The sequence below is a fragment of the Homo sapiens genome, chromosome 15, assembly GCF_000001405.40.
Source record: "Homo sapiens chromosome 15, GRCh38.p14 Primary Assembly".
NCBI classification, from domain to species: domain Eukaryota; kingdom Metazoa; phylum Chordata; class Mammalia; order Primates; family Hominidae; genus Homo; species Homo sapiens.
Window position 1 is genome coordinate 30,533,191 of NC_000015.10, and position 242,177 is coordinate 30,775,367.

Here is a 242,177-nt window from a genome sequence, read left to right on the forward strand (position 1 = left end):
AGGCACCTGCCAAGGTACTTACAAACTAGTTTAGCTAAACCAGACTTTCAACAATTGGTTACTAAAGACCACTCAAAGTCTGTCAACACTCTGTCATCTCTATGTAATGACAGAAACATAGAAATTCAGGGTAAATGTTTAGAAATTTCTATAGAAACTTGACATTCTCCCAGCATCTGTATGTGACATCAGGGGACTTGTCTCAATGAGCAGTTACAGACCAACTCAGGTTTTGTCAGACTCGATGGAAAGATGCAGAGGCTGTGAGCTGCAAACGAGTCACATACACAAGGACCACATTGCAAGCTGTGTTCTTTAAGGTTAGTTTGTCAACTATAGTATAATCTCACACATCTGAAAAATGGGAACATCTATTCTATAAAGTCTTATTTTTGCAATAATTTTAATTTTAAATCAAGCCAATGTTAGCATTATTAGTGAAAACAAAAGAAAGTTGTGTTATTTATTATTAAACCTAATTTGAGAGTGAAATAAATTGTATTAATTTTTTTAACCAATAAAAGATGCACCTTGTAAACCAAGAGATGATTATGAAAGTGATTCTGAGGACATGAAGACCAAAGGAGTTTGTCCTCGTTTTACTCAGAAGTACTATTTCTAATGGACAGATGATCCCTGACATACAATGGTTTGACTTATAATTTTTTGACTTTATGATGGTGTGAAAGTGATATGCATTCAGCAGAAACCATACTTCAGTATTCAATAAATTACATGAGATATTCAACACTTTAAAGTGGGTTTGTGAGAGAGAATTTTTGCCCAATGGAAGGTGAATGTAAATTTTCTGAGAATGTTTAAGGTAAGCTAGGCTAAGCTATGATGTTAGCTTAGGTGTATTAAATGCATTTTAATTTAATTTAATTTAATTTAATGTTTTGAGACAGTGTGTTTTGTTCTTGTCACCCAGGCTGGAGTGCAATGGCATGATCTCGGCTCACTGCGACCTCTGCCTCTTGGGTTCAAGCGATTTTCTTGCCTCAGCCTTCCCAGTAGCTGGGATTACAGGTGCGCACCAACATGCCTGGCTAATTTTTGTATTTTTAGTAGAGACAGGGTTTCCCCATGTTGGCCAGGCTGGTCTCTAACTCCCGACCTCAGGTGATCCACCCGCCTCAGCCTCCCAAAGAGTTGGGATTACAGGCTGAGCCACTGCACCCGGCCTTAAATGCATTTTCGGCTTATATTTTCAACTGATGATGAGCTATAACTCCTTTGTGAGTTGAGGATCATCTGTCTTGAATTTGGTTTTACAGGCATAACTGAAGGTGAAAGGACAGAATCACCATGTGTTACTGGCACAGATGCATCGGCTAGTGAAGAAAGAAGACATTCAAACTGTAAGTTGCATTCACGTGGGAAGCACAAAGAATTAAATTCAAAACAATGAAACATTAGAGAAAAGCATGGAGTTAAAACACAACAGAATCAGATGTTTACTATTTCTCATTTTAACACTAGTGCTTTGCGGGCTTCTAATAAAGTTGTACTCCAGGAGGCTAAGACTGAAAAGTGACACTAGTGAAAAGTAGCATTGAAATAGTTCCTTAGAAAAGTTGGGTGAATGTGGGGCAAAGATGCCACTAAACTTTAATTTTCCATCGACACACAAATTCAAAGTTTTCCAGAACTGGCAAGTAAAATGGAAGATCCACTCACAGGACACATGCAGTGTGTGAGGGGAATGCTTTTCAGCACTTCTTGATGGATGCACAAATAATGCCAATGTGGTAAATGTCTTTGGTAAATGTGCAATGGAATGTAGTGGTTGTGTGAAGGAAGAATTTTGTTTTCAGCTTCATTTTTGATAAACACAAGCAGCTCTGGACTGTGTGAAACCATGGAGCACCGCACAGTTAACAGAGGTGGTTTGGAGTTTTTTAGCTTTGCATAAGAGGATGTTCTGATGCAGAATCTACAGTGACAGGAAACCATTCTGGACAAGTTACAGAATTAAGGGGTTTGTGCCGGGATGGAAATAAATCAATGACTTCTGTCTTTGAGAAGGTTTTTCTCTGCTCCTCTGTGATGGTTAATTTTTTTTTTTTTTTTTTTTTTTGAGATGGAGTCTCGCTCTGTCCCCCAGGATGGAGTGCAGTGGCGCCATCTCGGCTCACTGCAAGCTCTGCCTCCCGGGTTCATGCCATTCTCCTGCCTCAGCCTCCCAAGTAGCTGGGAGTACAGGTGCCTGCGGCTAATTTTGTGTATTTTTAGTAGAGCCAGGTTTCACCATGTTGGCCAGGATGGTCTCGATCTCCTGACCTTGTGATCCACCCGCCTTGGCCTCCCAAAGTGCTGGGATTACAGGCATGAGCCACCATGCCCCACCTTTTTTTTCTTTTCTTTTTTTTTTTCTTTCTTTCTTTCTTTTTTTTTTTTTTTTGTTAGTCCTTCCCTCCAGTGTCGTGGAGATAATTGGAAAATATTTTAGAGCAAAAAAGTTTATTTCTCCTTCTTGTTGTTAGCAAAGAAATTTATTTTTCCTTCTTGTTATTTATTGGCCTTGGAGACATACACCAAATAGCTCATTCTACTTCTGAAATTTTGTTTTGATTTCCCTGGCCCTCCCCACGAAGTATTTCAGATTAGCAGGGAGTCAAGCATTGTCTGTCTGTCTGTGAATAAAATATTTCAGGCTGCTTTTGCATAATATACATGCTCTTGCCTTTACGAGTCACACTCACATCTTCTGGTTTTGTAAGACACCAGGTAGAGAAGAAAACAATGTTTCTGAATTCTGCTTTATCAGCCCAGTAGAGAACTCCTCCCTTCCCTGAACTGAGGGCCACATCTAAGGGGTTGAAACAGGGCCAGTTACATTCTATGTTCCCAACATAATTGTCCATGCACGGATCCGATCAAGTTAAATGAGAAATAGGATATTTATTCTAAAAACAAGTTATTGCTACAATAATAATAATACTATAGTAATATTATTATTCTAATAATGATATTAGAATAAAAACTGGTTATTAAAGTACTAAACAGTTGAAAATCTAAATGTCTCACAAGGTCAACTATAGCAAGTATATAAGATTTCGTATTAGTCGCACGTCAAAAATTATATCCATAAAAGTAATGACATATGAAAACAGTTTATTGATACAGATATAACAAATATAACTAAACTGTGCTGAAATGTATTTTAAAATAAAATATGCCAAAATATTATTGATGATGACTTTGGATGATGGTATTACCACTAAGGTTTCAAATTTAATTTGCCTCTTACTTCTGAGTACTTTTATAAATTTTTAAATAATAAAATTAGTGTGTTAAAAAATATCAAGTGATATCTAGAAATCAGAAAAAGGCATATTGCCAGAGGAGGACCGAGTTAGTAGATTTGAGGCTCCATTAAGTTTTGTTTATGATCAAAAAACAAACAAAAACCAGGCAACAGTGGCAAAAAATATCTCACTTCCTTCCTGGAAAAGTAAATGAGACTACAAAGAATTTCCAAACTTAAAAACTATACATTTCAAGTCTGTTCATAACTAGTGAAGTCACAGTTTCTGAAAACAATGATAAAATTTTAATTGATATTTAATTCATATTTTTTGTTTAAAAAACTATCAGTATTGGAAGATAAATTTCATGGGAAAAGCATTGAATCATTAAGTTTTGCAGTCACAAAGGTAAATATAATTTGCTTAATGCTGCCCTCAGTTTACAATGAGTCTTTAGTATTTTCTAAGCTATGAGTTCACCAAAATATAGGATTGTTTTGCTGCATATAATTTGCTCAGTGATCAAACACTAAGGAGTTACCTATGTTAAGATGTGAATAATAAATTTATGCAAAATTTATGAAAGTGTACATTGTAAAGACAATAAAACTTTCCATTAAATTGGTGGGAAAGGAGCTCAAAACCTAGCTGGGTGATTCATTATTTTAATGACTTCCTGCTTTACTGCAAAACCTCTCTCTTCATTCGGTGTTGGTAGTTTGAACCCCTGTTAAGGATATAGGCTCACAATGAAGCTTCTATAAATTTCTGGACCTCTGTCATGCTGGCATGTATGTCATTCTCCTTTAGGAATGATGAAGAGACTGGAAAGCGGTTGCTCCAAGGGAAGGGATAATTTTGCAAACCTGAGCTGTCTAAGCTCAGCATGAATTGGAGTGGGCTGCTGACTCAGGCTAGCAGAGGCAGCCAGGAAACATGCAAATCTGCAATCCGTTCTGCCAGGTCTGTCGCAGCAGGTGTCACTAAAGGCACCCCTGTGTGCTTGTCACTGTGGCAGCCTTGACAAGGAAGGTGGAAAGGAAAAAGAGACCCAGTGCTGAACTCCAAGCAGAGATGGGGCTTTTCTCTATGCATATTTTCCCTCCCCTCCCAGCCTGCATTTCCAATAACATATTGATTTATATTTGTATTATGAAACAAAAGTGGTTGTAATCAGATGTTCTTTCCTTTTACACACAATGTTAGCTCCTATTTACATTCCTAACTGAACAATGTCTAAAGAGGTATTTAAACTGATGTAAAACGCAGATAATCTCATGACCAAATGCTTAGCGCAAGAAAAAACTTCAATTTGCAAGAGAAGTCCCTCCAAATACAGAAAGGACCAGTATTGTAAGAGGTACCTTAACTAAAATGTAGCAATGTAAGGCGCAGAGCAGGAAGAACTTTTAAGTCTGAAACTTACAACAAGTCAATTTCATAGTCAGTTTCCCTGGGCCTTCCACAACAGCCTCCGGCACCTGTTTTCTCTACAATGGAGGTAACAATAGTAGCTATTTCAGAGCAGGAAAAGGCTTAGAGCAGTGCTAGAAGAGGGTCGTGGCTATATAAAGTTTAGCTATTTGTATATTGTAAGAAACCAACGATGTGTTCTTTTATCGGTAGTCAGTAATGGATTTCTTGTGGGAAAGTAGCAGCCTCCTATGGGGGGAACACCCGCAGGTCCCACTAAGTGAACACTGGTGTCTGCTAACCTTTGCCTCTATTTGTCGCAATAATATACTGTCAAGCTGTTCCTTGAGTTAGCAATTTTATTTACATTCTTTTTTTTTTCCTTTCCCTTTTCCTGCCACAGAGTCCCGCTCTGTCGCCCAGTCTGGAGTGCAGCAGCGCCATCATAGCTCACTGCCACCTAGAAGCCGGGGTGAAGCAATCCTCCTCCATCAGCCTTCAGAGTAGCTGGGACTACCTGCGCGGCCCACCACACCCGGCTAATCTTTGTGGTTTTTGTTTTGTTTTCCGTTCTGGGTTTCCGTCGGGCGCAGTGGCTCAGGCCTGCAATCCCAGCACTTTGGAAGGCAGAGGTGGGCGGATCACCCGAGGTCGGAGACCAGCCTGACCAACATGAAGAAATCCCGTCTCTACTAAAAAAAAGAAAAAAACTACAAAATTAGCCGGATATGGTGGCTCATGCCTGTAATCCCAGCTACTAGGGAGGCCCAGGCAGGAGAATCACCTAAATCCGGGAGGCCGAGGTTGCGGTGGGCAAAGATCACACCATTGCACTCCAGCCTGGACAACAAGGGTGAAACTCCATCTCAAAACAGAGACCGGGTTTCACCATGTTGCCCAGGCGGTCTGGAACTCCTAGGCTCAAGCGATCTGCCACACTCGGCCTTCCAAAGTCCTGGGATCACAAGGGGGAGGCACCACGCCAGGCCGATCTATTCCTTTCTGGTTACTAAATTGGACCGGGGGCGCGGTGGCTCACGCCTGCAATCCCAGCACCCAGGGAGGCGGAGGCGGGCGTATCACTTGAGGTCAGGAGCTCGAGATCAGCCCGACCAACACGGAGAAACCCCGTCTGTACCAAAAAAATAAAACCAAAATTAGCTGGCATGGTGGCTCATGCCTGCAATCCCAGACACTCAGGAGGCTGAGGCAGGAGAACCACCTAAACCCGGGAGGTGGAGGCCGCGGTGAGTCGAGACCACGCCACTGCACTCCAGCCTGCAAAACGAGCGAAACTCCACTCAAAAAAAAAAAAAAAAGACAGTGTTTCACCACGTTGCCCAGGCCGGTCTGGAAGTCCTAGGCTCAATCGATCGCCGCGCTCGGCCGTCCACAGTACTGGGATCACAAGCATGAGCTACCACGCCAGGCCGATCTATTCCTTTCTGGTTACTAAATTGGACCGGGGGCGCGGTGGCTCACGCCTGCAATCCCAGCACCCAGGGAGGCGGAGGCGGGCGGATCACCCGAGGTCAGGAGCTTGAGATCAGCCCGGCCAACACGGAGAAACCCCGTCTGTACAAAAAAAAAACCACCAAAATTAGCTGGCATGGTGGCTCATGCCTGCAATCCCAGCCACTCAGGAGGCTTAGGCAGGAGAACCACCTAACCGGGAGGTGGAGGCCGCGGTGAGTCGAGACCGGAAAACACTCTAGCCTGGAAAACAAGAGCGAAACTCCGCTCAAAAAAAAAAAAAAAAAAAAAAAAAAGACCGTGTTTCACCATGTCGTCCAGGCTGGTCTGGAACTCCTAGAACCTGTAGATGTTACCTCATTTGGAAAAAGCATATTTTCAGGTATGATTAAGTTAAGGATCTTGAGGAGAGATTATCCTGGATTGTCTCCGTGGGCATTAAATCCTGGCACATATATCCTTATAAGAGGGAGATAAAGGAGATTTAACTTCAGACAGAAGAGAAGGAGGCCCTGTGACCAAGAAGGCAGAGCCTGGAGTGGTGGAGCTGCAAGTCAATGAATGCCAGCAGCCATCAGAAGCTGCGCAAGTCAAAGGATGGATTTTCCCCTCAGCCTCTGAGAGCACTGGCTCTGCTGAGACCTAGATTTCAGCCCAGTGATACTGATTTTGGACTTCTGATATCCAAAACTGTGAGAAAATAAATTTCTGTTGTTTTAAGTCACCACATTTTTGGTAATTTGCTCTAACAGCCACAGGAAAGTAACATACATGCCTACCTGGGTCCAGTTGTGTCCTGTGACTCCTGCTTTCCTGGGACAGGCAGGCTGCTCCGTGCCTCCTGGCCATCCTACTGGGTGCTGGACGCTGTAGGCTGCTCCATGCCTGTTGGCCATTCCCTTTGGTGCTGGACAGCACTCACATTGTGAAATCCACTGGCCCTGTGAAAAACACCTGGAAATGTTACCAGGAGAGGGGTTAGTTCTCTTTTTGGCAACCCATGTTATTGCTTATGGCTTAATATCTGTGCCTCCAAGATCCCTTCTCTCTGCCTTCATCGATGCCAGGAAAGCAGTCACCTTTTGCCTTTCTTTGCTTCTCAGCAAGTGGCATGTCTCCATGTCACTTTAAGCATCAAGCACACGGAGCCCAATAAGATGCTGAAAAGTGTCTGCCTACAAGGTTACAAGGTGGTGGAGACATTCTGAGCCGGTAACTGCAGGGCTCAGTAAAACCGCTACAGGAAATCTCAAGTTCAAAATGCTGAAGTGAAAAATGGGTGATCACAACGAAGGGAAACACAAACCCCTTCTTTTAAAAACATTATGGTGATAAGGCACAACATAAAATTTACCATATTAGCCACTTGTAAGTATACAGTGCAGTAGTGTTAAAAATATACATGTTGAGTAACGAGTTTCTAGAACTTGCTTCTCTTGGAGAACTGAAACTATAGCCACTATACAACAACTCCCCATTTCTCTATCCCCTGGCTTATGGAAACAACCGCTCTATTTTCTGTTTCTATGAGTTTGACTAATTTCGAACCTAATGTAAGAGAAATTGTACAGCATTTGTCTTTGTGTGATGGGCTGATTTCAATTAGTGTAATGTTTTCAAGGTTCATCTATATTGCAGCATGTGACAGGGCTTCTTTCTTTTTTAAGGCTGATAATTTTATAGTATTCCGTTGCATGGATAGACCACATTTATTTATTCATTTATTTATTTATTTATTTACTTATTTATTTATTGAGACAATCTCACTCTGTTGCCCAGGCTGGAGTGCGGTGGCATGATCATGGCTCACTGCAGTCTGAATCTCACATTCTCAAGCGATCCTGCCGCCTCAGCCTCCTGAGTAGCTGGGACTACAGGCACATGACACCATGCCTGGATATTCGTCTTTCTGTGTAACTGGTTGAGAAACAGGGGAGTAACAGTGAAGAAACGGTCTTAGAATAAATCTGGTGACAGCAGAAGAGAATATGAGACAGATTGTGCTCACAGAGCCTTGAAGAGTGTGACAGTATTTGAGGGCCACGCTGTTGTCTTAGAGTGAAGTGAGGAGAACCTGCACTGGTTTGGTAGTCATGGGAATGGAAGGAGGAAAGAAATGTGAAAGCTCATCGGTGGCAGAGTCAAAATGGCTTGGTCTTTGTAGTCAACGATTAAGTGAGAAGGAGGAATTACTGGCTGACTTAGAAGAAGTAAAAAATGTGAAATACTGATAAAACACAAATCTCGTGATTTTAGTTAGCGTAAAGACTAAGCATTGTGTGATTCTAGATATATTATTAAGCAGTTTTGTTCCAGTATTTTATATCCCATATCTTCTAGCTATGACCCTATTTCTTTGTTTCTTGACATAGACAAACATTTTTTAAACTAAGAGCTTTATTGTGATACAGTTTTTGTATGATAAGCCTCACCCTTCAAGTGTACAGTTCAGTGGTTTTTAGTATATTCAGAGTTATGCAGCCATTACCACTCCCTAATTTCAGAACATTTTCATCTCCCCAAAAAGAACCCCGTACCCACTAGCAGTCACTCCCTGTACCTCTCTCCCCCACCATTGATCCTGGCAACCTCTGATCTAACTTCTATCTCTGTAGATTTGCCTATCCTGGGCATTTCATATAAATAGAATCATACAACAGTGGCATTTTGTGACTGATTTTTCTTTACAGTGATTATAAATCAAATGCCTGAAGACGCTAAGCTTAGGATAGTGTTTGCTGTACAACTTTGATAACTGAACTTTTGTAAAGCTGAAAATGTGACTGTGTCTGTATATGTGGCATATTATCCTTAGATGATCCTTACTTCGATTATTAAGAATTTTTTCCCCTAGTAATCTTCAACTGTCTCAATATTCAGCAGGAACCCCTTGGAGACAAAGATCAGTACGAATTTGGAACACCTATTCACAAAATGAATGTAATTTAATTTAGTACAGTAGTAAAGTCAACCACTTTTAGGTGTTGATGCTGCTGAAAGTGTATATTAAGGAAAAGTTTACTTACCTTACTTTTTGTGGAGGTGCTAGAACTACTTCTGTCTTGTGTTTAGATTTCAAGAAACCTTTGCATGGGCATTATGTGGTTGCACAAATGTACTTCGTTTTGACCTGAAAATGCAAAAACTTCCTTTCTTCCCACTTTCTGAGACTCTGCAACCTTAAAGGAAGAGTGGGGTTCTTTAAAGGAAAGGTGGTGGTGGTTGGGTCATGGGTAACAATGTCTACTGTGTACTTCCTTTCCCAAAACAAGTCCCTGTCTACCGTCAGCATTTCCAAAATTTGAAGGTCAAGTGTGGTGTTAACTCATGAACTAATGACTAGACTTTGAGCGGTTGTGGAAGCAAAATCTCAGTGAGTGCCTGGATGTTCTAATTCTGTTAAGTCAGTGAGTGCATATTCTGTACAATACTCTCTTAGCCCAGTGGCAGGTTTAAGGAGTGGGAGAGAGATTTCTATGTTTCGGAAATCAGATACACAAAGAATAAAAATTTTTAATCCCATGAATCTTTGCCCGAGTTTAATTTCTTGGAGAGTTTTTCTTTTAGATTTTCTTTCCCTTCCATTAAACTTTTACTTAGAAAGGTCCCAGGGTTTGGGCAAAGCAAGTGGGAAAGACACTTGCTTGGGTTCTCCAGGATAAGGGATTGAAGAGGACTTCTTTCCCTCATTTTATTATTGAATAATGTCACAATAACAATTATTAAGGTGAATAGTCTACAGTGGAAGTGTTTAGATGCCTTGTCTGCAAAATAACTTGGTTTAGTCAACCCAAGGATGCCTTTGGTTAGCTGGAATGGGAGATGTGCAGGTTAGAGTGGTCTTGGCAAGTCTTCCAGGGGGAAATACAGCATTTGGAAGGGTAGGAAGCAGAAGGAATCTCAGGCAAGGGAAAGGCGTGGGCAGAGCCCCGGAGGACAGAACAGGTTGTGGTGGACTTGGTGTCCACATAGACCTAATTAGTGGTCTTAGCTTTTGTGTTTTCAAAATTACCACAGTTTGTGTTCTAAAACTGTCATTCTCTTGATTTTATTTTAGACATACTATCTGTGTATTTTGAAATTTAAAATAACAGTAAAGGAGAAACGAATTTATTTTGTTTGAGAAAGAGTTAAAAGGTTAAAACATCTTGATCTTAATAATTTTCTAATGGGAGATTTGGTACACCCCCAGAAGTTGTCTTTGGTTCAGAGAATAGTGTTCAGATCTAGAAAGGACTTGAGAAGTCCCAGAGAGGTGCTGCATGGTCTGAACCATTTGATTCTCACGACAGAATGGATAAAAACAATTTGAACCAGGAAACCATGCAGATGTTCATATTTTGGATAGGGTAAGGTCAGTGCCGTCGTCAGAGGAAAAACTCTTGGCCATCACAGGATGGGAGAGAAAGTTTGAGTTGTGAAGAATACTCAAATGCCGTTTAAGGAAACGGGTTCTTCTGCACCTATTCTTTGGAATATTTAGGGCTAAGTTCTTAGTTTTTGACATCATAAAAATGTCAAAGTATTCTGTTCTAAGAGCCATTTCAAACAACTGACTAGAATTTCAGAGCAATTACATGAGAGTAATACCATTAAAATGTTTAAATTACCCATAGTCCTATATCCCTAACAAGTATGTTCACGCTTGCATGTTCTCTTCTCATCTTTACTGTGTGCATACTTTCTTAGTAATGGCACGTAGACATTGTTTAAGCAGGAATAATTCTCGAGATAATTTTGTATGTTTCCTTTTTTCTTTTTAAGGTAGGTATTGGGTGGAGGAGCATTATATTTGCAACTTCTCGCAAAACACGTGATTATTTTCTTATAATATTCAATTTTCACCCTCAATAGAGTGTTTTGATTATGTAAGTTAGACAGAAAGTAGAAGGTTCTCTTAGAGAAATTTTAGTGTTTTTTTTTCATAGCTCCTACTTTCAAGAATGAAAAAGGTAAACCAGTAAAATGACACTGTACTTGGTGCTGCATCTATGCTGGGATAGGCATTAAGAGTGACCTTTATTTAAGGTTCTAATTTGCTCATGTTGGGCACTTAGAACGTCAGTTTGTTGCTTTTTGTGAGATTTTGGAAATGGTCCAATTTTACTTTTTCCCCTTGACTCCAGACTTTTTAACACTGATCTGCTGCTGTTGAGGCATATGCCGTTTTGTTAGGCCTCCTCAAGTGGGAGTCAGGAATGCTGCTGTGTTCCAGAGAGGTTTTGTTCTTCCTGTAGGGCTGAAGCAGTGCCTACTCAATAAAACCAGTCATCGTGCAAAGAAATGCCACCTGACTCAAAGGCAAAGCCAGAGTGCAGCTTGGAGCAAAGAAGGTATTTTATTAAGAATTTTACATAAACCATAAGATATATTTTATATTACTTTGCGAGCCTTCTTCCTGTCTTGACTTAATTCTTTTTGAGAGAATTCATTTCATTTTCATTTGGTTGGTTTTCTTCTTGTTACAAAGATGATCTATAGAAAATATAGAAGTATAAGAAAATTAAAGATACTAACTGATAATTGCTTAATGATTTAGTATCTGCTTGTTTAGTCTTTGTTATATTTACAGTAGGCAAACATGTCTACCGTTGTGAATTTATTACTGGTATGTATACCCTAGTAAGTTAAAAGTTGTACGTACTTTGAAGTTTTGCAAAATTGAGTTCATATTATAGAATTAATTCCTGATGAAATTTTATGTGCTAGGCACTGGTCTTTTTATTTAATTATTTATTTTTACTTTTTTTTCCTCTGTGCCTATGCTTACCAAGTCTTTTTATTTTTTACTTTTTATTAACTCTTTTAATCCTCTGGATAAATTAAAAAGAGGGTATTATTAATATCTGCATTTTGTAGATGAGGTAACTGAAGGTAGGTAACTTGTCCAAGGTCACAGGTGGCAGAGCAAGGATTAAAACTAGACAGTCTGGCTGCCCAAGGCCCAACGAAGAGGAGCTGAGAGCAAGCCACCGGGCAGAAGGATGTTGGTCAGGCTGGTTTCCTGTTCAGTTAACATGAAACGCAGGCTTAACCTTAATTCTAGGACGTTACCGAGAAAGCCTTCCAAAGCCATAGGTTTTTTACCATGACCATGACTTCTTTTTTTTTTTTTTTGAGACAGAGTCTCACTGTGTAGCCCAGGCTGGAGTGCAGTGGCGCGATCTCGGTTCACTGCAGCCTACCTCTCTTGACAGTCCACTGGTTAAAGTGATTCTCCTGCCTCAGCCTCCCGAGTAGCTGAAATTACAGGCGCCGGCCACCACGCCTGGCTAGCTTTTGTGTTTTTAGTAGAGACGGGGTTTCACCGTGTTGGCCAGGCTGGTCTTGAACTCATGACCTCAAATGACCCACCTCTGCCTCCCAAAGTGCTGGGATTCCAGGCGTGAGCCACCGTGCCAGGACCCAAGGCCCTTAAGTTTTAACGTCTCATTCTTCAGTCAGGTTTTCCTTGTTCCTGCGTGTTCAGCCATTTGTTTTTAAGTTTGTGTTGAAGGAGAAACTAACAACGAAAATGGACTTGTTGACGGAAGAAAAGTAGGAATGCAGCCTCTGGTGCTGTTTGAGTGATCCCTCTGCCCCAGGCCTGGCTGCGCGCTGCTGTGTTCTGGAAAGGCGCATTGTGCCCTCGCTGTGGCAGGTAAGAGTCCTGTACAGGTGCTCTGCCCACTTTACCTTTCAGGCTTCTGTATCAGCTGTTTTTCCCTTGTAGAATGTGCCCCTGACCTGTGCCCCTGACTTCCACCCCTTAACCCTGCCCAATACATCTTTACATGTCTGACCATCAAGACTCTTCTGGGTCATATTCAGTTCATGCTGATATTTTCCCTTCCTCCCCTCTTTAGTCCTTACTATTTTTGCTTTGGTCATGTTATGCTATATTCTGTAAGCCTTTAAAAATTTTGTTGTATCATGGCAGGGGAGAATATTTTATAATTATGCTTTGTGCGTTTTATCTTCCACTCAATGAATGCTTGGTAAATATTTGTTTTATTGAGTATATGACCCTTTTCTAGCTATACCGTGAACAAAAATGTTAACTGCCTTGTACGTTAACTGCTAAGAATTTGTCAAAAGTGCAGAGATGACATCCAGAACTTGTCAGAATATTACAAAAAGGTCTCTAAGGGCATGATGGAGGTCTGTAAATTGACTTCATGTGAAAGAGTGTAAGAAGTGAAAATGTGAAGCATGACTGGAGAGCCGGAGTGATAAAGCAAGGGTCCCTTTCTCCAGATCCTTTGTAACAGTGTCATGTGACCTCTTCTAGATCATTCTGAAAGACAATGCCAGCTCGGAACCTAGGAAAGCATCCAGTGGGTTTCTGCATGTTAGGTGGTTCAAATCCTCATTAGCACCTTTGTTTTCTCTGCCTCAGTTTGCTTACAGTGATGTTCTCAGTAGCTGTAATTGCTGTCTGTCTTTGAATATTTAAGCATTTTTTTTTTTAGATCACAGGGTATATGTGCATTTTTATTTTACCAAGTGTTAGAATTTTTACTCTGCCTTTGTGGGCTCTGGGTTAGCTACTTGGCTGTTTCATCGTAAAATGATTAGCAGGAAAAACTGTGTGTGTGTGTGTGTGTGTGTGTGTGCGCGCGTGTGTATTTTAAGTTTCTTAATTGGGTTGGTACATGTAAACCATTTAGAACAGTGCCTGCTGCATATCACATCCCCATCAGTATTCACGTCTCTCATATTCTACCCTCACACTTGATTGATAGTTTGCTTGATTACGTATTTCTAGGTTGAGGATAATTTTACCTTAGAATTTCAAAGTCTGTGCTGTTGTCTTCTAACCAGTCGTGGTGGCGAAGCCTCATGCCATCCTGAGTTTCACTTGTTTATGCATGACTTTCTCCCTGGAAGCTTTTAGGAGTTTGTCTTTTCCTTGGTGAGCTGAAATAGCACAACAGTGTACTTAGTGTGGGTCTTTTTTCATTCATTATGCTGGGTACACCAAATGAACAGGCCTATGGATAGGCTCTTTCAAAGTTGGAGTCTTGAATCTTGTCATATTTTTGTTGTTAACTTTCTCTTTTCCATTTTATTTGTTCATTTGGAAGTGTCTGTTAATTGGATTTTAGACCTCTTGTCTTGAGTCTTATATCTCACGTTATTTCTAAATGTTTTTTAAATTTTCAGTTCTGGAATATTTTCTTATCTTTCGACTTTCAGGAAATTTTATTTGGACTGTCATAACTTTAAGTTTTGTTTTGGTTATTTATTGTTGCTTAACCAATTATCCCAAAACCTAATGGCCTAAAACTACACATCTGTCTATCTGTCACGACTGTATGGATTACCTGGGGCTAGCTGGACAGTTTTTCTGCTGGTCTCATTTGGCAGCTCTCACTGTGTGGTTAAACAGTGTCAGGGACTGGTCATCTGGATGCTCAGCTGCAGTGGAATGTCTGAGACGGCTTCTTTACCCACAGGTCTGCTGCCTTGGTGATTCTTGATGTGGCCTTTCTCTCTGCATAGCATCTCATCCTCTCGGATCTCTTCATGTGGCTTTTCTTTCTCCAAGAAGGTAGCCAATTCTTATTTTTGGCTTCCAGAAGCACAGAAATGGAGCTGCCAGGAGTTCTTAAGGCTTAGACCTGGAACAGGTCCAGTGTCATTTCTACCACATGCTATAGGTTAAAGTGAGTGTTGGGGCCAACCCAGATTGACTATGGGATGGGCCTGTCTGAGGACATGATGACAGGAGGTATGGCTCATTGGAGACCAACTCCCAAGATGGAGCATGAGTTCTAAGAACTTTTTCTTCTCTGATTATTTCTTATTCATATTGTTTTGTTTTATACATGTAATATATTCACAAGTGTCTTTATGAAGTGATTTTGATACTCTTTGTCTTCTCCCTGGCATCTCCTTGTTCTTTAATAATTTTTTTCTTAGTTTATTTTGGTCTTATTTTTCTTTTTAAAGCCTTTCCTTAAATATCTATTCTATGTTGCTTATCATTTGTAGTCTTTTTTTTTTTTTTTTTTTGAGACCCAGTTTCGCTCTTGTTGCCTAGGCTGGAGTACAATGATGTGATCTTGGCTCACCACAACCTCTGCCTCCAAGGTTCAAGCAGTTCTCCTGCCTCAGCCTCCCAAGTAGCTGGGATTACAGGCATGTGCTACCACGCCCAGCTAATTTGTGTATTTTTAGTAGAGATGGGATTTCTCCATGTTGGTCAGTCTGGTCTGGAACTCCCAACCTCAGGTGATCCACCCACCTCGGCCTCCCAAAGTGCGGGATTACAGACATGAGCCACCGTGCCTGACCTGTAGTCTTTTTTCCATTCCTTTATTTGTTCATTCATATTTGAGAGAGGTACTAAAAGACTGGGAGCCGAGGTGTGGTGGCTCACACCTATAATCTCAGTGCTTTGGGAGACCGAAGTGGGAGGATCACTTGAGCCCAGGAGCTCAAGACTAGTTTGGGCAACATAGTGAGACCCCATCTTTACAAAAAAAAAAAAATAGCTAGGTGTGGTGACACCCATCTGCAGTCCCAGCTACTTGGGAGGCTGAGGCAGGAGGATTGCTTGAGCCCAGGAGGTTGAGGCTGCAGTGAGCTCTGATCATGCCACTGCATTCCTGCATTCCAACCTGGGCGAAAGAGCAAGACCCTGTCTCAAAATAAATAAATAAATAAATAAAAATAAAAATAAATAAAAATTGATTGGGAGTTCTTTGTGGCCAAGACTTGTCAACTGATAGCTTTAAGGGGAATGTATGCTGATTCCTAATTGTTATCCTCCATCCCTCTATCTTATCTCCTGTTGCAATCATAAATGATGGCTGGATGACTACTCCATTCCTCTGGATGTAAAATCTACATTCTCTTGCCTGAGGTGGATACGTTTGCTTGGGTTCTGTTTAAGGAGATGGGGCCAGCAGTGTGTTTCAGGGCCTGTGAAATGTGTTCTCTATCCGGGCTTTTGCTTAATCTCTGTTTTCAGTCTTGCCTATCAGTCCCACTGTCGGGGGTACCTCGTGTCTGAGTCTAGAACCTTTCCAGGTTGCTGTGGGACAGATTAGCCTCCTTGTTCTCAGTATCCCCCTGACCTCCACCTTTGTTGCTTTGCTCCATGAATTAACCATTTTCCATGTACTGTCATTGTCTAATGAAGATGAATTCTCTTCTGTTGGTAACCCCATTCCTTTTTTGTAATGGTGTGCTTATACAATGTTTATTCTTCACTGTATTTCTATTGGAGCCTCAGGACAAAGAGCAGATGGTGAGAATCTGTGTTCAGTGTTAAGTTTTCCTTCTGTAAGACATGTGCAACTTGTGTTTTTCACTGAATAGATCATGGACTTAATGCATATAGAGCTACTTTGTTTTTCATGATTGTGCCTTCAATTATATGTAGAAATATAATTTGTGAATTGCCTGATGAAATTTTCCTAATTTTGAATTATCTTTGCATTCCTATAATAAACACTGTTAGAATGGCTATGGTAATATTTTATTTTTGCATTTTTACTTCTGTATTAAATAAGATTATAGTTTTGTTTGTTTCCTTTAAGGCTGTTATTTCAGTATCAAGGGTATGCAGGGCTGAGTTGGGAAGCTTTACATCTTTTTTCTAAGATCTAGGATGTAGATCTGGTTTACACAGTAATTTTCAACTGCAGGAGTATTTTGCCTCCTATGGGACGTTTGGAAATATCTGGAGACATTTTTGTGGTCACAACTGGTCATGGTCGGGAGGTCTCATTGGCATTCTGTGGGTAGAGGGAATGTTACTAAATGCCCGACAACACACCAAGAGAACCCTCCACAAAGAATTATCTGGCCCAATATATCAATATTGCTGAGGATGACAAATTCTGGTTTAAATATCCAATTTGGAGGATGAGTCTTTGTCTTTTTCCTTCTTCTGCATATTGGTCTCCAGATTTCCCACTTCTTCAGTTACTTTTCGTAACTGTAGGTTCTTAAAAAAAAATGAACACTTTGGATGGGTGCGATGGCTCATGTCTGTAATCCCAGCACTTTGGGAGGCCGAGGCAGGTGGATCACGAGGTCAGGAGATAGAGACCATCCTGGCTAACATGGTGAAACCCTGTCTCTACTAAGCCAAAATACAAAAAATTAGCCAGGCGTGGTGGCGGGCGCTTGTAGTCCCAGCTACTCGGGAGGTTGAGGCAGGAGAATGTTGTGAACCCAGGAGGCGGAGCTTGCAGTGAGCCAAGATCACGCCACTGCACTCCAGCGTGGGTGACAGAGCGAGACTCCGTCTCAAAAAAAAAAAAAAAAAAAAAATGAACATGTCATCCATACTTCTAAGGTGTTGTAAAGATGTGTAAAGTTTTCACTTTTTGCATCATATTCACATGTGGCTATATGCCCTTTTCTCTTCAAAGTTTTCTTTATCTTGATTACTTATCAGAGGCTTGACTGTTTTATTATCTCAGTCTTTTGAAAGAATCCTCCTTTAGTTTTATTTTTTAAATCTAGTGGTTTTTCTTTTTCCTTAGGTCTTAATTATTTCCCCCTTTTTGTTTGTTTTGCTTTTCCTAGTTTAGTGGATCAATGTAATTTAAATTGCTTTTTAAACAAACGTGTAAGGGTATACATTTTCGTTGGCTGCTGTTTGACTTCGTTGCACAAGTTTTAAAATCTATTTTTTAATAGTTTGTATTTTCTAAATTATTTTATTGCATCTTTTGTTCACATTGCTCTTACTATTAATTTTTTATTTTAATTAATTAATTAATTAATTAATTAATTGAGATGGAGTCTTGCTCTGTAGCCCAGGCTGGAGTGCAGTGGCATGATCTTGGCTCACTGCAAGCTCCACCTCGGGGGTTCATGTCATTCTCCTGCCTCAGCCTCCCAAGTAGCTGAGACTACAGCTGCCTGCCACCACATCCGGCCTTTTTTGTATTTTTAGTAGAGATGGGGTTTCACCGTGTTAGCCAGGATGGTCTCGATCTCCTGACCTCATGATCCACCCACCTTGGGCTGTCAAAGTCCTGGAATTACAGGCATGAGCCACTGCACCCAGCCCAAAAGCTTTGTGCTTTTACAGATATTAGACATGTTTCTTGTTTAAGAAAAAAAATCTTAACGAAAACGTAGGAGAATAAGAGAAACATTTTTCCAAAAAAGAGAAATCATTGTGATTATTTTATCTTATTAGAATGTTGGATAATATAGTCTGCTTCATTAATCATCAAGCATGCTATGCATTTTCCATTTTTATAGGATCTGTATCTCAGTTAAGGTAATACTGGTAATTTTTGTACTGTAATCAAAGATGAAAAATATAGGCCAAAATCATAGACCTTGCATAGAAGCTGGATAATGAAGACAGCTATGGAGAAAAACATAGATACACACATATGGACACACATATATATAAAGTATACACACATATATTTTTTAAAGTTTTAAAGCTTTTAAAGCAAAAGCCAGCCCCTCTTCTCTTCCAGAGTGGGAGGCCTCTCCCCTCTCTTAGAGTGGGTGGGGAGAGCGGTTGCCACGGGCAGCTTTCCTTGTGAGCCACAGGGCCCTCTGGACACGCTGCTGTCTGGCCACGCCCCCTTTCCCTTTCATCTTTCTCATTGACCAATGGGCTTGGAGCATTAAGGCCACGCCCCTATTCCGCATTCTACTGGGGCCCTGGTTACGCCTCCTCTGGCTCAGTCACACAGCTGCCTGGTAGGTGACTGGAGGCCTTGATCGGTTCTTATTGGGATTTTGCTGCTGTGGCCCCAACCCTTCCTCCCTCCCCACCCTGCAATGGCAGAAGAAACTCAACACAACAAATTGGCTGCAGCCAAGAAAAAGGTAAAAACGCACTAGGTCATAGCCCCTCAACCCAGCCACAGATCCCCTCTGATGACAAGACCCCTGCCAGAGTCTATATGACTCCTGAGGCACACTGGACTGGTCCCCCCAACCCCGGTGCCTTGGGCTACCCCCACCAAAGTTTTGTCAGTCAGCCCCACCCCTTCAGCAAGCAGCCCAGTCCTTGCCCTCGCCAATCACCCCAGGGTGACTTTGGGTGGGTGACTCCTGGGGCTTCCCGCTCCATTACTGGGCCCTCATCTCCTGCCGCCCCAAGCTTGATCTCCGTGGGCTCTTTGGGCTCTCATCTCCAAGGAGCCAGGCCCCACCCTCGCCAGTCATCCTTGGGTGACTTTGGGCTGGTGACTCCTGGGACTCCCTGCTGCAGACTGTGCCCTCCCCTCCTGCTGCCTCAAGGTCGACCTCCCTGGGTTCTTTGTGCTGGCGTCTCCAAGGAGCTGGGTCCCAACCCTGTGCTTCCCTCCCCCATCGTGGAGCAGCGACTTGGACATGGTGCTGACATGGTCCCTCCCCCCGACCAGGAGGAGTGGAATGTTGTGATGTCACAGTCCACCTAGTAACTGCCGTTACTGCAAGACTGGCCTTTGACCTTACGACCCAGTCCCCTAAGCGTTCTCACCCCGTTTCTGGTTCCTCTGGTCACAGCACAAATTTCCAGCTGGAAGGGGAATGGAGACTATGGGACCTAGGAGCAAGAGGTTCCAGGCTGCCTCACTCCCTTACAGATGTTGACGGTGGGAAAAGCCTACACTTCCCCCATGAACTCAAAACATTGACAGTATCTCTGGGTGGCAATGAGAGAATGGGTTTGATTTGGTTTTCTCCCAGGCTTCTACTTTCCAGAGAGATTTTAACATTTTTTTCTGAGTTCTCCACCTCATATTCTAATTCTCCATGGTTCTGGGACCAGACTCTCCTTCAGTCAGTGGTCTCTGAAGTGAGATTTGCTCATCTTCTGTGGAATAGATCTTGGGAAACTGAACTTGACACCTTGAATCTTCCTCATATTATCTCAACCTTGGGTACTTTGAGTGCCACAGGATAAATGTGGGACATCTTTCTGAAGCATCAGTTTCCCTTGATTCTCTTGAGATCAAGAGAAAAAACATGAATGTACTTAGGGAGGACAGTCACATAGGTTTCTAAGAGTATACCAGACCTCTCTCTGAAATGAGGCTTGGGTTGTCCTCTTTCTGATAAATTCTGATTTAAGAGAAAGGCTGCCTTCTGCCATGAGGACACATTGATATAAAAGTTTGAGAGGTACTGGTGCACTTCTTCACACTAACAGACGTGTGAGGATGTATGACTAAACCACATGGCATACAGTTCCTGCCTACTTAATGTTTACTTTTCTACCTCTGCCTCTGGTTTTGGTCCCTGGCAGCTGCTGATTCTTGGCAAAACCTCAGAGCTTGGAGTCAGAAGACTGAGTCTCAAAGTTCCAGTATTGCCTTTTTCTTTTTTTTTTCTAGCCATGATATCAATCCTTCTCAGTCACTAAATGAGTGTGACAACACCTTGTACAGTTGTTGGTGTCATTAAATCAGATGGTGTGTAAGTGTATTTTGTAAAAACTGTAAAGGAGGTTGTGGCTGTAGGGGCTGACGGTTCTCATGAATATTACTGCTCTTCTTTCCAACAGTTAAAAGAATATTGGCAGAAAAACAGACCTAGAGTTCCAGCAGGAGTGAACAGAAACAGGAAAACAAATGGCAGTATCCCTGAGACAGCCACTTCCGGTGGTTGCCAGCCACCTGGGGATGTGAGTCTTGGCTGACCAGGCTTCTGGGGACAGGGGGCCCAAGGGGCAATAGAGGGTAATTCTTAAGATTGTGGATGGACTGCTGGGTACTGGTTAAGAATTCTGGCTTTAGCCGGGTGTGGTGGCCCACGCCTGTAATCCTAGCACATTGGGAGGCCAAGACAGGCGGATCATGAGGTCAGGAGATCGAGACCATCCTGGTTAACACGGTGAAACCCTGTCTCTACTAAAAATACAAAAACATTAGCCACGCGTGGTGGCGTGTGCCTGTAGTCCCAGCTACTCAGAAGGCTGAGGCAAGAGAATGGTGTGAACCTGGGAGGTGGAGCTTGCAGTGGCCAAGATTATGCCACCGCACTCCAGCCTGGTGAAAGAGCAAGACTCTGTCTCAAAAAAAAAAAAAAGGAATTCTGGGTTTGAATCCTGCCTCTCCATCTGCTCTGCTAGGGATATGATTTAGGGCAAGTTGCTAGACCTCATTGGGCCTCTCTTTTCACATCTGTATAATAGAGGTGTTATTGTTTCACTTCCATTTGTGAAGTTTAAATGAGATTTGTTATTGTTGTTTTTATGTTAATCCCTAGTACATGGCCTGCTGTAAACACTCAGGACACCCAGGATATGGTTTGATTTTCCTCATCCCCAGTCTCAAGGGGAAACCAGGACAAAGAGAACAGCCACTTGCCATCAGGAGTCACTGAAGGGGCCCCAGGATGGGATGGTGGGGAGATAAGAACCATGAGAGAAGTTGGCACAAAGGAGTTATGGGACAAAAGGTCCAAGATAGGCAGAAAAGAAAATGTTGCAGTTGATGGGGAAGAAAGGAAGTCAGAGGGCTCAGACACTGTGGGGGACAGAACATCTCCATGTGCACTCTCATCTCTTGTAGTCAGCAACAGGTTTCCACAGGGAAGGCCCTACATCATCTGCTACCCTGAAAGATCTGGAGGTAAGAGGCTCTGGGCGGAGGTGCAGTGACCCTTCGGGTCAACCCTCCAACCTCCTCCTCCAGGTGGGACTGGGTGCCCCTCTGCCAGCTGAGACAGCCCACACACCCCAGCCCTAACGATCGTTCTCTCTACCTCTCTCCCCACTCCTGCTCCACCTCCTCCTCTCTGCATGCACCTCAGAGCCCGTGCCAAGAACGAGCAGTAGTCCTGGATTCAACGTCCGTAAAAATCAGTCGACTGAAGAACACCATCAAATCTTTGGTAAGAGTCCGGTGGGGTCCCCTGATTCCACGCTGCCAATCCTGGGCTCCAGTTTCCCCTTGGGGCCCTGAAGAAAGGGGCTGGGGGTCCCTGGTGCCCGGGACAAATAGGGAGCTTGGGTGCCCAGGCCTCACCTGGAGGGACCCCAGAGCATGCAGCATGGCTCTTCTTTTGCTGCCCTCTTTGCCGACTCTCTCCTCTCCAGACACCCCTGCTCGAGTCCTTGCTACACACGCCCTGGGGTTGTTGCCTCTTGGGGAAGTGCTAGCCTGACTGGTTGTCAAGGTCCCCGTATTTCTGCCATGACTCAGTCCCTAATTTGCTCTTTGATTCTGGACAAGCCACCTCTCCTTTTTGGGCTCGTGTTTCCAGAGGAGGTAGTGAGTATCAAAGGTCTCTGTTAGCTCTCGAGTCTGAGATTTAAAGGCCCCCTAGAACGGAAACCTCAGGGCTAAGGGCTCCTGTCTGTCCTTTTCCATCCTATATCTGCTGTGAAGAACCGTACCTGGCCCATACGTGCTCAGTAAGTGTTTATTGAATGAACCCACTTTTCTAAATCACAAGCTGCCAGAAGGAGGGGCCTTTCTGAAACTCCATCTCTAGAGGTTTATGTTGCTGTCCTCTCAAGAGATTCCAGATTCAGACTGAGTTCTGTGGCTGTGGGCAAAAGCCAACAAAGACCCAAATCCTCTGTCCTTGGGAGCTTGAGGAGAGTTTACCGGTTCGTGTTCCCATTATGTCTGAGAACTTTGCCTTTAAAATCCATTCCTGGCCCCTGCCTACCGCTTCCTGATCTGGGGAATAGAGTTGAGGGGGCCACCCTCCATCACCTTATTTGACTCTCCCCACAGAAACAACAGAAGAAACAAGTGGAACATCAGCTGGAAGAAGTAACGTGATTTCGTTTCCTCGCAACATGACTGCTGGGTTTGGGGGGCACTCAGACATACAGGCCCCAGTCTCGTCTCACCCACTCCCAGCCTGGGGAAGAAGGCTCACCCCTCAGATTCCACCCCATCCCCACAGGGCCCCTGATAACCTGGTCCCATGGGTGGGCCTGTCCTGGGGCATTGGTGGCATTCTGGGGGCATGTCTCTTGCTGTGCCATCTCTGCCTCCCCCTGGTAAGAGCTCTGTCTTCCTCTTCCTACAGGAAAAGAAAGCAAACAACGAGAGACAGAAAGCCGAAAGGGAGCTAGAGGTGAGTGGAGGGTGTGCAGTTTCCTCCTGTCCTCCGGAGAATGTTTCTTTCCTTCTCTTTCAGCACTTGCTTGGCTTTTCTCCCAAAGGTTCAAATCCAGACATTGATCATACAGAAAGAGGAACTAAATACGGACCTGTACCACATGGAACGTTCTCTCAGATACTTTGAAGGTGGGAATCTGGGCACCCTGTCATCCTTCAACCTGGCACTTTGACAGGTCTTCAGGGGGAGTCCTTTGGGCCCCATCTCAACTCTCTCATTACAGAAGAGTCCAAGGACCTGGCTGTCCGCCTGCAACATTCATTGCAGTGTAAAGGAGAGTTAGAGAGGGCTCTGTCTGCTGTCATCGCCACAGAGAAGAAGAAGGCAAACCAGGTGAGTCCAGCCACCTGCCCCATCCCCTGGGAGCCTGGTTTTGCAGATGGAGGAGTGAGCCTAAAGGTCCCTTCTGCAGGATGGCGTGTCCTGCCCAGAAGGCAGCATGGCCATTTCTTGCTACTTTTTTGTATGGTTTTTAGTGGCAGCCTGGGGCCGAGTCAGCTGCTGTGGGTGAGTTGGGGGGTACTGTGGGGAGTGAGCACTGGAGGCAGAGCTTGGAGGCCAAGTGCCTGCCCCGCCCTTACCTGGCTGTGGTCTTGGGCAAGTCCTAGGTGGGGTATTGGGTACTTGTACTGTGAAGGTACAGAAGAGTACCTTTAGTATGTTACCATTTCTGTAGAAAGAGGAAACGCGTGCATGTGTGTGTGTGTGTGTGTGTGTGTGTGTACATACTGTGATAATATACATAAAACATGTCTGCAAGGGTTCATAAAAAATTCAGGAGAGAGAACAAGATGGCTGGGAGATACTTCCCTTCTGTACCTTCTGAGTTTTGGACTATGTGAATGTATCATCCTGTCAAAAAGTGAACAAAAGATTAATTTTCCCCTTCCTATCTGTGCCCCCATCCCCAGCAAGAAAAATGGGCTTAGAGAATTGGATAGACCTGGGTGTTTATATCCCAGCTCTGCCTAAGTGAACTTAGGCAAGCACTTAACCTCAAATACTCCATGTTTTTTCATCTCCACAATAGAGGGAATCATAGTAACTGTCTCCTATGGTGGTTGCGAGGATTAAATGGGATTGTTAGCACGGTACCTGGTGAAGCATTCCACAAAGGTTCAAACAGTGGTAATAATGACAATAATAACAATAGCAATATTATCTGATCTCTCTGGGCCTCTGTTAGCCAGCTATAAACTCAGTCTCATTCCCTGTCCGTTCCAACTTTACTGTGTTCTTTTAAAAACCAGACCACGGGCTGGGAAATGCCTTGATCTTTACTGACCGAGTTGTATATTGGGCCTAGCCCTAGCCCTGTTAAGGGGCACTGTGTGGAAATGCCCAGGCTCTCCAGATTGAAACTTCTAACTCTTCACCATCCAGTTGTCCAGCTGCAGCAAAGCACATACAGAGTGGGAGTTAGAGCAGTCCCTACAGGACCAGGCACTGCTGAAAGCGCAGCTGACACAGGTGAGGTTTTCCGAGGGAGGGATGTGGAAGGACGATGACCCCAGGTGGCCAGGAGCAGGTGAGGACCAGTGACAGCCCTTCCTAACTTCTGTGCCCATTCTTGCAGTTGAAGGAGTCATTTCAACAACTCCAATTAGAAAGAGATGAGTGTGCTGAACATATAGAAGGAGAGAGGGCCCGGTGGCATCAGAGGATGAGTAAAATGTTGCAGGAGGTGAGATCTGACCCTTCAGCCCCCCCACATTAGATAGGGCACTGGATCTTTCTGGGCATCTGTAAAATGGGAATAGTAGAGCCAGAGGTGGTCATGGGTCTGGGCTTTGTGGAGGTGGGGGCAGAGAGGGAGAGGGCAGCCTGTCCAGCCTCCAGCCCCTCTCTCCAAGGCCCTTTCCCCTTGTGCTTTGGGCAGATTTGCACATTAAAGAAAGAGAAGCAGCAAGATATGCGTCGGGTAGAGGAGCTGGAGAGGAGCTTGTCCAAACTCAAAAACCAGATGGGTAAGATGGGGCTGGCATGACCTGGGAGCAGGACTGGCATCAGAGGGCTGTGAGGGTGGCTTAGAGTGCCCCAGGGAGGTGGGTGGATGGAAGGGCTTTGAGGCAGAGGGAAAGAGATCTGTGCCAGGAGACGGCGAGTCTTGTCATCTCAATGAGTCTCAGTGTCTCAGTGTCCCCATCAGCAAAGAGGGCCCGTTGCCAGCCACCCACAGTGCTCTTTCTCTGAAAGTCCTTTGGAAGACTGGCTACCATCTGGGTGCGAGGAATCATTAGCAGTGAGGCCAAGTTTGAGGAGCCTGAGAGGAGCTGTGCGCCAAGAGGAGGGTTTTTCTTTTCCGAGAATCCAGAGGCCCTTATTATCTGCTTCCTTTCTCAGCTGAACCCTTGCCCCCGGAGCCCCCAGCAGTGCCCTCTGAGGTGGAGCTGCAGCACCTGAGGAAGGAACTAGAGAGAGTGGCAGGAGAGCTCCAGTCCCAGGTCAAAAACAATCAGCACATAAGTCTCCTGAACCGGCGACAAGAAGAGAGGATTCGGGAACAGGAAGAGAGGCTTCGGAAGCAGGAGGAGAGGCTTCAGGAGCAGCACGAGAAGCTTCGGCAGCTGGCCAAGCCACAGAGCGTCTTCGAGGAGCTGGTGCGTTGCCCCAACTGGGGAGCCTGCCCTCCTCCCTAGCCCTCCGGGCCTTTGTTTCCCCACCTCTAAAATGGGGCAGTGTAGCCCTCGCGTGAAAGGTTACTTCTAAAGGCACCTGTGAGCCAGGTGGCTGTGGGAGAGAGGGGGTGATTTTTCTAACCTGCCTCCAGCCTTCCCAGTGCCATGGGAGGCAGACACCAAGTTCTGGGGTCTCCAGCTGCAGTGGGTGGCTGCTGATTGTTTCTCTCTGTCCAGAACAATGAGAACAAGAGCACACTGCAGTTGGAGCAGCAAGTAAAGGAGCTACAGGAGAAGCTTGGCGAGGTGAAGGAGACGGAAACCTCCACCCCATCCAAGAAGGGCTGGGAGGCGGGCAGCAGCCTCTTGGGAGGGGAGGTGCCAGGTCAGAGGCAGCTTCCAGCCTGGGGGCTGGTGACCACAGCACCCCGCAGGGCAGTCCTGCGACTGTTTCTCGCTTCCTGCCTCTGACTTTTAAAGGTGGGTAGCCCTGGGCTCCTCTCAGGTCTGGACATCATCATCCCAGCTAGAGGCATGGAGCCCCCAATCACAGGGGAAGAGACAGTGCTATAACAGGCTCCTTATACCAGGTGCAGTGGCTCATGCCTATAATCCCAGCACTTTGGGAGGCTGAGGCAGAAGAATCACTTGAGGTCGGGAGTTTGAGATCAACCTGGCCAATGTGGTAAAACCTCATCTCTACTAAAATTAAAAAAAAAAAAATTAGCAGGGCATTGTGGCGCATGCCTGTAATTCCACCTACTCGGGAGGCTGAGGCACGAGAATTGCTTCAACCCAGGAGGTGGAGGTTGCAGTGAGCTGAGATTGCACCACTGCACTCCAGCCTGGGCCACAGAGTGACACTCTTGTCTGAAAACAAAACAAAAAGACTCCTTAGATTGAAACTGGATTCCAGCCTCGGTTCCACTGGTCACCATTCAAGTACTTTGCATCTCTAAGTCTCTGTTTCTTTAACTTCAAAGGGAAGTTAGCATTTTCCTTACAGAGGTGCTGAGGATTAAATGAGAAGAGGGTATGAGATTTGAGGCTGGGGAAGGAGGCATGGGGTTCTAGGAAAGGGAGGCAGTCACTTAGGCCTGGAGTAAGGGGACAGGGGCCTGGGTAGCTGACAGAGCCCCACAGTGCCCTCGCTACCCTATTAATGGGCCCAGAATCTGGAAACCAGCCACCACGTGCCCTCACACCCAGGGTCTTCCTGCAGGTGTAGCTGAAGAGCCAAGAGGTTCAGAGTCTGCAGCAGCAGCCAGACCATTACCTGGGTCACCTGCAGCAGTACGTGGCCACCTATCAGCAGCAGGTGGCCGCCTATCAGCAGCTGACCTGTGAGAAGGAGGCGCTGTACAGGCAGTGACTGCAACAGACCCAGCTAATGAACCAGCTGCAGCAGTAGAAAGCTTGGGGCAAAGCAGTGGCCGAGATGGCCTGCCAAAAGTTGCAGGAGACCCAGGGGAGGGAGCTGCCGAGGATGGGGCTGTGAGGGGGACGACCTGGCAAACTCCATCCCTTCTCACTCTTTCCTGGCCCCTTAGGAGCACCTGGAAGCGGCCAGCCAGCAGAACCAGCAGCTAACGGCCCAGCTGAACCTCATGGCTCTCCCTGGGGAAGGTACGGGAGACCGCTCAGAGGAAGAGGAGAGAGCCCCAGGAGGAAGGGGGGACTGCTAGCAGCATAGGATTGAGGAGTTGGAAGAGACCTTTAGAGCAGCTGGTCATTATGCCGACCGGGTGCCTGCACTAAGTTCGGCATCAGTGTGGTGACCTCCTGTGAGCGGGCAGTCACCAAGTTGCCTAAGGGTGGCTGAACTGGCCAAGGTCAGAAAGGGAGCAGGTCAGAACTCCCACATCGACCAGTAGTGGGAGTGTGCCTGGGCGGAATAGCAAGATCTTGATTCTTAAAAGTAAAAATAAAGAACAACAGCTCATTCCTCTCTGGGGAGGGGCTGGCTCAGGGTTACACAGTGAGGGTGGAGGTAGAGGTGGGCCCACAGTACCTCCCTTGTTGGGTTGTCTGAAGACCCCTCTGGCCACCCCCCACAGGACACGGAGGAGAACATCTGGACAGTGAGGGGGAGGAGGCACCTCAGCCCATGCCGAGTGTCCCAGAGGACCTGGAGAGCAGGGAGGCCATGGTGAGCCTGACTCCCCCTGCACCCATTTTGCCACCTTTCTCTGTGGTCCCTCCAAGACCCCTTTATGCTCTTCGTTTCCCTGCCTTCTGATTTCTCTGGACCCTCACCCCTTCCGAGAGCCAGTGGTCAGACACCATTTCACCTGTGGCCAACATGTGCACTCTCTGAGGCCCCAAGGGAAGGGGCTGCGCTCCACCTCTCTGCCCCATTTCTTCTGTGTATGCCCCTAGAAGAATGCTCACATCTTGCCCTCAGGTGGCATTTTTCAAGTCCGCTGGAGCTAGTGCCCAGGAGAAGCAGGCACAGTTACAAGAGCAGGTGAAAGAGCAGAGGGTGTGCTGCCAGCGCCTGGCTCACCCGGTGGCCTCGGCCCAGAAGGAGCCAGAGGCAGCCAGAGGCCCTGGAGCCCCAGGGCCTGGGGGCGAGTCTGTGAGTGGGGAGACCCACTGGGCCCTGCAGGAAGTCACGGAGAAGCTGGCCCATGCCAGGACTCACCTCCACCTTCTCCATGACTTGAAAATGCCACCTGAGGGCAGGTCGCTGCCGAGATGTGACTGCAATATTTTGGCTCCAGAGCAGCTTTATGGACCACCTGAAGGAGAAGGCAGACCTGAGTGAGCTGGTGAAAAAACAAGAACTTCGCTTCATTCAATACTGGCAAGAGAGATGCCATCAGTGAGTGGGAGGCCAGGGCACGGCAGGGGGAGCTACAGGGCCATCAGAGGGGCCCCAGAATCTGAGCCCTGTCCTCCCGCAGGAAAATCCATCACCTTTTATCAGAACCAGGGGGCCGTGCCAAAGATGCAGCACTGGGAGGAGGACACCATCAGGCTGGAGCTCAGGGAGGAGATGAAGGTAGGGTGTGCAACATCTCTGTGGGGGTGGGGGTGGGGGTGGGTGTGAGGGTGGGCGCAGGCAGCGGCATGGCAGCTGAGCACCCCTCCCTCCAGGTGAAGCTGCTGGAGCTGCAGCAGATGGTATTGCGGCTTACAGCAACTACAACAATGGGCACAGAAAATTCCTGGCCGCTGCCCACAACTCTGCTGATGAGCCCGGTCCAGGAGCCCCAGCCCCCCAGGAGCTTGGGGCTGCAGACAAGCATGGTGGTGTGTAGAGCCCTCAGGTGGGGTGGGTAGGCAGGAAGAGGGGGGCTCCCACTGTGCTCAGATCCCCGCCTCCCTCTCTCCAAAGATCTTCGTGAGGTGACCCTCACCTCCTCTGCCCAAGGAGAGGCCAGGGAGGATCCTCTCCTTGACAAGCCTACTGCACAGCCGATCGTGCAGGACCACCAGGAGCACCCAGGCTTGGGCAGCAACTGCTGTGTGCCATTATTTTGTTGGGCTTGGCTGCCAAGAAGAAGGAGATAAACATCACCATCATCAAACAGCTGCTCAAGAAATTTTTAAATAAGAAACCAAGTTATGGGGTTAATCTCCTACACAATTCATTTACTTCCTTTGAATGTTAGACTCACTCATGATTATTTGTGTTTCTAATTTATAGTTTAAGTTTATTTGTAAAAAGTTAAAAGAGAGTGGGTGTCTGTGGCTCTCACTGATGTTCACTCTGGCATCCTTTAGCATTTTTCTTTTTTAATTTCATAATTGTAGGTCATTAGCGTGCATATCGAGTTTGCCCTTACGTGGTGGGAGTTCAAACACACAAAGACCCACTCTTTGCCCAAAACTGTTCTCTTTGGTTTGGAATAGGCTGCCATGCTTTTTTAATGTTATTGCAGCATGTATATTCACTACAGCATTCAGACAAAATTTGCCTATGTTCTGCTGTTGTTTGATGTAATCTTAATCACAGTGAGCTCTTCCTTAGCTCAATATGTAGTTTGCCCCCAAGTGTGCACTGTTTATTACTTTGTAATACGCCACTATGAGTACTGACATTTAGAGTTGTTTAAAGGCCAAGAATTGGAAACAGCCTTTCCTCCATTTTCTGTGTATTGGTGATGGGAGTGATAACCTTTTGGGGGAGCTTTTTAAATCTCACAGAAGAGGAAAGTGGCCTCCTCTGGCAGGTATGTGCAAGATAGAGTGTGTTTCATCTCTTCCGGTGCCAGGAATTAGCGGTGTATTATGGTGGTGCCCTTAGGATTTGTATGTGCTCTGGGCTCATGAAGATATTGCATCATGAGCTGCAGCAGTTGCACTCTTTTTCGATGACCTAAAAAGGGCTTATTTCTGAGGAATGAAAGGTTCCCATCGTTGACTGTAGATGTGGAAAACCTTTCCTAGCTTAGAGCATTTGTATCTACAATACATTTTAAAGTCAGAGTTCATGTTACCTGTTTTAATCACATGACTACATGCCCCAGTACACAAAAGGGCACTGGTTGGCATTCTTCTTAATGTATTTAGTGAAGATCATAAGAAATCCTTTACGAGTTCAAATGTCCCTGGAACAGGCATATAGGCTCTAGTCAAGAATGAATTAGAGTGAAGGAAAGCTGTGTGACTCCTGGCATTCCTCTCTGTTCACGGAGATTCTTTGAGGCTTGAAGATTGATTTTACCATCTAGACCTCTTTGGCTAATACCTATTCTTCAACCACCTTGGTTACTCTGACATAGGAATTTACTTCTTTTTCTTTGAATGGAAAACACTTTAAAAAAATAGAAACATTCTTATAAACTAATATATGTGAGATAGTTGAAACAAAAAGGAGTTTTAGTAGATGGTATTATACTATCTTTGAAAATCAAGGAGAAGTTTATGAAACTTAAAATGTGTACAAACTGCAGTGCAATCTACTGTTGTTCGTGAATGTCAATGTATTATCAGGAAACGTGTCTATACAACCACAGAGTTATATTTTCTCACAAACTTCTTTACAAAGTGAAATATGTTTTTGTACCTCTGGGTTTCTGTTCGGGACATATTTTGTGCAATATTTATGTGATTGTGCCTATGCATGATGAATGAATGCATTTCAGTTATGTATTGCCTAAATCGTAACTTGATGATGCTTGGGAAAGACTCAACAGTTCAAACTTCATGAAGTTCTAATGTCTGTGTTCCAAAACACATCACATTGTTAGGATGCAGGGAGATAGGTGTGTGTGCTCCCTGCGGTGGGGATTTCTAGTTACTAGATCATCTCCATTTTTAGCATTTGGCATCCTCATGATACTTCTATAAATATGACATTAACAGGAGAGCAACAATACGATTTTACCGATGGAATAACAGATTTGCTGGCATTCACTGAAAGAGTGCAAATATTCGGTCCTTGTGACTTCCACTGACTCTTCCAAATTTTATGAATGTATCAATGTATTAGATAAACCCAGTTTCAGAATGATAAAGAAAAAATCTTAGACCAAATAATGCGGCTAATTAACAGTGGTACGATTTGTAGCCCGTGGGTTTAAAATGCACTTAAAGTCCTGTTCTCGCCTTTTATTTTCTGAACTTGCCGCTTTTGCATTCTTTGAGTTCAGTTTAAAGACAGTTACTTTAAGAGCATTTTAAACCCTCGGGCTAGAAATCGGACCACTGTTAATCAGCCACATTATTTGGTCTAACGTTTTTTCTTTTATCATTCTGAAACTGGGTTTATCTAATACATTGATAAATTATTGCAAAGGTACTTTTATCGTTGAAATCACTTCACTTTTACCCTGATAAATATCAGTGACTAGGAATGACCTTCGGATAGCGTTTAGCATCTGTAACCAATCTGACAATAATGTGTTCATGAGGTGCCTATGGATTAAATCACACACTGGCATATTTAAGCTGAAGGTCAGTCTGGAAAATAAATTTACTATATTGACTGAAATACCACTCTTTGTGTAGGTATTTGTCATATATTTAAGAAAAAGCTAAAAAGAATGGAAATTGTATGACAATAACTCAAGTCTTTCTCCAAAGTGCATGCAGTCTTTTGCGATACCTCATTCAGCCGAGTATTTGTGCTCTTCCTCATTCAGTATAAGGCAGCTTTCAGTTTGCTTAGAAGGCAACATTGGAATGTTAGAGTTCATCAGAAACATAGAATTTTAAACTGTGAGTTCCACTGAATACATTTTGATTTCTGTAGGAAGAATCAAAATACCTATTTAAAGATGGCAATGTATAATAATCATTTTAAAAGTATTTGATTAAACCTGATAATTTTCCAGAAATGAAAAAAAAAATCAGCTCTAAAACCAAAGCTGATTTTAGAAAATTTGAAAATGTAAATCAGCCCTATCCATAATATAGTTTCTCTAAAACTTTATTTTAAAGAGTCATTTTAAAATAATATAACTATTAAAAAATGTAACTGCTATCTTAATGTTCTGAAATAATTTAAAACATTTTAAAATATGAATACTGTAGTATAAAAGAAAGAAATGGTGGGAACGAAAAGCAGAGAAAGAAATGCCAATTCCAGTCCAAAGTTTTATTTGCCAAGTTTTCTTAGAATGAATTTTACCAGTTTATGAATTATTGTAAAGAGAATGTGTCGTGGAAATACTGAAAGATTTTTCCCTAGAGTGGCCTTATTGACTGCTGGTGTGATGCCACTGTAATGTAATAAATTTTTAAGTTGTTTCAATGTGTTGTTTTTGTCTTAAAATTTTATTTTGCGTTTCTTGAAAACTATAGTATTAAAGGTATTGATACTGTGCAAATGCTGGGCATGCTTGGCATGAGATAATGTGTTTCATTTTTACAAAGTTGTGATATAACTATGCAAGTGTTTCTTTAAAGAACACAAGATTTTAAAAGTTATGGGATTAAAAAAGTTATGGGGTGAAAAAGTTATGGGATAAAAAATGTAAAAACGTTGTGGCAAAAAAACTTGTGGGAACAAAGTAGAAAACAGTATTATGAAAAGTTACAAAAAAAGTTATGAAAAAGAAGTTACGGGATTCTTTTTTAAAAAGTCATGGAATAAAAATAAAAATTAAAAGCAGGCCCCTGTCAGCAAAGCCTGGAGAAGTGGGGCCGGAGTCTCCACCGCCACCATGTCCCTACCACCCCTTCCCAGGCAGCCCTTTACAATTAGGGTAGCAGGACAAGACCTCTGTCTAATGGGGAAAGACAAACAGACCCTTTGCCACCCTGACCAGGGCTGAGTCCCTAAATTTCTGGATGATGATGATTGTTATTTAAGAGCCAGAGGCTGGTGGAGTTGGTTTGTTTGGAGGAGGCCTGATGCCCCCCTTACTCTCACCATAGCAACTTTTCCCTCAGGGGGGCTCCCTTCTTATTCAGAGAGGCAGGACAGTGGGGCTAACTGTGGACCAGGCGAGGGCACGGGCTGCTGGGGTGGCCCCCGTTCCCCGGTGTACACATTGTGTCTGTGTAAGGTTTTGTATATTCCAGAGGGTAGGGCCACCCCTGTGTCATACCTAGCTGAGGTTGGAGCTGGCACATGGGGAGGAGGTTGTAATAATTATTTGTGGCTGGGAAACTTATTTATTGCTAGCATAGGACAGAGGAAGGAGGTGGGGATGGGGTCATGGCTCCCTGGTGATGCGACTCCTGTTTATTTTGCTTTTTATTTTGGAATAAATGGATTTAGCCATACTGCTCGGCCTGGTGTGTTTCCGTTTCCCTCACTGGGTCCTGGAGTTTGTGCCACCAAACAAGGAGTCCCAGAGTGTCTTGAGCATGTCCAGCTAGGCTGTTGGGGACCTTCCAGGCGTGTTACCTGTATGCTGCCTGGTGGCGCCTGGGGGATTCCAAGGGGACTGCCATGTAGTCTATGGGGCGCAGTCTGGCCCTGACAGCCAACAGGCTCAGAAGCCTGATCTAGCGGTGGCCGGGAAGACAGGTACCAGCACCTAAGGGCACTGACTTCCACCCAGCCCCGGCATCTTCCGTTCTATCCCCTTGTCTCCCTCTCCTGTCTGCACCTGGTGGCCTGTTCTGTCTGTGCCTCCAGAGTGCCGGCTGCCCTGCAGGCTCCCTCTGGGCTGAGTTCATGGCCCTGCCCCCTGGTGGCCAGAGCCGGCTTCACAGGATAAGAGCCCGCTAAGCTCCAGGGGCTTTCCAGGAAGTGTCCCTTGGAAAGGGCATGGCCTTTTCACTGCTCCCAACAGCACCCTAGAAATGGCTTGGCCTTTCCCCTCCCCTGAGCTCCACAGAGAACACAGCCAGCAGAGGACACACTTCCCCGCCATCCAGAAGGGGGTTTGATTCTCAGCCAAGGGACAGCAGGACTGGTAGAGACTGTCAGGCCACTCAGCTGCCTGCACAGCACTCCCATGCTTGGTGGAGGCGGGGGGGGGCGGGAGGGATGGCGGGGTGTGTCTCTCCATAGGCTGGGCGTGACAGGGAGGCTCACTGAAGGTAGCGCACTTTGGAGGGGCAATGTCAGGGGTTAGCTTTCTCTTGTTTGGCCACAAGACTCCAAAAGGACAGCACGGTGACTGATTCCCAGCGCTAGAGGCGAGGCGGTTGGCCACATGTAGGTGTATGTGTGTGTGTGTGTGTGTGTGTGTGTGTGTATATGTATATGGGTATTTGTAGATATTTCTAGAACAGGGCAGGGGCATACCACAGAGGGGGGCACAAGTTTTCAGCAACGGTCACACCTGGATGTGTCAGCTCACTGCAACAATAGACTAAGTCACAGATGAAGGGGGGCTGGCTTTGGGGCTGGGGGAGCCACTGCCAAGTCACAGAACAGCCGCCCAGGCAGGCTTGGAAAGGGAAGTCTCTGAGAAGAGGAGGAATCTGTTTAGAGTTCAAAGGGGGGCCTGGGGCTCTCAGGATGGGATGGACTTGCCTGAGCCGATTGGCTGGCAGTTGGAGAGAAAGCAGAGAGAAGACAGGAGAGAGAAAAGCGAGCATATCATCTCACACCAGTTAGAATGGCAATCATTAAAAGTCAGGAAACAACAGGTGCTGGAGAGGATGTGGAGAAATCGGAACACTTTTACACTGTTGGTGGGACTGTAAACTAGTTCAACCATTGTGGAAGTCAGTGTGGCGATTCCTCAGGGATCTAGAACTAGAAATACCATTTGACCCAGCCATCCCATTACTGGGTATGTACCCAAAGGACTATAAATCATGCTGCTATAAAGACACATGCACACGTATGTTTATTGCGGCATTATTCACAATAGCAAAGACTTGGAACCAACCCAAATGTCCAACAATGATAGACTGGATTAAGAAAATGTGGCACATATACACCATGGAATACTATGCAGCCATAAAAAATGATGAGTTCATGTCCTTTGCAGGGACATGGATGAAATTGGAAATCATCATTCTCAGTTAACTATCGCAAGAACAAAAAACCAAACACCGCATATTCTCACTCATAGGTGGGAATTGAACAATGAGAACACATGGACACAGGAAGGGGAACATCACACTCTGGGGACTGTTGTGGGGTGGGGGGAGGGGGGAGGGATAGCATTGGGAGATATACCCAATGCTAGATGACGATTTAGTGGGTGCAGCGCACCAGCATGGCACATGTATACATATGTAACTAACCTGCACATTGTCACATGTACCCTAAAACTTAAAGCATAATAATAATAATAAAAAAAAAAAGCGAGCAGAGAGCTGGTGAGGCAAGTGCAGAGCACAGGTGTGCCACAGCAGCTGTGGGAGGGCCAAGGAGTAAAGGGTGCACGTGCGGGTGTGGCAAGGTTCCTGGAAAAGAGGGGCTGGAAGGGAAAGGGGAGGAAGACAGAGGGAGGAGCCGGAGTTTCACAGGTAGTGCCTGGGGGCTGTGGCAGCCCTCCCCACCCCACACGTGCTGGCCTCTTCCACGGCACCCAGTGCACCCACTGTTAAGACTGATGCTCAGCCCCTTTGGGCTTCCCTCTTCTCTGGTCACCGTGTCTTCCAACCCACTTGTCCAGGGCCGCCTCTCGCCTTGGGGAGCCCAAAACAACAGCCACCAGGCCTGATAGAGAAGAAACACTGCTTGAACCAGGATGATGAAGCTAAAAGGGATGGATGGGTGGAGTGATCGCCGGAGCCCCCTCTGGGGGGTCAGAAAGCCCAGGAACCCTTGAAGGGTCCCTGGGGGAGGAAAGGAGGGCATGCAGCTGGATGCCACTGGCTATAGACTTATAAGTCTAAGAGGGGAGCCTCAGCTTGTTGGGGGTTGCAGGTCGGATAGGTGAGGCTGGGCCCTTCCTGCTGGGAAAAGCAGAAGAGGGAGAGTCTATGGCAGGGGAGGTGGGTGGGCTTGTGGGGCGGAGGTCAGCTGGGCCAGCAGGCACTGTGGTCCCCTTGGCTGAATAGCAGAGGTGACCTCTAGGAGCAACACTCCAAGGTGCGTGAGCCTGCTGGCCAGCAATAGTGCTTCAGCGGGGGCCAGGGACCCTGCCTTCAGTCACACGCTAGCAGCTATGATGGTACCTGGGAGGGAGGGAAGGGGCCTGTGTTTCCTGCCTGGCCTGTGAGGTGTGTTGTGGGTTGACCGTGTGTATGGGACTCTCAAGGTTTTATCCTATCTCACCACTGCATTGCCGACAGATAGAGGAGGTGGGACTCTGACTATCACCCCTGCTCTGCAGTGGATTTGGCTCTCAGCACTCCCAGGCTGGGAGCTGGATGCCCTGCCCTGGCAGCATGACTCAGACTGCCCAACAGGTGCGGTGTGCACAGGAGGACTATCCTAGGACTCTGGCCGCCTCAGAGTACAGCCCCACACACCACCCCCTCTAAGCTCTCAGCCCTTACACCATAAACCATGAGCTCTGTGACGGCTCCAGGGAGCACCCATGTCTACCAGCGTGGGCACGGAGCCTGTTCCAAGAGTCCCCAGGCTCAGCCATGGGGGCTGGGGGGCTTTGGGGCCGTGGGAGCCAGCCTTGGTACCTGCATCCGGCAAGGACGCTCTGCACCTGCAGGCAGGAGTTGTCCACGGGCCCCCATGTGCGTGCTGATGGTGGTCGTGTTGATGTCGCCGATGATGCCGAGTGCCTCCTTCAGCACGTGGTACATGCGCAGCATCTCGTCGCGCCACTGTGCCTGCTCTGCCGACTCTTCCATCAGCGTTTTCTGGTCCCCACGTGAGTACAGGTTGGACAGCAGCTCCGAGAAGATGAACTCCTTGGTCTGAGAGCGGGCAAAGAGGGAAGGAGGTTGGGACCTGATGCCTTTGCTGCCCTGGCCTCCTGCCGGGCCCTGCTGGGACTGTGTGCTGGACTTGGAGCCCTGAGTATGGCTTTTCAGACGCGGCTTCTACACCGCTTAGACTCAAAGATCTGCCTCCCCACCGCCCTTTTCTCACTCAGATAGGGACACTGAGGTCCAAAGGAAAAGTCACCTGTCCAAGGTCACACATCTGGGAGGGGACCCAGGACCTATCATGCCACCAGGACACCGGTCTACTCAGTTTCTTAAAAATGTTTTTTGGAGATAGGATCTTGCTCTGTCGCTAGGCTGGAGGACAGTGGGCGAGATCACCACTCACTGTAGCCTCAACTTCTTGGGCTCAAAGTGATCCTCCAATGTCAGCCTGTCGAGTAGCTAGGACTATAGGTACGTGCCACCACCAAGCCCAGCTATTTTTAAAATTTTAGTGTAGAGATCAGGTCTCACTATGTTGCCCAAGCTGGTCTCGAACTCCTGGGCTCAAGCTATCCTCTTGCCTTGGCCTCCCAAAGTGCTGGGATTACAGACATGGGCCACTGTCCCCAGTCCCACGTTATATTTCTATGAGACAGCTCTGGTCTGGACTGTGCCTCCCTCCCTGGACCTTGGTCCCATAGGGCTGGTCAGCATCTCCCCCAGGCCAACATGGCCACCTGCATCCCCAGTGCTACAGGAGCCCCCTGCCCCTATGAGGCGGTGCATGCACGTTGTTGATCATGACGTGCATGATGGTCTTGGGCATGACACCAACCATGAGGTCCCACACGGTCTTGTTGACAATGGCCATGTAGGAGTCCACAAGGTTCTGGGTGGTTTCCATTTGCCGCTCCAGCTATGGGTCCATGGAGTGCATGAAGCTGTCGGAGCCATTCTCCTCAGCCTTGCTGTCCTGTCATGGAGAACACAGTGGCATCAGGGTGGCCAGGCCATGCAGCCAGGCTCCAGGAATCCCTAGGATCTCAGCACCTCCAAGGGTACCTGGAACATTGAGGCACAGAGAAAAACAACTGGCGTGAACATGCACCGAGCTCCCCACACGCTCTAGACGGTTTCAGGTATCTGCCTCTCAGGACCCCAGACTCCCCTGATTCAGTCTCCTCTTAGTTCTGACTCTAGTGCCCAGAATCTGCCTCAAGTTACCAATCCAGAAACTGGAAAAAAACATCTCCAGGTCCCCTGTTGGAGACCTGGCCAGAGCTTGTGCCAGGCTGCAGACGCCTGGCAGGGGGCAAGAAAGGGGCATACTCACTTTCCCCTTGTCCTGGGAGGCCCATGCACCAACACTGCCACCGCCGCCGCCACCAGGGAACACGGCAAAGTAGACACACACAGAGAGGAAAACGGGAAGGGTTGAGTGAACCTGGGACACTGCACCCCAACTTTAATGTGTTGTGGAATTCAGTTAGCTAATATTTTATTGAGGATTTTTGCATCAATATTCATCAGTGATATTGGCCTGTAGTTTTCTTTTTTGGTCTGTGTGTTTGATTTTGTTATCAGGGTAATGCTAGCCCTGTAGAATGAGTTTGCAAGTATTCCCTCCTTCTCTATTTTTGGAATCGTTTGGGTAAGGTTGGTATTAGTTCTTCTTTAAATGTTTGCTAGAATTCAGCAGTGAATCATCAGGTCCCAGGCTTTTCTTTGCTGGGAGACTTTTTATTACCACTTTGATCCCATTATTTGTTATTGGTTTGTTCAGGTTTTGGGTTTCATCATGGTTCAATCTTGGTAGGTTAGATGTGTCTGGAAATTTATCCATTTTTGGTAGGTTTTCCTATTTATTTGCACATAGTTGCTGACCACTAGTGATCCTTTGAGGTTTTTTTTCTTTTTTTTTTTTTATATGGAGTCTTGGTCTGTCGCCCAGGCTGGAGTGCAGTGGCGCGCTCTCAGCTCACTGCAAGCTCTGCCTCCCGGTTTCACGCCATTCTCCTCCCTCAGCCTCCCAAGTAGCTGGGACTACAGGCGTCCGCCACCACGCCCTGCTAATTTTTTGTATTTTTTCCGTAGAGACGGGGTTTTACCGTGTTAGCCAGGATAGTCTTATCTCCTGACCTCCTGATCCACCCGCCTTAGCCTCCCAAAGTGGTGGGATTACAGGCGTGAGCCACGCCCCCTTGGGACAGGGACACACACACACACACATAGACACACACACACACACACACACACACACACACACACACACACACACACACAGAGTTGGTGGTTGTGCCGCCCAGTCGCGAGTGTGAGGAAGGGACCAGATCGGTCGGGCAGAAAGGTGCTGGGTCAAGAGAGGAGGGGGCAGCCGGTAGCGCGGGCACGCCGGGTGCGCGCGGGGCGCGCCGGGTTGAGGGGTGAGGGGTGAGGGGTAAGAGGTGAGGGGCGACGAGGACCGGGGCGGGGTAGGGGCAGCCCTTTCCCAGGCGGTAGCGGGGGCAGTGGTGCTGTTGCCCTTTTAAACTGCGGCTTGACGGGAGCCGCGCCTCCTGTCGGTGGAGTCGGTTATAAAGGGAGCAGCCCCGCAGGCCGCCACATAGCTCCCGCCAAGTCCTCGGTGCCCCTTGCCATTTTCCAGCCGCGCTCCCACGAGGGTCACGGCGGCGGGGAGAGGTGGAGCCGCGAGAGCTCGGCCGGGGGCCCCGCCTGGTGGTCGCGGCCATGACAGCGGCTCGGGACAGGCTCCTTTTCCGCGCCCCTCCCGCCGGAGGTGAGGGGAAGATGTCCATGTCCGGGTTCAAGGCCAAACCGAAGTTACTGGCTTCTATCTTCCAGGAGAACCAGGAGCCACAGCCGCGGCTCACGCCCCACCGCAACATTAAGGTGAGTCGCCGGGTGGCGGCCTGGCGGGGCAGGGCGAGGGCGGAAAGCGGGTGCCCAGAGTCCCAGGAGAAAGGGGAAGCTGCCCCAGAGAGGCCGCGGTTCCCCGCCCCTTTCTCCCGCAACTGGCCCGCCCGGCAAGGCAGAGGCTTGGGTGGGAGAAGGCGGAGGGCGCGTCTCTCCAACTCCTAGCGCGGGGCTGGCTTGGGGGCTGCTGGCCCCTCTCGGCCCCTGTCGCTGCGCCTCGAGGTGGGAGCCCGCGGCTGCGGGAGCCCTCTTGGGACCCATGGTCGCCCTCAGTCAGCCCACCTGCTCTAGGGACCGCGACAGGGCGGGGCAGGGCGGCTCCCGCGTTGTTGGAGCCCAGGCGGGGAAGGGGAAAGGCCTTTAAGATTTTCGGTTTTTTGGCCGGGCGTAGTGGCTCACGCCTGTAATCCCAGCATTTTGGGAGGCCAACCGGGCTGATCACTTGAGGTCAGGAGTTGGAGACCAGCCTGGCCAACATGGTGAAACCCGTCTCTACTAAAAAATAGAAAAATTAGCCGGTCGTGTTGGCAGGCGACTTAATCCCAGCTATTTGGGAGGCAGAGGCAGGAGAATCGTTTGAACCCGGGAGGCGGAGGTTACAGTGAGCTGAGATCGAGCCATTGCACTCAAACCTGGGGGAGAAGAGCGAGACTTCTCTCTCTCTCTCTCAAAAAAAAGTTTTCTTTCTTTTTTTCTTTTTGTTGAGACAGAGTCTCACTCACTCTGTCGCCCAGGCTGGAGTGCAGTGGCGCGATCTCGGCTTACTGCAGCCTACCTCTCTTGACAGTCCACTGGTTAAAGCGATTCTCCTGCGTCAGCCTCCCGAGTAGCTGAGATTACAGGCGCCCGCCACCACGCCTGTCTAACTTTTGTGTTTTTAGTAGAGACGGATTTTTTAGTAGAGACGCGGTTTCACCATGTTAGCCAGCATGGTCTTGATCTCCTGACCTCATGATCCACCCGCCTCAGCCTCCCAAAGTGCTGGGATTACAGGCGTCAGCCACCGCGCCCGGCCTCTGTTTTGTTTTATACATGTAATATATTCACAAGTATCTTTACGAAGTGATTTTGATACTCTTTTGTCTTCTCCCTAGAATCTCTTTGTTCTGTAATAATTCTTTCTTAGTTTATATTGATCTTATTTTCCTTTTTAAAGCCTTTCCTTACATATCTATTCTATGTTGCTTATCATTTGTAGTTTTTTTATTTTTTATTTATTTATTTATTTATTTATTTTGAGAGGGAGTCTCGCTCTGTTACCCAGGCTGGAGTGCAGTGGTGCAATCTGGGCTCACTGCAAGCTCCGCCTCCCAGGTTCACGCCATTCTCCTGCCTCAGCCTCCTGAGTAGCTGGGACTACAGGCGCCAGCCACCACGCCCCAACAATTTTTTGTATTTTTTAGTAGAGACGGGGTTTCACCGTGTTAGCCAGGATGGTCTCGATCTCCTGACCTCATGATCTGGCCACCTTGGCCTCCCAAAGTGCTGGGATTACAGGCGTGAGCCACCGTGCCCAGCCCTGATTCTATATTATAGTGAGTTGTACAATTATTTCATTATATGTTACAATGTAATAATAATAGAAATAAAATGCACAATAAATGTAATGTCCTTGAATCATCCCAAAATCATCTTCCCCAACCTTGTCTGTGGAAAAATTGTCTTCTGCAAAACTGGCTCCTGATGCCAAAAAGTTTGGGGACTGCTGGCATAAGTGGTCTCATATAGTAGTTGTCCTTTTGTGCCTGGCTTATTTCACTTAGCATAATGTCTTTAACGTTCATCCATGTTGTAGCATGTGCCAGAATTTCATTTGTTTTTAAGGCTGAATAATATTCCCTTGTATGTATTTAATATGCCTTTTTATCTTTTCCTCTGTTGATGAATACTTGGGTTGCATCCACCTATTGGCTATTGTGAATAGGTTTGCATTGCCTGTCTTTCTCATGATCGCCATCCTATTTCACATCTAGCAGGTGTGAAATTCCATTGATTGAGTGATTGATTGAGACAGGGTCTGACTCTGTCGCCCAGTCTGGAGTGCAGTGGCATGATCTTGGCTCACTGCAACCTCCATCTCCCAGGCTCAAGCAATTCTTCTGCCTCAGCCTTCCGAGTAGCTGGGATTATAGGCATGCACCACTACCAGCTGGCTAATTTTTGTATTTTTAGTAGAGACGGGGTTTCACCATGTTGGCCAGGCTGGTCTCGAACTCCTGACCTGAAATGATCCACCTGTCTCCGCCTCCCAAAGTATTTGGATTACATGTGTGAGCCACTGCGCCCAGCTAGTAGGTGTGAATTTCTATGTCTTAGTGGTTTTGATTTGCATTTACCTGATGGCAAATGATGTTGAGTATCTTTTCATGTGTTTATTGGCCATTTGTCTGTTTTTTTTGGGGAAATACTTATTCCAAAATTTAACTTATTTTTAATTGGGTTATGTATCTCTTTATTATTTAGCTGTAAGAATTTTTTACATATTCTAGATAGGAGTTATAACAACTTTCTTCCTTTTTCTGGATTGTCTTTTTTCTTTCTTGATGGTGTCCTTTGAAGCAGAAAGATTTTAAATTTTGATATAGTCCAATTTATCTTTTTTCATTTGTGTTTTTTTGCTCCTTGTGCTTTTGGTGTAATATCTAAAAAAACGTTGCTACTCCAAGGTCACAAAGGTTTCTGCCTATGTTTTTTTCTATGAGTTTTATAGTTTATCAATATCTCTTATATTGAGCTCTTTTATCCATTTGAATTAATTTTTGCATGCGGCATGAAGTAGGGGGGTATAGCTTCATTGTTTTGCACCTAGACATCCAGTTATCTCAGAACTATCTGTTGAAAAGCTTATTCTTTCCCCATTGAATTGTCTTGGAACGCTTATTGAAGATCAATTGACTGTATATGTGAAAGTTTATTTCTGGATTCTATTCTTTTCTCTGTTCATCTGTCCTTATACCAGTAGCACACTCTTGATTACTGTAGCTGTTTAGTAAGCTTTGAAATCAGAAAGTATGAATCCTCCAGAAAGTTTTTTAAGGTGGGTTTGGCTGTTCTGGGTCACTTGCATTTCCATATGAATTTTAAGATCAGCTTGTCAGTTTCTGCAAAGGAGCCAGCTGGGATTTTAATCACAGTCGCATTGAATATGTAGATCAACTTAGAAAGTACTGCCATTTTAACAATATTAAGTTTTCCTCCACGAACACAGGATGTATTTGTACTTAATTAGGTCTTCCTTTAATTTCTTTCAATCGTAGTTGTGTTGAATGCAGACCTACTTTGAATTAATTCTAAGTAATTTTTATGCTACTTATTGGTTGACAAATATAATTGCTTTTAGTTTTTAACTGTAGTTTTGATGTAATGTGAACTGTATTTGGACCTTGTGAAGCTTATTTCTGCTTTGAAATTTAGTATAAACTGGTTATAATAAAATCTGACTGTGCTAATTTTTTGGTTATGTGAAATAGAAAATCAATGTAAATTTAAAAATTTATTCTGGGCCGGGCGCAGTGGCTCACACCTGTAATCCAAGCACTGTGGGAGGCTGAGGAGGGCAGATCACAAGGTCAGGAGATCAAGACCATCTTGGCTAACACAGTGAAAGCCCATCTGTACTAAAAATACAAAAAATTAGCCGGGTGTGGTGGTGGGCACCTGTAGTCCCAGCTACTTGAGAGGCTGAGGCAGGAGAATGGTGTGAACCTGGGAGGCGGAGGTTGCGGTGAGCTGAGATCGCACCACTGCACTCCAGCCTGGGCGACAGAGTTAGACTCCGTCTCAAAAAAAAAAAAAAAAAAAAATTCATTCTGAAATGCGATAGATGTTGAAGCTCTTCTGGCAGATGGTTATAAAGAGGAATATATAATCATTCTATTGAGAAAATATAATCAATAATGTGAATACCTAAGGTAGTTTATTTTACATATATATCTCGGTATTTATTTATTTTTGAGACAGAGCCTCACTCCTGTCACCCAGGGTGGAGTGGAGTGGCACGATCATGGCTCATTGCAGCCTCAACTTCTTGGGCTTAGGTGCTTATCTCATCTCATCGCAGCCACCTGAGTAGCTGCGACTACAGGTGTGCGCCACCATGCATGGCTAATTTTTTGTATTTTTAGTAGAGGTTTCCCCATGTTGTCCAGGCTGGTCTGAAACTCCTGGACTCAAGTGATCTGCCCGCCTCGGCCTCCCAAAGAGCTGGGATTACAGGTGTGAGCCACTGTGTTGGCCTTATGTTTTATAATTTTTAAATGATACTTTTTATTCTATTACAAAACATATATAATTGTAAAAAACTTGTAAAATATAAAAGAGGACAAAGACAATAGAAAAATTATTTACAATGTAATTCCCAAGTAAACACTGATTACCTTTTTTTTTTTTTTTTAGAGCCTGTTGCTCAGGCTGGAGTGCAGTGGCACCATCATAGTTCACTGTAACCTCATACATCTCATACATTTTGATATTACTACTTCTGGTTTTATACATAATGTGTTCACTTTGAAGCAAGAGAGTATAATTTTATAACGATTATTTTCATTTAATGATCATGATCTCATTGCAATTATTGATCATTTAGTTTATTCCTGAACATTTTGTTTTATATATTTTTGCTATTGTGAGTGGGATATTTGTTATAACTTGGCATTTGTGCCTACACTCAATTTACCTATAGGAAACTAATTTTTGCATACAATTGTTTTAATTGGTGCAGTGGCACAATCTCAACTCACTGCAACCTCCGCCTCCCAGGTTCAGGTGATTCTCCTGCCTCAGCCTCCTGAGTAGCTGGGATTACAGGCACATGCCACCACACCCAGCTAATTTTTGTATTTTTAGTAGAGACAGTGTTTCACCATGTTGGTCAGGCTGGTCTTGAACTCCTGACCTCGTGATCCACCCGCCTCGGCCTCCCAAATTGCTGGGATTACAGGCTTGAGCCACCGTGCCCGGCCTCGGCCTCTTTGTGTGTTTTCGTATATCTTTCATCTGAGTTGCAAGGGGCACCTTGGGTTTCCAGGAATTTTCTTAGCTAACTCTGTTCCTTTATCTATGACCCTTCCTCACTAGTTTTGGATAATTTATTTTCCTTCTTCCTTACTTCACTGATTTACTTTTCTATTTTATTTAGTTTGCTAGTCATTGTTTCTTTTAAGGTTCTTAAGCATAAATCCTTTTTTTTTTTTCTGATGGGAAATACTGGGGCATAGCACTAGGAATACAAATTATGTTTAAATAGAGCACAAAGAACCATCTCAAAGGAATAACTGATGGTGAATGTCTGGTGATTGATTTTATTATGTATCATCTCTAATGAGGCTTAATAAATAATTGAGGTTTAACACTTAGGTAACCGGTCTGTATTTAAGTCTGAAAATTTTTGTATGTTACAGTTTCAACTTCACATTGAATATTCTGTAAAGCAGAAATAAATTGATCAGCATTCTATGAATGAAAAATAAAGCCATGGGTCGGGTGCAGTGGCTCACACCTATAATCCCAGCACTTTGGGAGGCCGAGGCAGGTGGATCACCTGAGGCCAGGAGTTTGAGACCAGCCTGGCCAACATGGTGAAACCTTGTCCCAGCTACTGGAGAGGCTGAGGCAGGAGAATGACTTTAACCCAGGAGACAGAGGTTGTGGTGAGCTGAGATCGCGCCACTGCACTCTAGCCTGGTGACAGAGCAAGACTCTGTCTCAAAAAAAAAAAAAAAAAAAAAAAAAAAATTAGCTGGGCATGGTGGTGCACACCCGTAATTCCACTACTTGGGAGGCTGAGGCAGGAGAATCACTTGAACCCAGGAGGCAGAGGTTGCAGTGAGCCAGGGTTGCACCACTGCCCTCCAGCCTATGTGACAGACTGAGACTCCATCCCTAAAAAAAAAAAAAAACCAAAAAAAACCATGCTGGTAATCAAAAAAGCAGTTTGCCTCATCAGAGTTTAGAACGTTGAATTGTAAAGATCTTTTTTGTAGTCCTAGCCAGTTTTAATGGTAACATGAGCAATTCAGTTACTTTCTCAGAGTTTTATATTTTTATCTGTAAAATGGAAATTATGGTACCTACAGTTTAGGATTTTTGTGAAAATCAAGTGAGACTGCAAGTGTCTTGAATAGCAGTGGAAGTACATTGATATAGGTGATATTTTACAGTGGTGTCTTCCTCAGCATCATATTAGTTCAGTGTTTTAAAGCTCTATATTAGTCACAGAAACAAAGTCAAATTTTTGTTCTCATTTCAGATTACAAGTGGACACCTGAGTCAGCAGGACCTGGAATCCCAGATGAGAGAGCTTATCTACACGACTCAGATCTTGTTGTCACCCCCATTATTGACAATCCAAAGGTGCAGAAAGCACTCTGACAAGTGAGTTGTAGACTTTACTGAGATCTGAAATCTGCATAAGATTTTCATTCAGAATATTATTTACTGTCTAATCTTTCCTGTTTCTCTTGTCCGCTACTCTTTCATTTGTGCTGCATGTCTGCATTTCCAGCTCCCGCTCTGTCTGCAACCCTTTCCTCTGCCTTCACTTCCGCTTCACTGGAGTTCTAAGTTTTCCCCCCTCTGTTTTGAATGAGTCAGCTCTGCTTCTCACTACTGCTTTCTTCCACATGCCACGGAGGGGTTGCCAGCCTCTTGACCTCAGACCTTAGCTCTCAGTCCCATCGTTTCTCCATCTGCACTAATGTGAATCACTCTAAGTATTCTAGTCTCTGATGTGTTTTGAAGGCAGAAGCAGTCAGAGGGCACTGCTCACCAGGCTGGGCTGGGCAGGCAGATCACACGGAAGCCCTGCCCTGTCACAGGTTGTTAATACTGCAGGGGAGATGGTGGGGAGACACTATGGGAACTTGAGGAGTCATGGTTCACAATGTACTTCTAAACCACTGTGAGTTTTTTTGCTTCTTGTCTTTTGGAATATAATACTTTATTGCTGGGGGATAATGAGTATTTACTTTAAAAAACAGATGCATTTCTAAGTCCCTCTGTTTTGTCTTGACTTCCAGCTCCCCAACATACTCACATTCCACTACTTATTCTCTATTTTAACTTTACTGCTTCTTTTACTTTTTTTTAGTTTTACTTTTATTTTTTATTTTTTTGAGACAGAGTCTTGCTCTGTCACACAGGCTGGAGTGCAATGACGCGATTTTGGCTCACTGCAAGCTCCGCCTCCCAGGTTCATGTCATTCTCCTGCCTCAGCCTCCCAAGTAGCTGGGACTACAGGTGCCCGCCACCACGCCCTGCTAATTTTTTGTATTTTTAGTAGAGACAGGGTTTCACCATGTAAGCCAGGATGGTCTCGATCTCCTGACCTTGTGATCCACCCACCTCGGCCTCTCAAAGTGCTGGGATTACAGGCATGAGCCACCACACCTGGCCTTCTTTTTCTTTTTTAAATATCTTTTTCTGTATTAATTCATGACTGTTTTTTTCTTGTCTCATTGGGAACATTAGTGTGGTTTAGAACAATGTAAGGGTTTTTGGATTCATGTTTATTTTCTAGATAGACAGCATTTTATATAGATGATTTAGCTGTTTTTCATAATGGAGCTAATTCTTTTTGTGAGTTCATATGTCTGGCAGTGTAACTTTATTATGCTAAGTTTGATGTGCATTGGCGCATTTTCAAAATGGGCTTTCTAGAACAATTTGTGATATCTTTCCCAGGGGTGTCCAGTCTTTTGGCTTCCCTGGGCCACACTGGAAGAAGAATTGTCTTGGGCCACACATAAAATACACTAACAATAGCTGATGAACTAAAAAACCAATAAAAAAAAATTGCAAAAAAATTCTTACAATGTTTTAAGAGAGTTTATGAATTTGTGTTGGGCCATATTCAAAGCCGTCTTGGGCCGCATCCAGCCCACGGGCTGCGGGTTGGACAAGCTTGCTTTACACAATATTCTGTGTTTCCTTTTTTCCTCTTATAACCATATTTGATAGTTTATGGGAAGCCTTCATCAGTGGAAATTTTTGTGTTTAACTTTTAATTCTAAACTACTTTTAGAGAAAAGATTAAAAAATAGTTGAGAACTCCTGTATAGCTTTTGCCCAGCTGCTCTTAATGTTCACATCTTATAGGTCTATAGTATAGTTAGCAAAACCTGGGAATTAACATTGGTATAGTGTTAGTCAGGCGGGATAATCCTTACCTGTGCCTCCTTTTGGAGGGCAGCAGAATGTGGTAGTTGGAGTTGCATGATACTTGATTCATATCTCTGTGTAATGATGGCATGCAATACCCTGACTGCTCCTTTCGAATTCTTCCTGAAAAGGGAAAAATAAAACATGAGAATAGTGCTGCTAACTACCAAATGCATTTGAATTTTACCGGTTGCCTCTAATGTCCTCTTTTTTTTTGTTCCAGGATCCCACATTACAGTTAGTTGTTATGCCTCCTTAGTCTCATATAGTCTGTCCTAGTTTTTCACGGTTTTGTCAGAATTTCTCAGACTTTGCTTGTCTTTCATGACCTTGACAGTTTGTCTTTTATTTTGTTTTGTTTTGTTTTTTGTCACCCAGGCTGGAGTGTAGTGGCGCGATCTCAGCTCACTGCAACCTCTGCCGACCGGGTTCAAGCTATTCTCCTGCCTCAGCCTCATGAGTAGCTAGGATTACAGGCACCTGCCACTGCACCTGGCTAAGTTTTGTAGTTTTAGTAGAGATGGGGTTTTACCATGTTGGCCAGGCTGGTCTTGAACTCCTGACCTCATGATCCACCTGCCTAGGCCTCCCAAAGTGCTGGGATTACAGGCGTGAGCCACGGCACCTGGCCTTTGTATGTTTTTGTAATACATGTTATAAAACGTATGACTCAAGTCCTTGACACTTTGAAGAGTAACTGGTTGGGTGTTTTGAAGAATGTCCCTTAATTTAGGTTTGTCTAAGGGTTTCTCATGACTCGAATGAGATTATGAATTTGGATTATGAGATTAGAATGAGAATATGCATTTTAGTAAGAATACTACAGTAAGTACAGTAATGCTGGTTACTTAATTAGTAAAGGTTTTAAAAATATTACATATAGAAGTTTTGCAGAAGTTAGGTATAGAAATGATGGTTGAATTTTTAATTAAAAGTCTCAAGATGCAGTATCTGGCTGTCCTAAGCTCATGGATCCAACTACATGGTTTCTTCACATTTCTGAAATAAATTATGCACTTTCCAATTCATGCTATTATGGCTTCCTTGAATGGTGTCTTCTCTGATATAATCATAAAGTTCTAGCCATCCTTCAAGACCGCAACCCACCTTCTACCTCTTCCGTAAACCCGGTGTCAACTATATCAAGTAAAGTGCTTGCTGTATTCTCTAAACTACTATTTACAAAAAAAATTCTTTCTGTCCAGGGTTTTGTCTGTAGTTATGTCCTGCCTCTTTTGAATTGTGAAATATTTTCTTGTTTATCAAATGTTTGTCTCATCTTCCCAACCAGAAAGTCAGCTCGCTGAAAATAGGATTGTGTCTTTTATATCTTTGTATCCCCCTTAGCACTTGACATAGAGCCTTACCTTGGCAGGTAAGCAATAGATATTTGTTGAAAGACTGAATTTCTAATTAGACGTAAATTACCTAAAAAGTAAGCCAGGATGGGGTGAATTTTTTCTTTGAAGCTTTATTTTATTACAGATATCAATTGAAATGATTTTAAAAAATAAATTATTATCTATATATGTATGTTTTAATCTGAAAAGGCATCGTTCTTTTTGTTTTTGGTAACAAATTTTACACATTCTTTTTTTGTCCTCATTGATTTATTATCTGATATAAGGGACATATAAGGAGACAGATATCCATCTTTAAAATTGCCTCAAAAGTTTTTTTTTTTTTTAACCACAGATAATGAAACAACCACCATCGGTTAAATTTGATGCAAAAATATTGCATCTACCAGCATTTTCAGGTAGGATCATAAAGGACTTATCGAACATGTAGACTGTCTGTATACAGATACGAATATGAAATTTATTCACAAATGGAATATTTGTATGTGAACAACTAAATTTATTTTGTCTTGACAATTGGTTATATTCTTGGGTCAGTGTTATGTGAATTGTAAATAATCTGTAATTCATTTGTGCCAGCTGTTGACATTTCTCAGCTGAGTCTGGGCTGCCCTGTCCTCTTGTGAGTGGGGAGGTTCCTGTAGATCTGGGCAAGTTTTCCTGTAGAGTGGGTGGGGGGCCTCCTCCCTTCCGTTCATAGAGCTGGTTGAATTTCCACCATTTATGGCAGGTGTAGGTGCACAGGGTTGGGGACAACAAGGAAGGATTGGGATTCTATTGGCGGGACCAGGACATTTGAGAACGGGACTAGGTGGTTCATGACTGTGGAGATGGTGTGGGAGTGGAGATACTTAAGGGATAATTATTACATTTCTGTTGAGCTAATGAAAATCTTATTTACGGTGAAAGTCAGAAATTTTTACATACCTTAAACTTTTTTTTTTTTAACAAATTTTATTTTAAGCTGTTAAACTCAATTTGGGGAAAATTATTCATTGTGGCTAGAGTAGAATCTATGATTTGAAGTAAATTTAAAATATATTTAGGTTTAAATAAACCAGCTAAGGGTTTATATCAGTCAACTTAATTAGTGATAAAAACAACCAAAAAAACCTGTGTAGAAGGACGTTTTTGAAAGACCAAAGTGAAGCAAAATATTAATAGTGCTTTCAGTGCCAAGTAGGTCTATTTATGCAAACCTAGAGAATTATTATTGGGAAATACTATTTCCTTTTTCTTCTTTGAGTTACTTAGGAAATTATATTTACAATTTCTTTGTCTAAAGATTGAGATCAGCAAAAACATGTTAGCAAAAAATTTTAGGGAGTATCACATTTCCTAGATTTTGCCCTTTTTTTATAGGGATTTGGAGGTAGGAATTTCAGGTGATTTTAGCTATCATGTTATCCTCGTTATTTTTTTACAGTAATTTCATTGGAACTTTTTAATAACTGTGTGGTTTGTGCTTTTCTCAATATCTGAGAGTTGATTTATTTATACAAAGGCTTTTTTGTCTTTTACTCCAGTTGTATTGAACTTTGCATTTTGTTATAATCTAGGTTGTGAGACAATTCTGCTTTAGACATCTGCTTGGTTTGAAAGCATAGTTTTCCATTGAAGTGTTTAAAAAGTTTCCATGGATAGATAAAGAGATGAGGAATATAGAAGGACAAATAGAAGTAGTGTCATCTTTGGAGTATTTTTGGTGTTGACAGAGTAATGTTTTCTTTGTCCTCATCTTAGCTGTCGTAACTCTGTGTTTATTTCTCATGTAATGTTTCCAGCAGTTGTTTTTCTCATCATCATACTTTTGTTATTTTCTTTCCTTGGCAATGGATAAGTTATAATTTCTGAAAGACCAAGATTGGAATGACTTTTTGTAACAAGTGTGCTCGCAGATCGACTCCAGTGAGAAGAGCTCGGGGACCTCCTGAGCCAAGCTTAATCTCCTTTGCTGTTTGTGAGTGGTGGCTGGTCACCAGGAGGTGGCCACCAGGCTCCTCCTTTCCCCACTGGTAGGCCTCTGTGACATGACTTATGCATTTAAATTTATGTTTTTTATAGAGGCTCAAACAAGTGCTAAAATAGCAATTTGATTTAACTACCATGAAAAAACTGATTTATCACGATTTTAGGTTTATGCAAATTATCCTCTGCTTAATCCTTACGTCTTAAAGTAGATAAGAGTAGACGGTGATTTTGAACTTTTTGTTGTTGTTGTTGTTTGTAATACTCAGGTTTCCATTTTATGTTAACTTGTAAGATTTTTAAAAAATATGTGAAATCAGGCCGGGCGTGATATCATAAGACAGACCTTTTACCTTCTCATCAGTGACTGGAATGAACGCCTGTAATCTCAGTACTTTGGGAGGCCGAGGCAGGTGGATCACCTGAGGTCAGCAGTTTGAAACCAGCCTGGCCAACATGGCGAAACCCCATCTCTACTAAAAATACAAAATTAGCAGGGCGTGGTGGTGCACTCCTGTAATCGTAGCTACTTGGGAGGCTGAGACAGGAGAATCACTTGAACCCAGGAGCCAGAAGTCGCAGTGAGCCGTGATCATGCCATTGCACCCCAGCCTGGGCAAAAAGAGCGAAACCCCATCTCAAAAAATAAAAACAAAAAACAAACAAAAAAAAATGTGATATCATAAGACAGACCTTTTCCCTTCTCATCAGTGACTGGAATTAACTGCCCATGTGGAACGGGTTGTGGGTGTTGGTTCCTTTACTGGGTCATCTGGTAAACTGCAAGGTTTCTGCTGTGACATTGAAGGCAGACATCAACCCTCTAAGATATTTTTTTCCTATCCTCTGGGAATATTACTTTTTGGACAATCTTGGTCCATTGGTAAGCTCATGGGAATTTGTCAGAGTTTTTTTGTTTCTTTTGGCTCATGTTTAGCATCGATTGGCAGAGTGTTTGGAGTCATCCTCAGAAAGGAATTACAGTGGTTCGGAGGTGTTTTCTGTAGTGGGCCCTCATTTGGGAATTGGCTTGAAAAAAATGTAAGTTCACTTGCTTCCAGGATGGTATTAAGATTGCTTTTTTTGATAGTTGGCGTGTGTCTATCAGGTAAAGGCTGTCATTTAGAGAATATAAAGTGGTAGGAGAAACTAAAAGTACTGTTCTTAGTTTTTATTTTAATCTTATTCATATACAAGTGCCTTTGTAATTTAGCAAATATCATTTTTGGTGTACAGTATAAATTTCCTTTTTATAAAGATCTGAGTTTTTAACTTTGCTGTCACTTTCTGTGTTTCATGACTTAAATATTTTAATTTTTTCTTTTTTTACATTTACATTTTTTATTCTAGTTCCAATTGCTAATCCAGCATTTGTGGATAGCTGCAAACTGTGATATGTAAGTAACATTTACATTTTAAAAATTATTTCTCATGGTTTTATTAAGTAGTTACAGCATACATATTTATCAAAAGCAGAGTCCTAAGTAATTATCATAAATTTTTCTGATGTAATGATGAATCTACTCATAGGCAATTTTTATGGGCATTCCAATTATAAACTTTAGAATATTTAAAAATAGCCCTTCTCCTAATATAGATACGATTCTGGGATTATCTAAGCTACTCCTGGAAACTTTATTAACTGTTGTTGTTTTTTTATTTTCGTAGAGACAAGGTCTCTCACTATGTTGCCCAGGCTGGTTTCCAACTCCTGGGCTCAAGTGATTCTCCCATCTCTGACTCCCAAAGTGTTAGGATTACAGACGTGAGCCACTGCGCCAGGCTAACTGTTACTGTTTTGAGTATTGGTTATAAAATACTTCAACCCTGATCCCTGTGTATTAATTTAGTTATACTTCCTCAAAGTTTCCCTTGGGCACCCTTATCTGTCCCTATGTAGCACATAGCTTCCCTATGATGTTATTTATAATCTAATGAGATTAATTATGATTTATAAACTCCCGATGGAAGGAAGTGTCCTTACTTTTTATAGAAGCAACATACCAGGTGGAAAGCACCGTAGATCAAGTGTTAGAAGGCTCTGGGTTCCTGTTGCCTATAAGACTTGGCCAAATGATTATCTTTTTCTCAATCTCTGTTTCCTGGGGAGTGTGGGTGGGACAAGGAAATGGCATAGGTTTAGGATTCAGACAGACCTGGGTGTGGATCAAAGATCTGCTTTCTGGGCCAATTACTTTAATTGCTGAGCCGCAGTTTCCTCATCTGTAAAATTGCGATGGGATAACTACTTCATAGATTTTTGGTAATTATTCAACTTTGAATGTGGTAAATATGTGAGATACCTGGTATAGTGCCTGTTTCTTTCTTTCTTTTTTTTTTTTTCTGAGTCGGCATCTCCCTCTGTCACCCAGGCTGGAGAGCAGTGGTGCGATCTCAGCTCACTGCAAGCTCCGCCTCCCGGGTTCACGCCATTCTCCTGCCTCAGCCTCCTTAGTAGCTGGGACTACAGGCGCCCGCCACCGCGCCCGCCCGGCTAATTTTTTTCACCGTGGTCTCGATCTCCTGACCTCGTGATCTGCCCACCTCAGCCTCCCAAAGTGCTGGGATTACAGGCATGAGCCACCGTGCCTGGCCGTATAGTGCCTGATTCTTAGTGGGTATTTCATTGACAGTGGGGTTGGGGTTGTAGAAGTTGTAGTTATTATCATGAAGCTTGCTTATCTCATGATTGTTAGGACAGGCACATGAAAAAACGGAGGTGAAAGGATTTTGTGAATTGTGGCAGTGGTATAATAATTATTCTTCTATGCTGGTGAAATATGGGTGAAACAATAGGAGTTTAGAAAATGTTTAATAATAAGGGTAATTCTTATTATACGTCTTCTAATGTTACTCTCGCAAAGTAAAATCTGGTAATAGAAAGTAGGATTTTTAGGTAATGGTTGAGCATTTAATACTTTGAGAAGGCTTATGGTATGCTCATTAAAAATGAATCAATGAAATATGTATTTAAACACTTTTATTTAAAACGTGTTATATACCTGAATGGGGTGCTCCCTGCTGACATTTTCAGACAGACATTCCAAATCATTTCCGAGAACAGTCATCCCTCTGTATCAGCCAGGAGAATGGTTCTAGTATCCCCTTGGATACTAAAATTAACACATACTGTTTTTTCCCCCACTGTTAAAAATTGAGGTTTGATTGTAAAACAGTTTTAATTTGAATAAAATGATACTGAGGTAGACAAGTTCTCTGGTAGGAATCTTCTTTTATTCTCTTTCTCCATCCAAAGCCACTTCCAGCGAGGTTTTCTCTGACCTCAGGTTATATTACCTTGATAGCATATGATAAAGGGTCCTTAACCTAGTCTGGGAGATAATTATTATTGAAGTAGATACTTAGTTTTGTTTTGCTTATAAAAAATTAGAATCACATGATATAGTTTTTTATGTTTGTTTTCCCCCATAACATATATATTATGTATTTTAAATGTTATCAACATTTTAAAATAAAATACATAATACTTAAGGTAAACGTTTTATATGTTGTGAATATCTGATCATTTTGTTTACTATTTTTGGATAGTATTATAATGTTGTAAACAACATTTTGATGAACATTTTTGAGATTAAATCTTCGTGCCCGCTTTTTCTTTTTCCCTTTAGGAAAGATTCATAGAACTAGAACAAATGGGTAGAAGGCAGTAAATATCTTTGTGACTTCTGAAAAATTGCTGAAATACTCTTTAAAAAACATTGTATCAATAGATAATCCCAGTCAATGTGTTTAAAATGCCTTTTGTTAGAACTTCCAACGTTGAGTATTTATCAAATTGTATATCCTTTTATCCTTGCCAATCAACTTTATGAGGTATAATTCATATATAGTAATAGTGTAATACTGTAACTTTAAAATGTGTTACTTGTAAATTACACATAATTTAAAATGTTCCATTTTAGCTATTTTTATGTGTACAGTGACATTTAGTTCATTCCCATTGTTGTGTAACCATCACCACTATTCATTTCCAGAACTTTTTCGTCATCTTGAACAGAAGCTCTTTACCCGTTAAACATAACTTCCCCTTTCCTTTCCCTTCCCCAGTCCTGGTAACCTATACTCTACTTATTCTATCTTGGTAAATTTGCTTATGGTGAGTACCTCATATTGCTACTGAAACATCGAGGGGTTTGGTCTAGGTCCTGTTGCTCACAGCGCAGAAAGCCAATCACGGAGACGATGAGTGTTGCTAGGGAAGAAGGCTTCAATTGGGTGCTGCAGCTAAGGAGATGGGAGATCAATCTCAAATTTGTCTCCTCGACTGACTAAAACCACGGGTTTATTTAGCAGGGAAGAAATGTAACCACGTATGGGAAAACAGGAGTTAGGGAAGGGTGAGGGAGAGGAGTTGGTCGACAGGAAGCAGGTAGTTGGTTAGGCAATTGTGATGGGTGAGGTGGTCTGGTGTCTTATGGTCCAGATGTGGTGATCTGGTAAGTTTCAGTTCCTTGATAACTATCTGGGAGGCCTGATGGTTGGTTTCCCAAGAAAGGAACTCAGATAAGACAAATGTAATTTTCTCAAGTTTTAAGACTGGGAGGGTCAATTTCTATCTTTATTTTAAAAGACTGTAAACATCAGTTCTATAGGACAATTGGGCTGGTTTCATTTGCAAGGTTTATCCATGTTGTAACTAACATGTGTCAGCATTTCATTCCTTTTTAAGGCTGAATAATATCCCTTTGTATGTAATATACCACAGTTTATCTTTTCATCTGTTGTTGGGCACTGGCTTGTTTATATCTTTTGGCTATTGTGAACAATGCTGCTATGAACATTAGTGTTTTCACACCTGATGGGTGTGAAGTTAGTATCTCATGGGTTTGATTTGTATTTTGTGACTAGTGATGTTGAACATCTTTTTTTGTGATTGTTGGCTATTTGTATATCTTCCTTGGAGAAAGGTCTAGTCAAGTCATTTGCCAATTTTTTTTTTTTTTTTTTGAGATTGAGTCTCGCTCTGTCGCCCACGCTGGAGTGCAGTGGCGTGATCTCGGCTCACTGCAACCTCTGCCTCCCAGGTTCAAGCGATCATTCCATCTCAGCCTCCCAAGTAGCTGGGATTACAGGCACCTGCCATCATGCCCAGCAATTTTTGTATTTTTGTAGAGACGAGGTTTCACCGTGTTGGCCAGATGGTCTTGAACTCCTGACCTCAGGTGATCCACCCGCTTTGGCCCCCCAAAGTGCTGGGATTATAGGTGTGAGCCACCGCACCCAGCTGGTAGATTTTTTGTTTTGTTTTGTTTTCAAGAAGGCCTCTCAGTGGCTTACCTCTGTGCCATGCTTTGGAGTTTGAGCTGTCTTCTCTTTACTAACTGTAGCTCTGTAGGACTTGGGAGTCAACCTTACCTTCTTTTTTCCTCCCTATTTTGTAGGTCTTGTTTGAGTTAGCTTTTCTTTTTATTCCAGGCCTGTAAATTTTACTAGATTGTCTCTAGGAATTTCATTTTACTAATTTGCTTCAGCCTGCCTGCCTGCCATCTCTTTTTACTAATTTGCTTCTGCCTGCCTGCCTTCCTTCCTTCCTTCCTTCTTTCCTTCCTTCCTTCCTTAATTCCTTCCTTCCTTCTTCCCTTCCTCTCTCTCTCCCTCCCTCCCATCCCTTCCTTCCCCCCTCCCGTCCCTTCCTTCCCTTCTTTTCTTTCCATTTATTTTGAGATAGAGTCTTGCTCTGTTGCCCAGGCTGGAGTGCAGTGGCGCAATCTTGGCTCACTGCAACCTCCGCCTCCCGGGTTCAAGCAGTTCTCCTGCCTTAGCCTCATAAGTAGCTGGGATTACAGGTGTACGCCACCATGCCCAGCTTATTTTTGTATTTTTAGTTCAGAGATGGGTTTTCACCATGTTGGCCAGGCTGGTCTCGAACTCCTGACCTCATGTGATCCTCCCGCCTTGGCTTCCCAAAGTGCTGGGATTACAGGTGTGAGCCACAATGCCCAGCCTCCTCACCCCTCCTTTAGCTATTATATTACTTCCTAGATTTCTTCCTCTCTATTTCACCCTTTTTCTGTTCCTGAAACCCCTACAGGATGGGTGTGGGAGTTTGTGTCTCTTGACTCTTCTTTCAAATTTTCTTTTGCTTTCTCACTTGCTCTTGTTTATTGAGATATAATTCACATACCATAAAATTCACCATTTTAATGTGTACAGTTCAGTAGGTGTCAGTATATTGAAAACTGTTCAACCATCGCCACTATCTAATTTCAGAACAGTTTTCTCACCCAGTGAAACCCAGTACCCATTCTTCTCCAACCCCTGGCAACAACTAATCTACTTCTTGTCAGCTGATTTGCTATTCTTGATATTTCATATAAATGGAATCATACAGTGTGTGGCCTTTTGTGTCTAGCTTCTGTCATTTAGCATAATGTTTTCAAGGTTCCTCCGTATGGTGGAATGTGTGAGTACTTCATTCTTTTTCTAGCTGAATAATCTTTGTATGGCTATTCCACATTTTGCTTATGTGGTCTTGATGGACATTTGGGGTTGTTTCCACATTTGGCTATTATGAATAATGGTGCTCTGAACATTTGTCCACAGGGTTTTGTGTGAACATATACGTTTTTATTTCTCCTACAGTGGTGAGATTGCTGGATAAAATGGTAACTCTGTGTTGAACCTTTTGAAGAACTGCCAAAGTCTCTTTGTTAAACTTTTATTTTAGGTTCAGGGGTACACATGCAGGTTTGTTATATAGGTGAACTCATGTTATGGGGGTTTGTTGTATGAATTATTTGGTCACCCAGGCACTAAGCTTGGTAAGGACCAATTGTTATTTTTTCTGATCCTCTCCCTCCTCCCACCCTCCACCCTAAATAGGCCCCCGTGTCGATTGTTCCCTCTTTGTGTCCATGCAAACTTTCTTCTTTTATTGCTCTTCCTTGACTTTATCTTTGAGCTCTCAAACTTGATATTTATCCCCACTCATTTTATTATTTAGGATTTCCAGTTAATTTTTTAATTTCAACAATCATATTTGAAAGTTTTTGTTCATTTTCTTTTTCTCTGATTGGTCCTTTTTCCTAGCTGCCTATATTTGGTGTATAATATACTTTTGAATTTGAGGATAAATATTAGGATTATAAAAATCCTCATCTTGGAGCAGAATTTAGAATTAAATATTGTTATTAATATTTAAGGCTAAACATTAGGATTATATAATATAAGCCTGGAACCTGGACTTTGAAAAAAAGGGAACAAAATTAGGATTATGAACATTGTATTCTTATCTCTTGAACTTGCAGGTCACTTCTTTTTCATCATGGTCCTGCTTTTTAATGCTGTTTATTTCTCAAATGCCTGGTGATCTCTGGTTCTTCATTTATATTATGAATAAATGATTAAATTGATTGGTATAGAAGTTGGCAATAGGAGTTTCCTTTATTCTTGCCTAAGTCTCTTTCTCCAATAGCTTCTCCTTTAAAGAAAGGGCTGGTATGTGGGTAGGTGAGGCCTGTTGACTGGTTGACTTTAATTTGGGATTCCAGCTGGCTGAAGATCAGTAGGCAGGCTGGAGGCCTCTGCAATTGCCAGGGTGGGTTTTTCTTTGCAGTGGAACTGGCTTTCCTCATTTATTCCCTTCCCCGCTTCGGTATCTGGAGGACCACAGTTGCTGCTTCCCACATCCATCCATCCAGTGAGCAAGGTGGATTGCTCACTGTAGGAATGATTTTCCACATTTACCCAGGAGGCCAGGGCTGCAGGGTTTATTCTGTGTACCAGGGAAGGGAGATGGAAAAGAGACAGGACCTGATTGGCTCTGCTGTTCCTTGTACAAGGACACAATTTTTCCTTGTGCAGTTGTTTAATCTGATTATTGTCCTGTGGCTCATTCTTTCTTTTTGTCTTAGTTTATTCCAAGTCCCTGAGGCTTCCTTGGGAACGTCTGTCTACCTGTGGTTCTTAGACAGGGGATTCCTTTGTTGATTCTCTGTCAGTCTTAATTCTATTTGTGCATGTCATCTGAGATTTTCTCAAACTTTCTAGTCCACTTTTAGCCCTCCTTTTTGTTTCCAATTATCATTTAATAAAAAGAGCTTGTATTTTAGAGACTCTAGAGGGTTCAGAAAAGTGAGTGTCAAGTGTTCAGTGTGCAATCATTAAAGACAGAGAATATCTCATAAGTTTGCATCTGTGTTACTTACACGATTGTGATTTAGGGATGCTTTATTTCTTTCCCTTTCCCTTTTATTTTTCCTTTTGTTTCTTTTATGTATTTTTTATTATTATTATTTTTAGAGACTCACTCTAAAAAAAATAGGGTCTCACTGTGTTCCCCAGACTGGAATGGGACTACAGGTACATGCCACCATGCCTGGCTAAATTAAATTTTTTTTTTTTTTTTTTTTTTTTTAGAGACAGGGTCTCACTTTGTTGGCCAGGCTGGTCTTGAACTCCTGGCCTTAGTGATCCTTCCATCTTGTCCTCCTAAAGTGCTGGGGATTACAGGTGTGAACCACTGTACCCGGCCAAAGTTTTTATTTTTTAATATGATGTATAAGGTTTAGAAGTGCTTTATTTTATTTATTTATTTATTTTTGAGACGGAGTCTCGCTCTGTTGCCCAGGCTGGAGTGCAGTGGCACGATCTCGGCTCACTGAAACCTCCGCCTCCTGGGTTCAAGCGATTCTCCTGCCTCAGCCTCCCAAGTAGCTGGGATTACAGGCGCCCACCACCACGCCTGACTAATTTTTGTATTTTTTAGTAGAGATGGCATTTCACCATGTTGGCCAGGCTGGTTTTGAACTTCTGACCTCAAGTAATCAGCCTGCCCTGGCCTCCCAAAGTGTTGGGATTACAGGCGTGAGCCACCATGCCCAGGAGAAGTGCTTTTAACTCCACACGTGTTTAGGTTTTTTGGTTTGTATTTGTTATTTTTACTTTTTTCCTTTTGCTACATCAAAATGAGTCCTTTATAATTTCTGCCCTAGGGAATTCTAATAATTTATCTTTGTGGTCCAATATAAAATCATTTTAAATGTATGCCATGAATGTAGTCAAGTATTGATAATAATGTAGTACTAGTAGTTTGCTCAGTCAGCACAAATTGTCAGGACACAGTGGTAATTTCTGCATGTGGATTATCTCCTGATTCTTAGAACAACATGAAACCAGGCTCATGAAAGATGAGTAATTATCCCAGGGTACTGTCTCCCTCACCTCCAATGGTGGGCCAGAGCTAGGTCCAAGACTTTGAATTCTAGAGTGTTAGACACCATCCTATGCAGCCTCCCACTGAGTAAGGGTGGTCACTGTTTGTAGGGTGTAGAGTTTGATAGATACGTCTGTTACTTTGACTTCATTAGTTTTATTTAGGATGCTTGAATGTGTGAATGTATTGATTAATATATTCGTTATTGCCTTCTCTCTGTGCTTGGAAGAGAAGAAAATTGAAGTTTACCACTACCATGGGTTTACTTTGCGTGCTTTGTTATTTGGTGTATAAAGATTCACACCTTAGATCTTCTGTAGGTCATATGGTGTTTCGTTTAAAGGGAATCTTCTTCTGAAGAGTTTAGCCTTGAATTCTGCTGAGATTTACATTGGCAATCCTGTTTGCATTTTGTTTGCCTTGGACAGCCATACTTTTATGCACTCCTTTCCTACTAATGTGTTTATTTTGCTTTTGATGTTGATATATTTGTTCAACCAACATTTTTAGATGCCCGAGTGCGCTCCAAGCACTGTCTAGGTGTCACAGTGGCGATCGGGATACAGTCCTGCCTTCATGGATCTTCTGGGCTGGTCGAGGAGACAGACAATAAACCAGTCAACGAATGAATAAGTAACTGCAAAATTTTAGTTCTGCTCTAATGTGGTAGCCATTCACTTCATGGGGGTTATTTAAATTAGTTAAATTAATAGTAGCTTACTCATTCAGCATGTATTGTCGGACACAATGGTACTTTCTGCACATGGATTATCTCCTTTGATTCTTTTAACAACATGCGGTATGTATTGTTATCGGTCCTACTTACGAGGTAACCAGGACTAGGCACATGAAAGATGACTAATTACCCCAGGGCACTGTCTCCCTCACCCTCAACTGTGGGGGTAATTTTTAAAATAAAAATTAAGGCCAAATACAGTGGCTCACGCCTATAATCCCAGCACTTTGGGAGGCTGAGGTGGGCAGATCAGTTGAGCTCAGGAGTTCAAGACCAGCCTGGACAACATGGTGAAACCCTGTTTTTACTAAAAATACAAAAATTAGCCAGGTGTGGTGACACACACCTACAGTCCCGGCTACTTGGGAGGCTGAATTGGGAGGATTACTTGAGCCCGGGAGGCATTGCAGTGAGCGGAGACTGCGCCACTGCTCTCTAGCTTGGATGACCCTGTCTCCCAAAAAAAAAAAAAAATTAATTTGAATAAAATTTGTTGTTCCTCACTTGCATGTGTCATATATTATGTGCTTGATAGTCATGTGTCTAGTGGATACTGGATTGAACAGTGCAGATGTGGGACATTTGTCAGTGCACGAAGGTTTGGTAGACAGTGGTGCCTTAGATGCCGTCATGGAGATGGGTTGGTTCTGAGGTACAGTGTCAAGTCACTGGGGGCACCTGGAGTGGTGACCTGAGAAAACCTGAATTTTGAGAAGGAACCTGTACTGTGAGGGTGTTGTCTATGGGGCATGTGGTACTTGTATTTAGGATTTTGGTAAAAAGTGACTATTCATAAGCTATTTAAAGTTTCTATTTTAAAAGTATAGGGTTTTTAGGTAGTGTGTTTTCTTTTGTTCTAATAGGAATTGTTTTGGTCATATTAGGGAAAATAATTGGCTTGTTGATACATTTTTATTTCCATTGATTAAATCTGGTAGCCATTATTTACTTTTATAGATTGAAAAATGGTTCAGTGTTTCAAAAGTATTTTGAGCTTGTCTTTGAAAAGAGATAGACAGGCAGGTGCAGTGGCTCAGACCTGTAATCGCAGCAGTTTGGGAGGCTGAGATGGGAGGATTGTTTGTCAGGAGCTCAAGGCCAGCCTGGGCATCATAGCGAGACCCCATCTCTACAAAAAGTAAAAAAATTAGCTGAGCGTGGTGGTGCACGCCTGTAGTCCCAGCTACTTGGGGGGTTGTGGTGGGAGGATGGCTTTTCCAATTATCCTACAGATATTTTTCAAAATGATTACTTTTAAACTATAATCTTTTTATTCAGAGGTAGGATGCTAGTTCTACAATTGCCTAGGTCTTCTTTAAGTTGTATATGTTAAGAAATTTTAATGGGCAATTTAATAAGTGTTGAAATTTCTAAGAATTATTTCTGTATGTTAGAGTTGTGATAACGCAGACATTTTCCCTGAAGTACTTCTCTGAGTCTGATTTGTTTTCCTCCATGGGTGCCACATAGGTTTATTTTAAGAAGGTAAAAAATAAAAGCTGACTAAGGTACATATTGATTATTCCAGACAACATGCAGACATCACCCAATGAGTGCAGTTCTCATCAACTCACCATTTGTTTCAATTAGAAAAAATTCTCATCAAAACTAATTTTTCTGCATGAAATACCTTTTCAAATCACACTGAATGTGATTTATTAATTGTGATTTATCAAATTCAGTTTTCTGCTGGATACTAAAGGCACACCTCATTAAGACTAGTGATTATGGAAATAGTACAATATTTTAGAAACTTTTGATTGTAAAAATTTCTTTTAAAATGAATACATACAGATATGTTATTGTTCAGATATTTAGCACTTACGTAGAAACTCACTGATCTACTAACAAGTAGAAAAGAGACCTTTAGCCAAATGCCTCTGTACTCAGCAATAAAATGATTAATTACTGTGTTGCTCTTTTCTCTGGTTAAGGCTTTTAACAAATTTTGTTTTTCCTTTTACTATTACACCATAACTTGTTTAAATTTTGTTGCTGTTGCAGAATTACAGCAGACATTACAGTTCATGTCTCCCTGTGTATACGAGGGAGAGTTTCTCTGGGCTGTGTACATGGGGGAGTGTGGGCCTGACCTGTCACATTCAATTTTTATTTCACAGTCTTATATCTAATGCTCATCATTGCATAATGTAACTAGCTGGGGTTAGTTTCCTCAGTCCCTGACTCTTCTCTTCAGAGCCTGTTTTCTCTCCGTTTACAGATGGGCCAAGGTTGCTCGGGTGATTGGTTTACTGGCTTCGCACAAAACTGATCTCCAGGAAAATACACCTGTTGTTGAGGTAATGTCTTTTATGACTGAAATGTGATGAATGACAAGAAGTACTGTTGTTGATTCTGTAATTTAGAACATGCGGCTTTCCTTGACCTTCACTTGACTTTTCTTTGTGGGATTGTGGAAATTGTTCAAAAACTTATCACCTCAACAGACCTTTAGGCTTAAACATAGCGGCTCATTTACAATGTAGTCCATCATTAAAATGGCACAGCAGAGTTAACAAGGCTCGTGAACCCTACTCATCATTATTTCATTTGTTTTTGAATAAGACTTGTGCATTTCCCGTTTTCTTGTAGTCTGTCCAACATTTTGTTACAGGTAATGTATTTCCTAATTAAATCATAGCTTATAATTCAAAATTCAAATTCTTCTGGCTTTTAGTGTTTTCGTATGAAAGATTACTTTCTACCTATTCTGTTAATGTATATTACACTTTATTGGTAATAGAGTGTTATACCTTGAACTGGGAGAGGCTCAAGAGTCAGTGTAGGTGAAAAGAACCAAGGCTTTTTAGGGGAAATAGCAAGAGGTCCTGAAGGAGGTTAAAAAGGGTAAAGGAGAGAGGATTTTGTAGAGCTGAAGCTGGTTGTGTGGTATTTGGGGCTTTAAGAGGAATTGGAAAACTTTCTATGTCTGTGTTGTCCACTATAGTAGCCAATTGGTATTTGGAGCCTCAAGAGGAATTGGAAACTTTTCTCTCTGTGCCATTCACTGCAGTAGCCAATTGCTGGGATAGTATACCAGCTGGCCTTACAGTGTCTGGGTGGAGATTAATATAATTTCACTGTATTTCCCTTGCTTACAATTCCATCTCTATTTCCTGCAAACTGTTGGATCTCTGAGCTACTAGTAAAATGCCACTAAGTCTAATTGTTTCCTTTTTGGGGGGGCCTAAAATAAATGAATTGTTACCTATGTGATTACTGATGGTACCCAACTTGGTTCTCAGAGATGTGTCGAGTAGATTTTTATCTAAAAGATTGAGCATATAGGGCAGTATTACCAGGAAGATGAGAAGGCTTAGGATCTTAAAAATGGGGGTTCCTTCTGATGGCTCAGAGCAAAAGGTCTCCAGTGAGATGGAGTAGCTATAGAAGATGGGAGAGAACATAAAGTCCAAGACAAAGTCCCAAGATTTTAGAGGATATTCCTGCATCGTCAGAGCAGGCATTTGTTGCTCAGAAGCTGTGAAGGAAGAGCCTCTGAATATGTAAAATATGACTGTTGAATTAAATGATTCAGTAGTTGCAGTAGATTATGGATACTTTAGGAAGCTGAGTTAGTGAATTTGAAGATCAGTTGGATGAATTCTCTTAGGATTCAGAAAGAAAGAGGATAAAGATTGTGAATTAAAAAGGCATGGATGATAGTTTCAGATGTGTTCCACTATCCAGTATAGTAGCCACCAGCCACTGTGGCTATTGAGTGCTTGAAGAACAGCTAGTCTGAATTGAGATGATCAACTTATAGAAAAGAATACTATGGGCACCCTGTAATTTCCAAACCCCTTGTTCTACTTGATCTTTTTCACAGCATATATCACCACCTGGCATTTTATGTATTTATTTCTCTTTCCATACTAGACTACAAGCTCCATTGGAACAGGGATTGTGAATTGTCTTGTTCAACACTCCACCCCCGTGCCTAGACAGTGTCTTGTGTATATCTAGATACTGACAAATATTTTGAAATAAGTGAATGAAAGTGTATCAGTATGCTTGGGACTCCCTGTAGCAGTGCCTGGAAGATGGTATGTTTTGCTGCTGCAGGAATTCTCAAGGGACTGGGCAGAGGGCATGTGAAGTAATCTGGGACCTGCTTGTCACCCTGGGTGATGTGCTGCCCTTGTTCTACTGGTACTTGCTGTTGCGGCTGCTGCACTCCCACTTGGAGAGTTTGGCCCAGCAGTTCCTGGACCATATTTGTTACTTGTGCTCACTCAGGTTGAGTTCTGTGGCCAGTTTGTATTCTCAAAGTATTTCTGCTACTCCAGTTATACTTTGTCAACGTTGTATTCCTGGTCCTGCCTCAACTGAGAGGAAAGGGTGGGTGTTAATTCCCGAGGTTCTTGTATCTTTGATTCCGGTACTGTTCTCTTCATGGGTGTTTGCTGATGCTTTATTAATTTGAAATGCAAGACCTTAGGGAAAATCATACTTATTTCATTTAAAAAATGGTGTGTACTGAACTATCTGGTGAACTGTTTTGAATTACACACACTGTATTGTGAACTACATTTGGTTGGATAGTAGGGAGCTTATATAATAACTTGAAATTGAGCCAGGTGCTCCTTTGTGATGCCATCTTAATTTTATTATTTCTCCACACCTTTTAGTTCTTTAGTTCGTTACTTTTAATGGCAAAATCTGTGAATTTCTTTCGCATCAACCTATTTCCTGCTGTGAGCAATTGGCTGTGATAATTTAAGGAGCCACTAGAGGTCATTCAAGCACTAGAAAAAAAGTTGTGCAAGTTTTAAGAATTTGTTTCAACTTCCAGAAGCAGGATCTGTAGAGGCTGAGCAGGTACATGGTACCATGTTTCATCTTTTTCCTGGTTTTTTAGAAGTTTCTGCTACAGGATGTGTGGCTCCATTCCATTGGTGATTTTTACCATTTGAGAGGAATCAGATGAATGAAAACCATTATAGCCTCTCCAGAAAAATGCAGTCAGCACCTAGCACATGATTTCAGGGGATCTGAAAACTCTGCGGAGTCCACTGGTGAATCTTTGGTTCATAACTCCTGAGACCAGGTTTCTGTAAAACTCACAATTGGGTGCTTGTAGATAATTTTTCAGTAATCAGTAACAAAATTTCAAGTGTAAGATAAATCCTGAATTCTCTATTAGATTTACTATCAGTGAACAAGAAAAATTGTGGTTGAAGTTCCTGTAAGCATTTTATTTTTATTTTACTTATTTATTCATTTATTTTTTGAGACAGAGTCTCGCTCTGTTGCCCAGGCTGTAGTGCAGTGGTGTGATCTCGGCTCACTGCAACCTCTGTTTCCCAGGTTCAAGAGATTCTCAGCCTCAGCCCCAGCCCCACAAGTAGCTGGGACTGCAGGTTCATGCCACCATGCCCCGCTAACTTTTGTATTTTTAGTAGAGACAGGGTTTCACCATATTGGCCAGGCTGGTCTTGAACTCCTGGCTTCAAGTGATCCACTTGCCTTGGCCTCCCAAAGTGCTGGGATTACAGGTGTGAGCCACTGCACCAGCCTGGTACTTTCTAATATTTTGGATGCTTTCTTACTTGCTAAGCACTTTCTCTTACCTGGAATGTTTTTTACATTACCCCCTCCCCCAGTGATCTAATTTCTACTTTCTCTTTAAAGCCCAGCTAACATTCCATTTTCTCCATCAGGCCTTCCCTAACAGTCCCAGAACTCCTACATTGCCTGGTGTGCTGACCTAAAGCCCTCATTAAGACCAGTAACAAATCAAGCCTATCTTATCAACTGACAACACATTCTGGAACCATGGCGTGTCCATGGATAAGACATGAAGTCCTTCTTTCAAGACTTGGTTTTCTGGTACTGGAAAATACCAATATGGATAAAAGACCTTCAAAGCTGCTACGATGGGTAAGGAACAATGCACACAGTATACCATTAAGGCAAAGAAGATAGTCTTAATCCTGTATGAAATGCCAATGAAGATGTAATTAATGAATAGACATTTCATTGAAATGAAATCAAAAGACATTTTCCTTCTCTGACATAACAGAGTAGAACTCTCTAGTAAGAACACAAAACTGACCAGCCTGACCAATGTGATAAAACCCCCTGTCTCTACTAAAAAGACAAAAATTAGCCATGCATGGTAGCAGATGCTTGTAATCCCAGCTACTCAAGAGGCTCAGGCATGAGAATCTCTTGAACCCAAAAGGTGGAGGCTGCAGTGAGTCGAGATCGCACAACTGCACTTCACCCTGGGCGACAAAGCAAGACTTTGTTTTTTAAAAAAAAGAAGAAGAAGAGAAAAAGAAAAAGAACACAAAACTCTGGTTACTGCTCTATGAGAATTAAGTGAATGTGAAGGAGAAGTTGGAATAATATTACAAGTTGGTGAAATATTGGAATTCTGGTCTGTTGGTGATTGGTCTTCATCTTTCCTATAAGAGATAGCTCATTACACAATGTATTCTCATTTGTCTGAACGGGATTATTTCCCTTAAGGCGATGGCCTCTTCTGCATCTTTATGTCTCTAATGTCTAGCATGGGAACTACTCAATATATATTTCAGGTTGTTGACAATGATTGCTGCTGTCTATTCCATCTAGGTAAGGGTTTTTGCATTCAAAAGGCCCTTTGCCTTAAGACCTAAAGAGGTTTTGGAACATCAGCAAGCATCCATCTCGAGGTAAATAACTGGAATCCCAATGGGCTGTGTGTGTGTGTCTGTGTGTGTGTGTGTGCGCGTGCTAACTGGAATCCCAGTGGGGTTTGTGTGTGTGTGTGTGTGTGTGTGTGTGTGCTAAATGGAATCCCAATGGGGTTTTGTGTGTGTGTGTGTGTGTGTGCGCTCATGCCTGCATACACATGCGTGCACTTCTGGTACATTTTGAACAGGCATCAGATTATGTTCCCACAGCCCCTCTTCATCAAAATGAAGACCTTGTACGTCTGAAATACAGTTTGTGAAAGTCAAATTGTTATCCCTGTGACATAGAACAGCCGTTAAAAATGTATTTCACTGGAATGTCATTCTAAATGAATATTTTTAAATAGATATCCAAAAATAAGAAAATACAGTGATTTTAGTGTAATAAAACTGATTTCACAATTGTTTCAAGAAACTCGGAAAATAAAACTTCAAACTGGAAAAATGTGGCCATAAGAATGCATGGAGCCGGACGCGGTGGCTCATGCCTGTAATCCCAGCACTTTGGGAGGCCGAGGCGGACAGATCACGAGGTCAGGAGATCGAGACCATCTTGGCTAACACGAGGAAACCGCGTCTCTACTAAAAAATACAAAAAATTAGCTGGGCGTGGTGGTGGGCGCCTGTAGTCCCAGCTACTCGGGAGGCTGAGGCAGGAGAATGGCGTGAACCTGGGAGGCGGAGCTTGCAGTGAGCCGAGATTGAGCCACCGCACTCCAGCCTGGGCAAAAGAGGAAGACTCCGTCTCAAAAAAAACAAAAACAAAAACAAAAAAAGAATGCATGGAGTTAGTTCATTCTTCTCGCCCCCTGGAACTTCTGATCAAAAGTCAATACCTTTGTGACCTACAAGTCTCTTTATTTGCCCTCCATTATAGACTGAGCTGTTAATAACATTTAATGAGCTCACATGGATTCACTGGCTAATAAAGAAGAATAGAGTTGAGGACATTGCTGCCCTGTTTATGCCCAAAAATTACCCTAAACTGAAAGTTGCTTTGTGTTCCTTCACTCCCCTCTGCTGGTAAATTTTAATATAGTTCTTAATTTTTTTAAGTCAAATTGATAGAAACATCAATTGTGTTTTTAAAACTGTAAGAAAAAATAATGTTGAACATCACAAAAATGTACTCAATCTTTCCCAAAACCCATTTCTTTCCAGTTAGTTTTCATAACTGTAGGTTCTTAAAAAAAAAAAAATGAACACTTTGGCCGGGTGCGATGGCTCATGCCTGTAATCCCAGCACTTTGGGAGGCCGAGGCGGGTGGATCACGAGGTCAGGAGATCGAGACCATCCTGGCTAACATGGTGAAACCCCGTCTCTACTAAGCCAAAATACAAAAAATCAGCCAGGCGTGGTGGCGGGCGCCTGTAGTCCCAGCTACTCGGGAGGTTGAGGCAGGAGAATGTTGTGAACCCGGGAGGCGGAGCTTGCAGTGAGCCAAGATCACGCCACTGCACTCCAGCGTGGGTGACAGAGCAAGACTCCGTCTCAAAAAAAAAAAAAAAAATGAACATGTCATCCATACTTCTAAGGTGTTGTAAAGATGTGTAAAGTTTTCACTTTTTGCATCATATTCACATGTGGCTATATGCCCTTTTCTCTTCAAAGTTTTCTTTATCTTGATTACTTATCAGAGGCTTGACTGTTTTATTATCTCAGTCTTTTGAAAGAATCCTCCTTTAGTTTTATTTTTTAAATCTAGTGGTTTTTCTTTTTCCTTTTTCCTTATGTCTTAATTATTTCCCCCTTTTTGTTTGTTTTGCTTTTCCCAGTTTAGTGGATCAATGTAATTTAAATTGCTTTTTAAACAAACATATAAGGGTATACATTTTCGTTGGGTGCTGTTTGACTTTGTTGCACAAGTTTTAAAATCTATTTTTTAATAGTTTGTATTTTCTAAATTATTTTATTACAACTTTTGTTCACATTGCTCTTACTATTAATTTTTTATTTTTATTAATTAATTAATTAATTTATTTATTTATTGAGATGGAGTCTTGCTCTGTAGCCAGGCTGGAGTGCAGCGGCATGATCTTGGCTCACTGCAAGCTCCACCTCGGGGTTTCATGTCATTCTCCTGCCTCAGCCTCCCAAGTAGCTGAGACTACAGTTGCCTGCCACCCCATCCGGCCTTTTTTGTATTTTTAGTAGAGATGGGATTTCACCGTGTTAGCCAGGATGGTCTCGATCTCCTGACCTCATGATCCACCCACCTGGGGCTCTCAAAGTCCTGGAATTACAGGCATGAGCCACTGCACCCTGCCCAAAAAGCTTTGTGTTTTTACAGATATTAGACATGTTTCTTGTTTAAGAAAAAAAATCTTAACGAAAACGCAGGAGAATAAGAGAAACATTTTTCCAAAAAAGAGAAATCATTGTGATTATTTTATCTTATTAGAATGTTGGATAATATAGTCTGCTTCATTAATCATCAAGCATGCTATGCATTTTCCATTTTTATAGGATCTGTATCTCAGTTAAGGTAATACTGGTAATTTTTGTACTGTAATCAAAGATGAAAAATATAGGCCAAAATCATAGACCTTGCATAGAAGCTGGATAATGAAGACAGCTAAGGAGAAAAACATAGATACACACACACAGACACACATATATATAAAGTATACACACATATATTTTTTAAAGTTTTAAAGCTTTTAAAGCAAAAGCCGGCCCCTCTTCTCTTCCAGAGTGGGAGGCCTCTCCCCTCTCTTAGAGTGGGTGGGGAGAGCGGTTGCCATGGGCAGCTTTCCTTGTGAGCCACAGGGCCCTCTGGACACACTGCTTTCTGGCCACGCCCCCTTTCCTTTTCATCTTTCTCATTGACCAATGGGCTTGGAGCATTAAGGCCACGCCCCTATTCCGCATTCTACTGGGGCCCTGGTTACGCCTCCTCTGGCTCACTCACACAGCTGCCTGGTAGGTGACTGGAGGCCTTGATTGGTTCTCATTGAGATTTTGCTGCTGTGACCCCAACCCTGCCTCCCTCCCCACCCTGCGATGGCAGAAGAAACTCAACACAACAAATTGGCTGCAGCCAAGAAAAAGGTAAAAACGCACTAGGTCATAGACCCTCAACCCAGCCACAGATCCCCTCTGATGACAAGACCCCTGCCAGAGTCTATACGACTCCTGAGGCACACTGGACTGGTCCCCCCTACCCCGGTGCCTCTGGGCTACCCCCATCAAAGTTTTGTCAGTCAGCCCCACCCCTTCAGCAAGCAGCCCAGTCCTTGCCCTCGCCAATCACCCCAGGGTGACTTTGGGTGGGTGAGTCCTGGGGCTTCCCGCTCCATTACTGGGCCCTCATCTCCTGCCGCCCCAAGCTTGATCTCCCTGGGCTCTTTGGGCTCTCATCTCCAAGGAGCCAGGCCCCACCCTCGCCAGTCATCCCTGGGTGACTTTGGACTGGTGACTCCTGGGACTCCCTGCTGCAGACTGTGCCCTCCCCTCCTGCTGCCTCAAGGTCGACCTCCCTGGGTTCTTTGTGCTGGCGTCTCCAAGGAGCTGGGTCCCAACCCTGTGCTTCCCTCCCCCATCGTGGAGCAGCGACTTGGACATGGTGCTGACATGGTCCCTCCCCCCGACCAGGAGGAGTGGAATGTTGTGATGTCACAGTCCACCTAGTAACTGCTGTTACTGCAAGACTGGCCTTTGATCTTACGACCCAGTCCCCTAAGCGTTCTCACCCCGTTTCTGGTTCCTCTGGTCACAGCACAAATTTCCAGCTGGAAGGGGAATGGAGACTATGGGACCTAGGAGCAAGAGGTTCCAGGCTGCCTCACTCCCTTACAGATGTTGACGGTGGGAAAAGCCTACACTTCCCCCATGAACTCAAAACGTTGACAGTATCTCTGGGTGGCAATGAGAGAATGGGTTTGATTTGGTTTTCTCCCAGGCTTCTACTTTCCAGAGAGATTTTAACATTTTTTTCTGAGTTCTCCACCTCATATTCTAATTCTCCATGGTTCTGGGACCAGACTCTCCTTCAGTCAGTGGTCTCTGAAGTGACATTTGCTCATCTTCTGTGGAATAGATCTTGGGAAACTGAACTTGACACCTTGAATCTTCCTCATATTATCTCAACCTTGGGTACTTTGAGTGCCACAGGATAAATGTGGGACATCTTTCTGAAGCATCAGTTTCCCTTGATTCTCTTGAGATCAAGAGAAAAAACATGAATGTACTTAGGGATGACAGTCACATAGGTTTCTAAGAGTATACCAGCCCTCTCTCTGAAATGAGGCTTGGGTTGTCCTCTTTCTGATAAATTCTGATTTAAGAGAAAGGCTGCCTTCTGCCATGAGGACACATTGATATAAGAGTTTGAGAGGTACTGGTGCACTTCTTCACACTAACAGACGTGTGAGGATGTATGACTCTAAACCACATGGCATACAGTTCCTGCCTACTTAATGTTTACTTTTCTACCTCTGCCTCTGGTTTTGGTCCCTGGCAGCTGCTGATTCTTGGCAAAACCTCAGAGCTTGGAGTCAGAAGACTGAGTTTCAAAGTTCCAGTATTGCCTTTTTCTTTTTTTTTTCTAGCCATGATATCAATCCTTCTCAGTCACTAAATGAGTGTGACAACACCTTGTACGGTTGTTGGTGTCATTAAATCAGATGGTGTGTAAGTGTATTTTGTAAAAACTGTAAAGGAGGATGTGGCTGCAGGGGCTGACGGTTCTCATGAGTATTACTGCTCTTCTTTCCAACAGTTAAAAGAATATTGGCAGAAAAACAGCCCTAGAGTTCCAGCAGGAGCGAACAGGAACAGGAAAACAAATGGCAGTGTCCCTGAGAAAGCCACTTCTGGTGGTTGCCAGCCACCTGGGGATGTGAGTCTTGGCTGACCAGGCTTCTGGGGACAGGGGGCCCAAGGGGCAATAGAGGGTAATTCTTAAGATTGTGGATGGACTGCTGGGTACTGGTTAAGAATTCTGGCTTTAGCCGGGTGTGGTGGCCCACGCCTGTAATCCTAGCACTTTGGGAGGCCAAGGCAGGCGGATCATGAGGTCAGGCGATCGAGACCATCCTGGTTAACACGGTGAAACCCTGTCTCTACTAAAAATACAAAAACATTAGCCAAGCGTGGTGGCGTGTGCCTGTAGTCCCAGCTACTCAGAAGGCTGAGGCAAGAGAATGGTGTGAACCTGGGAGGTGGAGCTTGCCGTAGCCAAGATTATGCCACTGCACTCCAGCCTGGTGACAGAGCAAGACTCTGTCTCAAAGAAAAAAAAAAAAGGAATTCTGGATTTGAATCCTGCCTCTCCATCTGCTCTGCTAGGGATATGATTTAGGGCAAGTTGCTAGACCTCATCGGGCCTCTCTTTTCACATCTGTATAATAGAGGTGATATTGTTTCACTTCCATTTGTGAAATTTTCATGAGATTTGTTATTGTTGTTTTTATGTTAATCCCTAGTACATGGCCTGCTGTAAACACTCAGGACACCCAGGATATGGTTTGATTTTCCTCATCCCCAGTCTCAAGGGGAAACCAGGACAAAGAGAACAGCCACTTGCCATCAGGAGTCACTGAAGGGGCCCCAGGATGGGATGGTGGGGAGATAAGAACCATGAGAGAAGTTGGCACAAAGGAGTTATGGGACAAAAGGTCCAAGATAGGCAGAAAAGAAAATGTTGCCAGTTGATGGGGAAGAAAGGAAGTCAGAGGGCTCAGACACTGTGGGGGACAGAACATCTCCATGTGCACTCTCATCTCTTGTAGTCAGCAACAGGTTTCCACAGGGAAGGCCCTACATCATCTGCTACCCTGAAAGATCTGGAGGTAAGAGGCTCTGGGCAGAGGTGCAGTGACCCTTCGGGTCAACCCTCCAACCTCCTCCTCCAGGTGGGACTGGGTGCCCCTCTGCCAGCTGAGACAGCCCACACACCCCAGCCCTAATGATTGTTCTCTCTACCTCTCCCCCCACTCCTGCTCCACCTCCTCCTCTCTGCATGCACCTCAGAGCCCGTGCCAAGAACGAGCAGTAGTCCTGGATTCAAGGTCCGTAGAAATCAGTCAACTGAAGAACACCATCAAATCTCTGGTAAGAGTCCACTGGGGTCCCCTGATTCCACGCTGCCAATCCTGGGCTCCAGTTTCCCCTTGGGGCCCTGAAGAAAGGGGCTGGGGGTCCCTGGTGCCTGGGACAAATAGGGAGCTTGGGTGCCCAGGCCTCACCTGGAGGGACCCCAGAGCATGCAGCATGGCTCTTCTTTTGCTGCCCTCTTTGCCGACTCTCTCCTCTCCAGACACCCCTGCTCGAGTCCTTGCTACACACGCCCTGGGGTTGTTGCCTCTTGGGGAAGTGCTAGCCTGACTGGTTGTCAAGGGCCCCGTATTTCTGCCATGACTCAGTCCCTAATTTGCTCTTTGATTCTGGACAAGCCACCTCTCCTTTTTGGGCTCGTGTTTCCAGAGGAGGTAGTGAGTATCAAAGGTCTCTGTTAGCTCTCGAGTCTGAGATTTAAAGGCCCCCTAGAACGGAAACCTCAGGGCTAAGGGCTCCTGTCTGTCCTTTTCCATCCTATATCTGCTGTAAAGAACCGTACCTGGTCCATACATGCTCAGTAAATGTTTATTGAATGAACCCACTTCTCTAAATCACAAGTTGCCAGAAGGAGGGGCCTTTCTGAAACTCCATCTCTAGAGGTTTATATTGCTGTCCTCTCAAGAGATTCCAGATTCAGACTTTGAGTTCTGTGGCTGTGGGCAAAAGCCAACAAAGACCCAAATCCTCTGTCCTTGGGAGCTTGAGGAGAGTTTACCGGTTCGTGTTCCCATTATGTCTGAGAACTTTGCCTTTAAAATCCATTCCTGGCCCCTGCCTACCACTTCCTGGTCTGGGGAATAGAGTTGAGGGGGCCACCCTCCATCACCTTATTTGACTCTCCCCACAGAAACAACAGAAGAAACAAGTGGAACATCAGCTGGAAGAAGTAACGTGATTTCGTTTCCTCGCAACATGACTGCTGGGTTTGGGGGGCACTCAGACATACAGGCCCCAGTCTCGTCTCACCCACTCCCAGCCTGGGGATGAAGGCTCACCCTTCAGATTCCACCCCATCCCCACAGGGCCCCTGATAACCTGGTCCCATGGGTGGGCCTGTCCTGGGGCATTGGTGGCATTCTGGGGGCATGTCTCTTGCTGTGCCATCTCTGCCTCCCCCTGGTAAGAGCTCTGTCTTCTTCTTCCTACAGGAAAAGAAAGCAAACAACAAGAAACAGAAAGCCAAAAGGGTGCTAGAGGTGAGTGGAGGGTGTGCAGTTTCCTCCTGTCCTCCGGAGAAGGTTTCTTTCCTTCTCTTTCAGCACTTGCTTGGCTTTTCTCCCAAAGGTTCAAATCCAGACATTGAACATACAGAAAGGGAAACTAAATACGGACCTGTACCACATGAAACGTTCTCTCAGATACTTTGAAGGTGGGAATCTGGGCACCCTGTCATCCTTCAACCTGGCACTTTGACAGGTCTTCAGGGGGAGTCCTTTGGGCCCCATCTCAACTTTCTCATTACAGAAAAGTCCAAGGATCTGGCTGTCTGCCTGCAACATTCATTGCAGCGTAAAGGAGAGTTAGAGAGTGTTCTCTCTAATGTCATGGCCACACAGAAGAAGAAGGCAAACCAGGTGAGTCCAACCACCTGCCCCATCCCCTGGGAGCCTGGCTTTGCAGATGGAGGAGTGAGCCTAAAGGTCCCTTCTGCAGGATGGCGTGTCCTGCCCAGAAGGCAGCATGGCCATTTCTTGCTACTTTTTTGTATGGTTTTTAGTGGCAGCCTGGGGCTGAGTCAGCTGCTGTGGGTGAGTTGGGGGTCACTGTGTGGAGTGAGCACTGGACGCAGAGCTTGGAGGCCAAATGCCTGCCCCGCCCTTACCTGGCTGTGGTCTTGAGCAAGTCCTAGGTGGGGTATTGGGTACTTCTACTGTGAAGGTACAGAAGAGTACCTTTAGTATGTTACCATTTCTGTAGAAAGAGGAAACGTGTGTGCGTGTGTGTGTGTGTGTGTGTGTGTGTGCATACTGTGATAATATACATAAAACATGTCTGCAAGGGTTCATAAAAAATTCAGGAGAGAGCAACAAGATGGCCGGGAGATACTTCCCTTCTGTACCTTCTGAGTTTTGGACTATGCAAATGTATCATCCTTTCAAAAAGTGAACAAAAGATTAATTTTCCCCTTCCTATCTGTGCCCCCATCCCCAGCAAGAAAAACGGGCTTAGAGAATTGGATAGACCTGGGTGTTTATATCCCAGCTCTGCCTAAGTGAACTTAGGCAAGCACTTAACCTCAAATACTCCATGTTTTTTCATCTCCACAATAGAGGGAATCATAGTAACTGTCTCCTATGGTGGTTGCGAGGATTAAATGGGATTGTTAGCACGGTACCTGGTGAAGTATTCCACAAAGGTTCAAACAGTGGTAATAATAACAGTAATAACAATAGCAATATTATCTGATCTCTCTGGGCCTCTGTTAGCCAGCTATAAATTCAATCTCATTCCCTGTCCGTTCCAACTTTACTGTGTTCTTTTAAAAACCAGACCACGGGCTTGGAAATGCCTTGATCTTTACTGACTGAGTTGTATATTGGGCCTAGCCCTAGTCCTTTTAAGGGGCACTGTGTGGAAATGCCCAGGCTCTCCAGATTGAAACTTCTCACTCTTCACCATCCAGTTGTCCAGCCGCAGCAAAGCACGTACGGAGTGGAAGTTAGAGCAGTCCATGCGGGAGGAGGCACTACTGAAAGTGCAGCTGACACAGGTGAGGTTTTCTGAGGGAGTTATGTGGAAGGAAGATGACCCCAGGTGGCCAGGAGCAGGTGAGGACCAGTGACAGCCCTTCCTAAGTTCTGTGCCCATTCTTGCAGTTGAAGGAGTCATTTCAACAAGTCCAATTAGAAAGAGATGAGTGTGCTGAACATCTAAAAGGAGAGAGGGCCCGGTGGCAGCAGAGGATGAGAAAAATGTCGCAGGAGGTGAGATCTCACCCTTCAGCCCCCCCACATTAGATAGGTCACTGGATCTTTCTGGGCATCTGTAAAATGGGAATAGTAGAGCCAGAGGTGGTCATGGGTCTGGGCTTTGTGGAGGTGGGGGCAGAGAGGGAGAGGGCAGCCTGTCCAGCCTCCAGCCCCTCTCTCCAAGGCCCTTTCCCCTTGTGCTTTGGGCAGATTTGCACATTAAAGAAAGAGAAGCAGCAAGATATGCGTCGGGTAGAGAAGCTGGAGAGGAGCTTGTCCAAACTCAAAAACCAGATGGGTAAGATGGGGCTGGCATGACCTGGGAGCAGGACTGGCATCAGAGGGCTGTGAGGGTGGCTTAGAGTGCCCCAGGGAGGTGGGTGGATGGAAGGGCTTTGAGGCAGAGGGAAAGAGATCTGTGCCAGGAGACGGCGAGTCTTGTCATCTCAATGAGTCTCAGTGTCTCAGTGTCCCCATCAGGAAAGAGGGCCCGTTGCCAGCCACCCGCAGTGCTCTTTCTCTGAATGTGCTTTGGAAGACTGGCTACCATCTGGGTGCGAGGAATCATTAGCAGTGAGGCCAAGTTTGAGGAGCCTGAGAGGAGCTGTGCGCCAAGAGGAGGGTTTTTCTTTTCCGAGAATCCAGAGGCCCTTATTATCTGCTTCCTTTGTCAGCTGAACCCTTGCCCCCGGAGCCCCCAGCAGTGCCCTCTGAGGTGGAGCTGCAGCACCTGAGGAAGGAACTAGAGAGAGTGGCAGGAGAGCTCCAGGCCCAGGTCAAAAAGAATCAGCGCATAAGTCTCCTGAACCAGCGACAAGAAGAGAGGATTCAGGAGCAGGAAGAGAGGCTTCGGAAGCAGGAGGAGAGGATTCAGGAGCAGCACAAGAGCCTTCAGCAGCTGGCCAAGCCACAGAGCGTCTTCGAGGAGCCGGTGCGTTGCCCAAACTGGGGAGCTTGCCCTCCTCCCTAGCCCTCCGGGCCTTTGTTTCCCCACCTCTAAAATGGGGCAGTGTAGCCCTCACATGAAATGTTACTTCTAAAGGCACCTGTGAGCCAGGTGGCTGTGGGAGAGAGGGGGTGATTTTTCTAACCTGCCTCCAGCCTTCCCAGTGCCATGGGAGGCAGACACCAAGTTCTGGGGTCTCCAGCTGCAGTGGGTGGCTGCTGATTGCTTCTCTCTGTCCAGAACAATGAGAACAAGAACGCACTGCAGTTGGAGCAGCAAGTAAAGGAGCTACAGGAGAAGCTTGGCGAGGTGAAGGAGACGGAAACCTCCACCCCATCCAAGAAGGGCTGGGAGGCGGGCAGCAGCCTCTTGGGAGGGGAGGTGCCAGGCCAGAGGCAGCTTCCAGCCTGGGGGCTGGTGACCACAGCACCCCGCAGGGCAGTCCTGTGACTGTTTCTTGCTTCCTGCCTCTGACTTTTAAAGGTGGGTAGCCCTGGGCTCCTCTCAGGTCTGGACATCATCATCCCAGCTAGAGGCATGGAGCCCCCAATCACAGGGGAAGAGACAGTGCTATAACAGGCTCCTTATACCAGGTGCAGTGGCTCATGCCTATAATCCCAGCACTTTGGGAGGCTGAGGCAGGAGAATCACTTGAGGTCGGGAGTTTGAGATCAGCCTGGCCAATGTGGTAAAACCTCATCTCTACTAAAATTACAAAAAAAAAAAAAAAAATTAGCAGGACATTGTGGCGCATGCCTGTAATTCCACCTACTCGGGAGGCTGAGGCACGAGAATTGCTTCAACCCAGGAGGTGGAGGTTGCAGTGAGCTGAGATTGCACCACTGCACTCCAGCCTGGGCCACAGAGTGACACTCTTGTCTGAAAACAAAACAAAAAGACTCCTTAGATTGAAACTGGATTCCAGCCTCAGTTCCACTGGTCACCATTCAAGTACTTTGCATCTCTAAGTCTCTGTTTCTTTAACTTCAAAGGGAAGTTAGCATTTTCCTTACAGAGGTGCTGAGGATTAAATGAGAAGAGGGTATGAGATTTGAGGCTGGGGAAGGAGGCATGGGGTTCTAGGAAAGGGAGGCAGTCACTTAGGCCTGGAGTAAGGGGACAGGGGCCTGGGCAGCTGACAGAGCCCCACAGTGCCCTCGCTACCCTATTAATGGGCCCAGAATCTGGAAACCAGCCACCACATGCCCTCACACCCAGGGTCTTCCTGCAGGTGGAGCTGAAGAGCCAAGAGGCTCAGAGTCTGCAGCAGCAGCCAGACCATTACCTGGGTCACCTGCAGCAGTACGTGGCCACCTATCAGCAGCAGGTGGCCGCCTATCAGCAGCTGACCTGTGAGAAGGAGGCGCTGTACAGGCAGTGACTGCAGCAGACCCAGCTAATGAACCAGCTGCAGCAGCAGGAAGCTTGGGGCAAAGCGGTGGCTGAGATGGCCTGCCAAAAGTTGCAGGAGACCCAGGGGAGGGAGCTGCTGAGGATGGGGCTGTGAGGGGGACGACCTGGCAAACTCCACCCCTTCTCACTCTGTCCTGGCCCCTTAGGAGCACCTGGAAGCTGCCAGCCAGCAGAACCAGCAGCTAACGGCCCAGCTGAGCCTCATGGCTCTCCCTGGGGAAGGTACGGGAGACCGCTCAGAGGAAGAGGAGAGAGCCCCAGGAGGAAGGGGGGACTGCTAGCAGCATAGGATTGAGGAGTTGGAAGAGACCTTTAGAACAGCTGGTCATTATGCCGACCGGGTGCCTGCACTAAGTTCGGCATCAGTGTGGTGACCTCCTGTGAGCGGGGGGTCACCAAGTTGCCTAAGGGTGGCTGAACTGGCCAAGGTCAGAAAGGGAGCAGGTCAGAACTCCCACATCGACCAGTAGTGGGAGTGTGCCTGGGCGGAATAGCAAGATCTTGATTCTTAAAAGTAAAAATAAAGAACAACAGCTCATTCCTCTCTGGGGAGGGGCAGGCTCAGGGTTACACAGTGAGGGTGGAGGTAGAGGTGGGCCCACAGTTCCTCCCTTGTTGGGTTGTCTGAAGACCCCTCTGGCCACCCCCCACAGGACACGGAGGAGAACATCTGGACAGTGAGGGGGAGGAGGCACCTCGGCCCATGCCGAGTGTCCCAGAGGACCCGGAGAGCAGGGAGGCCATGGTGAGCCTGACTCCCCCTGCACCCATTTTGCCACCTTTCTCTGTGGTCCCTCCAAGACCCCTTTATGCTCTTCGTTTCCCTGCCTTCTGATTTCTCTGGACCCTCACCCCTTCCGAGAGCCAGTGGTCAGACTCCATTTCACCTGTGGCCAACAGGTGCACTCTCTGAGGCTCCAAGGGAAGGGGCTGCGCTCCACCTCTCTGCCCCATTTCTTCTGTGTATGCCCCTAGAAGAATGCTCACATCTTGCCCTCAGGTGGCATTTTTCAAGTCCGCTGGAGCTAGTGCCCAGGAGAAGCAGGCACAGTTACAAGAGCAGGTGAAAGAGCAGAGGGTGTGCTGCCAGCGCCTGGCTCACCCGGTGGCCTCGGCCCAGAAGGAGCCAGAGGCAGCCAGAGGCCCTGGAGCCCCAGGGCCTGGGGGCGAGTCTGTGAGTGGGGAGACCCACTGGGCCCTGCAGGAAGTCACGGAGAAGCTGGCCCATGCCAGGACTCACCTCCACCTTCTCCATGACTTGAAAATGCCACCTGAGGGCAGGTCGCTGCCGAGATGTGACTGCAATATTTTGGCTCCAGAGCAGCTTTATGGACCACCTGGAGGAGAAGGCAGACCTGAGTGAGCTGGTGAAGAAAAAAGAACTCTGCTTCATCCACCACTGGCGAGACAGATGCCATCAGTGAGTGGGAGGCCAGGGCACGGCAGGGGGAGCTACAGGGCCGTCGGAGGGGCCCCAGCGTCTGAGCCCTGTCCTCCCGCAGGAAAACCCATCACCTTTTATCAGAACCAGGGGGCCGTGCCAAAGATGCGGCACTGGGAGGAGGACACCATCAGGCTGGAGCTCAGGGAGGAGATGAAGGTAGGGTGTGCAACATCTCTGTGGGGGTGGGGGTGGGGGTGGGTGTGAGGGTGGGCGCAGGCAGCGGCATGGCAGCTGAGCACCCCTCCCTCCAGGTGAAGCTGCTGGAGCTGCAGCAGATGGTATTGCGGCTTACAGCAACTACAACAATGGGCACAGAAAATTCCTGGCCGCTGCCCACAACTCTGCTGATGAGCCCGGTCCAGGAGCCCCAGCCCCCCAGGAGCTTGGGGCTGCAGACAAGCATGGTGGTGAGTAGAGCCCTCAGGTGGGGTGGGCAGGCAGGAAGAGGGGGCTCCCACTGTGCTCAGATCCCTGCCTCCCTCTCTCCAAAGATCTTTGTGAGGTGAGCCTCACCTCCTCTGCCCAAGGAGAGGCCAGGGAGGATCCTCTCCTTGACAAGCCTACTGCACAGCCGATCGTGCAGGACCACCAGGAGCACCCAGGCTTGGGCAGCAACTGCTGTGTGCCATTGTTGTGCTGGGCTTGGCTGCCAAGAAGAAGGAGATAAACATCACCATCCTCAAAGAGCTGCTCAAGAAATTTTTAAATAAGAAACCAAGTTATGGGGTTAATCTCCTACACAATTCATTTACTTCCTTTGAATGTTAGAGTCACTCATGATTATTTGTTTTTCTAATTTATAGTTTTAAGTTTATTTGTAAAAAGTTAAAAGAGAGTGGGTGTCTGTGGCTCTCACTGATGTTCACTCTGGCATCCTTTAGCATTTTTCTTTTTTAATTTCATAATTGTAGGTCATTAGCGTGCATATCGAGTTTGCCCTTACGTGGTGGGAGTTCAAACACACAAAGACCCACTCTTTGCCCAAAACTGTTCTCTTTGGTTTGGAATAGGCTGCCATGCTTTTTTAATGTTATTGCAGCATGTACATTCACTACAGAATTCAGACAAAATTTGCCTATGTTCTGCTGTTGTTTGATCTAATCTTAATCACAGTGAGCTCTTCATTAGCTCAATATGTAGTTTGCCCCCAAGTGTGCACTGTTTATTACTTTGTAATATGCCACTATGAGTACTGACATTTAGAGTTGTTTAAAGGCCAAGAACTGGAAACAGCCTTTCCTCCATTTTCTGTGTATTGGTGATGGGAGTGATAACCTTTTGGGGGAGCTTTTTAAATCTCACAGAAGAGGAAAGTGGCCTCCTCTGGCAGGTACGTGCAGGATAGAGTGTGTTTCATCTGTTCCGGTGCCAGGAATTAGCAGTGTATTATGGTGGTTCCCTTAGGATTTGTATGTGCTCTGGGCTCATGAAGATACTGCATCATGAGCTGCAGCAGTTGCACTCTTTTTCGATGACCTAAAAAGGGCTTATTTCTGAGGAATGAAAGGTTCCCATCATTGACTGTGGATGTGGAAATCCTTTCCTAGCTTAGAGCATTTGTATCTACAATACATTTTAAAGTCAGAGTTCATGTTACCTGTTTTAATCACATGACTACATGTCCCAGTACACAAAAGGGCACTGGTTGGCATTCTTCTTAATGTATTTAGTGAAGATCATAAGAAATCCTTTATGAGTTCAAACGTCCCTGGAACAGGCATACAGGCTCTAGTCAAGAATGAATTAGAGTGAAGGAAAGCTGTGTGACACCTGGCATTCCTCTCTGTTCACGGAGATTCTTTGAGGCTTGAAGATTGATTTTACCATCTAGACCTCTTTGGCTAATACCTATTCTTCAACCACCTTGGTTACTCTGACATAGGAATTTACTTCTTTTTCCTTGAATGGACAACACTTTAAAAAATAATAGAAACATTATTATAAACTAATATATGTGAGATACTTAGTTGAAACAAAAAGGAGTTTTAGTAGACGGTATTGTACTCTCTTTGAAAATCAAGGAGAAGTTTATGAAACTTAAAATGTGTACAAACTGCAGTGCAATCTACTGTTCGTGAATGTCAATGTATTATCAGGAAACGTGTCTATACAATCACAGAGCTATATTTTCTCACAGACTTCTTTACAAAGTGAAATATGTTTTTGTACCTCTGGGTTTCTGTTCGGGACATATTTTGTGCGATATTTATGTGATTGTGCCTATGCATGATGAATGAATGCATTTCAGTTGTATATTGCCTAAATCGTAACTTGATGATGCTTGGGAAAGACTCAACAGTTCAAACTTCATGAAGTTCTAATGTCTGTGTTCCAAAACACATCACATTGTTAGGATGCAGGGAGATAGGTGTGTGTGCTCCCTGCGGTGGGGATTTCTAGTTACTAGATCATCTCCATTTTTAGCATTTGGCATCCTCATGATACTTCTATAAATATGACATTAACAGGAGAGCAACAATACGATTTTACCGATGGAATAACAGATTTGCTGGCATTCACTGAAAGAGTGCAAATATTCGGTCCTTGTGACTTCCACTGACTCTTCCAAATTTTATGAATGTATCAATGTATTAGATAAACCCAGTTTCAGAATGATAAAGAAAAAATCTTAGACCAAATAATGCGGCTAATTAACAGTGGTACGAATTGTAGCCCGTGGGTTTAAAATGCACTTAAAGTCCTGTTCTCGCCTTTTATTTTCTGAACTTGCCGCTTTTGCATTCTTTGAGTTCAGTTTAAAGACAGTTACTTTAAGAGCATTTTAAACCCTCGGGCTAGAAATCGGACCACTGTTAATCAGCCACATTATTTGGTCTAACGTTTTTTCTTTTATCATTCTGAAACTGGGTTTATCTAATACATTGATAAATTATTGCAAAGGTACTTTTATCGTTGAAATCACTTCACTTTTACCCTGATAAATATCAGTGACTAGAATGACCTTCGGATAGTGTTTAGCATCTGTAACCAATCTGACAATAATGTGTTCATGAGGTGCCTATGGATTAAATCACACACTGGCATATTTAAGCTGAAGGTCAGTCTGGAAAATAAATTTACTATATTGACTGAAATACCACTCTTTGTGTAGGTATTTGTCATATATTTAAGAAAAAGCTAAAAAGAATGGAAATTGTATGACAATAACTCAAGTCTTTCTCCAAAGTGCATGCAGTCTTTTGCGATACCTCATTCAGCCGAGTATTTGTGCTCTTCCTCATTCAGTATAAGGCAGCTTTCAGTTTGCTTAGAAGGCAACATTGGAATGTTAGAGTTCATCAGAAACATAGAATTTTAAACTGTGAGTTCCACTGAATACATTTTAATTTCTGTAGGAAGAATCAAAACACCTATTTAAAGATGGCAATATATAATAATCATTTTAAAAGTATTTGATTAAACCTGATAATTTTCCAGAAATGAAAAAAAAAATCAGCTCTAAAACCAAAGCTGATTTTAGAAAATTTGAAAATGTAAATCAGCCCTATCCATAATATAGTTTCTCTAAAACTTTATTTTAAAGAGTCATTTTAAAATAATATAACTATTAAAAAATGTAACTGCTATCTTAATGTTCTGAAATAATTTAAAACATTTTAAAATATGAATACTGTAGTATAAAAGAAAGAAATGGTGGGAACGAAAAGCAGAGAAAGAAATGCCAATTCCAGTCCAAAGTTTTATTTGCCAAGTTTTCTTAGAATGAATTTTACCAGTTTATGAATTATTGTAAACAGAATGTGTCATGGAAATACTGAAAGATTTTTCCCTAGAGTGGCCTTATTGACTGCTGGTGTGATGCCACTGTAATGTAATAAATTATTAAATTGTTTCTAAGTGTTGTTTTTGCCTTAAAATTTTATTTTGCGTTTCTTCAAAACTATAGTTTTAAAGGTATTGATACTGTGCAAATGCTGGGCATGCTTGGCACGAGATAATGTGTTTCATTTTTACAAAGTTGTAATATAACTATGCAAGTGTTTCTTAAAAGAACACAAGATTTAATAAGTTATGGGATTAAAAAAAGTTATGGGGTGAAAACGTTATGGGATAAAAAATGTAAAAACGTTGTGGCAAAAAAACTTCTGGGAAAAAAGTAGAAAACAGTATTATGAAAAGTTACAAAAAAAGTTATGAAAAAGAAGTTACGGGATTTTTTTTTAAAAAGTCATGGAATAAAAATAAAATGAGAATCATAAGAGAATCATTGAGAATCATAAAAATGCAGATTCTGATTCAGTAGGTCTAGGGTGGGGCCTGAGTTACTTCTTTTTTTTGTTTTAGACAGAGTCTTGCTCTGTGGCCCAGGCTGGAGTGCAGTGGCGTGATCTCCGCTCACGCAAGCTCCGCCTCCCGGGTTCACGCCATTCTCCTGCCTCAGCCTCCCAGGAGTAGCTGGGACTATAGGCGCATGCCGCCACGCCCGGCTAATTTTTTTGTATTTTTTAGTAGAGACGGGGTTTCACTGTGTTAGCCAGGATGGTCTCGATCTCCTGACCTCGTGATCCACCCTCCTCGGCTTCCCAAAGTGCGGGGATTACAGGCGTGAGCCACTGCGCCCGGCCCTGAGTTACTTCCTTTCATGCACCACATAGCAATGTTTCGGTCAACAGTGGACTACATATATATCTATCACTGTCTTCCACCTCCACATTCTGTCCTACTGGAAGGTCTTCAGGTGCAATAACACACAAGGAGCTATCATCTCCTATGATAACAAGGCTTTTTTCTGGAATAGCTCCCCACAGACCACCACAAATATGTGATGTGAGTAATGCACTGTGCTACAGTGATGCTATACGTCAACAACATCACTAGGCAATAGGAACATTCCAACTCCATTATAATCTTTTTTTTTTTTTTTTTTTTTTTTTTATTGAAACAGACTCTTGCTCTGTCGCCCAGGTTGGAGTGCAGTGGCACGATCTGGGCTCACTGCAAGCTCCGCCTCCCGGGTTCACGCCATTCTCCTGCCTCACAGCTTCCCGAGTAGTTGGGACTACACGCGCCCACCACCACACCTGGCTAATTTTTTTCTATTTTTTAGTAGAGACGGGGTTTCACCGTGTTAGCCAGGATGGTCTCAATCTCCTGACTTCGTGAGCTGCCTGCCTTGGCCTCCCAAAGTGCTGGCATTACAGGCATGAGCCACTGCGCCAGGCCCCAACTCCATTATAATCTTATGGGACCAGTGGATATAGATGATCCTGACCCTGCCTAGGCCTAGGCTAATGTGTGAGTTTGTATCTTCATTTTGGTTTTGTTTGGTTTTGAGACAGGGTCTCGCTCTATCGCCCAGGCTGGAGTGCAGTGGTGCGATCTCAGCTCATTGCAACCTCTGCTCCCCAGGTTCAAGCAATCCTTCCACCTCAGCCTCCCAAGTAGCTGAGACTATAGGTGTGTGCCACTATGCCTGGCTATTTTTCATATTTTTTTGTAAAGGCGGGGTTTCGTCATGTTGTCCAGGCTGGTCTCAAACACCTGGACTCCAGCAATCCACCTGCCTCGGCCTCCCAATGTGCTGGGATTATAGGTGTGAGCCACCACGCCCAGCCATGTCTTGGTTTTTAACAAAAAAGTTTAAAATTAAAAAAAAATAGAAAAAAATCTTACCGAATATGGATAGAAAGAAAATATTTTTGTACAGCTGTACAATGTGTTTGTGTTTTGAGCTATTACTACAAAAGAGTCAAAAGTTAAGAAAATTTAAAAGCTGATGAAATTAAAAAGTTATAGTAAGCTAACCTTAATTTATTACTGAAGGAAAAAATTTTAATAAACTTAATGTAGCCTAAGTATATGCTGTTTATAAAGTCTATAACAATGTACAGTAAGGTCCTAGGCCTTCACATTCACTCACCACTCACTGACTCACCCAGAGCAACTTCCAGTCCTGCAAGCTCCACTCGTAAGTACCCTACGCAGGTAAAATTTTAAATCTGTGGCCGGTCGCAGCGGCTCACACCTGTAATTCCAGCACTTTGGGAGGCCGAGGTGGGTGGATCACAAGGTCAAGAGATCAAGACCACCCTGGCCAACATGGCGAAACGCCATCTCTACTAAAAATACAAAAATTAGCTGGGCGTGGTGGTGCACGCCTATAGTCCTAGCTACTCGGGAGGCTGAGGTCGGAGAATCGCTTGAACCCGGGAGACAGAGGTTGCAGTGAGCTGAGATTGTGCCACTGCACTCCAGCCTGGTGACAGTGCAAGACTCCATCTCAAAAAAGAAAAAAAAAAAAAAGAAAAAAATTTAAATGTTATATCACAAATTTTAAATCTGTTAAGATACATAAAATACTTGGTATTGTGTTACAATTGCCTACAGTATTCAGTACAGTAATCTGCTGTACAGGTTTGTGGCCTAGGAGCAATAGATTATATCACATAACTAGGTGTGTGTGTAGTCAGCTACACCATCTAGGTTGATGTAAGTACACTCTATGATGTTTGCAGAATGACAAAATTGCCTAACAATGCATTTCTCAGAAGGTATCTCTGTCATTAAGAGACACATGGCTATAGTTTCCAGGCGATACCTATGCCGTATTTGAATAGCAAGGCTCTAGTTTAGAGCACTGTTTAGGGAAATCCATTGGCCCTGTATCTTAAGTTGGGTTGCCTGAAAAACAGGTACTGAGATGGAGATTTCCCCACAGGAGGCTTACTTGGGAAGGCTCTTGGAACAACACAAGTAAAGGAGTAAAAGAAACAGGATTGGGCAGCCTGTGAAACAGTTGCCACCATCTCAGCTGCTCCTTCAGGAAGCTCTAGAGCTGGGAAGTCCTTCCGTTGTCTTGAGATATGGGGGCCAGGCCTATGAAACCCCATATTAACCAGGCACGGAACGTAGACTGCCCAGGGGAAGGCATCACTTGGGGTGAGGCAGGTCCTTTTCATGGAGCAGCTCTCAGAGGGGGACTTTGTTGTGAGCCATGAGGAACCAACACTTCTGCAAGTGGGGCGAGTGAGCACCTCAGCCTGGAGGGGGATCTAGGTGAAGCACCACAGTGTCTACTATTCTGGTGATAGCCCAGTGACCTCAGGAAATCACTGTACTATTTTCCATCTTAGTCCACATTTAGGACAGAATATGATAGACATTTCTGTTTTATTAATAAATGGAACAATGTGGCCGGGCGCGGTGGCTCACGCCTGTAATCCCAACACTTTGGGAGGCTGAGGCGGGCGGATCACGAGGTCAGGAGATCAAGACCATCCTGGCTAACACGGTGAAACCCCGTCTCTACTAAAAATACAAAAATTAGCCGGGCGTGGCGGCATGCGCCTATAGTCCCAGCTACTCGGGAGGCTGAGGCAGGAGAATGGTGTGAACCCGGGAGGCAGAGCTTGCAGTGAGCCGAGATCACACCACTGCACTCCAGCCTGGGGGACAGAGCGAGACTCCGTCTCAAATAAATAAATAAATAAATGGAACAATGTGTCTGTGGAATGTGCCAGGCCCTAGAGGCAGTGATTCTAGGAACAATCATTTTGGTTTTACAGAAAAAAACTCGGACCTAATTTGAAAGTTGCACAAATCATCTTATTTCCAGCAGGGATGCAGGTAAAAGGTTCAGGAAGGCCCTTTGGCAGACACTTTATGGACTGATTTCACAGAAATGAGGGTTAGGTGAACTAACATCTAAGGAAAAGGATGTGTGCCATCTAGTGGCACTAAAAGCAAAGCCTAATGCTTAACGAAAGATTTCCCTTTTCATCGTCAGGGAACTCAGTGAGGTTTTCAGTAGTGTTTTCCTACTTTTAGAAGTAGGTGTGGGAGTTCACTAAATGAAATAAAATTACAATATCTACAGCTGGATAGCTGTGTGGGGTAACACATAAAATTGGATCCATTCTTTCTACACTGGATAAATTCCAAATTTAAGGACCGGGCGCGGTGCCTCACGCCTGTAATTCCAGCACTTTGGGAGGCAGAGGCAGGCAGATCACCTAAGGTCAGGAGTTCAAGACCAGCCTGGCCAATATGGTGAAACCTCGTCTCTACTAAAAACACAAAAATTAGCCAGGTGTGGTGGCATGCACCTGTAGTCTCAGCTACTCAGGAGGCTGAGACAGGAGAATCATCTGAACCCGGGAGGTGAAGGTTGCAGTGAGCAGAGGTCGCATCACTGCACTCCAGCCTCAGAGATCTAACATTAACAAATGAAAACATAGCAGTACTAGAAAATTAAGTACTAGAATTCACAAGAGTGAATACCTTTATAACTCAGAAGTGGGGAAAATACTCCTATCTATAATCAGAATCCAGAAGCATTAAGGGAAGAGATTAACTATAATTTAAACAAACAAAAAAGCAAGGCAAAAAGTCTAAAAAATATATGCAGCTTATATCATGAGGGACTAATATATAAAAAGCTTCTAAAATATTTTTAAAGACCATCCTGAAAGTAAAAGATGGACAATTTAAATAAAAAGAAGTACAAATAGCCCTTAAACAGGTGAAAAGATTGATTTATTGCACTTTGTTTTCCATTTTAGGAGTTGCTTTTACATTTTATTTTATTTTATTTATTATTATTTTGTTTAGATGGAGTCTCACTGTGTCACCCAGGCTGAAGTGCAGTGGCCGGATCTTGGCTCACTGCAACCTCCGCCTCCCAGGTTCAAGCGATTCTCCTGTCTCAGCCTCCCAAGTAGCTGGGATTACAGGCATGCATCACCACGCATGGCTAATCTTTGTATTTTTAGTAGAGACGGGGTTTCACCACGTTGGCCAGGCTGGTCTCGAACTCCTGACCTCAGGTGATCCGCTCACCTCGGCCTCCCAATGTGCTGGGATTACAGGCGTGAGCCACCACCTTATTTTGGCCTTATTTTGTATTTTAAACATGTTACACATTTACAGGGTTCCAAGTTTATATATAAAACAAGATATATTCAGAGAGGTCTAGCTTCCATTCCTATTTTCTACTTCACCTGTTCTTGATCTTCTCCTATTGTTTACCATTTTTATTAGATTTTGGTTTACCTTTCTATTGTTTATTTTTGAAAATATAAGTAAGTATCCATTTGTATATGTATCTCTACCACCCCGTATACCAAAGGCAGCATACTATATACACTCTTTTATGCATTGCTTTTTCACTTCACTTCACATCATAGTCATATATCTTCCACATTCCTTAACAGCTTCATAATACTTTGTCGTATGCATGCATCATTTGAAAAAATGTTCCACTTCATTGACAAAAAGATAAATACAAAACTATACTGAAGGCTGGGCGCAGTCGCTCATGCCTGTAAACTCAGCACTTTGCGAGGCCGAGGTGAGTGGATAGGTTGAGGTCAGGAGTTCGAGACCAGCCTGGCCAACATGGCGAAACCCTGTCTCTACTAAAATTACAAAAATTAGCCAGGCGTGGTGGTGATTGCCTGTGGTCCCAGCTACTCAGGAGGTTGAGGCAGGAGAATCACTTGAACCTGGGAGGCAGAAGTTGCAGTGAGCCAAGATAGAGCCACTGAACTCCAGCCTGGGCAACAGAGTGAGACTCCGTCTCAAAAAAAAAAAAAACTACACTTTGATAACATTTCCCACATATCGATTTAGCAAACATCTAGGAGTTTGACAATTCATTCTATTGGAGAGGCTGCAGAGAAACAGGAAATGCTGCTGGTGTGAATACAAAACTGCACAACCCCTATGAAGGGGAATTTGGCAGAATTAAACAAAATAACATGTTCTTTTACCCTTTGACCTAACAATCCCATTTATAGAAATCTATGCTAAAGACCCACTGGCAAAAGCATATTATATATGCACAAGGAAACTTTTGTATAGCAAAAGACTGGGAATAGTCCACATATCCACTAGTAAGGGCCTGGCTAAATAAACTACAGTACATCCATATATAACCAAAAAGAATAATTATGCCCAGTTCATTTAAAACACAGTATCTTGATTTTACATCCTTAGTTGGATACAATTTTAGAAAAAAGGAAGTACATGCAAAGTTAAACTTCATTTATCTGTTAGCAATATCTCTATTGTTATTCTGTTTTTATTCTTTATCCTGTTATTGCTATTGTTGTTTTTACATACCTGTGAATATAGGTAGATGAAGCAAATAACCATTATGTTACTATTAATATTTATTAATAGTAACATTAATAATAATTAAGGCAATGAAAAGAACCAATATTTTCATTGCCTCCTTGTGTGTAGGAAAAAAGAACCAATATTTTCATCTTAAGAGAAAGGAAGGGCCGGATGTGGTGGCTCACACCTGTAATCCCAGCACTTTGGGAGGCCGAGGCGGGTGGATCACGAGGTCAGGAGTTCAGGACCAGCCTGGCCAAAATGGTGAAACACCGTCTCTACTAAACATACAAAAATTAGCCGGGCCTGCTGGCAGACGCCTGTAATCCCAGCTGCTTGGGAGGCTGAGGCAGAGAACTGCTTGAACGTGGGAGGTGGAGTTTGCAGTGAGCCGAAATTGTGCAACTGCACTCCAGCCTGGGCGACAGAGCGAGACTCCGTCACAAAAAAAAAAAAAAAAAAAAAAAAAAAAGAGAAAGGAGACGAAAAACAAAAAGAGCTCAGCTTTAAAAAAGGATTATGACGTAGAAAAAGACACAACACTGAAGATTGTCATGGGTCTTTAAGAAAAGGAAATTTGAGACGGCTAAAACGCAGAACAGTGTGGAGTTTGGGGAAGAGATGTGGCTAAAGACAGCGTAAGCAATTTTTTAAAGTTATGTCTGAAGCAAGAAGAAAAGACAAGGAATAGGTTCAGTTTCATCTCTGATACACTGTTTCTTGTTAAAATTGATGTTTTTTTCTGCAGGCATTTGCTTCCTGAATGATGGTCCCACTCAGCCATCCACCTATACTTTCTACAAAGTCAATTTATACTGATTCTTCAGATCAGTTAATCACTGGTACGTTTCCCCTCCCCGGTCAAGGATCTTTTATTATACGCTATCATAGAATCATATTCCTTTCCTTAGCGCACTTCTCTCAACTGATAAGTGCCGCCATTAATGTACTTACTTGATAAATATATGCCTGCCTTTCCTCTTCCAGGGCCGAAACTGTGCCTGGTTTTGCTCATCATTCTACAGTATATAGCACGAGTTCAATAAACAGTTGTTAAAGCAACATATTTAACTTACATTTTGTTCCCATCTCTTCACTCAGAGACTTTTCTTTGGATTGGGAAGGGTAAAATATCCGAAGATTTGAACTCCAAAAGAAACAAAATGATTCTATGCAAACGTTTCCTACTTAAAACTCATTCATTGGGCAAATATTCACTTAGTCCCTGGCACTATTTGGTAATAGGAATACAGGAGTGCATATGGCAGATAAAGTTCTGTTGCTGCCCTTACCAAGTTTCGTGGGGGTGAGATGTGGTGTTAGTAAATGCATACTATTTTGTCTGTATTTAAATCGAGTCCAAATCTCTCGCTCTACAGCCCGCCTTGGGATGTTTCTTATATCCCAAGAAACAGAATATTTTGATGGGATCGCTGATGTTTCAGACTGCAAAAGCAGCTCAGGGCGTTTGCAGTCGTGCAAGTCAACAAGATAACCGTCTGGACCGGAAGCTGGGCTCCTCCCGGTCTCCTAACTCCAAATCCAACACCAAGCTTCTGCAGCTGCCACCTCCCGTAGACTTCGCATTTCTTCCGCACTCTCCTCTCACGACGGGTCTTCTTTGTTGTACTTAATTTCCTACGCAATAAGATTTCAGCATCACCATCAGTCCCCCAAAGACTAATTCCCACAGAGCCGAAGTTCCCACCAAAGGCCGAGGGTTAAGGTTACTAAAATCAGCGTTTCTGAATCCTGTCTCAAGTTGTCTCAACTGGGCTTCCGTAGAACGGTTTCTTCGTAAGAGGGCCTTCAGCGACAGCCGAGCTCGGAAAAGAACGGGAATAAGTTGTCTCTTACATTTCCTCAAATACTGTGAATGGTCTGAGGCGCAGGTCAGGTGTATTTAAAAACCTTTAAACAGTATTCCCCCGCCCCAAAAACTGGCCTTGAAGGAACAAGTGAAACTCATCCTGCTTTTCATGTTTGCTGGGTTTGCCCGTTACACCCCTTCGCCCGCACCTATCTAGACAGGCAGCTCTCGGCCACCCTCCGGGGTCCTGATTTTGAAAAGAGGAGTGGACCAATCAGATGTGGAGCGCTGTTTGGCGCTGCCATTTGAGCCTGGGCTGAAACTGCGGGTGTGACCCCCCCGTGGTGGCTCCGGGTGTCTGCAGTGGAGCTGGGGGCGGAAGCATGAGGCTAACGGCTTGGCTTCAGTGAACGCACCGGGATGTGCAGGCCGGGAGGTAGAGGCAGGCTGATGGGGGAGGGAACGAGCAGCCTGTGAGACGGGGTGACGGCGGCTACCAGCCCGGGCGGGCACCGGGACTGGAAGAGTTGCCTGAGCAGCCGGCTGGTCCGGCGGCCAGGCTAGGGCGGGGGCGAGCGCCCAGTTGAGCCTGCTGGGGCTGGAGGAGCGAGAAGGGTTCTCTTCACATTTCAGAGCGAACCAGACGGACAGTAAGGTTTGGAGGAAGGGGGATCGTTGGAAGTAGCAGGAAGTGGAGAGAATCTGGCAATAGGCGAGAAACCGAAAGAATCAGAAAGAAGTCTATGTGAGTAGCTGAAAGCATTGGGTGACCAGAAAGAAGGTCGCTGTAAGTGAAGGAAGAGTGAGGTGTGGCTGGATCAAAGGGCTAAGAGAAGCGGGTCTGTGTAAGTGGATGTGAGTGAGGATCAAGGAAAAGCCGTGGAAGTGGCCGGGGGTCGGGGCCGCAGAAGTGCCAGACGGGGCCGGAAAGCAGCCGAGCGGAGTTCAAATTTGAGAGCGTTTGGAAATTGGAAGACTTGGTGGCGAACGAGGGTCAGGACCTGCATCCTGCCTCAGAGTTATCGACGTATCCGGAATGTGGGATCAGAGGCTGGTGAAGTTGGCCCTGTTGCAGCATCTGCGGGCCTTCTATGGTATTAAGGTGAAGGGTGTCCGTGGGCAGTGCGATCGCAGGAGACATGAAACAGCAGCCACGGAAATAGGGGTAAGTTCTGTGAAAAGGGATTTAGGTTTAAAAGAAAGGGCACACCCTTTATCATCACTTATTAGCAGATCGTGCTAAAATGTTCACTCTGTGTATCAAAAAGAATGGTTAGGTGTGTAATTCAGTTCAGATGATCGATTGCTGATATTTAAAAAGTGACATTCTTGTTTTTTTTTTCCCCAAGGATTTTTGATCATTGAGAGAAAGTTGCAGGATTTTCCAACTTCAGCACTATTGACATTTTGGATTAGATAATTTTTGTTAGGGGAAGACGAAATGCTGTTCTGTGAATTGTGGGATGTTTAGCGGGATGTCTGTCTTTTACCCACTAGATGCTGGTAGCATCTCTCAGTTGTGACGATTAAAAATGTCTCCGGATATTGCCAGCTTACTGTATTTGGAACAGGTAGTACGTTGGGAGGGACAAAAACTCTACCCCTCCACCCTTGTTTTAGAGTAAGGTTGTAGAGGGACAAGGGAGACCAGTGCATTTTCTACATGAATCTGTAGATGAAGTATGACAGAACATTAGAAATAGGCTTCAAATGATGACTGCATATTCACTAATTTGGGAAACAGATTTGCTGCTTGGCCATATCATACTTTTGGGACAGCAATTTTTTTTTTTGTATGAGTAAATTGAGAAGCCAGAGTGGAATAATTGAGAAGTTGTTGATGTTTTGGTGGTTGAAATAAAGGGATTTTGAATGAGATTTTAATAGCTCTGCCACATAATCAGGAATTGCATTGTGAAAAATAAGCTGAATGTAAAGCATTTTATTTTAAATTTATGTGCCTAATTTATATGGTACTTCCTAGTACTTGGAGACAAGCTAATAAAGTTAATATACGTTGCTTTTAATAGTTTATGGTTTCTAAAAAAAAGTGCTTGGAGAAGAAAACCACTAACAAAAGTAATATGTGTGTCTCTTAATCGCTGATAAACTTTGGAGAAGTTATTTTTGTTGGTAGCAAATTAATGGCAATACATGTACTTACATTTAAAAAGCTACAGTGATTTTTTTCTGATTGTAAAACTGGCTTTCCAAGATCTCAAATGTAGCTGATTTTGTAAGTATATGGAAGAGTTTGTATATGGACTTTTTTTCACCCCTTTTCTTTTCTTTTCCTTTTTTTTTTTTTGTTTTTGAGATGGAGTCTCCCTCTGTCGCCCAGGCTGGAGTGCAGTGGCGCGATCTTGGCTCACTGCAAGCTCCGCCTCCCGGGTTCACGCCATTCTCCTGCCTCAGCTTCCCGAGTAGCTGGAACTACAGGCGTCCGCCACCACACCTGGCTAATTTTTTGTATTTTTTAGTAGAGACGGGGTTTCACTGTGTTAGCCAGGATGGTCTCGATCTCCTGCCCTCGTGATCCGCCCGCCTCGGCCTCCCAAAGTGGTGGGATTGCAGGCGTGAGCCACTGCACCTGTCCTTTTCACCCCTTAACAAGAAAAACTGTTGCCTGTTTTCAGAGTCGGATAGACCTGAGTTTGAGTGCTGTTCCACCCCTACTACATCTGTAAACTTGGGCTGCTTGTTTGATTTCCCTAAGCTTCAGTTTTATATCTATAAAGTGGGAACGTATTTCTCCTTGGATTATTTAGGGATTTTTAAAAAGTGAAGCTCTTTATGTAGGCCTAGCACAGTGCGTGTCACATGCCACTTCATCTAATGATAGTTGTCATATCATTGGTCTGCCTCCTAATTGGTAATCACGCCATATAAATTCAGCTAGAAACACTTATAAGAATATTCTAATGAAGAAATGTAGAAGATCATTGTGTTATGAGATCTAATGGGATAGTTTGTTTGAAAACAATTTCTTTAGCCGACTGGTGTTTGTTAGCTAACTGTAGTTTTAAGTTTTAAAAACATTTTATGAGATTAAATTTTAGTGGTTACTTGTGAAGCCAGTTATTCTAAATAATAAGACTTAAGGAAAAAAACACGCTGAATTCTAGTTATATATAACAGAAGTAGACTTACCAGCCTAAGTATCTGGTTTATTTTTACATTTGGTTTGGCTGCACAGTATCAAGAAAATTCTGATTTACCCAATAAAGGGGTTGCCCATACTAACATTTTTTTAAATAGTTCAGCTTAAAATGATGATCATAAGATTAACAAATATTTTTTGAATGCTTACTGTGTGTCAGACACTGATACAAGTGTTTTGTATGTTTTAATTTATTTAATTCTTCCTACACCTCTATGACTTAGGATCTGTGTGAGGATACCGAGGAACAGAATGTTAATTTGATCCAGGTCACTCAGCTGTTAAGTACAAGAGTTAAGATGTAAAACCTGGCATTTTTGTGGGTGCGATGGCTCACGCCTGTAATCCCAGCATTTTGGGAGGCCGAGGAGGGTGGATCACGAGGTCAGGAGATCGAGACCATCCTAGCTAACACGGTGAACCCCCCCCGCCCCACGTCTCTATTAAAAATACAAAAAAATTAGCTGGGCGTGGTGGCGGGCGCCTGTAGTCCCAGCTACTCGGGAAGCTGAGGCAGGAGAATGGGTGAACCCGGGAGGCGGAGCTTGCAGTGAGCCGAGATTGTGCCACTGCACTCCAGCCTGGGCCACAAAGTGAGACTCCGTCTCAAAAAAAATACACCTGTCATTTTTGCCTTCAGGAGCCTACTCTCTTAAGCCCTTACCATACTATACTGTCTTTTCAGCTTACAATATTTGTAAATTAATTGGAGCCAGGTGCTTGAAAGGGAATTAGTAAAATTTTGTTACTGTGTTGCGTCATTGACAATGCTGAGTGATTTTTATTGTAAAGTTAAATATAATGCTCATAAAACATAAATGCTTCTTGGTTGATAACTTGTGACATCAAAAAAAGTACTTCAGCATTCACAGAGCAGATGCATGTAAACTAAATTAACATGTGAGATTATGCATACCCACTTAAGTTTGAATAACCAGACATTTACAGGCTTGAATTTGCCTTTCAGTGCTGTGGAAAGCGACACATTTTTAAGAGGTTCGAATGCACGCACAAAGATAGTGGCAGATTCTTTATTCTTCAGTGTGCAAAAACATTCAAGTTAACCAACAAACAACTTTACTCTTGGGATCTTCAGTGTATTAAAATTTGAATGTGAGGTTTTAAAAATGGGTTTCCAGCTAGTTAAATGAAGTTTGACTTAAATATTTGCACACTCCTGCCTTGCTTACCGCAGGGCATGGTTTGAAAAGCACTCTTCTATAGAAGGTGGAAAATGTATTAGGTATAAAAATAACCTCTTCTGATGTAATTTTAGGAAGACTCAATGAATGACAGGAATTAGTGTTTTGCTTTTCAATTGACTTAGTCTTTTGTGTAAGTATTTATAAGGTGACCAAAAGAAAGTATCTAGTAAGTATTTATAAGATCATTAAAGCAACCTATAGTGTTTTGGGGTAAATGTTAGTGTTTTGGACCAAATTCTGTTTTAAGAATTTACTGACTAACCACTAACCAAATTGACTTTATGATCAGATTGGAAACTTGAGTTTACTAGATTATTTGAGGGGAATGACATTATCTTGGCCATCTTTGTACTCCCAGCACTCAGCATACTATCTAATATAGTAATTATTTGTTATCAAATGCACTTGAAATGATTATTTTTGTCTTGATTGATAGTTTATCATTTATTTCTGATTTTTTTTAATTTCCTGAGTTCTTTAATTTGCCTAAAGTTTAAGAAAACTGATATTATGCCTAATATTTGTGTTAGAGTAACTGAATTTGTCATTTTAGGGTAAAATATTTGGAGTACCTTTTAATGCACTGCCCCATTCTGCTGTACCAGAATATGGACACATTCCAAGGTAAGCAGAGTTTGAAATGAAGAAGGCCGGGTGCAGTGGCATATGCCTGTAACCCCAGCATTTTGAGAGGCCGAGGTGGGCAGATCACTTGAGTCCGGGAGCTTAAGACCAGCCTGGGCAACATGGTGAGACCTTGTCGCAAAAGATAGAAAAATTAGCTTGGCGGAGCACACTTGTAGTCCCAGCTACTCAGGGGGCTGGGGTGGGAGGATTGCTTGAGCCCAGGAGGTGGAGGCTGCAGTGAGCCTTCTAGCCAGGGAAATGAAGAAGAAGAGAGTAAGCATTTCAAACTGGTTTTAGAGAGTTTAAAAGAAATAGTTGATTAAAACATAATTGTTTCAAACCAGCAAATGATTTAATCTCTCATAATGTTAAAAATATTTTTTTAACTTTTACATATTTTAAATTTATAATTTGTACTCATTCCCAGGATTGAATTTTAAAGTCCAGTAATGAGTAAATGTTAGAAATCACAAAAAATTTTTGTTCTGTTAAGTCAGTTTTCAGTTCTATGTGAATTCTTTTGCCACAACTCAGATTAAGTAATATACTGAATTACCAATTCAGTAATAATTTTGCCTTTTTTTTGTTTGTTAAAAAAATATTGGCCAGGCACAGTAGCTCATGCCTATAATCCCAGCATTTTGAGGGCCGAGGCAGGAGGATCGCTTGAGCTCAGGATTTTGAGACCAGTCTGGGCAACAAAGCAAGACTCCATGTATAAAAAAAATTTTAAAGAAAAATCAGCTGGGCAAGGTGGTGTACACCCCTGTAGTCCCAGCTACTCCTGAAGCTGAGGCAGATGATTGTTTGACCCTAGGAGTTTGAGGCTGCAGTGAGCTATGCTCATTGCCACTGCACTCCAGCATTGGCAACAGAGTGAGACCCTGTCTCTTGAAAACAAATATTGGATAAAAGAATATTTAAGCTAAGATATTAGAGTGTTTGTGAAAATGTATTATGTATCACTTAGCTTTTCTATGCCACTTACTATTTATAAATAACCTTTTGTTCTTTTTTTTTTTTTTTTGAGACAGAGTTTCGCTCTTGTCGCCCAGGCTGGAGTGCAATGGCGTGATCTCGGCTCACCGCAACCTTCACCTCCTGGGTTCAAGTGATTCTCCTGCCTCAGCCTCCCGAGTAGCTGGGATTACAGGTGTCCACCACCACACTTAGCTAATTTTTGTATTTTAGTAGAGATGGGGTTTCACCATGTTGGCCAGGCTGGTCTCAAACTCCTGACCTCAGGTGATCTACCTGCTTCAGCCTCCCAAAGTGCTAGGATTACAGGCGTGAGCCACTGTGCTGGCCTATTCTAACTGCATCAGAAATTACTAGGAAAGTTTATGTTTTAAGAATATAATTTAGCCGGGCGCGGGGGCTCACGCCTGTAATCCCAGCACTTAGGGAGGCCCAGGTGGTGGATTGCTTGAGCCCAGGAGTTCAAGACAAGCCTGGGCAACATGGTGAAACCTTGTCTCTACAAAAAATAGAAAAATTAGCTGGGCGTAGTGATGTGTGCCTATAGTCCCAGCTAGTCGGGAGGCTGAGGTGGGAGGATCACTTGCGCCCAGGAGGCAAAGGTTGCAGTGAGCAGTGATCGCACCACTCCAGCCTGGGTGACAGAGCGAGACACTGTCTCAAAAACTAAAAGAAAAAAAAAAAGCAGATTTTCGGCGTCTGGAATTGCAAAGTCATATTCCCAGGAATCATGACTAAATCTTCATTGCAATTTCATGACCTACTTTTTATTTAATTAAAAAGACTGTTTTGTCAGTTACCTTCTGTAAATAAGGCTGACATTCAGCCACTGTGCACCAATACAGCTGTATCAATTGTTGGTAGCCGATATTCATTCTAATTTGTGGGTCCCAGCTGTTCAATATCTAGGTATCTAAAGCCAACATTGAGATTTATTTGAACATTGTTCAAAATAAAGAAATTGAGCACATTCCCCTTAATATGAAAAGGCTTGTAAGGACTGGGATATATCCTACTTTTCTGAGGGATAATGTTGGGGTGAGGAAAAAAAACCTCGCCCTGTTTTTGGGTGATGTAGGAGATGAGAAAATCACCCATGAAGAGATAGTAGATAAAAGAAGGTGGCCTTGGACGGAGCCCTGGGTTGTTCCAGCATGTAGAGGTTTCACATAAGAGGAGTGAGAAAAGGAATTTGAGAAGGAGCAGGCAGGGAGATAGCAGGAAAACTAAAAGAGTAGTGAAAAAGTATTTTTGAGATGAACAGGGAAGGGATCAGGTGTGTCAAATGGTGATAGATCGAGCAATACGAGGACAACACACTGACCATGGATTTGGCAAGGCAGAGGCTGTTAGTGAGCTTGAAGAGAGCTATTTCTTTGGAGTAATGAGGTATGAGAATGATTGGATAGGGGTGAGTAGAGACTGAGATATGAAGAAGTAGAGGCAGAAAAAAAAGACAAGTCTTACGCTCTGAAGGGAAGCAGAAATGAAGTAGGATTGAGAAAGATAAAATTTAGTGTGCATATTGGAGTTGTTATAAGTAAAAAGATGGGCCTTGGAGAAGAATTTGGAAAGCAAGTAGACAACTAAAAGTAACATTTCATCTCAAAGACTACAGAGATTTGTGGCTTTAGAGCCTCTGAAAGGTCTGTAGTGCTTGGCCTGCTCATGTATGTTAGCAGAGGAATAGGATGTGATATGTATGTCTAGCCACCTGAAAAAATCTCTCTTTCAGCTTTCTTGTCGATGCTTGCACATCTTTAGAAGAACATATTCATACCGAAGGGCTTTTTCGGAAATCAGGATCTGTGATTCGCCTAAAAGCACTAAAGGTGAGCATATTGTTGAACTATAATTTTTCATTTGAGCCATTTTCTGATTTGGTTTTTAAAACTGAAATATTTAGAACTATTAATATGAATAGTTGACAGAAATTGAATTTGCATTTTTTTCATGGCAGAAGATTTTTTTTTTTCCAAAAGAAATGGTATATTATTTCTATCGTGCTTTAAAAATTTAATAGGGTACTTTTAAATTCATGGTCCTTATTTCTATCAAGTATTATGTAAAATGAAAAAATGTGTTAAGTTATATTGTTGTTAGCCTTCTAGAAGGAGTGATATAGCTGAGTGTGGTGGCACATGCTTGTAGTCCCAGCTACTTGGGAGGCTAAGGCAGGAAGATTGCTTGAGCCTGGGAGTTTGAAGCCAGCCCAGGCCACATAGTCTGTGCCACATTTCTATAAAAATAAAAATAAATTCAAAAATCATTAAAAATAAAGTAGTGACATATATTAAAATAAGAGTTAAGAGAAATTTATTAAAGAAAAGTGTAATTAGAGTATAACAAAAGATTCTTTATTTGCAATAAACTCTTAAGTTGCCAAAATACTCAAGATTATTATATTTATTTCAGAATAAAGTGGATCATGGTGAAGGTTGCCTATCTTCTGCACCTCCTTGTGATATTGCGGGACTTCTTAAGCAGTTTTTTAGGGAACTGCCAGAGCCCATTCTCCCAGCTGATTTGCATGAAGCACTTTTGAAAGCTCAACAGTTAGGCACAGAGGAAAAGAATAAAGCTATACTGTTGCTCTCCTGTCTTCTGGCTGACCACACAGTTCATGTATTAAGATACTTCTTTAACTTTCTCAGGAATGTTTCTCTTAGGTAAGTGGTAATTAAAACTCTTGGCAAATAATAGTTGAATTTTTCAACTAACGTTTTATGCTTGTAGATATGTACAATTTCATTTGGAATGGAAATTTTTCTTTAAAAATTCCATATTTCATTACTATGAGGAGTATACTCTAATTTAAGAAACAGCATACCAAATGATTTAATATTTCCTTATCTTAAAGTCATCATCATGAATGCCTTAATGGTTCATCATTGGTGTTTATAAGATTCATTGTCCACTGAAAGCCTTTGTTTACTGGGTTTTTAAAATATTTCTGTTTTGCTTTTCAAAATTTCCCTCTCCCTGCTGTCAGTGAGCCTGCTTATTCTAGACATACTTGCTGCCTTCTGATACTTCCAACTTTTTATGTGTAGGTCTGAAAATCAGATAAAGATGTTCAATTTGTGTGGAAAAGCAAAGTATGAACTCTAAGATTAGCATGGTTTTTAGAATACATATTTAAATATAGAGAGGCTATATATTTCTGGTTCTTTCTTGTGTTCAAGCCAATCATGTAGATGAAGGGTAACTATTTTGACTTGTGTATGACTGATAATAAAGTCTTCAAAATGTACTACATACGTTATTTTAACTCTTCTGTATTTTCACGTTTGGCTCCATCTAATAAAGCGTTTATTCACTTAAGATCCAGTGAGAATAAGATGGATAGCAGCAATCTTGCAGTAATATTTGCACCAAATCTTCTTCAGACAAGTGAAGGACATGAAAAGATGTCTTCTAACGCAGAAAAGAAGGTACGATTACAGGCTGCAGTAGTACAGACTCTTATCGATTATGCATCAGATATTGGTAAGATGTAGTTGCATTATTAACAGAATTTGTTTAAATGAGGAAAATCTCTGTTTCTTTCAAAGGAACTATGAAGGCAACTGTTAGAAAGTTGGTATATTACTGACCTCACCCCCACCCTACAGTACCGGCCCCTCCTGCAAAGAAAAAAAGAAAAGAAATTGGTATATTAGTATCTAAACATTTTTGGGGAAGAGTGGAGGAAGGATAATAATTGTCTTACTTGTGAACATTTTCATTTAGGGCGTGTACCAGACTTTATCCTGGAAAAGATACCAGCCATGTTGGGTATTGATGGTCTCTGTGCTACTCCATCACTGGAAGGCTTTGAAGAAGGTGAATATGAAACTCCTGGTGAATATAAGAGAAAGAGAAGACAACGTGTAGGAGGTAAGTGGTGGTCCCATTTTATGGAGGTACAGTGATTTGCTTTAATCGAAAGTACATTTCACATAAAGAAGCATGAACTGTGGTATGTGCCTTTTTGGTGCTTAAAGCACAGCTGGAAAGATAGGACGTATGCGTGTAAAAAGTTAAAGCGATAGTACAATCTAATGTTAAGTGCTACATCTTTAGCACAAACATAAAATGTGTTAAAAGGAGAAAAGCTCCCTGGATTGTAATTATCAGGGACTTGTCAAAGAGGAGCCAAACTGAACCTTCTTGAATAATGGATAGAATTTAGTGGGATTGGGTGGAGGATCAGAATACTTGTATCCTATTCTAGATGAGAAGGATGCTATGAAGAAAGGTTTGTGTAGGGAAGAAGTAACCTATGTCTAATGTAGATAGCGCAGTATGACTTGAGTGAAGTGTTCAGCATAAGGATAAAGGATGGTATTATGGTAAACTTAATGCCAGGCTAAAGAATTAGAATATTAACCTGGGTGTTGGTGAATCATTGAAGATTTATGATGTGAGGCATGATATGATTTAAAAATTTTAGAAAATTACCTGATTTGAAGAATTGAGACTTGGAAGTAGGGAGAATGGTCAGCAATGTGTGTCAGTAGTCCAGGCATGAGATTATTGTTTGAACTTGTTAGTGACATGGATTAGTTAGTTAGGAGTACGAACTAAATAATGAAGGAAATATTATCAAGGAAGAATCAGAAAGACCAAAAGACCATCATAAGATGGTAGAGTTGGTAATAAAACTTGCAATCTCCTTGATCAAGAAATCAGAGGCCATTATTCTTCCAATTACTTTAGGAAATTTATTATCTTTTGAATATCAGAACCAAATGTTACTAACTATCCCAATCCCTTTTTCATCTTTTGGTTTATTTGTTATTGCATACTTGTGTTTCTTCTTTACCTCCTTTGTAGATAGGATAATACTGATGACTTATGTATGATTTTCCTAGGGCTACTGTAGCAAAGTACTACAAACTAGGTGGCTTAAACCAACAGAAATTTGTCTCACCGTTCTGGAGGCCAGAAGTCTGAAATCAAGGTGTTGGCAGAATGCCTGAAACCTGCAGGGGAGAATCCTTTCTTGCCTCTTCCTGGCTCCTGGTAGTGGCTGTCAGTCCTTAGCATTCCTTGGCTTGCAGCCGCGTCACTCCAATCCCTGCCTATGTCATCCCATGGTGTTGCTCTGTGTCAGAACTTCCCTCTTACAGGGCACATTGGATTAGGGCCCACCCAAATGACCTCATTTTAACTCGAGTACATCTGTAAAGACACGAATTCCAAGTATGGTCACCTTCATAGGAACTGGGGGTTAGGACTTAAACATAGGTTTTTTGGAGAACACAATGCAACCCATAAAACTTCCTATCCCAAATGGAGATATTTCTCAGATGCAGATCATCTTTATTGCCCTCTTTCCCAGTCCTGTAGTTTCAGTTATCACCAGTCCTGTAGTTTCAGTTATCACATCTAAATAGATAACCACCACATCTGTACCACCGTTATCTTGAAAATGTCAGTTCCACTTTACTAATGGCTTGCTAGGGAGACCTCATCACATCTGCTTTTCATTGGTGCTTTAAGCTTAACGTTTTGAAATGACCATCTTTATCCTCTTTATCCTGGTTCTGTGTGAATTCCATTTTCTTCTAACAGCACCACTATTCCCTAGATAACTCAGGCTTTAACCATGGGTTCTACCTCTTCCTCTACCATCTATAATCAGACAGTTTTTGTGTCATATAAGATTCTATCTCCATAGTGTTTATTGCATTGTTACTGTAAGAATCTTCTTGGCCGGGTGCGATGGCTTACGCCTGTAATTCCAGCACTCTGGGAGACCAAGGTGGGCGGATCATGAGGTCAGGAGATCGAGACCATCCTGGCTAACACAGTGAAACCCCGTCTCTACTAAGAATATAAAAAATTAGCTGGGCGTGGTGGCGGGCGCCTGTAGTCCCAGCTACTTGGGAGGCTGAGGCAGGAGAATGGTGTGAACCTGGGAGGCGGAGGTTGTCGTTGGCTGAGATCGGGCCACTGCACTCCAGCCTGGGCAACATAGCGAGACTCCGTCTCAAAAATAAAAATTAAAAAAAGAATCTTCTTGGTCTTTATGCCTCCTCCTTGAATCTACCCTACATATTGCTATTAAGGCTCACTTTTTTTTTTTTTTTTTTTTTGAGACGGAGTCTGTCTTTGTCACCCAGGCTGGGGTATAGTGATGCTATCTTGGTTCACTGCAATCTCCACCTCCTGGGTTCAAGCGATTCTCTTGCCTCAGTCTCCCAAGTAGCTGGGATTACAGGTGCACGCTACCATGCCTGGCTAATTTTTGTATATGTAGTAGAAAGGGGGTTTCACTGTGTTGGCCAGGCTGGTCTCTAACTCCGGACATCAAGTAATCTGCTTGCCTTGGCCTCCCAAAATGCTAGGATTACAGGTGTGAGCCACTGGCACCTGGCCAAGGCTTACATTTTAAATGTATAACTCTACTCAAGTATCTCACACACATACCCTTCAGAAATTTTAATTGGTAATAGGGATATTTATAGCTTGGCATTAAAGGTCTTTCATAGGATTGCTCTAGCAATCTGTCTACCTGTCTACTATTTCCTGTCTTTGAGCAACTTTAGTCAAACGGTGTTATTTATTTTCCAGACACTTTTATTCATTTGCTTACATTATTTATTGATATAATGTTTTTACTTCCATCTCTACTGATCTTTTAAATACTTTTATTCGTGCCTCCATTTCCATGGTTCTTGCCTCAGTTCAGACCTTCATCTTTTGCCTTAACATGTAATGATTTCTTTTTCCCTACCCTTACTGTACATTATATGTATTTGTATTACATTTCTTTCTGTATTATGTCTTTTTTATTTTAGGGATATGGAAGTATAAGTGGGGAATGGAATAAAAATATATCCTTTAGTATTTTTCCTATTTTGAAATAATTCCTCTTAAATAACTTAAAATTTATAAGCCGATGTAAAGTTACATGTTGAAAGAAGACCGCAAATATTAATATGAATTATTGGTGAAAGACAAGTAAATGTGAAGTTGTAATTGCTTATGTCTTGCATTTCAGATTTTGTTAGTGGAGCACTAAATAAATTTAAACCTAACAGAACACCTTCTATTACACCTCAACAAGAAAGAATTGGTAGGTATTTATTATATGCATTTATTTAAATTAAAATTTGTATAGTATTCTATAAAATACAATTACAATAATAATTGCCTAACTTAGTAATCAAATTTAGTTTAATCAAATCAAATATTATTTTTAATAGTCATACTGTACTATACACACTATGTTGTGACATTGCTAATTACATAGGCTATAATGAACCCAAAATTGTAGGCAAAAATTTTTTTAGTTTCCTATGTCTTTAATCTTCTTAATCATGCTTTTCTGTTTGTAATTTAGATGCTATTGAACGTGTGAAAATAGTTCAACCTCATTTTTATCTTAGGACTAGAAGTTCATTATTGTATATTTCAATTTTTTATCCTAATTTGCTTGTGGCTGAAATTATTCAGCCAGTAAGAGTCAACATGATCTTCTGTTTTCTAGAGTGAAGAAATGAACTGGTTAATACTCACTTATGATGAAAAGCAAAAATAATATTTAGATTAGTTTTTGTTTCAACTCCTTGATTGTAATTTCTTCCTTACATTAATATTCTTTAATGTATATCATATGCATCTTTTAGTCTGTTAGATTTAAGTAACTGCTGTCTCTTAAGAGTCTTGCCTCTGCGACTTCCTTATTTTCATTTAAGTAATTGCAGAGTGTTTTAGTTAAACAACATCTACTTAACTGATGATGTAAATATATTCTCATTTTTTGTTTAGCTCTAAGTAATAGCTTTATAAGAAGAAATTATGTAAAGCTTTTATATGTTGTCAACTCTGCAGTAGAAGCAAGAAGTTGGTTTTGTTTTGATATTTTTTCAGCCCAGCTATCTGAATCACCAGTGATTCTTACACCAAATGCTAAGTGTAAATTGCCATGCCAGTAGATTCTTCTCATGGTTTCTCAAGTAAGAAAAGGAAGTCCATCAAGCACAATTTTAACTTTGAGCTGTTGCCAAGTAATCTCTTCAATAGCAGTTCTATACCAGTATCAGGTAGCAAATAGAATTTATATAAATGGATTGTAAAGATTAAAATGAGTGCCTATTCTGGGCACAGTGCAATTTCATATTAATAATACCACCCTTAGGAACTAGAACTTTATTCTGTTTTATCCAACCTATGAATTTTTATAAAACCCCCTGCCTTTTAAAATAGACAGTGTTTCAATATAGAGTGTGTGTGTGTGTGTGTGTGTGTGTGTGTGTGTGTGTGTGTTATGACAACATCTATTGAAAGTTGTGATAACCCAGAGTAGTAGTTTGGGCTTCTGGTGATAGCATTGATGCTTAGGTTTTATGTGATTAGACATCCTGAATCCTGCTATAGTTACATCTGGGTCTATAGCTGTGGCTTTATTGCTGTCATTTGTTGAATTGAGGTTGCCAGATGTTTGATCATGTCTGATTCCCAAGTGGGAGCGTTACTATTGCAGGTTATGGTTTGAAAATGAGGGTATTTTTAAAGTTTTAGACTCAAGTACCTTTTGTAAAAGCTTTAGAACTTTGTTGACGCTGTTCCTTGTGCCATGGCTTCCAGATCCCTTACCAGCCCAGCCATTTTCTTCCATATTAACTACAAGTTCTAATGTGGCCAACCAGAGCCTTCAGAGAGTAATAGAGTATGATCATGCTAATCCGGAGATTAGTCTGGGTCTTAGATTCAATTGGCTCTTTTAGCATATACAGAATTCAAGTTGGCTCATATTAACCTTACGATCAACCAAAAATGAAATGAAACTCTAAGCCCAGGGTCCTCCATCTCATTTATCTTACATTTAGTCAAAATGTGAGTGATCTCTGATTATTTTAGATTTTTATTTTGTTGGTTTCAGACAATGTTAAGTTTCATTTTTGATTCATTATCTGAGTTATATGAGTTCCTTCCCAAAGCCTGTCTCTTTTTTCTGTTGTCCAAAAGGGTTCTTATTTGTTTTATTGAGAAGTTGAACAGAATAGCAACTTGAGGTTTTCCAGAAAAAACACTTCCTCACAGGTTCTCTAGGGCTCATTGAAATGTGATGATAGTAACTCTGAAGCTTATGTCTGTAGCTTTTGCAGTGTTCACAGGTTGGAGACTTAAACTTTTTTAAGTAACATAGTTCAGTTTTTTTTTTTTTGAATATTTAAAAGCCTTTGCAGTTTGGAGGACTTTTTCCAAATGGCAAATGGGAGTTGTAGTTCTACCTGCCTTTGCTTATTAGCATTACATTTTCCCCAAGGAATGAACATACTGATTCCTTCTTCTCCTCCTCCAAGCTCCCAAAACAGAGGTTAAACAGTCTTGTTCTATTTTTAGTTTGAGCTTGCCTAATCAATGAATTTTTTAATAAAAAAATTTAAAAGTTCAACAATAATAATCGTATTATTTTTACACCACTTTTCTTTGACCCTACTTTCTCAGCCACAATTCAACAAATTCCATTTGCAAAATTGAAAATAGATTGATTTCTAAGTTTAGATTATAAAAAATATGATGCTTTTAAAAATATATAAAGACAACATTAGTCTGTAGTCCATAGAGTATCTATTCATAATTGTCTCTTTTTTTTTTTTTTGAGACAGAGTTTTGCTCTTGTTGCCCAGGCTAGAGTGCAATGGCACAATCTCGGCTCACTGCAGCCACCACCTCTCAGGTTCAAGCGATTTTCCTGCCTCAGCCTCCCAGGTAGCTGGGATTATAGGTGGCCACCACCACACCTGGCTAATTTTCTTTTGCATTTTTAGTAGAGACGGGGTTTCACCACGTTGGCCAGGCTGGTCTTGAACTCCTGACATCAGCTGATCAACCTGCCTTGGTCTTCCAAAGTGCTGGGATTACAGGTATGAGCCACCATGCCTGGCCATAATTTTCTTACAGATGTGATAAATTTGCATTGTTCCATATATTCTGACTGTGCCTTCTGCGACCATTGACGCATTTTTTTATTTTTATTTTTTGAGACGGAGTCTCGCTCTGTCTCCCAGGCTGGAGTACAGTGGCATGATCTTGGCTCACTACAACATCCACCTCCGATGTTCAAGTGATTCTTGTGCCTCAGCCTCCTGAGTAGTTGGGATTACAGGCATGCACCACCACACCCAGCTAATTTTTGTATTTTTAGTAGAGATGGGATTTCACCATGTTGGCCAGGCTCGTTTGAACTCCTGGCCTCAAGCAATCTGCCCTCCTCAGCCTCCCAAAATACTGGGATTACAGACGTGAGCCACGGTGCCTGGCTGGACACATTTTTAAAGTGACTAGACTGCAGCCCTAGAATAAAGCTACTTATGACACTTTAGATGTATAATATTGGCTTCCAAAATTTTCTTTAGCTAAATGCACCCAAAAGTTTCTAAGGTGGTTGTATTTTTTTCCGTTTTCATAATTGAAAAAATGTGAATGTCTCTGGGAAACTTTGTGAATTCTTTATTAATAACTCAGATGAATTGAGAGGGTTCATGTTTGTTGAATGTGTCCTGGGTGTGATTCAAACATAAATGTATATGGAGCCTTTGTTCATAACTATTTTACTTCTTTTGTAATTGTTTACTATAGTTGATTTCATAATATAAATGGTGTTAAATAATTGAGCTTCTGTTGTACCAGTAATTATTTGCATGGAACACAGCAGCAGCCAAGGGATTAGGAATGTGTTATAGAATAATTAGTTTTTGTTTACTTGCCAAAAATATTGAACAAATTACATTCAGGAGTCAGGTGGGTAGCAGTTGGCCAGCAGGTATATCTCAAATACTCAGATTCCAACTTGTTTGCCAATAGCTTATTTTTTATAATACCATTAATTAGTATTATGTACTAGATACTGACTAAATATTTTATATAGATAACAGTAATATTCATCATAGAAGTCCGTTTTCAGAGCCTAAAGCCATTTAGTAAGTGATGGAGCAAACTCAAGCCTGTCTCCAAATCTTGTTCTTTTTCCAGTCTGCAATGGTGCCTATCCCTGCCTTGTATTATTAAAAGAGTTTAAAGAAAAGCTCTAATATAAAAGTAATGCTTAAGCTGACCTTTAATTGGCAAGTCAAAAGTAAGAAATGAATGCTTTTTCTTAGCTGAGTTGGGTTATTTGACACTTGAAGTTTCTAACCAGAAATTAAGTGATTTCGGTTGTTGCTTGGGATAGAAATTAAGGCTTTGAATCTAATTGCTGCTATTGGAGGGCAGTAGAATGTGGTAGTTGGAGTTGCATGATACTTGATTCATATGTCTGTGTAATGATGGTGTGCAGTACCCTGATTGCTCCTTTTACATTCTTTCTGTAAAAGGAAAAATAAAACATGAGAATAGTGCTGTTAACTAAACTATCAAATTTATTTGAATTTTACCAGTTGCCTCTAATATTCTTTTTGTTTTCTTCCAGGATGCCACATTACAGTTTGTTGTTATGCCCCCTTAGTCTCATATAATCTGTCCTAGTCTTTCATGGTTTTGTCAGAATTTCTCAGACTTTTCTTGCCTTTCATGACCTTGACAGTTTTCTTTTTTTTTTTTTTTTGAGATGAAGTCTCACTCTGTCACCCAGGTTGGAATGTAGTGGTGTGATCTCAGCTCACTGCAACCTCTGCCGACCGGGTTCAAGCTATTCTCCTGCCTCAGCCTCCTGAGTAGCTAGGATTACAGGGGCCTGCCACTGCGCCTGGCTAAGTTTTGTAGTTTTAGTAGAGACGGGATTTTATCATGTTGGCCAGGCTGGTCTTGAACTCCTGACCTCATGATCCGCCTGCCTAGGCCTGCCAAAGTGCTGGGCGTACAGGCGTGAGCCACGGCACCTGGCCTTTGTATGTTTTTGTAATACATGTTATAAAACGTATGACTCAAGTCCTTGACACTTTGAAGAGTAACTGGTTGGGTGTTTTGAAGAATGTCCCTTAATTTAGGTTTGTCTAAGGGTTTCTCATGATTAGAATGAGATTATGAATTTGGATTATGAGATTAGAATGGGAATATGCATTTTAGTAAGAATACTGCAGTAAATACAGTAATGCTGGTTACTTAATTAGTAAAGGTTTTAAGAAATATTACATATAGAAGTTTTGCAGAAGTTAGGTATAGAAATGATGGTTGAATTTTTAATTAAAAGTCTCAAGATGCAGTATCTGGCTGTCCGAAGCTCATGGATCCAACTACATGGTTTCTTCACATTTCTCAAATTGTGCACTTTCCAATTCATGCTATTATGGCTTCCTTGAATGGAGTCTTCTCTGATATAACCATAAAGTTCCAGCCATCCTTCAAGACCTCAACCCACCTTATACCTCTTCTGTAAACCCAGTGCCAACTATATCAAGTAAAGTGCTTGCTGTATTCTCTAAACTACTATTTACAAAAAAAAAAAATTCTTTCTGTCCAGGGTTTTGTCTGTAGTTATGTCCTGCCTCTTTTGAATTGTGAAATATTTTGTTGTTTATCAAATGTTTGTCTCATCTTCCCAACCAGAATGTCAGCTCTCTGAAAATAGGATTGTGTCTTTTATATTTTTGTATCCCCCTTAGCACTTGGCATAGAGCCTTACCTTGGCACGGTACCCAATAGATATTTGTTGAATGACTGAATTTCTAATTAGAGGTAAATTATCTAAAGAGTAAGCCAAGATAGGGGTGAATTTTTTCTTTGAAGCTTTATTTTATTACAGATATCAATTGAAATGATTTTTTAAAATAAATTATCTATATTTGTATGTTTTAATCTGAAAAGGCATCGTTCTTATTGTTTTTGGTAACAAATTTTACACATTCTTTTTTTGTCCTCATTGATTTATTATCTGATATAAGGGACATATAAGGAGACATATCAATCTCAAAAATTGTCTCAAAAGGTTTTATTTTTTTTAACCACAGATAATGAAACAACCACCATCGGTTAAATTTGATCCAAAAATATTGCATCTACCAGCATTTTCAGGTAGGATCATAAAGGACTTATCGAACATGTAGACTGTCTGTATACAGATACGAATATGAAATTTATTCACAAATGGAATATTTGTATGTGAATAACTAAATTTATTTTGTCTTGACAATTGGTTATATTCTTGGGTCAGTGTTATGTGAATTGTAAGTAATCTGTAATTCATTTGTGCCAGCTGTTGACATGAGTCTGGGCTGCCCTGTCCTCTTGTGTGTGGGGAGGTTCCTGTAGATCTGGGCAAGTTTTCCTGTAGAGTGGGTGGGGGGCCTCCTCCCTTCCGTTCATAGAGCTGGTTGAATTTCCACCATTTATGGCAGGTGTAGGTGCACAGGGTTGGGGACAACAAGGAAGGATTGGGATTCTATTGGCGGGACCAGGACATTTGAGAACGGGACTAGGTGGTTCATGACTGTGGAGATGGTGTGGGAGTGGAGATACTTAAGGGATAATTATTACATTTCTGTTGAGCTAATGAAAATCTTATTTAGGGTGAAAGTCAGAAATTTTTACATACCTTAAACTTTTTTTTTTAACAAATTATATTTTAAGCTGTTAAACTCAATTTGGGGAAAATTATTCATTGTGGCTAGATTAGAATCTATGATTTGAAATAAATTTAAAATATATTTAGGTTTAAATAAACTAGCTAAGGGTTTGTATCAGTCAACCTAATTACCGATAAAAACAACCAAAAAAACCTGTGAAGGATGTTTTTGAAAGACCAAAGTGAAGCAAAATATTAATAGTGCTTTCAGTGCCAAGTAGGTCTATTTATGCAAACCTAGAGAATTATTACCTGGAAATACTATTTATTTTTTCTTCTTTGGTTTATTTAGGAAATTATATTTACAATTTCTTTTGTCTAAAGATTGAGATCAGCCAAAAATATGTTAATTTTAGGGGGTATCACATTTCCTAGATTTTGCCCTTTTTTTGTATAGGGATTTGGAGCTAAAATTTCAGGTGATTTTAGCTATCATGTTATCCTCGTTATTTTTTTACAGTGATTTTATTGGAACTTTTTAATAACTGGGATTTGTGCTTTTCTCAATATTTGAGAGTTGATTTATTTATACAAAGGCTCTTTTGTCTTTTACTTCAGTCGTATTCAACTTTACATTTTGTTATAGTCTAGGTTGTGGGACAATTCTGCTTTAGACATCTGCTTTATTTGAAAGCATAGTTTTCCATTGAAGTGGTTAAAAAGTTTCCATGTGTAGATAAAGAGATGGGAAATATAGAAGGACAAATAGAAGTAGTGTCATCTTTGGAGTATTTTTGATTTTGACAGTGTAATGTTTTCTTTATCCTCATCTTAGTTGTCGTAATTCTGTGTTTCTCATGTAATGTTTCCAGCAGTTGTTTTTCTCATCATCATACTTCTGTTATTTTCTTTCCTTGGCAGTGGATAAGTTATAATTTCTGAAAGACCAAGATTGGAATGACTTTTTGTAACAAGTGTGCTCGCAGATCGACTCCAGTGAGAAGAGCTCGGGGACCTCCTGAGCCAAGTTTAATCTCCTTTGCTATTTGTGCATGGTGGCTGGTCACCAGGAGGTGGCCACCAGGCTTCTCCTTTCCCCGCTGGTAGGCCTCTGTGACATGACTTATGCATTTAAATGTATGTTTTTATAGAGGCTCAAACAAGTGCTAAAATAGCAATTTGATTTAACTACCATGAAAAAACTGATTTATCATGATTTTAGGTTTATGCAAATTATCGTCTGCTTAATCCTTAGGTCTTAAAGTAGATGAGAGTAGATGGTGATTTTGAACTTTCTGTTGTTGTTGTTTGTAATACTTAGATTTCCATTTTATGTTAACTTGTAAGATTTTAAAAAAATATATAGGCTGAGGCAGGAAAATGGCGTGAACCCCAGGGGCGCGGAGCCTGCAGTGAGCTGAGATTGTGCCACTGCACTCCAGCCTGGGCGACAGCGAGACTCCGTCTCAAAAAAAAAAAAAAATATGTGAAATTAGCCCAGGCGCAGTGGCTCATGCCTGTAATCCCAGCACTTTGGGAGGCTGAGGCGGGTGGATCACCTGAGGTCAGCAGTTTGAAACCAGCCTGGCCAACGTGGTGAAACCCCATCTCTACTAAAAATACAAAATTAGCCGGGCGTGGTGGTGCACTCGTGTAATCCTAGCTACTGGCGAGGCTGAGGCAGGAGAATCACTTGAACCTGGGAGCCAGAGGTTGCAGTGAGCCGAGATTGCGGCATTGCACTCCAGCCTGGGCAAAAAGAGCGAAACTCCATCTCAAAACAAAACAAAACAAAACGTGATATCATAAGACCTTTTCCCTTCTCATCAGTGACTGGAATGAACTGCCCATGTGGAATGGGTTGTGGGTGTTGGTTCCTTTACTGGGTCATCTGGTAAACTGCAAGGTTTCTGCTGTGACATTGAAGGCAGACATCAACCCCCTAAGACATTTTTTTCCTATCCTCTGGGAATATTACGTTTTGGACAATCTTGGTCCATTGGTAAGCTTATGGGAATTTGTCAGCGTTTTTTTGTTTTTTGTTTCTTTGGGCTCATGTTTAGCATCGATTGGCAGAGTTTTTGGAGTCATCCTCAGAAAGGAATTACGGTGGTTCAGAGGTGTTTTCTGTAGTGGGCCCTCATTTGGGAATTGGCTTGAAAAAATTTAAGTTCATTTGCTCCCAGGATAGTATTAAGGTTACTTTTTTCGATAGTTGGTGTGTGTCTATCAGGTAAGGGCAGTCATTTAGAGAATATAAAGTGGTAGGAGAAACTAAAAGTACTGTTCTTAGTTTCTATTTTAATCTTATTCATATACAAGTGCCTTTGTAATTTAGTAAATATCATTTTTGGTATACAGCATAAATTTCCTTTTTATAAAGATCTGAGTTTTTAACTTTGCTGTCACTTTCTGTGTTGTGTGAGTTAAATATTTTAATTTTTTCTTTTTTTATATTTAAATTTTTTATTCTAGTTCTAATTGCTAATCCAGTATTTGCGGATAGCTCCAAACTGGGATATGTAAGTAACATTTATATTTTAAAAATTATTTTTCATGACTTTATTAAGTAGTTATAGCATACATACTTATCAAAAGCACAGTCCTAAATAATTATCATAAATTTTTCTGACATAATGATGACTCTACTCATAGGCAATTTTTATGGGCATTCCAATTATAAATTTTAGAATATTTAAAAATAACCCTTCTCCTAATATACAATTCTGGGATTATCTAAGCTACTCCTGGAAACTTTATTAACTGTTCTTGTTTTTTTATTTTCATAGAGACAAGGTCTCTCTCTATGTTGCCCAGGCTGGTTTCCAACTCCTGGGCTCAAGTGATTCTCCCATCTCTGACTCCCAAAGTGTTAGGATTACAGGAGTGAGCCACTGCGCCAGGCTAACTGTTACTGTTTTGAGTATTGGTTATAAAATACTTCAACCCTGATCCCTGTGTATTAATTTAGTTATACTTCCTCAAAGTTTCCCTTGGCCACCCTTATCTGTCCCTCATGTAGCACGTAGCTTCCCTATGATTTTATTTATAAGCTAATGAGATTATGATTTATAAACTCCCAATGGAAGGAAGTGTCCTTACTTTTTATAGGAGCAGCATACCAGGTGGAAAGCACCGTAGATCAAGTGTTAGAAGGCTCTGGGTTCCTGTTGCCTGTAAGACTTGGCCAAATGATTATCTTTTTCTCATTCTCTGTTTCCTGGGGAGGGTGAGTGGAACAAGGAAATGACATAGGTTTAGGATTCAGACAGACCTGGGTGTGGATCAAAGATCTGTGTTCTGGGCCAATTACTTTAATTGCTGAGTCGAAGTTTCCTCATCTGTAAAATTTCGATGGAGATGAGATAACTACTTCATAGATTTTTGTAATTATTCCACTGTGAATGAGGTAAATATGTGATACCTTGTATAGTGCCTGATTCTTAGTGGGTATTTCACTTACAATGGGGTTGGGGTTGTAGAAGTTGCAGTTATTATCATGAAGCTTGCTTATCTCATGACTGTTAGGAAAAGCACATGAAAAAACGGAGGTGAAAGGATTTTGTGAATTGTGGCAGTGGTATAATAATTATTCTTCGATGCTGGTAAAATATGGGTGAAACAATAGGAGTTTAGAAAATGCTTAATAATAAGGGTAATTCTTATTATACATCTTGTAATGTTACTCTCCCAAAGTAAAATCTGGTAATAGAAAGTAGGATTTAATACTTTGAGCATTTAATACTTTGAGAAGGCTTATGGTATGCTCATTAAAAATGAATCAATGAAATATTTATTTAAACACTTTTATTTAAAACATGTTATACCCTTGAATGGCGTGCCCCCTGTTGACATTTTCAAACAGACATTCCAAATCATTTCCAAGTACAGTCATCCCTCTGTATCAGCCCGGAGATTGGTTCTAGTATCCCCTTGGATACCAAAATTCACACATACTATTTTTCCTCTGCTTTTAAGAATTGAAGTTTGATTGTAAAACTGTTTTAATTTGAATAAAATGATACTGAGGTAGACAAGTTCTCTGGTAGGAATCTTCTTTTATTCTCTTTCTCCATTCAAAGCCACTTCTAGTGAGGTTTTCTCTGATCTCAGGTTATATTACCTTGATAGCATATGATAAAGGGTCCTTAACGTAGTCTGTGAGATAACTATTTTTGAAGTAGGCATATTTATTCCTTAGTTTTGTTTTGCATATAAAAAAATTAGAATCACGTGATATAATTTTATAAGTTTGTTTTCCCCTGTAACATATATATTATGTATTTTAAATGTTATTAACATTTTAAAATAAAATACATAATAAGGTAAACTTTTTATATGTTGTGAATATCTGATCATTTTGTTTACTAATTTTGGATAGTATTATAATGTTGGAAACAACATTTTGATGAACATATTTGAGATTAAATCTTTGTGCCCACATTTTCTTTTTCTCTTTAGGGAAGATTCATAGAATTAGAACAAATTAGAACAAATGGGTAGAAGGCAGTAAATATCTTTGTGACTTCTAAAAAATTGCTGAAATACTCTTAAATAAATTGTATCAATATATAATCCCAATGTGTTTAAAATGCCTTTTGTTAGAACTTCCAACATTGAGTATTTATCAAATTGTGTATCCTTCTATCCTTGCCAATCAACTTTATGAGGTATAATTCATATATAGTAATATTGTAATAGTGTAATTTTAAAAATGTGTTAATTGTATATTATGCATAATTTAAAATGTTCCATTTCAGCCATTTTTATGTGTACAGTGGCATTTAGTTCATTCCCATTGTTGTATAACCATCACCACTATTCATTTCCAGAACTTTTTCGTCATCTTAAACAGAAGCTCTTTACCCATTAAACGGTAACTTCCCCTTTCCCTTCCCCAGTCCTGGTGAGCTATACTCTACTTATTCTATCCTGGTGAATTTGCTTATGGTGAGCACCTCATATTGCTACCGAAACATCAAGGGGTTTGGTCTAGGTCCTGTTGCTCACAGCTCAGAAAGCCAATCACAGAGACGATGAGTGTTGCTAGGGAAGAAGGCTTCAACTGGGTACTGCAGCTAAGGAGATGGGAGATCAATCTCAAATTTGTCACCTCCACTGACTAAAACCAGGGGTTTATTTAGCAGGGAAGAAATGTAACCATGTATGGGAAAACAGGAGTTAGGGAAGGGTGAGGAAGAGGAGTTGGTCAACAGGAAGCAGGTAGTTGGTTAGGCAATTGTGATGGGTGAGGTGGTCTGGTGTCTTATGGTTCAGATGTGGTGATGTGGTAAGTTTCAGTTCCTTGATAACTATCTGGGAGGCCTTATGGTTTGTTTCCCAAAAAAGGAATTCAGATAAGACAAATGTAACTTTCTCAAGTTTTAAGACTGGGAGGGTCAATTTCTATCTTTATTTTAAAAGACTGTAAGCATCAGTTCTATAGGACAATTGGGCTGGTTTCATTTGCAAGGTTCATCCATGTTGTAACTAACCATGTGTCAGCATTTCATTCCTTTTTAAGGCTGAATCATATCCCTTTGTATGTATATACCACAGTTTGTTTATTTTTTCATCTGTTGTTGGGCACTGGCTTGTTTATATCTCTTGGCTATTGTGAACAATGCTGCTACGAACATTAGTGTTTTCTGTTTTTGTTTTTTGCTAACAGCTATCCTGATGGGTGTGAAGTAGTATCTCATGGTTTTGATTTGTATTTTGTGACTACTGATGTTGAACATCTTTTTGTTTGATTGTTGGCTATTTGGAGAAAGGTCTAATCAAGTCATTTGCCAATTTTTGTATTGAGTTTTATGTTGTTTAGAGTTGTAGGTATTTTTTATATATTCTAGATATTAACCCCGTGTCAGATAAATGATTGTAAATATCTTCTCTCATTACACTGGTCGCTTTTTACTGTGGCAAGTGCCTTTTTGAGATATGAATTTAGGAAGAATTTTTCTATTTTTTAAATAAGAGTTTTATACTTGAATAAGGTAAATGCTCATCCATCATTAATTTTTTAATTAAAAACACAGTTTTCCTGTTTCTTTGGTGTAGTTCTCCTCTTGGTTGATTATATTTTATCATTGGATAGGTTTTTTTGTTGTTTGAGATGGAGTCTCGCTCTGTCGCCCAGGCTGGAGTGCAGTGGCGCGATCTCAGCTCACTGCAACCTCTGCTTCCTGGGTTCAAGCGATTGTTCTGTGTCAGCCTCCCGTGTAGCTGGGATTACAGGCACCTGCCATCATGCTTGGCAATTTTTGTATTTTTGTAGAGACAGGGTTTCACCATGTTGGCCAGATGGTCTTCAACTCCTGACCTCAGGTGATCCACCTGCTTTGGCCTCCCAAAGTGCTGGGATTATAGGCATGAGCCACCATGCCTGGCTGATAGATTTTTTGTTTTGCTTTCTTTTGAACAAGGCCTCTCAGTGGCTTACCTCTGTGCCATGCTTTGGTGTTTGAGCTCTCTTCCCTGTACTAACTGTAGCTCTGTAGGACTTGGGGGTCAACCTTACCTTTTATTTTTACCCCGTCTTTTGTGTGTCTTATTTGAGTTAGCATTTCTTTTTATTCCAGGCCTGTAAATTTTACTAGATTGTCTCTAGGAATCTCTTTTACTAATTTGCTTCAGCCTGCCTTCCTGCCATCTCTTTTTACTAATTTGCTTCTGCCTGCCTGCCTTCCTGCCTTCCTCCCTCCCTCCCTCCCTCCCTCTCTCCCTTCCTCCCTCCCCTTCTTCCCCTTCCTTCCCCTCTCCCATGCCTTCCTTCCCCTCTCCCATCCCTTCCTTCCCTTCTTTTCTTTCCATTTATTTTGAGATAGAGTATTGCTCTGTCACCCAGGCTGGAGTGCAGTGGGGTAATCTTGGCTCACTGCAACCTCTACCTCCCAGGTTCAAGTGAGTCTCCTGCCTCAGCCTCCTGAGTAGCTGGGATTACAGGTGTGTGCCACCATGCCCAGTTAATTTTTGTGTTTTCAGTAGAGATTGGTTTTCACCATGTTGGCCAGGCTGGTCTCGAACCCCTGACCTCAAGTGATCCACTTGCATTGGCCTCCCAAAGTGCTGAGATTATAGGTGTAAGCCACAATGCCTATCCTCTTCACCCCTCCTTTAGCTTTCATATTACTTCTTAGATTTCTTCCTCTCTATTTCATCCTTTTTCTGTTCCTGAAACCCCTACAGGATGGGTGTGGGAGTTTGTGTCTCTTGACTCTTCTTTCAAATTTTCTTTTGCTTTCTCACTTTCTCTTGTTTATTGAGATATAATTCACATACCATAAAATTCACCATTTTAATGTGTACAGTTCAGTAGGTGTCAGTATATTGAAAACTGTTCAACCATCGCCACTATCTAATTTCAGAACAGTTTTCTCACCCAGTGAAACCCAGTACCCATTCTTCTCCAACCCCTGGCAACAACTAATCTACTTCTTGTCAGCTGATTTGCTATTCTTGATATTTCATATAAATGGAATCATACAGTGTGTGGCCTTTTGTGTCTAGCTTCTGTCATTTAGCATAATGTTTTCAAGGTTCCTCCATATGGTGGAATGTGTGAGTACTTCATTCTTTTTCTAGCTGAATAATCTTTGTATGGCTATTCCACATTTTGCTTATGTGGTCTTGATGGACATTTGGGGTTGTTTCCACATTTGGCTATTATGAATAATGGTGCTCTGAACATTTGTCCACAGGGTTTTGTGTGAACATATACGTTTTTATTTCTCCTACAGTGGTGAGATTGCTGGATAAAATGGTAACTCTGTGTTGAACCTTTTGAAGAACTGCCAAAGTCTCTTTGTTAAACTTTTATTTTAGGTTCAGGGGTACACATGCAGGTTTGTTATATAGGTGAACTCATGTTATGGGGGTTTGTTGTATGAATTATTTGGTCACCCAGGCACTAAGCTTGGTAAGGACCAATTGTTATTTTTTCTGATCCTCTCCCTCCTCCCACCCTCCACCCTAAATAGGCCCCCGTGTCGATTGTTCCCTCTTTGTGTCCATGCAAACTTTCTTCTTTTATTGCTCTTCCTTGACTTTATCTTTGAGCTCTCAAACTTGATATTTATCCCCACTCATTTTATTATTTAGGATTTCCAGTTAATTTTTTAATTTCAACAATCATATTTGAAAGTTTTTGTTCATTTTCTTTTTCTCTGATTGGTCCTTTTTCCTAGCTGCCTATATTAGGTGTGTACTTTTGAATTTGAGGATAAATATTAGGATTATAAAAATCCTCGTCTTGGAGCAGAATTTAGAATTAAATGTTGTTATTAATATTTAAGGCTAAACATTAGGATTATATAATATAAGCCTGGAACCTGGACTTTGAAAAAAAGGGAACAAAATTCAGATTATAAACATTGTATTCTTATGTCTTGAACTTGTAGGTCACTTGTTTTTCATCATGGTCCTGCTTTTTAATGCTGTTTATTTCTCAAATGCCTGGTGATCTCTGTTTCTTCGTTTATATTATGAATAAATGATTAAATTGATTGGTATAGAAGTTGGCAATACGAGTTTCCTTTATTCGTGCCTAAGTCTCTTTCTCCAATAGCCTTTCCTTTAAAGAAAGGGCTGATATGTGGTATGTGAGGCCTGTTGACTGGTTGAGTTTAATTTGGGATTCCAGCTGGCTGAAGATCAGTAGGCAGGCTGGAGGCCTCTGCAATTGCCAGGGTGGGTTTTTCTTTGCAGTGGAGCTGGCTTTCCTCATTTAACCCCTTTCCCGCTTCAGTATCTGTAGGACCACAGTCGCTGCTTCCCACATCCATCCATCCAGTGAGCAAGGTGGATTGCTCACTGTAGGAACGATTTTCCACGTTTACCCAGGAGGCCAGGGCTGCAGGGTTTATTCTGTGTACCAGGGGAAGGAGACGGAAAGGAGACAGGATCTGATTGGCTCAACTGTTCCTTGTACAAGGACACAATTTTTCTTTGTGCAGTTGTTTAATCTGATGATTGTCTTGTGGCTCATTCTTTGTTTTTGTCTTAGTTTATTCCAAGTCCCTGAGGCTTCCTTGGGAACGTCTGTCTACCTGTGGTTCTTAGACAGGGGATTCCTTTGTTGATTCTCTGTCAGTCTTAATTCTATTTGTGCATGTCATCTGAGATTTTCTCAAACTTTCTAGTCCACTTTTAGCCCTCCTTTTTGTTTCCAATTATCATTTAATAAAAAGAGCTTGTATTTTAGAGACTCTAGAGGGTTCAGAAAAGTGAGTGTCGAGTGTTTAGTCTGCAACCGTTAAAGACAGAGAATGTCTCATAAGTTTGGATCTGTGTTACTTACATGATTTTGATTTACAGATGCTTTCTTTCTTTCCCTTTCCCTTTTATTTTTTCTTTTCATTTACTTATTTTATTATTATTATTATTAGTATTATTTTTAGAGACTTACTCTAAAAAAATAGGGTCTCACTTTGTGCCCCAGGCTGCAATGGGACTACAGGTACATGCCACCATGCCTGGCTAAATTACAATTTTTTTTTTTTTTTTTGAAGAGACAGAGTGTCACTTTGTTGGCCAGGCTGGTCTTGAACTCCTGGCCTTAGTGATCATTCCATCTTGTCCTCCTAAAGTGCTAGGGATTACAGGTGTGAGCCACTGTACCTGGCCAAAGTTTTCACTTTTTAATATGGTGTATAAGGTATATAGAAGTGCTTTATTTATTTATTTATTTATGAGAGGGAGTCTTGCTCTGTTACCCAGGCTGGAGTGCAGTGGCATGATCTCGGCTCAGTGCAACCTCTGCCTCCTGGGTTCAACAATTCTCCTGCCTCTGCCTCTCGAGTAGGTGGGATTACAGGCGCCCACCACCATACCCGGCTAATGTTTGTATTTTTTAGTAGAGATGGCATTTCACCATGTTGGCCAGGCTGGTTTTGAACTTCTGACCTCAAGTGATCCACCCGCCTCAGTCTCCCAAAGTGCTGGGATTACAGGCATGAGCCACCATGCCCAGGAGAAGTGCTTTTAACTCCACAAGTGTTTAGGCTTTTTGGGTTATATTTGCTATTTTTACTTTTCTCCTTTTACTATATCAAAATGAGTCCTTTATGATTTCTGCCCTAGGGAATTCTAAAGATTTATCTTTGTGGTCTAATATAAAATCATTTTAAATGTATGCCATGAATGTAGTCAAGTATTGATAATAATGTAGTAATAGTAGCTTGCTCAGTCAGCACAAATTGTCAGGACACAGTGGTAATTTCTGCATGTGGATTATCTCCTGATTCTTAGAACAACATGAAACCAGGCTCATGAAAGATGAGTAATTATCCCAGGGTACTGTCTCCCTCACCTCCAATGTTGGGCCAGAGCTAGGTCCAAGACTTTGAATTCTAGAGTGTTAGACACCATCCTATGCAGCCTCCCACTGAGTAAGGGTGGTCACTGTTTGTAGGGTGTAGAGTTTGATAGATACGTCTGTTACTTTGACTTCATTAGTTTTATTTAGGATGCTTGAATGTATGAATGTATTGATTAATATATTCATTATTGCCTTCTCTCTGTGCTTGGAAGAGAAGAAAATTGAAGTTTACCACTACCATGGGTTTACTTTGCGTGCTTTGTTATTTGGTGTATAAAGATTCACACCTTAGATCTTTTGTAGGTCATATGGTGTTTAGTTTAAAGGGAATCTTTTTCTGAAGAGTTTAGCCTTGAATTCTGCTGAGATTTACATTGGCAATCCTGTTTGCATTTTGTTTGCCTTGTACAGCCATACTTTTATGCACTCCTTTCCTACTAATGTGTTTATTTTGCTTTTGATGTTGATATATTTGTTCAACCAACATTTTTAGATGCCCGAGTGCGCTCCAAGCACTGTCTAGGTGTCACAGTGGCGATCGGGATACAGCCCTGCCTTCATGGATCTTCTGGGCTGGTCGGGGAGACAGACAATAAACCAGTCAACGAATGAATAAGTAACTGCAAAATTTTAGTTCTGCTCTAATGTGGTAGCCATTCACTTCATGGGGGTCATTTAAATTAATTAAATTAATAGTAGCTTACTCATTCAGCATGTATTGTCAGACACAATGGTACTTTCTGCACATGGATTATCTCCTTTGATTCTTTTAACAACATGCGGTATGTATTGTTATCGGTCCTACTTATGAGGTAACCAGGACTAGGCACATGAAAGATGAGTAATTACCCCAGGGCACTGTCTCCCTCACCCTCAACTGTGGGAGTAATTTTTAAAAGAAAAGTTAAGGCGAGATGCAGTAGCTAACGCCTGTAATCCCAGCACTTTGGGAGGCTGAGGTGGGCAGATCAGTTGAGCTCAGGAGCTCAAGACCAGCCTGGACAACATGACGAAACCCCGTTTTTACTAAAAATACAAAAATTAGCCAGGTGTGGTGACACACACCTATAGTCCCGGCTATTTGGGAGGCTGAGTTGGGAGGATTACTTGAGCCCGGGAGGCATTGCAGTGAGCGGAGACTGCGCCACTGCTCTCTAGCTTGGATGACCCTGTCTCCCAAAAAAAAAAAAAAAATTAATTTGAATAAAATTTGTTGTTCCTCACTTGCATGTGTCATATATTATGTGCTTGATAGTCATGTGTCTAGTGGATACTGGATTGAACAGTGCAGATGTGGGACATTTGTCAGTGCACGAAGGTTTGGTAGACAGTGGTGCCTTAGATGCCGTCATGGAGATGGGTTGGTTCTGAGGTACAGTGTCAAGTCACTGGGGGCACCTGGAGTGGTGACCTGAGAAAACCTGAATTTTGAGAAGGAACCTGTACTGTGAGGGTGTTGTCTATGGGGCATGTGGTACTTGTATTTAGGATTTTGGTAAAAAGTGACTATTCATAAGCTATTTAAAGTTTCTATTTTAAAAGTATAGGGTTTTTAGGTAGTGTGTTTTCTCTTATTCTAATAATAATTGTTTTGGTCATATTAGGGAAAATAACTGACATGTTGTTAGATTTTTATTTTAGTTGATTAAATCTGGTAGCCATTATTTACTTTTATAGATTGAAAAATGGTTCAGTGTTTCAAAAGTATTTTGAGCTTGTCTTTGGAAAGAGATAGGCAGGTGCAGTGGCTCAGGCCTGTAATCTCAGCAGTTTGGGAGGCTGAGATAGGAGGATTGTTTGTTAGGAGTTCAAGGCCAGCCTGGGCATCATAACAAGACCCCATCTCTACAAAAAGTAAAAAAATTAGCTGAGCGTGGTGGTGCACGCCTGTAGTCCCAGCTACTTGGGGGGTTGTGGTGGTAGGATGGCTTTTCCAATTATCCTACAGATATTTTTCAAAATGATTACTTTTAACCTATAATCTTTTTATTTGGAGGTGGGATGCTAACTCTCCAATTGCCTAGGACTTCTTTAATTTGTATATGTTAAGAAATTTTAATGGGCAATTTAATAAGTGTTGAAATTTCTAAGAATTATTTCCGTATGTTAGAGTTGTGATAAAGCAGACCTTTTCCCGGTAGTACTTCTCTGAGTCTGATTTGTTTTCCCCCATGGGTGCCACATAGGTTTATTTATTTATTTATTTATTTATTTATTTTGAGACAGAGTCTCACTTTGTCACCCAGGCTGGAGTGCACTGACGTGATCTCGGCTCACTGCAAGCGCCACCTCCCAGGTTCACGTCATTCTCCTGCCTCAGCCTCCCGAGTAGCTGGGACTACAGGTGCTTGCCACCACACCCAGCTAAGTTTTTTGTATTTTTCGTAGAGACAGGATTTCACTGGGTTAGCCAGGATGGTCTTGATCTCCTGACCTTGTGATCCGCCTGCCTCGGCTTCCCAAAGTGCTGGGATTACAGGCGTGAGCCACCATGCCTGGCCACACATGGGTTTACTTTAAGAAGGTAAAAAATAAAAGCTAAGGTACATACTGATTACCCCAGACAACATGCAGACATCACTCAATGAGTGCAGTTCTCATCAACTCACCATTTGTTTCAATTAGAAAAAATCTCTTCAAAACGAATTTTTCTGCATGAAATACCTTTTCAAATCACACTGTGATTTATTAATAGTGATTTATCAAATTCAGTTTTCTGCTGGACACTAAAGGAACACCTCATTAAGACTAGTGTTTATGGAAATAGTACAATATTTTAAACACTTTTAATTGTAAAAGTTTCTTTTAAACTTAATGCATACAGGTATGTTATTGTTCAGATATTTAGCACTTACATAGAAACTCACTGATCTACTAACAATTAGAAAAGAGACCTTTAGCCAAATGCCTCTGTACTCAGAAATAAAATGATTAATTACTGTTTTGCTCTTTTCTCTGGTTAAGGCTTTTAAAAAATTTTATTTTTCCTTTTACTATTACACCATAACTTGTTTAAATTTTGTTGCTATTGCAGAATTGCCGCAGTCATTACAGTTCGTGTCTCCCTGTGTATATGAGGGAGAGATTCTCTGGGCTGTGTAGATGCCCAGAGAATGGGGAGTGTGGGCCTGACCTGTCACATTCAATTTTTGTTTCACAGTCTTACATCTAATGCTCTTCGTTGCATTATGTAACTAGCTGGGGTTAGTTTCCTCAGTACCTACTCTTCAGAGCCTGTTTTCTCTCCGTTTACAGATGGGCCAACGTTGCTTGGGTGGTTGGTTTACTGGCTTTTCACACAACTGAGCTCCAGGAAAATACACCTGTTGTTGAGGTAATGTCTTTTATGACTGAAATGTGATTAATGACAAGAAATACTGTTGTTGATTCCGTAATTTAGAACATGCGGCTTTCCTTGACCTTCACTTGATTTTTCTTTGTGGGATTGTGGAAATTGTTCGAAAACTATCACCTCAACAGACCTTTAGGCTTAAACATAGCGGCTCATTTACAATGTAGTCCATCATTAAAATGGCACAGCAGAGTTAACAAGGCTCGTGAACCCTACTCATCATTATTTCATTTGTTTTTGAATAAGACTTGTTCATTTCCCGTTTTCTTGTAGTCTGTCCAACATTTTGTTACAGCTAATGTATTTCCTAATTAAATCATAGCTTATAATTCAAAATTCAAATTCTTCTGGCTTTCAGTGTTTTCGTATGAAAGATTACTTTCTACCTATTCTGTTAATGTGTATTACACTTAATTGGTAATAGAGTTTTATCCCTTGAATTGGGAGAGGCTCAAGAGTCAGTGTAGGTGAAAAGAACCAAGACTTTTTAGGGGAAATAGCAAGAGGTCCTGAAGGAGGTTAAAAGGGGGTAAGGAGAGGGTATTTTGTAGAGCTGAAGCTGGTTGTGTGGTATTTGGGGCTTTAAGAGGAATTGGAACATTTTCTGTGTCTGTGTTGTCCACTATAGTAGCCAATTGGTATTTGGAGCCTTAAGAGGAATTGGAAACTTTCCTCTCTGTGCCGTTCACTGCAGTAGCCAATTGCTGGGATAGTATCCCAGCTGTCCTTATAGTGTCTGGGTGGAGATTAATATAATTTCACTGTATTTCCCTTGCTTACAATTCCATCTCTATTTCCTGCAAACTGTTGGATCTCTGAGCTACTAGTAAAATGCCACTAAGTCTAATTTTTTCCTTTTTTGGGGGGCCTAAAATAAATGAATTGTGACCTGTGTGATTACTGATGGTACCCAACTTGGTTCTCAGAGATGTGTCGAGTAGATTTTTATCTAAAAGATTGAGCATATAGGGCAGTATTACCAGGAAGATGAGAAGGCTTAGGATCTTAAAAATGGGGGTTCCTTCTGATGGCTCAGAGCAAAACGTCTCCAGTGAGATGGAGTAGCTGTAGGAGATGGGAGAGAACATAAAGTCCAAGACAAAGTCCCAAGATTTTAGAGGATATTCCTGCATCGTCAGAGCAGGCATTTGTTGCTCAGGAGCTGTGAAGAAAGAGCCTCTGAATATGTAAAATATGACTGTTGAATTAAATGATTCAGTAGTTGCAGTAGAGTATGGATACTTTAGGAAGCTGAGTTAGTGAATTTGAAGATCAGTTGGATGAATTCTCTTAGGATTCAGAAAGAAAGAGGATAAAAATTATGAACTAAAAAGGCATGAATGATAGTTTCAGATTTGTTGCGCTATCTAGTATAGTAGCCACCAGCCACTGTAGCTATTGAGCGCTTCAAGATTGGCTAGTCTGAATTGAGATGACCAACTTATAGAAAAGAACACTATGGGCACCCTGTAATTTCCAAACCCCGTTGTTCTACTTGATCTTTTTCACAGCATATATCACCACCTGGCATTTTATGTATTTATTTCTCTTTCCACAGTAGACTACAAGCTCCATTGGAACAGGGATTGTGAATTGTCTTGTTCAACACTCCACCCCGGTGCCTAGACAGTGTCTTGTGTATATCTAGATACTGACAAATATTTTGAAATAAGTGAATGAAAGTGTATCAGTATGCTTGGGACTCCCTGTAGCAGTGCCTGGAAAATGGTATGTTTTGCTGCTGCAGGAATTCTCAAGGGACTGGGCAGAGGGCATGTGAAGTAACCTAGGACCTGCTGGTCACCCTGGGTGATGTGCTGCCCTCGTTCTACTGGTACTTGCTGTTGCGGCTGCTGCACTCCCACTTGGAGAGTTTGGCCCAGGAGTTCCTGAACCATATTTGTTACTTGTGCTCACTCAGGTTGAGTTCTGTGGCCAGTTTGTATTCTCAAAGTATTTCTCCTACTCCAGTTGTTGTACTTTGTCAACGTTGTATTTTATTATTCCTGGTCCTGCCTCAACTGAGAGGAAAGGGTGGGTGTTAATTCCCGAGGTTCTTGTATCTTTGATTCCGGTACCGTTCTCTTCATGGGTGTTTGCTGATGCTTTATTAATTTGAAATGCAAGAACTTAGGGAAAATCATACTTATTTCATTTTAAAAAATGGTGTGTACTGAACTATCTGGTGGACTGTTTTGAATTACACACACTGTATTGTGAACTACATTTGGTTGGATAGTAGGGAGCTTATATAATAACTTGAAATTGAGCCAGGTGCTCCTTTGTGATGCCATCTTAATTTTGTTATTTCTCCACACCTTTTAGTTCTTTAGTTCATTACTTTTAATGGCAAAATCTGTGAATTTCTTTTGCATCAACCTAATTCCTGCTGTGAGCAATTGGCTGTGATAATTTAAAGAGCCACTAGAGGTCATTCAAACACTAGAAAAAAAGTTGTGCAAGTTTTAAGAATTTGTTTCAACTTCCAGAAGCAGGATCTGTAGAGGCTGAGCAGGTACATGGTACCATGTTTCATCTTTTTCCTGGTTTTTTAGAATTTTCTGCTACAGGATGTGTGGCTCCATTCCATTGGCGATTTTTACTATTTGAGAGGAATCAGATGAATGAAAACCATTATAGCCTCTCCAGAGAAATGCAGTCAGCACCTAGCACATGATTTCAGGGGATCTGAAAACCCTGCGGAATCCACTGGTGAATCTTTGGTTCATAACTCCTGAGACCAGGTTTCTGTAAAACTCGTAGTTGCGTGCTTGTAGATAATTTTTCAGTAATCAGTAACAAAATTTCAAGTGTAAGATAAATCCTGAATTCTCTATTAGATTTACTATCAGGGAACAAGAAAAATTGTGGTTGAAGATCCTATAAGCACTTTATTTTAGTTTCTATTTTACTTATTTATTCATTTATTTTTTGAGACAGAGTCTCGCTCTGTTGCCCAGGCTGTAGTGCAGTGGTGTGATCTCAGCTCACTGCAACCTCTGCTTCCCGGGTTCAAGAGATTCTCAGCCTCAGCTTCATGAGTAGCTGGGATTGCAGGTTCATGCCACCATGTCCCACTAATTTTTGTGTTTTTACTAGAGATAGATTTTCACCATGTTGGCCAGGCTGGTCTTGAACACCTGGCCTCAAATGATCCACTTGCCTCGGCCTCCCAAAGTGCTGGGATTACAGGTGTGAGCCACTGCACCTGGCCCCTATAAGCATTTTAAAGGCATAGAACCTCATTTTGTTACTCACCTTTGTACCCCTCAGTGCCGAGCCAGCAAAGTAATGTGTATTTCAGGCACTCAGTCAAAGCTGAAGGGTTTAATGAATGATTAAAAGAATGTTAGAAGATTATGATGGTGTAATTTGTTACAAAGAGAAAGAAAAAATAAAGCAAAAATCTATTTTACTGTCCTTGTAATATAATTTAAGTCTCTTTTATCTTATTCTCTCATTAACAGCTATAGAAAATAACTGGTCATGATCTCCTTTATGCATTTAGAAGCCTTTATTGGCATCTGTATCTTTTTCACAGAAAAATATAACTATCTGAAGCTTATTTTCCTAGATAACACATTTACCACTGTGTAATCATTGTGGTTTCTATATGTAATTTAAATAAATATTTCTGTTATTAAGCCAATATATTTAGTTTGAAGCATGCAGTGGATATATTTTAGGAAATTAATACAGACTCATCAAATGCAATAACTGAAAAGAATTTTTTTTTTTTTTTTTTTTTTTGGTGACCAAGCCTCACTCTGTCAGCCAGGCTGGAGTGCAGTGGCACGATCTTGGCTCACTGCAACCTCCGTCACCCAGGTTCAAGAAATTCTCCTGCCTCAGCCTCCCGAGTAGCCGGGATTACAGGCGTGCACTGCCATACCAAGCTAATTGTTTTTGTATTTTTAGTAGAGACAGGGTTTCACCATGTTGGCCAGGCTGATCTGGAACTCTTGACCTCAAATAATCCACCCATCTCAGCCTCCCAAAGTGCTGGGATTACAGGCGTGAGCCACCATGCCCAGCCAAAAGGAATATTAACAGACATTCTAGGTTAACCCTTTCATTAAATTTTTTTATTATCGGTTGGGCATGGTGACTCACGGGTGTAATCCCCAGTACTTTGGGAGGCTGAGGTGGGAGGACGACTTGAACCTAGGAGTTTGAGACCAGCCTGGGCAACATAAAGAGACCTTGTCTCTAGAAAAAATAGAAATAGTCTGGCGTGGTGGTGCGGATCTGTGGTCCCAGCTACTCAGGAGGCTGAGACATGACCCTGGGAGGTTGAGGCTGCAGTGGGCTATTATCATGCTACTGCACTCCAGCTGGGTAACAGAGCAAGAGCGTCTGAAAATTTTTTTTTATTATAATGGAAAATGTCAACATACATAGAAGTAGAGAGACTACAATAATGAGGAAGCATCATTTGCTTCCAGCAGTCATCAACATTGGCTAATCTTGTTTCATCTATGTCTCCTGCTTTCATTCTCCCTCTCCCTTTTTCTCCCCCTCTCTCTCTCACTGGAGTATTTTAAATAAAATGATATCATTTTATTAGCAAATGTATTTTTCTAACAGAAAAAGATTAGAAAAATATATAACCACAATTTCATTATCACTCACAATACATTCAACAGTAGTCCTTGAATATCATCTAACACCCAGTTAGTGTTCAGATTTTCCTGATGGTTTCATACATGTCATTTTGTAATTTTTCTTTGAGCCAGGATTGTGTTTAGATAATGTGACCCTTAAGTGTCTTAATTCCTGGTCTCTTTTTTTAATGTCATTTATTTGTTACAAATTGTCCCTTGTCTTGGCCCAAATGGGAACATCAGAAGCTTTATTGCACCCTTTTGGTGTTATTTAACAGAGTCCTTTATCACCTGCCTTTCCCTTCTTGCACCTGGCTGCTTATATGTGGACCCTTGGTTCAGTGCTTTTTTGGGGGCATGGCTTAGGGAAATAGGAATTTTTCATAGTTGGTGCTGTATTTTTCCTATTGCTTCATAGAAAGTGAGACAACTAAGCATTATATACCTCTATTAGAGGGGTTAAAGTTGATCACTGGAGTCAGATGTTGTTGGCCTTATTATAAATATTCCCATCACTCTTTTTTTTCTTCATACCCTCATCTGTGAGCCAGGAACTCATCACTCTTTTATTTAATAGTTTTAACATCAATTGATTATTGTCTACATGTAATAATCCTTTAGAGATGCAAAATGATAATTTTCTTGTTCTGTAATTTCCTTTCTATTTGTAGTTGGAAGTTTTCTTACAGAAGAGCTTTCCCTGATCAACTGTTTGGTTATCCTAAAATAGAATTTGTTTCTCAAGGCAGGATAAATGCTTGATTGTTTCTCTTCATAGGTCAGTTTTCAGAATAAAGAGTTGGTACCATAGAAATCTCCATAAATGTCCAGTGAGTTGGTACCTTAGAAATCTCCATAAATGTCCAGTGAAATTGATTTTATATTCTTAAGAACTTATAGATGTATATATGTATATGTATATCATCTAGTCCTTTGCAGTCGTTAGTCTTTTTGATGCTTAAATTGTTTCATCTCCATCCAGTGGGAGCCATTCAAGTTTGCTCCTTTCTCCCGTTGACATGAGCCTACTCCTGTCTCTGATAGCTTGCTGGCTTCTCGGCAGTGAGCTTTCACAGGCTTGTTTTGGGAATAGTCAGCCCCTAGTTTTGAAACCACTTTTATAAGGAATCTCATTTACTTTTTGTTAGAAGATGTAGTTAGAGAACACAGTCTGGGTTCTCTAGGATTTTTTTCTTTTTCTTGTAGAGCTTTTCAGAGTTCAGATCTGGGTACTATTGTTTCTTAAAAAGAGAAAAATTCTGAGTTTATTGATACCTTTCCAATTCAGATTTTTTTATTGAGATGGAGTTTTGCTCTTGTTCCCCGGCTGGAGTACAATGGTGCGATCTCGGTTCACAGCAACCTCTGCCTTCGCAGTTCAAGTGATTCTCCTGCCTCAGCCACCCGAGTAGCTGGGATTACAGGCATGCAGCATCATGCCTGACTAATTTTGTATTTTTAGTAGAGACAGGGTTTCACCATGTTGGCCAGGCTGGTCTCAAACTCCTGACCTCAGGTGATTCGCCCGCCTTGGCCTCCCAAAGTGCTGGGATTACAGGTGTGAGCCACTGCACCTGGCCCCAATTCAGATTTAAAATTCATTTTTACCTCTTGATTTACAATTTTTATTTTTCTTCTCATAAGCTAAAAATCCTGGCTGGGCGCAGTGGCTCATGCCTGTAATCCCAGCACTTTGGGAGCCAAGGCAGGTGGATCACTTGAGCTCAGGAGTTCGAGACCAGCCTGGCCAACATGGCAAAATCCCATCTTTACTAAAAATATAAAAATTAGCTGAGCATGGTGGTGCACACCTGTAATCCTGGCTACTTGGGAGGCTGGGGCATGGGAATTGCTTGAACCCAGGAGGCAGAGGCTACTGGGATCACACTACTGAATTCCAGTCTTGGCAACAGAGTGAGACTGTCTCAAAAAAAAAAAAGAAAAAGAAAAAGCTTGACCATTAATAATATTAACATAATGATCTTTTTTTTTAGCTTAAAGTTTAGAATAGTTTAAAAATAGTAGTACACGTATTGTTACTAACAACAAAACTACAAAGAACATTGTAAGTACTTTTTTTCCCTGGTGATATAACCCACTGGATGATATATACAGTCAAAACAGTGAGTTTTAAAATCAATTGAAATAATTCTTCAGTTCGTACTTTTGTCACCAATATGATATATAGTTATATATGTTTCCATTATTTTTTAGATATTTAGGGATGACTTTGTACTTTCTTTCTGGTTTGAAAATTATAATTCTTTTTTACTGAAGTGTTAGAAATATACAGAAATATGTACAAAAGGTAAATGTACTGCTTCATGAATTATTGCCAAGTGTGAAAACCCAAGAAACTGCCACTGGGTCAAGAAACAGAACATTAAGTAGGACGTTGCCAGCATACCCGGGGACCCTCTTGTGCCCTCTCCTGATCACTGTTCTCTCCGTTTGCGCCAAAGGAAGTTACCATAACTTCCAACTCTATGATGATTTTGCCTGCTTTTGAATTTTATTTAAATTGAGTCATATGATATGTATACTTTGGTATCTGGCTTCTCTTATTTCATATTATGTTTATGGAATCATCCTTGTTGCAGGTACCTGTAGTTCATTTTTAGTGCATGAGTATACTACATCACTGGCGATGGGCATTTGGATTGTTTTCTGTATTTGGCTATTATAAACCTTGCAAACACATTTTGATGCACTTGCGCAAGCTCTCTGTTGGGTATGTGTAGGAATAAAATTGGTAGGTTATAGGATATGTGGGTGTTCAACTTTAGGGGGTAATCTAAACTGTTTTCCAAAAAGGTTGTAGAAGTTAAAATGCTTTGACTAATGAAAGAATGCTCAGTGCTCTGTATTCTCATTAATGCTTGGTGTTGGCATAAATCATGTTAAATAAGTATTTACCAGTTTCCTCTTTGTTTTTAACATTAATGGTTATTGAGTTTGGTATGGCATCTGAAGATATGAGTATAGAATTTTTCTTCCCATCTCTATTAATAGGTGGATTATATTAATGGAATTCCTAAAAATAAATCACCTTTGCATCTTCAGAAGAAACAACTTGGTGCTCTCTATAATTCACTTTTGGAGTCTCTTTCCTAATGTTTTTTTCTAGGATTATTCCTCTATTTTTTCTAGCCACATTACATTGACTCTTGGAGAGCCCAGGCTGTTTGTCCTGTAGAATGTTCCACATTGCAGATTTGTCTACTTGCTTTTTCTTGGTATTGCTAACTTATTCCTCTAGTCCACATATTCCCTATAAACTGTAAGTTAGGTCTGGAAGCTTCATTAGATTTGGGTTAAACCTTTTTTTTTTTTTTTTTTTTTTTTGATAAGAACATATCGTAGGTGATATTGGGTACTTCATATTTCAACTCATCAGGAAGCATGCAGTGTCAAGTTTTATTAGTTGTGCCTACTTTGACCATTTGATTAAAGTGGTGCTGCCAGAGAGCTCCATAGTAAAGGTACATCTTTTCCTTTGCAGTGCCACTTTACCTTTCACGTGATATATGCAATAAGAACATAATATTAAAAATCATGTAGATTATAACTGCTGTTTTAACATTTTTCTAAAATAAAACATACAATTTTAGTTCAGGAAATGTTAATCATTATATTGTCATTAATCGCCATTGCATTTTCTCTTTTTTTCAACAGATTATTACTATTTTTATTTTTGAGATGGAGTCTTATTGTGTTGTTCAGGCTGGACTACAATGGCACAATCATAGCTCACTACTTGGGCTTAAGCTATCTTCCCACCTCAGCCTCCTAAGTAGCTAGTACTACAGGTGTGTGCCACCATGCCCAGCTGTTTTCGTTTGTTCTTTTTTTTTGTAGAGATGTAGTCTTCCTATGTTGCCCAGGCTGGTCTTTTTAGTTTTAAAAAAATCATTTTAGCCTAGCTTTATTGAATGCTTACTGTGTACCAGGTGCCAGGCTGGTCTTAAACTCCCGGGTTCAAGTTATCCATCCATCTGAGCCTCCCAAAGAGTTGGGATTACAGGCATGAGCCATCACACCTGGCCTCAACAGATTATTAATTCACTATCACCATGATTGTTTTTGAAATTAATCTAATTTAATTTTTGTTTTTTGAGGTAGGGTCTTGCTCTGTTGTCCAGAGTGCAGTAGCATGATCATGGCTCACTGCAACTTCACACTCCTGGGCTCAACTGACCCTCCCACCTCAGCCTTCCTAGTAGCTGGGACTACAGGTACATGCCACCATGCCTGGCTAATCTTTTAATTTTTACTTTTAGTAGAGATGGTGTCTCGTATTATTTCCCAGGCTGGTCTCTAACTTCTGGTGACAAGCAATCCACCTGCCTCAGCCTTCCAAAGTGCTGGGATTACAGGCATGAGCCACTGCACCTGACCTCTAATTAATTAATTGATATATTTTTAATGTTTATTTTTTATTTCAATAGCTTTTGGAGTATGAGTGGTTTTTGATTACATGGATGAGTTGTACAACAGTGAAGTCTGAGATTTTAGTGCACTGGTCACCCGAGTAGTGTAGATTGTGCTCAATATGTAGTTTTTTTAATCCCTCTCTCCTCCCTCACTTGTGAGTCTCCAGTGTCCATTATACCACTCCGTATGCCTTTGCATACCCATAGCTTAGCTCCCACTTATAACTGGGAACATAAGATATTTGGATTTCTGTTCCTGAGTTACTTCCTTAGAATAATGCTGGCCTCTAATTTAATTTGAAAAATTTATTTTGCATTCTATGTCCTCATGTTTTTTGTGGGATAATCACATTTTATGATTTAGTTCTTTAAAAGAGTGAAATATCATAAGAATTATTGACTTAAGTATATTGGTACTGTGTTCTTTAGCTTTCTACTGAATTGGTTATAGAATTGAATTTTATGTTAAAAGTGGGTATATGGTGATTGGAAGCATTATTTAACTTAGTTCTTTCTGAAAGTTCTGTGCCTTTGGAAACTCTAAACATAGCATATGATGAATCTGTTTCAAAGGCTGTGAGATTGTGTGCTCCACTTTGGGCTCTTGCTCCATATTAAGATGCACAATTGCACTACTTTCTCTTCTCTGTCTCCTAGCTTGAGTAGTATTGCTTTTCACTTCTAGAACAACTACACGGTGTCAGTTCTGTCATTGTCCTTATTTTCTATAGTCCTCATTTTTAATTTATAATCTTTTTTAAGAACAAACAGCACTTGTTGCACTTTCTGAGATGTATGAATTATATATACATATACATGGACTTATTTTTCCCTATAGTTTTTCCATGTAGCATTTATGATTTTGTAAATATTCTAATTATAAAAATAACATGTGGTCTTCTAATTATGGCAATTTAGCTATTGAAATAATCTTGCAAATTATGTGTGATCCTCCCACATCAAAAGAAAAAAAATACAAAAACAAACGTAGAGGGTGGACTCAGTGGCTCACACCTGTAATCCCAGCACTTTGGGAGGCCGAGGCAAGTAGATCAACTGAGGTGAGGAGTTTGAGACCAGCCTGACCAATACGGTGAAACCCTGTCTCTACTAAAAATACAAAAATTAGCTGGACATGGTGGCATGTGCCTGTAGTCCCAGCTACTCAGGAGGCTGAGACAGGAGAATTGCTTGAACCTGGGAGGCAGAGGTTGTGGTGAGCCGAGATCACAACACTTCACTCCAGCCTGGGTGACAGAGTGAAACTCCATCTCAAAAACAAAAAACACAAAACAAACAAACCTAAAAATGCAAGGTAAAATGTAACAAGAAGACTTTGGAATACACGTGGGAATGAACAAGAAAGTGAGGGAAATTTTCAAAAGTCAGAAATGGGGGCAACTAAAATCCTGAACTGGTAACACTTTAAGGCTGCCTGGGACAAGATGAGGTGGTAGTTATTGCTGTTGTATAATAGTTTTGAGGTTTGATACAATTTAAGAATAGAAGATGAGGTCAGAGGTTTGCCTGAAGCAGTTAGGTGGAGCTAAGAGCCTTGAAGAGCTATCAATAAAATGGGGAATTTGGAAAAAAAAAAAAAAAAAGGCAACTCACTTACCTACACAGAGAGATAACAAAGAAGTTTGTTTGTTTGTTTACTTATTTATTGAAGACTGAGTCTTGCCCTGTTGCCCAGGCCGGAGTGCAGTGGTGCAATCTTGGCTCACTGCAACCTCTGCCTCCTGGGTTCAAGCAGTTCTCTGCTTCAGCCTCCCGAGTAGCTGGGATTACAGGCATCTACCACCACACCCGTCTAATTTTTGTATTTTTAGTAGATACAGGGTTTCACTATCTTGGCCAGGCTGGTCTTAAACTCCTGACCTTGTGATCCACTCGCCTTGGCTTCCCAAAGTGCTGGGATTACAGACATGAGCCATGGCGCCCAGCCAAAGTTTGTTGATTTTTATCTTCAGCTCTAGAAAGAGGGAAAAAAAGTCTTCCATATAAATTTTCAACTGCAGTTTTTTGTTTTCAATTTTCATCATGTTTTGAGGTATGAATTTATACTTCTCCCAAACTGGGAAATTAACATAACAGCCACACCTGGGCTTCTGGTTCTGGTAAAGGTCGAGGAGCTGTATTGGGCTTACCCTCTTGCCAATAATAATAATAAAAGATCTGGATGGAATATAAAAACAAAAATAGGTAGAAACTGGAGGCAACACACTACTTGAAACAAGGGAAGTGACCTGGCTGAGCTGTACATTTAACTGGTTTATCCTGCAGATGTGCTAGGTTCACACCAAGGGAATAGAGTTTAGGCAGGAAGTGACTTCTTCCTGGGGCAAGGAACTGAGGTTGGAATTTGGCCCTGCTGGGAAAGAGTGGTGGAGAATGAGTAGGGAAAAATCATAGTGACAGCAGAGTCACAAAATATGTGTACAAGTTCCTCTACAGTCATTGGCTATCTTTGACGTTGTGCCTGTGCTGAACGACACCCTGTGGAAGCCAGCAGAAAGCAGCAGCTGTGAGGTTAAAGAGTTGAGCAGAAATTCCAGCAGTTGCTTGAGCTAGGGAGATAGAGTTTGGAGGTGAAGTCTCACCAAGTTAAGAGGGGCTTGGTAAACACCTTGAACTTTCCATTGAAATGTGAGAAGGGCCATGCCACACCTTAGGACTAAGAATCATGTACTGGGACTAAGGGCTACATCCTAGGGCTAAAGGAAAAACAAGAAAAGACTGGTACTAACAAAAGCAAAAAGAAGCCTTCACAGGATTGAGGTGACTGGCCAGACGCTACTTGCCAGAACACACAACTCAGTGCTCTGTGGAGGAAAATAAGGTTATCGAGAGTCTTTAGTATATATTATCCTGAAGGTTCAGAGGAGAAACACTTGGTGACTGTGACTTAGATAAAGAGATTTTAGACTTAACACCAAGAGCATCATCTAGAAAAGAAAAAAGTTAATAAAAGTTAATAAATTGGACTTCATCAAAATTAAAAACATTTGCTCCACCAAAGACCCTGTTGAAATGGTGAAAAGACAAGCTAGACACATGGACTAAATATTTACAAGCTACATATCTGACAAAGGACTCATATCTGGAGTATGTCTCAAACCTCAATGCAAAAAACATTCAATTAGAAAATGGGCAGAAGACATGAGAAACATTTTACCAAAGAGGCTATATGAATAGCAGATGAGTACATGAGAATATACTTGTCATTGTTATCTGTTAAAGAAAAGCAAACTAATTCTGCAACTATACACCTATTAAAACAATATAATAGTGGCAGTACCAAGTGCTGTCAAGGATGCTGAAAAACTAGCTCTGTACATTGCTAATGGGAGTGTAAAATCGTACAACTACTCTGGAAACATTTTGGCCATTTGGTAAACTAAACATTTACTTAACATATTTTAACTCCATATTACATATCCATATGAATAACATATTAAATATTCACTTTGAGCTTTTTTTCAGAGGTATGAAATCTTATGTTCATGCAAATATCTATATATGACTATTCATACTAGCTTTATTTGTAATAAACTGAAACTGGAAACACTAGAATGTCACTCAGTTTGTGAATGATTAAACAAACTGTGTTATATCCTTAGAATGGAATACTCCTTAGTAAAGTGAAATGAACTATTGATACCCAACAACTTGGATGGTTTTTAAGGGCATTAGGTGAGTGAAATGTCATATTAATACACCATTCTTGAAATGACAGTGTGAGGAAACAGATCAGTGTGTATTAGTCCATTCTTATGCCGCTATGAAGAAATACCCAAGACTGGGTAATTTATAGGGAAAAGAGATTTAATTGACTCACAGTTCCACGTGGCTGGGGAGGCCTCAGGAAACTTACAATCATGGCAGATGGCACTTCTTCACATGGCGGGAGGAGAGAATGAGTGCCGAGTGGAGGGGGAAGCCCCTTATAAAACCATCAGATCTTGTAAGAACTTACTATTGTGAAAACAGCATGAGGGAAACCGCCCCCATGATTCAGTTATCTCCACCTGGTCCCACCCTTGACATGTGGGGATTATTACGATTCAGGGTGAGCTTTGGGTGGGGACACAGAGCCAAACTATATCACAGTGGTTGCCAGGGGTTAGGGATATTGGGGGAAGAGGGAGAGTTTGAGTGCATAAGGATTACATGAGGGAGATCTTCATCATGATTGATTGGTTCTGTACTTTGATTGCAGAGGTGGTTGTGTGAATCTACACATGTGGTAAAGTGATGTAGAATTATATATGCACATTGTACCAATGGCAGACTTTTGGCTTTGATATTGTTCTATAATTATGTAAGATGTTACCATTATGGGAAACTGGAGGAAGGGCATATGGGACTTCTTTGTACTGCTTTTTCTATTCCCTGTGAGTTTATAATTATTTTATAATAAAAGTTCAAAAACACTTATTGGATGGACATCACAGAACATAATAGAAGAAAGAATCAGTGAATTATAGGTCTGTTTAATAGAAATGACTCAAACTGACACACAAAGCAAAAAGAATGAAGAAAACAGAACACAGTGTCTGAGACTTTGTGGAATAATATTATATAAAATTATCTAACAGTCACATGATTTGACCCTCAGAAGGAGATGAAAGAATGAGATAGAAGGAATATTTGAAGGAATAATTGTTGAAAATGTTTCCAAATTGATGATAATGTCAGCTCACATTCCCAAGAATCACATTGAACCCTGACCAAGATAAACCAAAGAGGACTACATCTAGGCTCATCATAGTCAAACTGCTTAAAATCAAAACTAAAGAGAAAAATCCTAAAAGCAATTAGAGAAATCCTATATAGTCCATGTTGGGAAACAGTTACATCAATGTGTGCTGACTTCTCATTTGAAACCATAGATGCCATTAGACAGTGGAACAATATTTTTAAAGTGTTCAAAGAAAAAAATTGCTATCCCAGAATTCTGTATTTTGCCAAAATACTCTCAAAAATAAAAAGGAAATAAAGAAAAAAATGGGTAAATTAGTCTCCAAACTGAGAGAATTTGACTCAAAATGTTAAAATGAGTTTTTCATGTTAAATGAGCAAATATAAACCTGGGTTTACAAGAATAACTGAAGAGTACTATAGTGGTAAATATGTTGGAAAATAAACAATTTTTCATAACTTGTTAAATCTATTGATTAAGGCCAGAAAAATGTATTGTGTGTTTTATAACATAAGTAGAAGTAAAATATATGACAGCAATTGTATAAAGGGTTGGAGGAACATATGCAGAAGTGTTTAATGTGAATTTTATTGTATCCCTATATTTTATGTGTATATTGTTTTATGTATATATTGTATGTGTTTTTTTTTTTTTTTTTTTTTTTTTTTGAGAGAGCACACTCGGTTACCCAGGCTGGAGTGTGGTGGCATGATCTTGGCTCACTGCACCTCTGTCTCCTGGGTTCAAGTGATTCTTGTGCCTCAACCTCCTGAATAACTGGGATTACAGGTGTGTGCTACCATGCCCGGCTAATTTTTAATTTTATTTTTTAGTAGAGGTGGGGTTTCATCCTGTTGGCCAGGCTGGTCCTGAACTCCGGCCTCAGGTGATTCATCTGCCTTAGCCTCCCAAAGTGCTGGGATTATAGGCACCAGCCACCATGCCCTGTATAGCCCATAATACAATATTATGAGCTAATACTGTGTATGTACTTACATGTATGTGAAATAGTATAATGTTGATTAAAGGTTACTTCTGATAATTTATGCATACTATTATAATTGGAAGACTATCCAGAAAAAAAAAACACTAAAAAACAAGAGTAATTACTAAATAGTGAGTAGAAGAGATAAAAAGGAAAACTTGGCTAATCATAGTGCGGTGGTGTTTACACCTGATTGCAACTAGTTACAGATTTGTTTCTTCTCCACTCCCACTGCTTCACTTGACTAGCCTTAAAAAAAAAAAAAAAAACTATAAATTAACATTTAATCAGGAATAAGTCAGGAAAGGAGGAATAAAGAAAGAAAGATAAAATAGGGCAAATAGCAAATGACAAGATGATACACTTAAACCTCACCATATTAATAACTGTTAAATATGAGTAGCCTAAATATTCCCATCAAAAGGCAGAGATTGTCATACTAGATTGGGGAAAAAAAAAGACCTAGGCTGGTGCAGTGGCTCACACCTGTAATCCCAGCACTTTGGGAGGCCAAGGTGGGTGGATCACTTGAGGTCAGGACTTCAAGACAACCCTGACCAACATGGCAAAACCTGTCTCTACTAAAAAAAAAAAAAAAAAATTACAGCTGGGTTCGGTGGCTCATGCCTGTAATCCCAGCACTTTGGGAGCCCAAGGCGGGCGGATCACAAGGTCAGGAGATCGAGACCAACCTGGCTAACATGGTGAAACCCCGTCTCTACTACAAATACAAAAAATCAGACGGGCGTGGTGGCAGGCGCCTGTAGTCTCGGCTACTCGGGAGGCTGAGGCAGGAGAATGGCGTGAATCTGGGAGGTGGAGCTTGCAGTGAGCCTAGATCGCGCCACTGCACTCCAGCCTGGGCGACAGAGCAAGACTCTGTCTCAAAAAGAACCAGAAAAACAAAACAAGAAAAAATTAGGTGGGCATGGTGGTGCACGCCTCTGTAATCCCAGCTACTTGGGAGGCTGAGGCAGGAGAATGGCTTGAACCCTGGAGGCAGGTGAGCTGAGATCCCACTACTGCACTCCAGCCTGGGTGACAGAGAGAGACTCCATCTCAAAAAAAACAAAACCCAAAAAAACAAAACAAACAAGAAAAAATTAGGTGGTCATGGTGGTGCACGCCTCTGTAATCCCAGCTACTTGGGAGGCTGAGGCAGGAGAATGGCTTGAACCCTAGAGGCAGGTGAGCCGAGATCCCACTACTGCACTCCAGCCTGAGCGACAGAGTGAGACTCTGTCTCAAAAAGAAAAAAAAAAAGAAGAAGGACTAGCTGTATACAGTTTCTATGAGACATAGTTTAAATAGGAGGTTAGACCTATAAAATAGAAGGAAGATATACCATGGAAACACTAGCAACAAGAAAGCTTGAGTAGCTATATTAATAACAAAGTAAAAATTAAGGGAGTATTACTAGAGATAAAAACAGTTCATAATAATGAAAGTTTCAGTTCATTAGGAAGCATTAACAATCCTTATTTTGTCTGTGTAAAATGAGACTACTTTAAAATATATGAAGGAAAAATTGACAGAACTAAAAGGAGAACTTGATAATGACAAATTCATTATTGTTGGATATTTTTAAAATAAGTAGATAAAAATTCTGTGAAAACATGGAAGATTTGAATGATATTAATAAAATTGAAAAAATTAACATTTATAGAATGCTAATTCCCACAATTGTGCAATACCTTTATTTTGAAACCACACTGAATAGTCACTGAAACAGACCATACTCTTGGCCACAAAACATATCTTTGTAACAAAGTATTGAAATTGTTTAGAATATGTTCTCTGACCATGATTGAATTAAATTAGAAATGTCTTAACAAGAAGAAATCTAGAAAATCCCCCAAATGTTGGGAAATTAAGAAAAATACTTGTAACTCATGGGTCAATAAAATCTCACAAATTTTTAGAAAATATTTAAAACTGAATAACAAGGGAAACCCAACACCTCACCATGTTTGTGATTCTGCTAACGTGGGAGTAAGAGTGAAATAATTCATAGCCGAAATGCTCAGATTAGAGCAGTCGTTCTGAAAACTCTGAGGATCACAATTGCCCAGACGGTTTTTGCTAAAACAAAGATTGTCACACCGAGCGTGGCGACTCATGCTTGTAATCCCAGCACTTTGGGAGGTTGAGGTGGGCAGGTCACTTGAGCCCAGGAGCTTGAGACCAGCCTGATCAAGGGTGTTTTAGTAGAAACTCTGTCTTCTAAAAATACAAAAATTATCTGGGCATGGTGGTACACACCTGTAATCCCAGCTACTTGCAAGGCTGAGGCATAAGAATCGATTGAACCTGTGAGGTGGAGTTAGCAGTGAGCCAGGATCTTGTCATGCACTCCAGCCTGGGTGACACCTTGCCCCCAAAAAACAATAGCCTCAGCCAGTCTCCTGAAAAAAAGCTCTTTAACAGCATCTTAGTTTGCCACAGTGGGCTCCGGAGGCCGAGTTTCAGTCCTGACTCATAATCCTGGGGACGTGCAAACCTGGCCAAGTTGGTGATGTATCAGCACTCCATTTCCTTACATCTTAACTCAGTGGATTGCTGTGAGGGTGAACTGAGACAAACACAAAGGGCTGAGAACAGAGCCCAGCTCAGAGCAAATCTAGCCAGATGACACTGACATCTGTCACCATTACCTCCCCTGAGTTTGGTCAACTCTGGCTCTTTCTGACCCTCCACCAACACCCCCTCCTCTACCAGACTCACCGTGGGCCCCACTCACTATCTGGACAACTATAGGATTTGTGAATAAGCTGTTTCTTCTGCCTGGGTGTTCTTTCCACCCTCTACCTCCTCTACCCCAACATTCACATCCTGCTGCTCAGCCTGACTAATTCCTATTGGTCCTTCAGAGTTCAACTTAAACGCTTTTTCCTCTAGGAAGCACCCCCTGGCTGCCTAGACCAGGTCAGCCCTCTGGCTCTCTATCCTGAGCATGCCTGTGGCTCTATTAGGGAACAGAGATTTCATCTGTCTTGTTCACCACTGTCTCTTCAGTGCCTAGCATGGCACAGGGCCATAATACCCCACAAATATCTGCTGAATGAATGAAGTCATGGCTGGAACTGTCACCATGGGGTCAACTATAGACAGGATGCTGTCTGAGTGCTCTCAGATGGCAAGTTTGTCGGAAAAAGAATTCAAGACTCAAGTCTTAGCCACATAACGGGGAAATACAATCAGCAGTCAAGAGAAAGAGGAGACCCAACCAGCCATCCAAAACAAGAGTGTTCAGAGGATGCCTGAAAGCTACAGGTATGGAGACAGGACAAGCTAGAGAAGCTGATCATGTTTCAGCAGGGGCAGGTGAATTACGTTAATATAAAAAATGTCAATTTTTTCAAAATTAACCCAAAGCTGGAATGCACTGTCAATCAGAGTTCTAATATTGCATTTCGGGGAATTGGATACAATTATTTTGAAGAATGAACAAAAGAACTGATAAGAATAGTAGTAGTACACCAACAACAGTCAAACCAAGAGCTAAATCAGGAACCTACTCCCATTCACAATTGTCACGAAAAGAATAAAATACCGAGGAATACAGCTAACCAGGGAGGTTAAAAATCTGTACCAGGAAAAATGCAAAACACTGCTCAAAGAACTCAAAGGTGACACAAACAAATGGAGAAACATTTCATGCTCATGGATAGGAAGAATCAATATGATTAAAGTGGCCATACTGCCCAGAGCAATTTATAAATTCAATGCTATTCCTATTAAACTACCATTGAGATTCTTCATAGAACTAGAAAAAACTATCTTAAATTTCATATGGAACCAAAAAAGAGCCTGAATATCCAAGGTAATCATAAGCAAAAAGAACAAAGCTGGAGGCATCATGCTACCTAACTTCAAACTATATTACAGGGCTACGGTAGCCAAAACAGCATGGTACTGGTACAAAAACAGATACATAGACCAATGGTACACAATAGAGAGCCCAGAAATAGGACCGCACACCTTCAACCATTTAATCTTTGACAAACCTGACAAAAACAAGGAACGTGTAAAAGACTCTCTATTTAATAAGTGGTGCTGGGATAACTGGCTAGCCATGTATGGAAGATTGAAACTGAACCCCTTCCTTCCACCATATACAAAAATCAACTCAAGATGGATTAAAGACTTAAATGTAAAACCCAAAACTATAAAAGCTCTGGAAGATAACCTAGGCAATACCATCCTGGACATAGGTACAGGCAGAGATTTCATGATGAAGATGCCAAAAGCAATTGCAACAAAAGCAAAAATTGACAAATGGGATCTAATTAAAGAGCTTCTGCACAGCAAAAGAAACACCAACAGAGTAAACAGACAGCCTATAGGATGGGAGAAAATTTCAGCAAACTGTGCATCTAACAAAGGTGTAATATCCAGCATCTATAAGGAACACAAACAAATTTACAAGAAAAATTATGAGCTAATATTGTATATGTGCTTACACGTATGTGAAATAGTATAATGTTGATTAAAGTTTACCTCTGATAATTTATGCATACTATTATAATTGGAAGACTATCCAAAAAAAAAAAAAAACAACTGAAAAACGACAGTAATTACTAAATAGTGAGTAGAAGAGATGAAAAGGAATACTTGGCTAATCATAGGGTGGATGGAGAGATCAACGTTTCAAATGAACAGTAACTACAACATGTGGTATTCCTGCCTGGGCTGGTACTGTGGAAGAAACTGGAAAGCCTAGAACAGGCCTTGGACTATGTAGGAACTTGTACAAAATAGAGGCAGCCTTGTAAATCAGCACAAGCTCTGCTGTGGGAAGGTTGGGAAAGGTGGGGATATGAGGTGAGGTTGAGAGATGAGCCACTCGGAGTATGGGATACCAGGCTGAGAATGGATGCATGGCCAAGTTCTTGTGCTGGACATGATGGGGTGATGGATTTGAGACCTGGTAGGGGAGAGAGTCTCTTAGGGGAGAATGAGCGCTTGGAGCTAGCACCTGCTCCCACATGGCCCATGGCCCTGGTCCAAAGCCTCCTGTCTCCCTCTCAGTCAGCCTCACCTCTCTGATTAGGAGTCAAAATAGGGAGATGTAAGTGAAGATTTCAGACGTTTCCATGTATCGTAATAGGACATAGTGAAGCAGGCCGCATGTGTTTTTCTGTTACTATTTTTGCTGTTTTCCCTCTCTAATTCAGGTGGATTTTCCTAGAAATTGACCTATGCAGGAACAACCTTCCCATTGAACACTGTTGACAAAAAGAACCGTGGCAATGCCATCGTCACTTCTAACATTGAGAACTCCTCTAGAATGTGCTCTTGGCTGATAGGTGCAGTGGATCATTGCAGCCATTGGAGCCCACATGAAGTTACTGATGACTGAAGTGTCCTGTGAGAGCAATGTTCTCAAGGGCATATTTCTTAAGGAATATACGTCTTGGGAAAGGGTCTAGTTTAGGTTCTGATTCTTGCTTCGCAAAATGATTTGTTGAAGACAGGTTGCTAATGGGGTACAATAACATTCTGTTCGTAGTGTTTACATTTTCTGTTTGATGTGATCAAGCTTAGATCTCCCTTTCCTTTTTTCCTTCCTTCCTTTCTTCTTAGCTACACTGTTCAAGGGATTTTTTTTTAATTATGAAATTTGCTCCAGTCTTACTACTTAAGTGGGAAAAATGCAAACACTATTTCACAAAGTGTGTATGTGTGTGTGTGTGTGTGTGTGTGTGTGTGTGTGTGTTGATGTCTTCAAGGAGCTTTTTTATATTAGGTAATAATGGTTGTTGATTCAATAGTGAAATTCAGGAGACAGAGACAATGCTTAAATTCAGTTTCAAGAGTCCAGAGTCATGTAGGCACTATCCAGGAATTAAGCGATGTGTACTAGAGAGGTATTAGTCAGGGCTAGAGATTTAAATTTGGAAGACCCTAGTGCTTAAATATTTAAGGCCCGATACGGAATAAGATTACAAAGGAGGAAAGTGTAGATAGAGAAGAAAAAGGAGCTCAACACGGAGTCCTGGGTGCTTGAATATTCATAGGTTAAGAAAAGCAGAACCAAAAAAAACTCTGTCTAGCTCAGGGTTGAGGACTACATTAGAATTATAAATCTGAGAGTGATCAATATAGAGATATTTGAGTCCAAGGGAATGAATGAAGGTACTTTCAATTAGTTTAAGTTAGATACAGTAACACATAGCCCCCAGATCTCGGCAGCTCAAACCACAAAGGTTTATTTTCTGCTCCTGGTGCACAGGGAAGTCAGGGCTTGCTACATGCCATTCTCCTCCAGGCTGATGGAGCACTGCCATCAGGAGGTCACCAGGCTTAGGGGCAGGAGGAAGAGAAGGACTGGAGAGGTAAGCACTGGCAATTAAATGCATCCACTTAAAATGACACCTGCCACTTATATTTCATTGGTCAAAGCAAGTTACAGATCCACGTGTATCTTTGGGGAGGCCAGGAGCTGCAATTCTTCTGAGAGCCCAGAAGCAGAAGAAAAGTGGATATTAGTGAACAGTTTTAATGCCAACCACAGTCTACCCTTTTGGTCACCGAATATTTGATTCAGTCTTTTTGGTACACAAATATCAAAGGTAGTGGGAGACATCCTAAAGTCTCATCAGCCTCAAAGTCACGGGCTTCTGCGTGATGCCCAGTGGTCTCTTTGTAAGATGCAGATATAGCTTCTTTGAGTCTGGAGACCCATGGGCTAAATAAAAGAACAAGTTAGCTGATACCACACAACCATACAGTCACACCCACACAACAACATGCAGTAGTAGAACAGGAACGGAATAACTGGAGACAGGTGACTGTCAATGGCCATAGAAACCCTGAAATTCCACTGGGCAGAGGCTGTGAGGTCCCATCACCCTTGGTCGTTCAGTTTCCCAGCAGGGCAGGGGCTTCACCGTTTCCTACTCTCCTGGCCTTGGCCCCTCTTTGGAGCATAGGGCACTAAAGAGACCGTGGCATCCTTGCAAGGTGGCAGCTTTCTCAGCCTGCTTCCTACCTGTAGTCATGGGGGATCTCTGGGCTCATTTTGTGTCTGGAGCAGTCCCAGGTCTCTGCTACATGAGGCTTCCGATCCCTCTGCCCCGCAATCGCTCATAGCACAGAGGCTTGGAATCTGGTGGTTCCTTATCAGCTGCAGGTGCCAGTTGCCATCCACATTCCTCTTGGAGATTTCAGATAAGTGGCATTTCTTTGCTTTCGTGCCCCCAACCCCTGCCCCCTCTTGACTTAATTGTAGCTGGCTTCAGCAGGAGGACCTACCCTTAAGCTCTTTTCCCTAAAACATCATGTCTAGTTTTTCCACTGTGTGTGAGTCAGCCTTCGAACAACCATAATCCAGGGAACATGCCTTCAGGTAAAGGCTGGATGGTCCTTTCACATTGGTTTCAGGACCCCAGCACTCCTGCCCTTGTATTCTGACTGTGAAAGATGCGATCTCAGGTGTGTGAGAGCAACTGCATGGCTCAGCTTCTATGTATGCCCCCATTCTGTGAGTAGCAGAAACAATCCCAGTTCCTTGAAGCCCCACTCCAGCTTCTATCACCCATTCCTATCTCCTTAGGATTGCATCAAAGGCATATTGTGTATGATAAATGTGGTATTTCAAATCAGTGATGAAGGACAGATCATGTAACTGTGTAGCAACACTTGGTCATCCATGTGAAAGCAATTCACTAGGGAAACCCTTTACCATTTGCAAATGTTACTTCCAGATGTATTAAAGTGTGAACGTTTAGGAGAAAAATAACCCCAAGAACTATTACAAGGAGATATCAGAGAATAGTATTTATTTTACGGGAAGAATTTTCTAAGCAAACCCAAAACCCCGCAAGCCATAGAAGAGAAACAGCACAGATTTTATTTCATTAAATTTTCAACTTCTGTAGGGAAAATCATTTTTTAATATGAAAAGACAAGCCACCAGTGATAATATAATGCCCTTAATACACAGAGTGCCTCAGATCAATAAGAAAAATGAGCAAGTAAAATTAACCAGGAAATATATACATAGGCAGTTCACCAAAGAAGAAATATAAATAGCCAATAAACATGTGAAAAGTTAACCAGCTCCGTGAGTAATCAGAGGAGAGCCAATTAACAACAACAACAAAACTCTGAGGTACCACGTTTTACTTACTATGTTGGCAAACAAAATAAGAAAGATGTCCAGTCTTGGCGAGGGTGTGGGGAGACGGCACTCACCTGGCTAGTGACTGGTGATGCGTTACTTGGTATATGGTCCTTGAAGGACAATATGGCGGTCTCTGTCTAAATTTTGCAATTCCATTTTGACCCAGCAACTCCACTTGCAGGATTTTTTTTCTACAGCAACTTCTGCCTCTGCAGGCTGAGAGAGTCAGACAAGTGTCCCAATTTTACTTTTGTTTTGTAATAGGAAGACAAAGCCCATGAAACAAAAATGGTTAAAGGAATCACAGTACATGTACACAAGGGAAAGCAATGCAGCAAGTCGGGGGAAATGAACTAGCTCTCTCTGGTGACACAGAGAAATATCTATGGCATAGGAAAAACAAATCACCCAAGAACATATCATATGATCTTAATTATATCATTGAAAAAGTTGAGGGCTTGAGTGTCAAGGGAAAGTCCAGAAGGATGTATGACTTGCGTTTCCTTCTCTCGGCAAGGCTGGCCTCCGAGATGAAGTGGCCAAATTTCATGGGCAAAGGGAGAGGGTAGGGCAGGGGTGAGGGGGTGGGGAGTGGTACATATACTTTCAGAAGGCGGCAGGGCAATTGTGCCCCATGTAGCACTGGCACCACAAGCAAGGGCAGATTGTGTGTTGAGGTGGGGCAGCACCTCCAGAGCCGTGCCATCAGCTGAATAGTTGGCTGGCAGGCCTCCGGGCCTCCTCCCAAAAGCTTCAATCCCTTGCCACGCAGCCATCCTGAGTTCTCAGGCTCTGCAGGAGCTCCCCTCCTTTCTGGCTGGGCTCCATGTCCTTGCCTCCTTCACCTCCTTGCCCTCCTGCATCCTATCTTCCACTCTCCTGACTTCTGCCCCATGGTCCTCATGGTGGAATCACTGTCCTAGCTAGTAGGAAGGACTGCTGGTCATCTTTCCAGCAACGCTGAGGCACTCCTGAGGGCTCCAGCCAGCAACATCTTCCCTGCTCTCTTCCTATCCACACTGCTATCAGGGGGCTAAGGGGATTTGGGTCACAGCTGCTCAGGCAATCAGACAGGCCAGGGACTCAGAACTTTCCTTTTTGACAGCCAATTGGAAATCCCATGGCCTCTGCGTGTATCGCTGTCTCTGGGATGTAATCTTATATTGTCTAGGCCTGTTTTGCCAACTGTAAGACCACGAAGTGGACAAGGACCACTGTGCTAGGGACCTTTCAACCCAAACATCCTGCAGCCCAGCCTGGCTCATTAGCAGCAGTTCCTCCCGGGCCCCGGGTGGTGGCAACTCTGCTGACTCTGGTCACTCCCTGGGCCGCAGTGGTCCTGCCTGCATTCCATCCATCTTCAAACCAGCATCCCCAGGCCTCTTTCTGTGATGAACCTTGTCTCCCTGACAGGGCCACCATTCCATGCAAACTGTCACTCCATGCCACGTGGCTATGCATTGAAACTGGCAGTGCATTCAGGAGTGTGTTTGCAAACCTGCGATTTCCAGCCAGTGAGAGTGTTTGGAGTCAGTGGGCACCCATGTCTGTTCTGTGAGAAGCTGCCCATTTTCTGAGAGATCCATGAATATCTACCAAGAAGTCTTGTGTAATGGCCATAGAATATATACCTGTGTGGACCTGGACAGCTTGGTTTTCTCTAGATGGGAGCTGTGGCAGGCTTGGAAACTTCAGGGCCATTCCTGCGTGGCTGAGGTGAGGAGGGACTGACTGTGTCCATACCAATCAGAGCTCATCCTACACCCTCTCCCAGTCCCTGCCAGAGATTCCCTTGACCTCAGAGGGATCGGGGGCCCTTCACTCCCTATGGTATGTCTGGCTCAATAACCAGAACCTGCAAGGGCTGATGAGGCTGTGCCACAGACTGTGTGCCACTGTGACTTCATGGCACAGTCCTGGCAGATCTTCCCTTAGTCTAAGTTCACACAAGCAGACCCCGCCTCTTCTCCTTCAGTTATTTATCCATTCCCTCAGGCAGGCAGGCAGCAGAGTTTTATTGAGCACCGGCTTCGAGCCAGATGCTGCACTGGGCATCGGGAATTCAGTGAAAAAGATGCAGTCCCTGGCCTAGGAGCCTGGGTCCGATGCGGAGGCTGCTGTGCAGCACATTTGCCTTCAGTCCCGTGACACAGCCAGGCTGTGAGGAGCAGGCATCCCTGGTCTTCTCTGTGGGATACACTTTCATGGTTTTTCAATGGTCTTCATTTATTTAAGGTAAAATTTTAATTTTATGGGCAGAAAAAGGAAACCAACTGTTGATCACGTTGATTTAGAAATGATTACATTGTTTTCTATTAGACAGAGTTCTTAATGTCTTTCTCAAAAGATGGAGGAGGAAATGAGTGATAGGGCTTTGTCTTTTTTACTTGATTTTCAACTCATTCCTTAAAAATGCTTGAAAAGGCTAACTGTGGCTGAAGACCACTGTAAGGGAGGAGAAAGCAAAACCTGCATTGACGAAGGAAAGGCAGCATCTCTGGCGGAAATTAATCACCTAAGCCACCTACTATGACTGCACAGGAGACAAGTGGTGGCCCAAAGGCTCTGTGTGTTTACAGTGTGGACATTTGAAGCAGCATCAGCATGGCCTTCACACAAACCTCATGATACTGTTCTAATGCCTTCTCCCCAGTTGTAAACCATCTGCTGCCTTGTACTGAAATATTGCACCCTGCTGACCTCAAAAGCAACAAGCATTCATGTACACACACACTGCGTATCCAGAGATATAGATACATAGATGTGTGCATGCAGCATACACACTGATTACATAGAGGTACAGTCATGTGTTGCTTGACCACAGGGATACAATCTGAGAAATACGTTTAGGTGATTTTGTCATTGTGTGAACATCGTAGAGTGTACTTGTACAAACCTAGATGGCATAGCCTACTACATGCCTAGGCTATGTGGTATAGCCTGTTGCTCCCAAGCTACAAACCTGTACAGAATGTTGCTGTACTGAATACTACAGGCAACTATAACACAATGGTAAGTATGTGTGTTTCTAAACTTAGAAAAGGTATAGTAAAAATACAGCGTAAAAGATAAAAATGGTATACCTGTCTAGGGCACTTACCATGGATGGAGCTTGCAGGACTGGGAGCTGCTCTGGGTGAGTCAGTGAGTGAGCGGTGAATGTGAAGGCCAGGGTGGTGAATGTGAAGGCCAGGACATTACACTGCTGTAGACTTTAGAAACACTGTGCCCTTAGGCTGCACTAAATTTATTTTTAAAAATTAAGTTACTGTCCAGGTGCGGTGGCTCACGCCTGTAATCCCAGCACTTTGGGAGGCCGAGGCGGGCAGATCACGAGGTCAGGAGATCGAGAGCATCCTGGCTAACACAGTGAAACCCCATCTCTACTAAAAATACAAAAAATTAGCCGGGCGAGGTGGCGGGCGCCTGTAGTCCCAGCTACTCGGGAGGCTGAGGCAGGAGAATGGTGTGAACCCCGGGGGGCAGAGCCTGCAGTGAGCTGAGAGCGCGCCACTGCACTCCAGCCTGGGCGACAGCGAGACTCCGTCTCAAAAAAAAAAAAAAAATGAAGTTACTGTGCCATGATGTTATCAACAGCTATGATGTCACTAGGTGATGAGAATTTTTCATTATAATCTGATAGGACCACCATTGTATATGCAGACCATTGACTGGAACATCATGATCTATCTGCACATGACTGTAAATAACAACTATTGGATGTGGCACAGATGGAAGCTACATAAACACTCTATACAATATGGCCAATTCACCGGGCTCCCTGTTAGTCTTGTGAGCAATTTTAAACTCTTCCACGATTCTTTCTCTGCTTTGGAGTGTTTCAATTAATTCTCCATTATATTACAATTTACATTTTTATTAAGCCTTTACAGAGAGCAGCTGAATTTCTTAATTATTTTGTCAATACAAATTATATTAGCGTTTAAGCTTAAAAGGGAAAAAATATAGTATATATGTGTCATATATTGAAGCACCAGGAAACTTGAGGAAGGGGACATGGGCTATCCCCAGACGGGGAGGATGGTCGAGGCCTGAGGCTGGAGTGTGTATGGTCAGAGGGGTGAGGGGACACTTTCAGGGAGTAGCCAGAGGGAGTGTGCTGGTGGGGAGAAAGGGAGAGGAAGTAGTTTATATCAGAGAGGAACAGGATATCACATCATTCAGAGCATTGTAAGATGTGGTAGGACTTGGCTTTTCTTCAGAGTAAGATGTGATGTCATTGGAGAGGCCTGGGCAGAGGGACTTAATCCAGTTCAGTTTAACAAGATCACCGTGGCTGGTGTTTGAAAACCAGAAGTCAGCGTGGCAGGGCAGGGACGCTGGCAAGGAGAGAGCTGCAGTATTGCAAGGGAGGAATGACAGTGCTGGGCAAGGATGGTGGCAGAGGAACAGTGCCAAGAGGAGGGCTGTCTCTTCAAATTATATTTAGAACCCAACAGGACTTGCTGATCGGCCAGATGCAGGTGTCAAAAATGTTAAAGTTGACTCCTGCATCTTTGGTCTGAACAAATGGAAGCTTGAGGTTGCCCTGATCAGAGATGTGGAAGATTACAGGAGAGTTTGATTTGCAAGGAAATACCAGCCTCTCTGCAGCTGAGTTTTGGCATGTTTACTTTCAGATGTGCATTACATGTCCAAGTTCTTGAGAAAATAAGGGAGTATGTTGTAGCCAACAATGAAGGAGGGATTTCAAACATAATGCATGGGCGAGCAATGGTGGTGCACGCCTGTGATCCCAGCACTTTGGGAGACTGAGGATCGCTTGAGTGCAGGAGTTCAAGGCTGCAGTGAATTGTGATTGCACTACCGCACTCCAGCCTGGGCAACAGAATAAGACTCTGTCTCTAAAATAAAAATAAAACATAATGCCAGAACTTTCATGAATGTGAACCAATAATGCATTTCTCAGTAATGTAAAACAATGGGAAAAAATGACCAAAGATATAGATCCCAACAACAAAGTGATGAGACTCTATCTAATAGAAGCCTGTAGAATAGCAGGTTATATAAAGTCAGAGGGTTTACACAGTTTTTTTTTTTTTTCCTAATCACTTATTCAGCATACATGTATTGAGTTCCTCATGTGGACCAGGGAGGTGCCTTAGAAGGATAATAAAGAAATGTGAATCACAAACCAACTGCTTATAAGCCTAAACAAACAAGCACAGTGCACAGTCCGTGATAACAATGGAGTCATGTGGTAGCAGCAAGATTTGGGACGGGAACATGAGAAGTTGGGGAAAGCTTCTAAGGGGGCTGTTTAACAAGTGCTGGGAATTATCCAGCCAATAAGTGGGTGGTGCCATCAGAAGAGCTGCAGAGAAGCATGATGTGTTTGCAGAACTAGCACTTCAGGAAAAAACAAGTGGCCAAAGAGTGATGGGGCTTGTGTGATGAGCACTGGGACAATTTGAGCCTCAAACTACTAATTATAGTAACAGGTGATTATTTATTAAATAGGTGATGATTCTTAAGAAAAATGCATATGTTTGTATTAAAAGAAAGAAATGGATGAATAGAGAAATAAGTGGGGGAGAAGGGAAAGTGCTTTCTTATAGTGGAGTGTCAGCTAATAAATGTAGGAGAAAGGAAGGAAATAGAAAGTCACCATTTGATGACCACCAAGTTTTAATTGTTGCAAACAGAAATTTCATTGCATGCTAAAACCAATGGGGGAGAAATTCAATGAGAAACAGAATATTTACAAAGAGTATATCTCTGCAAGATACAAACACAAAAATAGTAACTATTTAGGGGTGGGACCTGATGCACATCACCTTAGCCAAGAGATCAACATAAGCATCATCAACATGGACCAAGTAGACATGATTTGTCCCTGATATGGTTCACAGGGGACAGAGCATCACTTCCACAGTGTTCCTGCCAGCAATACACAACAGAGTCTAATCATGAGGCCTCACAGGGCAGACCCAGACTGGGGACATTCTACCCTAAGTAGGGTATCAGGGTTGCAGAATGATAGACTGAGCCCTGCGCAAGGATACCATCTCACACCAGTTAGAATGGTGATCATTAAAAAGTCAGGAAACAACAGATGCTGGAGAGGATTTGGAGAAATAGGAATGCTTTTACACTGTTGGTGGGAATGTAAATTAGTTCAACCATTGTGGAAGACAGTGTGGCAATTCCTCAAGGATCTAGAACTAGAAATACCATTTGACCCAGCAATCCCATTACTGGGTATACACCCAAAGGTATATAAATCATTCTACTATAAAGACACATGCACATGTATGTTTATTGCAGCACTGTTCACAATAGCAAAGACTTGGGACCAACCCAAATGCCTATCAATGATAGATTGGATAAAGAAAATGTGGCACATATACACCATGGAATACTATGCAGCCATGAAAAAGGATGAGTTCATGTCCTTTGTAGGGACATGGATGAAGCTGGAAACCATCATTTTCAGCAAACTAACACAGGAACAGAAAACCAAATATTGCATGTTCTCACTCATAAGTGGGAGTTGAACAATGAGAACACATGGACGCAGGGAGGGGAACATCACACACTGGGGCCTGTTGGGAATTGGGGGCCGAGGGGAGGGATAACATTAGGAGAAATACCTAATGTAGGTGACGGGTTGATGGGTGCAGCAAACCACCATGGCACGTGTATACCTATGTAACAAACCTGCACCTTCTGCACATGTATCCCAGAACTTAGAGTATAATAAAAATTTTTTAAAAGAAAATAAGGTGATAGACTGAGAAACTGTTTCAGATTTTCAAAAACTAGATTAGAAACATGAAAACGAAATGCAATGTGGGATCTTGGACAGAAAACAACCATTTTGTTACAAAGGACATTGTTGGGACAATGGATGAAACCTGAATAGTATCTGTAGAACAGACTCGTATGTGGAGAGAATGATAAATGTAAAACTTTAACCTTCGAGGGGCTCTAGTTGTGAGGTATGTAGGAATTCTGTATACTATTTTTGCAAGTTTTCTATATATCTGAAATTATTTCAAAATAAAATTTTAAATAAAGTAGGCAGAGTTAAAGAAGGCCTTTTATGCCACATTACCGAGCAGGATGTGTGACGGCCTCACAGGCCACAGGCTTTGTGGCTCATCTTCACGGTGAAGTCCTCTGGGCAACCTCAGCCAGGGACTTCCCCATGCAGCCTCCTCCCTTTGTCCATATGCACAGATTCTGCATAGTGTAGTCCAGGTACCTAGCCCTGGGAAGTCTTCATCTTTTGATAACTTTTAATCTGCAAAGTATCTCACTATAATTGATAGGCCAGGTTCCATGCAGCATTCCCCACTGTTGGATTCTCATCAGTTTGCCTCCAGCGTGCCTTTGAGATGCGGTAACAAAGGTATCAGAACATGTGTTGTCTCTCCCCACTGCACATTCTCACGGGAGCCATCGCTGGTCCATGTGTGCCCATGGTCTGAAGGCTCATGCTCCCCGCTGTCCTGTTGCTCTCTGTGGAGGCTGTGCCCACTCACACGTCATTTGCTCCTCCATCTTTGAATGCTAATGTATCTCAACAAGATGATCTCCTTTTAGAACACAGAGCAAAAGTGTTAATACAAATTCCATTATTGAAATAACATATGTAATAATATATAATATGTAATTAATCAGTATGTAATATATTAATCAATATTACATATAATACATAATATGTAGTATGTATTATATAATGTATATAAATATATAAAAATATATTTGTATATTTTATATATAATACATGTGTATTATGTTATATGTATTTTATATACTATTATATATAAAATATGTTTAAATAATATAATTGTAAATTATTTTATATATATAAAAAACACATATTTCTCATGCTATTATCTGTTTCTTTGGGTTTCTGCCAAAAAATCGTTTTCATATTTATATTATAAATTATAAACATTTTAATATGTATATATTCGTTTTTATAGTTTTTATAACTATCTAACTTCCTTACAAACCAGCATGAGCCACAGCTCTCTCTATTTGCGTCTCACTGCACCACTGCACTGTGGGCAGCACCCGTTCTTATTGTACCCTCAGAACAGTGTGCAGCCTAGCACCTGTAGGAAGGACTCGATAGAATTTTCTTGAATGGAAATAGCAGTGTACCCTTCAAGAAAGGGTCACTTTGGAGTTAGGAAAAGGATGAAATGCTCAGAGATAAAGCAGAGGAATGTGTTGAATGGCCAGTTGACTTTATAATTTTCATTTATTTCTTCAACTTGTTTTCACTGAGTGGCTGCAGCATCCCCTGAACTGTGTACTAAGGTCCCAAGGATAGAAAAGACAAAACAAGCAAGTTCCCAGAACTTAAATTCTCCAGGGAACAGAATGGCATATATGACTGGATGGATGGATCAATGAATGGACAGATGATGTATGTAGTGTTATTACAGACAATGGTAGTGCTACAAAAGAAGTGATTGGTACTGCAGTAAAATAATGGGGAATGTAGTTCAGCAAGGAAGTCAGAGAAGGCTTCTTAGCAGTGGTGAAATTGAAGCAGACACTTGAACTAAAAGGAGGGGGGAAGGGAAGCACTGTGGAAGCTCTTCCAGGTGAAGTCAGTGCCAGGGCACAGAGGCCAAGGAAGCAGCAGGCTGTGTGTGGGGCACACAGAAGGCTCAGCCTGCAGTGCTGGTTCTGGACAGCCAGGCGCCATCTGAAGCTGCAGAGGTGGAACAGCGAAGTGAGGCAGGACAGTTGAAGGCTTGGAAAGAAGTTTGGTCTCACTCCAGTGCAGTGGGAAGCTATTGGGTTTCAAGCAAGGTAGGATGTGACATAATTTACATCTTTTGTTTTGTTTTGTTTTTTTGAGACAGAGTCTCACTGTTGCCCAGTCTGGAGTGCAGTGGTGCGCTCAGCTCACTTCAACCTCAGCCTCCCAGGTTCAAGCAATTCTCCTACCTCAGCACCCTAGGTAGCGGGCACTACAGGTGCCCACCACCACACCCGGCTAATTTTTGTATTTTTAGTAGAGACGGGGTTTCACCATGTTGGCCAGCCTGGTCTGAAACTCCTGAACTCAGGTGATCCGCCTGCCTCGGCCTCCCAAAGTGCTGGGATTATAGGCGTGAGCCACCACGCCTGGCCAATTTACATCTTTTAAAGATTCTTGTGGCTGTGTTGAGAAGAAATTGGAGAAAGCGGCAGACTGTGGTTTGCTCATGTTAGTAAAAATACTTAAACTAAATGAACTGATCAATAGCACACCAGCAAATGTCCAGCTGAATGCCAGTAATGCTGTTTTTCAAAAATGTGTGCTGACAGAAGTTGGAAAAGTCCTTCACAAGCTTATTAGCTTTGCATAAGGGCTGTTTTATGGCCCATAGATTTTTGCGGCTCATTGTTTTTATTGAAGAATAATGTACATACAGAAAAATGCACATCAAATGTACAACTTCATGAATTATAAAAAAAATGTAAATATGCCTTTTTATTAAATAATCACTGCCCAGCTCAAAAACTAGAACATGAGATGCAGGCATCTGCCCCCTTGAGCCTTCTCCCTATTCTTTCTCCTTTATTCAGTCTTTGCATTCTCCTGACCTCTCACCTGCAGTTTTGCCTATTTTTAAACTCAGTGTGATGAATGGAATGAAATAATGTTTGCTGTGTGTACCACCAGTTCATTCATTCATACTATGCTATTCATGTACTATTTGTCCATGTGTGAGTATACTGTAGTTTATCCATATATTCCAATTGTCCAGTGGATCCATTGGTTATCATTTGGGCTGCTTCTAGTTCTTAGTCCTATGGCGATATTTCCCGTATTTTTTGGTGCACAGGTGTACACATTTTGGTTGTGTAGGTACCGAGTGCTGAAAGTACTGGCTTACAGGGGTTGTGTAGGATGAGCTGTGGTAGATTCTGCCAAGCGGTTTTTCCAAGTTGCCTTACTAATTACACTCACACCAGCTCCGTGGGAGGGCCCTGGTTGCGTCACATCTTTGCCAACACTCGGTATTTTCAATTTTTGTAATTTAGACATTCTGGTGGGTATCTAATTTTCATTTTAATTTAATTTCACTGATGACTAATAAGGTTGAGCAACTTTTCATTGATTTTTGGCCATTCAGATGTCATCTTGTGAAGTGTATGTACAAATATATTTCCATTCTGCTATTGAATTGACTGTTTATTTCTTATTAACTTCTGAAGTGTTTATTCAGGGTACCAGTCCTTTACTGAGTCTATGGATTGCAATGATGTTTTCTCTCTGTGTAGGTTGCTTTTCACCTTCTCTAGGTTGTTTGCTAGTGCAGAGAAGTTCTTAATGTATCTACTTTATCTGTTAGGGTTTTTTGTTGTTGTCGTTATTGAGACAGAGTCTCTCCCTGTTGTCCTGGCTGGAGTGTAGTGGCACGATCTCAGCTTATTGCAACCTCTGCCTCCTGGGTTTAAGCGATTCTTCTGCCTCAGCCTCCCGAGTAGCTGGGACTGCAGGCATGCACCACCACACTTGGCTAATTTTTGTATTTTTAGATGAGACAAGGTTTCACCATGTTGCCCAAGCTTGTCTCAAACTCCCCACCTTAAGTGATCTGCTCGCCCCAGCCTCCCAAAGTGCTGGGATCACAGGTGTGAGCCACCATGCCCAGCGTACTTTACCATTTTAATAGTAGTTTTGGCATCTTGTTTCAGAACTCTTTGCCCATCCCAAGTTCATGCAGATGCTCCTCCATGTTGCTTTCTAGAGGATTTATTGTTTTACCCTCTACATTCAGAAACACCATCAACTTGGAGTTGATTTTCATGTATACTGTGAAGTAAGAAGACAGATTTTCTCATATGGCTCTCCCATGGACTCAGCACATTTACTATGGACATAAATACTCTCTCAAATACTCCACAATGTTTTTTTTTGTCAAATATGACCTCTATAAAGCCACATGCAACAGAATGTCAGAATTGAAGTTTGACAGCAATATGGAAGTGTAACAGACGACACATCTAAAATGAGATGCCAGGCCAGAAGCCCCAGTTAGGAAGGAATGAGCTAGGATCATTTCCCTCATTTTTGAACACCTTGAACTGATCAAGAATATAAAGAAGGAATCAGATGTAGGGAGGAGAAAGGATTCTGTGAAGAGAAATTTTTGAAAAAGCTGTTAGAATGCCACTGTCAACTCAATGTCCTTCTGTTTCTGGGGCTTGGGGAAGGTGACCTACCCCTCACCTGGAGCCTTTAGGCTGAGGATCAAGAGAGTGTTGAAGATAAAGGTGCCAATGCTTGGATCTGGGCATCTCATGAGTGAGGAAAGGGACCAGGATGCATTCCTTACGGTTGTCAGAGTGCGTGAGGACCATTATGGCCCCCGGATGGGCCGTGCCTGTGGGAGCTGGCAGGGGTGGTGTTGGGCCCTGTCACTGGGGCAGCGTGGAAGGAGAGAGGGACCCGAGTAGCAAGAAGCTAGAGGAGGACTTCAGATGCCTAGTACGCTGACACTGCAGAAAGTGACTGTTAAGAGGAGGCGTGCAGCTGCCTGCGGTAGGAATGCTGCACGTGAGTGACCCCACCGTGGAAATCTCCAAAGAGGCTCCCAGGAGAGCAGCTGAGCCTCCTCCGGTGGCCGGACCCCAAGCCCGAGACAGGACACGAAGCAGTCCCTTCAGTCCAAAATGCTCCTTCCCCCACCTCCACACCACTACCCCAGAGCAGTTAGCAGAAGACAGATGCCAGGCACAGCACCTTCCCCAGGAAGGACCCTTTGGAATTCTCTCAACTAAATGCATTTTAAAGGGGCCAGAAAGAGATTTAAAACAATAAGTAAATAAGTTGCATTTTGATTACATCCCCAAAGTCCTGCTCTTTCAGTTTCCCTTTGAGCAGTTAACTACTGACCCTCTGCACCGCCCTAAGCAGAGGTAGCTGATCACTCAGGAGGGTCACTCTTGTGTGAGGGGAAGCCTCCCACTAGCCCAGAAGTGCTCTGGGCCATAGTTGAGCTTTCATATTGCTGCACCATGTAGACGCTCAAGTGAGACAGAAACACAAAAACACAATAACCGCCGTCTGCCAAGGAAGCAGGAAAAATCACCTTTCAGGCCATTGTCCTGGTAAGTGGCCATGGCCTTCCAGCCACTCAGCATTTATACATAGGGAAAGCCACTTTAAGTAATGCAGTTGATGTATCTTAATCTGAGATGACACAAACATCAAAGGCATTTCTTCTCCTTGATTTCCAATAATCTCAAATATGCATTCTTTTCATATGTTCTTTGAACCTCAGTATAAAACATGGAATCAACTCTCTAACTTAAAAGCAGTGCAGTTTTGCAAAGTATCTTGCTCTAAGAGATGTTAGGGAGGTGATGCCTTTGTCATTCCTGGTTTGTATTTTTCCATTTTCCAAAAACTCTGTAGGTATTACAGATATCATTGCATAATTTAGAATTTAATCCTCCTGGAGAGTCAGGTGTCTTCAAGGTGATTTATAGCAAGTGAAGCTTGCAGAATTCTGGAGAGTGGTGATATAAAGTAAGGTAAGGCAAGAGAGAGGGAGAAAGAAAGGAAGGAAAACATGTTTTATGTGGGCTTCCAGTTATGGAAGTGTAAACTGCATCCTGGGAGACAGAACAGAACTGGGAAAAGAATATGACAAATACAGATTCATTGATCACCATGAGTGTGCCCTGATTTTGTAATAGAAATAAGGAATAAAAATGTTATCGGTTACAGCCTTTAAGTGATAGGATTCTAGATCATTGTTATTTTCATCTTTGTTTCTTATGTGTTTTCTGAACTTTCCCTAATAGACATCTGTCAGTTTTGTAACCAGAAAAACATACATATTAAATGAGCACAAAGGTGTTGAAGACTTCAACTCTATTTGCTATTCACCATAGAAAGGGTTTTGTTTTTTTTTTCCTAGTCAGGCCACAATCAATTCAGCTGAATGAACATGAACCGAAATACACACCTGCACGTGCTCCTCAGGTGAGTGTTCTGAAGGACAGGCACCCACCACTGGGCCACCGGGACTTGAATTTCACCCAGCCGCACGGCCATGGGAATACTTGGGAGGACAAGGTAGCTGGGCAGTTAGAAAGAAAGACTCCCCTACCCCAAGTTTGTGGCCTGGGGGCCCCAGATGCTTGGCTATTGCAGGAGGTAAAGCTGTAGAAATTGACTGGGACTGCTTCTATGGACAGCAAAGGGAGAAACAGCAATACAATAATAGTGGATTTCAGTATTCCACTTTCAATAATGGATAGCTCTCCCAGGCAGAAAATCAAAAAGGAAGCGTGGGTGTGAACAGCAGTGTAGGCCAAGTGGACCTAACAGACATTCACAGATCATTCCACCCGGCAGCAGAAGAACACACATTCTTCTTATTTCTTACTGCCCAGCTGTTGGCCTTGTCCTCCCAGGTCTCCCTCTGGTGCCCCCTGCCCTGAGATCTTGCTGTCCCCCTCTGCACCTCTATGCAGGGCTGGAGGCCATTCTGGATGTCTGAGAACTTTTCTGGCAGGTATTCCCATGGCCGTGCGGCTGGGTGAAATTCATGTCCTGGTGGCCCAGTGGTGGGTGCCTGTCCTTCAGAACACTCACCCCAGGAGCACGTGCAGGTGTGCGTTTCAGTTCATGTTCATTCAACTGAATTGATTGTGGCCTGACTAGAAAAAGCCCTTTCTGTGATAAATAGCAAATGGAGTTGAAGGCTTCAGTGCCTTTGTGTTTGTTTAATATCTACGTTTTTCTGATTACAAAAAAGACAGATGTCTATTAGGGAAAGTGCAGAAAACACATAAGAAACAAAGACAAAAGTGACAATTAGAATCCTACCACTCATGGCTGTGACTGATAACATTTTTATTCCTTATTTCTATTACAAAATCAGTGCACACTCGTGGTGACCAGTGACTCTGTATTTGTCGTATTCTTTTCCCACTTCTGTTCTATCTCCCAGGATGCAGTTTATACTTCCATAACTTTTTCTGTACTTACACAAACATGACTATTTATAGGGTTTTATTTTGTTTTGTTTGTTTTGTCTTAACAAAAGGACTTAGACCATATATTCCTCTGCAACTTGTTTTCTTTAGTTAACAATAAACTATGGAAGCATTCCCAGATACACACACACTTATGTGTGTGTATAATATATGTGTGTGTATATATATATATACACATATATTTGCATATACACACATACAAAAACATTTTTTAAGGCAGCTGCACAGTCCTCTTTCATGGGCAGCAGGCCTGCATATAGAACCACCACACACAGATATGCAAAGCAAATGGAGCTTTATTTTCCTCTAACTGATGTGTCCTCCTGTGCTCTGTGTTCTGTCTCTTCCCGCCCTCAGCCTTTCCATCAGTGTCATCCCATGCTCTGCGGCTGTAAATCCTCTTTGGTGAATGCCCGGTTCTTCAGGACCCCATCTCCTCCTGGTTCCTTGGCCACATCATCTGTTGTGCAAATGTAAAACTCTTGGGAGTGAGGGGGCACTTTAGTAAGGACACTGGAGCCACAAGTGTATCCGGGGATCTCATAGCTGTCCCTATGCAGGTTCCCAGGTGCCCCACGTGTGTGCAGGCTGGTGTCCAGAGAATGCTGCTGGGTTTGTCCACACCTGTGGTGCCCCGCTGGCACCTTTGTGGACGTCTGTATCTCATGGAGCTCCTGCCCTTTCCTGTGAGTGCTCATGCCCCTGGGTCCCTCAGCTCTCTGCTTCTGAGTCTGCCAGTCCTGCTTTTCCAGCCCTGAGTCTTGGGGATTCATCCTGTGGTCCTAGGCCATAGCATCCTTGCTCTAGCAGGCATAGCTAGGAGGTCTGGCCTGTTCAGCCCTCTGCAGGAGCGCACACAGCTCTTCCTGGGCACGACCTGGGAGTGGCCTGTGTTCTCTCTCCCTCTCTGTCCTGCAAGTCTTTTGCATTACCGTGTATGCTGTGGCATTCCGCTCGGATTCTGTCTAGTCTCCTCCCACAATCCCAAAGAGGAGCAGAGTGTAATCTACTCCTCGACTGCTGTCACTTTCGCATCTTCTCTGACATTCCCCTCCACTGGGGCCTTGGGCCCAGAAACAGCCCAGGCCACCTGTATCTCTCACTGCCTCCTTCCCCAGCTTCCTCCCCGTCAGAGTCCCTTGAAGTGGGGCTTTCCATTTCTTAGTCATCGAGTCTTGAAGTCCCCTTGTCCGTGACAGATAGTAAAATTCTCTGTCTGGGTCTCCCTCAAAAGACCCTTGAAATGCTAATGGAGCTATTGGAATTTAGAAAATTGGTTAATTGCTTCCTTTTCCTCCAATAAACCTGGATTTCTAGAGGATATTCTTGCTAAGGAGGTTAAGAAAAGTCAGCACTAAGGCTCAGGGCTGATCAGTGGCCTCTTTGATTCTGAATATAAATCAGTCTTAAAGAGGAGGGCTGCAAAGGAAACATGACTTAAGGAAGAAAGATATGACAGTGCGAAAGTGTATGCTCATTACAATATAGTGCGGCTGCGTCCAAATTCCTCCCGCCTCTCCCCTATGGATGGTGGTCACGCTTTTGCCATCCCAAATAATGCTGAGGAGGGGAAAGCCTCTTACACATGTCTTCTTCTTTATTAAAACTCTTAATTTCTGTGGAATAAAATCCTAACACTGTGATGCAAAGGGCATGTGCAATTTAACTTTTTAAATCTGCTGATTCATCTTTTTTCGATTCATGCTCTCACCATTAATGTATGAAGTGCTGTTTCCCCACATCTTTACCACCACCGGATGTTAGAAACTCTTTTTAAGTTTTACAGTCTCATTGGATTAAAAAGCAAAAGTGTCTTGTGTCATCTCACATTTGCTTGACTGCTTGTGCGGGGCAGGTGGTGTGTGCTTTCACAGGCTGTCAGCTGTCCCCAGCCTCTCTTTTACAGAAGTGGCTCCTGCCCATTGTCTCCTAAGGCTGTTCTCCCTTTTAATTCTCTATGGTGCAGGCTCTTTATATATTAGGAACTCTAACTTTTGGTCAGATGGGTTGGGAGTTTCTCCCAATCTCTTTTTTACTTTGTATATATTATATTTATGTTTTACCATAGGAATTCATACCAAAAGCAAGAAGTATGACAAGTATGACTTTTTATTAAAGGACTTAAAAATCTAGATAAATGAAGAATTATACTGTACTCCTGGATGGGGAAGCTGAATTTGAAGCCATCAGTTATTTTGAAATTAACATGTATTTGTAATGCAATTTTGGTCAGTACTCTAGGTTTTTGTTTTAACTGAGCCCAAGCTGTCCAGCAATGTCAGCAAGAAATTCTTCAAGAAGAATAGTAAGAGGGGTCTTGTGTCATCTATAAAGGTGTCACATAGCTACACTCATCAAAAAATATAGTATTGGTGCCAAAAATGAAAAAAATTAAAATCACTGAAAGAAGAGATTTTGCAAACAGATCAAAGTATAGATATATTTTAACTCACTTGGAAAAGATGGCATATTTAATAAGTATCTTGTTGTAATCAATGATGTTGGAAGGGAATAAAATTGGATGCCAACACTGAGGCACGCACATGAATAAATTCCAGATGGGTTTTGAACCTAAATGTAGAGCAAAAAAATCCAATTATGTAAATAGTAGGAAAAAGAGTAGAATGTGATCCATATAATCTCAATTGAGAGAGGTCTTCTTAAATAATGCAGGAAACCCAGAATGATAAAGAAATAGAGTGGCAGATATGGCTATATGAAAACAGTTTAGCATCTTTTCCTTTAGTCTTTTACATATGCAGTTTTACATTCTTGAGGTTTTTTAATATATATGGTTTTCTCTTGATTTTTTTCACTTCCTAAGTGTTTCCCCAAGAAATATAAAACTTCAAAAATGTAATTTCAGTATCTATGTTCCAGTTTATACATGTGCTGTCATTTAATTAGAACTTACCATTTTTAAACACAAGCCACAGTTCTTTGAAATTATATTTCAAAAGTAGAAAACACATTCCATAATATCTTGAATAGATCTGAATAGAATCTTGACATGCAAGACACATGGCATACCGTGGTAGCAACTCTCAGGATAAGACAAGTGTGCACTACATGGTAAACTAGACCTGGTGCTCATACATAGAATCCAAGGAGAAACAATGTTTAATAAGTTATTAGCATCATTTCATATAAATTGGGAAGAAAATTATTGGACCCTTTCCTCATCCCATGTATACGGACAAATAGAAGATAGAGGCAACAGAGATACCTCAGGGACCAGGCGCTGATTGCAGATGTGTGGCAGAAGTACTGTGTGAAATCCACGGCGCATCCAGGGGGCTTTTCTTTGATCACACCCTGAGAATTTTCGTAAACTAAACACTGTTTGGGAGTTTTAAGAGGAGGAAAAGAACTTTGCTTCTGCAAATTATGGCAGTCATGTCAATGTTACCGAATATTCCGGGACAGATTTCCAGAAGAAAAGAGTGCATCTTGTGAACCGTCAGCTTGCAGTGGCCTTGGCTAGAAGTCAGCATAGGGTCTGACTTCATTTTCTTTCTGGGTAATGTTTTTGAGGGGGAACACCGGGGACATTATACATCTGAATTTTTGGAGTACGTTTGATTAAAGAGGTAGCATAGTGTAATTGTGAAAAAAAGTTTATTTGGAATTAGAAGAGTTGAGTTCAAATCTCTAAACCCTCACTTACCTGTTATTCTCTTTAGAGAAGTCACTTCACTTTCAAGACCAGATTTTCCATTTGTAAAATGAAAGTTTGGGATCTAAGTGACTTCAAAAGTCCCTTCAAGCTATAACACTCTGCTCTTGTAAATTCCTCATGACAGTCCTATGGTAAAGATGGGAAAAGTGTAGCCTGAATGTCATTTTAATGAGATAGGAGTCACCATTGTCAATGACTATATACAGAGAACACATTTGTCTGTCAGTCCTTTAGTTAAGCCTAGAAAGGGGTCTCTGGCAGACTGCTGTGAGGCTGTGTCTTCCTTCCCATCTAGCCATTTTCTAAATGCTGTAGAATAAGGGTTAGCAAAGTTTTTCATGAAGGATCAACAGTAAATATTGCAAGTTTTGCAGGCTCTATGGTCTCTGTTTACAACCAGCCAACTCAGCCAATAGACATTACATAAATGAACAGTTGTGCTTGTGTTCCAGTAAAACTTAATTTATAAAAAACAGGCAGCTGATGGGCAGGCTGAGGTGCCCTGACACCTACTCTTGCACAGTGAGAACATTCGTGGCCCACAGATCAAATTGTCATTTATTTGGTTAAGTTTTATTCAGCACTAAGTCGTAGGGTTGCAAATATGCATGTGTCAGTTCTTGATCTCCAGGAACTTCCCAGTGAGGAGATAGCAGGTGAATGAGATGGGATGCTCCTTAAGATAGTGAGGTCCCTGGGGTGTGGATCCGGTCCTGTGAGTACGCAGAGCTGTGAGTGTGTGATTCTGCCTGGAGGTTAGGCCGGGCAACTAGAGCCAAAAGGAGTCCAGATGGCTTGTCCTAGGCAGGAATTGTGGTGCACTGAATCTAACAAGATGAAAGTCAGTACTGACGGAAATGGGACAGTGAGTATAGACTACAAGATAAAAGCAAAGAAGCAAATAAAAAACAGCTGTTCAAGTGGGAAGCAAAAGCTGTCACTTAACCAGCAACTTCATGTGAGTTTCTGCAGCTGCAGGAAACTAGAACAGGATAAATGGGTCCCAACTCATCAGGGCCTTGAGCTTCTCCATCCTGTGGGCCGATCGTGTCTGAAAGGTTGTCTTCATTTCTTGGCCAGTGCAAGGAAGGGCTAGAGGGAAGTAATTTCCTGACACTAGGCTGACTGTGATGGAAAAGGAAAGAGTAAGTACCGGGTATTCTGCTAATTCTCACATCAACCCTGTGAGCCAGGGATTACATTATATCCATTATAGAGCAGCACTTCTCAAATTTTGCTGTGTGTAAGCATCTCTGGCGATACAGTTGAAATGTGGGTTCTGGTTCAGTAGGTCTGAGTGGGGCCTGAGAACGTTAATTTCTGATGAGCACCAGCAGATGCCAACACAGCTGGGCAAAAGTACTGTATGAAATCCACGGCGTATCCAGGGGGGTTTTCTTTGATCACACCCTGAGAATTTTCATAAAATAAACACTGTTTCGGAGTTTTAAGAGGAAGAATAGAACTTTGCTTCTGCAAATTATGGCAGTCATGTCAATGTTACAGAATATTCCAGGACAGATCTCCAGAAGAAAAGAGTGCATCTTGTGAACCGTCAGCTTGCAATGGCCTTGGCTAGAAGTCAGCATAGTGTCTGACTTCATTTTCTTTCTGGACAATGTTTTTGAGGGGGAACACTGGGGACATTATATGTCTGAATTTTCACAGTACCTTTAATTAAAGAGATATCTTTAATTAAAGTAGCTCTGTGAACAGCAAGGAAGTGGATGAGGAAACAGAAATTGGCAGAGTCCATGATTTGTCCAGATTAAACTGCCATGAGTGACTGTAACAAAAATTCAGAACTTATGTAACTCAAATAGGTATATTTGAGAAATAGGTCGGCACAGGTCAAGATGTGAAAGCCCAATAAAGCTAGGCAGAGACTTGGTAAGATAAAAAAAAAAAAGTGCCTCAAAATGTTCAGTGACAGTAGTGCCCTGATACAGGCAGTACTTAAGGAAAAATCAGTATTTAAGGAAGAGCTGTAAAGGGTCTCCAGGAGTGGGCAAAGTATGTTTTTAATTAAACATTTTATTTTGAGATGATTGTATATTGATCTGCAGTTGTAAGAAATAATAGAGTTCCAGTGTCCCCTTTACCTGTTTTCTCCCAATGGTAGCATTGTGCAAAACTATGGTCCAATATCACAACCAGGACATTAATGTTGATGTAGTCAATATGTAGAACATTTCCATCCCACAAGGTTCCCCAGTGCTGCTCTTTATATCCACAGTCACTTACCCAACCTCATTCTTAACCTCTGGCAACCATTAATCTGTCTCCATTTCTACAATTTTGTATTGTAATAATGTTATATCAATGGAATCATATAATATGTAATTTGGGGATTTTTTTTTTACTTGGAATAATTCCCTGGATATTCATCCAAGTTGTTGTGGTTATCAAGAGTTCATTCCTTTTCCTTACTGAGTAGTATTTCATGGTATGGGCATTCCACATTTTGTTTAGTCATTCACTCCTTGAGGGTTCTGGATCATTTCTGGTTCCAGGCTATTATGAAGAAAGCTGCTATGAACATCCTTATAAAGGTGTTTGGGTGAATGTGAAGACTCCATTTCTCTAGGATAAGTGCTCAGGAATCCAGTTGCTGGGTTGCATGGTAGTTTTATGTTTAGTTTTAGGAGAAACTGCTTTCCAGAGTGGCTGTGTCATTTTCGTTCCCACAAACAGCATGTGAGTGATCCGTTTCTCTGCGTCCTTGTCAACTATTGGTGTTGTCACTGTTTTTTATTTTTGCTGTTCTGATAGATGTGTAATGATAACTCATTGTGTTTTAATTTGCATTTCCTTGATGGCTAAGGTTGTTGAACATTTTTATGTGCTTATTTGTCATATATACCTTCTCTTCAGTGAAATGTCTCTTTGTGGTTTTTTTGCCAATTTTCTAATGGATTTAACTGTTGAGTTTTGAGAATTCTTTATATATTCTAGATAGTAGTCCTTTGTCAGATTCATGGTTTGCAAATATTTTCTCCCAATCAGTAGCTGGTCTTTTTACTCTCTTTCACAGAACAAAAAGTTCAAGTTTATCAATTTTTACTTTTATGGATCATGCTTTTGGTATGAAGCCTAGTAACGACTTCTTTCCTAACCCTAAATCCCTAAGATTTTCTCGTATGTTTATTTTCAAAAAGTTTTGTAGTCTTATATTTTACATTCAAGTTTGTGATCCATTTTAAGTTAATTTTTACTGTATACAAGGTATGAGACTTAGGTCAAGTCTCTTTCTTTCTTTCTTTCTTTCTTGTTTTTTGTGCCTATGCCTGTCCCTTGTTCCAGCACCATTTGTTGCCAAGACCATCTTTCCTCTGTCAAGTTGCTTTTTCACCTCTGTCAAAAATCAGTTCCGGGTTCTCTATTCTGTTCCTTCAATCTATATTTCTATTCCTTCACCAGTACTGCCGTCTTCATTACTGTAGTCATATGGTAAACCTTAAAATTGGCTAGATTGATTCTTCCCACTTTATCCTTCTTTTTCAAAATTATTTTAACTATTCTAATTCTTCTACCTCTCCATATAAATATTACAATAACTTTGTCCATATCTATTAAAAATCTTGCTGAATTTTGACAGGAATTGTCTGTCAATTTATACATCAATTTGGGAAGTATTGGCATCATTAGCGTATTGAGTTTTTCAATCTGTGGACACAGTATGTTTCTACATTTATTTAATTAGTAGATTTTTATATCTTTAATGTTTTATGGTGTTCAGCATACAAGTCCTATGCATATTTTGTTAGATTTATAACTATTTTTATTGAATGATTATAAATAGAATTACATTTTTAATGTTAGTGTCCACACGTTCACTGATATTACAGAGAGATACAACTGATTTTTATGTTGACCTTGTGTCATGTGACCTTGCCGTAGTCACTTCTTAGTTCTAAAAGTTTTCAGAGTCCTTGAGGTTTTCTGCATTAGACATCTTGTCATCTGCAAATAAGTTTTACTCCTTTTCTTCTAATATACATGCCATTCATTTCCTTCTCTTACCTGATTGCACTGGCAAGAATATCCAGCACTATGCTGAATAAGAGTGATGAGAGCAGACATCCTTGCTTGTTCCCAATCTTAGGGGAAAACCATTCTTTCACCATTAAATATGATGTTAGCTGTAGGTTTTTTGTGAATGCTCTTTGTTAAGTTGAAAGTATTCTATTCTTATTTCATGAAGGGGATGTTGAATTTTATGAATTTTTTTCCTTCATCAACTGATGTGATCATGTGATTTTTCTTTTTAGTCTGTTAATATGGTGGATTACATTGACTGATTTTTGAAGATCAAACCAGACTTACATTTCTGAAATGAACCCCACTTAATAATGGTATATAATTACTTTTCAATATTGATGAATCCCATCAGTAATATTTTGTTAAAGATTTTTGCATCTATATTCATGAGGGATATTGGTCTATAGTTTTATTTGTTTACACTGGGTTTGTCTGGTTTTGGTATGAGAGTAATTGTGGCTTCGTAGAAGTGTCGGAAAGTGTTTTCATTTCTTCTGTTTTCTGGAAGAGACAGTAGAATAGGTGTTAATTCATATTTAAATGTTTGGTAGAATTCTCCAGTGAAACCATCTAGGCCTGGACATTTCTTTGGAGGAGGCTTTTAAATTCTGAATTTAATTTTCCATAGTTGTAGGACTATCCAAATGACCGGTTTCATATTAGATTAATTAAGGTAGTTTGGGCTTCTCAAGGAATTGGTCCATTTCATCTAAGTTGCTAAATTTATATATGTAGAATTGTTCATAATATTACCTTATTATCCTTTTGATGCCTCCAGGGCCAATATTCCTTTTTCATTCCAGATATTGATCATTTGTGTCATCTTTTTAAGCTTTTTATTTTAAATATTTTTTTAAATTATAATAACTTTAAATAATAATTTTTTAAGTTAGGAAAAAATTGTAAAAAGTTTAGAGTTCCCATTTACCTTTCACCGAGTTTTTCCAAATGTTAACACTTTACGAAACCACAGTACTATTATCAAAACCAGAGAATTAACATTGACACAACCGTGTTAACTATTCTACCAACATCATTACAAAAATTTCACTACTTTTCTCACTAATGTCCTCTTTCTGTTCTAGAATCCAATCTAGGTCCTACCCTGCATTTGGTTATTATGTCTCATTAGTCGCTTTTAATCTGCGACAGTTCCTAAGTCTTTCCTTGTCATTACCCTTATACTTTTGAAGAGAACTGGTCAGTTATTTGGTAGAATGACCTTCCATTTGGGTTTGTCTAATATTTTCTCACAACTAGATCAGGGTGAGGCTGTGCACTACAGGGAAGGAGACGGCTGATGTGCTCTGCTTGTTTCTGTGCTGGTGCACATGCTATTGATATGTCTTATACTGGCATGTTGACCTTGGTCCCTTGACTAAGGTGCTATCTGTCAGGTTTCTCTAGTGCAAAGTTACCATTTTTCCATTTGTCATTAGTAAATATCTTGCAGGAGATACTTTGAGACTATGATGCAGGTATCTTTTTCTCATCACACCTTTGAGTTAGAAAGGTTTGGGGGCTCAGAGGAAAATCCTCAAGACATATTCTTACACCACTGAATGATATCAGGTGGCCTGTGATAGTGGCATCTATACAAGGGACAAGGAAAGCAGAAAAAGGCCATTCTCTATGAATATCATGATTTTATGATTGCCTGAATTGGGGAGAAGAGGTGAGGAGTGAGAGATACAGAGAAAGAGACAGAGGAAAAGAGAAAGACTGATTCACAGAGAAAGAGATCTGAAGTTCAGAACTCATTGAGATGGAGAGGGCGAAGTCAAGGGAGAATTCAATTTTTCAGTCTTGACTGACTTGAAGAACAGGTAAGTTTTGCAAGGAAGGCAGGTTTGGTTCTAAGAAATCTGAGGTACCTGTGAGACGTGTAAGTGCACATCCCATCAGAGAGCAGGGCAAAGGGTGGAAAAGAGAACAAGACTAGAGAGGGCCACTTGGGAGTCACCCGAACACAGGTGTTATGAATATTTAGTGAGTATAAATCAGTTATCCAACAGAAAGAGCCAAGCCAAGCACAAAGTTGGGAGAATACCCATAGTTTGTTGGAAAAGGAATCAGTGAGACAAACTGAAGTCGTGGGGAGATGAAGGATGATGGTGCCATGTATAAGGAAGAGTTCACAATGGCAGCATGACCACTGTGTTAACTAAGAGCTAGAAGGTCAGTGATTCCGTCATTAGCAGGGGGTGACTTCTGTGGCTGTGGTTTCAGTCAGGTGGTAGGGATGGAATCCAGATGTAGGCAGGGGATAGGAGAGTGCAGAGAACGCAGTAAGTGATGAAGAAAGAAGTGGACAGCAATTATTGTGAGCGGTTCAACAGGGAATTTTCTTTGTTAACAATGCAGAGGGAAACATAACTGTAACGTCACTTCCACTAACAGCGCAGTCAGACAGATTCGATTGCTAAAGAAGACTCACAGGGCCCAGAAGGACAGTGCTCACAAGTCTGTGGTTTATTGACAAGAAGGGATGTGATAGAGCAACAAGCATGAAGGCAAGGACCTGCCTTGCATCCAAAGGCTGCCTCAGAGCAAGCAGTGTGGACACACTGAGGCCGATACGGGCTGCCTCCAATGGTCTTCCCTCTGCAGGCCTGAGCCAGATGTGTTTTTTCTCTCGGAACCACGTACCCATGCAAGGAAGGAACACCTCAGATCCACGCAGCCCAGTGGAGTCACAGTGGGGCTTTTTGCAGCCTTCTGGTCACATAAGCACATTATTGCTACATGAGCAGCTCTAACATCAGAGCCCCCTCCCCAAACACGTGCAAAACATCAGTCTCACAGTCATCCATAAACAATGAGGACAAACAGGCAGAACCTACCCTGAAACTCACCTCGGACCCACGGGTAAAAACAACAGTATTGGCCGGGTGCGATGGCTCACGCCAGTAATCCCAGCACTTTGGGAGGCCGAGGCGGGCGGATCACGAGGTCAGGAGATTGAGACCATCCTGGCTAACACGGTGAAACCCCATCTCTACTAAAAGTACAAAAAATTAGCCGGGCGTGGTGGCGGGCGCCTGTAGTCCCAGCTACTCGGGAGGCTGAGGCAGGAGAATGGCATGAACTCAGGAGGTGGAGCTTGCAGTGAGCTGAGATCGCACCACTGCACTCCAGCCTGGGTGGCAAAGCGAGACTCCATCTCAAAAAAAAAAAAAAAAAAAAAAGTATTAATCACTGCCTTTCATAGTTTGATGCAGAATGTCTCGTACTTCAGCAAAGCAGCTCAGGCCAATTTCAGACCTGCTGGAATTAACCCTCCTAGCACATCCCTCTACGAATGTTATCTCAGTAAGTCCTTATCACCATCCTGTTAAATAGGTGCCATTACTCTTATTTTTAAGAAGGGCAATGTGATGCTCAGAAAGAGTAAGTACACTGCCAAAGCAACACACCAGGAGAAGGGAGGCGGGAACTGATTCTGTGGGACAGGAGGGCAGATGCCTTCACAACAAGAGGCCCCCGGGTGTGTTTGAAACAAGCTGGGAGTAAAAAGGATTAGAGAGGAGGAGCTTGCAGGTATGAGAGCAGCAAAGGGATAACTGTGAAAGGCGGGTCTCCTGAGAAATGAGAACAAATGTGCTCCTGAGACTGCTTAAGAAGAAAGAGAGAAGATGAAGCTATTAGCAGAGGCTGGGGCCCAGGCCTCGGTAGCCTTTAGATGAGTGGTTCTCCACCCCAGAGGGCTGGTGCAAACACAGCTTGCTGGGCAGTGCCCCCACTTCCAACTCAGCAGGTCTAGGTGGAGCCTGAGAACTTGCATTTTTAACAAATCTCCAGCAGTGCTGATGCTGGGGGCCAGGGGCCTCACTTTGAGAACCACTGTTCAGGCTTGTCAGTGCCACATGGGTTGGGTCAACTGGAAGGAGAAGAGCTGGGGTGGAGGGATGACTCTCTGGGACCCCTCTTGCTGGTCTCTGCAGAAGTATCAACAGGTCATGATACCAGGGAAGGAACATAAATAAAAGGGACCAAGTTGGATAAATGCCAGGGTATTAGAGTAAAATGTGTTTCAGCTGCTTAGCTTTGATGTGAAAATTTGAACAAATAACCAGAGAATAAGGGACTGTTTCCATTCCTGGTTTGAAAAAAATTATATTTAATAAAAGATGGAATTGTCACTAGCATAATTTTAACGATTTTGAAATAGAAAATATCCTTGGAGGGGAGGGAAGGGTTAGGAAAGAATGTGTGTAGTTTGAGGAAGGAACAATGCTTGGCTGCTGTCCTGGTGGGAGTCAGTGAAGCTGCCTGATGAGCAGTAGCAGGACCATGGGCTCGATTATCAGGGAATGACTTTTTAGATGGCGGAGATGCCTCTGGGGCTTCAGGGGCTGTGGAGATAAGGTGACCAGTGTCTTCAAGCTGGGATAAAGCATTGTTCACATCTCAGCACATTTCGAGAAATGGCGCAATGCTAACACAGCGCATTGGCTTTGCTGTTCAGGTTGCAGGTGACTGGTTGTGTGACCCTGGGCAGGTTGTCTCACTCCTCTGGGCTCAGGACAGGTGGTCTTTAAGCAGGTGTGATGCTAGCTAGCCCCTGCAGCGCAGGGTTGTTGTGAAAATGTAATGATAGAGAATATGGCGCATGCCTGGTACGAGGAGACACTCAGAAATGTCCTCTTCTGCTTCAGGGTCAGGTAGAAGAATCTTTTCAATTTCACCTCCTGAACCCCAAGTAGCTCTAAGTCTCATTCTTCTGAAACCCTTGTCTTCTGTGGCCCCTGAGCCTAAAACCACAGACGCTGGGTCTTTGTGGCCCCCTGGAGGCCAGGCTTCAGGAGGACCCTGGTCACAACCCGAATGGGATAGCAGCCTAGCAAGATTCAGCAGACAGCATGCGAGTAAACAGATTAACAGGGTGATTGCTAACGCCACAGAAAGTAATGTGGGTGAGTGAGTGACAGCAAAGGTTGAGAAACATCATTCATAAAGGGCAGCCAAGGAGGGCCTTTCTAAGGAGGTAGCAGCATTAAACCTGAGGGTGAGGAGGGGCCGCCTGGGGAAGGAGGCAGGTAGAGGGGAGGAGTCCACTCGGGAAATCCCAGGTCACCTGGACATGTCACTGGGCCCTGGGATTGGTGTGCAGGTCAAATGCAATGTTGGTTGTGCTTAGGCAATTGAAAGCAAGTAGAAGCTAAAAAAGGGATGATTTATCTTGGTTCTGAGAAGTTGGGTTAACAGTGAGGTCAGGAAGCAGAGGTGAGCAGCCAGCACCCTCTTTCTCTTGGGAAACTTGAACACATTTTAGAGTTATAGTTCCCCCAGGGAAGAAGTTAGCAGAGGCCACCCCACACCCAGGACAGGTGACAGAGCAGCAGTCTCCTCTCCCTGACCTTGATGCCTGGGCACAAAGGCAGCTTTTGCTGAGCAACAAGATGCTTGGACTCCCCACTCCTCCTCTATTTTCCTCTCCTGGCTGCATTTGCTCTGAAAGGCTGCAGACACCTGGCCCCAGGCCCTCCAAGTGGGCACCCACCCCCATCTGGGTGACAGAGGCTGCTGCTCATGGGAACTCCGCTAACTCCCTCTGAGTCCCTCTGAGTCATCTGGGTGGTGGACCAGCAGCCGTTGGGTCTGACCTCTCACCAGGACGCGTGCCTCTGAGCACTGGGACACAGGCCCTTTGAGGTCTCTCTGGAGCTGAAGGGCCGGCTCGCACACTGGGATGGAGTGGAATATGTGTGATATGTTGGTGAGGGATGCAGGCAGGTGTGGGAGGAAGTGGAGCAGGCACAGTCCATGGAGGACACGGGGCCCGGGTGCAGAGGCACACAGGCATCATCTAGATGGTGAGAAGGCGATGGGCCCAGATTCTGCCCTAGTGCAGGGAAGGCACCAAGATTTCAGATCAGAGGGAACTGCAGGAGAGCTGCAGAGACCCTCTCCCTTCAGCAGATTTAGGTGCTGCCTGTGACTTGCCAGACTGGCAGTCCCCAGCATGCTGCCAGCAGGCACGCTCAAAATGCGCTTCTGGCCTGAGCCCTTGCTGGCCTCAACACGCCAGCGGCTGCCCCTCTGTGGAGAGGAGTTCTCTGTAATGGTGCTGCAGGGACAGCCCATTCTGCCTGTCCACCCCCAGCCCCTTGTGCCCCCCTCAACCCTGTGCCCTGTCACTCACACCCGCAGCTACACCAAATCCTTCCCCAACCCCCTGCTCAGGGGACTCCTTCGTGTGCAGGCCACCCACCCCCAACCCATGTCTGCACTGGAGAAAATCTGCGGAGAATTCTCCTCCGTGGGGCAGTAGAAGGACAGGCCTGTGTGTGCCTGAGCCCCTCTTCCTCAGGTGTGTGTGAGAGAATTTACCTGAGAGAAGTTAGCAATGCCTGCCTAGTGAAGGCCTGGCACAGAATAGGCCCTCAGCAAACACCAGAGACCTCTGCCCTCCTTACCCTTCTGGGAACTCTTATTTAGAGTTTAAGGCCCAAGCCAAGTATCTCCTTCTCTCTGAAGAGTTCCCTTTCCCCGGAGGCAGATGACAAGGCAAGCCGTGACTTCCCTTGGACGGGGGCTGCTCTGCATCTCAGGCGTTCACCAGGGAGCGGGCTGAGCTGCGGGTGTCAGTCTCCAGGTCTGTCTCCTGTTTCAGATTACAGGGCTCTTGACGGCAAAACCACTCAACTTTATTTCTGCCTCGTGGCCTACACCTCCTAGCATAGTAAGTGCTCATTAAAATGTTGCTGGTTTGTGCAGGATCTGGATTTTATGCAAATGAATAATAAACTAAAGTTTTGCTAGCTGACTACAGTGAAATATCAATCACTTCATGTCTGTTTGGATGACTGTTACCCACAAGAGAAGAGATACGTGTTGGTGAAAGTGTGGAGAAAAGAGAACACTAGTACAGTGTTGGTGGGTATGTAAATTAGTGCAGCCATTACGGAAAAAGTGTGGCGGTTCCTCAGTAAAATAAAACTAGAACTACCATGTAATCCAGCCATCCCACTGCTGGTATATAGTCAAAGGAAATGAAATCAGTACATCAAAGAGTTACCTGCACTCCTATGTTCACTGCAGCACTATCCACAATAGCCAAGACATGGAACCACCCTGTGCTCATCCAAAGATGAATGGATAAAGAAAATGTAAAACGTGGCCGGGGCGGTGGCTCACGCCTGTAACCCCAGCACTTTGGGAGGCCGAGGTGGGCGGATCACGAGGTCAGGGGATCGAGACCATCCTGGCTAACACGGTGAAACCCCGTCTCTACTAAAAATACAAAAAATTAGCCAGGCGTGGTGGTGGGTGCCTGTAGTCCCAGCTACTCAGGAGGCTGAGGCAGGAGAATGACGTGAACCCGGCAGGCGGAGCTTGCAGTGAGCCGAGATCGCGCCACTGCACTCCAACCTGGGTGACAGAGCAAGACTCTGTCTCAAAAAAAAAAAAAAAAAAAAAGAAAATGTAAAACGTGTATAGATACACAATGGATAATATTCAGTCATAAAAAGAATGAAATCCTGTCACATATGGCAAGAATGAACCTGGAGGGCATCATGTTAAGTGAAATAAGCCAGGCACAGAAAGACAAATACTGCATGATCTCACTTATGTGTGGAATCCAAAAAAGGTGAACTCACGGAAGCAGAGAGCAGAATGGTGTTGGCCAGGTGCTGGGGGAGGTGGGGTGGGTTGAGATGTTGGTCAAAGGATACAAATTTCATTTAGGCAGGATAAATAAGTTCAAGGGATATATGGGGACTATTATAACATGGTAACTATTGTAACAATGTATCCTTAAAAATTCTTGAGACTTGCTGAGAGTAGATAATAATAAAGTAAACTGGTGTTACAAAAAGTTTTTTGGTTGAATGATGAGCAAAGGTTTCCCGGGGGAAGGGGGGTTGAGGGGATCTGGGCTTGTGAAGGGTGGAGGGGTGTGATGACAGGGAGAGGGAGAACTGAATGAAAAAAGACAGCAAAACCTAGGTAGGAGTGGGGGACAAGGAGAGCGGTAAGAGCCCAGGATCCAGGTAGCCTGAGGGAGGAGGCCCCCAGCCGAGGGATGCCAGAGAGCATGCCAGTGCCTGTTGACCCTTCACACACCTGCGCTGCGTGGGCCCCCTCCACTGGCTCTGTGAGGGCAGTGTCCTGGCTTCTGAGCGCCACTCCGGGGTCACTAAGGTCACATGGCACCCTGCTGGGTAGCTGCTGCTCATTTTGTACCTGCTGTTTCCCAGCAGTCAGTCCTGGAAGCATCTCTGGTCCCGTAGTCCTGCCTTCATCTTGAGCCCTTCTCAGTGCCTTGTATTTTTACTTTACAATAGTGTCAGCTTAGAGCAGTGAATCCTTCGGGTCCCTGGAGCATCTTCAGAGGTCCCTTTTCATCTTCACCAGGACCATTGGAACAGCCCAAGTCCCGTGGTGATGCAGGGACAAAGCAGGTGTGGTGGCTTTTTAGACCATAGGCAAGTAGGGGACATGACTAGTACTGATCCCAGACCTGGGGAAGCCCGGCTGATGGGTTTCCCGTGTGTGCTGGCCTTCAGTGACACCAAGGGGCTGGATGGAGAGGAGGATTCAGCTAGAACAGCCTCTTTGGGCTTTCACTTGCACCTGACAGACCTGGGTCTCTGCTCTCACCTGGAGCGCCCCAGACACGCGGTGTGTCCACAGCGTTAGCACACTCCCTGGGCCCGCTGTCAGCCCTGGGGGCTTTGAGAAGGGTGTGTCTGCCTGGCATCACCACATCCAATCCAGCCACATTCTGCATTTCAGAGCCAGAATACAGGTCTAAAATGCCTGTTTTGTTTTAGAAACTACTGTTCTCCCCAGGATTAAAATGTGCAGGAAGCATTCATCCCACCCTTAGTTTAGCTGATAGCCTTACCCCCCTCCCTTTTGTTTTGTTGTGGATCTGAACTTATTTTACCCAATGGCTATTTTCTTGCATTTCCCTCTAGAGGTAGTGGCATTTTCAAGAAGCACTTCAGCCTTCTGTATCTTTACATAATTCATTACGGACATATTTTGGACTTACAGTATCTTACAGTACAAAAAAAAAAGAGACTCTCCTCTTTATTTCCAGAAGTTGTTACAGACTTCTCCAGAATTTAAATTTCCTGAAAATTCGTCCAGGACATGCTGTAAGTTTTTATTCCATTAGGGAACCATAAACAAAACCACTTACTAGCAGGCCTGAGGCAGAGATGAACACCTGGCCTGAGCATCTCTCCTGCACCTTCCTGAGAGACAGACCGAGTGATCACTGTGTGAATTAAAGCCCATTTCCTAGAAACTCACTCTTCTCTTGAAGCTTTTAGGAAGACTAAGAGATAAAGCCATCCACCAAGAGATAAAGCCAGGAAAAGTGTCTGTCCCAGTGCAAGTGTGTGAGGGTTGTTAGTGGTGGGGGTGGGCATCCTTCATTCTTTCAGCCAGGGGACTGCACGTCCGTGGAGTGAACACCCCAGAGGTGGGCAGGGGACCAAGTCCAGCATGGGAGACAGGACCCCTGGGTCAAAGGCTGTTCTTAGGTAAGCTTCGTGACAAACATGGCATTTGAGCTGGGTCTTGAGTGGAGCCAGGAGAAAACAGGAGTTTTGAAAATTCCTGAGGGAAAAAATGTGAACAAAGAAAGGGACCCAGGAAGTAGTTTATTGTTAACTATCATTTTCCTACTATGGTATCAAATACAAGAATGAATTTCTTCTATCCAACTGCATGTTGGTGCCCATTAGTCAACTTCTCTTCCTCCCCACTTCCCTTCCCAGCCCCTGGTAAACACTGTTCTACTCTCTACCTCTTTGAGACCCACTTTTTTTTGCTCCCACATTTGAGTAAGAACATGTGATATTTGTCTCTCTGTGCCTTGCTTATTTCACTTAACATGATGATATCCAGTTCCATCCATGATGCTGCAAATGACGGGATTCCATTATTTTTATGGTTGAGTAATATTCCGTTCTGTATATATTCCACACTTTCTTTATCCATTCATCCATTGATGGACACTTAGGTTGATTCCACGTTTCAGCTATTGCAGACAGTGCTACAATAAACATGGGAGTGCAGATATTTCTTCAATATACTGATTTCCTTTCCTTTTAATATATACTCAGCCGTGGGATTCCTGGATATGTGGTCCTTCTATTTTTAGTTTCTTGAGGAACCTCCATACTGTTTTCCATAATGATGGTACTAATTTACATTCCCTTTCTCCACATCCTTACCAGCATCTGTTATTTTTTGTCTTTTTTATAAAAGCCAATTCTAACTAGAGTGAGATGATATCTCATTGTGGTTTTAATTTGCATTTCCCTGGTGATTAGTGATATTGAGCATTTTTTCATATGCCTGTTTTCTGTTTGTATGTCTTCTTTTGAGAAACATCTATTCAGGTCATTTGCTGATTTTCTAATCAGATTATTTGTTTTTTTGCTATTGAGTTGTTTGAGCTCCTTATATAATCTGGTTATTAATCCCTTGTCAGATGGAAGTTTGCAGATATTTTCCCCCTTTCTCTGGGTTGTCTCTTCACTTAGTTGTTTTGCTTCCTGTGCAGAAGCTTTTTAGCTTGATATAAACCCATTTTTCTATTGTTGCCTTTTTGAAATCTTATGCAAAAATCTTTGCCCAAACCAATGTCCTGAAGTGTTTCCCCAATGTTTTCTTCTGGTAGTTCCATAATTTTAGGTCTTATATTTAAGCCTTTAATCCATTTTAGAGTTGATTTCTGTATATGATGAGATGAGGATCTAGTTTCATTCTTCTGCATATGGATATTTGGTTTTCTCAGCACCATTTATTAAAGAGACTGTGTTTTCCCTGGTGTGTGTTCTTGCCAACTTTGTTGAAACTGAGTTGGCTGTTAAGTGTGTGGATTTATTTGTGGGTTCTCTGTTCTGTTCCATTGGTTGATGTGTCTGTTTCTATGCCAGTACCATGCTCTTTTGGTTACTATAGATTGGTAGTATCATTTGAAAACACAACCATGATGCCTTTAGCTTTGTTCTTTTTGCTCAGGATCACTTCAGCTGTTCAAGGTCTTTTGTGGTTTCATATGAATTTCAGGCTTTTTTCTATTTCTGTGAAGAATGTCATTGGTATTTTGACGGGAATTGCATTGAATCTGTAAATCACTTTGGTTAATATAGACATTTTAACAATATTAATTCTTCTAATCCATGAGCATGGGATATCTTTCCATTTTTTCAGGTTCTTCTTGTTGAGTTACAGGGGTTCTGTATATGTTATGGATATTAATCCCTTATCAGATATATGATTTGCAAATATTTTCTGTCATTCTGTTGGTTGCCTTTTCACTTTGTTGATAATGTCCTTTGGTACACAAAAGTTTTTAATTTTGATGAAGTCCATTTTATCTATTTTTCCTTTTGTTGCCTGTTCTTTTCGTGGTGTCATACCCAAGAAATAATTGTCAAATCCAGTTTCATAAAGCTTTTCCTCAGTATTTTCCTGTGTGAGTTTTATAGGTTTAGCTCTTACATTTAGGTCTTTGATCCATTTTTAGTTAATTTTTGCATACAATGTTAGGTAAGAGTCTAACTTCATTATTTTGCATGTGGATATGCGGTTTTCCCAGCACCATTTATTGGAAAGATTGTCCTTTCCACATGGAATGGTCTTGTGGAAAACCTTTGGCCATTTATGCAAGGCCATGTGTGGCACCCTTGTGGAAAACGATTTAACCATATATTTGAGGATTTATTTCTGGTCTACCTTGTGTGGACTATAAATCTGTCTTTTTGCCCACACCACATGCTTTGATTACCATAGATTCATAGTATGTTTTAAAATCAAGATGTGTGAGACTTCCAACTTTATTCTTCTTTTTCAAGATTGTCTTGGCTATTGATTCTGTTCTTTTGCATTAGAAGTCAGAAAATTTATTGCCTACAAAATCATTTTGAAAGTACTACTCAAGCCTTCTAGTAAAATTAAAAATTAATAAAGGACCAATGAGAGATATGCAAATTATTCATGATCAATTAGCAAACACCAAAACACAGTTGTGTTACAAGTAATAATATAGAACTGAAGCTTAAAGCAGTTGTTAAGAATTATGATTCCTAAGAAAGTAGAACCCAAAAATCAAAAGCAATTTCAAATCAACATTTTAAATGATTTCAACAAAATATAGCAGGTATCAGAGGAAGAGATGGGAATTAGATTGAACTAGGGACCTTATCCTATGTGGAAATTAGAGGTTGTGTATGTTATTTGACTGAGTAAAAATTAAATTTTATGTATAAGTTATTAGATAAAATAAATGGCCTAAAAAGGTAAAAATATACAGACATCTGCTGACCTAGGGGATGCCCAGTCGAGATGGGGTGTACCTGGTTCCACTGTGTGGAATATGAACAGCCCCCTCACTTTGAGGTTCCCTGCAGATCACACCCCCAGAACCTCTCTACCAGAATCTCAGAAGTCAGAGTTCAGTGTTCGAGCCCCGCTGAGAAGCACAGTCCCCTCCCCTGGCACATCAGCTTCTAGGGGCTCTGAGCTCACCGCCACGTCTGTTAAGTCCACCAGATGAGACTTTTCCCATTGATCCTCATCTGTCTCCTGATGGGACATTCATTTAAAAATTAAAGGGTGGGATCGTGTGTTGGGAGTGGGATTCGGGGGTGTGGGATTCACCAGCCAATTTCAAATGCATGTTAAATATTTAAAATCATTTAAAAATTTGAAACATTAATATTTAATTTTTAAAATATAAAAAATTAATCCTAAAATTGAAATTGTTAATTCTCACTTCCCATGAAGTGTGAACATTCTCTTTTATTCTCACTGTCTTTTCCAGTGTTCTCAGGCGCTGTGGTCTCACCTTCCACTGGGGCAACAATGGGCCATTTCCAGCAGGGACGGCGCAGTGTTGGCCTGCATGCCTGACTGCCACACACCTCCAGAATCAGGTGTCTGAAAAGTAAGTCCTGTGTTCGTGGGGCCTTAATGGCAGGCCAAAGGGGCAAGTGCAGTCACCGCCTCTGACAATAGAGCTGGTAGTGGTTCTGTGGACTCCCTGGAAATCAGATCTAAAGCCCAGATAAAGTGTAAGGTTCATTGAGAAAGAGTCATGAAATGTATTTCATACTGCATTAGAATTTGAGATTGGAATAATAGGCATTATTCTTTAAAAGGAAAAAAAAAACAACTGTAGTGATTGACAAGTGACTTGATTTATACCAGTGCAAAATTTGTCATCTGTTGCAACCATTATTGATTTTTTAAATATTATAAGCAAAAGAAAAATAGTGCCATTATCTTAACACACTAATTATTTTTACTTTTACTGTTTCCTGTTACTTCTTATCCAATAATACAATTTTAATCTGACTGAGAGCATAGCCATTCTTTTGCTTTATGACTCTTGGAACAAAATTTTTATATACCTTCTTGCCTACTTTTTATTTTATAAGCTTTAATTCTACAGCAAACTTGAAGGAATAGAAAAGTGAACACCCGTAATTCTTCACCCAGATTTACCAATTGTTTATACACAAACAGACACACACAGGTGGTAAATATGTGTTTGTGTGTGTTTGATTCTTTTTGTCTGAATCATTTGAAAGTAAGTTGCTGACATCATGACACACTTTGGCATCATCTCCTAAGTACACAGCTACCTTCTACAAAAGTACAGCACTATTACCACTGTGAAATACAATATTGATAAAGTGATATTATCCAAATATGTTGTCCCTACCCAGATACCCCTGATTGTCCCCCAAATATTCATCATAGCTGTTTTTCCCTGCCTAGTGTTCAATTAAGTATCACTCACTGAATTCAGTTATGCCTCTTTTTATCAGAACTAAAGGCCTGCTTTCGTTTTTCTCTTTCGTGATGTTGACGTCTTTGAAGAGTCTGAGCCACTTGTTTTATGGAGTGCTGCACAATCTGGACCTGTCTGATTATTTCCTCGTACTTAGATTAAGATAGACATTTCCTCCATTTCTCTTTCCAGCACATCAGTGGGCACACCGTGGCTCATGGTGATAAGTTTGTTCACTGGGCTAAGGTCGTTTCTACAAGAGTTCTCTTTATAAAGTTACTTTTTTTTTTTTTTTTTTGAGATGGAGTCTCGCTCTGTCGCCAGGCTGGAGTGCAGTGGCACGACCTCGGCTCACTGCAACCTCCACCTACCGGATTCAAGCGATTCTCCTGTCTCAGCCTCGCGAGTAGCTGGGACTACAGGCGCCTGCCACCACGCCCAGCTAATTTTTGTATTTTTAGTAGAGATGGGATTTCACCATGTTGCCTAGGATGGTCTCGATCTCTTGACTTCAGGTGATCCACCTGCCTTGGCCTCCCAAAGTGCTGCGATTACAGGTGTGAGCCACCATGTCCAGCCTGTAAAGTCACTTTTTACATTCTTTGTCTTTTACTAGTAAGCAATGGGGCAAACTTTGAAGCCCTGTGAACATTCTCTTCCCTGGCTGATTTTCATCCAGTGATCTTAGCATCCCTTAATGGTTGTGTTATGATTTTTAACCCATTAGTTTATTGGGACCTCAGACTTTCTTTGTCACATAGTCCTTCATGTTTCACATTTTCTGTGGTTGTGGGGTCATCACACAAGGGAAGCATATACTGAGGTGGTCAAGAGGAGGACTCTGAAGTTAGACCATTCAGATAGGCATCTAGGTATGCATCTTGTCTCTGTCATACAACAGCCTGGTGACTGCAAGCAAACATTTCTCCTCACAAACCTTCAGTGTCCTTATAATTACAATTAGGAGACTGGGAGTGACCATCGCAGGAGGCATATGGCAGAGGGTACAGCCTTTGGCTGTCCTTGCTAAGCAGTAGCTGTTAATTATTATCAGACACAGGAAACATGGGCTAGAGCCACTGGATGCTGCTTTTATTCCTGAGATCTCTTATAAGACCTTTAGCAAAAATGCTAATAAATCTGAGTGACAGTGCAGAGGCCCCACGCTCTGTGTCCCTGCAGTTAAAAGGTTGCATAGGGAATGAAACCACTATGGCAGGAAGTATTCATCAGCGAACACTGTCCCGATGTGCACTCCCCCATCGGCTTCCTCCTCCTGCTCTCGGTCAGCCTTAACTGCCTCCCCTCGCTAGGCCTGAACCTCCCTGGTCTGTTGTCAGGTTTGCCTTTCAGTCAGTAACCAATTGGGCTTTTTATCTGAAGATTATGTGTGGTTTTTTTTTTCTATTTAAATCAAGTCCTTTTAGTTTTATTGGCATACCATTGCCACAGAATGCATCTTCCTTGAGAATGTTTTGAAAATTTTACCAAGAAAACAGTTTGTGAAAATATAGGTTATTTTAGAAGCTGTACACGAATATGAATTAGACTGAGTCTTCAAAAAAATTGCTGTTGGAAAACATGTTAGTATCTTAAAAATACTTCCTCTGAAAAGGTTACTTGCCTCATTTTCTTCCCCACAACTCTTAAAAGCAGATGAGAGCTGGTGCTCACAGAGAAGACCGCTCTGTGTCCTGCATCCAGATGACATGCTTTCTGTCGGCTTCTTGTCGGGCTGAGCTTGAAGGGATGGCCCTGTGGGGTTCCCCTGCTTTCTGGGGCGATATCAACCCAGCCAGCCTGGGGTTTGCCAGGACCGGAGGACTCTTCTGGTAGGCTCCAGCCCCAGGCTTCCCTGAAGCCTTTCCACATCTCCTTTTTCCTTCTTACCAGCTGTTTACATGCCAGGAATCCTTGCTTGTCTCCTCGTCCTCTGGATCTCCTCCTTGGAGATGGGACTGTGGCTTTTCTGCTTTCCCAGGAGCAAACCCAAAGGTTATGGGAGGAGTGAAGTGCAGGTGAAAGCAAACCTCTGGTTCTGCATCAACACCAAGGAAATCACTGAGTTTCACCTGAGTGTGTGGATGGAAATATCAGGGCTGCTTTTTTTCAGTTTCCCAAAGCACATCCTGCAGAATGTCTGTCCACTTGGAAACCTGAGCTCTCTAGTCTTGAGTGAGCTCCACACTCATGGCCTGTGTGCTGGAGAACCAAATGGAGGTGGCTGGAAGCCAAGGCAAAGCCCCTGCAGAGAGGCCCACTCCCAGGAGGCTTGCAGGTGCTTGGCCACACTCAGGGGAAAAGGACCCCTCCTCCTCCACGGCGCTGGGCCAGGCCCCTCCCTGCGTCTCCCTCTTCCTGTTCCCTTCTCCTGCACAGCAGCAGCCCGGAAGTATGTGTTCCCCAGTGTGGGTTCAACAGCATCACCAGCCAGGAAACCCTCATACTCAGAACTTGGTTTTGGGGCTTACTCTTCAAAGCCCTGGTGCTGAGCCATGGAAAGAGACACAGTCCCCCGTGAGATGGCATAAGTATAAATTCACAAAAGGCTTGAAGACACACCCTGAGGGCAGTTCTTAAATCCCCTGGGGGCTTGCGATCCACACAGAGATTGTGTCCCATAAGTGTGTGAAGGTGGGTCAGCCAGTCAAGAGAAGGCCAGGAACCCAGTGTCTATTCAGCACTTTGCTGAATTCCCTATGTACATCTTGGTTCTGGTTTACTCCTAGAGCATGCGAAAGCTCAATTCTCAGGCAAAGTCATCTGTTGCCATGTTCCAAAGCTTTATTTAACTCATCAGTAAGGGAACCAGCGAAAAGACAAATGATCTGGCTCCACAAGCATTTGGTAACTGAGATCTTTTTTTGAGATGGAGTCTCGCTCTGTCACCCAGGCTGGAGTGCAGTGGTGCGATCTCGGCTCACTGCAAGCTCCACCTCCCGGGTTCACACCATTCTCCTGCCTCAGCCTCCCGAGTAGCTGGGACTACAGGCGCCCACCACCACGCCCGGCTAATTTTTTTGTTTTTTGTTTTTTGTTTTTTTCAGTAGAGACAGGGTTTCACCATGTTAGCCAGGATAGTCTTGATCTCCTGACCTCATGATCCACCCGCCTTGGTCTCCCAAAGTGCTGGGATGACAGGCGTGAGCCACCGCACCCAGCCAGTAACTGGGATTTTTAAGTTCTGTTGGGAAACAAATGTGGAAATAAGATGCTAAGTTAAGGCAAACCTCTACAAAGCAATGAAAAAAATGCCAAATTTGGAGTTAACTTGTTTACTAGGCAGTAAAAGTCATAAGCTATCAATTCTGCAGGCTAATCTCACAGGGCTATAAACCTCTTTATTTAACCAATTGTGAATGATTAGATAAATATTTGTCACACTGCTCAAGAGCTTCCAAATGGGATCAGTCAGACTTATTTGCATTCTAGTAGAATATCACAGATTCCAGAAATCATCATTTTTCCCTTTTTCAAGTTTGGAATCAACGTTTCCATAACAATCAGCTAAAATATGGTGATTGACAAGTTGTGAGTGATCACGTAGCACCGGGTGAAGGTGCTGCTTTTTGGCCTGCACAATGCACTTGAGCTCCGGTGTAGATACTGCAAGGCCATGTGTGGGAGGCAGCTTCTGACACAGCTCCCAACCATTCCTGCCTCTTGACATCGCATCTTTGTGTTGTCCCCTGCCCTTGGGTGTGGGCTGGACATGGTGACTTGCTGTTAATAAACAAAATACAGCAGAAGTGACAGATGTCACTTCCAAGACCAGGATACAAACACTGTGACTTCTGTCTTGCTCAGGCTCTCTCTGACTCTTCTCACATGGTTGCTCTGATGAAACAACTCTGATGTTGTGATCTCACCTATGGAAAGGCCCACGTGGCAAAGAACTGAGCTTCTTAGTTCAACAACCCTCAGAAACAATTCTGTGAATGATCACATGAGTAAGCTTGGAAGAGAATGCTTCCTCATTTGAGCCTTCAGACGAGACTGCAGCCTCAACTCACATTTTGGTTGCAGCCTTGTGAGAGACCCTGAGCTAAGGTGCACTCTGACTCCTGCCCCACAGAAATGGTGAGATTATGAATATGTGTTATTTTAAGTCCCTAAATCTGGGAGTTGTCGTTTCACAGCAATAGGTAACTGATGCAGCATCCATGAAATTTATAGTGTTGATTGTTCTTGGATATATGCTTCTCAGCAGAGCTGTGTTTCATCTTTGCCGGCTTCTCCCATCTCCTTTCTCCTGCTTCTCTACTCCCCCTTTCCTATTATTTATTAATCTTCCTTTCTTTATTCCCACTCCATTTGAGTTCCACTTCTCTGCAACTGTAATTGCATCCTTGGCCATTGATTAGGGAGGCTTAACTAGAGGCACGTTATTTGTGGAGACAATGTGCAGGTCAGAAAGATTCCCCATCCTTGGCCAGTAGCAAAATCGTTTTCTTTGTTGAAATCAATTGCTTCCAACTTACTGTGGCTACATCATCCAGGGCTGCAATGCTTCTTATTTGGTCTTGAGCCAATGCTTAGTGTTTGAATGAAATTGGCTTTAGCATTCTTTCCTCAGGGGAGTGTGGACAAATAAATTTTCTGCTTAAGAATGCAGTTTCTTTCTGACTCAAACAGCTGATCCTATAAACTTGGACTTCATAGTCATCAGTTTCAATTCAGAACCAACCTTTTAAAAATTATATGTTATTTTGATATAAAAAGTACCAAAAGCAAATCTTCTGAAGGAATAGAACTCCAGACGGTTTTATTAGGTTTCCAAGGTTATTAGTCTAAGAATATGTTGCAAATAAATACATAAATAATGACCACAATAATCATAATCATACCTATCTTTTTAATTTTTTTATTTCTATGGGTGTATAGTAGATGTATATATTTATGAGGTACCTATCCTTTTTTTGGTACTTGCTGTGTGCCAGGCACTATGCTATGTAATCACCACCACAACCATATTAAAATAGGAACTGCTATCCTCATTTCAAAACTGAGGCAGTGAGAACCAGAGACTACACATAAATTGTCCCCAGGAATTTTTGGAATGCCTGCGTGGATTTGTATTTGTATAAGTGTTTCTAGTGACTAAAAATGAAAACCCAGGGAACTAAAGAAGAAAACAATTAGTAGATTAATCTATTAGGTCATAAAGTTGACAGGGTATTATAGAAAGTTGGGTGGGTTCTTCAGAATCCACCTATCTCACTGTTATCTATTTTAAAAGTTCAGAGCCATACATGATGACAGATATTTATTTCCTTTATGTTTATTTTTTTATTTGGGAAAGTTGTTTATTCTATTTGAAAAGATAGACACTAAAATGAAACACTGAATTTTACCAGTCGCTGACATGTGTAAGTAGTCCACTAATATGGGCCGATGAGAAAGCCCAAAAGCTGAAATTCTCCTGTATTTGTGAAATCTTAATTCTTTTTTCTTAATGGAAAGAGCCACTGCCATCGACTCTCTTGGTTTCACTTACTCTAAGTGGAACTCTAAGTGGTCTGGAAACTTCCAAGTATAAGCAACCAGCCCACTGGAATTTCTAACCAAATGTCCCTTAGACACCCTTCCCTGTGTCCCTTTTTAACATGCACAGTCACACACAGTTATGCGAATGTGCACATACATTCACACACACATGTGCATGCAAACATGCACATATATTCACACACACTCAACATAAACATGCACACAGAAGTCACAAACACACATACACACTATTAAACACATGCACACTCATGGACACGCACACACACAGCACATGCATGCACATGCTCACACATGGACACCTAAACATACAGGCACACCTAGTCTATGATCCATTCAGAGTTAATTTTTATATATGGTGTTAAGATGTAGATTGAGTTTACTTTACTGAAGTCCATTTGCTCCAGCATCATTTTTTGGAAAAGTCTATCTTTTCTCCATTGAATTGTCTTTGTGCCTTTGTCAAAAATCAGTTGTCTTTTGTTTTGGTAATAAACGTGTCTATCCTTTACTATCCCAATACTATACTGTCTTGGCCACAGGAGGTTTATAACACATCTTAAAATCAAGTGTGTGAGTCCTCTAACTTTTTTCTTTTTCAGTGTTGTTTTGGCTAATCTAGTTTCTTTGTCTTTCTATATAAATTTAGAATCAGCTTGTCTGTGCCTACAAAGAAACCTGCTGGAGTGTTGACTGGGATTGCATTGAATTTATAGATCAGTGTGACTATACTTGACATCTTAACTGTGGTATATCTTAAAATCCATAAAAACAATACATCTCTCTATTTATTTAGGTCAATTTTGGTCTCTCTTGTCTGAATTTTGTGAATTGCTTAGTTAGAATTTTTGACTGTGTCCTGGCTCTGTTGTTCTCCAGGTCTACATGGACCCCGTTCCCTTTTCCTGGCTTTGCACCACTGTCCATACCCCTTCCCCAATTACATGGAGCTCAGCCCTCTATTTTGCAAAATCCCCAGTCCTCTGTGGTTTTCAGATGAGAAGTCACTTCCTCAGAGCCTCTCTCACTCTCTCCTCCACTCCAGTCTAGCATGGGTGCCCTTCCCTTGTGCCTGACACCATCTTGTCTCTCATAGCTCTAAGCATCATATAACTGCCTCATTAATTTGTTTTTTAGGCCAGCAGCCCAAATACTCTTAGAAGGTAGAGACCCTGCCTAATTTTAGGTTGTATCCCTAGCACATAACACAGAGCAATGGCCCAGTTAATGGCAGCTGAGTGTAGGAATGGAGCAATGAAGGAGTGAAAGGAACTGAAAAGGGGGAAGTAAACTAGCCTTGAGTGAGGCTCTGCTCTGTGTCAAGCACCATGAAGGTAGGTCAACAGTGGTCAATAGAAATTAGACTGTCAAAGAGAAATTAGACAGTCATTATTAGACAGTGAAACACAGTCAGACAGAAAGGTATAGAGGGAGAAAGGAAAGGAGGGAGGGGGATATATAGACAGACATTCAGGCAGGTTTTGGATAATCAGATAAATACATTCATAGGCATATGGGTAGATATGCAGACAAACAAGATAGGTTGAAAGACATACAGACAAGAAGGAAAAACATTGAGGTTACAGATGGACAGACAGAAAAACAGAGTTTCCAGCATAGAGAGACAGACAGGTAGTCATATAGACAGATATATAACACAAAGACATACAGACATACTGACAAATAGACACCCAGAAACATGCATAGGTGGGTGGCTGGGTGGGTGGGTGGGTGCATGGGTGGATGGATGGATGGATGGATGGATGGATGGATGGATGGAGACAGGTAGAAATAGACAGGATGGCAGAAAGAAAGAAACATGGATAGTTAGACATCTACTTAGCAGACACATGACCAACAGAAGGGGAGACAGAAAATCAGGAAAGAGGAAGGCAGACAGACAATGAGAAAATTAATAAGAAAGATAGATACATACGGACAGGAAAAAATATATATCAAAAGATACATAGGTAGGTAGGTAGGTGTGTGGAACAAGAAAGGGAGAGATAGAATATAGATTGAAGATAGATGATAGGTGGACAGACAGGCAGGCAGACCAATAGTATGTTTTTATTTAGGTTTATTTAAACTTAACAAAGTTCTAAGAAAGATATGGTATCTTCCGCATGTATTGATGGGGAAGTGGATTCACAGGGGTTTAGTGACTTCCTAAAGACCACACTTGAAGAGAATGGCAAAACCTCAACTCAAAACTAGCCCTGCCTTTCCCCGGGGTTTGTGCCAGCACAGCCTGCATGGATTCTCCAGCCCACATCACTTCAGCTGCTAAACAAAGTGCACCTTTCTACTCTTCTCTTGCTTGCATCTGCTTCCATGCTGGAGCCCAGACCCCTGTCATTTCTTGTATCTTATTTAATAGCTTCAGTAGGAAATGATGCTTGAAGTATGGTTTATTATGTGAGCAGGGGGCAAAGAGTTTGGGAGGCCTTAAAGTAGAGATGAGTGTCCTGCTCCTTCCCTCCCGGGTCCTGAGCTCCTAAGAGCCCTCATGACCATAGCCAGTTTTCCTTCTGGACAGTTTTCTACCCATGAGACCTTTTTCCTGTTAGTATTGTTTAACCATGCTATAACACATTAATATTCTGATGTGTCTTAGAGACACTTTCATGTTGACACCTGTAATGTAGTCCAGGTACTGATATAATAGGCTTGATTCAGCCAGTCTCCTATGGACAAACTTTTTTTACATTTCCAGCTATGCTGTAGGGAACATCCTTAGACATGCCTCTTTGTACACATAAGCAGAGTGTTCTCTCAGCAAGATACTGAGAGGCAGAATTGTACAGTTACAATTCTATATATGTATTCTATATTAAAATGTGTATTCTATATTAAAAACAATTTTAGATCCTAAAAAAATGCCCCCTGCTGACCTCACCACTAGCCCAATATTCCCCTACTAGCAGTGTTAAAAACTACCAATTTCACTTCACCAGGACTTGATGTTTTCAGGCTTTTTTTCCCTTGCCAATTTGATGCATGAGGGCTTGGGTGAGGGTGGTTAGTGATTATCTTGTCTAATTTGTATTTTCATCATTACGACTAAGGTTGATTCTCTTTTCATTTGTTGACTAGTCATTTGAGTTTTCTGTAAATTACATATTCATATAATATGTAAATTTTTTAATTCGTCCTTTGAATATCAATCCCTTGTTTTTATGTTTTTTCCAGAATTTCTTATTCTGTTATATAACTTTAAAATATCTATGATTTTTTTCTCATACAGAACTTTGTTTATTGTCTTTGGTTTTTGCTATTATCAGTTTTATCAACTTTATTTTGATGGTGTATTAGTCTGTTTTCACACTGCAATAAAGAGCTGCCCAAGATTGGGTAATTTATAAAGGAAAGAGGTTTAATTGGCTCACAGTTCAGCATGGCTGAGGAGTCCTCAGGAAACTTACAATCATGGCTGAACGTGAAGGGGAAGCAAAGCACATTTCTTTACAGGGCAGCAGGAAGGAGAAATGCAAGCAGTGGAAATGCCAGGCACTTAGAGAACCATCATATCTCATGAGAACTCATTCACTATCAGGAGAACTCACTCACTATCATGAGAACAGCATGGGAGAAACCACCCCCATGATCCAATGACCTCCACCTGGTCCCATCCTTGACACATGGGGATTACAATTCAAGATAAGATTTTGGGTGGGGACATAGCCAAATCATAGAATTCCACATCTGGCCCCTTCCAAATCAAATCTCATGTTCTCACATTTCAAGACATAATCATGCCTTTCCAACAGTCCCCCAAAGTCTTAACTTATTCCAGCATTAACCCAGAAGTCCGAGTCCAAAATTTCATCTGAGACAAGGCAAGTCCCTTCTGCCTATGAACCTGTAAAGTCAAAAGCAAATTAGTTACTTCCTAGATACAATGGGGGTACAAGCATTGGGTGAATACAGCCATTCCAAATTGGAGAAATTAGCCAAAACAAAGGGGCTGCAGGCCCCATGCAAGTCCAAAATCCAGTAGGGCAATGTTAAACCTTAAAGTTCCAAAATGATCTCCTCTGACTCCATGTCTCACATCCAGGTCATGCTGATGGAACAGGTGAGCTCCTATAGCCTTGGGCAGCTCCATCCCTGTGGTATTGCAGGGTATAGACCCACTCCTGGCTGCTTTCACAGCCTTGTGTTGAGTGTCTGCAACTTTTCTAGGTGCACAGTACAAGCTGTTGGTGGATCTACCATTCTGGGATCTGAAGCATAGTGGCTCTCTTCTCACAGCTCCACTAAGCAGTACCTCAGTGGGGACTCTGTATGGGGGCTGTGACCCCACATTTCCCCTCTGCACTGCCCTAGCAGAGGTTCTTCATGAGGGCTTTGCCCCTGCAGCAAACTTTTGCCTGGACATCCAAGCATTTCCATAGATCCTCTGAAATCTAGGCAGAGGTTAACCTCAATTCTTGACTTCTGTGCAGCTGCAGGCCAAACACCACATGAAAGCTGCCAAGGCTTGGGGCTTGCACCCTCTGAAGCAACAACCTGAGCTGTACATTGGCCCGTTTTAGCCACAGCTGGGACACAGAGCACCAAGTCCTAAGACTGCACAAAGCAGCAAGGCCCTGGGCCCGACCCACAAAACCGCTTTTTTCCTCCTAGGCCTCCTGGCTTGTGATGGGAGGGGCTGCTGTGAAGACCTCTGACATGCCCTGGAGACATTTTCCCCATTGTCTTGGTGATTAACATTTGGCTCCTCATTACTTACGTACATTTCTACAGCCAGCTTGAATTACTCCTCAAAAAATTGGTTTTTCTTTTCTATCGCATTGTCAGGCTGCAAATTTTCTGAACTTTTATGCTCTGCTTCCTTTTAAACATAAGTTCCAATTCCAAACCATATCTTTGTGAATGAATAAAACTAAATGCTTTTAAGAGCACCAAGTCATCTCTTGAACGCTTTGCTGCTTAGAAATTTCTTCCACCAGATACCCTAAATCATCTCTCTCAAGTTTAGAGTTCCACAGATCCCTAGGGTAGGGGCAAAATGCCACCAGTCTCTTTGCTAAAGCATAAAAAGGGTCACCTTTGCTCCAGTTCCCAACGAGTTCCTCATCTTCATCTGAGACCACCTCAGCCTGGACTTGATTATCCATCTCACTGTCAGCATTTTGATCAAAGCCACTCAGCAAGTCTAGGAAGTTCCAAAGTTTCCCACATCTTCCTGTCTTCTGAGCCCTCCAAACTGTTCCAGCCTCTGCCTGTACCCAGTTCTAAAGTCACTTCCACATTCTTGGGTATCTTTATAGCAGCGCCCCACTCTCTGTGGTACCAATTTACTCTATTAGTCTGTTTTGATACTGCTATAAAGAACTGCCTGAGACTGGGTAATTTACAAAGGAAAGAGATTTAATTGACTCACTGTTCAGCATGGTTGGGGAGTCCTTAGGAAACTTACAATCATGGTGGAAGGTGAAGGGGAAGCAAGATACCTTCTTTACAGGACAGCGGGAAGGAGAAATACAAGCAGGGGAAATGCCAGGCACTTATAAAAACCATCATATCTCGTGAGAACTCACTCATTATCATGAGAACAGCATGGGGGAAACCACTCCCATGATCCAATTACCTCCACCTGATCCCACCCTTGACACATGGGGATTATGGGGATTACAATTCAGGATGACATTTTGGGTGGGGACACAGCCAAACCATATTGGATGGACCTTCACTTTTTAGCTCTTAAAAAGGCTTTATTTATTAGTTAGGGCTGGCTAAATGCTAAAATGAACATCCCCACAAATCTCAGCACTTTAACACAAGGCAGCTTTATTTCTTGCCATGTGCCAGCCTGATAGAGACCACACCATCATGTAGGGACCCACATTTCTCCCATCCAGCAGCTCTACTATCCCCTGGGGTCACTGACTCCCTGCTGAATCCTCTCTAATGAGCTGAGCTGGCAAATAAGAGATAAGGGAGAAGTGGGGATGCAGTGGGAGACTGGGGCCAGGCCTGGAAATGGCTCAGGTTCCTTCCATGCCATATTCTATTTTGATGGAACTTAAGTCACGTGGCCACACCTTGCTTGGCCTTGGGAGGCCAAGAAATGTGACCTAGAAACACAAAGGCAAGGGCCATGGTCAACATCAGGCAGGGTCTCCAGCACACTTTATTACCACAAGGTCATAAATGTATTCACCTATACTTTTCTCTGGCACACTTACAGTTTTACTTCTTGTCTATGTGTATTTAATTCCTGTGAAATTTGTTGGTCAGTGATATGATGTAGGGAATCTTGCTTTATTTTTTCCAATTAGGTTTCCAACTTATTTTATAAATTTTATAATGTGGTCCTTTTCCCACAGGATTTTTAGAAATTTAGTATTCCCCACGTGTGTCATTCTGTCAGTTAGAGATGATTTCAGCTTCGTCGGAGATGTTTAATTTCACAAGACAGAGTTGGGAGCCAGTGCACCATTGGGTTGACTGCTCAGTGATGTCATGGCAGCATCTTTCAGGTTCTCTTGACCCGTCCCTCATGGTCACAGGCCAGCACAGCTTCTCGTATCACATCACTTCAAGGTGGGAGGATTCTATGCATACCTCTTAGGAAGGCAAAACATTTGCCAAAAGTAGCCTAGCAGATTTCCTATTGCATTTTGGCAGCTCATGGAGGAGAAAGAACTGGCCACATGGATACTTTTAGCTGCAGGAAAAACTGGTAAAGCAGAAGTCAGAATTGTCTTGATTCACTTAGCCCAATCATCAGCCCATGTATTAAGCCCGTGGATTTACTACATGGGGCTGAGCACATTGTAGCCATGAGCAAAAGCAAAGGTCTGTTGGCAATAAGGAAGGGGAATGGGTATTGGATGGGAAGTTAAGGGCATCTGCCATTATCATCTACCAAATTCTCTCTCTTCCCCCATTACCCTCACACATCTCTGCATTTTCTGTTCTCCTCCACGGGTCCATGTGTCTCTGTCTGTCCCTGTGTATCCATCACTTTAGTCACAATATCTTTATGTGTGAAGTGTGGGAGAACAAACATGCAACTTATTTTCTTCAAAATTGTCTTGGAATTACTGGCTTATTCTTCTAAGTTTTAGAAACTGTTTGTCAGCTTCCACAAAAAATTCTGTATTGATTGCATTCAATTTATTATACATATTAGAGAGGAACTGGCATCTTAACAATATAGTCTTCCCATCCATTTATTGAAGTTCTCTTTCTATACCTCATTAAAGATTTATTATTTAGGTTTCCTTCTTTTTGTGTGTTTTTCCTAATTAACTTACAGGAGATTTGGTGGGGGTTGGTTGGCTATTATGAAATAGATTTTTTTGTGTTGTTTTTAAAATTCTAACTTGGCTAATGTTGACATGTAGGAAAAGTGTTGATTTTTGGATGTTGATCTTGTTCCAGCCATTTAAAATGTTCTCATTTGTTATAATACTTAGTCATGAGTTTGTTCTAAACCTTGATGGAAATGCTTCTAAAGTTTTCATTATTAGGTCTGATAAGTCCTAAAAAATTAGAATCAATATCATTTAATAAGTAGAAAAAAGGTTCCTTCTATTCCTGGTTTGTTTCAACTTGGTATAATGAATAACTGGGCTTTTTGGCATCTTTTAAGATGACCATATGGTTTTTCTCCTCAAATTTGTTAAGATAGTGTATTGGCATGAGAATCATGTTTGGCTGTTAGTAACAGAGAGGAGACATTATGGCAGATTTAACAAGAGGAGAATTCACTTCTCTCACATGTACGAGAATGAGGCACTCCAGGGTTGGTAATGGCATCTCCAGAACCCCACAGACTCAACTCCTTCCACCCTAATAACCCCCACAACCAAGCACCCAAGATGGCTGCAGCGGCTCCAAGGCTCTAATTTGTCTCTTTATCTCTTTTTCTGTGTTTTGGACTCATTTGCTAATCTTTAAGTTGTAAATCTATGTTTATAAATGGTATTTGCCTTGGGTTTTTTTTTTTTCTATTGCCTCTTTTCTAGTTCAGACATCTGAGTCATTTTACCTTTATCTCTCAATTAGGAATACATTCAGCTACAAGTAACCAGACATTTGACTTAACTGGCTTGAAAAAGTAGATACTTAGATGAGAATTATAATAAGAAGTCCAGGGGTGGACTGTCTACGGCTGGTGCAAGTGTTCCATGATACCATCGGAAATAGCTTCCTACTCCACCCAACTTTTCTTGGGTTTTGTCCTCTTGCATCATGTTTTATACTCCCAGAATGGTGGGTGGACTTGCAGATGTTATTTCCTCACTCAAGGCAGAAAGAAGGGGAAAGGCATCACGAGAAAGGACTATTCCATTTAAGCCTGTCTCTTTCCATCAGGTAAGCAAGTGCTTTCCTCTAAACCCAACCAGTTGGAAACCCAACCATTTCCATCAGGTAGACTGGATCGTCGTCCAGCATGGCACATGCAGATTGGTGAATCACAGGTCAGGGAATAATGGGCTTTTACCAATTGCATTTCATCCCTGGGTGCTAGGAATTTTGTCTTTCTTTTCTGAAATCCAGGGTCTCAACTGCTCCCTGATAAACCAAGATTCAGTCTGCAGTAGGTGCAAGCGTATGCAGTGGACAACATCTAAGAAGCTGGGCTAGCACCTGCCCGTTGCCTTCTAGGCTCTGGATGTCAATTTTTTGTATCTTCATTTATTTTCCTAAAGTATGTAATTCCTGTCAGTTCTGTCTTCTGAAACTCTTATCAGCCTCCCACTGGCCTCATAACATAGGTAAGCTACTCACCCTGGCAGCCCCAGGGCTGGCCCTCACCTTCACCCCCAGCCTTTTGGCCACCGGCTCTCCTGGAGACACTGGGGTATCTGTGCCCGGCCACCACCCATGTTGCTCATCCAGCCCAGAATGCCCTCTTTGGACTTTTCCTTAATCCTCCTAAAAAATTTATCTTACCTTCAGCTGTCTTCATCTGCCAGGCACAGAGAACTGTTCCTTTCTTATATTCCAATGGGTTTACTTGTAAGCAGTATTAGAGTACTGATTCCAATCTAGGTGGAATTTTGGGTATTTTCATGTCTGCCCATCAGAATGGAGCATGAAGGTAGGTTTAGTGTTTTTAGTTTCCTTTTGTTCATTTATTCAGCATACTTATTATCCTGTATATTCCAGCTTGTGGTGATGTTAAGACAAATAAAACATGAACCCTGTCCTCCAGGGCAGCCTTCACAGACAGAAGAAGGAAGCAAGTAGGTTGGGGTGACAGCTCAATACGCAAAGTGTGCCCCACCACTTGTCACAATGACAATGGCAGGCCGGGAAAAGAGGCTGACCCATTAGGCTGTCTTTTCCTTGAAAATAAGGTGCCTTTACCCAGAAGAACTGATTTAATGATTGGAATCAATAGGAAAAGTAGCAACCTGATTTGTAAGGTTTTTGGATTTTTTTTAAACCCTTGTCAATGGCACATTGGTCTGATTCAGGCACATATTTTATGCCAGTGTAACAGCTAGATTTGTGAGCCTGAAGAATAAAAACATAAATCTTTCAAAGCAAAGCGGACTTGCAAGCATTCCAATGCTGAAGGTTTAGAATTGTCAGGCAAGCTCTGCTGCGCATTTTCAGGGATGAGATAATCTCTGTGACATGGAGGTTCTCTTGTAAGGTGATCTTTTCAGGGTGTGGGCACATTACACTGTTGCAAGATTGTAGTTTTCTACAAGTCAGAACAAGTGTCACCATGTTTCGTGGCCTTACAAAGTTCACTTTCGTGATTAAGTCTTTTCTTCAAAACTATTGATTATTATTCCTTGTGGATTCTTTAGGAATTGTCTACAAACTAGCCCAAATTTAGAATGGTTGGACTTAGGATTTTCTAACTTTAGGATAGATTTCTTGGGAGGTTACCCCATCGTAAGTCAAGGAGCATCTGGACTTAATGATGGTTCGACTTATTTCAACTTTAAGGTGGATTTATTGGAATATTAAATTCATTTCAACTTAATGTATTTTCAACTTAAGATAAGTTTATTGGTGTATAACCCCATCATAAATTGAGCATCTGTAGTTTTTATGAACAGTCTGTAACCTTTTTGGGATCATAAGCCCATGACTGTAATGACAGCTGTACACTTGCTGTCATAGGAGGAACCCTGGAAAAATTCTATATGCCATTGATGAGTATATCATTTCAGTGCACACAGGAGAAGGCTTCAGTAGGTCCTACACTTACTGCTATTCCCAAATATGTAAATTTTAGAAGAGACTTTTCTTCCATCTTTCCATACTGGGAGAAAACTATGAGAAGGTACAACTGAGTGAGTGTCAACAAAGGAAATGTTTTGCTTCCAATCATGCATCTGTGCACATAATATATTTCAAAGGCACCAGATGTTTTGACCTGACACCTTTTGAAGACACCCCGTTCCATTGTAAAGGGATAGTATTGTGTGATGGAATAATGGTGACTTTTGGATCAAAGTGAGTCTATGTGGGAATCCTTACTCTGCCACTGGGCACTCTGGGCTTTAGTAAAATGGAACTAAACCACTGTCCCTGTGGAATTGTTGCCTGTAGGAGAGTTAACTCACCCTTAAAGCAGTAAGCACGATCAATGTAATTGTGGGCACTCAGCAAGTAACATTTATTTTCCTTAGTGAGATATATAGGGGATTTAGGCCCATGGGAAGAATCTTTTTAACTGCATTCAAATAAATTTGAAAACCAAGTTAAGATGGATAAATCTCTAGGAAAATATGACCTAACAAAATTAAACCATATAGAGATAGAAAGACTGGGCAGAGCAATTTCCACAGGAAAAAATTAGAGGAAGGTGTAAAAGAGCTCCCTGAAAAAGAAGGACCAGGAAGATTGATTCGTGGGTCAAATCTACCAACCTTCAGATATCAAATGGCCCTGGTGCTACTTAGGTTAATCCAGAGCATTGAAAATAAAGTGAAACTTTCCATTTTGTTTTATGTATATAATATTAACTATAAAGCCTGACAAAGATTACACATAAAAGTAAAAACCATAGCTCAATCTAGTTTATTAATATTAATTTAAGAATTTTACAGAAATCCAAATGCCATATGTTCTTACTTAAAAGCAGGAGCTAAGCATTAAGTACACATGGACTCAAAGAAAGGAACAACAGACACTGGGACCTACTTGAGGATGGAGGGTGGGAAGAGGATGAGGATAAAAATACTACCTAACAGGTCCTATCCTTACTACCTGGGTGGCAAAATAATCTGTACACCAAACCCCCATGACATGCACTTTACCTATATAACAAACCTGTGCGTGTCCCCCGAACCTAAAGTAAAAGTTAGAAAAAAATAAACAAGTATTATGGGAATCATTTAAAAAAGAGTTTTAAATAAAAATTAGCAAAACCAAATCAAAAAGCACATAAAAAGAAACATCAATGAATGATTAAAGGAGATTTATTCCAGAAACATGAGTTAGGTTCAGTATTAGGAAGCACATTAATATAATTCATCATAGTAGTAGATTTTATGAAAAAAATAGTATGAAAGTCAACATCTATCCATAATAAAACCACTCAGTAGAAGAGGTTCATGGATACTTTTTAAATGTGTGTGTGTCACTACCCAACTTCAAACTATACTACAAGACTACAGAAACCAAAACAGCATGGTACTGCTACAAAAAACAGACACATAGACCAATGGAACAGAATAGAGATCTTGGAAATAAGACCACATATCTGCAACCATCTGATTTTTGACAAAAACAAGCAATGAGGAAAGGATTCCCTATTTAATAAATGTTGCTGGGAAAACTGGCTAGCCATATGCAGAAAATTGAAACTGGATCCCTTCCTTACACCTTATACAAAAATTAACTCGATGGCTTAAAGATTTAAATGTAAAACCAAAACTATAAAAACCCTAGAAGAAAATCTAGGCAATGCCATTTAGGACATAGGCATGGGCAAAGATTTCATGACAAAAACATCAAAAGCAATTGCAATAAAAGCAAAGATTGGGATCTAATTAAACTAAAGAGCTTCTGCACAGCAAAAGAAGGTATTATCAGAGTGAACAGACAACCTACAGAATGGGAGTTTTTTTTTTTTTTTTTTTTTTTTGAGACAGAGTCTCGCTCTGTCCCCCAGGCTGGAGTGCAGTGGCACGATCTCAGCTCACTGCAAGCTCCGCCTCCCGGGTTCATGCCATTCTCCTGTCTCAGCCTCCCAAGTAGCTGGGACTACAGGCGCCCGCCACCACACCCGGCTAATTTTTTTTTTGTATTTTTAGTAGAGACGGGGTTTCACCTTGTTAGCCAGGATGGTCTTGATCTCCTGACCTTGTGATCCACCCGCCTCAGCCTCCCAAAGTGCTGAGATTACAGGCGTGAGCCACCGCGCCCGGCCGGGAGAAGATTTTTATAATCTATCCATCTGACAAAGGTCTAATATCCAGAATCTACAAGGAACAAATTTACAAGAAAGAAACAAACCCATTAAAAAGTGGGCAAAGGATATGAACAGACACTCCTCAAAAGAAGACATTTAGGTGGCTAACAAACATACGAAATAGAGCTGAACATCACTGGTCATTACAGAAATGCAAAGCAAAACTGCAATGAGATACCATCTCATGCTATAGTCAGAATGACAATTATTAAAAAGTCAAGAAACAACAGATGCTGGCAAGGCTGTGGAGAAATAAGAATGTATTTACACTGTTAGTGGGAATGTAAATTAGTTCAACCATTGTGGAAAACAGTGTGGTGATTCCTCAAAGACGTAGAACCAGAAATACCATTTGACTTGGAAATCCCATTACTTTATATACCCAAAGGAATACAAATCATTCTGTTATAAAGATACATGCATGTGTGTGTTCATTTCAGCAGTATTCACAATAGCAAAGACATGGAATCAACCCAAATGCCCATCAGTGATAGACTGGATAAAGAAAATATGGGATCTTCATGGCTCTGACTCAGATGGACACAGCAGCATTCCGAGGCTTGCATCGTGAATTTTTAGCTCCAGATCGACTGCAAGAACAAACCAGCAATCCTGAGAGGACCCACAGACCCTCTGAAGGAAGCAGACTGCTCCTGCAGGACCCAGGAAACACCTCAAATACTGTGAGTGCCCACCTGCGGAAGTGGAAAAGGGAGATCCTGCTCTCCCGAACACACACCCGCAATGGAGAAATTGAAGGTCTGTTTGCAGGAGAAGTTTCCGACCTTAACTGGAGCTGAGTCAGTTTAGAGAACTGAGTGAAATACAGGGGTAGAGGAAGCAGTGGGAAAGGCCCTGGGAGCTCCCTGGGTCCCCAAGCAGGCCATTCCTGCCTGGCACCGCAGGCATCCTTTGGGAGGGAAGCCAGAGGAGTAGGGAAAAACACCACAGAGAGAAGGAAGTCTCCAGCTGAACTTTGTAACAATTTGAACTGGGTGAGAAGCCTCTTTGCCAGAACTCAGGGGAGGGTGCGAATCTGTCCTGCAGACTCTCCACAGGCGGGGGTAGAACCAAGCCCCTTTCTTTCCAGCTGGGAAGCAGGTAACCTGGGGGAAGTTCTCAGCTCTGCTCACCCACTGCCTGGAAACAGACTTGGGGCTGTTACGGGAGGCACAGTGGGAGGAGACCGGCCCTTCGGACTGCATGGGAGCTGGGTGAGGCCTGCGACTGCCGGCTTTCCCTCACTTCCCTGACAGCCTGCATGACTCAGCAGAGGCAACCATAATCCTCGTAGGTACACAACTCCATTGACCTGGGAACCTCACCCCCCATCCCCCACAGCAGCCTCAGCAAGACGCACCCAAGGACAGTCTGAACTAAGACATACCCAACCCTGCCCCCACCTGATGGGCCTTCCCTATCCACCCTGGTAGCTGAATACAAATGGCATGTTATCTTGGGAGTTCTGGGGCCCCACCCACCACTGGTTCTTCTCCATGCTACCACAGCTGATGCTCCCTGGAAAGTGCCATCTCCTGGCAGGTGACCAACCAGCACAAAAATAGGATATTAAACCACCAAAGCTAAGAATCCTTGCAGAGTCCATTTGACCCCACCACCAGCTCCAGGAGAACAGGTGCTGGTGTCCACAGCTAAGACACCCATAGATGGTTTACATCACAGGACTCTGTACAGACGATACCCAGTACCAGTCTGGAGCCAGGTAGACTTGCTGGGTGGCTAGACCCAGAAGAGAGACAGCAATTGCTGCAGTTCGGCTGGCAGGAAGCCACAATTATAGGAAAACCAGGAGAGTATTACATCAAGGGAACACGCCATGAGACAAAAGAATCTGAACAACAGCCTTCAGCCGTAGACCTTCCCTCTGACAGAGCTTACCCAAATGAGAAGAAACCAGAAAACCAACCCTGCTAAGATGACCAAACAAGGCTCTTTAACACCCCCCAAAAAATCACACTAGTTCACCAGCAATGGATCCAAACCAAGAAGAAATCCCTGATTTACCTGAAAAATAATTCAGGAGGTTAGTTATTAAGCTAATCAGGGAGAGGCACCAGAGAAAGGCAAAGCCTAATGTGAGGAAATCCAAAAAACAATACAAGAAGTGAAGGGAGAAATATTCAAGGAAATAGATAGCTTAAAGAAAAAACTATCAAAACTGCAGGAAACACTGGACACACTTATAGAAATGCAAAATGCTTTGGAAAGTCTCAGCAATAGAATTGAACAAGTATAAGAAAGAAATTCAGAGCTCAAAGACAAGGTCTTTGAATTAACCCAATCCAACAAAGACAAAGAAAAAATAATAAGAAAATATGAACAAAGCCTCCAAGAAGGCTGGGACTATGTTAAACAACCAAACCTAAGAATAATCAGTGTTCCTGAGGAATAAGAGATTTCTAAAAGCTTGGAAAAATATATTTGGGGGGAATAATGGAGGAAAACTTCCCTGGCCTTCCCAGAGACCTAGACATTCAAATACAAGAAGCACAAAGAACACCTGGGAAATTCATCTCAAAAAGATCATCACTTAGGCACATTGTCATCAGATTATCTAAAGTTCAGATGAAGGAAAGAATCTTAAGAGCTGTGAGACAGAAGCACCAGGTAACCTATAAAGGAAAACCTATCAGACTAACAGCAGATTTCTCAGCAGAAACCCTACAAGCTAGAAAGGACTGGGGCCCTATCTTCAGTATCCTCAAACGAAACCATTTTCAGCTAAGAATTTTGTATGCAGCAAATTTCTATCATATATGATAGATATATACAGCCTTTCAGAAAATACAGAGAGAATTGACCACTACCAAGCCACCACTAGAAGAACTGCTAAAAGGAGCTCTAAATCTTGAAACAAATCCTAGAAACATATCAAAACAAAACTTTGTAAAGCATAAATCACACAGGACCTATAAAACAAAAATACAAGTTAAAAAGCAAAAACAAAAAATGAAAAAACCAAGGTACACAGGCAACAAATAGCACAATGAATGCAATGGTACCTGACATCTGAATAATAACATTGAATGTAAATGGCCTAAATGCTCCACTTAAAATATACAGAACTGCAAAATAAATAAGAACTCACCAGTGAACTACCTGCTGCCTTCAGTAGACTCACCTAATACATAAGGACTCACATAAACTTAAAGTAAAAGGGTGGAAAAAGGCATTTCATGCAAATGGACACCAAAAGCAAGCAGCAGTAGCTATTCTTATATCAGACAAAACAATCTTTAAAGCAACAGCAGTTAAAAGAGACACAGCGGGACCATTATATAATGTTAAAAGGCCTTGTCCAACAGGAAAATATCACAATCCTAAACATACAGGCACCTAATACTGGAGCTCCCAAGTTTATACAACAATTACTAATAGACCTAAGAAATGAGATAGACAGCAACACAATAATAGTGGGGGACTTCAGTACTACACTGACAGTACTAGACAGGTCATCAAGATAGAAAGTCAAAGAAACAATGGATTTAAACTATACCTTGGAACAAATGGACTTAACAGATATGTACAGAACATTTCATCCAACAATCACGGAATACACATTCTATTCAACAGCACATGGAAGTTTCTCCAAGATAGACCATATGATAGGCCACAAAACGAGCCTCAGTAAATCTAAGAAAATTAAAATATATCAAGTACTCTCTCAGACCACAGTGGAATCAAACTGGAAATCAATTCCAAAAGCAACCTTCAAAACCATGCAAATACGTGGAAATTAAATAACCTGTTCCTGAATGATCATTGGGTCAAAAATGTAATCACGATGGAAATTTAAAAATTATTCAAACTCAACGACAATAATGACACAACCTGTCAAACCTCTGGGATACAGCAAAGGGGATACTAGTAGGAAAGTTCATAGCCCTAAACACCTATCAAAAAGACTGAAAGGGCAGAAACTGACATTCTAAAGTCACACCTCAAGGAGCTATAGAAACAAGAACAAACCAAACCCAAACCCAGCAGTAGAAAGGAAATAACCAAGATCAGAGCAGAACTAGATGAAATTGAAACAAAAAAAAATACAAAAGATAAATGAAACAAAAGCTGGTTTTTTGAAAAAATAAATAAAACTGATAGACAACTAGCAAGATTAACTAAGAAAAGAAGAGAGAAAATCTAAATAACCTCATTAAGAAACAAACGGGAGATATTACACCACAGAAATACAAAAGATGTGACACCACAGAAATACAAAGGATTATTCAAGGCTACTATGAACACCTTTACACACATAAACTAGAAAACCTGGAAGACATGGATAAATTCCTGGAAAAATACAATCCTCCTAGCTTAAATCAGGAAGAATTAGATACCCTGAACAGACCAATAACAAGCAGTGTGATTGAAATCTTAATTTAAAAATTACCAACAAAAGAAGTCCAGGACCAGATGGATTCACAGCAGAATTCGACTCTATTCCACAAGACAGAGAAAGAAGAAAGCCTCCCTAATTCATTCTATGAAGCCAGCCTCACCTTAATAGCAAAACCAGGAAAGGACATAACCAAAAAAGAAAACTACAGACTGATATCCTTGCTGAACATAGATGCTAAAATCCTTAACAAAATACTGGCTAACAGAATCTAACAACATATCAAAAAAATAATCCACCATGATCAAGTGGGTTTCATACCAGGGATGAAAGGATGATTTAACATACGCAAGTCAATAAACGCAATATACCACACAAACAGAAAATCGACATACAGGGGACATATCTCAATGTAATAAAAGCCATCTGTGACAAACCCATAGCCAACATAATACTGAATAGGAAAAGTTGAAAGCTTCCCTCTGAGAACTGGAACAAGACAAGGATGCCCACTCTCACCACTCCTCTTCAACATAGTACTGGAAGTCCTAGCCAGAGCAATCAGACAAGAGAAATAAAGGGCATCCACATCGGTGAAGAGGAAGTCAGACTGTCACTGTTTGCTGATAATATGATTGTTTACCTTGAAAACCCTAAAGACTCCTCCAGAAAGCTCCTAGAACTGATGAAAGAATTCAGCAAAGTTTCTGGATACAAGATTAATGTACACAAATTGGTAGCTCTTCTATACACCAGGAAAGACAAAGCGGAGAATCAAATCAATAACTCAACCTTTTTTATAACAGCTGTAAAAATAAAATCAAATACTTAGGAATATACCTAATCAAGGAGACGAAAGACCTCTACAAGGAAAACTATAGAACACTGGTGAAAGAAATCATAGATGACACAAACAATTGGAAACACATCCCATGTTCATGGATGGGTAGAATCAATATTGAGAAAATGACCATACTGCCAAAAGCAGTCTACAAATTCAGTGCAATCCCCATCAAAATACCACCATCATTCTTCACAGAATTAGAAACAGCAATTCTAAAATTCATATGGAACCAAAAAAAGAGCCTGCATAGCCAAAGTAAGACTAAGCAAAAAGAACAAATTTGGAGGCATCACACTACCTGATTTCAAACTATACTATAAGGCCGTAGTCACCAGAACAGCGTGGTAGTGGTATAAAAATAGGCACATAGAGCAATGGAAAACAATAGAGAACCCAGAAATACACCCAAATACTTACAGCCAACTGATCTTTGACAAAGCAAACAAAAACATAAAGTAGGGAAAGGATGCCCTTTTGAACAAACGATGCTGGGATAATTGGCTAGCCACATGTAGGAGAATGAAACAGGATCCTCATCTCTCACCTTATACAAAAATCAACTCAAGAGGGATTAATGACTTATATCTAAGACCTGAAACTATAAAAGTTCTAGAAGATAACATTGGAAAACCCCTTGTAGACATTGGCTTAGGCAATGATTTCATGAGCAAGAACCCAAAAGCAAATGCAATAAAAACAAAGATAAATAGCTGGTACTCAATTAAACTAAAGAGCTTTTGCATGGTAAAAGGAACAGCCAGCAGAGTAAACAGACAACCCACAGAGTGGGAGAAAATCTTCACAATCTATACATCTGACAAAGGACTAATATCCAGAATCTACAACAAACTCAAATCAGTAAGAAAAAAAATCCCATCAAAATTGGGCTAAGGATATGAATAGAAAATTCTCAAAAGAAGATATAGAAATGTCCAACAAACCTATGAAAAAATGCTCAACATCTCTAATGATCAGGGAAATGGAAATCAAAACCACAATGTGATACCACCTTACTCCTGCAAGAATGGCCATAATAAAAAAAAAAATCAACAAACAGTAGATGTTGGCATGGATGTGGTGAACAGGGAGCACTTCCACACTGCTGGTGGGAATGTAAACTAGTGCAGCCACTATGGAAAACAGTGTGGAGACTCCTTAAAGAACTAAAAGTAGAGCTACCATTTGATCCAGCAATCCCACTATTTGGTATCTACCCAGAGGAAAAGAAATCGTTATACGAAAAAGATACTTGCACATGCATGTTTGTAGCAGCACAATTCACAATTGCAAAATCATGGAACCAACCCAAATGCCATCAATCAATGAGTGCATAAGCAAACTATAGTATATTTATACAATGGAATACTAGTCTGCCATAAAAAGAAATGAATTAACATCATTTGCAGTGACCTGGATGAGACTGGAGACTATTATTCTAAGTGAAGTAACTCAGGAATGGAAAACCAAACATCCTATGTTCTCACTGATATGTGGGAGCTAAGCTATGAGGACGCAAAGGCATAAGAATGATACAATGGACTTTGGGGACTTGGGGGGAAGGATGGGAGGGGAGCAAAGGATAAAAGACTACAAATAGCATTCTGTGTATACTGCTCAGGTGATGGGTGCACCAAAATCTCACAAATCGCAACTAAAGAACTTACTCATGTAACCAAACACCACCTGTACCCCAATAACTTATGGAAAAATAAAATTTTTTTAAAGAAAATGTGGTGCATATACACCATGGAATACTATGCAGCCATAAAAAGGAAACAGATCATGTCCTTTGCAGGGACATGGTTGGAACTGAAAGCCATTATCCTCAGCAAACTAACACAGGAACAGAAAACGAAACACCACATGTTCTCACTTATAAGTGAGAGCAAACAATGAGAACACATGGACACAGGGAGGGGAACAACACACCCTGCGGCCTGTCGGGGGGATGTGGGGGATGGTGAGCATCAGGATAAATAATGCATTTAGGGCTTAATACCCAGGTGATGGGCTGATAGGTGCAACAAACCACCATGGCACACATTTACCTATGTAACAAACCTGCACATCCTGCACATGTATCCTGGAACTTTAAATTAAATTTAAAAAAATTTGTGTGTGTGTGTGTATGTGTGTGTTTAGCCCAAGACCCAACACCCCGCATCTTTTTCAGTGTGGAAACACCAAAGTTATTCCCACTAAAGTTAGGAGCAAAGCAAAGATGCCCATAACCTCTCATAATATGTAATATTATATTGAATGCATTAATCAAGGAAATCAGACAGGATTTGGCAATAGAGAGATACTCCATCTCAAAAAAAAAGAGTTAACACAAACTATATTTGCATTTGATATGTTGTGTATCTGGAAAACTAAAAAAACTATGCAAATTTGCTATAAATTGTAAGAACTTAGTAAAATAGCAAGATATAATTTTAGCACACAGAAATCAATAGCTTTGATTTGAGCAGTATAAATTGAAAGAGTAACTGTGTAATATGCTATCATTCCTGATTTTATTAGGAACTAGGATTTGGTGCGGGAAGGAGGTTCATCTGTAAAAGAGATTAGGTTAAGTAAAAACTCCTAAGTCTTCAATTTGATTTGGAAATATTAGAATGAACTCAAAATTTATTTTTAAAACAAACATATTTCTTAACTCTCCAAGAAGTCCTGTAAACGATGACTAAACCACTAGTTATGGGTACACCAAGCATCCAGATTGTGGTCTTGAAAAACCATTCTCAATAAAAAAGAGTCATAGTTCTTTGGAGAAATGTTGAATTCTAGATCCGGAACAGTAAATGTAGAAAAGGGACCTGAAACATTTTGTCACACAAAATATGTAGAAAAGACTCTATCAGCTACACTAGTGTCAAGGGAACTTGATTCAGGACTTAAGCATCAATAAAGACAACAACTGCTCTATATTGGATAGATTGAAATGCATAAAATATGTTTAAATTGATGAATGCAAAATACTTCAAAAAAAAGAAGTAACAAATTGATCCCATGGAAGGAAGCTAGTGAACCAACTCGTCCAAGTAAAATGATGAATTAAAAGGTCATAAATAAGCATCTATCTTGCCTTTTCTATTAGATGTCTACCACTGGGTGACCAAATAGTAGATTAGTAGAAGTTTCCCTTTAAGAATTCCAGCTAATAAATAAAGAATGAATGAATGAATTATGCTGCCAGTATATGCAACCCCTCTTGAATTGCTGGGTCTAGGCAATGAACATCAGTGGCTGCTACCATCACAGGCAGAGACAGATACTCAGTGCCAACTGATGGAAGAAGACAGCACCAAAATGTGCCCCAAATTGAATCTGAATCTGATCGAGTCTTATATCCCAGTGCTGATTTACATGAAATAGAGAGGACAGAGGAGCATGTGACATGGCACCATACGAGCAATCAGTAAAAGCCAGATGATAGAAAACTCTAGAGAAAAATATATATATAAGATTTTTCAACAGAGGAAAAAAGATGGAGGCAAAATCTGTAGATTAAAAAAGACATATCAACCAAGTACAATAAGAGATCTTACTTGAATTCTAATTCAAACAAACTGAAAAACTAAATATGTGAACTTACAACATTTGATATCATTGGAAATTTGCATACTGGATATTGCACTGAAGAATTATTGTTAATTTTTGGGTGGGATTATGGTACTGTGGTTTGTTTTAAAGAGTCTCTTAGAGAGAGATGGAAGTAGTTGTGGATGAAATAACGTGTTATCTGGAATTTGCTTCAAAATTATGTGAGCAGGAGAAGGGTTGGAGATAGAGAAGAAGCATGGTTGGCTAAGAGTTGATGATTGTCATGCCTGAGGGATGGGTACATTGGCTTTAATATCCTTTTCTGTCTACTTTTATACATATTTAAATTTTTATTGGAAAAATACTTTTAAAATATGTACCATCAGGTAATTCTGTGTTCTCCTTGTTAGCCTAAAAATCTAAGCTCAAGAGTAGAGAGACTGGAATGTTGAGGTGCCATTTACAATTTCTAGTGCCCCACTTTCTCCTGTCAGTTAAACTACTGTTTAACTTGTATTAAGAACCGTTAAAGAATTTGATATGTCATTGATGAGTATATAATTTCAATGCATATAAGACAAAACCCCAGTAGATCCTACACTTACTGCTATTCCCAAAGTTACACATTTTAGGAGAGACTTTTCTTCCATCTTTCCATACTAGGAGAAAATTATGAAAAAGTACAATGAGTGAGTGTCAACTAAGGAAATGTTTTGCTTCCAATCATGCATCTATGCACATATTTTATCTTAAAGGCACCAGATGCTCTGAGAGCTGGCATAAGACCCAGTCATGGCCCCTGAACAGAAGGCATGTCTCCCTCCCATTAAGCCCATTGGGTGTCCAGCCCGCGGCACCTGCTGGACAAGTGAAATGGGCTCAAAGCCCACACGTGTGCCTTCTCCGAGCCTCAGGTACAAGTGGTGGGTCCCGGCACTGCCCACTGTTGCTGCTGGAGCCTTCCTCAGTTCCTACAAGACAATGTGTTTGAGCGTATCAGCTTCAACAAGGGGAAAACTAAAGAGTGAAATGATCCTGCAACAATGTGAAGAACTTCAATGTGCCCCACAGACATTCCTATAGCCACTTTTGTTTGATTTTCACACAGCCCTATCTGTCGCTGTCTGGCCAAACTTCTCTTCTTATTCCTAAGAAGCACCTTTCCTCTCCTCACCCAGGGCTTTTTACACTGAATTTCCTGGAGAAATTGCTTCATCACAGTCCAAATTACTCTTAGACTCATCTTTAGCTGGTGTTGTGGAGGTTATGTAAGTAATATACGTGGCCAAGCTTTGGAAATGAGAATGTGCTCTACGCATTTGAATGTTTGGCAGAGCCAACCTTCCCAGAACTCATGCCCCCGCACTGAAAGACACCGGGCTTTCTTAATTTTCATCTGAACCATGAAGACGCTCTGGAAGATGTGTTTCCCTAATGTGGCATCCACAGAAGCCTTTGTCCCCTAGTGCACCACGCTTGCCCAAGGTCACAAGGGCGTCTGGCAAGGGATGGACCACACAGTCTCTTGGAATGTTGACCTGTGAGTTGAGACATCCAATTCATTTCACCACGGGAACCCAGGCATCTGATCTTCTCACCAGGGTGGGCTTCCTCGCCAGGCCGGACAAGATGAACGCATGCCTGACCTTTTTTCATATTTAACCATTCACCCCCTTAACAGGGATGTATAAATGTATGGGTAGTCAAGGGTGGATTCTCAATACCAGAACAGTACATTTGCCTATTGTTTTAATCTATGTCAATAATAGTAATAGTGCATGTTCTTTCAGTGTCATGTCACTGTATCCTTACTGCAATTCTAAGAGGCAGGGTTGTTCTCACCCTCATTGCTCAGATGTGACAACCAAGGCTTCAAGAAGTGAAGTGGCCTTTCCAGGGTTGCAGGGGCTTTGCACCCAGCCAGGCCATCAGCTCCCAAGCCTGTGCTCGACCCCAGATCTGTTCATCCACCCCTCTGTTCCCTTATCCCTGTGTTCAGTGTGCTTTATCATCAAACAGACCTGATGAGGGTGAGCTCCCACTCCCCACTCACTTGTGTTCCCCTGCCCGTGGCCCTCCCCTCGCTGGCCCTCTCTGAGGTCAGGCTCTCTGGCTGTGATGGGTGTTCACTTGGCTGCCTCCAAACCACCTGCCTCCCAGGCAGCAGCTTTGAGCTCATGCCAGGGCCTGGCAGCCCTGCAGAGCCAGGGGCAAAGGAAAAATGGTCATGCCAACCTTGCCTTCATTTAAAAGGCTGATATTTTGTTCCTCAAAGATATTTTTGCGCTAATTTTTATTTTTGCAGATATAGCACTAAAATGTTGTTTATGTCGATTCCTGAGTGTTTTTGCACCCCCTTAGATTCTGCAGCAGTGGCAGGTGCCTCCTCGCCTCACCTTAGAGTTGGCCCTGCTGTGTGCCAGGCACTGTGGGCAGGAGGATAGAAAGGAGGATGAAGTGGATCCCAGCTCTCAGGCAGCTGGCCCTCTGTTGAAAGAGATGTTAAAAGCATTCACTACCCTCTTCACTGCCCTGAGAGTGAAGAGTAACCTCCAGGCACTCATTCACCCATAGTCTTCCTGTACCTGTCCCCAGGGATCAGACCACAAGCCTCTGCCATCATCTCCCAGTCTCATTCTCCATCCACCCGTTTTATTGCCTTCCAGTGTCGAGTTGTAACATCTACAGACAAATATAATGCAGGAATGTTTTATTTGAGCTTCATTGAAACAGAAGTTTATTTAATTTATTTATTTATTTATTTATTTATTCATTCATTCATTGGAGATGGAATTTCGCTCTTGTTGCCCAGGCTGGAGTGCAATGGCGTGATCTTGGCTCACTGTAACCTCCACCTCTCGGGTTCAAGCAATTCTCCTGCCTCAGCCTCCCAAGTAGCTGGGATTACAGGTGTCTGCCACCACACCTGGCTCTTCTTCTTCTTCTTTTTTTTTTGTATTATTAGTAGAGACGGGGTTTCCCCGTTTTGGCCAGGCTGCCCTCGAACTCCAGACCTCAGGTGATCTACCAGCCTTGGCCTCCCGAAGTGCTGGGATTACAGGTGTAATCCACTGCACCTGGCCAAAACAGAAGTTAATGAAAAATGGATCCTGAGGTAGTTTGGTCTTTATCCTGCTACACCTCTGTCTTCCAATTTTACTCTCTCTGGTTGGACCACTTCCTCCACTAAGTGTCTTCCAAATCCAGCAGTTGGTCTCTGAGACCTGTATGTGTGTGTCTGTCCCTTTCTGCTTACTGGGGAGATCCTGGGAAAGCTCAGGGGGCTCATAGTTCCCACAGAGTCCCTGCAGTCATGTCCTGAACAGATTAGCAGCTCCATGAAGGTTGCTTAAGTAATCAATGAACACTGCAACCTCGGATACGGGAGAGAAGACGGAATTGAAGGCAGGAGCCCCCACCAGTTTAACCCTCTGTGATTCCAAGCCAAGGCACTAGAGGTAGGCCCCTTATATCTGCCTTCAGCAAGCTGGTGGCAGCAGTTTTCTTGCTCAGTGGAGCCCTGGGAAGGCAAGGGTGGTCTCAGGGTCCCTGTTGAGAGTTCATTCACTGGCTCATAATTAATGTATATTGAGCATGTACTATGGGCCAGTACATTTTGTGCAGAATTCCTTAAAATTTCATAATAACTGTTAGATACAATTATAATTGTATTGATGAGGAAACTGAGGCACAGAGAGGTGATATAACATGCCCAAGGTCACACAAAGTGGTGGAACCATTTTGGCCCCAAGGGACTGATTCCAGGGCCAACCCTCTGTCCCCACATGGCACTGCCCCTCCTAAGGCAAAGTCACCATGCATTGTTGGGACACATTACTCTCCCCGGGGTGGCTGATGAGACCTTCAGAGATGTTCTGTCCAAGGGCTAGTTTGCACGGAGGAGAGCAGGAATGCAGGGCCAGGGCACGGCCACCCAGAGCCTCATGCTGTTCAAAGCGGCTGAGTGAGTGCTTTAGACCACACAAGGCAGGTCGAGAGGCACAGTGCATGCTTGGGAGGATGGCACGGGGCAGTGGGTGAGGATGGCCCAGGTGGCTGGGGTCAAGTGTCCCTACCAGCCCAGCCTCTCCCATATCATCATGGGACATGAATGTGAGGGTGTGGTGATGGTGGCAGTGTGAGGTTTAAGAAATACATCTAGAAGGCCAGGTGTGGTGGCTCACGCCTGCAATCCCAGCACTCTGGGAGGCTGAGGTGAGTGGATCACGAGGTCAGGAGATCGAGACCATCCTGGCTAACATGGTGAAACCCTGTCTCTACTAAAAATACACAAAAAAATGTTAGCTGGGCATGGTGGCGGGCGCCTGTAGTCTCAGCTACTTGGGAGGCTGAGGCAGGGAGAATGGCATGAACTTGGGAGGCGGAGCTTCCAGTGAGCCGAGATCACGCCACTGCACTCCAGCCTGGGCAACACAGCAAGACTCTATCTCAAAAAAAAAAAAAGAAAAAAAACAGCTCTGTGCTGTGCAAGTGATCCTCACTGAAATAGATGTGCTTGCTAAAATGAGGAAAGCTGAGATGGCCAGGCCTGGGCATGGGAGATGCTGGTCAGCTGGCAAGTGGGGACCTGTAGGGCCCAGGAAGACAGAGTACATGCCTCAGGCAATTGGCCAAGGCCAAGATCCAGCCTCCTGTGACAAAAAGCCAAGCCTTCGGCCTCAGTCTGAGGGTAAGGAGATCACATGCTCTTGTTCTCTGATCTGTCCCCCAGGTGGCAGTGACGAAAGAAGAGACTCTCCCGGCCGAGGCCCCAGTGCATGGAGAGAAGGAAGAAATCAATTTCCTAATTGGTACCATATACATCAGGTCAAATAATTTCTTATTTTCTAGCCGCATCAACTAAAAATTATACCCAATAGGAGCTGTGTGCAAGATGGGGTGGTCACAGTGAATGTCTCTGAGGGTACAGACCTCCCTGCCTGAGACCCTCAGTCCTCAGGGTCTTGCACGTTAGGTGAGCTCATTTCCTGCATTCCTACAGAAAATCAGGAGGGCTCAGAGAGGTGAAGCCCATGTCACAGCTGGACAGGGGCAGGGCCAGGGTCAAATCAGGCTATGTGCCTGGCTCTAAAGCATGGGCCACTGACACAGGACCTACTCCACCAAGCAGCACCCATCCCAGTGAGTTACTGTGAAAGAAAGAACAGAGGACAGTCATCAATAGCATGGGATTCAAACTCATCCCACAATATGTAAAATTAATTACATACTTCCTAGCATAAAATTTTCCATTGCCTGTAATGGGGTCTGCAAGCTTTTTCCATAAAGTTCCAGGAAGTACATCTTTTCAGTTTTGTGGGCCTTAAGGATCTCTGTTTTAACTACTCAACTCAGCCAGGTGCAAAAGCAGCCACAGATGCTATGCAAATGAGTGGGTATGGCTGTGTTCCCATAAAACTTCATTTACAAAAATGGGTGGCAGACCACATGTGGCCCATAGTCTATAACTTGCAGACCTCTTATCTACACAAACACAAGGATGCATTTACACTCCACCGGCAAAGATTGAGCACCCACTGGGGCCCCAGCACCATTCACTAGTGTAAGTTACTCTCACTTGTAATGTCACAGTTGCTTTTCCCCAGCAATCAGCTGCTACAGTCAGCCTGGGTCAACCTGCTGCATATCCGTTGTATTTCTCTGGCTGGGATCATGCTGCCTGGGAAATCTGACATTCTTAAGAATGTTGTTGGATTGATGGCAGCTCTTAGAGGGATGGTAGATAGTTCAGTAGCCATCTTCAGCAAGTATGGTATTTCCGTCAACTGTGGATTAACCTTGGCTATTAGTCTTTCCTAATAGCCAAGTAAGGGGTGAGAGCTGAGGGGGTAGGATGGCACACTGATAAAGGCATAATTGGAATAGAGTGGGTAACATTCATCACATTGTGGAAGTATTACAAGTCTATACAATTCGGAAGAGGATTAGAAATCTAGCAACTCCAGTTGAATTTTTCTAGGTATACTTAGGTGTTTGAAATTTTAAAATAGTCTTTTTTCCTCATCAGTTACTGGAATTAATAAAATGTAACTTCAGGAGCACTGGAGATAGTGATGACCCCTTGCCTTAGTCTATCTGGGCTGCTATGTCAAAATACAATAGCTTGGGAGGCTTATGAACAACAGAAATGTATTCCACACAGTACTAAAGGCTGGGAAGTCTAAGGTCAGGGAACCAGCAGATTTGGTGTCTAGTGAGGGCCCATTTCCTGCTTCATAGATGGCACTGTCTTTCTCCATCACCTTGGAGATTAGATATCAACATATGAATTTTGGGAGGGAACACAAACATTTGGCTCATAATACCCCTTCTCTCACATGGCATGTACACAGGGATGAAATTTTAGTTAGCATTCTATAATATAATGTCTTGCATGAAGAATCAGGCAGTTGGACCAAACCAATTCTAAAAAATATGACAGCAGGTGGAAATGGCTCCACCCTCGAGGGTTCTCTCGCTCAGGTCTCTGCATGTAGTTGTCACTTGCAGCTCCATTTCCATCACGTGGTAAAATGCCCTTTCTCTTCTTTCCTGCAGATGGATGGTTTCTAGTGTGCTTCCAAACCCCACCTCGGCTGAGTGTTGGGCAGCACTTCTACATGATCCTATGACTCTTGATATGGACGCAGTCCTGTCAGACTTTGTTCGGTCCACGGGGGCAGAACCTGGTCTGGCCAGAGACCTGCTGGAAGGTAAGCCCACCTCCTTGTCCCCCACACCACCATTCTGGGCATAACCACCTTCCAAATAAGATTTCCAATAACTGACGACAGTGGTACTTGGACAGTATTTGGACTCTCAAAAGTGAAAGTGTTGGTGATAAAATTATTTTTGTTTTTCTTATTTTTATTTGGGTTATGAAATAGATCCCCCAACTCTTGACAGTAAAATAGCATGAAGCACTAAGTGGGCTTTGCTTTGTGTTACATCTTACTGATGTCGAGTCAAAATTTTATCACTAATTATTATATTTAAGAAAATATATTCAATGGAGCAGAAATTATAAAACATTCAAGAAAATACTTTTATGGGAGGCCTTAGTTTCATATCTCTGTGTTAGTAGAGACGAAAATACTCTAGGCCAGGGTTTTTGGTGGAAAAAGCACCTACTATCCAGGAAAGTCACTGGGAATAATTCACAAGCAAGAAGACAGCCTTCATCCTCCAGCTTTTCATGTAGATACCATTTGCTGCGTGAGAAATGTGCATCCTCCGTATGTATGATGTTTTCAGATATGTATTCAGCCATAACCATAGTGAACTAAAATGAAAGTTTAGTTTCTATGTCTCTAAAATGGCTTTACCTTTCTTTTTTTTTTCTGATGGTGGCAGTGGTATGTAAAGGTGGGAGGGACCAGTTACAACTTCTCAGGACAGTCAGCTGTGTGAGAGGAGAGAACTTTGTAATGTTTACTCTTTGCTTCAAATGTATAAACTGCAATTTGTGGAGTTAGTAAATACTTGGTCAAGAATTGTAAGTCACAATGATTCTTTAAGTCACTTAGGGAAAATAAGAATTATTGTACATTTGCAGAAGTGGAGAGAACTATTCAATCATATTGAAAATTAAGAACCACCTACTGGAGGATTATCAAAAAATGGCAATGGCAAAAGCATAGTTTTTAAATTTTCCCCAACCTATTAGAATTTCAAACCAACTCCAAGTTTAGAATAAAATATGCTGAGAGTTTTTGCAATCTATGGAAATCAAAATATGATTCTCCCTTCCTGCTATTTATATTATATAATGTCTCCCTGTCAGTTTCCATTATTTTCATTAAGTGGGCAGCAGAGTGGAGAAGCAGGCTTGGAATAAGGTCGGCAGTGAAATCCGAGTTTGAGTTCAGATTCAGCCACTTATCAACTATGAGATATAGGACAAATTATTTTACTTCCCTTACCCTGAGATTTCTTCTATGTTGAGCTTAACCCACCTTACAAGGTGACTGTGAATATTAGAAGTTGTGATATAAAATGTGTGGTAAAGAAGCAGCATGTAGCAGATGCTCAAAAAAGTATAGAAGACCATGCTTGTGGTGGCCATTATTGTAATTAGTACTAACATCAGTATTAATGTCTAGACAGCCTTAAATAGGAAGCAAGAGTTGTCATCTCTTTTCTTTATTTTTTTACTTATATTTTTCACATTAAGATACAGAAAAATTGAGTTTTTTGTGTCTAGTTCTATGAACTTTAACACATGTATGGATTTGTGTTATTACTACCACATTCAGGACACAGAAGCACTTCATCCCCTCCAGATTCTCTGTCCTGATGTCTTTTATAATCAGACCCTCCCCTACCCCAACCACTGGCAGTCAGTGCTCTGTTTTCTATCACTAGTTTTGTCTCTTTGCAAGAATGTCAGATAAATGTCCTACAGAGCCTAATCTTCTGAAACTGGCTCCTTTTCATGCAGGGAGATCATTTTGAGACTCATCAAGTCATGTGTCAGTAGCCGGTTCCTTTTTGTTGCTGAGTAGTATTCCATTCTGCAGGTACACCAGAATTTCTCCACTCATCTGTCCAGGGGCATTTCAGTTGTTTTCCGTTTTTGGCAGTTAGACTAGAGCTTCTGGAAACATTTAAGAACGGGATTTTGTGAATATAGTTTTAATTTTTCTTTTTCTTCTTTTTTTTTTTTTTTTTTTTGGTGAGAGAGTCTCACTCTAGCCCAGGCTGGAGTGCAGTGGCGCTATCTCGGCTCATTGCAACCTCCACCTCCTGGGTCCCAGTTCAATCAATTTTCCTGCCTTAGCCTCCTGAGTAGCTGGGATTACAGCCGCGCATCACCATGCCCAGCTAATTTTTGTATTTTTAGTAGAGACGGGATTTCACCATATTTGGCCAAGCTGGTCTTGAACTCCTGACCTTGTGATCTGCCCACCTCAGCCTCCCAAAGTGCTGGGATTATAGGTGTAAGCCACCCTGCCTGGCCTAGTTTTAATTTTTCTAAGCTAAATACATGTTAACTTTGTAAGAAACTGCCAACCTGTTTTCCAGAGTGCTGCACCATTTTGCATTCCTACCAGCAGTGTCTGAGAGCTCCAGCTGCCCCACATCCTTGTCAACACTTGGTATTTCTTCCTTTTTTGTTTTTTCATTTTAACCATTTGATAGCTGTGTGATGGTATTTCTTCATGGTTTTAATTTTCATTTCCCTAATAATTAATGACGTTGAAAATTTTCATGCTGTTTATTTTCCATCTTTTTATTCTCTTTCGTGAAATGTCTGTTCAGGCTTTTTGCCTATGTCTAAATTGAATTGTTTACTTGAGATTTAAGAGTTCTTTACATATTCTGAGTATAAATCTTTTGTTCAGATATGGGATTTGTGAATATCTTCTCCCAATCTGTGCTTGACTTTTCAGTCTCTTAACAGGGCCTTTTACAGAGCACAGTTTTAAATTCTGATGCGTTCCAACGACTTTTTTCTGGTATGGATCATGCTTTGAGTGACATGTCTGAGAAATTTTGCATAACTCCAGGTCATGAAGATTTTCTTGTAGTTGGTCTTTTAAAAGTTTTATACTGTCATGTTTTACATTTAGATCTACGATCCATTTGAGATGATTTTTGTATAATATGTGAGATTTAGGTCCAGATTCAGTTTTATGCATACGGATATCCAATTGTTTCAACATCATTTATAGAAAATATCCTCCTTCTTTCATTGAAATTGAATTGCCATTGCAATTTGACAAAAAGCCAACTGAGGGTATTTGTAAGGAATATATTTCTGGACAGTGGTTCTGTTCCATTGATCATTATGTCTGTTCTTTTATCAAAACTGTGCCATATTGATTTCTATAGCTTTGTAATGAGTCTTAAAATCAGATAGTGTGATTTTTCTAAATTTATTCTTCTTTTTCAAGAGTGTTTCAGCTATTCTTTTTTTTTTTTTGCCTTTCTATGTGAACTTTAGGATCTGCTTACCTCTATCTACTCTAAACTGTTTTGCTGAGATTTTGTCTACAATTTTAGTAAATCTACAACTCAATCCTATGTTATGTCTTTCAGTCCATGAAGGAGTGCCATAATTTCCATTTGCTTGGGCCTCCATTAAGTTCTTTCGTCAACATTTTATGGTTTTTGGCATGTAGATCCTATACATCTTTTGTTATATGTGTATTGGGGGTCGGGGTTGTAAGCTATTGTATGTGGTATTTTTTATTTCAGTTTCTACTTGTTCATTGGCAATGTACAGAAATATAACTGATTTTTGTGTGTTGATCTTGCATCCTGCAATCTTGCTAAAGCTAAACTCAGTTTGTTCTAGGAGGGGTGTGTGTGTGTGTGTGTGTGTGTGTTCCTTGGGATTTTATACATAGGTGATCATGTTATCTGTGAGTAAGGACAGTTTTATTTCTTCCTTTCCAGTCTCTAGGCCTTTCTGGTTTTCTTGTCTTATTTCACTGACGAAGACTATTCAAAAGGTTAAATAGCGGTGTTAAGAAAGAAGATCCTTGTGTTGTTCTTAATCTCTGAGAACAAGCAGTATTTCACCATTAAGTAGAATGTTGGCTATAGGTTTTAGTAGATGGTCTTTATCAGGTGAAGAAAATTTCTTTCTATTCCAAGTTTGCTGAGAGTTTTATAATAAATAGATACTGAATTTTTAAAATGAAGATCAAGTGGGTTTTTTGCTTTAAACTGTTGCTATACTAGATTAAACTGATTGCCTTCTAGTGGTAAACCAGACTTTCAGCTATTTCTTTCCATGTTTCTATGTTCTGCCCTTTTTTTCTTTCCTTCTGGGACTCAGATGATAGGAAGCTCGGCCCTTTTGTTATTACCTAAGGTCTCTATGGTTCTGTTCAAGGTTTTCAAACTTTGTCTGTTACTCAGATTCAGTCATTTCTATTAATTTATTTATGAACTGACTGACTACTTCCTCCATCATCTTCATCCCAGTAGTGAGCCCAGCCAGTGTGTTTTCTATTTTCGTAGTTGATTTTTTTCATTTCTAATATTTCCACTTAGTTCTTCTTCATATCTTCCATTTCTTTGCAAAATTTTCTATATGTTTTAAGAGTACCCTCCTTTACTTGTACAATATTTTTAACAACTGCTTGAAAATCTTTGTCAAATAATTCCAGTATCTGTTTCATCTCAGAGTAGCTGTTGGCTTTTTGTATGCTGAGTATGGTTTCAGTATGCTGAATTGTATCCTAGACATTTTAAATACTATGTTTTGAGATTCTGGTTATTGTTAAAATCTTACAGTGAACATTATTAACTTTATTTTAGAAGATAATCACCCCAAATGGGTTCAGACCACAAATTCCAAGTTCCTGCAAGACTTGTGTGGATTGTGGTTGCTGTGAGTCTGTGAGATGTGGATCTGTCTCGCACAAGCGCCACCTAGTGGCCAGCCTGGGACTCTGGTGGTAATCTATCCCACATTTCAGCACTCAAAGTCTGTGTGGTCCGTGTAGGGTCGGATCCATACATGTAGAGCTCAAGGGTAAGCCCAAGAGTTCATGAGCAACTTTCAGGGGTTGCTCTCCCGAAGCCCTTCCTCATTGTAACCTGCCCAGTAGTGTCTGGGTCCCTGGGCTCTACCTTTTCAGCCCTCCAGCCAGCTTGGGTGGTTGAGGCTTGATTTACCCTACTCTCTGGTGCACTTGACTGAACCACGTCAGAGCTAAGCAGCGAGAAGCCAGAGAGAAAAAGCATGAAGGTTTCCCCACCCTCTGGGGACCTCAGACTCTCTGGTTGGAAAGGAAGTTTGCCTGGCCTGATGACTTTAATTATCTGCCATTTCTCACTAGGGCCACAAAATTTCTTGAGGTCTGGGGCACAGAGAAGAAAAAATTTTAGAAGAAAAAGAAAAAAAAAAAGGATAAATTAGAGATTTCCAGACTTTCTTAGAACGGTAGAGACCCCTTTCCTGCTTCTGTACCCGAGTTGCTGGGCTTTTCCTGGAATTAGTGCCCACTCTGGGTTAGGAGCTGCATTGACTCCACACTGGGGAGACTGGAGGAAGGGAAGTGTCTTGCTCACCTCCAGCTCTGTGGTACTTCCAACTGTGGTCTCCTTTCTGCATCGGCACCTCCAACTGTGATCCACCTTCCTGAGCCCGGTCGCTGCTGCCTGCACGCTGTCCAGGGGTCCCGACTGCACCCAGTGGGACAGAGGGTGGCAGTGGTGAGTGCTCACTCACCTCACCCACTGCTGGGTCCTGCCCTTGGCTTTCACAGGTAAGAGGACTGTGGTTCCATTGTGTATGATGGATTATTTAAGGTGTCAAAGTTATTTGGGTGAAGATTTCTCTAAAGCCAGTGTTTCAAAGAATGAAATATTTTTGTTGTAAGTCCTCAGAAAGATCTGTATTGGGAGGATGTCAGTAATGTAGGAATTTAGAGGGGAGATGTCTAAACAGACATAAATCCTCATGGTGGCAGAAGCTGAGTGGAAGGTACGTGGTCCTCATTTGTAACTTCTTGTATTTTTATTTATTTCAAAATAAAAAGTTAAACACTGCAATGATGGGAATCACAGTACAGCAGAGGGAGGCCAGTAAGAGAAAGGAGGAGCAGAGGCTGATCACAACCTTGGTAAACTGAGGCAAGTGAACACTGATCTGCCTCCAAACAGAAGAGGGTGGCCTTGCCTGTTCACCTGCTTCCTGTGTTACCAGATCAAACTTGGGTCTGGCTCTCTGGCGCAGCAAAGCCAAAAACTGACATCAAGATTGCAGTAAGAGAAAGTGAGACATTTATTGCAGGGCTGGAAGCCAGGAGAATTGGGCAGCTCATGTTTAAGCCCTGAATCCCCCAGTGCCATATAGGTAAGCGTTTTTACAGGCAGGAAGAGGCTGGGCGTGGTGGCTCATGCCTGTAATCCTAGCACTTTGGGAGACCTAGGCTGGTGGATCACCTGAGGTCAGGAGTTCGAGACCAGCCTGGCTAACATGGTGAAACCCTGTCTCTCCTACAGACACAAAAATTAGCTGGGTGTGGTGGCATACACCTGTAATCCCAGCTACTCAGAAGGCTGAGGCAGGAGAATCGCTTAAACCCAGGAGGCGGAGGTTGTAGTGAGCTGAGACCGCACCATTACACTCCAGCCTGGCGACAGAGCGAGACTCCATCTTGAAAACATAATAATAATAAAATAAAGGCAGGGGGCAGAAGTTACAGGCAAAGATATAAATCAATACACGGAGGCTGTACATTGGTTTGACCTAAAAAGACAGGACATCTTGAACCAGATGTGGGGCGGAGGGCATAGGTCATAGGTAGATTTGAAGATTTTCTGATTTACAATGGGTTAAGGAGACGAAGCTTTGTCTGCAAATTTGTGATCAGCAGAAAAGAATGTTAGCTCTGGTCTCTGGGCATGACTTCCTCCAGGCCCCTCAGTAGGAAATTTAGAACAAAGAGTGGTGGTCCAAACTCAGTCCTCAGTTTCCCCTGTCTGAGGTCTGCATGCCAGCAGATAGCACTTTTCATTTGTTGGTGTCTTGGTTTCTGGAAATCAACTTAAGGACTTCTGTTAAAATGTTATCTTTAGTCTCTATGGGAACTTTGGTCTATTCTGTGACTTAAACTTCCCTGGCTATTGTTTTAAGTTATTCTTCCCTTCTTGCTTCAGTTGCTCATTTACTTCCCTGTGCTGGCTAGGTACCTGGAAATGCCTTTGAAGGAACTTAAGATTTCCTTTTATTTCCATGCTTGGGGGCAGGTGCCCGGCAAGCCCCTAAGAGGGGTCTCTGCTCCATCTCATCTTCATATCAGCCCCTTGCATGTCCCTGAAGTGGTTCTCCAAAACAAATTCTAGTCAGGTAACTCCATTTCCTCCAATTTTTCATACTCCATCCCCATTACCTGCAAAATAAACTTCTCCAACTGGTACTCCAGCCCTTCAGCATCTAGTCGTATTCCGTCCCTCCCCTCATTACCTGAGGCATCTCTTCACCATCCCTTTCCCTGACTTGACACCCACCTCTGTGCTTCTGCCTCTACCCATTGCTCCTGCTGCTCCTCCCCCTGCACACACTGCCTGCCTGTTGAAATTCAGCTCTCCCTCCACGATGGATCATGAACTCCCCGACAGCAAGGACCATACAAGGTTTTGTTCACTGTTTGCCCAACACCCAGCACGTATGAGTCCCTCAGTAGAGTGATCTATTAATAGCTGCTGAGGTGCAGTGATGAGCAGCCAGACAGAAATTGCCCACATGGAGACAGATGGAAATAAGTTATATAGTGTGTTAGCCATTAGTGCTGTGGAGATAACTAAGTCGGGGAGAAGGAAGCAGGTATGAGTGTGTACAGTTTTAAATTAGGGTTGTCAGGGAAGGCTTCACTTAAAAAAAATGGGATCTGAGCAAAGATTTGAGGTGAGAAAGCAAGCCACGTGGATGTCTGGAGGAAGAAGTTTCTATGACGAGGTAAGGATTCACTGATAATTCCTTGCCCTCCTGTGGAACTTTGTGGACTTCTGCTGCAGCTTGTATTTGGTTGTGCCTTATTTTATAATTCATCACATGCTTATCAAGCTGGATTTGCCCAGTCTTGAGCACATGCCATTGATTGAGCAGAGTTCACGGCTCTGGCGTTTTCAAGTGTGTGCAATTAGAGGACTGCCATGGGCAAATCCCACACCCTTGAATGGGAACAAAAAGGTGGTCTAGGGACCATGAATCCTAAGCAGGAGTTAACACTCGACCACAAGGTGTGATGGCCCTTGGCCGGGGCTGGGACCATCAGTGGGTCTAGAAATACTGAAAGGAAACCGCTGGCTGCCCTTCCAAGTGTCCTGTTCCCACTAGGGAGAGCTCTGCCGTTAGACCAGACATATTTGGGGGAAAAATGGCAAAAAAAATAAAAATAAACATCTCCAGATCAGAATTCTAAGATACTCCCTCTCGCCTGGCCTCATTCAGGAAGACACATTCTTCCTTTAGAGAGATGAGTGTATTTAAATACTCTTAAACAGACCCATTAAGACCATTTGCAGTGAGTTTCCTTGTGTCACGCTGATCAATTAAGTAGATCTTATTTCCTTCATTTCCTTCCTATTGGGGAAGCTTGTAACCCCCAGGTATCATCACTGGCCTATTTTGTTGGTTTTATTCAAGAGTCTGTGCCATTGTGGCTGCTTGAAATTAAACACTTTGGCCAGGCTTGGTGGCTCATGCCTGTAATCCCAGCACTTCGGGAGGCCAAGGCAGGCAGATCACGAGGTCAGGAGTTCGAGACCAGCCTGACCAACATGGTGAAACCCTGTCTCTACTAAAAATACAAAAATTAGCCGGGTGTGGTGGTGCATACCTGTAATTCCAGCTACTCAAGAGGCTGAGGCAGGAGAATTGCTTGAACCCAGGAGGCATAGGTTGCAGTGAGCCGAGATCGCGCCATTGTACTCCAGCCTCCGCAACAGAGTGGGACTCTGTCTCAAAAAAAAAAAAAAAAAAAAAGGAAAAGAAGGAAAGAAAGGGAGAGAGAGAAAGAGAGAAAGAAAGACACTTCCTCTCCGGAAAGCCAGTCATATTCATCCCAGCGTCTTTCTTGGTGTCTGTGCATGGATAAAGCCTCCCCATTCCCCCGTGCCCCCCACCACTTTGTGTCCTTTCACTTTGCTTCACTTATGTGCCCACCACTCCAGGGCTCCCTGAGGTCCAGGAATTCCATGCCATTCCCTTTCACATGGCTGAGAGCCCCAGCCCTGTGGATGAGCTGTCCTGAGTGGGCACTCAGTAATGTGGGCGTAACTGAACCAAGCTGAAGAGGGAAGGAGCAAAAAACAACCAGAAGCCCTCAGATTCAGAGTCATGTCGTTAAACACTTTTTAAAATAAAAAATTAGCTGTGCAAACTGAAATCAATTTAAACTATTTTCTTTGACTAGGCAGGAAAGAGGAGGCTGCTACATATTAAGAACTCCCACTTAAGCCAAACCTTCATGTTTCCAATCTCCAAGCAGGCATTGAGGGCCTCTGGGCTGCGTGTGGGAGAGCCAGGAAGAAAGAAGAGTAGGCCCTGCCTTTAAGGTCCTTCCTGCCTAAAGCAATCTATAGGCAGCTGTGTTCTAACAAAACTTTTATTTATAAAACAGGCAGCCAGCCAGCCTGCCTATGGGCAGTAGTTTGCCAACCTGTGCTGTAGATTAAAAGAGGCTTAAGAGATCTGTCAGATAGTGATAATGTATGCACATTATTTGAATACTGATTCCAACAAACTAAAAAAGAAAAATTATAAGACAATCTGGGAAATGTGAGCACTTAACATTTACTGGATATTTGATGATATTAAAGAATAACTACTTTTAGATATGATATTTTTATTATGATAGTGCTAAGAAAAATAAGATACATACTGACGTGGATGGATGAAGTAATATCATGCAGGGGTTTTCTGGGGACAGGCGAATGGGTGGGAGAGGAGATGAAACAATATTATCCATGAGTTGATTTTGATTAAACCTGAATAGTAGATGCAAACAGGTTTATTATAAGTGATGTACGAATGTTTCCATAATAAAAAGTTTTAAAACAGACAGCACCAGGAAACCTCCACTTCCAGCCAAGATGAAGTATCAGAATGTGGGTGTGCCCTCCTGCCTGAAAAAGAAAAAGATAAATATGATAAACAAGACACTGAACGTTAGATAGTGAAGGACAGTAGTCCCCAAGAGATTGGAAACAAACAAGGTTAGTCCTATAATTGCCCAGCTCACTGCCTTGAGAAAGTTTCTAATCCGTGGTACAGGGAGGAGGAACCCAGAGGAAGCTTGCCTGACTCCACAGTGGAAGGAGACAGAGCTTAGAGTCCCAGGAGTCCAGGAGGCTGGAGTCCTCAGGTCAGAGCCTGAGAGCGGAGACAGCTACACAGAGAGAACTGCAGCGATTCACAGAGGGTTTGCCTGTGCCACTCAGCCAAGTGCCGATCAGTGCCTGTGTGTGAGGAAGCTGTGTGCAGCTGGGGAGAGAACCACCTGAGAGGATTAGAGGAAACAGTGCCTGGGGCTGATACAGAGCCATGGAAAGTGCCTGTGCTCACCAGCCAGGCCGGACAAGCACTGAATATAATACCTAGAAGGATCTTGCCTCAGTAATTGGGAATAATTAGCCCTGTAATAAAAACTTTTCTAGGGCTAGACACAGTAGCTCATACCTGTAATCCCAACACTTTCGGAGGCCAAGCCAGGAGGATGGCTTGAGGACAAGAGTTCAAGACCAGCCTGAACAACATAGCAAGACCTCTGTCTCTACAAAAATCTTCTAAAAATTAGCTGGGCATCGTGGCATATGCCTGTGGTCCTGGCTACTCAGGAGGCTGAGTTGAGGAGATCACTTGAGCCCAAGAGTTCGAGGTTATGGTGAGCTATGATCGCACTGCTGACTCCAGCCTAGGCAACACTAAGACCCTGACTCTAAAAAAATAAAAGTAAATAAATCACTCTGATCATACCTAATGAACCTTAAAAGCAAGAAGCAAGATCCACAAGGATCACAGTGAAATGGCCTCATTGCCTGATCCAAAGTTCTTGATCTCACAGCCAAGGAAGTCAAGGACACGGCCACACCAAGGGTGAGGTTAGAGCAGAAGCAGAAGTTTATTAGGCAAAAGAAAGATAACAGCTCTCTGCAGCAGAGAGGGATTAAAAGCGTTGCCATTCAGCAGTGAAATTCAAGGGTTTTTATAAGCTAGCTAGTGGGGAGGTGAGGTGTTATCTTACCTACATAGGGTGTGAAAAACCCCAGGTGTGCCATCTGCGTAGAGCATGAATCTCTGGCATCCCCCACCCCACCCTTTTATTATACAGGCAGGTCTTTTGCCTGAGCTACTCCACGTTGCTTTCCTACTGTGTATGTGCTTCAAAGGGGGAGGTGGAGCCTCCATGGTGGACACACCTGGCCTCAGGTACCCCTTTCTGTCTGTGCAGCTGCAAGCATCCCCCGATGCAAACTCCAGCTTCCTTATCTGTTTGCAGCCGGGTCTTCCAGGCTGCTTTCTGTTAGAAGAGGAGTGATTTCCTGGGCTGCTTTTTGGTAGAAGGGAAGTTCTGCCGAGGACTCTCTGCCCTAACTATCTGCCTAGCTGGTCTCTTTTTACCTCCTCTCTCAAGAGTATTTCCAAGAAATGTAACTTCATTCTACAACAAAGCTCAATAACATTTATAGAAATATAAACTTGTCCAGCACCAAATAATGTAAAAGTCTTGCTGTCTGGCACCCAATCAGAAGTTATCAGGAATGCAAAGTAGCAGGAACATAGGACCCATAATGAGGAGAAACTGTTCAATCAAAGTCAAACCAGAACTGCTAGAGATGTTAAAATTATCAGACAAGGGCACTAAAAGTTATTAATAACTGTACTCTATAGAATAGAATAAGGTACATATTGAGATGCTGTTCAGATGTTTAAGTAAAGATATGGAACATACTTTTTAAAGCTTGAGCTGAACTTCCAGAGATGAAGACTACATCTGAGATGAAAAAGTAACTCAATGGAATTAACAGCACATTGCTTAATACAAAAAAAGAGAAAGGTTAGTGAACATGAAGACATAGCAATGGAAAATATCCAAAATGGAACACAGAAAAAAATAGAAGTAAAGAAATATTAAAGGCATCAGTGAAAGCCAGGTGCAGTGGTGCATATCCGTAATCCCAGCTACTTAGGAGGTTGAAGCAGAATTATTGCTTGAGCCCAGGAGTTTGAGGCTAGCCTGGGCTACATAATGAGACCCTCATCTCTAAAAAAGAAAAAATAATTAAAAATTAAATCATCTGTGAGCTGTGGAAAAATGTAAGCAGCCTAAAATAAGTGTAATTGGAATCCTTGAAGGAGAGGCATGAACAATAGGAAAAAATGATTCAAGGAAACAGTACCTCTAAGAAAATGTATAAGTTAAACACCTCTATTAGAAAAGAAGCAGGGCCTCAAATCAGTTACCTTAATTTTTATCTTGAAAACTAGAAAAAAAAAAAGCAAATTAAACCCAGACAGAAGAAATGAAATAATAAAGACCAGAACAAAAAACAATGAAATACTAAATGGAAAAATAAATTAAACCCAGACAGAAGAAATGAAATAATAAAGACCAGAACAAAAAACAATGAAATAGTAAATGGAAAAATAGTAGAGAAAGTCAGTGAAACCAAAAGTGGGGTCTTTGAGATCAATAAAATTGATAAACCCATAGCCACATAATCAGAGGAAAAAGAAGATACAAATTAACAATATCAAGAATGAAAGAGATGACCTCAGTACAGATTCTCAAGATATTAAAAGGATTATAAAGGAATATTATAAACAATTCTATGCCAATAAATGCAGCAAGTTAAATGAAATTCACAAATTATTTGAAAGGTACAAAATACCAAAGCCTATACAAGAAAAAAAATAAATGATTTGAATAGCTCTATGTTTATTAATGAAATCTAAGTTGTAGTTTAAAACTTTCTCACAAAGATAACTGCAAGCATCTATAGCTTCATTGGTAAATTCTACCACACATATAAAGGAAAAATTTTACCAGCTCTTCCAGGAAATTGAAAAGGGTTTGTACTTCTCAACTCATTCATTCTTTGCGCCAGCATTACCCTAATACAAAACCAAGAAAGACTACAGACAAATATTCCTCATGAAGAAAAGTGTGAAAATACTGAAAAAAATTTTAGCAAATCGAATTTGGCATTATATAAAAAGGATACTACATCATGACTAAGTGGGTTTTATCCCAAGAATGCAAAACTAGTTTAACATTCAAAAACCAATCAACATAATTTTCCATATTAATATACTGAGAAACAGAAGGTATACAATCATCTCAGTAAATGCAGAAAGAGCCTTTGGTAAAATCCACATTCGTTCTTGATTTTTAGAAAACACTCAGAAAACTAGGAATAGAAGAAAACCTCCTCAATCTTATATAAAGTATTTACAAAAAAGCCTACAGCTAACCTGACACCTAGTGATGAAAGAAAGCTTTTCCCCAAAGATCAAGAGGGAAATAAGGATGCCCTCTTTCACCACTTCTATCCAACATTTTCCTGGACATTCTAGCCAGTGCAGTCAAACAATAAATTATAATTAAAAAGCATCCAGATTGGAAAAGAAGAAGCAAACTATCTTTATTCACAGGTGACATGATGACATATGTAGAATATCTAATGGAATTTAAAAGCATTTTTTGGAACTAGTAAGTGAAGTTAGCAGTGTTGTAAGATAGAAAATCAATATAGAGAGGTCAGTTGCATTTTTACAATTGCAATGAATAATTGCATTATTTTTAAAAATAAATTTTAAAAATACTTTATTCAGTAGCATCCAAAAATATAAAATGTGAATAAATTTACAACTGAAACTTCAAAAGATTGCTTAAAGAGATGAAAAACCTAAATAAAGGGTTAAGTGTACCATATACAGGGTCAAAAGACTCAATATTGTTAAGATGTTGGTTCTCCCCAGATCGCTTTAAATTCAGTACGATCTCAATAACAATCCAAACCAGCTTTTTATGTAGAAATTAACAAGTTGACTTTAAAATCCATACATAAATCCAAGGATAGAGAATAAACAAAACAAACTTTGAAAAATTGGAATAAAGTTAGAAGGCGTATTAGTTCTCACATTGCTATGAAGAGATACCCAAGACTGGGTAATTTATAAAGGAAAGAGGCTTAGTTGACTCACAGTTCCACATTACTGGGGAGGCCTCAGGAAACTTACAGTCATGGTGGAAGACAAAGGAGAAGCAGGCACCTTCTTCACAGGGCAGCAGGACGGAGTGAGTGCAAGCAGGGGAGATGCCAGACACTTATAAAACCTTCAGATCTTGTGAGACTCACTCATTATTCACAAGAACAGCATGGGGGAAACTGCCCCCATGATCCAATGACCTCCACTCAGTCCTGCCCTTGACACGTGGAGATTATGGGGATTTCAATTCAAAGTGAGATTTGGGTGGGGACATAGAGCCAAACTATATCAGAAGTCTGACAATACCTGATATTAAAACTCATAAGAGTACAGTAATCAAAACTGTGATATTGATCAAATGTTCAACATGAGGACTATCATTAATAATATTGCATAGTGTACTAGAAAATTTGCTCTTACCACTCACAGACATACACACACATATGCACAAAGGGGTAACCGTGAAATGATGAATAAGCTAATGTGCTTGACTATAATAACCATTTCACTATGTATAAGTGTATCAGAACATCATATCATATACCTTAATATATACAGTAAAGTAGTTTTTTTAATGTAGAGAATTAGATCAATGAAACAAATTGGAAAGTTAAGAAACAGTTTACATATGTGGACAACTGATCTTCAATAAGGATACAAAAGTAATTCAGTGCAAAAAAATCATCTTTTCAACAAATTGTGGGATAATTGGATTTATATATGCAAAAGAAGTGAACTTTGGTTTACATCTCACTCATATGCAAAAATTACCTTAAAATGGATGGTATCCCTAAATATAAAACCTAAAGCTAAAAAAGTCTTCTAGAAAAAAACACAGGAGAAAATCTTTTTATTTTATTTTTATTATTTTTTTTATTTCCTTAGATTATTGGCATACAGGTGGTGTTTGGTTACATGAGTAAGTTCTTTAGTGGGGATTTGTGAGATTTTGGTGCACCCATCACCCAAGCAGTATACACTGAACCCTATTTGTAGTCTTTTATCCCTGAGTCCTCAAAGTCCATTGTGTCATTCTTCTGCCTTTGCATCCTCATAGCTTAGCTGCCACTTATAAGTCAGAACATACGATGTTTGGTTTTCCATTCCTGAGTTACTTCACTTAGAATAATAGTCTCCAGTCTCATCCAGGTCGCTCAAATGCCATTAATTCATGAGAAAATCTTTTTAACCTTGTCTTAGGAAAAGATTTTCTAGAGACAATACCCCATGAACAATCCATAAAAGAAAAAATTAATAAATTGGACTTCATTTAAAACTTAAACTGCTTTTTGAGGATAGTGCTAAGAGAATGAACAGATAAACTACAAGTTGGAAGAAAGTACTGCAAATCATATATGTGGTAAAGTACTTGTTTCTAAAATATGTAAAGAGCTCTCATGACTCAATTATTTTTGTAAAAACTATCCAATTAAAAATAAGCAAAAGCTTTGAACAGACTTCACCAAAGAAGATACATGGATAGCAAATAAGCAGGTGAAAAGACGCTCAACATCATTAATCCTTAGGGAAATATAACTTAAAGCCAGAATGAGATAGCACTACACACCTATGAGAATGACTAAAACCAACAATACTGAGCATACCAAATCTCAGCAAGGATGTGGAAAAACTGGTAAATTTGTACGCTGCTGGTTTTGAATGGAAAGTGGTGCAGCCACTTTAGAAAACAATTCAGCAAGTTCTTCAAAATTAGACATGTACCTAGTGTACAATCCAGCAAATTTTACTCCTATTTATTTACTTAAGAAAACCGAAAGCCTTTGCCCATAGCAAAGCTTGTACACAGATGTTTTTAGCATTCTTAGTGAGGGCTAAAAAACTGGAAGCAACCTAAATGCCCATCACAGGTAAACAGGTAAACAAATGGTGGTAGATACATACACTGGAATGCTACTCGGCTCTCAATCCAAAGGAGTGAATTATTGATAACGTGCAACAACAGTGATGACTCTCAAAATAATTACATGAAGTGAAAGAAGTGAGACAAAAAAAAAACTACATGTTGTGCAATTCCACTTATGTAAAGTCTAGGAAATGCATAGTGATCTATAGCGATGGAATGCAGGTCAGTGATTGCCTCAGATAGGGCTGAGGGCAGCAGTGAGCAGTGGGGATTACAAAGCAGCTGAGGAATTTTTTTTTTTTTTTTTTTTTTTTTTTTTAGAGGGAGGCTGGAGTGCGGTGGTGCGACCTCGTCTCACTGCAAGCTCTGCCTCCTGGGTTCATGCCATTCTCCTGCCTCAGCCTCCTGAGTAGCTGGGACTACAGGCGTCCGCCACCATGCCTGGCTAATTTTTTGTAGTTTAGTAGAGATGGGGTTTCACTGTGTTAGCCGGGATGGTCTTGATCTCCTGACCTCATGATTCGCCCACCTCAGCCTCCCAAAGCGCTGGGATTATAGGCGTGAGCCACCGCGCCTGGCCTGAGCAATCTTTTGAGAGTGGTAGATATGTATGGTATCTTGCGGTGATAACAGACCTCAGAGGTATTGCAGATTCAGTTCCAGACCACTGCAATAAATATAGCAATAAAGCAAGTCACATGAATTTTTTGGTTTTCTAGTGCATATAGAAATTATGTTGGCTAGGCACAGTGGCTCACACCTGTAGTCCCAACACTTTGAGAGCCAAGGAGGATGGATAGCTTGAGCCCGGAGTTCCAGACCAGCTTGGGCAGCATGGTGAGACCTCGTCTCTATTGAGAAAAAAAAAAAAAAACCCTACAAAAATCAGCCTGGTTTGGTGGTGCATGCCTGTAGTCCCAGCTACTGGGGAGGCTGAGGTGGGAGGATTGCTTGAGTTGAGGAGACAGAGGTTGCAGTGAGTAGAAATAGTGCCACTCTACTCCAGTCTGGGTGACAGAGCAAGACCCTGTCTCAAAAAAAAAAGTTATGTTTATACTATTCTGTAGTCTACTAAGTGTTCAATAGCATTATATCTAAAAAAGTACATAACTTGATTTGAAAAAATACTTTATTGCCAAAAATGCTAACAATCATCTGAGCCTTCAGTGAGTCATAATCTTTTTGCTGGTGGAGGGTCTTGCCTCAATGTTTATGGCTGCTAACTGATCAGGGTGGTGATTGCTGAAGGTTGGGGTGGCTGTGACAATTTTTTAAAATAAGACAATCATGAAGTTTGATGCATTTAATTGACTCTTCCTCTCATGAAAGATTTCTCTGTAGCATGTGTGATGCTATTTGATAGCATTTTACCCACAGTGGAACTTCTTTCAAAATTGAACTCAGTCCTCTGAAACCTTGCTGCTGCTTTATCAAATGCATTTTGTAATTTCTAAATCCTTTTTGTCATTTCAGCAATGTTCACAGCATCTTTACCGGGAGCAGATTCCATCTCAAGAAACCACTTCCTTTGCTCATCCATAAGAAGCAACTCCCCAACTTGAGATTGTAGCAATTTAGTCACATCTTCAGACTCCACTTCTAATTCCAGTTCTCTTCCACGACATCTGCAGTTAATTCTTCCACTGAAGTCTTGGACCCCACAAAGTCATCCATGAGAGTTGGAATCCACTTCTTACAACCTCCTGTTAATGTCGATAATTTGACCTCCTCCCATGAATCATAGATGTTCTTATTGACTTCTAGAGTTGTGAATCCTTTCCAGAAGGTTTTCAATGTACTTTGCCCAGATCTATCAGAGGAATCACTGTCTATGGCAGTTATAGCCTTATAAAATGTATTTCTTAAGTAATAAGAGTTGCAAGTCAAAATTACTCCTTGATCCGTGGAGTACAGAATGGATGTTGTATTAGCAGACATGAAAACATTGATCTTGAACATCTTCATCAGAGCTCTTGGGTAACTAGGTGCATTGTCAAATGAGCAGTAATATTTTGAAAGAAATCTTTCTTTCTGAGCAGCATGTCTCAGCAATGAGCTTAAAATATTCAGTAAACCAAGGTATCAACAGATGTGCTGTGCCCAGGCTTCTTTGTTCCTATAGAGCACAGGAAGAGTAGATTTAGTGTCATTCTTAAGGGCACTAGAACTTTCAGAATGATAAATGAGCATTTGTTTCAACTTAAAGTCACCAGCTACAATTGTCCCTGTCTGTAGAAGCTTTGAAGCCAGGCAGAGACTTATTCTCATCTAGCCTAGATAACATCTTCTTCCAATAGACGGCTGTGTTGTCTACATTGAACATCTGTTGTATAGTGTAGCCACCTTAATCAGCGATGTTAACTAGATCTTCTAAGATCTAGAGATCTTGCTGCAGCTTCTCCATCAGCACTTGCCACTTCCCCAGTGCTATAACATAAAACTTTTATGTTATTGAAGATGGCTTTTTTCCTTAAACCTCATGAACCAACCTCTGCTAGCTTCTAACTTTTCTATTCTTTTTTTTTTTTTCCATTTGAACAACTTGACATTTTAGGGTTGTTAATAGCCTAACTTTAATATGTTGTGTCTCAAGGAATACGGAGGCCTGAGGAGAGGGAGACCGGAGAATCACTGGTCAGTGGAGCAGTCAGAACACACACAACGTTTATTAAGTTCATCGGTATGTGTGGGTGTGGTTCGTGGTGCCCCAGAACCAGAACTGTTGTAATTACAACAGTAACATCAAAGATCACTGAGCACAGGTCACTATAACAAATATAATCCTAATGGAAAAGTTTGAAATACTGTGAGAATTCCCAAAATGTGACACAGAGATGCACAGTGAGTGCATGCTGTTTGAAAAATGATGCCAATAAACTTGCTCAGCACAGGGTTGCCACAAACCTTTAATTTGTAAAAAGAAAATGCAGTATCTTCAAAGGGCAATACAGTAAAGCACAGTAAAATGAGGTGTGTCTGTATGGACACGTGTCAGCTTCTCAAATTGTAAACTTTAAATATGTGCATTTTATTTGGTGTCAATTGTATAAAGCGATTAAATTTTTAAAAGGACTGATGCAGACAGCACCTGGCATCTGGGATAAAGTGTATCATTTTCCTCTTTATGGCAGGAACTGCCACGCCCCCTGTTTTCATGCTGCTGGAGACCAGCCGGCAGGTGGGGGGCAGTGGCTCTCCTTGTCAATCCTGGGCATGCAGGTGACAGTGCAGGGAGAGTGCCCTTCCCACATGGCCCACGTTTGTAGCCACAGCTGTCCCTGCAAAAACTGTGCAGCCTGAAGTGAATTAACAAGACAGTTTTCAGATCTTCACTTGCTTGTGGGTTTCACATGTCACATTTAACCTCCAGTTACATCGACTTTTTCAAACCCCACTTAGGCATCTTAGAATTTTATCATTTGCATTCTTTTATGTTGAATAAGAGAGTTGTAGTACATGCCCCACTGTCTGCTTTCTGAAACATCCAGGTTGGAGTTAGCGCCTTCACACACTCTCCCTGGAAGCACCAGGCGCCATCCTCAGTGCAGCGGCAAGGCGGTGTCGGGGCTCTCTGCCCCCAGGTCTCTCCCCGCCTGGTTCCATTGGCTGCTGGGAAGGATGTTTGGATGGGAGGTCTTTGTGTTTTCAGGCAGGAAATATTATTTGCTCCGCTAGCCCTAGGCCTTACTAATTTACTGTGCAGTCTTCAACAAATTTCTTGATCTTCTGCTCTCTGTTTTCTCATCTGTAAAATTGAGGGCAGTGAGCAAGGTGACCTGTAGGTCCCAGGAGTGCCAAGGTAGTGCCGTATTTAGTACCAGGTTTTCCTAAGAGGAAATGGGGGCTACTTGGGGTCAAAACAAAGGAGAGTCTTTCTAGATAGGGAAGGACTAGCAGTGGGTCAAAACTTGCCAAGAAGGACTATGAAGGGAGCTTTGCTTGGGGTTTAAAAGCTCTGATCACAGACTTGGAGGGGCTCAAACCCCTCGCTTTAGAAGGCAGAAACCAAGAACCACTAAGGACCTAGGACTTGCTGACGGTGTCTTTGGAGTTAAAGGTGGAACTGAAGTTAGAGCTGATTTTCTTCCTGTCACATCCAGTAAGACTGGGAATGGTTGGGTGCCAGAGGCAGGTTCCAGAAGGTGGGAAGAGTCCTGTCTGCATCCCCAGGGTCCTAACCTTGAGGAAAGCTTGCTGTCCTTTTGTCCTGCTTCACACTCCCTTTGGTTAAAGGTTTCACTCAGAGCCCGATGGAAACCTTCAGGAAAAAAGGGCCCCAAACCGAGGCGAGGACACTGGGGAAGCCTTGGGTGGTTTCTGTGTGGGGCGGCCCCTGCTCTGTGAAGCACAGGGGAATAGGACTCCATCGCTGTCATCGTCACTCATGCCCTGGTGCAGACCTGCAGGAACATTGCCTGCTGTATACAGGGCAAATGGGCACTGTGCCGGGAGAAGCCTGTAGGAAGAGAGACCTGGAGGGATGAGGAGGGAACTCCGACCATGAGCATGCACGGAGCTCCGTGAAGGAGGGCCTTGACAGACAGAGGCATGGTGGGTGGAGACGGGTGGAGAACATCCGGGCAGAACACAGAGCATGCGCCGTGGCGTGCTGGCAGGGACGTATATGCTGTGTAAAGGCAGGGAGTAGGTCCAGGTGCCCTGGGAAGAGTGTGTGTAGAGAAACGTCGTGGAAGAGGAGACGCCAAGGAAGACCCGATGCGAGGTCATGGCTGGTTTGCGTGCTTTGTGGAAACTGCCATAGACTGGCTTTTGTCAGCAATGGCAGAGAGAGGGGGTTGCATTTTTCTCCTTTTAGTTTGCTTTTGAGGTCTCCCTCTCTCTGTAGAGTGGCTGTGAACTCCAGCCCTGCCCTGATGGGGCTCCAGGGGAGGTGGTTGTGCATGTTTATGATGTGCCTTCACGGGGTACTTCTTTATCCTGGTGGATGGCAGAATCCCTGTGTCTGACCTGTGCCCAGGTCTCTCATGAGAAACTTGTTTACCCTCTTAGATACCCTTGAGTCTCTTGTCTGTGTCTGGTGTATTTATTTATTTAGCCTACCAAGATAGCCACTCTTCAGGAGAGTTCTGAATTTGGAAAGAAGTTAGGATCAGGTGTGTTGGTCAAGTGAGACACAGAGGAGGCCACTCAACAAAACCCATGAAATACCAGAAGCAGTGAGTTCCTCGCAGGTCCAGAGAGAAGAGGGCAGCACGCTGGACTGGGGGAGCCGTCAGGACCCTTGTGCTCGCCAGCAGGTGGGGAGCAAGAGAGATGGAGTGTGGGCCCTGAGAGCTGAAGCCTTTATGGGGTCCAGGCCATCACCCCAGCAGGTTCCCAAGAAGTTGTAATTCGTTGGCTTAGATCAGGTAGGCACAAGTTACGGGAGGCCATGTTGTGAGGGAGAGGTGGTCATGGCAGCATATCTGGGCAGTCCATGCCGGGTGTGAGGGTCTGCAGGGTGGGTCAAGTAGGTTGCATCTAGCTGTCCCTTAGGGACTTGGTCACCAGGAGGCAGCTATATAAGGCACATCTCTGGATCGACCATTTTGAGGGCCTGGGAAGAGGTGGAGACGTGGAAACTTTCAAGGATGACTAAGCCCTGCTTCTGGTATGAGAAAGTCCAACATATATTCAAAATAGGTACCAAGAAAGCATAACATTGTAAGAATTCACTGCAGTGGATCATCTGAAGGGTCTAAGGTGAGAAATGAATATGTAGTGTAGAAGTTGAAGAGGCATCCACAGGAATGATCTCTAATGAACTGGATCTGCCTCCAAGATAGAGATCAAAATTGGTTTAAAACAAATACAAGCCAGGTGCAGTGGATCACGCCTGTAATTCCAGCACTTTGGGAGGCCAAGGCAGGAGAATCACTTGAGGCGAGGAGTTGGAGCCTAGCCTGGGCAATATAGTACGACCCTGTCTTTACTAAAAATGCAAAAATTAACCACGTATGGTGGCTCACACCTGTAGTCCTGGCTACTGAGGAGGCTGATGCAGGAGAATCATTTGAACCCAGGAGGTCAAGGCTGCAGTGAGCTATGATTGCACCACTGCAATCCAGCCTGGACAACACAGTGAGACCCTGCCTCAAAAAAATTATATTCTGATTTTCTGAGTCCATGAACACATTGTCCAAATGGATTTTTCTAGCTCCTCCAAGTTACAGATAGTTCCACGCACACACAGAACTCACCACTCTCAAATATTTTCCCCACTAGTATACTATTAAATTTTTCAAACATGCAAAAGATGAAAGAATTGCTCAGTGAACACCATGTACCCACCACCTAGATTCTACAATTAACATTTTACCCTACTTTCTTTATCACATATATGTACCTATCCATCTATCCATTCTTCCATGAATCCATCAATTCATCTAATTTTTTATATATTTCAAGTTAAGTTGCAGATATGTAGCTTATGTTTCACCTTAAATGTTTCTGCCTGGCTATTATTAACTGGAGTGCAATATGTTTTTGGTTCTTCTTTATGGTAAAATCTATGTTCAGTGAAATGCACAAGACTTAGGTATGCCATTAATAGGTTTTGACGAATAGACAAACCTTGTGTCTGAAACTGTAATAAAAAAATCAAACACTACCTTGCTTTCAAAAAGTTTCCTCACTTCTTTTCTTGGTCAAAACCCCTCCCCACCTCAGCCCACCCCTCAGCAACCATTGTTCTCAATTTTTTTTTTTGCATTCCTAGATTGATTTTGCTTGTTCCATAACCTCGTATAAATGAAAGTGTACAGTGTGCAAGGTTTGTGTCTGGTTTTTCCACCAAGCACATTTCTGAAATTCATCTATGTTGAGTATATTAGCAGTTCATTTCTTTTGAAGAAAGAATGAAGTGTGCTAAGTAGTGTTTCATTGTGTGGCTATACCACAGTTTTTTTTTTATCCATCACTATTTGATGGGTATCTGGGTGGTTTCTGGCTTTGGCTACTATCAGTAAAGCTACTACAGACATTTCTGTAAAAGTCTTTTTATGGAGATGTGGCTTTGTTTTTCTTGGGTAAACACCTATTAGTGAACTCTCTGGATCCCAGGTAGATGTAGCCGGGGTCATAGGCAGAGGTATGTTGAGTATTACAGAAACTGCTAGGCCTTTTCAATTGTGTTCATATTGTTTTATACTCCCACTGTAACAACATACGAGAGTCCTGCTTGCTCCATCATCTTTGATGTTTAGTGTTGTCAGTCTTTTTAACTTTAGCCATTCTAGTGCATTTGTATGTCATTCCATTGCAGTTCTTTTTTTTTTTTTTTTTTTTAATCAGTAATGTTTAGTCAAAGTCTGATATTGTGGTGTACTAGTCATCTATTGCCGCATACAAAATCATCCCAAAATTTAGCAGCCTAAGATAACCATCATATATTTCTTACACCATTTCTGAGGCTCATAAATCCAAGCGTGGCGTAACTGGCTCACGGTCCTTCTCGAGGTTGCAGTCCAGCTGGGGCTGCAGGACCTTCTTCCATCCCCACTCGCAGGGCTGCTGGTGGCCTCAGTTCTTCACTGGCGGTCAGCAGGAGACCTCAGAGCCTCACCACAGCCTCTTCCCTGGCTGCCTGGGCAACCTCGTAAGGCATCAGTTGACTTCCCTCAGAGCAAGTGATCAGAGAGAGGTAAAGAGACAGCTTACGATGGAAGCCACAGTCTGTCATGGAGTAATCTCGGAAGTGACATCCCATCACATGGGCTATAATCCATCGGTCATACAGACTAACCCTAGTACAAAGTGGAGGGGGCCACACAGAAGGATCCTTGGGGGCTATCTTGGAGGGTGGCCACCCCGTGGGGAGAAGGTGGAAGCAGCCGCCTCAGGGAGGCAGATTGTAATCAGGACCCATAGGAGTAGCAGGGAGCCCATGTGTTTCTGTGCAGTTTGCTGAAGCCAGTCAGAACATCCTGAGTCTGACTTATCACCCTTCTCTGGCCTGCTGGGGTTCCTGAACCAAGTAGTTTAACTTGCCAAGCCTTAGTTTCTGCAGTTATAAAATGGTGGTATGAATGAATGAAACAAGGTATCCGCAACACTGAAATGGAACATAATAGGGCCTGAACAGAGGACAGTTATGAATATTTCCATACAAAATGCAATTTCATGCCCTTCATCAATGGTCATTTTCTCTCATTTTACTTTTGAGGACTAGATTTGCCAAAGTCCCTCTGGGGCCAACCCAGTACACCACTGAGAAGCCCTTTGAAAAAGCCAGCTTTATCATCGTTTTGTTTTTATTTCTTGATATTTGGAAAGTTTTCTTCCTTCTGCTTCTATGTGTCCTCTGCCTAACTAGTCATGGTGACTCCTTGGATAGTATTCTCCATGGTTTCTTGTAAAATATTGATGCTTACCTTGCAATCTTGCAGCTTTTAGCATGAATTATTTTGCTGATTATAATCAGGCCTCTAGGAATAAACACCACTGATTTTAATTTAATGTTAAATTTGTACTAAGAGTGAATCATAATGGTCGGACTAATCTAAATGGTGCAAGTATATAAAACTACATGTCCATGTGCTCAGTTCCTGCTTGTTTATGTTTTGTTATAAAGTAACAGCTTTTTAACATCAAATATATTCCAAGTAGCCACCTTACAGTCACACTGCAAAACCTACTACAAAGCAAAGCCAACAAGACAAAGTCAAAATATTTCAAAGTTTCTTACTGAAGTATTGCATACCTCTAGAAATCACAACATAACTGTACAACTTAATGAATTCTCAGAAAATATAGCATCGGTGCAAATATCATTGAAATCAAATTGGTGGGGCAGTTCCAAGTTGGCCGAATAGGAACAGCTCCAGTCTATAGCTCCCAGCGTGAGCGACGCAGAAGACAGGTGATTTCTGCATTTCCAACTGAGGTACCGGGTTCATCTCACTGGGGCTTGTCAGACAGTGGGTGCAGCACACCGAGCATGAGCCGAAGCAGGGCGAAGCATCGCCTCACCCGGGAAGTGCAA

At 42.1% G+C, this 242,177-nt stretch overlaps 3 protein-coding genes, 1 long non-coding RNA gene, 1 other non-coding gene and 5 pseudogenes across 17 annotated transcripts, besides 23 other annotated features; 8 read left to right on the plus strand and 2 right to left on the minus strand.

Moving 5' to 3' along the window:
- Window positions 9,155-21,093: a non allelic homologous recombination region, noted in NCBI's record as "15q13.2 beta inversion distal recombination region, recombines with the 15q13.2 beta inversion proximal recombination region". NCBI's record gives the evidence for it as "EXISTENCE:nucleotide sequencing assay evidence [ECO:0000219][PMID:25326701]".
- On the plus strand, window positions 18,860-32,494 carry GOLGA8Q (golgin A8 family member Q). Its single transcript, NM_001355476.2, has 19 exons — window positions 18,860-18,935; window positions 20,602-20,721; window positions 21,611-21,670; window positions 21,852-21,932; window positions 22,784-22,822; window positions 23,085-23,132; window positions 23,221-23,305; window positions 23,401-23,510; window positions 24,561-24,647; window positions 24,754-24,861; window positions 25,057-25,144; window positions 25,521-25,777; window positions 26,033-26,101; window positions 27,346-27,421; window positions 27,853-27,944; window positions 28,519-28,619; window positions 28,702-28,799; window positions 28,895-29,050; window positions 29,136-32,494. The coding sequence occupies exons 1-19, from the start codon at window positions 18,888-18,890 to the stop codon at window positions 29,309-29,311; spliced, it is 1,899 nt and encodes a 632-aa protein (NP_001342405.1). The 5' UTR covers window positions 18,860-18,887; the 3' UTR covers window positions 29,312-32,494.
- Window positions 27,266-27,765: an enhancer, noted in NCBI's record as "H3K4me1 hESC enhancer chr15:30852659-30853158 (GRCh37/hg19 assembly coordinates)". NCBI's record gives its function as "activates a minimal SCP1, AML or CMV promoter by ChIP-STARR-seq in naive H9 embryonic stem cells {active_cell/tissue: H9 hESC(naive)}" and the evidence as "EXISTENCE:reporter gene assay evidence [ECO:0000049][PMID:30033119]".
- RN7SL796P (RNA, 7SL, cytoplasmic 796, pseudogene) lies at window positions 27,454-27,744 on the plus strand (annotated as a pseudogene).
- Window positions 32,625-64,099: a non allelic homologous recombination region, noted in NCBI's record as "15q13.2-13.3 gamma inversion proximal recombination region, recombines with the 15q13.2-13.3 gamma inversion distal recombination region". NCBI's record gives the evidence for it as "EXISTENCE:nucleotide sequencing assay evidence [ECO:0000219][PMID:25326701]".
- Window positions 34,270-34,447: a silencer, noted in NCBI's record as "fragment chr15:30859663-30859840 (GRCh37/hg19 assembly coordinates)". NCBI's record gives its function as "represses an EF-1alpha promoter that drives an FKBP-Casp9 reporter gene in an ReSE screen in HepG2 liver carcinoma cells {active_cell/tissue: HepG2}" and the evidence as "EXISTENCE:reporter gene assay evidence [ECO:0000049][PMID:32094911]".
- On the minus strand, window positions 35,408-38,531 carry DNM1P50 (dynamin 1 pseudogene 50; annotated as a pseudogene). The gene is made up of 4 exons (NR_145478.1): window positions 38,271-38,531; window positions 37,773-37,910; window positions 36,743-36,982; window positions 35,408-35,819 (listed from the first exon to the last, which is right to left on the minus strand). The product of NR_145478.1 is annotated as a dynamin 1 pseudogene 50 (transcript).
- ULK4P2 (ULK4 pseudogene 2) lies at window positions 39,365-67,518 on the plus strand (annotated as a pseudogene). Its single transcript, NR_027470.1, has 5 exons — window positions 39,365-39,381; window positions 39,779-39,826; window positions 46,098-46,222; window positions 63,470-63,548; window positions 66,912-67,518. The product of NR_027470.1 is annotated as a ULK4 pseudogene 2 (transcript).
- Window positions 47,994-48,126, plus strand: LOC124900358 (U8 small nucleolar RNA). The gene has a single exon (XR_007064810.1). It is a non-coding gene; the product is annotated as a U8 small nucleolar RNA (small nucleolar RNA).
- On the minus strand, window positions 58,005-92,588 carry ARHGAP11B-DT (ARHGAP11B divergent transcript). 7 transcript variants are annotated; one of them, NR_157594.1, is made up of 5 exons: window positions 92,077-92,588; window positions 81,218-81,350; window positions 80,501-80,597; window positions 75,028-75,134; window positions 58,005-61,102 (listed from the first exon to the last, which is right to left on the minus strand). It is a non-coding gene; the product is annotated as an ARHGAP11B divergent transcript (long non-coding RNA). The 7 variants fall into 7 exon arrangements; NR_157597.1 differs by lacking the exons at window positions 58,005-61,102; window positions 75,028-75,134 and adding exons at window positions 76,491-76,862; window positions 77,993-78,079; NR_157596.1 differs by lacking the exon at window positions 58,005-61,102 and having other exon boundaries at window positions 74,505-75,134; window positions 91,861-92,588.
- Window positions 70,838-84,562, plus strand: GOLGA8H (golgin A8 family member H). Its single transcript, NM_001282490.2, has 19 exons — window positions 70,838-70,983; window positions 72,653-72,772; window positions 73,665-73,724; window positions 73,906-73,986; window positions 74,840-74,878; window positions 75,141-75,188; window positions 75,277-75,361; window positions 75,457-75,566; window positions 76,616-76,702; window positions 76,809-76,916; window positions 77,112-77,199; window positions 77,576-77,832; window positions 78,088-78,156; window positions 79,407-79,482; window positions 79,914-80,005; window positions 80,580-80,680; window positions 80,763-80,860; window positions 80,956-81,111; window positions 81,196-84,562. The coding sequence occupies exons 1-19, from the start codon at window positions 70,936-70,938 to the stop codon at window positions 81,369-81,371; spliced, it is 1,899 nt and encodes a 632-aa protein (NP_001269419.1). The 5' UTR covers window positions 70,838-70,935; the 3' UTR covers window positions 81,372-84,562.
- Window positions 79,534-79,770, plus strand: RN7SL628P (RNA, 7SL, cytoplasmic 628, pseudogene; annotated as a pseudogene).
- Window positions 81,749-95,543: a non allelic homologous recombination region, noted in NCBI's record as "15q13 proximal microdeletion recombination region, recombines with the 15q13 distal microdeletion recombination region". NCBI's record gives the evidence for it as "EXISTENCE:DNA microarray evidence [ECO:0005524][PMID:25326701]" and "EXISTENCE:nucleotide sequencing assay evidence [ECO:0000219][PMID:25326701]".
- Window positions 91,845-92,838: an enhancer, noted in NCBI's record as "NANOG-H3K27ac-H3K4me1 hESC enhancer chr15:30917238-30918231 (GRCh37/hg19 assembly coordinates)". NCBI's record gives its function as "activates a minimal SCP1, AML or CMV promoter by ChIP-STARR-seq in primed H9 embryonic stem cells {active_cell/tissue: H9 hESC(primed)}" and the evidence as "EXISTENCE:reporter gene assay evidence [ECO:0000049][PMID:30033119]".
- Window positions 91,845-92,997: a biological region, named in NCBI's record as "NANOG-H3K27ac-H3K4me1 hESC enhancer GRCh37_chr15:30917238-30918231".
- Window positions 92,746-92,997: an enhancer, noted in NCBI's record as "nonconserved acetylation island sequence 49". NCBI's record gives its function as "activates a minimal heat-shock promoter by reporter assays in Jurkat T cells {active_cell/tissue: Jurkat}" and the evidence as "EXISTENCE:reporter gene assay evidence [ECO:0000049][PMID:17135569]".
- Window positions 92,938-116,039, plus strand: ARHGAP11B (Rho GTPase activating protein 11B). 2 transcript variants are annotated; one of them, NR_148423.2, is made up of 11 exons: window positions 92,938-93,759; window positions 97,513-97,583; window positions 100,300-100,396; window positions 100,980-101,233; window positions 101,890-101,998; window positions 102,297-102,443; window positions 105,556-105,630; window positions 111,449-111,512; window positions 112,924-113,105; window positions 114,478-114,524; window positions 115,114-116,039. NR_148423.2 is itself a non-coding variant. In NM_001039841.3 (7 exons), the coding sequence occupies exons 1-6, from the start codon at window positions 93,631-93,633 to the stop codon at window positions 102,438-102,440; spliced, it is 804 nt and encodes a 267-aa protein (NP_001034930.1). In that variant the 5' UTR covers window positions 92,938-93,630; the 3' UTR covers window positions 102,441-102,443; window positions 105,556-105,620. The 2 variants fall into 2 exon arrangements, 1 of the variants encoding a protein (NP_001034930.1); NM_001039841.3 differs by lacking the exons at window positions 111,449-111,512; window positions 112,924-113,105; window positions 114,478-114,524; window positions 115,114-116,039 and having other exon boundaries at window positions 105,556-105,620.
- Window positions 93,489-93,664: a silencer, noted in NCBI's record as "fragment chr15:30918882-30919057 (GRCh37/hg19 assembly coordinates)". NCBI's record gives its function as "represses an EF-1alpha promoter that drives an FKBP-Casp9 reporter gene in an ReSE screen in K562 erythroleukemia cells {active_cell/tissue: K562}" and the evidence as "EXISTENCE:reporter gene assay evidence [ECO:0000049][PMID:32094911]".
- Window positions 112,925-239,819, plus strand: LOC100288637 (OTU deubiquitinase 7A pseudogene; annotated as a pseudogene). 3 transcript variants are annotated; one of them, NR_038253.1, is made up of 6 exons: window positions 112,925-113,105; window positions 114,478-114,524; window positions 183,030-183,152; window positions 215,386-215,480; window positions 217,212-217,366; window positions 234,668-239,819. The product of NR_038253.1 is annotated as an OTU deubiquitinase 7A pseudogene, transcript variant 1 (transcript). The 3 variants fall into 3 exon arrangements; NR_038254.1 differs by lacking the exons at window positions 112,925-113,105; window positions 114,478-114,524 and adding an exon at window positions 125,527-125,654; NR_038255.1 differs by lacking the exons at window positions 112,925-113,105; window positions 114,478-114,524; window positions 215,386-215,480 and adding an exon at window positions 125,527-125,654.
- Window positions 162,666-163,273: an enhancer, noted in NCBI's record as "H3K27ac-H3K4me1 hESC enhancer chr15:30988059-30988666 (GRCh37/hg19 assembly coordinates)". NCBI's record gives its function as "activates a minimal SCP1, AML or CMV promoter by ChIP-STARR-seq in naive H9 embryonic stem cells {active_cell/tissue: H9 hESC(naive)}" and the evidence as "EXISTENCE:reporter gene assay evidence [ECO:0000049][PMID:30033119]".
- Window positions 163,274-163,881: an enhancer, noted in NCBI's record as "H3K27ac-H3K4me1 hESC enhancer chr15:30988667-30989274 (GRCh37/hg19 assembly coordinates)". NCBI's record gives its function as "activates a minimal SCP1, AML or CMV promoter by ChIP-STARR-seq in naive H9 embryonic stem cells {active_cell/tissue: H9 hESC(naive)}" and the evidence as "EXISTENCE:reporter gene assay evidence [ECO:0000049][PMID:30033119]".
- Window positions 163,549-165,057: a non allelic homologous recombination region, noted in NCBI's record as "sub-region 6, recombines with sub-region 6' within the distal CHRNA7 low-copy repeat recombination region". NCBI's record gives the evidence for it as "EXISTENCE:nucleotide sequencing assay evidence [ECO:0000219][PMID:20506139, PMID:19898479]".
- Window positions 163,549-203,001: a biological region, named in NCBI's record as "proximal CHRNA7 low-copy repeat recombination region". NCBI's record gives its function as "recombination_partner: LOC106736477".
- Window positions 166,808-167,005: a non allelic homologous recombination region, noted in NCBI's record as "sub-region 5, recombines with sub-region 5' within the distal CHRNA7 low-copy repeat recombination region". NCBI's record gives the evidence for it as "EXISTENCE:nucleotide sequencing assay evidence [ECO:0000219][PMID:20506139]".
- Window positions 171,896-171,940: a non allelic homologous recombination region, noted in NCBI's record as "sub-region 4, recombines with sub-region 4' within the distal CHRNA7 low-copy repeat recombination region". NCBI's record gives the evidence for it as "EXISTENCE:nucleotide sequencing assay evidence [ECO:0000219][PMID:20506139]".
- Window positions 174,669-174,808: a non allelic homologous recombination region, noted in NCBI's record as "sub-region 3, recombines with sub-region 3' within the distal CHRNA7 low-copy repeat recombination region". NCBI's record gives the evidence for it as "EXISTENCE:nucleotide sequencing assay evidence [ECO:0000219][PMID:20506139]".
- Window positions 175,324-175,919: an enhancer, noted in NCBI's record as "H3K27ac-H3K4me1 hESC enhancer chr15:31000717-31001312 (GRCh37/hg19 assembly coordinates)". NCBI's record gives its function as "activates a minimal SCP1, AML or CMV promoter by ChIP-STARR-seq in primed H9 embryonic stem cells {active_cell/tissue: H9 hESC(primed)}" and the evidence as "EXISTENCE:reporter gene assay evidence [ECO:0000049][PMID:30033119]".
- Window positions 175,920-176,515: an enhancer, noted in NCBI's record as "H3K27ac-H3K4me1 hESC enhancer chr15:31001313-31001908 (GRCh37/hg19 assembly coordinates)". NCBI's record gives its function as "activates a minimal SCP1, AML or CMV promoter by ChIP-STARR-seq in primed H9 embryonic stem cells {active_cell/tissue: H9 hESC(primed)}" and the evidence as "EXISTENCE:reporter gene assay evidence [ECO:0000049][PMID:30033119]".
- Window positions 178,373-178,469: a non allelic homologous recombination region, noted in NCBI's record as "sub-region 2, recombines with sub-region 2' within the distal CHRNA7 low-copy repeat recombination region". NCBI's record gives the evidence for it as "EXISTENCE:nucleotide sequencing assay evidence [ECO:0000219][PMID:20506139]".
- Window positions 190,980-191,900: a meiotic recombination region, noted in NCBI's record as "meiotic double-strand break mapped by DNA meiotic recombinase 1 chromatin immunoprecipitation followed by single-stranded DNA enrichment and sequencing in the germ cells of some male individuals with the PRDM9 A/C genotype". NCBI's record gives the evidence for it as "EXISTENCE:chromatin immunoprecipitation-seq evidence [ECO:0000229][PMID:25395542]".
- Window positions 202,201-203,001: a meiotic recombination region, noted in NCBI's record as "meiotic double-strand break mapped by DNA meiotic recombinase 1 chromatin immunoprecipitation followed by single-stranded DNA enrichment and sequencing in the germ cells of some male individuals with the PRDM9 A/A genotype". NCBI's record gives the evidence for it as "EXISTENCE:chromatin immunoprecipitation-seq evidence [ECO:0000229][PMID:25395542]".
- Window positions 202,282-202,840: a non allelic homologous recombination region, noted in NCBI's record as "sub-region 1, recombines with sub-region 1' within the distal CHRNA7 low-copy repeat recombination region". NCBI's record gives the evidence for it as "EXISTENCE:nucleotide sequencing assay evidence [ECO:0000219][PMID:20506139, PMID:19898479]".
- Window positions 240,650-240,915: a silencer, noted in NCBI's record as "fragment chr15:31066043-31066308 (GRCh37/hg19 assembly coordinates)". NCBI's record gives its function as "represses an EF-1alpha promoter that drives an FKBP-Casp9 reporter gene in an ReSE screen in phorbol 12-myristate 13-acetate-treated (for megakaryocytic differentiation) K562 erythroleukemia cells {active_cell/tissue: K562(+PMA)}" and the evidence as "EXISTENCE:reporter gene assay evidence [ECO:0000049][PMID:32094911]".

Excerpts from the sequence above, each read along its gene's own strand:
- GOLGA8Q (NM_001355476.2), top strand. The coding sequence starts at position 18,888 with ATGGCAGAAGAAACTCAACACAACAAATTGGCTGCAGCCAAGAAAAAG. Across the intron at positions 23,306-23,400 it reads TTCTCTCAGATACTTTGAAG|AAGAGTCCAAGGACCTGGCT; the intron begins GTGGGAATCTGG and ends CTCTCATTACAG. Across the intron at positions 24,648-24,753 it reads TGAAAGCGCAGCTGACACAG|TTGAAGGAGTCATTTCAACA; the intron begins GTGAGGTTTTCC and ends CCATTCTTGCAG.
- GOLGA8H (NM_001282490.2), top strand. The coding sequence starts at position 70,936 with ATGGCAGAAGAAACTCAACACAACAAATTGGCTGCAGCCAAGAAAAAG. Across the intron at positions 76,917-77,111 it reads TGAGAAAAATGTCGCAGGAG|ATTTGCACATTAAAGAAAGA; the intron begins GTGAGATCTCAC and ends TGCTTTGGGCAG. Across the intron at positions 79,483-79,913 it reads CATGGCTCTCCCTGGGGAAG|GACACGGAGGAGAACATCTG; the intron begins GTACGGGAGACC and ends CACCCCCCACAG.
- ARHGAP11B (NM_001039841.3), top strand. The coding sequence starts at position 93,631 with ATGTGGGATCAGAGGCTGGTGAAGTTGGCCCTGTTGCAGCATCTGCGG. Across the intron at positions 93,760-97,512 it reads CAGCAGCCACGGAAATAGGG|GGTAAAATATTTGGAGTACC; the intron begins GTAAGTTCTGTG and ends TTGTCATTTTAG. Across the intron at positions 100,397-100,979 it reads TTCGCCTAAAAGCACTAAAG|AATAAAGTGGATCATGGTGA; the intron begins GTGAGCATATTG and ends TATTTATTTCAG.